General features: G+C 44.2%; 21 protein-coding genes across 42 annotated transcripts; 11 read left to right on the top strand and 10 right to left on the bottom strand.

The window, feature by feature from the left end:
• Positions 1-18188: 18188 nt before the first annotated feature.
• Rdgbbeta (cytoplasmic phosphatidylinositol transfer protein 1) lies at positions 18189-21052 on the bottom strand. The gene is made up of 8 exons (XM_078186173.1): positions 20784-21052; positions 20330-20478; positions 20172-20260; positions 20053-20060; positions 19919-19990; positions 19753-19851; positions 19513-19668; positions 18189-19425 (listed from the first exon to the last, which is right to left on the bottom strand). The coding sequence occupies exons 1-8, from the start codon at positions 20832-20834 to the stop codon at positions 19162-19164; spliced, it is 888 nt and encodes a 295-aa protein (XP_078042299.1). The 5' UTR covers positions 20835-21052; the 3' UTR covers positions 18189-19161.
• A 39-nt stretch (positions 21053-21091) lies between these two features.
• LOC144472798 (nonsense-mediated mRNA decay factor SMG8) lies at positions 21092-25380 on the top strand. Its single transcript, XM_078186172.1, has 13 exons — positions 21092-21303; positions 21470-21614; positions 21688-21962; positions 22027-22257; positions 22492-22685; positions 22767-22870; positions 22942-23135; positions 23195-23434; positions 23514-23812; positions 23866-24021; positions 24096-24618; positions 24688-24867; positions 24936-25380. The coding sequence occupies exons 1-13, from the start codon at positions 21263-21265 to the stop codon at positions 25054-25056; spliced, it is 2703 nt and encodes a 900-aa protein (XP_078042298.1). The 5' UTR covers positions 21092-21262; the 3' UTR covers positions 25057-25380.
• A 396-nt stretch (positions 25381-25776) lies between these two features.
• Positions 25777-29022, top strand: LOC144473246 (protein brambleberry). Of its 2 annotated transcripts, XM_078186947.1 has the most exons (8): positions 25777-25934; positions 26007-26080; positions 26167-26554; positions 26951-27136; positions 27203-27935; positions 27991-28221; positions 28281-28593; positions 28663-29022. In XM_078186947.1, the coding sequence occupies exons 3-8, from the start codon at positions 26183-26185 to the stop codon at positions 28796-28798; spliced, it is 1971 nt and encodes a 656-aa protein (XP_078043073.1). In that variant the 5' UTR covers positions 25777-25934; positions 26007-26080; positions 26167-26182; the 3' UTR covers positions 28799-29022. The 2 variants fall into 2 exon arrangements, with proteins under 2 accessions (XP_078043073.1, XP_078043072.1); XM_078186946.1 differs by having other exon boundaries at positions 25777-26080.
• Positions 29023-29084: 62 nt separating this feature from the next.
• LOC144471975 (uncharacterized) lies at positions 29085-30990 on the bottom strand. Its single transcript, XM_078184602.1, has 5 exons — positions 30888-30990; positions 30526-30718; positions 29493-29601; positions 29310-29432; positions 29085-29246 (listed from the first exon to the last, which is right to left on the bottom strand). The coding sequence occupies exons 1-5, from the start codon at positions 30988-30990 to the stop codon at positions 29085-29087; spliced, it is 690 nt and encodes a 229-aa protein (XP_078040728.1).
• Positions 30991-56828: 25838 nt separating this feature from the next.
• On the top strand, positions 56829-64084 carry Twi (twist). Its single transcript, XM_078187048.1, has 2 exons — positions 56829-57798; positions 60111-64084. The coding sequence occupies exons 1-2, from the start codon at positions 56841-56843 to the stop codon at positions 60245-60247; spliced, it is 1095 nt and encodes a 364-aa protein (XP_078043174.1). The 5' UTR covers positions 56829-56840; the 3' UTR covers positions 60248-64084.
• A 4811-nt stretch (positions 64085-68895) lies between these two features.
• Positions 68896-74175, bottom strand: LOC144472104 (ubiquitin-conjugating enzyme E2 J2). Of its 4 annotated transcripts, XM_078184822.1 has the most exons (5): positions 74060-74127; positions 73184-73384; positions 72870-73104; positions 72657-72785; positions 68896-72591 (listed from the first exon to the last, which is right to left on the bottom strand). In XM_078184822.1, the coding sequence occupies exons 2-5, from the start codon at positions 73297-73299 to the stop codon at positions 72379-72381; spliced, it is 693 nt and encodes a 230-aa protein (XP_078040948.1). In that variant the 5' UTR covers positions 73300-73384; positions 74060-74127; the 3' UTR covers positions 68896-72378. The 4 variants fall into 4 exon arrangements, with proteins under 4 accessions (XP_078040948.1, XP_078040950.1, XP_078040949.1 ...); XM_078184824.1 differs by lacking the exon at positions 73184-73384 and having other exon boundaries at positions 74060-74175; XM_078184823.1 differs by lacking the exons at positions 73184-73384; positions 74060-74127 and adding an exon at positions 73603-74001.
• Tmem98 (transmembrane protein 98) lies at positions 74076-76477 on the top strand. Its single transcript, XM_078184825.1, has 4 exons — positions 74076-74590; positions 74663-74772; positions 74850-74982; positions 75044-76477. The coding sequence occupies exons 1-4, from the start codon at positions 74432-74434 to the stop codon at positions 75317-75319; spliced, it is 678 nt and encodes a 225-aa protein (XP_078040951.1). The 5' UTR covers positions 74076-74431; the 3' UTR covers positions 75320-76477.
• Positions 75342-79261, bottom strand: LOC144472103 (ATP-binding cassette sub-family F member 2). The gene is made up of 6 exons (XM_078184819.1): positions 79156-79261; positions 78418-78611; positions 77169-78352; positions 76905-77096; positions 76628-76831; positions 75342-76550 (listed from the first exon to the last, which is right to left on the bottom strand). The coding sequence occupies exons 2-6, from the start codon at positions 78593-78595 to the stop codon at positions 76410-76412; spliced, it is 1899 nt and encodes a 632-aa protein (XP_078040945.1). The 5' UTR covers positions 78596-78611; positions 79156-79261; the 3' UTR covers positions 75342-76409.
• Positions 79262-88640: 9379 nt separating this feature from the next.
• Rhogap100f (Rho GTPase activating protein at 100F) lies at positions 88641-138526 on the top strand. Of its 3 annotated transcripts, none has more exons than XM_078186308.1 (21): positions 88641-89244; positions 93696-93798; positions 98731-98974; positions 122626-122739; positions 123165-123347; positions 124039-124197; positions 124623-124852; positions 124912-125170; positions 126449-126701; positions 126976-127236; positions 127311-127469; positions 127543-127706; positions 127768-128116; positions 128187-128405; positions 128687-129075; positions 129149-129281; positions 129366-129485; positions 129559-129719; positions 129791-129983; positions 130121-130410; positions 133000-138526. In XM_078186308.1, exons 3-21 carry the CDS (start codon positions 98756-98758, stop codon positions 133267-133269), a joined length of 4125 nt encoding a protein of 1374 aa, XP_078042434.1. In that variant the 5' UTR covers positions 88641-89244; positions 93696-93798; positions 98731-98755; the 3' UTR covers positions 133270-138526. The 3 variants fall into 3 exon arrangements, with proteins under 3 accessions (XP_078042434.1, XP_078042433.1, XP_078042435.1); XM_078186307.1 differs by having other exon boundaries at positions 126961-127236; XM_078186309.1 differs by having other exon boundaries at positions 126961-127236; positions 130117-130410; positions 133000-133120.
• A 9984-nt stretch (positions 138527-148510) lies between these two features.
• On the top strand, positions 148511-155705 carry LOC144472592 (uncharacterized). Of its 5 annotated transcripts, none has more exons than XM_078185815.1 (14): positions 148511-148774; positions 148904-149028; positions 149140-149294; positions 149373-149478; positions 149549-149734; positions 149813-149975; positions 150035-150789; positions 150850-151202; positions 151530-151663; positions 153396-153541; positions 153830-154054; positions 154120-154445; positions 154514-154831; positions 154896-155705. In XM_078185815.1, the coding sequence occupies exons 2-14, from the start codon at positions 148953-148955 to the stop codon at positions 154983-154985; spliced, it is 3033 nt and encodes a 1010-aa protein (XP_078041941.1). In that variant the 5' UTR covers positions 148511-148774; positions 148904-148952; the 3' UTR covers positions 154986-155705. The 5 variants fall into 5 exon arrangements, with proteins under 5 accessions (XP_078041941.1, XP_078041940.1, XP_078041938.1 ...); XM_078185814.1 differs by having other exon boundaries at positions 153827-154054; XM_078185812.1 differs by having other exon boundaries at positions 148511-148642; positions 149549-149975; positions 153827-154054.
• Positions 155706-155740: 35 nt separating this feature from the next.
• On the top strand, positions 155741-156496 carry LOC144472733 (coiled-coil-helix-coiled-coil-helix domain-containing protein 7). 2 transcript variants are annotated; one of them, XM_078186057.1, is made up of 4 exons: positions 155753-155852; positions 155937-156062; positions 156159-156257; positions 156323-156496. In XM_078186057.1, the coding sequence occupies exons 2-4, from the start codon at positions 155967-155969 to the stop codon at positions 156431-156433; spliced, it is 306 nt and encodes a 101-aa protein (XP_078042183.1). In that variant the 5' UTR covers positions 155753-155852; positions 155937-155966; the 3' UTR covers positions 156434-156496. The 2 variants fall into 2 exon arrangements, with proteins under 2 accessions (XP_078042182.1, XP_078042183.1); XM_078186056.1 differs by having other exon boundaries at positions 155741-156062.
• Positions 156497-156541: 45 nt separating this feature from the next.
• Positions 156542-161347, bottom strand: LOC144472732 (ethanolaminephosphotransferase 1). 2 transcript variants are annotated; one of them, XR_013494460.1, is made up of 9 exons: positions 160848-161347; positions 160285-160353; positions 160029-160221; positions 159691-159953; positions 159457-159614; positions 159198-159378; positions 158910-159086; positions 157295-158833; positions 156542-156887 (listed from the first exon to the last, which is right to left on the bottom strand). XR_013494460.1 is itself a non-coding variant. In XM_078186055.1 (8 exons), exons 1-8 carry the CDS (start codon positions 160917-160919, stop codon positions 158771-158773), a joined length of 1176 nt encoding a protein of 391 aa, XP_078042181.1. In that variant the 5' UTR covers positions 160920-161347; the 3' UTR covers positions 156542-158770. The 2 variants fall into 2 exon arrangements, 1 of the variants encoding a protein (XP_078042181.1); XM_078186055.1 differs by having other exon boundaries at positions 156542-158833.
• Positions 161348-161924: 577 nt separating this feature from the next.
• Positions 161925-162653, bottom strand: Cox7c (Cytochrome c oxidase subunit 7C). The gene is made up of 3 exons (XM_078185651.1): positions 162459-162653; positions 162129-162247; positions 161925-162033 (listed from the first exon to the last, which is right to left on the bottom strand). Exons 1-2 carry the CDS (start codon positions 162534-162536, stop codon positions 162134-162136), a joined length of 192 nt encoding a protein of 63 aa, XP_078041777.1. The 5' UTR covers positions 162537-162653; the 3' UTR covers positions 161925-162033; positions 162129-162133.
• A 414-nt stretch (positions 162654-163067) lies between these two features.
• Positions 163068-176614, bottom strand: LOC144472675 (neprilysin-1). 3 transcript variants are annotated; one of them, XM_078185970.1, is made up of 15 exons: positions 176495-176614; positions 174736-174900; positions 173440-174405; positions 172262-172487; positions 169515-169553; positions 166752-166997; positions 166066-166274; positions 165706-165885; positions 165182-165393; positions 164886-165102; positions 164637-164819; positions 164419-164581; positions 164023-164339; positions 163644-163912; positions 163068-163400 (listed from the first exon to the last, which is right to left on the bottom strand). In XM_078185970.1, exons 3-15 carry the CDS (start codon positions 173545-173547, stop codon positions 163397-163399), a joined length of 2373 nt encoding a protein of 790 aa, XP_078042096.1. In that variant the 5' UTR covers positions 173548-174405; positions 174736-174900; positions 176495-176614; the 3' UTR covers positions 163068-163396. The 3 variants fall into 3 exon arrangements, with proteins under 3 accessions (XP_078042096.1, XP_078042098.1, XP_078042097.1); XM_078185972.1 differs by lacking the exons at positions 169515-169553; positions 172262-172487; positions 174736-174900; positions 176495-176614 and having other exon boundaries at positions 173440-173457; XM_078185971.1 differs by lacking the exons at positions 169515-169553; positions 172262-172487; positions 173440-174405; positions 174736-174900; positions 176495-176614 and adding an exon at positions 168854-169375.
• Positions 176615-177694: 1080 nt separating this feature from the next.
• Ack (activated Cdc42 kinase) lies at positions 177695-186483 on the top strand. Its single transcript, XM_078185958.1, has 4 exons — positions 177695-178454; positions 179062-179604; positions 179677-182874; positions 183279-186483. The coding sequence occupies exons 2-4, from the start codon at positions 179075-179077 to the stop codon at positions 183376-183378; spliced, it is 3828 nt and encodes a 1275-aa protein (XP_078042084.1). The 5' UTR covers positions 177695-178454; positions 179062-179074; the 3' UTR covers positions 183379-186483.
• Positions 186484-190079: 3596 nt separating this feature from the next.
• LOC144472455 (uncharacterized) lies at positions 190080-200278 on the top strand. Of its 2 annotated transcripts, XM_078185563.1 has the most exons (5): positions 190080-190405; positions 194891-195060; positions 198564-198648; positions 199813-199862; positions 199967-200278. In XM_078185563.1, exons 1-5 carry the CDS (start codon positions 190146-190148, stop codon positions 200107-200109), a joined length of 708 nt encoding a protein of 235 aa, XP_078041689.1. In that variant the 5' UTR covers positions 190080-190145; the 3' UTR covers positions 200110-200278. The 2 variants fall into 2 exon arrangements, with proteins under 2 accessions (XP_078041689.1, XP_078041688.1); XM_078185562.1 differs by having other exon boundaries at positions 199813-200278.
• Positions 199603-201600, bottom strand: LOC144472456 (uncharacterized). The gene is made up of 5 exons (XM_078185564.1): positions 201532-201600; positions 201184-201439; positions 200693-200850; positions 200558-200622; positions 199603-200468 (listed from the first exon to the last, which is right to left on the bottom strand). The coding sequence occupies exons 1-5, from the start codon at positions 201598-201600 to the stop codon at positions 200330-200332; spliced, it is 687 nt and encodes a 228-aa protein (XP_078041690.1). The 3' UTR covers positions 199603-200329.
• A 540-nt stretch (positions 201601-202140) lies between these two features.
• On the top strand, positions 202141-203635 carry LOC144472921 (uncharacterized). Its single transcript, XM_078186376.1, has 3 exons — positions 202141-202313; positions 202519-202683; positions 203310-203635. The coding sequence occupies exons 1-3, from the start codon at positions 202202-202204 to the stop codon at positions 203621-203623; spliced, it is 591 nt and encodes a 196-aa protein (XP_078042502.1). The 5' UTR covers positions 202141-202201; the 3' UTR covers positions 203624-203635.
• Positions 203636-204373: 738 nt separating this feature from the next.
• Positions 204374-231069, bottom strand: Tp53inp (Tumor protein p53 inducible nuclear protein). Of its 7 annotated transcripts, none has more exons than XM_078185991.1 (4): positions 230960-231069; positions 209224-209414; positions 207809-208275; positions 204374-207182 (listed from the first exon to the last, which is right to left on the bottom strand). In XM_078185991.1, the coding sequence occupies exons 2-4, from the start codon at positions 209384-209386 to the stop codon at positions 207027-207029; spliced, it is 786 nt and encodes a 261-aa protein (XP_078042117.1). In that variant the 5' UTR covers positions 209387-209414; positions 230960-231069; the 3' UTR covers positions 204374-207026. The 7 variants fall into 7 exon arrangements, with proteins under 7 accessions (XP_078042117.1, XP_078042123.1, XP_078042118.1 ...); XM_078185997.1 differs by having other exon boundaries at positions 207809-208227; XM_078185992.1 differs by lacking the exon at positions 230960-231069 and adding an exon at positions 230477-230939.
• A 2161-nt stretch (positions 231070-233230) lies between these two features.
• LOC144473238 (uncharacterized protein F13E9.13, mitochondrial) lies at positions 233231-236001 on the bottom strand. Its single transcript, XM_078186934.1, has 6 exons — positions 235390-236001; positions 234962-235044; positions 234743-234883; positions 234484-234683; positions 234276-234403; positions 233231-234216 (listed from the first exon to the last, which is right to left on the bottom strand). The coding sequence occupies exons 1-6, from the start codon at positions 235463-235465 to the stop codon at positions 234032-234034; spliced, it is 813 nt and encodes a 270-aa protein (XP_078043060.1). The 5' UTR covers positions 235466-236001; the 3' UTR covers positions 233231-234031.
• A 2946-nt stretch (positions 236002-238947) lies between these two features.
• On the top strand, positions 238948-263582 carry LOC144471974 (uncharacterized). The gene is made up of 3 exons (XM_078184601.1): positions 238948-239022; positions 262410-262611; positions 263461-263582. The coding sequence occupies exons 1-3, from the start codon at positions 238948-238950 to the stop codon at positions 263580-263582; spliced, it is 399 nt and encodes a 132-aa protein (XP_078040727.1).
• The last annotated feature ends 18671 nt before the right edge of the window (positions 263583-282253 follow it).

The following is a 282253-nucleotide window of genomic DNA, read 5'->3' as shown; positions in this document are numbered from 1 at the left end:
GAACTGAAACCTTTGCGTCACGGCTTCCATTTTCCAGTCGGTTTTCCGCCGTCCGGTCTTGGATATTGTTTCCGCGGCGCATACCGCGGATACTTTCGCTGGCCTGCATAAAAGCTTCGACCTGCGGGAAGTTATCCTTTCACAATTAGGGACCGATGCTTTGTGTCGTTGCGCACGGGCTGCTGCCAAGAAAAATGCAACGCTGCGTCCCTGTCGCCGACGGCAACTGCCATCGACCCCGAGACGCCCTCGTCATTCCGCTTCAGCGTCTCAAACGTCACTTAAACGGAGCCCTTGCAGATGGAAAAATATAGCAACGACTTACTGTAATTAATATTAATTTTAGGTAGAAAGTTGATCAATTCCTTCTTCACTGCGGTTCAAAGATCGACAGAATTATTGAAATTAAAAAAGGAACTACTTGAACTGAATGCTAGCGAAGAAATAATATTATAAAATGGAATTTTGCTAATCAAGCAGTATAAATTATGTTGCATTTTATCTTTGATGTTGGAATGCTTATTTGAATTTTTGTCGCACCCAGTGTGCAGACTGGCTCGCAACTAATTTGCCGGCAGAATCGGATGCAATGCGGGAAGAAATAAGCGGAGAACGTGGAACAAGAATTTCTCGGATCTTGGTCGACGCGATAATCGCCTTCAGAGTTCGGCCGGGGATTAGCATTCGCAAGAAGTCGAAACTGTAAGTTATGAACGGGTGTGTCGGCCTCGCCGTTCATCAGCATGCGGCGCCGTACCGATCTTCAAATTCGATTATCCCGGGAACGAGGCGTTTCGCGACGAATTTGCATAACATGTTTCCGATTCAGTTTTTCCTGCAGTTTCGGCATCGTTTTAGTTTGAATACGCTCACGCCTCGCCGTGACCCCGAAAAAACGTGGATAAAAAATGGTGATCGAACGGTTTCATTTGGAACCCCTACTTCGGACGTTTACAGTGAAAATTCATCGGATCTAAGAAGACATTCGAGGTACAGCTGTTGCGAAGGATAATTCGAAATATGGCTGCTTCGAGAGGACGTTGAAAATTTAACTGTTGGAAAAAGACATTGAAAATTCAGCTGTTCGAAAAAATATCGTGAAAATTCGGCTACCTGAAAAACCTAACTCGATAAAAATAAATAATTGAGGATATTTTCCGGCTCGAAATTCTGCTCAAATGATTGCGAATGTTCGGGGTGAATACGCAGACACCAGTTTCGCAACAAAATTCATTAAGGTCCCATCGAGAAAGTTCCCGTCGCCTTTGTAACCGGTGACGGATAGCCCAGTTTAACGAATCGCGGAAACTTCCGGGCGAAACTGCGTAATGGCAATCAGCGGTGATTTAAGGCGAACACGCGACGGTACTTTGACGCCGATAATGCGATTGCCGCTGCCACGGGTGAGCGGCGAATTTAATGAACTTTCCACGATATTAGAGAAACAGAGGCGACTGTTGTCGCGTGTTATATACGGGGTTAATCGATAGCAAACACCAGTTAAACATTTCGAGTCAGACCTCGGACCTTTAATGCCGCTGTCGCGATCTGTTAAATATTTCGCACTTAAAACGCTATCAATTAATGGATAAATATTAATAATATAAATAAAAATAAAGCAACGTAAAATTAGATTATCAGTCGAACGATTAACGTTAAGCGTTGCAAACTCTGTTTTATACACGTTTTATTTCATGAAAAATTGCTCAGGTTTTCGGTATTTTAATAAGTATAAAAATTATTTTGAAACATGGTTGAATAATTTTAATGATGCTTAAGAATCGTCACTCGAGTGCAAAGAGTTAAAACATGGCGAAATGCTCGATAACAGACCGCAAGGATCGCACATGATTTCAATGATCGCGCGGATAGGTCGAACCATGAAAGTTTCGCGCACTGGTGTATTGGCCGGCTGACAGTGGGCCGGTGAATGCCACGTGACTCTCCCACGCGGTTGAAAAAAAGTCAAGGGAAGTCGAAGGCGCGAATTAACCGCCGACCAACCGGGGAAATTAAACTTCCGCGGGCCCGGTGTTCTCACGGAATTCTCACCTACGACTGCTCTTTCACTTTCCGCGGTCTCGGAAGCTTCGGAAATCTGACCGATAAAAAAAAATAGAAGAGCCGTCCTTGCCCGCCCGGGCACCGCCGCTTCTTCGAGCAATCGATTGTCCCATTTCGCCGCGAGATTCCGGCACGAGTCGCAAATGAAACCGTCGCGATCCGGCCCTCCATTCGAGAGTCCACCGTATTCAAATCGGAGAAAGTTTTCCCTCCGCCGGGGACCGCGGACAAGAGACTCCTCCGGGTGAGCCGAGCCGGCGCGCTGATTGGACCGCAATCCTGCTGATTGGAATCTCTTAATTCCCCTTATACGTAATCCCGACGATCGCCGACACAATCAACTCTCTCGCCAACGCTACGAATTTTTCCGCGCAGACAAGATTTCCGCCTCCTTAATACGCGCTGCAAAGAAACCCCGAAATATCGTTTAAACAAATTAAAGTTTCTAGTAAACATATACATAGGCGTGTTCAGCGTTCGAAAACGCACAAGTCCTGTCTTTTCTCTAGGTTCGATGGTTTCCGAGATACTCAATTAAATAATTCCCACTCCCTATTCGTGATACCTGTTTTCAGCCTATGATGAGAAAAAGGAAAATATTTTTTAAACAATATCTATGAAGTCATTCTATCAAGTAGCTGTTTACACAAGCGTATTCGCCGTTGAAAGACACAAGTTTCTCCATCGAACATTTTCTCTAGAATCGATCATCTCCGAGATATTCGAATAAACAGTTTCTAACCCCTACCTTCGCAGGCTGTTCCCATCCCTAAAACTCGAGCGGATGAAGCTACGGAAAAAAAGCACGCGTCGGCTGTTTATCCGTGTACAATGTCGGACAATAAAAACAGCAAAAATCGGTGGCGGGAGTGCCGCGCCGAGCGCGCCCCTATGTTTGCCGTTCCGGAATGTATAGTATGTATCCACGCGCCCTCGTACGGAACGCGTCGCGGAACCAGCAGTTTTCTCGCAGCAACGAAAATAAATATGGAAGTTACCGTGACTCTTCGGAGGTGTGTTTGCGTAGAATTTCGCCGGGGGGGCTAAGAGGCGGCTAAGTATCCCGAGGATGCAGCGAACACCGTAGCAATGTTGGTACCTAGTTTAATTGCGAGTAAACTCCGGCGGAATAATGCAGCTGCTTTCGGATTCGCGGAACTTTTAAACGCGTTCTCGGCGAATCTTGCAGCCAGCCGGCGTTGATTCGAGGCTTTTCGTAGACGTGAGATTGCGGTCGGCCGTGACTGCGGCACGGGCGCGGCGGTGTCTTAATAACGGAGCACACCGCGCCGCGACGTCGCGTTCGCGGGAACATTGGACGGAAATATCGGCGTCTTAAACTTAATTGGACGCGGGAACTCTGTGGCCCGGTTTAATCAAATCCTTGTTCGGTAGTTTAATAGATGCGGGGATGGCGGCCGCTGATTTTAATTAGTCTCCTGTGAAATCGATGGTTGCTGTGATCCGATTACGAAACACAGTTGTTGTTAACAGGTTGCGGCTGCGAGCGAACGGTTCCTGGTGTGTACGAATAATTTCTGGACACCCTGTATACACAATTCCTAGATAGAATATCGTGTAAACTGTTGATCCGATTCCCGATGCAGGACAATTGAAGATTTATTTGTTAAAGAACGCACTGTAGAAGACTATTTACTTTTGGTACATTCTGTATATGATTGCTGCAATCGCGACTATAAATAACCTCCGCCAAAAATCGCAAAGGGGAAAAACAGTTGCCTCTATTTTAGTGCGCGTAGATTTAAAATAAAACTGACTAGTCGTTTTTAGAACACCCTGTATATAATTACTACAAAGATTGCGTAAATAATACCGGACAACGGATGCGATAATACTGAACGCATTTTCAGACCTGTCAACTCCAAAATCAAACGCCTCGAAAATCTTGTCAACCGAGCGACGCTCGCATGCATGAACTTTGAGACACCCGTTGTGCACTGACTTGCTTAGTTCGCTCATCGACGCGTACATCTCCAGTTAGCGCGCCTTATCAACCGGTTACCCGACCAATTTCCCGTCGCAAAACCAGCGGGCCAAGGATCAAACGCGAGCACGACACACCTGTCGAATCATCGCGGCCCGAGATACATACTCCGTTAATTAGCAGCGCGATATGTATTCTCCGCAGACTGAACAGGGTCCCGCAAGTTTCACATGCATCGGCCGTGTTCGATTCGGCGTCTGTCTAATTACCACGCCGCTACCGGGTCGTGCCGCACCGCTGGCTCCCCGACATCGTCCTTGAATCAATTATTTAAACAACCCGGCCAATCATTCCCTTTGTAAGGGTCAGCCTTTATTACCTGGTACACTGGTCCCGCGAAGGCTCGGGATTTATCAGATTTCTCAGCCTACTGCTGCATCATCCGACCCCGTCGACGTCGTAGACTCTGGGTATCCCCCGATGACAACAGCGGTTTGCACCTGGAACAAGACGAATTCAATTAGACATGGACGGCTAGACTGTCCGGCGACATTGTTGGTACACTAGGTAACCCTAGAACAGCAGAGGATAGGGTATGCAATCTAATTGTTTCATTATAGAGAATGTAATCAGGGTGATCGTAGGGTGTATGATAGTGAAGGTGTGAAAGGTGTAGTAAGGTGGGGGATGATTGGCCAGACTATTGGATGACGAAGTTGGTGCTAGGTAATCCTAGAATAGTGGAGGACAGGTTAGAACATCTAAATATTTCATTATACAGGATATAATCAAAATGACTGTAAAATGTACAATAGTAGAAGCTATCTTCCCAAGGTATAAAAGATGTGCGAACTTAACGGGAAGCTGGTCGTACTGTCGGATAACGAAGTTAGTATTAGGTAATCCTAAACCCGATGAATAATAGATTAGAACCCCTAATTATCTCACTGTTGAGAACATAATTTGGAGAACCACAATGTGTACGATAATAGGATGTGGCAGGGCCCGCATCACTGTCGGCTTAATGCACGTAAACCGATAAAGGAAGAGGATTCATATTATACAGATTATACATTAGCTACTTCGGCACTGTTCCCTGTCCATTTCACTGTCAATTAATCTCACTAGGCCGGAGTGGGAAGTTTGGAAGTATTCATATACCGGGAAGAATATCGCCGGGACGATTATCCTGTCTATGATTATGCATGAGGCACTTGGAGACTGAGGATCCCGAAGTCGTGCGCGTGTTGATGGATATGTAGATCTCAAGATATTTCTGGTCTGCGGATAGAACAGGGAAGAGTGGCATACCAAACAGTCTATGGGTCGCTGGAATCTCGCGACTGCGACTCTTGCACTCATTGACAACTCCTGCCAACATGGTGCTTCAGCCTATCAATAAAAAGATTGACAGCATACATGGCCTTCCCGATAATATATGTTCAAGGATTTTAGCCGTCGTCGTTCCGATAGTATGCACAAGGGTACGTTGTACTCGAAGAGGAACTTTCCGAGCACCTGGGCAAGAAGCCTGACACTATGCATCGTGGCAGGAGCCGCTGACACTGACAAATGATCCTGAAAGCGTGATTCCGCCTACGGACTAGCTAGATTAGTAGAAAATCACGTTCCATCCCATGAAATTGCCGGGAACTTTCCAATAACGGCTTCTTCCGAACGGAAACCGGCGCTTTGGCTAAAATTGCCCTCGACCCACCCCCGTCAACTTCGTAACTACAGGAACCGAGAGCAAGCCAAGGTACGCGCGTCGCTATATTCACGGGCAGATATATTAAACCGATCCGATTGCAACAAATTGACCTTTGGGTTAAATTTAGAAGTGTCTACGGTCCGCACTTCGCGCGGATTGAAGGCATGAGAACCCCCCGTCGGTGAACATGATTAATCAAACCCCAGAGGCGAAACAACGTTCAATCAAAATAACGACCAAGAATTAAAGGGGATCCCATTAGTCGTTGGAAGACCATTAGGAAGATTACATGCGAAATTGGAATCGAATCTTGCAGGGAATAAAAAGAGTCGAGGAAACAATCGCTATTAAATCCGGGGTATCAGTCACTGAACAGTCCCTCCCACGAATAAGTCTCATTAATGACGGGTTCTCGGATCCAATTCCGACTGCATCTACAATTCCCCTGCGCCGGATCCTCTTTTCCCCATGAACAACAAAAATCGAGATTCATATCTCGCCTACGATCTGTACCAGAGTAATTCCCATATTGCTTCTCCCTGGCATATACCTCGGATTATACATTCTCAGGTGGGCATAAACTAGAAGCTAGAATTCGAGGAATTTCATTCACAGCGAGCGTGCGCTGACAATCATTCTAATCCCAGCGTGGAAGCATTTAAAACGGGGATCGGTACTCGCTGGGTACACTTTTATTTTCTGGAACGTCTCGTTAAAAGTTCCCAGTCGCGTATTAAAGCCAAAAGTCGCTTATTACCCTGATCGCTCTTCTACTTTTTTCCACAAATTATGGAACAAATTGACGTTATCTAAAGAGCTGGTTCTGCACAGTTTGCTTACCGGACCTGATAATAAGAATAACGGACCTGATAATAAGAACCTTCGATAGGCCAACTTCTACCGTGACTGCAAATTGCCTACTCTCGGGCGGCCAAGCATTTAAATACCACCCAAGCTCCAACCTAAATTAATGACTAGCTTAACATTTTACCGACCGGTCATTGAAACATTTATACCATAATAGGCTAAGTAAATCCACTGTTATTCTTATATTTTTGTAACATTAAACAATAACTATTTTATTTCTTTGATTTTTACTTTACTTATCTTATTTACCGCGTATAGGCTACCGGTCGATAAAGGCTGCAGATAAATCAGCTTTGATTCATTCAATCCCTAAGACAGAGTATAACGCGCCAAAGATAACAATTTCAAAATGTGTTTACGCGGCTTGGATTGTCGATCGCATCATGCTTTAATCATTCCCAAAGCGGTATCTCCGTCTCCCAGAGTAGCGTCAGAGTGAGAATTAGATTAAGGGAGGGTATCATTTCCCCTGGCTTCTGCAACCAGCGATACGGTATACCACCGCGCTGACATTGATAGCTCTGTTTCTGAAGTACGCATTCGCGGTAACCATTACAAGGCGGAGGCTGCTGTTCCACCAACTCGCACATCATCCAACCTAAACGGCCGGGACTTTCGAGAGGGCTTTAGGGCAAATCCCGTTGTGTTCTTTCCTCGTGTAGATCCCATGTCTGAGAGGGCTACAGGAACCAGTGACTGAAAGCTCGAGGCACTCTGTGGGTGGCGTTCCACCCGGACAACAATACCAGGGCCTCTCATACAAGCTGGTAATTAGACTGCGGAACATAATGCGGATTTATATTTTTTTGTAAGCTTGTTTAAAACCGGTGCATACTTAATTTATCGTATTTCTTCGAAATCGTAAACTAAAGTATTCCTGCTAAGAGGGGTATGTTCAGCTTAAGGGGGCATAATTTCGTACATGGAAGTAAATATCTGAATAAATGTAAATTAAAAATGAAAGTCTGGTCATTTTGACGGGTCCCGTTAGCCTAGTGTTAAGTCCTGTGGACTTGAAGCGTGCTCGAAAGAACGGCTCCTGGGAATGCTGCTGTGTCTACAAGTTGCTTGCTCCCGGACGTCTACTCGAGATGCTTCGCGAAGAATATCTGTATTGTTCGGATCCGTGTTTTGTTTAATCGTGCGAACAATTTGAACGATTCGAACGGCTTTGTGTCACGAACAATGTTGGCCGACCACTCAAAGATAAACGATAGCCATCGATGCTGACAATGGGGATATACGTGTGGGATCCCGCTGTTCCCTTTTTCTCATCGGACACTTGTCCGCCCGAACCTAAACATTTGCGAACTAGAAAATTACGATTCACCGCGCGGCGCACCGATCGGACAAACAAGCCGCGATTTCAATTATGCACGGAGCTGTGACAACATCCGCGAAACATGAGAACGCAATCGCAGCGTAGCGAGCCATAACACGGCCGGACTGAAGGTGGGCGGAGACTTGGCAACGGTATGACGCGTGAAAAAAAAATGAGCGGCGACTTTGTACCCTGTTGACGGACGCTCTGGATTTTTAGTTAATTCAGTTTTTCTTCCATTTAATCACGGATACATTTATTTCTCAGCGAATTCATCGGCGAAAATTGATCCAACTATGAAACTTCGCTATTCTATGGCGGTGTGTGCTTGCATAGATGTTTACATTGAATTTCTATGGTGTTTAGAGGCAGCTACAGTTTGTATAGCATTCGCCAGAGGGGCGGAGAGCTCAATGGTGAATAAATTAGTCCATGCAAAACGCATTAGTGTCGAATGACTTGGTCTTGGCGATGGAACAATGCCACCCACGCACGATTCGTTAGGTCGCCGGCAACCTTTTCCTGTTGTGCAAACCAGATTATTTATTTTCAGAGGAAACTGCAACTTTCTGATGATTCAATGACTTCGTGGCACACAGCGGAGGATCGCGGACAGCTATTGTTAGGATCGACGGTCAACAGCGGCAAGGGAATTATAAATTGCTGGCTGGCGGCAAGCTTTTACCCGGGATGTTTGTTGTCGGCCCTTTCATCCAGGCAGTAGGAGCCTCCATAGACGTTGCAAGTCGTAGGATCATCCGGCTTGCTGCTCGTTCCAGCATTCCGTGAGAGACACTTTCACGGAAATACATTTTTGCAAAAAAGAGAAGGAAAGGCTGCCGCTCGAAATGGGACTTCGGCTCGATATTATTTTAAAAAGTGTACATCTGTCTGAGTCGGAAAAAGGATCCGCTTCGGATGTCGCATAGTCGCAATATTTTTCATTGTGTCCCGACACAAAAAACCTTTAGTGGACAAAGCAAATGAAATTCTTGTGCAGCCGGACGAACAATTTGTCACGTTCTGTTTCCGTCGCGTTCGACGAGAGCCAGTCGACGACACACAGCTTGCCAAAAACTTCGCGCGACGCGTCCTGCCCACGGTAAGACCACGCCTACGCCCGCCTTTGTCACGCCCACCAAGCGACGCACGCGACGATTTCAATTCTAACATGACCGTAAATTCAGATGATTGATACGGGAGGAGGACATTATTAGGCAGGCGACGATAATGATGGACTAACACGCTGTTCGACCTTTATCGTCACTCTTTGTCACGCCTACTCAACGACGAACCAGGGACGCGTCAATTTCAAATTTAAACTTCAGCTAATAAAGATGTCGACGATCATTGACTGGTAACAGACAATTTACATTTAATATTATTCTACAAACTATAAGCAGTGCTTGTACTAACTAGCCACGCCTCCGTCTGCTCTCACTACGCCTACTGAACAAGAAATTAGTAACACCTGCGCTTCCAATTTCAATTTTGATACCCTGGAGATACCCTATAGACTGACAACCTAATGCTGACGACCTAATCTTTTCAGCATTCTGAAACAACACTATTAACTATCTGCATAGTTTAGCGACGCCCTAATCTCGTCACGCCTTCTAAACAAAAATCGTAAAAATCCGCGGAAGTAAAAATTCCGGCAATTTAACAGACACGCGTTAGAACAAATACTGTCGCCTATCTGAGCGTCATTTATTCATAAATATTTTCACGTAACGCGAGCACGGCGTCGCAGAAACAATGGCGCACCGGTTAGTGGGCGTAGAAGCTGGCCGATTCCTTACGAAATAATTTCCCGGAATGGAACAGGGACCGTGCGTCCCGACCTCGCCCATCTTCTCGAAAATCCGTCGGCTAATTAGCGGACTATCGCGCCTCCATTGTTAACGCGGGCGCCGTGTTACGAGTGCAAGAGTCGCAGCCTTGACCCGGATGAACGCCCAACGATCGAAAAGCCCCGCGGGGATTCGAGATCAGCCTCCGACGATCATCGGCCAGAGCGCCGGCAAACAAGGGAAGTTAAGCGGCGCGACGGAATGCGATTAAATTAATTGCGAATTCGCCGTTGTAATTGGCGGTCCGTATTATCGTCTACGGCCGTCCAAACGACGCGTCGGGCACAGAGGACGTGGGTGGGCCAACGGCTCCCATGGGCGTCATCTATAATTCCCCGTTCAAACCGGCAGCCCACCCCCCGGTGTCTCGCGGCCGAATGGAGACCGGTGACGCTTTGACGATTTTTGACAAGAGTCATTACACCGTAATCGAAATCACTTGTGCCTCGAGCGATTCATACAGTTCGTACAATATAATCCGGTGTATTGTGGGCGACTCCTGCGCGATCGGATTCCATGCGCTGTATTCGTAATTAATTGCCGGACCGTGCGGATTAATTCACTATGCTGAACTTGTAACGAAATCCGTAGGGTATCCGGCCAATAATAGTCCGATGTATTATTCAAATTGCACGGGAAATGATTAATAATTGAAAATAATCGGTGTAACGTAACGCGGACCGAGTATGTTATTTCAGTAAATGAATAAATTTGATTGGAGGAATAATAATAGGAATAAAGATATTGCGATTAAGTAACAAAAAATTGCAACGAATAGTGTGATGGAAGCAGCGGTGTGCGCGAATTTTTTTGTTGATTATCGAGTCGGGCGAGTGCGGAGCTCTGGTAACGTCGCAGCAAGTAGAATAGGTCGGCGCTAATCAGACGTATATCGAATAATCGCTAAAAGCGGTCTCGATACGTGACGCAGGCGGTTGATAAAAAAATTATCCGAGCGAATAATTTTTGTTGGAGGATATCAATTTCTGGCGGAAGAAATGGGGGAGGGGGCATTTACGACAGAGCCGCAAATAATTGCATATCGTGGGACGCATTAGTAACGAAGCTTCATGCACCGATGATTCGATGCCAGCCGAGCGAATGCCTGTACTCCTAATGGTATTAAATGCGGGGAATGTTTCTTTGAATCTCCCGTAATATCCGCCTCGACGCTTCAGTCTCCGCCGTGTAAAATAAGTAGTTTACAGTGTCGTACACGCCGTGTGTAATTCATTCCTCCGTGGAACGTTGTTGGAGTATTCAGTTGTGTAACGGAATTTATATGTTTAAAAACACGACGTTTGAAATAAATGTGTTTTCAGCTGCGTTATTTTCATATGCGATACACTGCGAGTATTCGTCAGAATTTTTTGATATTAATTAACGAAACGAACAAATAGAAGTACCGTGCTTTATCAGTTTTATGCTGTGTCTTCGATTTAATTTAGAGATTTCCAGCGTTTCGTAATTTGCATAGATTTTTGTTCGATCGAGAGTTTTCAAAAGGAATGAATACTCACAAATTCTAGGTTTCATAGATTACTACAGGATTATAAATTTTTGGTAAGGCTATATGGTATATATTTATAGTATAATCAATTTTAGGACTATCATATATTTTTGTTTAGAAATTTCGTGGACACTATGAATGCCTAGAGAAGCAACAAGATTCTAGGGAATGACAAAACATGTCGGCACTATTGTAGTCAAGGCCGTTTATCGCCGCCGGAACAAGTGTTTGTACATTTAATAATATTGAAATATTCGTGGGCGGTCTGTTATCAATTATTGTTACATCGTCGGCCAGTATTTGGCATCACATTGCGGAGAATATGCTTCGAGGAATTTCGTTAAACATGAATACCAGGTCATTATAATTGCAAATCAAAGCGGTTTGAGTGACATCGAAACTCGAATAAATGGTATTCCGCGAAAAATATCATCCATGTTCAAACTTACTAAAACAAATGTAATAAATGGAATCGAAGAAGTGAGCGCACACTTGGAATAAATGAAATTAGAATACAATGATTGAACAAATAAAATGAAATTGGTGAACCCGTTAGAAAGGGTAAAAAAAAACTCAAATATACTCGAACGAAGTCGAATATATTTAGACGAATATATACAAACGAAGTTAAACATATACAAACAAAGAAACAAATGTATGGGAACAAATACTGATATATATACAAAAAACTCAAATATATTCAAGTACTCTTAAATATATTCAAACAAAATCAAATATATTCAAGTATATTTAAATGTATTCAAACAAATGACATGAAAATATTAAATCAAGATGAACGAACAAACTTTAAGAAAACATCTGCAGTCAATAAAATTAGTTAAAATAAAATGAAAAGCAAATTGAACGAACACAAACATACGCAACATGTACAAACATGTACGAACATGTGCACACGTTTCGCAGTTAAATTCTGCAGCGAGTATTTGGGGCTGTGAATTATGAGATAAAAGAAAGGTTAGCGGACGACTGACCAGGTGCGACGAGGTAAAATCCAATGGCAGATAAAAATGAATAGCGGCACTCGTGTCGGAAAGATTACGGCTGCACGTTCGAACACCCTGCGGCCAAGTACAACGACGCGAACGTGGGAGAGTACGCGCGGCAACTGTTCCAAACTGGTTGGAACGCTTCTAGCCGCGCAAGGAATCGCACACCCTGGCCCCCACCCCGCAACAACCCTAAAAGGGCTGCTCGCGCCGCCGGCCGCCCCCACGGCGTTCACGCGACCCGATTATACCGATCAGCTAACCGAGAAACGCAATACCATGAATCTGAAATTCCGATTTTCGCTGACGTTTTTCAAGAAACCGCAATCTCCTCGCTCCCTGCCGCAATCATCTCATCCCCAGTCGCATGCTGCAGCTTTTGTACTCCTGAATTATTTATAAATTGCCTGTGAACTGCGAACGACAGAATCAAATTTGACAAATCTAATAATAAATTTGTATAATTATCATGGGAGATCGTATAATTTTTATCAATATGAAATTATTCTCGCTGTCCGATAAAATTGCTTTCTCGCCAGTTAGTATCAGCATGATCGTTGGATTTGTATGCTTCACTCGAAAGCATACGCAAGTATGTAATAAATCGGCGACATCCACAGTTTAATAATCACCATGCTGGTCGTTTACACGCAACAGGACGGTCAGAGCCACCGCTTTATTCCGGATTAGTATCTTTATCCTTTAAAAGAAATAGGTCAAAGAAAAGTTTCACGGCAGGACGAGTGTTGAATTAAACAAAACTTGCCTCGCTACAAAAGGGTTTCCCAGAGTGGAAATGAGCGCTCTTTTTAATGGAGAATCCCTGGAGACTGCCTGCCAACTGACTACGCAGACGACGCGTTACGGTGATGGCTACTTTAATCGGCATGTATGGAAACGTGTTCTGCTCGTTTAGCAATGCTGCGGAATTAGGGGATGTTTATTTTTAATATCACAGTACTTAACTGCGATTTTGCAGGGTTGTTAAACTACATTTTCAGAGTAATCTCAATTTTTTCCTAACGAAAATATTGCATTGCTCGTAGTATAAAGAGCGAATGATACGAAGGACTGCAGCGATGTGCATAATTACAAACTCAAAGTATCTTTCACATTGTTATTAATATCATAACGAGACTTTAACAAAATATCATATTCGTATATTCTTATCTTATACTATTTCTAATATAGAAATATGCAAATATGATCTTTCATTAAATTTTTTTCTAACGTTAAAACTGTCTTACTTTCAATCTATAACCGTTCACATTCATTTAAACAAGAAATCGGCTAAATTTTTCCAGCGGAGCTGCTGGTCGTACCAATTTGTACTTTTGCAGGATTGTTAAACAACGTGTTCGCAACGTTGTCGAGCAAAAATTGTCCAGTAAAAAACTTGCGTTTATTAAAAATTGCAGCACCTCTTATCATGGTGCAGATAAAATTGTTTCATTTCGGAGAAATCTTTACGACGGCTATTGCTATTATTATGTCGATGACGTGGACAAATAGCGCCCAAGTATAAAGTGAAAAGTGAAAAGACAGTATCGTCGTTCCAAAAGGATCCCTAGCGAGCGCCTCTGACGTCGATCTTCGCGAGAGCCGGTGTCTATTAAGAATTTACGTACAATGCATCGTAAAGGAAGGTTCGAGTTACTTCACCGTGCCAGAATTTTTGAGATCATAGCCAGGGGCAAACATTTCTTCCCCGGACGAGCTGTGCCTGTTCCTCGAGGACGGGTAATGGTGTGTTCCTATCAATATTATCAACTCAGCTACGAGAAAATGCATCGCCGTCGGGAACGTCAGTAGCATCTGTTCCCAGTTCCGAAACTATTAAGTCCCAGCACATGGAATGTTAGTCTGGCAAATGAAGCACAAACTATGCTGTACGGATGTTCGACGGTTTAAGATCATCCTCATGTGCTGCTACATTGTTCCACGACCCTGCTATTGAGCAATTAATGCGTTTAATGAGCTTCGTAAATTCTGCGAGTTTCACAAGTTTCCGCGCTTCGACTTCATTAAACTACATCGAACGCGATTCTTCATTTTCAACGATAATAGAAACTTCCGCGCGTTCTTTGTAGATTGATTAATGAATCTGCGATGTTTCAAATCGGTGGAATAATTAATCTCGATTAAATAAATTTCCAGGTTACACCACGCTATTACTGTAGAGAATTTCCAATTAAGTTATGATAGTCTCGGAGAGAACTGTGATCAATGCTCATAAATATTTCCGTGTATTTTCTGAACATTAATAGATAGATTCGCAAAGTTTCAATTCGGTAGGTCAATTAATTTCGCTTGAAAACTTGAATTATTTCGGACAGAATCATACGATTGATTCTCGCAAAAATTCTGGCACGTTCCTGGAACGTGAACAAATGAATTTAGAAAATTTAAATTCGATGTGTCGCTTGGTTCACGTTAAAAAAAATTCATGAGCGTCCGGCTGAAAAAAAATGAGCATCGGTGGGGATTATTATTCAGATCACATAATCCACTTAGCCGAAGGAAGTTTCTACGAGTAAAAAGCCGTCCTATGATATTATTACGCAAACGTGAGGTCGAAAAAGAGAGGAGGGGAGGGCGATGGCGGAGTGTATTAATTAAACGGATCGCGGATTACGAAACAGTCGGAGTTGTTAATTAATTCAAATAATAGGACGGTCAAGCGTTGATCAAGTGAGATTCCATTGATTCCAAAATACAATCCCCGGCAACGGTGGGACGAGCGTTTACGTAAGTCGATACGTAGATCACGCGGCCCTTCCAGCCACGTGACCGACGCTTTCCCGCCACGTGACCACCGGACAATTCTTTGCTTCCGCTCAGAACCGGATGCACGGCATTCTTACCGCCCCCGCGTGTCCCGAACTGTTACATAACCGCGGTAAATTAAAAAAGAAATTCGTTACGCGCTCTGCCCACTCACTTGCCCCACTTTAACGTTCCGTTTAATTAATAAAAACAATTGCCGAAGTTATTCGTAATACTCCAACTTCTGATCGAATTGTTAGGCGGCGCCCAGCTCGTTATTTGTTGAAATAATAATTCAATTGTCCTTTATTCGCCGTGGGGGTGCAGAAACTCCCTGTATAATACACTTTCCGTAGGTCAGTTCCCGATAAGATTTTTTTCCATGATGTACTAAGTCAAAACCTGTAGATACCTTTTCCCTTAAAAATTATGGAAATTTCGACGATTCCCAAAACAGTGAACAATTTTTTTTTATAACAATGTATAACATGAATTTGAAAATTAGAGTGTCTTCTTTTCAATGACTACTTAAGAATTGATATACGATATTTTTTAACCGTTTTATGCAACAGAAACGAAAAACGAGTCCGGTCGCACAAATTCCTACATAAATTCACGTCTTGTGAAAATAGATGATCTTCACGACGTTGCAATTTCGTGATAAGAAATCGTACGACGATGAACCATAACTCATTTTAAAGCTCGAAGCTTCTATTTTTACTATGCGAAGCTCGATTTTCTTTAGATTTTTTTTCACGATGCATCGCAATGTAATCTAAGAGTATATTTTGCCACAAAAGGGACGAAACTTCACAAATTTTCAAAATCGTCAAAAATAAGTTTCGTCGCTGACCGGACCATAGATTTGAAGATTGAAGTCTGTTCTTTCAAACGACACCTCAGAAATGACTCTACGATTTTTGTTAGCCGTTTCATGGAACTGCAAAGAGGAGTGAGATCAATGACATAAAATCTCACCTGGCCTCGCGACATGCGAAAGGTCGATGATATTCACGCTGTGGTATTTCCGTGAAAAACGATCGTACAACGATGAACTATAGCTCATATTAAAGCTCGAAGCCTCTACTTTTGCTATCCGGAGTTCAATTGCTTCTAGGATTTATTTCCATGATGCACCGGATCTGTAACTGAAGATATATTTCTTCTTAAAAACAGGTGACAACTGCGTGATCAATAACGATCGATAACTTGATTTCCTGTTAACGTTTAAAGTAAAAATATACTATGAGCGAAATATTATATTCATAAATTCAACAGCAACGAAATCAACGTCACCGAAACCGCCGCTGCTGCCGTGGACCAAGTGTACGAGCAACGACGAAATCCCTCTATCCCTTGGAGACCTGAGTTTTCGGGCGGAACAATGCTAGCCGCGGGACTGGGGAATAAATAAAAAGGAAAAAAAGCTAGCAGTACGTTCACGTGGAACGGTATTGTTATCGACAACTCTATCAATTGTTCCGGACGACCTGAAACCGCGCGTTCGTCACCGGAAAACGACGCTCCGCGTCCGGAAATTCCGTCTGTCGGAAAATAAAATCCGGAACCCGCGAGCCGTTCCATAATCTGTCCCTATTAATTTCCAGTAGTGCCCCCCATCCCCACCTGCGCCCCCTCGCCTGGTACCGAATTCAAGCAGCAATGAATTTAATGGCCGAGCAGCAAGGAGTCCGGCAAACTGGGTCGAGCAGCCTCAAACCAGTTACGAATCGCAGATTCGGGTTTATTAATTTCTCGGAGACCCCGAAGACAATTAAAAGTTCGGCCGATCCCTTGTCCCCGTGACTCCTCGTCCGTGACAGTGACTCAATTTGTTGTGTAAACATCACTGCACTTCCCAATTTTCGATACTCTACGTTCTACCACGACTTGTCGTTATTTTTCCGTTAGCTGTTCATTGATGCGGCCTCATTTGCAACCAGAGTTGTGCAGAAGTATTTGAATTGTATGTCACATTGTAATTCGTAATTTAGTTACTCAGTATTTTGTAATTCTTCTCCAATTACAGCTATAAATTTTAATTCCATTGAACGAAGGTTTAAGATTTACAAAGTAATTGACTCATAATGTAATCAAATTACTTTGTAATTACCATTTCTTTCAAGCCACCGTAGTACAAAGACGGGTGCTGATCATGTCAGCCTAGTTCTCCCTTCTTGAATTAGTAGTTAATTCAAGAAGGCTTGGTTTCCCGAAAGACTATGTAAGTACCTGCACGAATGCTAGGCACATCGGCTATCAGAAACAACTGAAACGTGATTCGAAGAACGAGATCAAGGATCGTCCGGCTCCCATTACTGTTTCTCGGTGACTCGGCATTCGAACAAAGTTTAGAAACTTGTCCGGCAAACTCTCCGAGTGCCTCCAAGGCTTGAAACCGAGGTATCGATGTTCCCCCACCTTGGAGTAGCTAAGGCCGCAGGCGTTGGGCAATAATGTAAACACCGAATCGATCACACGTGAATGAAAATTCTTATTCTGACGTTTTTCCGCCGCATTCTCGCTGCAAAGTATGAACGATGCCCAGGACAGGTGCGCGTCATATTTCGCGACGTCTGACTCACCTTTCATCCCCGTGTTCACCCCCTGACTCGCTTTACCCTTTGTTCCTCCAAAAAGTAAATACAGCCGATGTTAAATACATAGTCACAGAAACCGTAATTCCGCGTTTCCTTCAAGGGATGAAATTTCAGCCCCTGTCACCCCCCACCCCCGCCAAAGTACTTTACATCGACACAAATAAGAAATATGTTCGAAACGAATTACTCTACTGGTATACAAATTATCGAATTTTTTAAAACTGATAATAAACTAGCTTATTTATTTTTTAAAAAGTTAAATTCAATTAAGCCAGTGTGAAACAAAAATTCGTATCGTTTCAAAAAGTCTCCACCTTTTTTATCCACGATACATAGACGTAATTCCAACGTTTTATAAAAAAAAAGAATTGACAAAGACGTCGAAATAAATGTTTTACAGCTGTGTAAAGACAGCGTTGGCGTCTCTTTAGTCTAGCGCATTGCATCGCTCAACATTTCTGAGCCACGACTGTAATTTCCTGAAATTTCGGGAATTTCCAGGAATACGGCGAATAACATGTTCGAACAGAGGTACAATAGCGGCTACGAGAACGGCTTGAAACGTTTATTCAAGTACATATAAATACATGATCAGGGCAATTGAACGGGCTGTGAGTGTTTTGAAGAGGAACGGAAACATAAAGCGTGCCTCGTGCCATGGGAATCACTGTAACGCTCCAATAAGAGAGTATTACCATGGCAAGAGAGCGTGTACCAACCACGACTACCTGATACGATACTTAAAGTTACGAGAGTGTGCGAGTTCTTGTGCTTTCCGTCAACGTATTTGGTCCCGCGAGGCATTCCGACGAGAATGAATAGAAAATTGAGACGCGTTAACACAAGAGAGACCTGCGTCGAAACAAACGTTGTCGTTCCCTATCACTGTATATATACAGTCTGCCATTCCGGTTAAAAAACGTATTAACAATTCGTCGTCGAAACTAGGGAGAAATGCGTTTCATTAGTGCCATGAATAGTCGAACGATTACATCGATTTTTTGTGCAACCACAATAATTTCACAGTTCCTCCGCTAAATGCTAAACACTTTTTACAGAGACTCCTCAAGCCGGTGATTATATTAACAAGATGCAATTATATTACATTTACAACTGTTCAATAGATACATACAAGTCAGTACGTGACACGTCCGTGCGTGCAATTACAATGTGCCGGAAAACGTAAAGTAAAAACATCGTCATAGAAAATGAGTGTACCCTGACAAGAGACTATTAAAAACTATAAAAATATTCAACATCCTATAGACAAGTGATCCTCCTTTGCTCGAATAAATAAACATCTCGTAATGAAAACACATTGAAGCTCCCTTCACGTTTGAAAACATGAGGCTGAGACTCTCGGATTTCAGAAGATAGAATTTCAGTAACTGGTAACCGGCTATGATACATACATACATACACGCGTAATCGATACTGCCAATGTTTATTTGCACATCATTAATTTCAATCCCTAGGTAGGCTAACATATTCCTAATTCGTACGATCTAAAATTCCGGCTATGACCAAGAGAACCATGATCGACTAGACTGTGTGGCGGATTTAGGTACTGGCGACGATGGCATTGATGCGTTCGGTGTGGTCGGTGTCGTGGGCATGCTGGACGCTTTCTCATTGTTCAGGTTCCTGAGACGCACTTTCTCATTGGTCTCGGCCTGCATCCTCTGCTCATACTCTCGAACGTCCTCCAACGTCATATCGAACCACTCGTCGATCCAAGCAAATGCTTGCCGATGGCCCAACAACAAAATGTCCCTTATACACTGTAATTGAGATCGTTACAATTGCGAGAATGTCACGCTAGAACCGCGAAGTAATGAAAACCATATTGCGCATTTAACGACAATTACTCTATGAATTAAGTCCTCCACGCGAGTCTGCATGCCCCAGACTTCAAACGAAGCGTGGACTAATTTGTAGGAGCACATTATAGGCTGTGTTGTCTCCCTCCAGCCCTCTACCAACGGACCCCGACCAGTTCGTTTAGATTGAAAAAATTTCGGATCCTACAGGAAGCATAGAATTGTAAGATTCTCGAAACTGTACTCCTAGAGAACAAGAAAAGTGGATGTAAACTGCATGCAAAGTACCTCTTCCTCTTTGTAGTGTTTTGCAGAGATTTCATCATACGCAATGTCTACAAAGTCCACCTCACGGTGTATCAAGTCAATGGGAGAGAGACCTAAGCACTGTATTAAAAAACTGTGACTGAAACTGATTGATTTGTTAAATGAGATACTATAGAAATTCACATACATTCTCTGTGGACCCATTGTTATCCTCGTATCGAGTCCTAATTGATATTTGGAACTTTGGGATGAAGGAACACTGAAATACATAATTATATATAACAGAAAATTTAAGAAAGCACTTTTGATGCAAATACTTACGGTGTATTCTTTGGTGACCATAAAGAACATGCAAAAAAAACATGATGTTAAGTTTATGTAATGCTTTATAGAACTGAGAATATTATGAGACAAATTATTAACAATAAATCTATTTGTACCTGTGATGGTATAAGGATAATAGTTCCATGCCTTCTCTGTTACATAGAACACCTTCGGGATCACTGACTGAATCCAATACGGTAACTTGCTACAATAAAATAAAACCAATGAAAATCTATTTATAGCTGAACTTACAAATTGTGCTTCTGATTATCACCTAGACAAGTGGATCCTCTTTTCTGTATACTGGCCCTTTCCATGCTCAGCATCATCGCATTCTACATTCTCAATCACCTCAACTCCTTCATCATTCACTGATTGTTCATGACTATGCCTTGCAATCATGTAAAGTTGTCCTATGCGATACTATAAAAAGTTCTCAGTGGTAATTACAGCAATGTTATCAAAGCGGACGATTAAAAATCAATTTTCGTAAGTTTCAGTAATGCTCCACCCCCGTAAGTAGACAAAGTGTTAAACGATATTCGACATTACTATAAATGTATTAAAATTTCCGCTAACCACTCCGAAATATTTGAGTTCAGTTGAAATATAGAATAGTATAGAGAAACTGAGATATAGACGCGTACTAACTGAGACCAAACGGCAATAGTCGGTAAGGTTATGAAAAATTAATTATTTTATAAGTAATGATGAAAGAATTTACTTACCTCTGCCGTTGTAAGCGGCATGGATATACGGTATTCCTTCGTTAACACCATGTTCGCAATTAAAACTTGTCAGTCTTCCCCAATAACATCAACTTGGCACTCGCCGGGAAAACTTTACTTTCTCACGAAGAAACGAGCGCGAATTTCGTAAAATTGTCATGTAAATATCAATTTCACAACGACTGAAAACGATGAGGCAATAAACAAAATTGAGCAGAACGAAGTCAGCTCCTATCTTCCCTTGATCGATAATAAAGCCCGGCACCTTAAGGCCATGAGCGTGTTGTAACTAGAATTGCGTGAACGAAAACTCCTAGCAAAACGGGACGCTTTCCCATCGATTGTAACGAGTGTTTAAATAATTTACTTAAATTTTCAGTTCGTCTAACTTTTCCACAACGCTCGCCTCGTCCGTTTTGACGGAATTTTGTGATTTAGCATGACATAACCTAAGAAACGTTGTGGTAAACTGACGCACAATGCGGCCACAGAAATTTCAACTTCCTTGCAAGGCGTACAGGTAATAAACTGTTTACAAAATATAAAAAACATTTTATTACTACTGGAGATTGCATGTACGGTGGAGAAAACGAGAAATTTCGAAACATTGCGACAGTAGTTATAGAATGATCCTTAAGTAACTTACAGTTTTTAATTATTCATAATTAAGTCCGATATTTTTCTAGGTTTCCGAGTACAGACAAAAAGGTAGTGATAGTGTCTGTGTTTGGTAAGTCACGGTATAAGGCTAAAGGATGCAAGACCAGTATGTTAAGTTCTATCCTGCAAGTGGACCTCCTGGATGAGCCAACAGTGGACAAGGACATTTTTGTAAGAACTGTGCTCATGCTGTGTTCAATCGAAATAAAAAATTTATATAATATAACTTTGGTAAATTTTGCAGAGTGAGATTGAGGGCTACTATGATTCCAAGGATAAAACCATATATCTACACCTAAGAGGTCTGTTAGATACGCACAGCCTTTTAACAGAATTCAATAGATTCACTGAGAAACAAGACTGTAAGGACTTCTTGAGCGTCTGGGCTCACATGAGGGACAAATATGCCAGAGCATTGCTTGTCCTGTTTCATATATCTCATGTTCTTGTCCTCACCCATCCTACGCATACTTTTGATTACAGCTATGTGCACCTATTCAGAGCAATGGATATTGTCAGGTAAAACTTTGTATTACTTAAATAATTTCTATAAATATTAGTGAAACTTAATTCTGATTCTCAGACAAAAGGTTTCACCCCAACTCTCGGATGTTCTAAGCTGCATTTATAGTCTACCTAAGGATTGGATAGCCAATGTCAGACCATGTTCACCAAGGGTGTTGTTCTACTTTGAAACTTGTCCTTCTGTGTTCCAAGACTCTGCTAATGGGACTAACATAAAGAAGTTAGAGCACTCCTTGGAGGACCAAATTTACCATGTATTAAGGAAAAATCGCATAGTGACCAACATAAGGCAAGATTATTTGGAAGTAATAACAGATATGTAGTTACTTAATATATCAAAATATTCTATGGAACATCCTGAATAAAATAATATAACTTATTATTACGAGTACGTGATCGTGTTTAAATGACGATTAAATTCAAAGGACGTCCGAAAATCTAATCGCACGACACGATTTAATCGCGGATTAAAATACGCGAAAACTTGATGCGCTATGAACTATAATTATCTTTTAATTTGCAGTTCCAATTCTCTGTTTGCAATTCCTGCGAACCAAGAATTCGTTTACGTCCACACCGGCATTACGGAATCGAGAGATATCTTGGGGCACATGGCGAAAAAACTCATACAAAGTTGTAAAATCAGTTCTGGTGGTAGCACATCGCGGAGTTTAGCCAGTCAGGACTCTAACATTCAATTAGACGATAAAGAGACGGGTAGGTGAGGTAGAAACGATATACATCGAGAATTATAGCGATTGCGGACTCGCAACTGTACTTAGAGTTATTTGATTTTAGAGACCCGGTCGTTCAGGTTATTCCTACAACAGCACATAAACCTGGCCTTTGCTAGAGGATTTGACGACAATGTTGGGCGGCATTCCGTACCTGCCTACTTTGAGGTTAAAATTTAGAACTTAAGTTAACAATTGTGGTGTAACATCCGATGTTGCAACTTCTTTGTATGAACCAGATACCAACTGCTGGTATATTTTGTGAAGTGGCGAACAAGGTCTACGACTACTTTATGCATGCAACAGACAAGGAACTGTTAACTCTGCATAGCTTGTTGGACACAGATGTCAAGTTCAGCAAAAGCAGATGCAGCAAAGTGCTTCCAAGGGCATTGCAAACGTATCAGGAGAGTCTACCTCAGCATTATACCAGGTACAGATCGGATCGCATGGAAACACTGGATAGCAACAGTGAAATTGAATTTATGTTAGGGCATATCACGAGACGAAGTTGGCGCACGCTATGGCTGTTTTCGAGATGCATGCCCGGGGTCCCCTGTTCGAAGAATTCAGCGAGAAGTTGCAAGCCGAATGCGAAAAGCATTGGCGGTCAGGTCGGCAGATGTGCGAGGTGTTGTCTCTGACGGGAAATCCGTGTACCAATCCTATCCATAGAGGCGGTAGCGAGGGTGCCGGAGGTGGCGAACAAGCAGATACCAGAGATAAGGACACGTATGGCTATATTCTGTGCAAATTTATTTCACTAAATTCGATTTATTACAGCAATCAAATTTTATGTTATATATTTCAGTGACTTACCAATCAGAGAACACTGCAGCGGGGTTCGCTACATTTGTGCTTGCAACTGCGGACGTTGCCAAGGTTCGCGGGAAGATCCCTTCAGTTTGAGGCAGGCTAACTACGACTACTTCCAATTGTTGGCAAAACAATGCGGCTGCGCACAACTGGAGAATATTCATTTCCCGATTTTCCAACCGAGCACTCACAATTTCAGACCGGCACAACTGCTGTCCGTTGCCAAACGCAAGGACTCTTTCTGTCACACTGAGTCGCCTACCCCTAGAGGCGCTACTCTTAACACTCTTAATGGTACAGTTACGCGGCTTAGTTTACCATCGCTTTTGTTTTCAATGTTGTCACAGTTTCAGACGATCGAACGCCGTACGGGAGTGGGGGCCAGTCTCAGCAGACTGGTGAACCCAATGAAATTGCCCCCAAACATAACAAGATTAATCTGACGCCTAACGAAGCACACAAAGTCGTCATAGAGGTTTCTGATAATGGTGCAGACAGCAGAGGTAATTACTTGCCTGGATTTTGGGACTTAAATATTTCAGCAAAAACAAGTATTCTATAAAATTTAATTCTACAGAGAAATGCTTAGTCAGACAACCATCAACTACAGAGTATCTGCCAGGAATGTTGCACACTGAATCTCCAGCTGGTTTGCTACCACAATTCTCAAGCTGGTCTCTGGTTTGTCTTGGACCTAGCAGCTTATACTCCCATAACTTGGGCCTACAACATCAAGCTGGTGTGCTACCTACTTCTGCTTTCCTTCTACCTTGGGACGTGACTGTGAGATTGGAACACCAAAAGGAAAGAGGTTCCTTGTGGCCCACAATAAGCGATCATAACATGCATGGCTACTGTCCAAGGGGGAAGAACTTCCAAAACATGAATACCATTCGTGGCAGAAAATCTAAGGGTGGGAAGGAGTTTGTTGTAAAGATATTTGTTGGAGTGGAATACGAGTGTCCAAGGGGGCACAGGTTCATGGCATCCGCCCCTGACAAGGTGCTTAAGGCAACTGGAAATGGAATTGTGAAGGACAGTGGGAACAAAGTCACATCCAGTACAGCCGATATGCCTCTTTATTTCCCTTGTCCCTGCAGGTGTGTACAAATTCCACAAATTACAATGTTCATTGATAATTGTATGCTTGAAGTCGTGTAATTGTCTAGGCAAACTAAGCCACTGATGGCTCAGCTGATGAGAATACACGTGGTGACACCGAAAGCACCTGTTCACGTGACATTGAACCCTAGAGTTCAACCAGGCCCTCCACCCTGTCCAATCTTTGTAACTGGCTGTGATGAACCCATAAAACTGTCTCAAAGTGCCTACTGGGTCTTAAGGCTTCCGTATCCTTTCATTAAAATTCAATACTGATCTTATATAAAATTTGTTAAGTTCCTTAATACATATTTAGGTATGTGTACATGGATGAGAAGGGACCATACTTGGCACCCAAGGAACCAGTGCCAATATCTCATGGAAGACTATTGGCAGGGATGTATGGAATCAGCGAGGTGCTCCCAGACAAAAAGTAGTACTTAACTTTTTATAAAGACCATTTGTATGTAACATGTAAACTATTGTAAATATAATGTTCCAAAGAACACAAATATTTTGTTACTTAAATTATACATTTTACAAGCTAAAAATAAAACACGTTAATCAGTCAATGTTCACTGATTGACGTAATAAGCTAACATAGATACATAATCCGCTAAATAAATTATTATTCTAAGTTAATGAAAATTAATAAAAGTTATATCTTAACCACATTCACGGGACTAGATTACCATCCGTCGGATCACTTTCGAAATCCTTACATGTAATGACATTTCCAGAGAACGATGCCCTATTGCCCCAGCTAATCATAATACATTACAAAGAACATGTTTGAAACTGTTAATATAAAATACTTTTCAACAAACTGATTTGGAACGATGTTGGACGTAACAGGCAGGTGTCATAACATCTTGGCGCCAACCAATAGCAACCAATGTAACGCAGTTAACCGCGCTTCGATTGGCGGGACAATGGTCGCTGTTTGAATTTAGTTAACGACTTTTTGCGACTCCCTAGTGAAATATTTAAAATTACCGAAACCTGGAATGTGCCGGCGAATGCTTATGCAAATGTTGTTGGGAAAATAATTGTTCTTGTTAAAATCATACAACTGATTTAAAGTTACAGAGGCACAGGTGTTATATAACCGGAAGGAAACTTTTTATTCAAAATTCTCCGCCATTGTGCTGGGCGCCTGACCGTTACGGATTTCTTAGGAGGAGAAAATACACACATGTCATCTCACCTGTAGAGCGGTTATTTTCGTCCGCCACACACTAATAGTACAAGATTTTCGATGACATGAATGAAACAGTGGATTTACTTGAAGATAAAAATGTTCTGACGTTCTCAGGTAGCTAAAGTGACTGTTAAATTACAAAGGAGAGTGTTCATTGTATTGAATAATATCTTGTAAAATTACTAGCACCACGAGTTTGTGAATACAAACATTTATTACCCCCATTAATATTAGGGGTTTCTTTGTTCCTTCAGTTTAAGGTAAACAGTCAACCATAAACTTAACAATAAAGATTTAAATTTCCAAGTAGAAGCAACTAATTAACTTTTTTCTATTGCGGTTTCAGAGTGTTTCTAGGAAAAATGAAGCGTTTATGCTTATTGTTGTTCCTTGTAATGGCATTAATTTGTCAGAGTGAAGCGAATTCAATGTTTGGATGGATGTGGGGCAAGCCCAACGATGAAAGCACTGTTTTGGTGGCCGATGGAGTGCCATTAGTTTCAATTCCATACGAATCCATGACAGAAGATGAGAAGTTCCTCCAAGAAGCAGCTAAATTCACTGGAATTCAAGTGTCATCTCCCTTGGAGACCTGCCAACACAAAGTCGTCATGAAGATTAGAACTTCCTGCTCTGAAATGACCGAGGAGCAGCTTGCCAAATTCAGTGTCAATCTGTTGAACTGCCAAGCTGCTGTGGAAGGCAGGAAAATGTTTCCTTGTACTGAGGATATGGTAATATATATTTCCAATATTTCATATACTTATAATCTCCATTTATTGATTTTTCTGCAGTCCTAAAAATACTTCTAAAAGAAGCTTTACTACTCCTGTACAAATGAAAACAGTTGGAGCAATTCCACACACATATCTCACACATATGAGTTGAGCATGTGTGTGTTTGCCATGTGCAGAGGGGTGATTTTAGTCATGTTCAGACCTGCAACTTCCCCCACTGAGTGCACAGACCACCTCTGAGCTCTTCTCAGATTCACTGCCATAACATACAGTACCCTTTATCTGTGCACATCTAGTTTGTGTTGGTTCTCCAAATTGTGAACGCTTATTTTTTAAAATAATAATTATTAATTGCATTAAGTATTGTCTGTTAATGATCGTGTTTTCTCTTAGTCTCTAAAACAATGTACAACAGACATGGATGCAGATATGTGGAATGCATATCATTTAATGAGCAATAGAGCAAGAGCAGTTTGTTACGCGGCTCGCGGTACTCAGTTTCGTGCTCTCACCGAAATAACTGTAAATAAACTGATGCAAACCGCGCACACGCAAATTAAAACGATGAGCTCTCTGAAGGTAATTAATTAATGCTCTTTAACCGATTGCACCAGTGATTCTACAGTTGATTGAACATTAACACAGGAAAGCCAAGATCGTTTGGGAGAACAAACGACGGAAGCTCTATCTTCCTTAACAGAAGGAAATAAAGCACTGTTAGAACAACAAAAGCATTTGAAAGACGCGCAAGTAACAGCTCAGCAACTAGTAACATCGAATCTGAGGGAATTAAGCAACGAGAAAGCATTGATCAGACTAGGTCACACTCAGTTAGCAGCAATGGCCGAGGACATAAAGAAGAAATTAGAACAGGCCAGTCTAAGTATAAGCCAGCACGCTTTGGAGCACAGTGAGAACCATAAAGAAATACTCGTTGATCTGGTGAACATCCAAGAGCAAGCTCAGTTAATCTGGGATAGGATAGAGTCCAGTACCAATCGGATATTCGAGCAACATGAAGAAGCAATTCTTCAGTACGAAAACACTCTAGAAAAGCTGGCACAAATTAACGATACAATCCAGTTCCTCTGGAACATAACAAATACCATGAGAGCAGAAGTGGACGAGAAGCTCAACTGGCTGACCAACTACATCGGCGACACCGGCGAACAGATGCATAAAATGTACCGCACAGGCTTGCATGTAGTTTACTTACTCTGTGCCATGGTGATCGCCGCGTTTCTCCATGCCCCATTACTAACCAGGATCACTATAATGGGTCTGGTACCACTGAACTTGGCATCGTACTTGAAGCATGGCATGGATGCTTGCTTGGATTTCACGTCCATGACCGTGCTGATATTTTTGATCACAGCAAGTATGTAACAGAAAATCGCCATACATTGAACAATACTTATAATCTTGGCTTGCAGTGCACTTCTTGATGACCGGGATCCAACGACTCTGTGGGCCAAAGGCAAGCCTGGTGCAATCAAGTCCGATACAGGTGATCAAGCAAAACGGCACAGCACAGGACTACGTGTCATCTTCTTGCGCGAAGCTGGGACCCACAGGGTCATCAACCTCGTCATGGCTCCGTAGACTTAAGAGAAGCATCAACTATCTTTATAACACCGCTCGCAATCAAATCAATAACTGCATCCGTGAGTATAGAGGACCTTGAACGATTTAACAGTGTTTCACTCAGCGAATTGTTTTACAGGGAAATACAGTTCCTTGATCCATTATGCAGCCTCCTGGAGCCGACATAGCTTAACGCAGCGCGAAGAGCTCTCCTGCTCCTACATACCGTCGAAAAAGTCACGAGAGGATCTTATCTACCAGCATGATCACCCTAGCATGATATCGGACGACGGCACCGATTACGAGAATTCGGTTTTGGTTCACGAGAAAGACGATAGCGTCAGCGAGCTCGAGCACTTGGTGGACGCTAACGAGCTGAGGCGACGGCTGAGGAAAATCGAGGGATCTGTCGCTAGGTCCTTGTATTCGAACCAGACCTCGCCTTCCAGAAGGTAGCTAAAATTCTCTGGCGAATTACCTACTCCAAATTGTTGCGTTAATTTAATGATTAACTTCTTCAGCATTAGCCCAATGCGTGCACCGAGGAACTTGTGCAACGGGTTGACCAGGAGCGGAAGGAAATGTCGCATGATGGCTGGCAGCGGGAACTATTACTGCTCGAAACACTCCACCGGCACCTCCATAATGGGAGACTGAGAAATGAACTGTTTAAACAATCTTGTATTTTTTCATAGCAGACGTAATTTGTGATATGCTCTGAAAAGACAGTACTTTTTGTAAACTGCGGCATCAATTTGTAAATAATTGTTAACATTTTATCGCGTGACGAGTTAAAGGGAAACTAGAGTCGAGTGTAGTCTTAATTTATTTTTGTAAAACCTCACGTGTTAAAGTCGAGTAAAGACATCGGAATGAATGTACACTGTCTCTATAATTCATCTCCAAAAACCATAAAGATCATCAGAAACGTAAAACGATGTAGCTAGCAGATCTCCATGTTGTACTGCGTGCAGATCGCGTTTGTAGTCAGCTCGGAGAAACTCGGGCTCTTCTCAAAGCCAATCCCGACCACCAGATTCCTCAGGTTGCAATAATTGACCCCGTAATCGAATACTCTGAACCATTCGTTCGCCACGGATTCGCCCTTAAATAAAAATAGACGGTTCAATGCACACGGTAAGCGACTAGACAGGTAATTAGTAATTACTGTTGCCAGACAGCTTCTGTTCAGGTTCTCGAATGTGATCTTCATGGTCTCCTTAGTCCTCATGTCTAATCCCATGTGAGTCGCCCTGATTATGTTGCTCTCGTCTGATTTTGGTTCACTGAGCTATAGAATTCAATTAATTTAAATAATAATAATTGCTATTAGCTGAGCATTCTCACTTACTTGATAGAGACACTTGCCACCACGGGGATCACAGTTCACATTTAAAGACCAATTGAGGATCTGACACCTGAACTTCTGCATAACGTAGGTGCAGCGGTCTTTGAACTTCCTAATGAAAAGAAATGACTTTTAGATCTTAGGGGTGAGTCACGGTAGCTTAAAAAGAAGTTGCAGTTGTACGGTCGCGTAAAGTTTTACCAAATGATAAATAAATCTATGCTAGCCTTCGACAAATATTTTTCATATCTCGGTGATGATGTTCCTCGAACGATCGAGTCCGCGGAAAGCGTTCTTTGTTCAGTTTTGTAGGCGAGATTCGTTTTAGTAAGAAGAACGGGTTCTCGGTGGGTTATTAGGCGATTGATATTGATCTAATGGGAGCTGTTTTCTAACAAGCCGATAAATGTAGAATTATTATGTGATTTGGAAGACTCTCCGCGGTGTCTACGTTCGAGGAAATTTATTGTCATCGTTTGCCAGTGGCGGAGTTCAAAGGGGCGCACCCGAAATAACACAGATCAGGCTGCCGAACGTTCTCATGGGGCCTCGAAAAGTGTGGTTCGTATATTTTTCGAGCGGTGTCGTCCAGCCAAAGGAAAATATACGGGCCTCTGGCTGGTAATATTGAGTTTCTCTATGCGCGGGATTGTTTGCAGAAGCGGCTAGCAAGTAGACGTTATCTTCGAACAGATTTTTCTCAGGCTACCATGGGGGGGGGGGGGGGGGGGGAAAAGAAAAAAGAGACTGTCTTGGAGGGGGGAGAGGGGGGGGGGGGGGGGCGGCAAAACAATCATGACAACCCATTAAAGCATCGAAAAAACCCAAGATATATTCCGCGGAAATATCAATACCCTAAACGGCACAAGATATGCTCCAATAATAAGATACGCGTATGGTTGTTAGAATATTCGGACCGAGCTTGTGACGATGATTCGAAGCAGAATCATTTGTACAAACAAAATTACAGCTTTTGAAGAATATGCCGCGACAGGTCCGACTAGAAATAAAGCAGCATTTATAAAGCGAAACGTACCATTTAACGGTGCACGACGCGTGCAGAGGATAAGGGAACAACAAAGTGACCAGCAGATAGCAGACAAAGGCCGTCAACAGTGCACTGATGCAACAGCTAATCAATCTGCATTTTGGGAACTTGTCGCAGCCGCTTCTGAGCTCTATCGTCGGCGACTCTGCTTTTTGTTCTTTTTGTTTTACTTTTTCTAAGCCTTTAACGTGCAGTAAAAAGATTTGACAGAGTTGGTTGAAAGATCATCGACAGCGTTGATGAAACAGCGATGCGAATAACGCATTGTCGCGTCAACAAAATTCATGGAAATATATAAATGGGACAATAGCATAAATCAAAGATTAATAAAATAACGTTAAGAGTGATACCTTTAACGTCGGAAACGCAGTCACCGTGCGAGTTGTTATGCGCACAGCCATTTATTTGCGAGTAAGACGGGGGCGAATGCTTCGACATTGACCTAAGCTGCATGTACTCTCTGTAAGGCGGTGGCTCATCCTTTTTCAAGCTGCCCTTTGACCTGGTCATCGCTCTAATCCATTATCTGTCATCCGAGAATGTAAACTGCCCAAAGTTCCGCGAGAACTGACAGAACAAAAATCGAGAACTCTCGATCGTCATCTCTTCTTGTCATTTTGGTATCCGTGTCGTCACAGTTAGTACCAAGTAAACGATAATTAGAAACTAGTGACTATGCATACTCAGGGAGAACAATTGATTTCGCAACGCAAAATGCGCTTTCATTCGTTTCTTCGCACACATTCGCGAGTTTTTTGAAACGTTATAATGATTCAATTTCGCAGTCTGTTTGGTATACCGTAAAAAAATGTTACGAGAAAATCAATTATGGTGTGTGAAAGTAGAAGCTTCAAGCTTTAAAATGAACTATAATGTGTCGCCGTATCACCAGTTTTAACAAAATTGTAATAATGCGATAATCATCGACTTTTCAGAAATCATATGGTCATATAAGATTTTGCGCGGTCCTACTTATGCCTCGTTTCTACTTCATAAAATGGCCAAAAAGATCGTAGAACAATTTTTAAGGAGTCTTTTGAAAGAGAAAACTCTCCTTATTATTTTGGTGCCCGTATCAGCACAGATAGTACCAAGTAAGCGATAATTAGGAATCACTTTCATTCGTTTTTTCAATTTTGTTATTATTTTTATGCATTTGCGGGCATACGTAAAATGTTAATATTACAGATTGCAATAAACAAAGAAGAATGGAAGAGAAGAGTGGAATTTTTAATTGAAAGTTCCTTTGTTTCGTCGAGTATCAAATGGCAAACGATACGATCTCTCGTGTTGGCGATTTTATAAGAAGCATCCGAGGCATCTCGGCTTCCCACGAGCGTGGACCGAATCATTTTTTTCATGTACTTTTTTTCCGGTGTACGCTGACGCGTTCGCGGTGTCCCTAATGAATACTATCTACGAAGATACGAGCCATAAATGTACCAGTCACGACTGCTACTTCCTTTTCTTCCTCCACGGCAGCCTTGCCGCTAATTTATCGATCGTCCGATTCGTGTCGCAACATTAACATCGTTGTTCGACCGTCCCGAGTACAAGAAGAACAGCGAAAATCACCAGCGCTCGCGAAACGCGACCTTGACATTCTTCATTCGTCCTTAATTATAAACATTTTTCATCCGTTTCAACATTTTTAATTGTTAAGATCTAATAAATCAATCCAATGACAAAGCGTCCTGAAGTTTATCGCAACTCGTTCGATTTTTTTCTTTCCTTTATAAATAATTAATTTAGTTAAACTCTCTTCATTTTGTTAAGGTAAGCAAGAGGTACAAATGTTGAAGGCGTCACCATATAATTAATAATAATTATAGCAATGGATGCTGCAATTTTAATTTAGTCTAATGAAATCCTTTAACTCTATAACTCTCTATTCTCAGCCACTAAAACTATTTATTTATACTTTTCATTTTTACATAAAATTAAATCATATTGTTGTGTTATAAATATATATATATATAAGCATTAAAAAATAATTTATAATTCGTGTTACCACATTATACCAAGCAGCATGATATTTATTCACGAACCTAATAATACCGCAAAGGGTTAAATGCAACCTCTGAGGCTCTCGGCGCGGTCATGGAAGTGTTAATATAGTAGTAGGTATAACGAGACGATCTTCGGGTGACCTCGGGCCCCAGAATTTTCGAAATCGCGTATCGTCCCGCTGTATTTTTCATTTATTACGCGCGGTCCTCGGGCCGTCGAGGAGCAAAGCGACAGATTTATAGCGATCTCCAACGAGCCTTGGTTTGACTTATGGCCGATTGTTCAAAGGCGAGACGGTAGCAGGAGAAAAGATAGCGACTTCCGCGAATGTGGGTCAGCGAAGACGAATGAATGCGTGCAGTGTGTTCCTGTTTACCGATTCATCGACACAGTTCCGCCGCTCGGCACGTTCTCTCGAATAATCGACAATGCATCGCGAAAATCCTACGACACTGTTCCCATTTTCGAAAATCTCTCCGCAGCCCCGGCAACGTCCCGCCCAAGCAACACGAAATTCGTCGCCGACAGGCGGTTCGAATTATAAATTTCTCGGGAATCTTTCTCTCCTGTCTTCGGCGTCTCGCGATTTCGGTTTATCGGCCGCCTCAAAGGAGGCCGACGCGGGGACCCTTTCTGTCGCCGGAAACGCGTTTTTTTTCGAAACCACGCACTTCGACAATTATTACCTTTCTCTGTGGTAAAAAAATTGTGCGTCGTCGACGGGGAATATTTCTTTGGTCACTTTATAATAGAATGGTCATTTAAATGATCCATTAACTTGGCCATTTTTATTCTTGATGAAGAATTTATTGTTCCTTATACATTTATGGCAGTGATAAGTACTTATTTTACAATGATAAGTTACTATCTATATTTTTATGAATATATATTATTTTATATTAACTATATGTATATTTCAAATTAATCACTGAGTCGACCATATTTTTATAGACTTCTACTGTTCCCTGATGAATTCTTTAAAGAATTGTTCAAACATTTTTCTTCTTTTTCTTTTCGAACATACACGTTTCTAGGCTTGTGAAAAAAATGGCGGCGCCCTCGCTGGCCATGTTCGCTACGTGGAATACGATTTCGTTTACAGATCGAAAATCGTTCTCCCGGTGCGGCCTCGGTCCGTTCCGCTCGCGACGAGCATCTATTTCTTTTTATGCGAGATCCCTGTCCACAAGCGGAGAGAAGAAGCCGACGACGTGTCCCCTCGACAGCTGCCAGAACGACGTAAGATCCGGTTCACACGAGTCTCTCGCCTCACCCCTTCCCCACCTTTCCTCGGCGATCTATCACAAAACCATTCCCAAAATCCCTCGAACAACTTCAAAGTCAATTAAACCGATTTTTAACTGTGCCTCCTTTCATTTCGTCATCCTGTTCTCTTTGTCTAAACCGACATTGAACTTTCATCGTTGTTAGACGAATATTACAAAAATCATTTACTTAATAAATCGTGTATTTAAGGAATTATTTAATAAAAATATCAATCAATCGACGACGGAATTTACGACGCGATTTATTGTATAGCCGATGAGAATTTGTTCCAGTCGTTTATTCTTTAATTTCTTCTCCATTTGATTGAATAATCGAGGTGTTACCATGGTGTAACATTGTTTATGTGTCTATAATAATAATAATAGCATTTAATAAAGTGTGCAATAATACAGTACAATTATAATTACAGAGGCTGCTCTGTGAAATAATCTCCTTTTGTTTTAGCAGATTATTCTGCGGTGAAATTAGTATATTAGAATTGACATATTTGTGTTCCAAATTTTACAAAATGTATATGACGTTTTCGTATGGAAATCGTTGGACTATTTTTAATGTGAAATTAATTTAGTAACTACGAAAATCTGTTTAAAAAGTTACTAAAAGGAAGAGCACTATTCAAGTAAAAATGAAGTAATGGCGGAAGGTATAGTTCGGTAACTGGTGGATCCCCGAATTGTGTCGCGTCCCGAAGGATTTGGAGACGTTCGAGATTTCTTCGGGCACTTCGCCGGATCTCTCGACACTCGCTTTTCTTTCCGAAAAACGTCCGTGGGACGCCAGCTGTCTGACAAAAGTAACGCCCCGCACTCTGCCGACACGATAATGTAACGAGTTCGGTTCTCTATTAAAACCGAAGGCTCGATTTTGTCACCTCTCCCGCAGGAACGGGCTCGCAGCCGTCGACATCTGTCGAGTGAGCACCGATTTCAACGAGGATTTTCACGATCCTCCATTTCTGGATCCTAGAAACCAAATAAAAAACAACTCACGAAATTCTTCTCCGGGAAATAAATGTGAATTTTTAGCATTTCCAAGGCAAGACGTGGCTTCAGTTTCGGACTTGGTATACCGTAAAAAAGAATGTTAGGAGAAAATCAATTATGGAGGGTCAAAGTAGATGCTCCGAGCTTTAAAATAATCTATGGCTCATAGTCGTATGTTCATTTTTCACGAAATTGTAGTGGGGTGAACATTGTTGATTTTACAGACGCTAGAATTTCTAATCTTTTTACGAAATATTAAATGTTCAGTTTTTGACCAAGTAGATTACAAGAAAAAATTTTCGAACAAAGATCAGTTTTACATAGGCTAAACGTAGAAGCTTCAAGCTTTAAAACAAGCTATCGTTCATCGCCATATCACTATCTTTCACAAAATTGTATTAACGTGAACATCATCCATTTTCTAGAAATCATACAGTCATATAAGTATACGTGCTATTGAACTCATACCTCGTTTCTGCTTCGTAAAACGACCAAAAATATCGTAGAACAATTTTTAAGCAGCCGTTGCAAAGAGGAGACTTTAATCTTGAAATCTATTGTATCTTCATCCCCGAAAAAAATTGTTCGGTGTTCTTGCAGAGCCGCGAACCTGTTCCATTTTGATTTTAGTTTATTACCGAACGGAAAGAAGTTTCTATGACCTTATGGAATCGAAGGGTTAGGCTCCGTTTAAAAGGGACGAGGAAAGAGTGCTTCGATGCCTCTCGTCGACTTGCGGATGACTCCTATTTCCGCCTCTACTCGACTATTTGCGCATATAAATATTTTACGAGGGCCGAGAAAAAACTCTATTTTCGTACGTGGAACCCTATCGCACCGTTCATAAGGAAAGATTTACGGCGAACGGAAGACGATTATTATTCCCAGTCAGTTCCCTCTCCTCCGGAGTGCAACGGGAACGTCTACACGGATCGACACGAATTCCTCTATTCCGTCCTACACAATGAAAACAGCCGTCATGTATTCTCTAATTATTACGCAGACAATTTTTAGGTACTTGCGATTTTGTTTATCAAGTGGATTTATTGTTGCGGCTATGGAACTATTTTTATGGCTTGGAAACAGACATGTCGGTTGTAAAAAGCGCAATAAAAAATGAATATGGTGCATGTACGAAAATGTTGGATAAAGATTCTATGATAATATTAATGATAATCGGACAACAATGCTACAATAATATATAAATATATATATGATTTCTGTACAAAACTGCTACAAAACTGAATTAGGGTGGTTCGACAATTATATAATAATATTAATGGTGGTAGTACAACGATGCTATAAAAATATAGATGTGATGATTGAACATACACTCTAGAAAGATGAAAATGGCGGTCGTGAAAAAATGAAAAAATAATAGAAGATGGCGGGGGAAAAAATTCGTTAAAAATCTTGCAAGATATTTTTGTTGTGGACTAGCATCCCAAAGATAAGTCACCCTTTTTGAGGGAGAGTGGAGGCTGCGGAAGAGGGTTGTACATTTTCTCTCTTTCTCTCTCTCTCGTTTCTTTTCTCAGGACCGAGGACACAGTAGGGCGGCGCCGTGGAAAAGGGGATTCGATGGCGCAGACGCCCTTCAGCTTTCACGCCGTGCTTCCGGTAAGAGAATGGCAGTCCATGGAGTCTTTCGGGGTGTCGAACGCCCCCGCGACGACCACTCGTAAATTACCCACCGCCTCAAGCTGCGGACGTCTCTCCTCTCTCGATTTATCTACAGAATCCCTTCTTTCCTCCGAGTCGGTGCATACACTCAAAATTGAATTCGTCGAGAGAAAAATTGGATAATTCTTCGATCGAACGAATTTCATAGATATTAAGTTAGGTTAGAGTTCAGACTGGGTCAGAATTCGGCAACAAGTAATCTTATTAGGTGGTTAGCAATTATAATTCGTTACATGTTATATATTGTTGCCAATTATTATATATTGTTACAAGATGGTATATGTAATAATATATAAAATATTATATTTATCTTATATTATTTTTATTAAGATATAATTTATTATGAATTGCACACTACGACATATTAATTACAATATCTAACGACTTGTAATCGTCTTAACAATTAATCAGATTAGTTACCTTACTGCTCTACTTACAATTATTACAAAAATCTCAATTATCCCAAGAACAAATGGAAAGACAATACAATACGCTAATTATCACTAACGCCGCTCCTTTAAACAATTTCAAACATTTTTATCGCATTCCCGACGAGTCATAATTCTCGACAAGCTCACCGATAAAAAGAAACAAAATACTGAGGAGTGATGAGTACAGTCTCGAAAAAAAGTTTTGCGCACGCCCATGACGGCACGGAAGAAAAGTCGTTTGAAAAGCGCCGCAATGGAGAACGGAATAAAATGAGAGAACGTTAAAAGCATTCGACGATAAAGACGCCGGGGAAGACCCGTCTTTTTCGAGGGATGCCCCACCCCGTGCGGAAGGGGTTGGCCCCGGGAAGGGCGGCTCGCCGCGATGACCCCTTTTTATTTGGACACCGAAAATGGCCCCGGCGCGTAAATCACCAGCCTGGAAAAACACACACGAGAGTCGTTCCGCGGCTGATATACGAACGTGTGATTCATTAACGGCCGCTGATGAAGTATGTGTTAATGAAGAGGCTCTACTACCCCTTTTTTCGTGGCCCGAGTAGTTATTTTCGAGGTGTTGCCGCGCCGAATTATTTCCAGTGATGGCTGCCATTCTGTATTTTCGAGGTCCGAAATATTTATTGTTTGTTGCTTTCGTTCCTAAATGTTAATTTAATACGAGGTAATGATGGTTAAGATGACTTCTTTGGTTGCGTTGATACGTTTTTAAGTAGAGAGACGGATATTTAATATATAATATTTAATATTCAATATTCAATGTTCAATGTTCAATGTTCAATGTTCAATGTTCAATGTTCAATGATCAATGTTCAATGTTCAATGTTCAATGTTCAATGTTCAATGTTCAATGTTCAATATTCAATATTCAATATTCAATATTTAGTATTTAATGTTTAGTATTTAATATTTAATATTTTGTATTTAATATTTAATATTCGGTATATAATATTTAACATTTAGTTTTTAATATTTAATATTTAACATTTAATATTTATACCAATAAATAAATTTGTATATATGCTGTCATATTAATTTTAAATTATCTATTTATATCAAAGCACTGTATTTAAACAAAATGTAGAAATCAAACATACAGAATATAATTACAGTAATTCGCACCCCCTTCGAAAAGAGTTCAAAGTAAAACTGCCACCCTCCCGTTTTAATTAATCCTTATCACATTGCTGGTGTGAAACGTTGTCCATTTCTATGCGGAGGATCTCATTGTATTTAGATCGCCGATCCAAGACGGTGGAAAAAGATCCCGGTCCGAAATAAACGGGGATCCACGGACGGCGAGAAAATGTGTTTACACGGCACTATAGACTTCACCGGAATGATTCGACGCTCTCGGTGTCTTTTTGCTCGGAACGAAAACGAACGAGTTTTCCTTGGCGGCCGGATGCCGGCCATTGTGGCCGCGGTTTCGCGGTATCGTAAAGTAAATTCCACCGGGGGTGGCGGCGCGCCTTTACGGGGGGGAAACAGGATTTACTGTTTCCACGTTCCGATCTATTTTCATTATAACCCGCCCCAGGGCCCCGCGTGTCGCCCCAAAAATTTCCATAAATCTCCGGCCCTGGGTAATTAGCGGCCGCGATACGCTCGCGCCCCTCCCGTGAAATAAATCGCGGCAACCCCTCGAGGAACCTCGGAACATTGACCACCCCTTTCGTACCCCTTTCATACCCCGAAATTTACTCGGTGATTTTTCTTCGAGGAGGACGATTTTGGAATCGTTCGATAAAATGAACTATAGCAGACGAAAGTCGAAGCTTCAAGCTTTAAAATGAGCTAATATTCATCGTCGCGCGACTTTTTTTCGCGAAATTATGGCAGTTTGATTGGGGTCGGTTTTGTCGAATCGTTGAGTCGTGTGGGATTTTATGCGGCGATACTTGGTCTTCATTTTTCGTTTATAAAACGCTTAGGAAAAATCGTAGAGCAAGTTTTGAGTAGTTGTTGGAAAGAGCAAACTTGAGACTGTAAAACCGTGGTAGATTTGTAAAGAGAAAAAATTTTGCAGGTATTTTAGAGACAGGTGAATTGGTACCACTTTTGGGCAAATGCGTCTTTAGATTCCGACCCCTAATCTTATAAAAAATTTCTTGGTAGAAACCCAAATACAGATAATGAAAGCAAAAGCTTCATAAATTAAAACGAGACCAGTGTGATTACTATACAATTTTTTTCCATAGAATTACAGTAGCTTGAATATCGTCGATTTTTGCAACAGTGATAAGATCACGACGAACCTCTGCGATCGTAATTGATTATCATTTCTGATTGATAAAACCGCTATAAAAAATCGTAGATCAATTTTTGAGGAGTTATTGATAAGATAAAATTCCAGTCTTCATTTCCATATGTAGTTGCGGCCCGGGAAAAAAATTGTTCCAACGATTTTACAGAATTTCGAGTTTCGACATCGTCTGCTGTTCGAAAATTAGTTACTATGTTGGAGGTAGCGCTTATGGTTGGGGATCGGGATTTTTGGATGATCGATGTCGCAGGAAAGTGAAACGAAGGGGAACGTGGGGCGACACGGGGCTGATTACGGGCGGTTTTTGTCGCGCCGGCGCCAGCCACCGGCTCGAAGACGACGTTACGCCTCCCTCCTGGCCCTCCCACGGCCGAGTCTTCGGCCTCGAATAGCTAAAATCATCCCGCGTGCCAATTTCAAAGCACCGCGGCTCAGCCGAGTTCGAGGAAAAAAAAGAACGAGATGTGGAAAGGACCCTCGACCCTCTTCGTCTTCGTCTCTCGTTACACATCCGTGGCCACGGTGCATTTACCGTGGCTGCAGTCGAACGACCGTTGCGAACGCGTCACGCTGCACCCTCGCTAAACCGGAAGAAGTGTCCGCGTGTAACCTTTCTACCATTTCAGGTAAAAATCCTCCGCTGACATGTTCCAACAAATTTTACTCGGGAATCCTAATTTTCCAGATATTATTCGTTACTAAGCTTAGCCATTTCTGCGCTCGTTCATTCTCAAACTTGTTCTTCTTTTAAATTATTACCTTTTAAGCTTATTAATTCCTTAATTGGTTCGGTTTTAAAGTTATTTCTGTTCCAAGTTATTCGTTTTTATGTTGATTCATTTTCAAGCTAATTTATTTTTGAATTTATTTATTTCTAAGCTGAATCATTTTTTAATTGATTCATCTTTTAATTGATTCATCTTTTAATTGATTCATCTTTTATCTTATTCATTTTGTAATTCATTTTGTATATTCATTTCGTATTTATTCTTAAACTGCAGCAGTTTTAAAACGATCCCTTTGCAAACTGACTAGTCTGTAAACATATCAATTTTTAGAATTATTAATTTTCAACCTCACAGATCCTGGAATCCATTAATTTATAATATTCAGTAGCACTTGCTTTCGCGATCATTTTAACGCCATTTTGTTTTCATCCCTGTTCTCGTGAACGCGACCAATCGATGCTGGCATTACGGAGACTCACCTTTATAGGTGAGCCAGAATCCCATTGGCTGATGCAGCCAGGTGAGGAACAGGTGAACTCCACCTCTTGGGAGGCACCTGGGGATCAAGATGACTCTGCTGCTAGAAAATGGAGTGTACTATTTTCAACCAAATATTGATAAAATAAGAGAATGATTCACCTCGAATACAATACAAAATCAAATATAATATATTATGTACAATACAATAAAATTTTATTTTAATCGTGAATATAATGTTTGCCAATCTTAACTGCACATACGTATGTACACTTAGCATTAGCTTCTTTGAAACGATACTCGTCTTTCGTTTCTTCTCTCGTACGATGATTTCGTGGGAATGGCTTATGCGAGACCTTGAAGAAATACTTGAAATACCTACGCAAACATACCTTCTTCTGTTTCCATTGTCCTCTGTCGGAAGCTGCATATACCGATTTCTCCAGACCCCGGGACTGGAGACCTTTCCAGGATTTTCCGTAGTAATTAAGCGACGCAGACCTGAACGAAAATCAAAACGCGGGCGTCAGTTTACATGCTCGGGGAACAAAGAAACTTTAAAAAAAAAAGGGTGTGTGCCCAATGCTCGAACGACGGTGGCGGAGGAAATGGCGAAGATGTTTGAAAAATGGGACGAATAAAATCGAGGAAAACTTGAAGAAAATAATTAACGAAATCGAAGAAATATTTATAGTAAATGACGAATAAAATCGAAAAGAATTCGAGGAAAATGATGAAGATAATCGAAGAGAACTTGAAAAAGGTATCAAATAAAATGGAAAAAATATTTGTAGTAAATGACGAATAAAATCGAAGAAAATCTAAGGGAAAACTTGAAAAAGATAACAAAGAAAATGTGAAAAATAAAATCAACAAATAAAATCGAAGATAGCTCAAAGAAGAGTATAAATAGAATCGAATTGTTCTCGACGGAACTTTCTAACGAAGTGAAATTGCTCGAAGACTTTTCCACGCGAGAAAAAGAACCCAACTCGTTGCTACCGACTCGTTCGCTGTCATTTCTCTCGCTACCATATCTGGTAGCAGTAAAATTTCAGGAACAAACTGTTATTCCACGCGACAAATCGCGTGTCCCGCTGGAATAACAACGATGAATCTCTCGTCACCATGGTTCCCGCGGTTTTCCCTTTTCGCCACGGGGTTTCCACGGTGCCCCAAAAGGTGGGGCACGCTTCCTTCGGCTCGGGAAGTGTCGCGTGTCCTGATGTCTCTCTTGTTCCGAGAACCAGGATCATTTAGATTCCATTCCGGCAACCTTCGACCACGCTCCCGCGCACTACGATGTTCATTAGTTTCGTTTTACCATGCCCCCCTTTCTTCCGACCGCCTCGCGCCCTCGCCTTTTCTTCTTTTTCTTCCTCCTTTCTCTCGTTTTTATCCGTCCGTGTCTGTCAGGCGGTCATTTTCTTCTTTTCTACACCACGTTCCCTTCGTTTCGTTTTTCGATAGTTCCTAATGGTTTCGGTTGATGTTTTAGGGTGGATTTGCCCTCCAATGACTAATTACAGTGTTTTTCTTGTTATTGTTGTTCATTGTCATTTCCAATTATCGCTAATTTAGCATTTAATTTTCTGTCGAAGTCCAGGGTCGCTAGCGACCCTGATAAACTTCTTGGAAAATGCTATTTGCTACCCTCTTACCACTACTACTTTAAATGATTTTTAAACAATTTTCTGCTGTTGTAAAGTAGCATTAAATTATATCATTTTGTTTAGGAGACTTCAAGGAACATTTTTATATGCAGATTAGAACTGTCTTATAGTCACTGGCTAGTCACATACAATTTTTAAAGTTTTTGCTTTTAAGGAAAATACTTTCTCGAATGTTTCATCCTAAAATCGCATACAGACGAGAATAGAAATTGGACAAAGATCAATTAAAAATTGTAAACTGGTAAATGATAATTAACGTCAAGAAACAATTACGATCGAGACGCTGATGTTTTAAGGGGGCGAGCGTTCCCCATGTAGCGGAAAGGAAAAAAAGCGACAATGGATCCTCGGGGATCGGGAAGAAAAACGAAAGCAAAAGGGGGGGACCCCCACTGAGGAATCTGAGGGGACCCTCGAGGCCACGGCAACCCGTGAGGCCCTTTTTTTCACGGCGTCGGCCTTAGCGTCGGGGACCACGATGCTCGCGGACCATCCCCGTGGGTCTAATACCCCCTCGAAGACGTTGATTCGAGAAATTCAATCCAGACACCACGGTGGCCGACATCGTGTCTCCCTATCATTGCGACACTGTCATCTCTGAACACAGAAACAACGTTCATTATGTCAGATTACGTCGAAAAGAATGTGTACACGTGGATTCTCCTAAATTGATTATTCCAAAACGCCTAATTCCACCTACTCCTAAGGTCCATTTCTCCCTGAGAAAATTTTTCAATAAGAATTATACTCAGCATATTGTCCAATAAAAATTAAAATCAGAATGTTGTTCGATAGAAATTGAAATCAGAACATTGTTCAATAAAAATTAAAATCAGGATATTATCCAGTAAAAATTGAAATCAGAATATTATTCAATACAAATTAAATGCAGAATATTCTCCAATAAAAATTGAATTCAAAACATTGTCCCATACTAATTAAAATCAGAATATTGACCAATAGAAATTATTATAAAGCTGACCGATGAGAATGATTAATATCAGTATTGTTCAGCGAAGATGACAAAGATCGGAATCGATAAATAACTTTACTATAGATCGATGCAAGTTCTATAAATTAAATTGTACGTTGCACGGGACAATTTGAGTGGGTGAAAATGAAGTTCGCCCGTCAACCGGTTAGAAAAAGGCGGGAAAAAATTGGGTTCGAGTAAAAAGCCGTGAACGGAGGAGAGGTAGACGTATTCCACCGGGTGGGACGAAAAATTGTGTAACGTAACGTGGCCGCCGGGAGATTCTTAACACCCTTGTAAGGCGGACCTAATGAAACGTAATTCATTCCCATGCACCTTCAGGAGACATCGTCTGGCGAACACATGTCTCCCGACGGATTTTATCCATTAAGAAAAACCGCGCCCTTCGTCGCACGACATTGGCCGGCGTCGAACATTGAAACCCGAACTCGCTAATTCTCTCTCTAGCTCTACCAGATGCCATTCATGGGGGCCAAAGGCTTATTAAACATCTCCCCCCCCCCCTTTCCCTCCGGCACCCTCTCACCCCTTCTGGACCCACGCTGACAAAAATAAATCAAATCGTACCCTACTTATGGCACTTCGTAGTCCCTGTATCTAATTATTCAACTCGGACAAATATGAATTTTAAGGAGGACATTCGATAATTGAACTATTTCACTTGAAGACAATATCTTATTTATTTTATTGATGTAGGTTGTACCAATTTCTAATTACTTAATTCTGTGTACATTTTATTTTATTTCTTACCGACTGCTTTATCATCTAATTATTTATTTCGAGGAAGCCTTTATTTCAAGAGTGAAAGAAAGTAATATTTAATTATTTAATTTCGTCCTAGTATTTAATTTTATCTTATTTATGGAGATTTATCAGGGGTAGTTAATTAACTCTGAACTAGTTCATGTTGCAGTCAATGGTTGGCCAGCAGATTAAAATAGTTTAAATGCTGTAAAAAGTATTTGGCAATATTGTTATTTAAGAAAGATCAAGGGCTGTCATTTTTAGGGGTGGCAAACAGTCGGGAGCGTTTTAATTTGACCGGTGAAGGGTTGATTCTATTTACCATCGCGGTATACTTGGAATTTTGGTGGCCAGCTAGCAGGGTGGTCCTCTCTCACGGTTCAAGAAACCGCGTTCCGGGATCGTTGTATACACGGTGCACGCGTCGTCGGCGACGTCGACGACGTCGACGTGCCGCCAGAAAGAAAGTCGACTCGAAAATCAAACAAACACGTCGCGACACCGCATTTCTGCACTTCCGTCGTCGCTCGTTTTGTTTATTATCGCTCGGGGAACTCCGCCGCACCGTTTGATAACACGTTTCTTCCATTACGCAACCGTAACTTCGGAAAACTCACAATTTTTAACGAAATTAATTTTACAATCGTCGTAACAATTCTTAGCAGACAGTTATTAACTAAAATTTTGAATGCTGTCTGTTATATGCTCATTGATAAAAATATTGCGAAAATTACAATTTTAGAAGGAGACTTTTCCACCCCTTTGTTAAGAGTATTATTCAATTAATATCTTCATAGTTGTCGCCTGGCTTCTTTTTATAGAAACAGTGCATAATTAAAGTTTTAAAGGAATTAAATTTTAGTAGAATTAAACCTTCCTTTCCTTTTGCAAAAATCATATTTAATTAAAATTTCGAAAGTTGTCATCTCATTCCTTTAGCGAGGACAGCGTTTAATTAACACGTTCGTCGCCGACAATTAGACACTAAAATCCCCGCATAATTGAAGCAATTTAATTAATTAAAATAAAACTAAAAAGTTAACGTTTATCATAGGGGATGACATTAGAACTCTTTCGCATTTGAAAAATCATAGTCGAATTCATTTTGCTCGAACATATTGCAATAAAAATAAATTTTCAAAATTGGTCTGCAATTAGTGTCACCCAGACATGGGTGACGCGGCGATGAACGTGTTAAAATGTTAAAAGCTGTCTTTTCGTAGTGAAAATAATATTAAATAACGAATGTTAAATCTGATCTTTCAAATTTACGTTGAAAAATTTTGACGGAATTCTGGTCCCATCGATTGATATTTTTGGGGAAACAATACGTACCAGTAAAAAGTCATCTGGTGACAGAACTTACCTTTTTCTCGGCCGTAAAAAAAAAAGGGACAAAACAATAATGAGATTAAAGCGCACCTTAGTTGAAAGGAGTTTCCTGGTTTTCCCCGGCATAAACTCCCAGATGTCCTCTCAGGCAGACACTACGGCGCCCTTTTACGACGTACAGCGGAGATGGTTATAATGCAGTCGTAAGTCTACCAGGTGCTAATTGTCTTGCTGGTGGCCGAATTCATCCTACGGGTCACCTTTACTATCCATAAAGACAGTATAAATCGGATCTTCGGCTGTTTCCCGGGTTCCGCACTGTCTGTGTAAAACTGTCGGCAAGAATCGGGTTTATGTCAGGTATATGTACCTGTGTATGCAGGTATATCTAACCTGTATATGTCAAGCATATGTACCTGTGTATGTCAAGTACATGTACCTGTATATATTAGGCACATGTCGCGGCTATATGTCAGGTACGTGTCGCGGTATACACCGCACATGTATACATATGTAACTGGAGATGTGTAAATGTCGCTGAAGAACTCAATCACTTACCCTATTGTCGAAGTTACAATCCTTGCTAGTCATGTTGTAATTATAGAAGAATGATGTAGAAGAATGTAATTATAGAAGAATTCCTGGATTATAAAAATAAAACCGCTCTTTATGCCAAACCCAATAAATTGTTATTCTATTGCTGCGAACAAGTACTAGTTATTGCAAAAAAATTAGTATTTCTCCACCATTTTATTTTCTTCTTTGAAGCAGTTATAATATATTATTAATATATAGTATTATACATGGTATATTTAATAATTTAGATCAATATTTTATTAATCTAAATATAATAAAATATAATCTAAGTATAATAAAAATAACTTAGATAAATATTTTATTACTAGAAAAATGCCTGCGAACATTTGGCAGATCGTTGTGAGGGATTGCGTAAGGATTGACGTTTGGAGAACGTGAGGGTCCACAGGTAGAATGAATTTTCGGCGGTGAGGAACGTGTCCCGGCGTACTTGCGCATTTCGACCATAGCTTATTGCCGTGCCGTGTGTTCGACACATGGCGAAACGGAAGAGAAGAGACAGTGGCACCGGTGCAAACATTCCCGGAGCTGTCTGTCGGTGCCGATCGTAAAAGGCAGCGTTTAGAATGCTCATGGCCTAACCCGGGGACAGTTGGCCGGCTAGCACGTGGGCAATAATGTCAGCCGAGAAGCCATAGGAGACATTGTCTGCTCGTAGACGTTTCACATTTACGATTCAACCCGCCGATCAACGCACTAGATCGCGGATCGTGGATCCACGCTATCCGACGACTGCATTACGCGCGATTATGATCGCCGGCGTTCGCCATTTACACCTTGGTCGGCTCATTCCAACGCTCGCTAATTAATTCGAGGTACAGCGAGTGCGATGAAAGGCATAATTCAAGAGAGACGTGCTTTTGAATCAATTTTGGAAATGTTGCAGACAATAAGAGTTATCTTTTTTGGCCTGCTTGCGTCTAACTTTTAAACTGTAACTTTGAAAAAACATGTAAAAGATCAATAGTGGAGTACGTATCCAGAGTTTGAATTCTTCCGGCGTTGTTCAATTAATTATGGAAAAATCGAAGCTAATTATGCCAGTCGATTTTGCAGCGCTGCAATTTTTTTCCAGCGCCCACTTTGACCTTGAGATTACAACCTTGAAGAACAGCATCCTCGGGCTTATCTCCAGGCTCTCGAAAGTCGGCGTTTTTACCGGGCGACACAGCTTGCACAACATACTTGGCCGGGTGCTCCCGGGTCCGAGCGTTTATGGTAGTCTCCAGGGGGATGAACGGTGGACGTTATGGCAACGATGGCGCGCCATGTGTCGTAGACGGTCTCACTACACCGTCTCTGACCGTTTCGTCAACGAAATTTGCATTTACAGCCAACCCGGAACATGTGTCCGCGCGACCTGCCGAAAACCGGCGGCCGAAACACATGTTCCTCCGAGAAAAAGGTGAAAGTCCCTTCCTTCCCCCCCTTCGGGGTCCGCGACGAGAATTTGCGAGGCCCCTCTTAACAACCTTCCACCACCACTCGGACCCCGGCACACCGTAGCCCAACATTTATTACCGGAACACTAAAACCATGCGCTGTTAAAAAATACATTCGCCGTGATTCGATGTCCTCTGCTCGGTTTTTTGTCGACGAAGTCGTTCGTCGAACGAATCCTCCGAACGGACAATTGTAAAATTTTATATTCTCATTGATGTATGTAATAAAGATGCTGCGAGAAGTATGATGATCTGTTGCAGATGTTTTTTAGATGATGCGAGACGTTTTTGTAATGCACTTTTGCGTATGCAATTTTTATCTTCCATAAAAATTGTATGGTATGGAAGATATTTTATGAGACTAAAGATTTCTGTGATGCAAAAGATCTTTATAATAATCTTGATAGGATGTAGAACATTTTACACCGCTGTACAACAGTTATCTTGCAAGCAATTCGCTCGAGAACAATGAAAGAAAAACGCAGCCGCCGTTTCGCGGAGCCACCGCGCCGCGTGTTGCGTCGCGCGCAGCTTGCTGCACGCATCGTTTCACGATATTAACGCGGATTTAATTGCGCGTGCAAGGGCTCGTTTAATCGGCGTATATGTGCCGTGCAAACGTGTGCAGCTCCTGTCCCATTGGAATCCCGAATGCTTCTTCAATTTGCGAAAAAAAGAGAGCAAACTCTTGCTCAAAAGAGAGCGTCGTTGAATTGTGCATGGATCTAATGGAAAATAATAGCTATAAGATAATAAAGTAAAATGTTATACGATAATAAAGTAATATGTTATACGACAACAAGATAATAAATTATAAGAGAATAAGATAATAAATTATAAGAGAATAAGATAATAAATTATAAGACAATGAAATGAGAAATTTGTTTAAAATAAAATAGAAATTACTGTTTGTACAATTAAGTAATGATGCGCAGTGCAACAAAATTTTCGTGCATTTATTACAAAAATCAAATAAAATACAAAACGGTAATTGAATTTAAATTACTTTACATAAATAAGCAATTTAAAATCTACCGATCTCTATAAATTCATTTTGGAAATCATCGCATGCAGTGAAAAAAGATCATCACGTTTTGGAGAGTTAAGTAACATAAATACACATGTCGTCATATAAAATGATGCACATTGTAGAAAATCAGGTTCGGAGAATGCAATGGATGAAGAAAGAAAAAGCGTGGAGAAAGTACAATGGAAATAACTAACAGTATTGACTGCAAAGGACAATTATGATGCAGAGTAATCCTGAAGGAGCCTCGTGGACGCCGCGCCGGCCGCCATTGTAAGAGGCACTTGTCGCCATTCAAGAATCACAAAGACCATTCTGGTCTCGAGCCTCGTTCCACCCACAGAAGCCGAACGATGTTTTCTTCACTTTCAAGTGGTTTCTATTCAATATCTTTCTCTTCTTCTTCTTCTTCTTCTTCTTAGCGAGAATTTCTCTAGTCAAAAATCCTTGCTATAATATCCCTAATATTACCTAACATCACTTAGCGAAAACTTTCTCAATTGCGCGAGCGACAATTAAACGGTAACCTATTTTCGGTCTCAATAATTTCTATGCGTTGGAAAGAAAGGATTGTTAAATCCTTTCGGCGAGTCTACCATGTTACATTTTATTTATATATTTATATAGTTATGTTTATATGTATACTTATATTTATATATTTATACTTATATGTATACTTATATTTATATATTCATCTATTTACTTTACTTACATTATACTACTTTTACTTGTCTTTTTCACGAATTCACAAATAATGATACCATGTATCATTGACCAAATAAAAAATTCTCCACTTTAATTGCACAAGTAATAAATAAGAATATACTCTCAGAGTTTTAACAGCTTAAAACAATGATTAAAAAAGGAAATAAATAAATATTAAGCTCCGATATCTTACAGTCACTGTACACAATATTTATTGTGCATAAATTTAAATACAATAATTGTAGTATTTCCAGTAGAAGTACACAACGGTAGAGATCGATTGTCAAAGTTCTGAAATAAATTTTTCAATGGTAATTGGACGGAAATCTTGTATTGTTAGCATGAACAAAGGCGTCGCAGGTAGGATCTGCGTTGTGCTGGATCTCCGATAAGACATGTCACTAATGATGAAGAAGATTCGTGCACTAGCAGCGTATGAGGATACTAACGGTATCGTCTTCGCCGCGAGTGGGGTTTGTAGCTGGTAATCTGCCTATTGTTTTCAACGCAAATATTGTTCTGACTCCTTAATCCGAATTATCGGCTGACTCCTACGGCGATCAGATTTTTGGCCAGCAAAGCTACGGGCCCGAACTTTGTCAAACAGGCAGCAGTCTCGGTGCAAAGCACCTTAGTGCAAACGGTAGTCTAATGAAAATACAAGGAGGATGGTTCAAATGGGTTTATCTTTCGACCGTCTTGCTAATACGCGCGGTCATTGTTCCCGGTCTCCCTAAATTCTTCCAAGTTTCTCAGTTGTCGCGCTTGCCAAATATTTCAGCAAATTCTCCAACTCTCAAACATTCAAAATTATTAAATTGCATTTAAAATATCTCAAACGTTTATACTTTGCTTCTCAAGTACTTCAAATATTTAGCCAATATCGTTACGGTGATTCAAATACTTGGATAAATAGAATAACATTTCAGCATAATTACCTTATTTTGTCATTTAGAAAATTACGTCAAATAATTTAATTTAGTATTTAATTTCTCTTTACAATTATTTCTCTATGGTGTAATAATTATTAAAGGGCGATGAAAGGTTCGAGAATTAATTGTCAGCGAGTCGAATGGATCCGAGTCACAAAATGACGACAAATAATTTATTATTTAATTTCTCTTTGCAATTATTCTAGTACCGTTAAAAAAAATAAATAATAATAAAAGGCTCGAGAATTAATTGTCAACGAGTCGAATGAATCGGATAAATCCAATCAATCGAAGCGATCGAGTGAAACACAGTACGGACAATAGCAAGCTTCTGGTTTATGGCGCGCTGGAAAAATGCTTTGCCGAGCACGTGCTACCTGTTTGCCAATCGTGGGCCCGTCGCCCTCTCCCGACGACCCTGGCGAACACATGTCAGGTCTTCCTCCAGCTTGTTCAAATGCGAGAAAAATTTGGCGAGCACGTGGTGATCACCCGGTGCAGTTCACCACGGTGTACCTTTAATGAGATTCCAGTCACGTTGCTTATCTGGAGTCCTGTGCACGCAGTTGCCATTAGGGCAATTATGCCCTAAACGTCTCCTGCCAGTGTGTGTCTACCGACGAGTGTTTAGAAAGGCCCCCGGCTTGGATCGAATTGTGAGAACACGGATTAAGATCGCCTCCAAACAAATGGGGTAGTTTTTCAGTGATTCGCTGCCATATTCTCTCGATTATAATTATAATTTAATTAACACTTTACCGAGCCTATAAATCGGCTTTTTACCCTGGCCAGAAGTCTGTGAAAAAGTTGTCGCAGCAGCTAATTTGCTATCTATTATTCAGATATTATTATATAATTTTTTAAATATTGCATACCATAGGTAGATAAAACAAATATTATTTAATGCTAATAATATGAATATATAAAAATATTTACGACCGAATGATCGGTCGGTAAAATGTTAATACATATAAAATGCTGTCGCTGGGTAATATTGAATATTTGTCACTCAGTTGATTTTAGAAAACATTATTATAATTTTAATATCAATTCCAACAGTCTGTGGGAATTATTACAATGTTGCGAGGTTAATAAATTCAAGATTGAGTGAATGACCTGTGGGATTATTTACCGTTCCGTTCATTGAACGTACCGAGACATTGATCACGTCGTGGGGGAGGAAACCGTTGGGGAAACCCGTCGAGAAACCTCGTGACGTAGACATTCAGTTTCTGCTAAGGGACTGTAGTATTGTACTTTATTAGCCCTGTATAAGCCAGAAGTGTCTGCCATGCGGGCAACGTATTTTCCCATGTTCAGGCCAGAGGCATCGCGTACCTATAATTTTCCTTCTCGACGTCCCTTTTCGGGAACCGTCCGCCATCTCACCGTATTGTTACATTGTTACACGTAACAGTGAAATACGACGATCGAAAGAAATTATTCTTCGGTCGAAGCAAATATATTACGTAGCTGTTTTAATTATATAATATAATAAAATGTATCGCAGACTGCGTTTCGGTTAAAATCGTATAAATGATATTTTTGATATAGTATCGAATTTTATGCTGTTAAATGTAATACAAGATTTTAAGTTCTTAAATATAATATCAAATTTTATATTTTCAAATGTAACACCAGATATTATATATTTAAATATAACACCAGATATTATATGTTTAAATATAACACCAGATATTATATGTTTAAATATAACACCAGATATTATATTCTTAAATATAACACCAGATTTTATATATTCAATATGATACGATATTTTATATTTATAATACGATATTTTACATTTTTATATCTTTGATATAACGCAATATTTTATATATTTCGAATACAAAAGTTATATATTTTTAATTATATTTTATATATTTCGAATACAAAAGTTATATATTTTTAATTATATTTTATATTCTTAAGAATAATATTATATTTCACAATTATAATAGAAACTTTCCTTCTGTGTTCCGAATAGAAAATTAAATCGTATACTTCTACTATGGTATTTGTATAGTTTTGAGTTAGGTGTATCTGTTTATTAAGATTGAAAACCAGCGATTAAATATTTATTGCGAGATTGAAAATTGTTCTCTTAACATCTTTTGTAATCATTTTATTGCAATAGAGATGTTCCGAGCAGACCGTCTGAGTCAGGTACACGTTTGTGTCCCGCACCAGCGCACGCACAATGCACTTGTCTGAAAAAGTAAGGTGCCGACCGCCTAAGACACAGGTCTTTTGAAAATGCAATTGCCCTGGGTTTTTCCAGATTGGTAGTCCTCACTTACACCAGCAGAGAGCGCGACAGGTCCGTGAGCGTTCCTTGTTTTAACTACTCGTAATCTCAATCAGCCCATTAATGGCCACCTTCTGTAGTGGGGATCACCGGCATTGTTCCCTTGCTGGTGGCCTATTCGATGGCGGACATCGAGGGACAAGTGACGACTGGTGGTGCGACGAAGACCAAGACGCTTCCACCCGGTCAACGAGAGACACCGGGCACGGTTGCCGGAGTTTCTATGGTGATCACAGGTAACCTTTGTTGAATGATTTCGTTACTTCTTTATTGCCGACAATGGTACTAGAGCTTTCACGATGTTCCACTGTGTTTAAGAGCTTTCCGGCACATGTATCGGGATCGGTGCTGTTTAAATTATACCCCCTCGTCGCTATTAGGCGACGATTGAATCTATGTGTAAGGGATAAAATATATAGGAGTCATGGTTTGACCAAGTTTGACCTGGCTTAATCTATATAATAGAGGATTTCATATGACACGCGTCATATCATACGAATTAGATCTTTTTAAGTAATAATAGATGCAACTGATAATGTATGAAGTAAATTCTACGTCGATCGAATTTATCTAAAAGAAATATACGATAAATATCTCGTTTGGTTTGAGGTGGTTTATACAGTTCTAAAAAGATTTATACGATGCAGTTGATAAAGTACAAATTAAATTCTGCATCGATAGAATTTATGTAAAATAAATACACAATGAATAGTTCATTTAGTTTAACGAGGTTTGTGCGTACCGATATCATGCGAACGACCCTAGCGATACATCGCTAAATATTGCCAAAATTTTCAGTGTTCCTAACTAATTCCGGTTTTCCATTTGGCAGACTTTCAATTGAATTTTCACAGTGTCGCCTCCTATTCCACGTTCAGCGACGCGCTAATCGCACTTTTCAGTTCAATTAATAGCCGGCTTGCTAACAAGCGCGATTACGTAACCTTAAAAAGCGAAGCCGCCCGTCTGCAATAAACCAACAAATGGACTGCCTTTAACAGAGCGTTCCTCGGCAAAGGGTTTACGATTTCGGCGAGTCCCGTGCTGTCGGCGTTCTCTCATCGGGTTCGAAAATCTTCAAAGTTGCAGTCGAAAGCGTTACGCCGGGGTTTAACGATCTCGGAGCGCAACATCCCCGGGACGTTTATCGAAAGTGAAGACATCAGCGGGCCGTCGTGAGTCCGTTCGCCATCGAATCTCGATTCCGGGAACCTGGATCCTGGCGTCGCTCCAACTGAAAATCAGATCGCCAATAAAGAGGCCGATAAATAACGCGGCCATACACCAAAATAATACTCCGCCGGTGATCAAAGTCGAATAACTCGCGGCATCTTCCTGTTCCCACCATCCTCCTTATGGTCGCGGGTCCGGCAATGGCGGCTGCGATCGCTTTCCGCCGAACCTTTTTCTCCTAGCATTCGATCAATCATCTCGCATTAAACGATAATTATTTTTCCATACACTCTTCAATTATACTAATTATCTTATAATCTGTAATCGAATAAATTGTTCCTCCAGGTTCAAATATTTCTTTTGGCTACTGTGCGTTAAATAATTTGTATTTTTCAATTGTAACGGTTATTTTATTAATATCAATTGAACGAATGGTTCTTGTATTCAGTTTTGATACGTTGTATTGTTTTTAAATTCCGACTATTATTTTGCTAACTGTAATTTAGTTTAAGAGATAGCGAACAGTACTGAAGGGAATATTTTGTGTAAATAATATAGATATTGTGTTTATGCGGTTTATGTTTTGCAATATTTTAATCATTATTCTCGTCCCTGACATTTTATTATATGAGAACCACAATGGTGTCGGCTGCCACAGAATGGTTCCAGTATGTTTCTAAGCATCGACTGTCCAAGTTGCTCAAGGATAACCGGTTAGACGTGGAAAAAAGAAGGCGTAAGATCGACGATCCTTTCGCGATCGAGATCGAGGGGAACGTGGCCAGTAAAGGAGGACCGAATCAACGATGGAATCTCGTGAAAGCGGGATGAGAGGGCGGGAGAGAAAAAGGGAGGAATGAAGGAGGAAGATGGAAGTCTTGAGGGACGAGCGATGTTGAATATTTATATCGCGAGGAGCCAGTGAGAACAAGGCTAGGGATCGCGAGGAACAGGCTCCGACATGCCAGACCAGTTCGCCTTGGAATGGCGCTAAAATTTTGTCTTTGCTCATCTCGTTCGTTCTCTTTTACTTTCACCTAAGCTCGACTGGTTTCGGCTCGTTTCATCGTCTTTGAAATCTTCTTTAATATAGTTTCAATCGAAAGTTAAGCGATGGAATATATCAGACTTTGTTCATAAATTATTGCCTGTTAAGGATATTTTTGCAATTGCAAATTATAGGAGAATATTTAATATTCTAAATGGGCCTTAGTAAGCTTGTACAGACCGTAACAAACTGTAGTAAACTGTAACACACTTCAGCAAACGTGGTCAAATTTTAGTACACTTTAGTAAATTCTAGATAAAGTTTGGTAAATTGTAGAAAACTTTAGGTAACTGTAGCAACTTTTAGCAACGTTTAGAATTATTTAAACAACTTCAGCAATGGTCAGGAAAATCTTAAAAGTCTAGAGAAGCTCAGCGGACTTAAGGAATATTGATGGAACTAAAGGAAACTCGAACAAACCTAATCAAACTTAATATAAATCGAGAAAGCTCGAGTAATCTCATGCAAACTGGAGAAAATTCGGGTAATAAAACAGCCAGGATGAAGCAACCTTAAACAAGTTCCAACAAATTCAAATAATCAAAGAGCAGATTCGAGCAATTTCATTAAAACCATAGCAAACTCTGGCAAACATGGTTAAACGTGAGCAAACTCTATCAGCGAAACAAGTCCACTTAAAAATTAACCAAATTCTAGCAAATTCAGTGAAGCTGGCTCAGATTCAAACAATTTCAATCAAACTGTAGCGAACTAGAACGAGCTTAAGCAAACATGGACAAACTTGGGTAAACTCTAGCAAAGCTTTCGTCGGCTCCAAAAATATTCCGACGATGTCAGTACTCAGAAAATATTTCCAAGCTGCTGCAAGCGAAACAAATGAAGGAACGAAGGTGCAAATTGGCTGTTAACAGAGTATATTGACGCCGTTCGCATCCAAAATAGCTGATGGCGGTGCGTGCTTAGGATTGAAGCGAATATTAGCGGCGCGCCACGCGATTCGAAATCGCGCGCGGCGCTGCTTGATGGATCGTCGGCCCGGATTGCCGGGACGTGTTTGTTGTGACGGACGAAAGCTCTTTTGAAACTGCCTATAAATTCCGCGGCTTCGAGCTTTCACGAGCCTCCTCCTTCCTCCTGATTTACCATTTCATTCGGACGAGACCGCGCCACGCGAATGCCCGAGAAAAGATCTTCCTTCTTACTATCGCGGCCGCCATCTTGCTGCCACGAATTCCTTCTTTTTCCAATTTATTTGCCTTTGTTCCAGCGATCTTCTATAATTCAAATTTTACGTTTCAAATAATTCTAGTTGCATCTATGTGCAGTAAAATGGCAGCTACGCTAGTTTATTAGTTTTAGTAGAAGTAAGTAAAATACAAAGACTGACAATGACTTATTCGATACTGAATTAATGTTAAACTTAAAAAGGAATTTACATATATTAACAGTGAAATCATCTTTGATAAAACTAGGTACCTCCGAAATTTCAAGGACACGGTGAAACAAAACACACGCGGCATAAAACAAAAGAACCACCCAGCATTCGTGCAATTGTATATTACAAAATCGAGAAGATTTAAGTATAAAAAACGTACCCCGACAACAAAAAGCGCCTAAAAAACCTGCTGCCTACCTGCAGCCCCGAAACCAGCTCCTCCTCCAATGCCCCGCGCACCCCACGACTTGACATCTACATTCTACCCGTCATCTTCTTCGTCCGCGCTTCTCCACCACCCCACGGCCCCCACTCTGTTCCACAATTCCCGCCACAGCTGGGAGAACTTTTCAAACCTCCCCCCCACCAGAAGAAGAAGAAGCCAGGAGCGCCGCACGAATGAGTGGAAAGTGGGGAACTCACTGGTGGATTCCGTGCGACGATGTGGGGGTAAGTTGGACGTGGTGGGGCGACGTTTCTCCGAAAGGCGGGATCCTAGACGACGTGTAGGAGCCCCGAAAATCAAGCGGCGTCATTCGAGTCGAAACCATCGCACGGTCTCATGTTCTCATCCGATTTTCGAATATCAAAAGTGTCGTCATAGAAACCACGGTGCTCCTCGACTCCTTACCCGATCAGACTTCTTCAGATTTCTTCGGCGGCTTACATTGCAATCCTTTGGAGCTTTTTAAGGGCATTCAGAGTTTCTCGGAAGATTTTAGAATTCATTAGTGGATATTAGAATTCTTTGGAAGCTTTTAGAATTCTTTAAAATATTCTTTAGAATTTTCTAGGGTTCATTAGAGTCTTCTAGAATTTTTCAAAGTCTACTAGAGTTTTTTGAAATCGTAGTTCACGATTTTCTGGAGTCCTTTGAAGCCGTTTACAGTCTGCAAGAGTCTTCGGTAATCGTCAAGAACGGTCTCTGAGTTGCTTTGCAGACCAAGTCTACAAAAGCCGAGTGTCAGTGTTGCTATGAAAGTGCGAAGGACCTGAAGTCTTGCCGAGTCCGAGTGCAAGTTCACCCAGCGAAGTGACCACCAGATAACATGCAGAGCCAGCCGGTGAACATCCAGTCGCAGCGTCTGCAGGGCATCTACATCCTGGACAACAGTGACAGCTCTGGTATCCCGCACAGTGCCGGCAGTTCGGCGAGCAACTCTCCGAACCATTACGAGAGGTTCTCGCCGCCGACGCACCTGATGGATCTGAGCAGCCCGCCGGAGCACAGGGACCTGCCCGGGTACCAACCACACCATCACCACCACCATCACCATCAGATGTACTCGCCGGCCACGTATCTGATGTACGACGGCATAGACGACATCAAGAGGTACCATGAGCCGAACAACGGCAAGATCCTCAACGAGCTGCAGGCGGAAGTGTCGGAGTACGAGCGACGCATGCACGACAATTCGCCGGCTTTCCTCTCCGACCATAGTCGGGATCACGAGCAGAGTCTCTACCTGACGCCGTCGCCGCAAATGTACTCCTCCGGCGGCGAGGAGGTGCCCACCAGGCACCCGCAAGGCTACCACCACGTGGAGCCTGTCGAGTACAAGCCGGACGTGATGGAGTACAAGCCGGAGGTCGAGCAGCACAGGTACAAGCCTGTCGAGATCACTCAGATGACCGAGGCGTCCTCTTCCACAAAGAGTTTCGGGGCCGAGGGCGTCCGGAACGCCGCCAAGAGGAAGAGGAAGACCAGCATTAACGACGAATCCGAAGGTGAGAGCAGTGCGTCGTCTACCAAAACCAAGGTCAGGAGGAAGAGCGGCGCTACCTTCGAGGAGATACAGAACCAGAGGGTGATGGCGAACGTTAGGGAGAGGCAGAGAACTCAGAGTCTCAACGAGGCCTTCGCCGCCCTCAGGAAGATCATACCTACTCTGCCCAGCGATAAACTCAGCAAGATACAGACCCTCAAGCTGGCCACGAGGTACATCGACTTCCTCTTCCAGGTTCTACACTGCAACATGGAGAATGGAGAGGCTGCTGATGAAAGTGGTAAGTGGAGTTTGATTTGTCTGGTTAAGTGGTGGATGATGGGGTGGGAGTGGGTGTCGGAAGAGATTGATGATGAGGTAGAGGCTAGGTAGATGAAAGGGAGGGTAAACAGGTAAATAAAGAGATAGACGATTTAGATAGACGGTGATTTAGGCTAACATAACTTTCTCTGGAAGAATGCTGTAAAACTCTTAATAAAAATTCTGCAGTGCAACAAGTTGGAAACAGCATTGCTAAACTCAATAAAAATCCTAATGTTAGAAGTTTAACAATATCATGAGACTTTGAATAAAATTCTGAAGTAAACAATGTTATGAACAACGTTGCTTCGAATAAGATTCTACAATAAAATATCAAAGTAACAATGTTTACAAGACTAGGTTACGATTATAAATTACAAACAGCTGATTGCGAACAACGTTGCAGCACATTATATAACAACCCTTTGCCTACCGTCATTAAATATCGAATCTATCAAGTTTATAAAGAATGCGAATAATTGCCTGTCGCATCGTTATCGATAAACAATATCGAACATTCGTAGTCGGAAAAGAAGTTTCGAAATTTCGTTTACGCCGCCCTCCGTCGGCGCGCAGCAGCACGTGTTCGACCGGCCATTTCCAGGTTTGTTTACGGTATCTTGGGATTATACAGACCCCCGTGAGGAAAGGGGTCCGCTGATTCGGGAGTCAGGAGCCCTTGTGCTTGAGTGGCCTAACTATCTACACAGTAGTGGAGTGCTACCCTTGCACTTGAACAGTATTTACAAACTGGTCGCTGTTAGGCAAACAGGAAAATCCCCGTAGATCATCCCCGCGGCTCTCGAGAAAAGTAGCTTGCCGTGAAAGAAATGACCGTTCGTCTACAGACATTTATGCTGATTGATCGTGCTCTCTAGATCCTAGATCCTGTCCTCTACAGTCTCGAAAACGCGGAGTAGTTACACTACTATGAATATTTTGTAATGAAATAAATTATAGTTGCACGCGTTACGGTTGCTGGATTATTTCAATGGAAAATTTGAACAGTGTTGCTTATTTACGATTTAGGTTAGCGATTTTTTTTTCGTACAGCGGTAATGCAGAGTGGCTGTCTAAATCACCCTCGTGCGCAATTTCATTCGCCGGCTGACAGAGTACAAGGCTTTGGCCGGCGCTCGCCAAATGGCGACGATATACCATAACTCCAGGTGACTAAAGATATCGGGACGCTAACAGTTGCGAAGATTGGTCCCTTTTCACCAACTCGGACGCAAATACCATCCGCCAGGCCGATCCTCCTTTTGGCTTTCCGCGACGCTGATGCGCCCTGACAGTTTCTTCTCTTGTTTCACTGCCGCGCATCTCGGATTCTTTTTACCGCGCATTCTTCGGGCTCCTCCCTCTCCTCCTACGTCGTGATATTCTTGACTCTTTGATCAGTCGACTCTCCGGATTGTTTGGAAATAATTAGTCGGGTATCTGTCCTGTTCCCTGGCACAGTTCATTTTTGTCGTGCACAATGGCCGCGGGAAGCACGCCCGAATATCGGTCTCGAAAAGCTCGCGTGTATTCGCAGGAGAAGAGATCGCACGACGGTATTCAGAGCGTCGTTCTGAAGAGAAAACTTTCCTCTATAATGTCCTCTTTACGTCGATTTTTCAGTTTGTAACATTTTAAGCTCTTGCAACGTTCCAGCAACTATTGTCCACCGTTCTCCAGTTTGTAGCCTGATAAACAAATTTTTTCGTAAAAGTTGAATATACCGGTGTTAAAGTAAAGACTTTAAACTTTAAAATGAGCTACGATAGAGTACCATAGGATTTTTTTTCACGAAGTTACGGTAGTTGGGAATATTGCCTGAAATTACAAACTTTTGGAAAATTGCAGCAACAATTATCTATTGTTCTCTACTATATTATTTGATGAAAAAAATTTTCCGGAAAATTCAATATATAGGTGTTAAAGTAGACACTTTTTCCTTTAGAACGAGCTAAGATAGACCACCATGGGATTTTTTCCCACGAGACTGCAATTGGTTATAGAGTCGTTCGAATTCTAAGCTCTTGCAACGTTAGACTAACATATTGTCTAATGTTTTCCATTCCGTAGCTTGATCAAAAAAATTTTCCGACGAAATCGCATTCAGGGATATTAAAGTAGAGGTTTTTCTCTCTAAAATAAGCTAAGTCAAACTGCTCTAGGATTTTTGTTCACAAAGTTACAGCATTCTTTCATTACCGTAATAATTATCGTAGAAATTAGCTTGGTAATTCCAGCGAAGTTCTTAGCGAATAGATACATAATGATTAATTAGTATGATCGTGTTTACAGGCGAAAGAACACCGAGGGGCGCAGTGCTAGCAGCCAGAGAGATCACCTCGTCGTCGTGCAGTTACATGGCACACGAGAAGCTGTCCTACGCTTTCAGCGTCTGGAGGATGGAAGACGACTGGAACGCGAACGTTTGAACACCTCGCATCCGAAGATCATGCTCCGCCATCAGTATTCTCATCTCGTTGAGGTAAACGAGTACAGCCCTTCAAAGATTAGATATTTTCGCTGGCTCGAAAGTATCGGAATTGCGTGTCGGACCCGCCGAATACCGTCGACGATGCTCGACGATCCGTCGACTCTGTTCACAGCGTCCTCGAAAAACGTCTCCGCGACGTTCGACATTTACTGTTAAATATCGCAAGCAGCGACGCGCTCACAGTTTCTGTGATTTCGTAAATCTGTTAACGAAGAAGGATTTTCGAAAATCTAGCGAATAGTTTCGCGGAATGGCTCGCTAGAACGTCGCGCGGTGAAGAATGAGCGGAAGGAAAGCGGTCCAGGATTAGACGCGAGCAGCAGCGTCGCGTTTCGTTCGATCAGCCGGTGACTAATTAACAGCGATCACTCGTCGCCCACTCGGGGTCCTTTGAAATCGAATCGCGGCTGTTGATCTCGCGACACTGTAGATCAGAGGAGCCGTTCGTCTCCGCAATAATGTAAGCCGATCATCTCACCGCGTCCCGTCCCGCCGGTCTATTAACGGTACGACAAGCTTGGCCGTTTGGCCAAATACGCGGCAATCAGCCCTACCACCGTCGGTATCAATCTTAGAATCTCGCGAAATACAAAACTGGAAGCAGGAGTCGTGTTGATTCGCCTCGCGGATCTCTACTTGAAATATATTTTTCAATATATTTTCGAACACTCGTTCGTCGTTCGTAAAGAAAATCTTTATGCTCTTATGTTGACAGATTCTTTTGGAATTTTATCAATTGTTCTTGAGTTTTGGAAATGACGAATATCATTTTGCCATCTTCAATATGTCATCAATTGTACCAGCAAGCAATATCACGCCTCGGTTCTTCGATTTTTCGTTTTCAAATTAATTATGTGACAATAACAGCTGCTATCCAAGCATTCCGCCATACTTGGGACATACGGCGCGAAGATCTCGCGAATTCAAACTGTATCCGAATTTTTCGTTGTTTGACACATTGCCATCGATCTATAATTGTTAACAATTAGCAGGATGTGTACGTACAAACGACGCTTAAATGACATGAAAAAGAAAAGTAGGAAGTAGCACGCGATAGTGTTTTAAATTCTGATCGAGGAAATAAATTCTCGAAGTATCGAATTTAAAAATTTTGTTAAAAACACAAGTTGTGGGCGGTTGAAGTTCGCTCTGATCCGATTAAAGAAAGAGACATTTGGTGCATCAGCCTAATAATTCGGAGGCTCGACCGAAAGGGAAAAACGAGTTGAAACGGATTCCCCAGACGCGCCGGGGTCCCCCTTCCGCCCGAAAAGACGGACAGTAGCGTCGTTGCTACAATTTTACGAGGTTTTTTTCCCTTTCTTACGACGAGTCGGCAGTCCCGGCGTCCCGGCGTTGTGGAAACAAGCCCTAACCGGGGCCGGCGAGTAGATGAAACTTAAACAAAACAACGGGAGAGATGCGTTAACGAGCGGTTCGGCGCCGATAAGTCGGCTTGGGGCATGCTTTCTTCCTTTTCCAGAGGATTCTCGCCGTTATCTTGTGCTCCGACACTGCTAATATCTGTGCTTGCGAGTCTCCGTCTCAATTACACCACTGTCAATTTCATTTTATTGTCGCCAAACCGCAGACTGTGCAACGTTTCTCGAATAAGATTGCGGTAGAGAGACATAAAGTAATTTGATAAGATATGACAAGACTTTTAGATGACGTAGCAACAATATTTCATCTAGTCACATTTTTTAAATATATCTAAGACAACTGTTTAAGATACGACGACATTTTTGGAAGATCTGACAGCGATCTTTCGCCTAGCAATGTTTTTTAAAATACGACAATACGATTGGAATATGTGGCAACGATTTTTCATCTGGAAACATTTTCAAAATATCTTAAAGCACTTTACAAAATCAGTTTTAACAAGCCTATTTTCGGACGATCTTTTGAAAATTGTTTACCACTTCGAAGAACGATTAGGCCGCGCGCTGAAACGTTTAAAAATAAATCGGACGTTGCTCTTTGTTCGATTAAGGAATTTTTCAAGCAGAATGCCATAACGCGGGCGCGTTCGCATTCCCGGCGCGAGGGGGGGAAAGATTTTTCGAAAACATGTCCAGCGTCGTTTTGACTTACAAGCACAGATACATCGAGGTTTATTTTAAAACCGGAGGGAAAAGTTCGTTTGACTCAGCTTAACGAAGACACGCCGCGTTAAATCCGCCAGCGGACTTTATTGCCGCACTGAATCTCCAGGGGAAAAAATTAGGTGCCATCGGTGTCGGTCATCGGCTCCCTCGATCGTCTGCTGAAAAAAAAATTATTCGAATTTTTCTATTTATTCGCGTAGGAGAAAAGGAAGGATAACAAAAAATTGAAACGGTTCGTTTAAACAATCGTAGATCATCTGACACTGTTTTCCGATGGAACAAGTCATTATATCGAACTATTTCTCGATACGTATATGAATTAATTTTTGGTAGAATTGTTTGAGTACATTTGCAACTGTTTAGAGCTGTTCGAACCGTCCGATACCGTCACTTATTTAAAACTAAAGATGGATTAATGCTGTGAATCAACCGCTGTGCAACTAAAATGTGAATCGCTTTTCCTTAGAACTGTTTGAGCACGTTGAACACGTTTAAGCACATTTAAGTACGTCTGAAACAGTTTGGATACGTTCGAAACTGTTCGAGAAGGTTTCGGGGGCGTCGTGAATGGTTTCGAAAGAGCATTAGCACGAGAGTTAGGATCGCATTTGGAACATGATGATTAATGAACCAGGCACGGGCAGCTTGGACTCCATCTTGAAAAAAAATTGTTCTTTGATCTTGGAAATCGTTACAACTCGTCCTCCCTGTTGGCCCAATATCTACGTTACGAAACGGGACGTGCGTTTTCGTGAATCATTCATCGTTCAGAATTCGTCCGTGCTTAGGCAACAATCTCCGTGTAAACGATGGCCGTAATTAACTTCGAGAAGAGGATACTTCCACAGTAATTTTCGCGGATCGCTCGTCGTTAAGTCCTGCGAGAACCTCGCGCGTTTAGCATACACGTAGCCGTTTAGTTTGTAATATCACCTAGATAAAGCGACGAATGCGGTGAAGACGATTATTCGAGATTTGTATTTACGAGATGTTCGATCACTTTATTATCAGAGCGTTGATTCTTCATATTATGTTTCCTGTCGTATACAGACGCTCTTCGGTATAAATTTTAAGAAATAGAGAACATATATTAGCGAAAGTTTATTTAATTGTAAGCTTCCGAGCGACGCAAGGGCGACTCGGTCATACAGAGATACAGACCAAAGATTCTTGTAAAAAGTATAACGTTTAGGTAGCCGATAAGCTCCGTTGTATATTCGTCGAGACTGTAACATAACATCTTGTATATTTCTGGCGTCCGTAGCGTTTAAGTATTTTAGGTTTAAGTCTGAATGACAATGGCCGGAAGACGCAATAATTTATTGATTTTACGCATATAATTTAGGTAATAATTTGTCGTAACGATCCTCCCGCCAATGATCTTCTGAATAAATGATCTGTCGCGTTGCGGCTGCTGGATCAAGACGGCGTGTGTCCAAGCGAAATCGGCGCGAGTCGAACGTTTCCGGAAATCTTCGATCACTCTTTGTTATGTTCGCGCGTTGTTGAATTAGCTTGCAATGATTTGCTATTGTGATACATCTATCGTTAAGTTATCGACTCGCGCCGATTCTTGGATCAACTTAATCGCAAGCGGGACGAAGAACTCCATTCCTCACAAGGTGCCAACGTGCATTTCGAATGTACAGTATTTTTTATATCAATCACGAGCGTTTCAATAAACGATCATTAATCACGAACCACGATTTCGACACTCATTTACTCGATCATTGCAAATCCTTCTTCTAAACTCCTTTCACTGTAAAAATACATAAAGCTGTGAGAAAATTATATACAAATTTGAGAAAATATATAACATTATACGTTGTTATAAACGTATTGATTCATCTCTGATATTCTTAAGCGATTCACATCGCTCCATAGACTCACGAAATAACGTGTGATAATTATGAAACGAAAAACGAGCGCGTCACGTGAGATAGACTTCTAAGCAACGTCATCCGAATTAAGCAACGTACACAATCGGTAATAACGTAAATATCGTGGAAATCGATGTCTCGATTTTCTTGCGTTGTTGTACCGTCGCGAAGCATTTGATTAGCGGCAAAACGCGTCGCGGAAGCTCGAGACAGTGACGTCAGGCGATCGAGTAAGGCCGCAGAGTATTGCGGATATTCCCAGATCTCGGATCCGCGGCGGGGTGGCGGAGAGTAGCCGATAAATAATTTACTGAACGCCGTCCGATGGCAGGCTTAATGGATTAGACGAGCCAGTGCAAATATTATTGCAAGGAAACGGCAGCGCGGCGACGCCCAGTCTGCCGATTGGCCGAAAACGATGTCAACCAGTCGTCCTTCGGCCAATCGGCGTACACCGGATGCGTCTGCATCGACCCCTTCAATCCGTTGTCCCGTCCCGCCTCACCGCCCCTTGCCGAACATCCTGAACTGACGTAATTCCATCTCGTGATCTCCGTTGTCATTCGTTTATCGATGCAACGCGGCACGCCGCGGCTACATCGACACGGAATGCAATCGGGAACAATAGAACGTTCGATCTTCTATTCTTCCTGCAATTTTTCCTCGATTTTTTATCCCAAACTTGACGAAAATCGAAGGGTTGTCAATTCAAATCTCAAATCGATGCGGGGGTCTGTGCCAAGATATTTAATTTGCTCGAAAACAGGACTGGAAAATGTTCCCATGTAGAAGTTCAACAATCGATTTCTCAGACTTTATCGAAGTTTTATAATAATTGTCGATAATTAAGTGCTGGCAAAATCTGACGTACGGCGGGGATTACGAAGGGGATCGTGTTCTTCGGGACAGGTACAACCTAAATCGAGAGACCGCGTCTGATTTACTGTTTCCTTTGGGGTGGGGGTGGTCGACGTACGTCTGGAAATAAAGTTTTAAGGTTCAATTAATCGTGATTGATGGTCGTAACACTTGTTTGGACACGCACTTGGGGAATAAAGTAATTAGAAGGATAGACAAGTATTTCGCCGCGTACTCTTTTAGATCAGAGGTTCTCAGTTTTTCAATTTTTTTTACCAGGAACGGGGCAGACGAAGAAAAGAAATTTGATTTATCGTAAGTCACTGGTAGTCAACGTAGTTTTAAAGAGTCTACCACAATTTAAATTTCTATTAACACATTCGCATCGGAAAACGAGAATTCTCGTTTTAAAAAGAAAAACGTTGTCGTCGGGAATGGGGAATTCGCGTTTACCTATATGTTAAAATATCCTTACATTGCTAAAATGGCCCGATTTATATGAAAATTTAAGGAAAAATAACCCGATGCGAATGTGTTACAAATCTGTTACAAATTAAACTTCGATTAAACGTCTATTACAATACTTTAAGAATCTATTTCCAAAGTAATCTATTCCGAAGTACAGTTAACTAGATCTCCATAAACGACAGCTTCGGTAAAATAAGTGAAATAAAATAAAGCAGCTGGACAGTCATGATCGATAATTTATTACCGCCGGAATTATACTGACAGGGAAGTAACAAAATGCAGCATCCCCCCATCCCATGGCCACCGGATGGTGGCTGCCTGCGATCGTGGTGGATTAGCAGTGGAGCTGCGATCGTAAACCGGGCCACCGGTAGCTGGAAGACCTGTCGCATTCTCCCATGGTGATCCCAGAAATCTGAGAAACCACCTAAACTAAACATAGCGACCCACCACGCTTCACCGGTTTATTTACGAACGCGGGAATCCGATGGAGATCCTGGCTGCGCGGCACTCCGCGTGCACCGTTTTTTCTATCGTTCGTCCCACGACTTCTCATCTTCTTGTAATCCCACGTGTCCATAATCTCTCATCCCCTGCGTCGCGCGGTCCACTAAATCACGGTCGGATCTTCTAGCGACGATCGCTGGATCGCGATCTAGCAGACCGACGAGAGATCCGCCGGTGTCCACTTCGCTTAAGCTCGCCTCGACACGAGCAATTAGCGATCTACGCCAATTAGAGCTCTACGTCTCAATCGTTCCGAGCTCGAACGCGCGGCGATCGACGAAATCCGCGTCGAATTGGCGCGGAACAAAGCTCGGAAACAGAGGCTAGGATAACGCCGTGGCGGAACAGGGATAGATAAAGGCTTGGGGGACGCGGCGGAAAGGCATATAACATCTGTTCCCTGTCTTTTCCTACTAAATCACCGCAATTTCTGTCACTCCTTTCGTTTTCCCTCGGAAGATGAATCGTTCGTCGTTAGTGCCAACGACGGCCTCCGCGGATACCCCCTCCTACGCTTCATACAGGGTGAGGCGCGTAAATCCTGACCACTGGATGCTACCGTTGGTGAGAACCTTAGATACGGCAACTTCTAATCCATTTCCTGATACGGGACCGTCGAGGACGCTCGATGATCTACTTTGCGATTAAACGTAGAATTTGAACGTATAAATGCACGATCTCCTTTGCATTTATTTATTATACACAGGGAATCCCAAAAATGAGCGATTTCTGAGGTTATTCAAAGCAACTTCCTCCTCAGCGAAAATGTAATTCTCGTTTACAAATTATTAAAGAAAAACAGTGACCAGCCAACGAGTGCTTTGCGCTGGACGAACTCGCTTCTCATTGGTCAAGGCTTCTCGTTAATAATTCGTAAACGTAGCCGTGGATTGCATTTACTTGAAATTGCAGTTACTTGAAATGACCTGAAGAATTTCTCATTTAACGATTGCGAGTTACTTTTTAGACATTCTGTATCAAAGTCTTCCTAATGTTCTTCGTACTAAAGAAATATGTACGTACAAGATTTCTAATCTTCCTTGTACTGAGAAATATACCCCACCTGTTCCGCTTTAGTTAATACTGAAAAATATGTATAACAATTTCGTTCGCGATTTGCAAGTGTCTTTACCGAATCGTTTCGAACAAAAGCAAAGCGCGAGTTGGACAGCGTAGTGCAGCACGATGTTTCCTAGATTCGGCAGTGTTTACGGTGAGTTCGCGTGGTTGCACTCACGGCGTATGTGGCAGCCACAGGGGCAATCGAATGGCACAGCACTTATTCCCGGGGACCGGGAGAGAGCGAACCGATTTACTCCGGCAGTAAACCGTTCCGCGACGCGATGCTGTGTGCCACTCCAACGGGACGTAGGTAAATACACGGGAAAACCACCGTGCCCGGTGATGCTCGAACGCCGATGGACGCGGATGAAAATAGAAGCCGGCGAAGATCGGCCGGTTGCGGTGTGATTAGCGGATTGAACTGCTCCGGCGCTGGACCGCCGAACCGGGGGGAAGCTACATTTAACCCGAGATGCAACATATGCAAAATACAAAATTACCCGCGACTGACTTTCGTGAACCTGTACAGCTGGAAATAATAACATAGTCACGGTTTACCTACGCGGTATTCGAAGTACCGTACGGTCACACGGAGACGCGTTGCTCTAAGTATTTTCATTGTTTGCGTCGCAAGATTGAAGTTAAACGTGGACACCACATGTGAGACACGTTGTTCGAAAGTGGCATCGAATGCACTTTTAATCAGCATCGGTTTCGTTAAAATCGAGCGACGTTCGTGCGACCAATTTTTTAAAGCAATAAAATACCCACGCTAGTGTTGCCTCGTTCCAAGTTCCATATTCTTCGCACCGTAATTTTGAAGGTAAAGGTGTACGCTATGTGTGATATACACCATTTGAAAGGACATTGGATGTACTTTTATTCGATGTTAATTTCGTTAGAATTCATTGGATGATATAAGAGATATGACCGGATTTGTGGTACAATGGCATAGGCGCGCAACTAGCTTCTTCATTAATGGACCAGAGTAGCGACCTTTCTCGGGTTTAACGAGCTAGTGTTTCAGGAAACACGCTCCACTGGAAGCCGAAGAGGGGTAGAGAGGTTAGAGGAAGGTTAATGGAAGGCGCGTTCCTTGGGCGGGACATCGACGAAATTCGGTAGCCGATCTCCGGGACACGGCGGCGTCGGCGGCGGCTAATTAAGCGACGTAATGAGGTCCTCCCCACGAGTTAATTATTTTCTCGGGTATCGTCGACGCGGATGAACGGTCCTCTGCGATCGTAGCTTTCGGCCCCGCGACAGGAAACGGCAACGTAAAATGATTCCCCGAAGCTGTTCCTAACCGATTGACGACACCCTAAATCAGCCCGACGCCGACGCCGCGCGGACGCCGTCGCGGCGCGGGACCAGAAATAATATATGTACACCGGCGTACCTACCTGCGTAGTAAACGTAATTACCCGCAATTTACCGCACGATAAATAAATCATCCGGTTAACAAATGACCAGAACAAGACGATTAGGTACGAGGCTCGGTACAAGTCACGTTTTAGTTGGCTGAGAACAATGAAACTTGAAGATGGTGATAATGTAAATTTTATTGCTCAGTTTCGTGATTAATTTGTTGAACTGGTAAAATATATATGGAATATTGAATCTGCGTGTTCTTATCTCCAAAGCAGCTAAATATAAATATATACAGGCATAGGGGCACTAGAATTATCTCCGTATCCTGTACACGTTTGTTCATCGCCGTGGACAGAGTTCGGAGCAATTTAGTGTTCCGATTAGTTCTAGATCCTTCAAGCACTTAATTAGGTAGCACCTGGCAAAGAAAAACGTAGCCGCTGATTCGATAAATCTAAGCCGTGGACATGTGCGTCTTATTTTCGCAGGATTTGAGGCGCGACCGAGGTGTCCTGGCGCCTGTTGCGATGATTTATTCCCGAGGGGGCGTTCTCCGCTCGAAGAAGACTAGAACGGAGGTCGATATATTGGTCGAGGGATTGGAGAATACTCTGGGGCACGACTTCCTTGTTGTTCCACCGCCGAGTAAATTGGTGTTTGCTTCTTTTGCGGCTTGTTTTTCTAGATCGAGGTGCGTGGATCCACGCGGGAAACGTTTCCAGCGGATGCGGTAGCGACTGGAAGGCAGGATGCCGATGGTTAAATATGTCAAAACTGCGCAAGCTTTCTCATTGATTTTATTTTCATTTCGATTGTCGGAATTTTCTCAGCTGGCAAAATTCCGTTACTTAATTGTTGTCGGTGTAGCGATTGTAAGTAGGTAAAAAAAGGTGTACAAAGAAGACTTGATTCGCGAAGAATTCAACCAGAATGTTCGGCCAGAGTCTCCCACGAGGCCTCCGTGACACCACCATCGAATCTCGGCGGTTTTCGGGCGGCCGTTAATTCCACCGGGAATTTGCGCGTCGCTTCTCGACCAGTAACAACAATTGTCTGGAGCTTAAATTAAGAGAATTAATCGACGGAGATCGCTCGGAAGTGTAGTAACGGGTGCACAGATGCTCTTTGTTCGTTTTCAGTGGAGAAAAAGGTCGGAGCAATCGCGACGAGCACGGTGCCACGAACAAGTAAACAGAGAACCTAAAAGCTAAAGGCGGCTCCACAGGATGCGTCCTTCCTCCCGAGCGCACTCGGACAAGGGGCCATTCAAAGAAAATTCTAACTGTTTACCGTTGCGGTAAACCGCCGACTCCCTTTTCCCTTCTTTTTCCGATCGATAAACGGCGAATCGTTCCTCGATCCCTGTCTTCCTCGACGGGATCAGAGCGGCCGCGAATTTACGTTCCATTCGAAGATGATCTTTGAGGTCACTCAAGGTCGCATGGATTCTCAATACTTCGGCGACAGAGTTGCGCCAATTCAATTACATTGTATCCAATCTCGCAATTTAGTTGCATCGTATTTATAATTATCAGGTTAATAGAAAAGTCCGTTTCAAATCTTTTATATTAATTTATCATGTTTCCATCCATAGTGTGATTGAATTATAACGCAATTGAATTACTTTGTAAATATAATTTCTTGAATAGCCTAATTGTGATTCTGCACAACTCTGCTCCGCGGTCGTATGCAGCAATGGGTAAAACATTGTTTTCAAAAGTCCATAGCAATTTTGATCGAAAATATTTTATTCTTTTACTTATGTTTCATTCGACTCCAAAATAGTATAGTTGGGTCACGAGTAATACCGGCCTTATTTTCTAAGAAAATCGGTTTGTACACTAGCTAAGAATAAAATATTAATGGAGAATGATCGAGGTTCACGGTGACCATGGTATACCAATATACCAGTTGTTTATGTGAAAATCATTCTGCCAGCTACGGGTTAAAACTGCTTGAAACTTTATTTGCTAAAACTCTGCTACTTAAAATACTATTCCGTCTAAACTGTACAGGTACTACTATCTCAAATAGTATTTTAAATATCTCTTCCGCCGATTTTACCCATCGCTGACGGTACATACACGGTTAACCAATCGTTAAATACTATGTACAAAATAAAAGATATCGTTACAATAATATTTGGTATTTCGTGTCTCGAGCAACAATTTCAGAAGCGAAGTATTCTCGATAGAAAAAAAGCCGTGGAACGTCGGAGATTCGTTTATTACCGAGTAAGAACGCTATGCTTCTCTCCTATTGACTTTTCCTTGTTTCTCTATAAAAAAGCTTGGAACGAAACGTCACAGTTTGACATTCCCGCGTGGCAAGCGCGAAAATACTTACTGTGCATTACGTTAAAAGTCGTATTTACATTTTTTTACAACAAAACAAACGAATTCCATCGTTCCACACGCGGCGGCATTAACAAAAATACGAAGACGATTAGGCGTGTACAACTACTACGGAGAACATAAACAAACGATCCATCGAAAAGAATGGCGTAGTTGTATGCTTTACGAAAACGACGCTCCTTTTGAATTCGAACGGAGAGCCCGCGAAATAGCGCGCGAACGAGCGCGGGAAACCAACGACAGAAACGAAGCGCCGTTTCAAATCGTCTATCGTAACGTTCAAGGAAAGAAGAGATTGATTAGTAGAAAATATACAATGTATACGTAGCTAGAAGAACTATACAATATAATCACTTAACTATAAAAAGTGAAGTAAACAGTTTTCTTTGTGTACGGAAGTTGTCGATCGTTTAATTCGTAAATAAACGTGAGGCAGTTTTCGTATAACGTACGCACGGTGTATATCGGCTTAGAGATTCTACTTCAGTTCATAACGATAGCAACTGGTTCGAATCAGTGTTTTTGTGTTCAAATTGTTTATGGAATCGCACGATGGAAGAACCGATATTAGTTTTGAAATGACAGTGTCCCGAATCCTGTTTCGGACTCAAAATTGGTTGCCAAGGTTAGCGGCTTCTTGCGATAAGTTTGCGTTCATCAATTATATATTTCACTAGCTTATTATATGTATTTCCAAGAACAGCGTTGTCCTTTGACGCAAAAAGAAACTCCGATTGAATTTCATTGGCACGGAAATGGGTTTTGTGCGGACCTTCGCGTTTAAGGTTACGGTATACGGTCTCGTGAAAAGATCCGTCATAAGTACACGAACAGAATTAAAAATCGATATGGATCGAATGGGAAGCCTCTACGATCTTTTTATTCACTCTTCTTTCTCACTCTCACTCTCTCTCTATCTCTCTTTCACTTTCTCGCTACACAGTTGCACATAATTTACCAAGTATCTGCTAATTACTCTTTAACAAAGAGTAAAGCTTTGGAAGTTTGCGTGGCAGAACTTGACTCGCTGTCAAATGGTGGTCTCTCAATGTTTAGACAGTGTTAAATTCCCAGCCGATGCGTCAGAACTTAATACACTACTACGTCTCTACAAAAATCACCCAATGAATTTTTGAACCTTGACTCGGTGTGTTATCTTTCGACTCTGTGTGTTATCACGTTTAAAATTTGCGAATATAGTACAACTCGTATTTTACAGTTAACCTTCGTATATAAATATCTATCAAACACCCACAGCATGCTGATATACACGGAACCGAGAGGTTGTACGGTACTGTGTAGATAAATATAAATAAGCAGGCATTGTCAGACTCTAGAACCCTACGTCCCCTCAAGTTTAGAACACCAAGTTCCCCAAGAACTGCACACATTGTTATCACAACTTTCTTCGTTCTCCCATAATTCAGAGTACAAGCGAATGTTTCCCAGTTATTTCAAAATCTATTCCATGGTGATGCCCCTTAGTACATATTTTACTACAAAGGCAAACACCACGAAGCCTACAATCACGAAGACATTGGTGAGCACTCTGTGCAAAGTGCTTTGTTCTCTTTGCAGCTGGTCCTGTATTAAATACGAAACTTCCGATGTCATAGACATATGCCTCCCTTGCTTCTCTAGTTCTTTCCTATGCTTTAATTCTGCTTTTATGACCTGTGACATATGAATGTTCAATTACAGAGTCTGTAAAAAAATAATTAATTACAACAGACAATTACCTCCACAGTTTCTGGAAAGAGTTCACAGAACATCTTGTCCATTAGATTATATTCCAAACTCTGTACAGCCAATAGTTTCTTCTCATGATCCGTTGTGATAATGCTACCCCAAGTAGGGCTTTGCTCTATCTATTGTGACAATAATTATTATTATATTATATTAATATATTACAGTTAAACATCTCACTTGAAAATGATGGGTTATATATGTACCATAAAGCTAAGTAATCCAATGAGAATAGTAGACACATTCCATGCTGGGTTCCATGTGTCAGGATGGAAGTCAGATATGGATAGACATAATTTCTTGTTGACCTTAAATCTGCCATTGGGGGTACTCATATATATACTGGGTGGTTGAAATGGATATTCTACAGGGAATATCAACTTCCCATGATAAAATCCCCCTTCGTATGGAGTTTGCTCTGGACCCTTAACCACATAATGCCTACAAAAACATTGTATCATGTTCAACACCATTTTGTACTGCTATAAACAATAAGTTTACTCCAATATTGGACGTGGACCATTCTAGTATATTCGTGGGCACGGGTTCGGCTAGCACATAGGGCACAGGGTCCTTTTTCAAACGCAGATAGTCCTGTTTCAGTATGGCTGTTGCACTATTTGTTTTTCTGTTCATATTGACTTCAGGATTTCTTGTAAATATCTATCAAGGTACTTTTAAGGCAACGTCCTTCCGTCTGAAGGTCCTTCTAGTCTAATAGCTAGTACACGCAGATAAAGGATTATCACGTGGGAACTTGTGGGTTCGAGTTTTCTTCGCAAACAATCGAGGTTATAAAATTGTACGGTCGGTTACACGGAAATGGTAGGGCCACCCTTGCAGGCCACGCCGAAAAAGGTTATCGTTTGGGTCGGATTCGTCGCAGAAATCAAAAAATTACACAAACAAACCAATTCCGCCGTATGCCAGCCCACCTACCGAATAATCGCAAATGACACTAATTTTGACAGCGAATCCTTCCCGACGGAAAACATAAGACTATGGAAATGCTACTGATACGTCCCGAATCCCAGTGCTACCAAGTTCGTCCGACGGGGACAGATTATGTTACAACAACGCGGAAGAATGGCATGAATGATTTATTATATCAATGTCATTTTACTCCATCGTGATTCTGGCGAGAAAATCCGCATATTGCGATCGGTCTTTGAACAAATACCGTCGTGGAATGTCAATATTTAATGGCATCCGAGTACGCATGACTGTTCGTTGAAATCGGGAATAAACACGCGTACGAATAAAATTGTTTCTGTTAATAATAATGCTCTCCATCGATACCGATAGCTAGTATTTCTCGGATGTCCCTAGACAATAATGTTTATAATAAATGAAATCCTCGGGAAACGCGCGCACAATTCTGATAAAGCGTATTTACATGATTTCGAGACTGGCCTCTCGATTTTGGTTCTAAACAACGGTTTTGCCGTTGCAATTCGCGAATTTCTCGGCTGTCCGTGCGCTAGTTATAGTCAACGAGCGACGGAAGACACGCTACATCACGTTAATTACGTAATTTGACGGTGGTTGCGAAGACGCAATGAAAATTTACTCGTTGATGAATGGAGCTTAAGATTCGTGACAGTCTCCGCCTCCCACCGACCATCACCGGGAAACTCGATACTGTTGTTGACATTTTACACAGCAGGGACGCACTTCGAACAACATCCATGAACAATTTCATAAAGTTGTACGGTCTTTACAAACATACGCTGCAATAGAATCGTTTCAATTCGCGAAACTCATCTAAATGATGAGTTCTCCTGTATCCATAAGCAACACTGGGCCTATAGCAGGTGCTTCTGGTATGGAAACAGTGGTGGCTGTGGCCCTTGGTGCACTTGCTGCTGTTTTTCTCGGTGCATTGTTAGTATTGCTTGTGCTTTGCAAAAGACAACGATGTTATTATGTAAGTTAAACAATACACTTCGCTATGACTGCTGTATAAAATAGTGTCAACACTTCTGAATTATGATTTCAGAATCAGAAAGATTCTCCAGACTTGAGTTCTGATTTGTTAGAGGGAGAGAACTTCTCTGGCTTAGGCTTAGATGCTTGGGAGAGCGAGGAATGGTTGGCTGGTGCAGAGAGGTACTTAATGAATTTAAATAAAAGTTTCAGATCATTGTAAATCAGGCTTTGTTCTCAAATTTATGTGAATTCTGTAGGTGGGTTGACGATGCAACTGGGTTGGCTCCTTTGTGTATTGCTGTGTTGAGATCATGCCATGCACTGGCTTCTAGTCTGACTGCCATTGCAGGGACAGTGAACAGTAACACGGTTCCACTAGAGATCGTGGATGTAAGTGACCATTTTTTAGTGGTGTTAGTCTTGGACTATGTTACAAAGTTTCTGTACACAGGTTGCTAGACGAATTCCTCCTCGTGTGGATGATGTGGTGAGAAGCTTATACCCTCCACTGGATGCTAGACTGTTGGAAGCCAGGGTAGCAGCACTAGTGCTGGCTGTTACGCATTTAGCATTGGTTACCAAGCACGGGGTGTCCAAAAGTCATGCCAGGAAATTAGCATTTATTGATCAAGCTCTAAGCGATATGGATTCCCATTTGTCGATTTTACGAAATGCCGCATTGGCGCAGGAGGTGGCATGCTCTGTGCCCGCCTCGACCCCTGTCTAATCAATTTAAACTTTTGACGATATTTTTATATCTCACGCGGTTTTGGGTCCAAGTAACTACGTATTCCACGAAGATCTGAGATTTAGAGGTACACGTACGAGGTACATATTACTAGAAAGAGAGCGTTGCGTTTCTACACTTGTCTTTTATTATGTCAAGTTTTAAAACCTAGCGGTGCAAGTTTCGAGTTATTCTACCGACAATATTCAGTGCTTTACAGTTTGTCTACTTATAGTTATTATAAAAATGCATACATTACTTTCACGATGTATTAAAAAATATTGTGAGATATACACATATATTATATAATATAATGTAATATATTATATATATATATATATTTTAAACATTTTTACGACGAAAGAACACCAGAGGTAATGTCTTGTGATATGGATATATTAATGCGCAGAGAGAATTTTTAGTCTTCCAGTTGTTTGCGACACTATATCAAGAGTATTTATGTATATCCGAGATGAACAAATCCTATCTTGCGGACCGTGTGTCATCGTCGATTCTATTAAGTATTTATAAGTGTTTGTACACGTATATTTTGTACGGCTATATTGAGAATCAAATGGATTTTTATAGTTGAATAGAACTTTATATAATAAAGCTGAATTGTAAGACAGAAAAAAAAATAGAAAAGAAAAACGAGCGGAGAATTCGTAGTGTTTCAATTATATTTAAACGTGTTTTATTCTTGTAATATTCTGTAGTAATCTATATATATAGAAATATTATGTATATATATATATACATATATAGAAGTATATATGTATGTATATATGTATATGTTATCTATATATATATATCAAATTTATATTTCTCGCAATACATTATTGATATCGGATCCCTAGATTATTTGCATGGCAAACGCACCATGGACCAATCTTGCAGGTTGTCACAGAGTAATTCGCTTTACCATTTAAATAAATTAACTAATAATCCACGGCACACCGAAAAACGCTACACAGCAGCGCAGTGTCGGCACCGGGCACAAAGAAATGTCCAAAAGATATAGGAGTCACGGGAAGGTTCCTATAGTAGAGGAAAAATATGCTGGAGAATGAACCCGGTCGTCGTGTGTGCATTATTTGCTTCTGTGCAGCTCCTTCTGCCTTTTGGAGTTATCACTGAGAACCTTAGTTTTGAGGTGCTCCTTGTAGTCCAAAATATTTCCGCTCCATTTTGTGATCGTGCCATTTTCGCAGACCCAGATCTCCTCTGCCACCTAACAGTCGAAATAAATCGTCAGTCTCGTCTTTCGAGTGACCTTAAAGCATCTAGATATCATAGTAGATATAATACCTGATTGATCAGTCTGAAGTCGTGAGATACGAGCACCATTCCGCCATCGAAGTTGTTAATTGCATCAGCCAATGCGTCGATGGTCTCCATATCCAAGTGATTCGTCGGTTCGTCCAGAAGAAGCAGATGAGGTACTTGCCATGCCAACCATGCAAACACGACCCTGCAACGTTGTCCATCCGACAACTGTCGTATAGGACAGACCTGGAATAACAACAAAAAGAAATGGTCAATGATATTTTTACCATTTTGTTACCATCGCATTTTAAATTTTTACCTGTTGGCGACCGGTTAGACCATAACGTCCGATGATCTTTCTCATCTCCTCGCGCTCTTTAACGTCCGGGAAGGCCTTCATCATGTAGTCCAACGGCGATATATCCAGATCCAAAAGTTCGTGCAGGTGCTGATGGTATCTAGCTATCCGGAGATGGCTGTTCTTGCGGATCATGCCGCTGGTTGGAACCAACTGTAATTTAGCATTGACATTTAGATATTGACCAACTGAATTTCAGTTGCTAATTGACCTTAGGATACTTACATCTCCGTACAACAGTTTTAAAAGAGTACTCTTGCCAGCACCATTAGGTCCGACTAACGCTATCCTGGTATCCAGATCGATACCGAACTCCAGGTTTTTGTAGATCCACGGCGAGTCCTCGTTATAACGGAAACTAACGTTCTGGACCATTATAACCGGGGGCGGGATGGTTCCGCAAGAGGGGAAGTAGAAATTTAATACTTTGTCGTTGACCACTTTCTCTGTCAGTCCTTGCGCTACCATCTTCGCTAGAGTCTTTTCTTTAGATTGAGCTTGCCTGGCCAACTTGGCGGAACCGTGACCAAACCGCGCGATGTAATTCCTCATGTGCGCGATCTGATCCTGCTCCCAGTTGTACTGTTTCGCTTGGTTCTCTAACAATTCCATCCGCGTCTTCACGAACGCCTCGTAGTTCCCTGTGTAATACTTTAGTTGCTTTTTGTTTACGTGAATGATATTTGTACAAATGCCGTTGAGGAAGTCCTGCGAGTGAGAGATGATCACGAGAATTCTTTTGTACGTTTTCAACTCCTCCTCCAGCCACACGCAAGCGTCGAGATCCAAATGATTTGTAGGCTCGTCGAGTAGCAATAAATGGGGCTTCACGTAGAGCGCTCTCGCGAGAGCGATTCTCATCCGCCAACCTCCGGAGAAGTCTTTGGTCGGTGTTCGCTGCATCTTCGCCGTGAAACCCAAACCGTGTAGAATGTGCGCGGCGCGCGCTTCCGCTGTATCAGCATTCATGTCCTCTAATCTCTCGTAAACGTCCATCAGTTGTTCCTGAGCGTCCTCCTCGTCGCATTGCATCAGCTCCTCGGCTAGTTTCTCTAACCGAACGCGCTCCTCGTCTACTTCCATCACGCATTCTAAAGCGGTTTTATTGCTAGCAGGCATTTCCCTGGTCAGATGAAAGATATCAATCTGGTCAGGGATAGGAACTTCTCTGTTTCCAAGTACAGCCAGTAAAGTGGATTTCCCAGATCCATTGAGACCAAGCAAACCGTATCGTCTGCCACAATTCAATTCGAGCATAGTATCTTGCAGCAATTCACAGCCATGGAAAGTTATAGAAAAGTTAGATATCTTTATGTCACGGCTACGTGGGTGTGAAGCCAATGATCCTGTACACGAGCGTGCCTCTGCATTCAGTCTGGCATCCGCCTCCAGCTTGAGACACAGGGCCTCTGTGAAATGAAATTAAAAAATTAACGTTCATTTGTCAAACGAACAAGAAATATTCTCATCTTACCTTCAACACTGATGGGGGTTCCATTGGTTCCATTCTCATTGATGGAGTCGGGACTTCCCTCCTTGCCATCTTCAGAGCCCTTTGTTTGACTTGTCTGGGTTGGCTTCTTCTTGGTCTGCCTGGCCTTTGCTGCCTCCTTCTTTTTCTGCTGTTGCTTCTTCTTCGCGTCGGATGGCATTGTGAACCTCGAGAAGCTGCACAGGGGGATACGCGTTACATAAGCCTCAGGTTAGGAACTAGATAGCACGTGCGTGCAGGAGACAGTTCGCGACGTTGCAACGTCCAATTTGAAAATTCGAAAACCCTCTATGTCACCGTAAACGGTTCGTTACACGAGCTGACCGCGGGGAGCGTGTACACGCGTGTACGTGTATGAGAGAGAGAGAGAGGGAGAGAGGGAACCACAAAGTGGAGCGACGGAAAAGGCACGAAGAGGACAAGGAGGAAGGGTACAAGCCAAACCGATTTTCTATAGCTTTCCTCCAACTTGAAAAATCAATTGATTTGGCAATGCACACGAATTTAAACTGCGTCGCCCCGAAGGACCAAAACCAGCCGTGGAATTAGCAGAGGGGCGATCGCGGGGGCAAAAGAGACGAAACACCTTCAGTTTGGACTAAAGAAACTTCGTGTTCACTTTGTAGACGAATCACTTTGAAAATTGGACAACCAACGCATCGCTTAATGTCCCCGTTCTTCTCTGGTTTGCCTAATCACGAAGCAACCCTCAGAAATTACCTAGTTGTGCGCCAAAAATCGAACAGTCCGTGCAACTCGCGACACACGTGTACGGATAAAGGCAAAGCCGTCAAAACGACAACGGTTACCGCCACGTCTCATAGATGCCACCACCAGGCCAGTGGAAAATTTTCGGAATTACTGTGCGGGACTTAATTAATAAAGTACCGCCGGAAATGATCCCGGTCGAGTAACGTATATTTCCGAGTAGTCTCGAATTTTCAAAGAAAGCAACCAAGTTTCTCGAATATTTTCTATCGTTTAAGTCCAATGAACATTTGTGAATAATGCCACGGTCGTTGCAAACGTGCCGTTACGTTCGCGATCGATTTATCATACGTATTTTTCTATTTATTCGAATGATTGAAGCAGAAATATGCACATCATCGTGATTCTTACGATGCTTGCGAATATTTGGTTGGGTGCAGCGTACGCAACTATAGCGGATCATAGTGATATACGTGGAAGCATGTACATGAGCGTAAGATTAAGCCGCCCAAAGCCGTTTTCCCTCCATATTGATTCGTATTTCAAATCTGTCCCCGATGATGTCGAAAAATCAATGTTGCAACTATTCCGTAAAACAAATATCACCGTGACACGGTTGACAAACATAGAAAGTCGACTGAAAAAAATTCTGAAACGACAGAATCCTAAGAGAAATCCTGGAAGATTCGATTCCACGAAATTTCCGTTCACGAAAAACAATGGTGCATAACGGCCATTATCGAAACACCTTACGATTCTTGTGTTCTCAACCGTGTTTCAGAAGTAACATTGTTCGTTCGTTTGTAACGTTAATTAGAGTAGCAGAATGACGAAAAATCATTACATTAATGATTTGGCTGGAGCACAATGGCTGGGTACTACGGTGGAACAATTGCTTTGAACCACAGTCAGCCACATTGTAGCTATTTCCCCATTAACATTTCAAATGTGGATCATTTCAGACGTTGCAACAATAACGCAATTGGCAACTAGCGCGATTAGTAAGCCCACTGGTGATCAAAGACCCAGTACCATGAACAAATGGCCATATTGTGTTGGACTAAAATGTGGAAGCTCTAGGTTAGGTTGCAAACTCCAAGTATCAAAAGATGGACCCTTATTTCTACACCATCAAGTCCAACTTCTCGCATTTATATATTGTTCCCTATGGTATTGAACCATTCTCTGTTGCTACTCAACAATTCCCAACAGCAAACCTCTATTTTCAAATGAAACATTTTCATAGAAATAAGTCATCGATTCTGTCTGTTGCGTTGGCCACCTACCAGAGTTTACAATGTTACACCAAACATTTTTGTAATTTCGTTGAGGTAACGCGGTACATTCGAAAATATGGAAAATTTGTGATAAATAAATTCAATAGGGTTTTTCGTTATAAGAGTGGATGATACAAAGACAAAGGACTTCGTGGTAACTGGGGTCGCTGAAAATCATTGAAGGCTCGCAAGAAAATTAAGGCCAAAGAATCGCATTCCTCGCCGGCGGGGTTACGCGGCGCGGTTCGAACGGCCGAGAGTGCCGGTTAAAGAAGCGTGTTCTGATGAATGAACGAATGGATAAACGACCGCGGTAGGGGGTGGTTAAAAGAAGAGACGGACTTGCGCCCGTGCGGATCCGAAGTCTGCTGGTTCGGCGGTGAGGGTAAGGATGGCGTACAGACCAGAGCGGGCCGGGTGGCAGGGGTTTCAGAGGGGTTCGCGGGGTTGTCGGTGGTGAACAGGGGAGTGGGGCGCTGGCTTAATTGCACCGCATCACAGAACGTAGTATTTCGTAGTACGTGGTGGTGGGGGTGTAATGCGTCCTCGTCCGCGTCGGCGGCGTCGTTATTCGTATGTAAGCTGCACGCTCACCGGCATCGACGTATGCGTACCAGTGACGTATCCACCACGGGTCTATAGTGCGCCACTCTTAACCCCTTAACACTAAACACTCTTGCACTTTGTGTAGGCTGCTACAAATGTTACCTGTAAAATAGTTCAGTAGGAAGGAGTGCAGGAAGGGAGTAAAAGTTCATTGAACTACTAATAAAAATGACATTTCATGGCGACGATAATTATAAAATAAATATAAACGAACTTCGACAATTTTAGTTACTGACGCGAAGATTAGAATGTAATACTGGGGGCAAAGTAGTAATTAAGGTTCTTTGTATTATTTCGTCCTTGAATCCGGGGATAACCGACCGATTTAATGCGAAAGGTCGCAGGATTGCCATGATTGTATATTGAGGTGTTTTAGTATTTTAGAAGGTGTCACAGAGAGTTCCTAATTTTGGCCAGTGTACTCTCGAGGCGACTTTTGTTAGCCGCTAGTAGGGGTCGGAATCAGCGGAGCGACGATAATACGAACCAATCGGCAGGACGTACGACACCGACCAAATAATCGATCGATCGAGACGTTTGACACACTTTTCCAGGCGGACAACGATTAATTTTCGACGGCGCAGAACCTGTGCCCGGATTTTTTCGTCGAAGTAGCCCGGCCAGTGCATGCTCGGCCATATGTGTATCCTAATCCGCGATTGACCCAATATTTATGGCACACAATCTCTCTTTTATCGCGCGATCTTTTACGTACAGCCTTATCTCAAACATCCAAATCTCTAAATTATCGTGCCTTAATTAATAGAATACGATAACTTATTAATGCACGGTAGACATCCGATGTGAAAAATAAAAATTTCTTCAACATCTTTAATCTTTTGCTAAATGGTCAACTTGTCAGCTGTTGTAACTTCTTTGTACGACGTTGTTCTTAATCAGTTGTCTTTAATTAGTATACTGGTTAAATGTGGTTCTCAGTATAAATAATGAAATTGTTTCATTGCAAGTAGGGAGCAATGTGTAAGATTATAAGTTCGCGGAGCAGCTAAAGGTTAGAATGGCCATTCTCCCAGCTGAATTGGGACTATTCGATTGAGAGCCACTGCGCACTGTTTCATTGACAGTCGGCCGAGTAGGTGCAAAGATGGAGCAGTTTAGAGGAGCGAGGGGTAGACGTTAGAAATAATGATCGCGTCTGCCCCTTAATTTCTGCGGAACCCTAGGGGATGCTAATCGAAAGTTGCACGGGGCTATTGCGAAAGTTCGAGCGTAATGGCGGGCATGGTGCGTCGGTAGCCTTACGGATATACGTCCTCCCGGCGTCTTTTCGCCGGAAACGGTGTCTTTCGTCCCGATTTCTGGTTAACTCGCCTCGTTAACGGAACACGACACCATGCCTGCCGCCCGGGTACACATCACCGGCGAGGAATTAATAATTTGCCGGTGTATAGCGGGCCCGGACCTGCCACTCGACCTGGAGTACGACAGCTGCGATTGGACGGCATTTGAATGAACGCCATCCGGCATTCACACCTTTTTTCAGCCCCTTTCCTTTCAGCCACGACCCCCGTCCATCGTGGAACTCCCGATGTAGTCGAGAGTTACGCCGGTGTCACGCGAGTCTGCGCTCGCGTGTTGGTTCAACGTCACGCATACGAGCACCTCCAAGGCCGTACTCACTACCATCGGGACCCTGGAATAACGCAAACGGTAAAAATTCTGCGATCGAACTTAATCGCTGGAAATATACTTGGACTACTTCTAGGACCTAGGCGAAGATCTACGAATACTAGGTGTTTTGTACAAGATCCGAAGAGGGTCACCCGAGGGCTTATAGTCAGTAAAAATTCTGACACCAGCTTCAATCAGCAAACTCTAAACATTCTCTGTGTGGAAAAGGGCGCTTGATGGAGCTTTTAAAAGTGTGCGATCCCGGTAGTACTATGCAAAAAGCAGAGACATCTTTGAAAAGTGTTGAGCAAGTCTCGGAAATTATTGAAGCATTATAATCTGTATAATTGTTTTCGTTTATGTGTACTGAAACGAGAAGGAACGCAAGAGGATCGTTTAAATTTGTGTACTTTTAGAAACCCTTTAACTGGAGTCCCGCAGGGGCTTCCCGTCGCTAAATTAGACCGGCAAAAATGATGATTGAAAGTTATAGGGGCCAAGCCTCCTAAGAACTGAAATAAGTCTCACTCAGCTGGAAAATTGAGTATCGTCCAGAAAAATAGCGTCCGGGTCTCTCATAAGCAGCTCCGAAGACGGATATAATGAACAAGAAAAAGATGATCCAGATTATGGAGTCCATGAATAATCGTTTTTTTGCTCGATTCGAATATGCAAATCGAAATAGAAGAATCGATTGAGAATGCATCGCGACATTCGCGAAAATTCTTTTTATAATTTAAAGCAGAACAGTTTCTACGAATAGTCTTTCGTTGAACGCAGTCTGTGATGGTAGGTGCGTACACCCTAGAAAACGCTTCGGAGGGGCAAAAGGTTCGATTATTAAGTAGACTGTAGAATCCACTCGATGGATCGATCACAGAAATCTCGGCGTAGAATCGGGTACCGGGTAATCCGAGTCGCAGCTACAGTCCGTCCTGAAAATTTATGAGCGGACGGACGATCCCGTTTCCTCAGCGTAGAATCGACGCGACGACGTCTTTCCGCCGAGTGTTTTTGACACGGAGGCCTCTCTCCGATCGATTGAGGCCAGAATAGCCAAACCGGAAGTAGGACGTTTAGGCTCGATGGGGATGACAACGGAGAGCGACTTAACTTTAGACCCGGTGTCCTTCGGTGCCCTCGGCGAATCCCTCGAACCTCGTTGACAACACGCCAACAGGAATTACTCCCAATCAGGACAATCTGTTCAACTCTGTTTTAATTGTTTATTCAAGATTTTCCATCGGCGAACCATCGGCGCACAATTCGCTGCAATAAAACGTTAAGAAATTTCGAAACACGTTCCTGCGCGGTGTCTATTGCGTTCAGAGATTTCAAAGTTGCCGCGCTGCGTGCGCCATTTTGGCTATTCTTGGCGCGAACTCGCGTCGTCTTCGAACGCACTATTCTTCGTTCGAAAATAGGCGCTCGTATTGGATATCGACATACTTAAATCCGGAAACATATTATATATTTTTGTAGAAATCGTTTTACATGTTAACTGAATCGACCCGGATGTATTAGGTTGGTGCATATGAAATGTCGGATTTTTAAGTGAGTATAGAAAACAGCATATCTTTTTTTCAAAAGCCATTGATTTAATCAAAATGTGCTCCATATGTTTCAATACACTTCTCTCAACACGATTTTAATTCATAGATGTCTGTCATCAAAAAAATTCTGTTTTTTCGTATCAATAAACTGTGGTATGGAATTTTTCAGACTGTCTTCATTTACATATTGTTTAGCCCGTAGAAACTACGCATACGTCGTACAAAAAAATTGCGAAATTAAATGAAGTAAAATATAAAATTTTATAAAATATAGATCTTTCGCAAAGCGACTTTCACTATTTTAAACATTTTTAAACACCAACCTAATAAAATGCACTTTATCGCATGAGATAGAAGTACTATAAGCCAGAAGATTTATTTCAGATTTCCAGTGGAAGTGGCTTCGAGCGCAAAGGGTTAATAGTCTCTAACGTCCGAGAGGTAGTGGGGAAGTTACGAAAATGCGGTAAAATGCAAGCGCGTGATTATGGTTGTAACTAGTCTCAATTTGGAATCATACAAGGCAGAGCTGTTCAACATGCTTCGCGGTGGGTAATGGAACAGCCACACGCCGAGGGCGAAGCTACTGGCAACGTCTTATCGGAGAGCTGACGTCAGAGAAGAAAAACTGAAGTGTTTATGTTTTTCATGCTAGCGTTCATTCTATTTCTCTTAATCCCGACATTATTTATGACAGGTCGCTGTCACTTTCTCCAGCCGAACAACGTGTAGTTACTAGTGAAGAGTCCCGCGAATACTTGAGGCACGTTGCTCGCGAAAGAAATTGGCAACGCTGTCCTAAAACTGCTCAAAATCTGCCCGAGTGTTTACGGACTAAATAGTATATAAATGAAGACAGTCTGAAATATTCCATATCACAGTTTATTGATTCAAAAGATCAGAATTTGTTTAAGACAGGCATCTCTGTATTGAAATCTCGTTGAAAAAGGTGTAGTTAAGTAAACGGGGCATATTTTGATTCAAATCAACAGCTTTCGAAAAAAGATGTACAGTTTTATATATTTACATAAACATCCGACATTTCATATGCACCAACCTAATATTTAGAATCTTAGCTATTATTTCATAGTAAAGTCTCTCGCAAGTTGGATGTAGGTGGACAGATTTATATCAGATATCTAATAACAAATGGGAGCACGATTGTGCAGTGGGTTCAAGAATTATAACTAATTGGACAATGGCAGTTGCAATAATGCTTTGCCGCAGGTGTTTCAAGTATAGTTTTATTTATTCCACGAGAACTATCTTTAGCCTTGTTTAATTAACTTTTTCGGTGCCGCGGGTCCAGGCAGGGGTTCACGGGGTTGCTAGAGGTCGCGATGGGCAAGAACTCGAGCCCGGTGTATCCCGTTTCAGGCTCTCCAAGTGACCGGTGTGAAACTGATACACTGCCGCGAAAGACAAGTAACTTTCATCGATCTTGTTCGGCGATCCTTCCTCTCGCACCCTTCCCGCCCCCGACCAGCATCCCGTAGCCAGCCTTCCAGTCCCTTCACCCTCTCGTCGAGTCCGGGCACCGGGAATCCTCTCGTTTTTGCGTTTAATTGCTCGTCACGGGGACGAGGATCGAGACCCGAATAAATTTGAAAGCCATTCACCGGAAATTTTATTGGACGTCCGAGGGACTCGGCCGCCGATTCCCGGCCGTTATTAATGTCTCCGCTTGCGGTGCCGTTTATTTTACACGGCGCGCCGACAAAGTGATCGGCGTTATTGAATCCGAAAGTCGCTAACTGGCCGAGACCGTCTCGCCTGCGTGCGTCAGAACCCCCGGAGAAACCGAGGACGTACTCGAACGTCCTCAGGAACTCTGCCCGACCAAGAGTGTCCTTATCTACTTAACTTTCAGGCCGAGTTAACAGCTCTGGGATTTTTTAGGCTTGATTGTACGGTGTGTGTAGACGTATACTCGCTGGAACAAGTTTTTATTCCGTCGTGGATCAAACGTGTTTATTCTGTCTATTTACTTATTTTTATAAATGTAGCTTATTTAAACTTACTTTAATGTAGTATGTATTTATTATAAGCGAAGATACGAGGTTGTAAAAGTGGACCTGATTGTCAGATCTGCTTAACACTTTAAAGATAAATTAACCAAGGATAGTAATGAAAATAGTTCGAGAATTTTGGGCGGGGATTCATAAAATGGCAGAAATTGATTTTGGAAGTAGTGCAACTGCTCCACCACAAATGGACCACACGGTAGACAGGACTGGTGCGAGCAGAGGCAAAAAAAGTTGGATTAAAATTCGGAGGAAAGCTGGGGTTGAAAGCGAGTGTCCGACGAAAAACCGCCCGCATCTACTTAGCACTCTTTGCGTCAGAGTGTACAGACTGTACTCGGGTACGAGTACACGACAATCACCAGCTGATTGCGATCTTTTACTCGAGGGACGGAGCCGGTATAGACAGAGAAAAAAATTAGCCGAGGAGCTCTCGCAATCAGCGTGTCTCGGAAGCACCACGGCTAGGCCGATTGTATCGATCTAATAGTCTGCAGCTCGCAGCAGCTCGTAAAACACGGTGATTACCGCACGTGATTTCGTGGAAAACCATAATAGTCGACCCTGACCGAAACAGTCAGAATGATCCCGGCCCTCCTACCCCCCGGTTCACGATTTATCGAAGCAATTCGAGGATTGAACGCCCGGCCAACCCCTTTTCCAATCGAAACAAGTTTATTGATATTTTGACATTCGAATGATCCAGAAGCAGAGTCCAGAAGGCTGGAAAATATTTTTAGCAGCGCTTATGGGTGTTAATTCTCTTGGGGAATCGAGTTTACGTCGAGTTTCGAATTTGTCCAGTGCCGCGGGAAAAAGTTGGCTGCCGCTGATCTGAAAAATTAGACTTTGAAAAGCCAGGTTTTGGACGGAGCTTCATCTAATTAGCCAGGGGTTCTCAGCTTGGACCGTTCCTCCCGATAAAGCTCGGCGTTTCGCGATAAAATTGGGTTTCGATGCTCTAATTAATGCCACCTTCCCGGCAGAAAGCGTTCGATCGTGCGAAGCGAGCGTTTGTCACAGTAATTATTCACGGACGTAGAAACGTTCTCATTAATTAACCGAAAGTGAATTTTTCCTAGGTTCGTCAACAAGAAAACGATGTAGATTGCTAGCAAAATATCTCGTACCTGTTTCTTCTGCGTTTTTATTTAAATAAATTACGCAAGGGTCGCGTTACTGACACTCCCAAGTAAATAATTACCACTGTCGCGCGACAAATATTCATCCGAGAAACATCCCTCTCGGGCAAGTTTCATAAGAATCGACTGCTTGTCGTCGAAAACGATGTAGTTGCACATGCTCCGTCACTGTCGTCGTCGTGCGAGACGCGACGGGGGAAAGGGGCGCGGAGAAATTTCAACGTCTGCGTGCGAGGATTCGACAGCCCCGAGAACGAGCAAAGAGAACCCGAAGATGGAAGAATCGGGGATTCGCGGCGGCACAGAATCAATTTCCCAGACGGATCTATATTTTATTTCTCGATCCCCGAGCGGTGGCCAAGTGTTATCGCGTGTTTCGGTCTCGGAGAAACATCCCTTGTTTCTGCTTTCATCCGACCCGATAATTCGATCACTGCGGCCGGGAACAGTTTATACTATCGAGAGAAACTCGTACATATTTTTTCGACGAAGACCGACTGGTCTTAAAATATTATTTGTTGTAATTTTCAAACCATATCATACGATACGCTCAGGTTTTTTACTCGTATGGAACCGAAATATCAAAACTGCAACTGCGAAGTTCTAAAACATAGCTCGTTCATTAAATTGCAATCTCTGCAAATATTCAAAATATAACCTAGACTTTCAAAATGCTACCTTTCTATCTAAAATTGCGCGTGTTCTGCGTAACAATGATTAACTGAAATGAATATATTTATTACTAATACTGTAACATCTAACTTTCAAAATTCCCTAACAAATGTGCAAAATGTTATCTGAAATTTCGAAAACACAGCCAGAAATGTCCCGGAATGCAGCATTTCCATAGAAATGTATAATTTTACAAAAATTCTGCCCCCCTGTCCAAAGTTTCCCCCCCATTAAAACCCACCACTCCTGCCACAAATTGCATCGAAAGAACCTGTTGCATCGGTATTAAAAAAAGGAAAGTATCGAAAAGATCGGATACATCGGCAAACAAATCGTCGACTGGATCGGTTTCCCGAAGAAACATCGGGGAACATCGGCAGCCCGAAAAACCGGCGATCCGGTGTCCCCCGATTCTGATGCGACGTTGGAAGCCGGGCGTCTCGGTCGCGTAAAAATTGATTCCGTTGGCTGTGGGTTGTAGGGCCGTCCGGCGTGGTAGGCAGCGCGAGAAAAAGGGCGCCGGGGGCCGTCGTCAGCGGCGCGTGTGCGCAGTGTCCTCGTCCAACATGTCCGCCCGGGTGCCTCAGGTAGTCGTGGTTTTGCGGCGCGGTGCGTTGCACACCGTGGTCAGGCGAATCGCCGGGGTTCTCGTGTAGTTCGGTCGCCTTAGCGCGCCTAGTGTCTCGTCGCAGGTGTTGGCCTGGGTGCACCCCCAGACGCGTGATCGGGGGTGCGTTGGAAAAAAAAAATCAGCGTAGAAAGCCCAGCCTGGTTCTTCCAGGCGGCAGCGGGTCAGGTCGGTGCTGGTTAGGCAGTGTAAAACGCCGGCTAGAGTAGCGAGTAGCCCGTGGGTTCGAGCCAGGGCGGAGAAGCGTCGACAGACAGGGTGGAGGGGCGCTGTAGAGCGAGAAAGACCGAGGGAGAGAGCGAGAGCGAGAGAGAGAGAAAGAAAGAGGGAGCGAGAGAGAGAGAGAGAGAGAGAGAGAGAGAGAGAGAGAGAGAGAGAGAGAGAGAGAGAGGAAGCTTGAGGCAGGCGCACGTATTGATTCCCGCGTGGCGTTATACGGTGAGGTGAGAAAGCTGCAACCGGAAAATCCGCGCCGCTTCCTTCGCCGTCGCTGGGGAACCTGAAGACCTCCCTGAAGACCACCTCCGGGGAGGACTCCGGGACTGCCGTGGGTCGTCGACTGGCAAGGTAGGTCCTCGCCTTTGTCCAGGTGTTTTGCAATCCGCCGGGTGTCCTGGGTAGATCCGAAGGCCCTAGTTCGCACGCGACGGCTCTTCCTCGGGGAAGAGAGGCTGCCAAGCCGGCAAGGGAGGGTCGGCACTCTCGAAAAAGGGTATATCGATCGGCCGGGCCGGGACCACGGGTTCCCGCACGCCATCGTGCTCGACACCCCGTTCTTTTCGTTTCCTCCGACCCAGCTTTCCCCTATCCTGTCGCGACAAGTCTCGTTCCTCCTCTCTGGGTCGACCGGTCGGGTCTGACACCCTTTTACCCGGCCCCCTGCACCCGATACCGGCCCCCCGTCACTCTTTTCCCGTTCGCTCTACCCCCCATCCAACCTCTGCCACGTTTTTTTCCAAGCACACTGACAGGTGTCGCTCGTTAGCTACCCCTAAACAAGGCCTGCCTGCCAGCTCCTAGCTAGCCGGCATTCCTACGCGCCTCTCAGCCTCTTCCTCTACGTGCTCGCCGCTCTCGGCCTTAAACTATCCCTTATCGATCGCCGCACCCCCGCTTACCGCTTCCCCGCGATCCGAAATTCCGGCCGACGGTCCGCTGTCTACTCGCCGTGGCCCCACGACCGTCGACGCCTTATCGCTCGCTTCCACTGGATGCCCTCGAACGCGGAGATTTGTCTTCCGTATGGCGGCCTGCTTCACGCCTTTTTGCTACTCCGGTTACTACCCTCCTCAACCGATGCCCCCGTTTTCTCAGAATTCTTTCGCCTCGAGAGACGTTCGACACGCTGCTTTGGAGAAATGGGACGCCAGACTTATGATTTTCTGGGTCTAGATAGACGATCGGATCCTGGGGATGCTGTTCCGGGGCTTGGTACAATGCCACTCTCCTGGTATTGGCCCGTTTGCTAGCTATTGCATTAGGCATTTGATAGCTATTGTATAGCTATTCCGTAGCTATTCCGTAGCTATGCGTAGCTAGTCCTCCTTAACTTCTCTTGACACTTGCAGAAGATCCAAGTGGCAGAAGAGAGAAGTTGTACAATTCTGTAACTGTAACTGTAACTTTGTTATCGAACTAGCATCAGTTGCACCTGAAGCGTGTCGATCCCGAAGCCCCTTAAATTTTCAAGCCACTTTTACTTTTCCGCCCATCGAGCGATAGTTGTTCCGTCCCTGTGCTCTTCCCCGTGTGTTGCTTCATACCCAATCAGCAGACCCTCTCCTTACGTCCTATCGATCCCCTGGACACGAAACGGAAAGCAGATTTGGACAATGAAGTTCGGGGAAACCAGTTGAATGTCCAGTCTCCGGCCATTCTTTCCCTGGGTGATCTAACCGTTGAACAGGTGTTTGTTACCTAACAGTCTGTTCATCGACCGATTCCACCGGATTGATCCTGTAACCGCTTTCCTTGCAATGTTATCGAATTCTTGACGTCTCTAAGCTGATGATCCTCCGAGCACCCGCGGACTGCTGTCTCGATGTTTTATGTAAAGCATTCCGAACATTTCGGTCGGGATTTCTACGCTGGAATATACGAGATTTGTAGGTTAACACACCCGATAGCTCTAGATTAGAATACCCACGGTAGGCTATTAATAATTTCAAGGTTGGAGCTTCTAGTCCCCTCTCTAGTTTAGGACACCCCCGAGCTTCCGGGTTAAAACATTCAGTATTTCGAGGTTAGGACGGTTGGATTCTCTCTGGTCGAGGGCAATCTCGATCTGTAGACTAGAGCAACACCATTTGCTAGGATACAGCATCCGTCTGGGTTAGGGCGTCAAGTTGTCTCAAAGTGTACCCTAGATTCCCTACATCAGGACATTAAATTCTCCTAAATTGTACCGTAGGTCCTCCAGGCTAAAACGTCTAGTAAATTTGATTCTAGATCCTCTAGGTTACGACATCCAGTTGTCCTAAAGTGTACTCTAAACCCTCTGTGTTAGAATAACCAGTTGTTCCAAAATGCACACTAGATTCTAGAGGATACAACATCCAGTTGTCCCAAATTGTACTCTCCTCCCTCCAGCTGACGACATGCAGTTGTCTGAAATTGTACTCTAGATTCTCTAACAAATGACATCCAATTGTCATAATCTGCACCCTGGTTCCTCTGACACAGCGCATCAAGTTCTCCCACATTGTACTTTAGTCCCTTCAGGTGGAGACATCCAGTTATCGGAAATTGTACTCTAGATCCTTCAGTATAGGACATCCAATTGTCATAAACTGCACCCTGGATCTTCCAACATAGCGTATCCAGTTGTCCCAAATTGTACTCTAGTCCCCTATGTGAAGACATCCAGTTATCGGATATTGTACTCTGGATCCTCTATGTTCGAAGATCCAGATGTCCTAAAGTCTCGTGATTTGGAGGAATTGAACCGGGCGGGAACTCCCACCGCGGTATCCCCTGGAAAGAAGTTTAAACCATCAAAATGACGGTCGTGGCCTGTTAGGCGTACACATCTTGGCAGCCCGTGGGTATACTTTGGTAGGAAACTGGCTTGACGATCAAAGCGGTTAAAGAGCGATCGGCCAGCTTTGCGACAAAGTACCCGGAATCCCTGGGCGCGCGCGGCCGAAAGGATTAACAAGTTAGGGGATCTTTGTTTCGCCGAGCGAGACTGATCAAACCTCACCCGCCCGGCGCGACCCACCCACGGCCTCCCCCCGTAGGATCGCGGTTGACACCACATGGACCGGATTGCGATCGAAGCACCCCTTAAGATTGTGCGCAGTAGTGCGGGGCCCCCCCTTTTGTTCGCCGGCAGGCCACGCGATTTTGCGGCGCGCAGTTGCGGGCACGGCCGGCGTGCCCCACGGAAATCGTTCTCCTCGGGAATCGACTCCCGATGCTAAGCGTTAAGTGGCGTGCACGCCGACTATTGAGTCACGGTTCGCGTGTGCCGGCATAGTTATTCTCGCGTGCCGACCCCGCGGACACGTTTTTATCCTGTACCACTGACGGACCGAGAAATTCTGCTGGTTCCGCCTCCGGGACGACGCGACGCGACGCGACGCGACGGAGATAGCCGATGTGTCTTGGCTGGCGGATTAGTCGACGATTTTTCGGAATTTCGTGGGTGCGTGGCGACGGTTGAAGTTTCTTCTTAACTGATTGCACTGTGAGTTCTTTCATGGCTACGGTGATTAGCTTTTCTTTATCCGTAATGAACTCGTGCACGAGAAAGGCGTGTTTATGTTTCGCGGCACGCGCCTTTGGGAACAGTGCAGGACTTTTGTTGGGACTGAACGGCACACCGATTTCAAGATTCAACCCTTCTGCTTTAAATGACTCGTCAAAATTTGATCTGTGATTTTTTTGTCGTTTTATAGAACTAGGAAGTGGAGGAAGTTCTAGGGCCCAAAATTCCACAGGAGTTTATATCTAAAAAGATGATGATCTTTGCATGGTTGTATTTTCATGGGAAAAAATCTTACGTCAACAAAACATAGCTCATTTGAAAGCTCGTAGATTTTACTTTCATTATCTGTAGCTGATTCTCCCCAAAGATTTCGTTCTATGATACACTGTGTTGAAAATAAAAGGTACTTTCCACCTTAAAACAGGTTGCAATTCACAAGTTCGCGAAATGTTTAAAAATTCTTTCCCTTACGATCTCTACCATAGATTTAAAGATTAAAGTCCCCTATTTCAAACGACTCGTCAAAAATTGCTGTAGGATTTTTTTTAGCCGCTTCATGGAATTGAAAAGAAGAGTAGGTACGTTGGCGCAAAATCCCACATGATCTCATAATGTCCAAAAAGTCTATGATATTCACAATGTGGTATCTCCGTGAGAAAAAATCGTACAACGATGGTCCATAGCCCATTTTAAAGCTTGAAGTCTATACTTTCACAATCCATAATTCATTTTCCTCCACGATTTTTTTTCGTGTCACGTCAGGTCTGAAACGAGACAATAGTCTAACCGCTGATGCTGACACTGAATTTACCATCCTTTAATTTATATATTTAAATCACGCTTTCACTTAATCGTTGAATTTAATTCTTATGCATTGTAAAATTTTCATTTTATAAATCCATGCGTCATAGTTTTAATAACGACGGTGGAGATGACGCGCATTCTTATGCGCGGAACGAAAGTTTTTTTGAACTTTGAGTGGGATAAAATGCTGCGAACGGCCGGGGGTAGTGAGTTGTAATAAAATGAAGCAGCGGGGCTAAATGAGCCGCGAAACTTTGCCAACCTACGAGAGATGGGATTGAAAGTTCAAGCTCGCGTTTTCAAGCGATTGACTGCTGGTGAAAATCGCAGTTGAACAACTTCCGTGTCTAAAAATGTCATCTCTGACGTTTGAGTTTTCCAAAGACCGTAGAGAGCTCGGCCAACGAATTAAAAATTCTACATCCTTGTTGTGAAAAAATAAGTTTCAATCAATCCAGCAGTATCAACGCAGCGCTAATCGACGGATCTTTCGTTCGATTTTCAGAAGGACGGGTGAGAGTGATCTGTAGACCAGAATGAGAGAAATCAGCCAGGTCTGGTCGAGCAGGGACCCATCGGCCCTCGGCACGAGAAATGATTTTTAGAAGGTAAATCAACTCTTTCTCTTTCTGCTTAATTTTATATCAACTTTTTCAAGTATTTCTCTCTCTCTCTACCTCTCCATCTCTCTATCTCTATCTCTCTGTCTCTATTTCACTCAATTAAACTTTCAAGCGTGCCCAGAGAATTGCTTCACCTTGAAATTACTCTGGAAATACGAATTATCTGCATGCGATGTCTTTTGCTGTCGATACTATAGTGTCTCGTGAATTGTATTTCAGAATAGTTATCACTTCTTGATCGTTCTAGTATCATAGTGATACTAGACCATAGCGAGCATTTCGGTGCAGACCTCAGCCTTAATAACTTCCGCGACACCACAGTACAATATCTGTTTCTCGCGCGTCTTTATTCGCTATCATTGTAATACTTCGATAGCAGAAAACTCAAATTTTCTTTCGTCTAAAAGAAATAACGTATTTAGTAGGTCGTGTGCGGAATCATGCTCATGAGCGTGACTTAGCCCGACAATGCTAAGTACCAATTTACACGCATACCATTCTAGAATTGTTACATGAATTAGAAATACGTAAAACGGAAGCACTTAATTATTGTGTATTAGTACCATATTAAAATTGTAGGCGTTACTTTAAACGAACTTTACACAGCCGAATTGATGCTCGAGGAGTCGGTAGGAACTACGAAGCAGGTAGCAGAGTGTCCTCCAGAGGACAGTTTAGTTTTCTTTGCGCGGGAGCATCATTATCATCGGACGTTTTTCTTGCCACTGGGGGCTGATCGGTGTCGTTGTTTACGGCATTGCATTAACCTGTATTAGCGTAGCGAGACCCAGCGAGTTAGTAGCGAAATGAGACGGGCCTTAAATCCGAAAACTCCGGACACCGAGCCTGACACAGCCCACATGATCGGTGGAAAACAACCTAGAATCGCCGTAACCCAGATGCGGCGCATTCTGACCTAACCCAGCACAATTCGCAGCATACGCGAGCGAGCCGAATTTCTGACCTAACCGCAGCCCCAGGTGACCTAGCCCTAAACACACATATGCGGCGCGTATGCTAATCCCCGTTAGCCATAGCGCATCCCATTCTGTCCGTCGACCGCAATCGCGTCACGAGGACTCCGCGTTTTAGGAAATTACACGGAAATCTTCGGAAACGTCGACGCTGCCGTGATAATATGAAGCACGGGCCGATCTCGCGGGGAACCTTGGGGAATTCTGGGCACCGAGAGGGCTAAAGGGTCCCCCGGAATTAATGGTCCTCGCAGCCGTCATTATCCTGGTGCCGCGAACGGTCGCGAAGTCAAAGGAGCGGTTGCCGGCAACTGGGTCACGCGGAGCATTAATTGCTCGAGGAAGTTCGAGCGAAACGAGATTATCCGACAAATTGTCTCGGTGCACGAGGGGCTGCGGCCCCCCTTTTTAGGGGAGAAGATCCGTCAGGGGAGGTCAAGGTTGGCGGCACGACAGCCCCACGGCGCCGCGGCGCATCGCGCGCGCCCCGCGGTTCAGGATTTCATTGATTCTTAACGAGGAGGAACGCGGGAGCTTGACACAGAATGTCTGTCGTATGAATAGTAACCCGAATTCAATTGAAGAGACCGAGACATTCGGCCGTGACGGACCGCCGCTTATGAGATTCCGAGCATAACTGCCGGCCCTAGGTCAACTGTTGTGGAGCGCGGCCGACCCCCACGTGCGATCGATTGGGACAGCCTTCTGCACGCGTCTTGCACGGACTCGTTTACGGCCTTTGCCACCTGCCGATTTAGCTGGAAGCCCTCCGGATCGGGTTCAGCCACCTCGGAAACATCCGGACGCGAGAGACGACGGGAAACCGAAGCTAGGGCTCTGAAGGAACTACTCTCCGAGGCGGTGCTTCGAATCGGGGAACAACTTTTAGGATCGCAACCCATAGACAGATTCAGTTTGAAGTCTACGAAGCTGTAGACCTTGATATTTTTAATAATTTTCTATTTTTGAGTTAGCACCGAGCCAGAAAGGTAGAGCCTCTTAGCTACCGCGCATGTAGCTGCAAGGTAATTGCACGTTGTTCTTAGGTTTCGCCGTGAATTCGGTTCTAATCCAGCTGTTACACAGTCTGAGGACAAAATTCGGATGTCGCAGACGCCAGTCTTTTATTAGGACAAAGTTTTAGTAACAATGTTGCGCAGGAATGCAATATCCTTGTTCTCTCGCGGGAACTTTCGCCGGGATAGTAAGTTTTCATCTAATTTTCAATTTCATTAGCCAGTACAGGGGATTTGCATGAAGATGATTGTAAAGAAAGTTGGTTAAACACGCCCGGATAATTATATAAAATATCGAGCCGGCACGAGGCAGATTTAAACTGACCTGGTATTTTAATTTCCCAGTCGATACGGCAGCGTATCAATTTATTAATGTGCCACGGAGACCCATCCTCGAATCCCCAATGATTTTATTTTAATCCGACAGCCGATGCCTGGACCCTATGGCCCTGTTCTACATTTGCTGGATTGTGACATCAATCTTTTAGACATTTCGCACGTCTTTCCTTGTTTATCAGTGGCCATTTCATTAATTTGGAGTCGTGATGATCGGAAATTTTAACGAGGAAAGGAGGGAGTCAAATAAAGGTTTACTTTTACCGCAGACTTTCGCAGGGCGGTTGTAATCGGGGCGGAGACGCAAATGGGTTAACAGACAGAGGATCTTCCCGTTATTGGGGCGCGCGTAACAAAAACAGGGTCCGGAAGGTAAGAAGGTAGGTGGAACGCGCACATGCCGCCCCGCGATTATGGTCGCTGAGCTGGAAGATTCCAGCATCTCAGTTCCGGGGGTAATAGGCGTATACACAAACAAAAGTTCGGACACGTGGCGAGGGGAGCAAGAAACGACGGGGTGCTCCCGGGGATGGCAACCTTGAGGGCGAACGATCCAAGGGGCGATAGTAAAAAGACGCCTGATTTCGGCCAGTCAACCCTCGGCCGTCGCAGACTGCGGACGCGATGCGTCCCGACGCTCCAACACTCGTTGCTCCTCGACGTAAAAACCCCTTCGGACTCTAACGGACAAATGTTTAAATATTATCCGCGCGGTGTTATCCGACGAAACAGCCAATATTTACTGTGATTCGTTTTTCGAAACATATAATCGCCGGAGAAAAAAGTGACCGAGGAATGTTCGACGGTGGTGATAGCGTACGGTGCCGGGTACAGTTGATGGGAAAAGTTGTTCGAGACGAACTGTTGGTCGACGGATGTGATTGAAAATTTCTCCGCGGATAAACAAATGCCGGAGTTACCCGAAGAAACGGTGGCAAGCGAAAATGGCTGCTGGGAGGGTGCGAATAAAATCGAAGGAATCGTAAATTCTTTGGAAGTTTGGGGGCAACTTGGTATTGGAAACTGGTCACCGGAAGTGTCATAATCTTACGAATACTGTTTCACCCGGCGCTGTGCTCGAGCGCCAAGAATGGAGTGGGTGGCCGTCGCCGCGATCGACGACGACGTGAGAAATTGTTGCCCGGGAAGTTTGCAAATTGAGGGAGTGTGTCGCCGGTGCTCGATTATTAGTGTTGGTCGAGATTATAGAGACATTTGGCGTGCGCCGCGAACACTCTGAGAACCGAGGGATTCTCCCCCTGGTACGTATCGATCGTCCTCCTTTCCCGAAGAGAAGTAACTTCTGGCATCCTTACTGCCGGCAAAAATTTCTGACTACCGGAGAGCTACTTCGCCAACAAAGTGCATTAGCCTCCGCGGAACGGCAACACCCCGGCAACCCTTTTAGCGGGGCCGTTAGACGCGGCTGATTGCCCCTGCGGATGTCGCCGGCGGCGCCCGGGTCGAACGCGACCCGGCCCAGAAACGACACCCACACCGAGTACACGTTCATTCTCCCCCCAACATATTTTGACGTGAATGCTATCGCAATATCGATTGGGAATCGGTCTCTCTCTCTCTCTCTCTCTCGCTCTCGCTCTTTCCCTTTCCCTCTCCCTCTTTCTTTGGGTGTGTATGTGTCAAGCTGTTCGTCATTCCACAGCGTTCGGTGGCTAAAATTAACTTCACGGGGATGCCCTAAATTGGACGTGACTTAAAAGAGAATGTGGACGATCTTGACAGAATTTCGGTCACGGGGAATTCGCGAAAAAATTTTTTAACAGGCATTTCGTTCAGCCAGGCGTGAAGTGAGGCCTCTTGATTTTTGTGTCTGCCGGTTGATGGAAATTTTATAGTGTTGGTGATTATATTGACCACAGACATTTTACACGGAAAAGGCGACAGAAAATGTTGGGATTTATACATTAGGTTTTTAGTTACTATTACACACGCTATGATTTGTTTTTTTTTTACGTACATCTGTTAAGGTTCTTTATTTACCCACCAGTTTTTCAGATTATGACTTGTATTGACTTTCACAGGACAGTTTGCCTAAGAAAACATTATCACCTATCAATTAAGTCTTTAATCAGGTTTCCTCCGACTGTTTATCAAGATCCACTTAGCCCAATCAATTGTTAGACTACCAAGTCCTAGGAAATAGGTCAGCAATCAGACCGCCATCATTAGGATCAGTATATCGAGTTTTCTGTCTATCAATCCACTCGGCTAACAGCCATTAGACTAGTATAACCTCTCGCATTTGTGTTAGGATTACTCCATTGACGTCTATTTGTCCACAAAGGTCTGACTAGCTCTTAGACTACAAGATACTTGGCAAATAGGTGGGCAATCAGGTATTCATCACTAAGACTAGTCTATTGCGTCCACCTATCAGACTATTTAGTTTAATTGGTTACTAGACTATCAGGACCTGGCAAATAGGTCAACAATCATGTTTCGATCGCTGCGACTAGTCTATCGATGTCTGGCCGTTAGACCACTTGTTTTGACTAGTTGTTAAACACCCAGGACCCATCAATTGGGACCTAGGTCCGGACGAGTCCTAGTAACTGTCGGATTGATTTCAGGAAGAGGGCATGACGCACCGAACTCATGCAGTGGCGAAAACACGTGCGCATCAAGTACGGTGGTCGAGTCGGTGTCGGTCAAGGGCAGCGGGAGCGGGAGCAGGTGCAGCTGCAGGTGCGCGTGGTGCAGCTGCAGCGGGAAGGGGGCGCACGACTCAGCTACGTCTGTCATCAGCCTCAACTCTCGTCGACGGCTCGCCGCAGCTGCAGCGCAGCAGCCATGCTCTGCTGCGGCCGCAGAAAAGTGAGTACCCATCATCCTGAGGGTTGCATGCCCGGTGCAGCTGCAGTGACACCTCCCAGAACAGTCGCCGCTGGTTAGCACTCCGCCGTCCAACCTGGAAAGTAACGCGGGTGTGGGCGACGGAGTGCTCACCGGTAACTGGGAGCTCTTCGCGCGAGTGTGTCAATCAACTCCAGAGTTTGATTGCACTTAATGATACTTAGCTGCAGCCGCCACCCTAGTTCGAAGACAGAGCTAAAACTCTGATCGCCCGGCGCGCAACGATGACGGTCGTTCAGATTCCACCGGCGTCTAGCTTCTTCGATATTAGAGACGCTATAGCGCAGCCATAAGCCGACCGTAGCTGCCAGCTTGCCAAGTTCACGCTAATTCGATGCTTTGTACTAGAACGCCCGCGTAGGTTAAAGTCAGCAGGTCCGCCGTACGACGGAAACGTCCGGCGAGCGACAATCGATAGCGGAACGACACGGAATCGATGGCAAGATACGCGCGTTTATTTCGTCGATCCGGTATCACCGATAGCATAGAAAATAATGGCAAGCTGCCGGATATTTGTGGGCGGGCGGGTGACAAATATATATGATAAAAGCCGACTGTTCCGCTCCGTATCTCGATATTGATTTACAACAAGCCGATACCGTTCACCGTTTTCGATTTCCATGTGACGGGGCCGCCCGAAAATTCTCGTCTCGCCTCCCCGCGGCTATTGGCCAGGATATTGAAACGGCAAAAAAGGAAACAAACTTTCGCCAATGGAAAACAACGTCACCGCCACGTACTTTTTTCCAATCGGACACTGCGGAAGTTAAAATAATTTATTCGGTCGTTAGAAACATCGAATTCGTTTTGGAACAATGCTATCGAGAAGATATAGAAATTTTTGTTCGCGTGGCGATCAATTGGTAGGACCGCGTACGTGATTCGCTGATTCGCGGGGTGCGACCACGAGCGATTTCACGCGGGGATTGCCTGATTTCGTTGGCGCAGGTTAAATAGAAGACGCCGGATAATAAGACGCGACAATAAATGTCGAAGTCTCCGACGGAACCGAGCGTTTCTAGGCCGTGGCTCGGGGTTTGTTTTCGACGAACAATATAAAAATGACGCGGACTCGCCGAGTAGGCCCGACGACGACGACGCTCTTTCTTCTCCGGCCTGTCCCCATTGTCTCGCTTCCGTTGAACTTGCGCACATGGCTCGTTTTCAAAAGGCGAGTTAGCGATTCCGAGCTTGTCGACCGTCCACGGTGAATATAAGGCGAGAAGGCCGTGATATTTCGCAGTGATCTGCTGCCGGGGACTCTTGGGTTAAGTTAATTCCATCGCGCAGCCTGGCCATCCGTCGATATCGCCGCGACACAGATTTTTATTGTCGACGGTAATTCACTGTCGAATAAAAAGCTACGATGAATTTTAATACATTCACATCATCGTTCACCTGAAAAGTAGCTTGATTAAAAGCTTGGTTCGAAATCTAGACTTTTATGCCTGCATTCGACTACTGAAGAAGTAATCAATGCGATTTTAATTCTAACTAATTAACTACGATCATTTCGGTATTCTTTCGAAGGAAAACGGTGGCGAGGTTGCATGTTGTACCCGCGATTAAATATATTTCTGTAGACAAGGTAGATTAATTCCATCCTGCAGGCTGACGAACTTAATATCATCCTCAGATTTAGCTAGTAATTTGAATTTCTTTATCGACTAAGTAACTAAATGACTGGAATACATATTATATAAAGAACTGGAATAGATAGCATACGAAGAACTGGAATAGATAATGAAAGCGTAGCTGAGAAATAGAAGAAGAAACGTTTAGGAATTAGTTATCGTATCTTAAATGGTGGTTTCCGAATCGGCAGGAAACAGGATGAATAAAAGATTTTCGTGCGCGGCGACGAGAGTCCGCCTAAAAGTGGCACTAAATCGCAAGAAACGTTCGCCGCACGAAATCTTAAAAATTCGCTCTTTGTGCTTCGCCGTGGTACCGTGAAGACCTCCATGTCGCGATGCTTTTGATACTTGCTGAAGGGAGTGTCCCTCTTTGTGCCACTGTAGCACTTTTAACACTCTCTGAAGGGAGCCCTCCACTCTCTGCCGGCGTTTCGCGTGTCACAAAGACGCAGAAAGTTCGCGAGTTCGACACGAACGTTGCGCGAAAAATCGTTCGGCGTATCTCGACGTCGTTTAATTGGGAATCCCATAAAATTTATATACACGGCAAGAACATACAGTCAGTATTTAGGTTAAAACAAATTCGAGCGTGGACAGAAACGTTCCGTACGGGCTCGTAAAAAATTTAAAATTGTATGCCCGGCCAAATATAGGCTCGGTTAAAGTTGCAAAGATCGCGGCCGCTGATAAAAATACCCGATTCGATAATTTCAGACGCACTTCGCGAGTACAAGCCGCGTCACAGTTAGCCCGGGGACAGAAGATTTTAAATCCGAGCTGATGAATAATTTTTACAAATACCGATACTACGTCCCCAAATATTTCTGCCGTGTCGCGTGGACCGATTTAAAAGCGTTCGCGGACAAGCGGGAAATATCGGTCGGACGTCCCGGGGAATTAGCGGATGTCATCGCGCGATATTTCACGAAAAATAAGACACTAATAGCAGTGTAAATGTAGCGCGGAGTCGCCGAACGTCGGGACTACGACGAATAAAACTCCCACAGTGGGAGGACGAAGTGGCTTGCAGACAAGTTTATTTAAATTCCACTAATGACGTCATTAAAATAATAAACGATGTCGTTTAGGGAGTAGAATGTAAGCCGAGACCGCGGCGTTCGTAACTTTCCCGGGCAGTCCGGAAATGTGGGAAAACTTCTTTTTTTTCCCTGGAGATTATTTCGTGTGCACGCTCATTCTTCATCTACCCCCGGGCGCCGGAAACGAATCGACTTTGGAATCATCGGGTTTAGACGATACTAATCGGAAAGTCCGGCAACGTATCGGTCCGACTATTACGGTGATTTTCATAATTTAAGAAATTACTGATGCGATAGAGTTCATTTTCATCAACTTAAAGATCTGAATATGGAAGCAAATATTATATCTTAATGAAATCATATTAAACGATGAATAATTCAACTTTAACTAATATCTTCTCACATGCGAGCTAACAATCGAACGAAGACAAAACAGGGTAGAAAAACGGAACAGTGGCGTAGGAGTGTAAGAACCGAGTGCCCGTGCATAACCTATTTTCCAACTGCACAGTTCGATAGACAATTACGTTGGTCCGCGAGAGTCTCGCAGTAAATAAACCGGTGCTCGATAGTTTCCGTGACGGTCCTAAGCGGAGCGGGTTCGAAAGAATAATTTGCAATTTGCTTTGGCGGCCGGAGAGGGTCGAGGCGGGGGCAGGGCAGCGTCGTAAAAGCGACTTCCGGTTCGATATTACCATAAGTACGGCCGGTGTGTAGAGGTTTCCGGAAGCGGGGCTTTACGTTCCTTCCGCGTATCACGCGTGTCGGGGCGCCCTCCTCACTGCCGGATATTTTGCATGCTTCCGCGAAAAGTCGGACGTGCGGCCCCGAGGTGCATTTACCTGCAATCGGGCGCCAGGGCGCACGCGAGCCGGATGTTTCGCAGGGATGGCCGCGGCACGACCGGCCGGCCCCGAAAGAAATCGTCGGGAAGAATGTAAATCAGGCTGATTAGCAGTCGACGGACTTATCAGTTCGCGGAATGAATCCTTTGTAACTAGAATTTTGCGCCGCCACTGAAGAAGATTGATGGCCGCCGGCCGCCGGACGATTCCCGCGGCCCTAATCTACATCTCAAAATTCTAGACCCGCCGCGGCGGGTTTACTCGCGAAAATCTCGGCCCCGTGCCGACGCCGCAGAAACCAGGCTCTGATTGTACCTCCGGAATAATTGAATACGCCGAGAAATCGCTTTGAAGTACTACGCGGGAATTCAATTTGAATCTTCCCGCCGTCCGACCGGCCAGCGGCGTCGACCGCGGGCCACCGCCGCCGAAACGTCGGCCGAATCTCGAGCGATCTTGTTGCGGGAACGTGGCCAGCGTTTCTTTTTTTCGCGCGCGCCACTCGTCAGAAATAATTGGCGGCGTCCTTTCCTCTCCGTCCGGTTCATTATCGGCTCGTTCACCCGGCGTCGATGTCAGTGGCGTCCTATCGATTAAAGATACGGCGTCGAACTAATAAATTCCCGGCGTCCTGTACAATGAACGTGTCGCTCTTTCATCGCGGTTTTTCGCCGGTTGCGCGCGTTAATTGGCCGACAGTTCGGGGACAATTGGCCTGCTAAATATTCGAAAGCCGGTTTCCCGCGGTTTTCTTTATCCGTTCGAAATGCGCGCGCTCGCCTTTGTGCGTTTCAACGGATCTCCGAGCCATCGAACGAGCGCCGAAAACGATCGCGACTCATTCATCGCCGCGCCGGTGGTGTGCGGCGTTTCCTTCGTTATGGAATTTCTACTAAGTAATTTCCCCTAGCGCTATAATCTCCGTTCTACTGGCAGCATTCGATTCGCCTTACTTACCCGGTTCCGCGAAGATTTGAATATTAGATTGCCGTTCCGAGAAAGAAGTACACCGTCCGGCAATGCAACGTTCTCGTTTGCCTTTGTCATGTTCACGGAAATTCCGTACCGTATCCCCTTGTTTATCAGCGTTTTCCGACTTCGCGGTATTTATTCGCTACACGCTATACTTCAATTTTCTCGTGCCTTCAGCTTCGGCAAAACCATCGATACCGGAAATAGACTGTGCCGGATCATTTAGTCCACAAAATTGCATAGTTTATCTTTGCAAAAAACCATTGGCGAATATTCGAGAGGATGGTAAATGTTTGCAAAATGTGTTTGAAATTATAGACTTAAAATCTTTTTCTTAGATGACAGAATAATTAGTCTACTAGACTAATTTTTTAAATTTTCGTTATAAGGTAATTAAAAGACGAGAACTCTTTCTTCTGACACTGCATATAATGACAAAGTAAGAGAGAAGTATATTATATTCATTGCCGAACAGGCTAGTCATACTGTTAACGCGAAACATATTCAAATTATTTAGTCGAGTTTAAGAACATTTATAGCATTTTTCACGCGCATGGCCGCCACTGTATATCGAAAATATTTATCGCTCATTGGGGCCGTGAGGTCGTGGCTGACCGGATCATCGAAAAGAAAGGCTCGAGAGATCTATTCCAGGCGGCTCGAAGATTCTTTCACGGTTGATCGCGAGAGACAAGACTCGCTGGTAAGGCAGTCGCATTCAGACAATGAGGGGGAGAGCTTTTCAAAGGGGTAGGCGAAAGAATGGAGGAAAAAAGGGAGAAAGGTCGGACGAGCGGATATAATATGCAGAAGGTCTCGACTATCCTTTGATTTTAATAGATCGGCCAATGAACGAAGACCCTCCGTTATAACACGTTAATGAATAGCCGTCCATCTTAATGCGCCTCTAATGCGAAATCAATATCTAATTATCTTTCGCTAGCCTCTCCACGGCCCTTACTGCCCCCCTTCGAGCTCCCACGACAACCGGCCACCTTCCACCTACCACCTTCCACCTTAGCACTGCGAAGGAACATTCTTTATTAGCTTCTCGGAGGAGTTTACCTCCGAGTTCGAGTATCCAACCTACGAACATGTCACGATGATCAGAAATTACTATTGTTACGAGTCTGAAAATCTTCGTCCAGGGTAATCCAAATGGATATCGAACTTAGGCATGATCTAATCTAAACTTAGTCAAAGATACATCGAACGTAAGTTAAACAAATCTAATCAAATACGTCACATCCTGATGTATACATCAGTTTCGATAAAATCAAATATTTGGAACAGAATAAAGTATAATACAATGAATTGAGCAGAAGTAAAATAAAATAATTGGAATAGAATATATATAAAACTGTATATTTGATTTTCTATTGTCTTCGCTTCTCTGTTAAATCTATATCGGCTATCTCTGTCGCAAACTTAACGAAACGCATAGCAAATCTAAGTAAATCCTAACGCGAACAATCGCGAACCGTGTGAAATGCATATTAAATCTCGGCAAAACGTATCCGGAATCCAGTGAAACTGTGGAAAAGCCGCGCCCGAGTAGAGCCCCAATGATTAACCCAGACCGAGGTGTCAATCGGTTAGCAACGCGGGGAGTAGTTTCTCCCACACATCCCGCCACCCCATAGGAACTGGATAGGTCCCCCGTCGAGTCGATGCCGACGACCCTTCATCGGTTTAGCACCGACACGAAAAGTACATGCACAGGAGGCTTTCGATCGGGTACACCGAGTTCCCGACAGGTACTGGAGAGGAAGGAATCGCGCCGGTTGGGGTGCTGGCTGCTCGTGTGTGACGCGTTCTCAAGCGGCGTTCCGTCGCCACCCTTCCGTTCCGGATCACCCGTTACCCTACCGAGGGAGGTTTCATAATTGAGGACTAATTGTCGCGTCGCGGGACACACCGAGACAGGAGCCGAACCAGAGGAGCGAAATAAAGAGGTTGCCGAGAGGGAACGGTGAAAATGGGGCCAGGTATAACGCAGTCACAGGTATTAACCAATCGTGGATATTAATCAGCCCCAAACCTTGTCGATCGTTGATCAATGCGATCAATTCCTCGAGGCGCAAAGTGTGGTAAAAAATTATGAAATTTTTCGTCAACTCGCTAAATTGGTTCCGATAAAAATTTGATTAAAAAGACCTGGAAAATCGAAAGAATGACGAGGCTGTGAAGCTGGTGTCACTTTTTCGTCGCCACCTTTTTCCGATGTGGAACGAAGATTGAAAATTATTGGCCACATTTTCAAAGGACGAATTAATATTCCTTTTGGCGACACGCCGCCAGTTTTTCGCAGCGCGCATCAAAGATATCGAGCGCGATGCGCCCAAATGGAACAGAGTCCTCTTCAAAGTCCGATACACGGCTTATTTACTATAAGCGAAAATCCATGCCCTGTCCAGTCGTGACCTAGTATCGGTGCTTATACGGGATTACCTCCGACATTTCAGGCCTACACGGCATTCAGATTGATTCTTCAATGGTAAAATCATTGATTTCCGGCTTGGTCTCTCGTTTAAACAGCATCAAACATCGTCGTTCGCATAGATACTGTGCCTTACAAGTGATGCAGGATTGTCTAGTTTTTTCGTATTCTTTGCACGTGTTCAAACCTGCAAAGAATACGAGCTCCATAACTTGCTCAAACCATCTCATACCACGAGATTTAGTTCTTAAATAGATGCTCCAAACTGTGAACAATTTTCTGCACCCTATTGAACATCTACGAAGTTATCAGGGACTGTTCAAACAGCCCTCGACCACCTAGAATCGCCTCATACGAGTGTCAATGAGTAGAAAACTGTTCTAAACATTTAATAATTTTGTGCATGCCTCTAAAAGCGTACAACGTTATCAAGAATAATTCAAATTCAATCTACGACCTCCCTCAAACCGCCTCATACAAGAATCAACAACTGTTCCAAACTGTTAAGAATTTCCGGCACGCTTCTAAAAACCTGCAGCATTATCGGCGGCTGTTCGAACAGCCTCGAAACCTCTTCGAACCATCGAAAACTAGCTTTCTCAGGAAAGCGTTGACCTCCGGCCGCCGTTCGGCCGACAAATGTCAACGGTCACGATTGGAATCTCGTAGATTCGATCGCTTTGCACAATGCAGAGGCCTCACAAAGCCCTTTTTCGAGGATCTCCGGCGGGAGAGTTAGCCAGGAGGATCGATCCGGCGACAAAGCGGCCTCGGTTCGGAGCGGAATCGAGTGATCAGTCGGCGAGGGAGGCAGAGAGAAAGGGGCTGTCGCAAAGCGGCCGATAAAGAGGGCCCACGAGTGGCCCTCCGGTGATTAACCGTGGCCTTCCGAATCAGTTTTTGAGAAGGCCTGCGTGGATGATTTTTAATGAGGCGACGAATCCGAGGGCGACGGTGTCGGTTCCGCGACAAACGGCAGACTCGAGCCTCTCATTCAGCTCGGTCCCCATTGTCTCCGCGATTGCTAGCACCGATCTCTCTCTCTCTCTCTTTTTCTCTCTATCTGCTCCCTGACCCCCGGCGGATCCCTGAACCCCCCCTCGGTTCTTTCCCCCGTGGCTCCGGGCACGATTCTTCCCTTCGTCTTTTCCGTGAATCTCTTCATGCATTTTCGCGGCGAACCACAGCCGCGCGGGATAACGGAGGGTGAGCAGCCGAAAGAAAGAGGGGAGGAGAAAAGGCATCGTAACGATCCGACTGCTCCAGTTCCGGTATGTGGAACGTGCGAGAGGGATAATTGCGGGCTCGTCTGAAAATCAAAGAGACTTCCTTTTGCGCCCGACATTCCCCCTGTTTCGCCCTATTTTTTTTTTTGCCTCGGCGCCCCTAGCACGGTTTCGCACCCCTCGGACGGCCGGGCTACGTTTAGGACACTTTTTGGAATCCAACGGGTGCTCCCGATGAACTCACCGACGCACTAGCGGCTGGGAGTTCGAGACAGAGGTGAGAGATCCTGCTCCATAAGTACAGTGAAAATGTTTTTAGCACGTGTACGTTAACGAAAGATAACGAAATGTGCGTAATTACAAGATGCATTTTTTTCGGGCGAAAATACCAACGATTGTTGTTTCTGCGCGAAAAATTAGAGCATCGTGTAATTGAGTAGAATATGCCAGCGATGGTCAGACAACGTCCGTTGGAAGGTCTGAGGGAAGCCGGCGCGCACTCTTAATTAACGAACGCTCGTAAAAGCATGATTTTCATTAACCGGCAAGCGAGACGACATTTTTTTTTTCTATATATTTTCCAATTGAATTCACGCAGGTGTACGGTTCGCGTTGGATGTAGTTTTATGAATCGATCGTCTCGCCGCGAGGGACGATTGTTTTCGAATAAAATTTTTCCAGCAAAATCCAGCGGAAAGGGTGACGACGCACTTGCCGCGGCGAGCGGAAAAAATATCGGTGACAGCGATCGCCGAAACAATCCGCGCGAGAAGAATGAGCCTCGAATGTCTCCCGATTCTATATAAACACCCGCCTATAAATCACTCTCCGGTGTGTGCCCGCGAAAGGAGATCGGGGACAGCGTGATTAATATTTTTTTTTTTTGCCGAGGAGGGGATCGGGCTGTTTTACAGCGTTTTATGACGGCCGTGTTCGTCTCCGTTCCCCTGTATGTCAAGCTGTCTGTCTTCCGAACGAAATTTACCGTCCTATTTTCAGTGACGAACGAACTTGACCCTCCTCGATGCCGTTTTGCAAATTTAAATAACCGTCTTCCCCACAACGCGCGGGCTTGCCCTTGCTTCTAAATAAAATTAATGAAAAATTGATAACGCGCCAGCCCGTGAACGAATTATTATTACACGGTTTGACATTTCACGGGAACATCAAAGCTTCACGCCGAACCCATCGACAAGGGGAGAAGACGAGTCGCCGTCAAATTTATTATATGCCGTATTTTTTTACGGACGCTGCATCGGTGCACGGTTTTCACAAATATGTTTTCTATGGGTGCAACAGACGTATGGCGAGTAATTATTATTCTGTTTTTTATTTTATTAATACAGTATCATATGTGACTATACACTACATATGTAATGCATTGATAATTGTAACTGTTATTAATTGTTAATTTTCAGGAAAACAAACCGCTCGCAGGAAAGTTAGGGACATACGTATAGCATGAGCTAAATATCTTTATCGGTATCAGATTAAATATTACGTTAAATATCAGACTAAATATCACATTAAATATCAGACTAAATATCAGATTTATCAGAAGGAATTTGATTAAAATCGATAACCCACGGGCAATGTCCCGTCTTCGCCAGTGATAGCTGCACTCTGTCATGAATAATTCTAAATTCGAGGATCGAAGAGCCTTCGGAGAGTTTTCGAGCCCGTTTGAACAGGTCTCGGGTGGTTTCTTGAGAGCCGCGCCGGTTCGTTGTCCTCGGTTTTTGATCGCAGAAACTTTTCAAAGGGGTCTACACACGCTTGACATTTAGCGGAGGCATGGCTGCGAGCAGTTACTCGTTTATCCACTTCGGGAAGCGACCGATCGATCTCCCGGCGTCATTTTATAACCTTTGACCGAGATGCCTGGCTGGATTGAATTACTTGCGCTCGTCCAATTACTCGTAATCTTATGAGCTCGCCATGTATCTCGGTGTATTATTCCTTCCGATCCCGACGGCATGCGAAACGCGATCTTCCCGCCGGACACGTCGCGGTATTGTTCCTCGTGGTATACAAGGTGTTTGGACCAGATAGATTCTACGGTTGCCAATTAAACAAAAATGAAGAATATCGAAATTGCATGATGACCTTCGTTTTCGAGGAAATCAGGTTTAAATATCTGTCGAGTCTCGACCCAAAATAATAAACTTTTCAACGAGAAATAGACAGCTCATTTTAGCATCTCCTATTTACAATGTATTCTTTAGTCCTGATAGTAAATAAATTAATTAAATACCCGTATACTTGATCGATATTTAAATTTAATCTTCTTGGAAACGAAGCCTTCCACGCAAATTCGTTATTCTTGATTTTCATTTAATTTCCAGCTATAGAATCTAACCGACCCAATTTGTACCGTGTACATTGAAACACCCGGTAAATAATTCGATATTCGATACTATAAATATTTTGTGTTCCAATATCGATTCGGCCGAGCTTCGCCGAGGAAGTTGTTCGAAGTGGTTCGATAAGGTTTGACAAGGTCCGAAAGGGTCTGGCCCGAGAACCGGAACTTCCATTTCGTCAGATTAATTCTTCGGCGGGCTTCGCGACTCACAATTAATTGTTTCAAAGGCGGAAGTTCGTTAACGAGAGAGGGTCCACCGTCGACCAAGAGACTTTCGGCGAACAAATGACCCCGGTGCACTCGAAGTTCCCGCAGCCCTTCAAGGAAATAACGACGGCGAAACGAGCGAGAACTGTCCTTCGACATGAATCACTTTTGTCGCCTAATTTCCGCGGGCGCGAAACAACCTCGCCAGTTTACTCCGCCGATAAATCCACCGGAAATAGGGCCTCCGCAATGTGAGACAATAGAATAGTTGCTGAAACATTTCCTTAATCTTGGAAAAGTATCGTTCATACAATCTCTCGTCTTGCTTTTGTCTTATTTTTGGAAAATATGGGGGAATCTCGTCTTGCGCTCGTTTTGAAATAGGAATTATTGATCTCATCACGCGATTCTCTTGACTTTTTTCGTTAAATATTGGTTCAATATTAATTTCCTTTAAATACGTTTATCGACATCCATTTTCATCGTTTTATTTTACAAAAGATATCTGTGCGCCTGCTTTTCTTTTACACGACCTGATATTTGAATAATATTGAGATGATAATCTTCTATATACTATATTATTATATATTATTCGATGTTATTATATGTGATTGTCCTATTAGTAAAATCTAGGAATAAACGCCGACCAAAACATACAAGAAATAAAAGTCCTATCCTTCTTTTAGGGATGTTATTCAGTACTAATCAACGTATCCGCGAACGAAATCATAGTGCAAGGGTATTAATTGTGCTGAAGAAATTCGAATAATTCAGATTGATTAGCACAAGCACGCGATGTAACAGTATCCCATCGTATTGAAAATTCTAAAGGAAACAAGACTATCGAGATAATATCGAGTTTACTATCTCGCGTTGTTCATATCCTCGCCGGAGAGAGTCTTGTATTGAAAATACGTTGAATTCCTTCTCTTGATAGAGTCCGGCTTCCCGAGACAAGACAATGCGCAATATCGATGTTATTCTCCGGAAGACGGGAGGTTCTATCGCGACAGGAACGGTAATTACAGATAATATCTAGCCCCGCGACTGGCGATCTCGTAAGGGATTTTGTTTCGAGCGGCATTGGATAGGAAATAATCTGTGTAGCCGGTCGAAGGTTTCACGGAGCGAGGCAAATCGGGCCAGGCTCTGGGTGTTCCTGTGTTTTTCTTCGATAGGATTATAGGCGAAGCTTGTGCACGGACGAGCAGGATTACCCAATAAGCGGCTCTTTCTTTTCCCGATAAAACCTCAGGAAGGGTGGCCGATTCCAGGGCGATATCTTCCGAGTGACCGACTCGACGGCTCCCGGAGTCGAAAGTTCTCCCCGGGCCCGTTCAAAAGCCCGGCCGCCGCCGAGAGTGTTCCTTTTATCGGAGTCGCATTCTGAAGACTCTTTTCGTGGCAGCGGAGACTACGCTCGCACGTACGGCACACCGACGAGCCGCACGCCCACCGTGCCGCTCGACAACGTTAATTCTCTGCGAAGGGAGGAACGGTTCTTTCGGGGGTGGCCCGGTGAAACAAGGGGATATTGAATGTTCTCTTGCCACCGGTAGCACAGGAACTACTCTATATTGATTTATTTACCGGTGCTACAGACGAAGAATGGAACGGGAGGAAGATACCACGCCGAATGAATACGAATTTCATCGTTTTACGGCGACGCCTCCGTTCGCCAGCCCGCCCGCCCTTTGCTCCCCTCGGAAACGATTTATACGAACGGCGGGGAGCCTACGCGGCAACGTGCTTCATAGATGGAAGGGTGAAGAATGTATCTCGCGATACTTTTTGGCGTTCGGTCCGTACGCATATGATATGTTGGATTTTTTAGAGGATACCGAAAGCTCCGTTTCTTTTTTTGGAAGACGTTTGTTTCATCGACGTATCGTCCATATGCTTCGATACGATTTTGCCGACGATATATTGGCTCACTTCACTGCGAAAACAACGCGATGCTTGTGTTACAGGGTTATTGCTAGACTGCGGATTTTATGCATTTATGGTAACTATGAGTAGTTTATATTCAATCCTTTGCACTTGAAATAGGAACGCTGAGGTGCCACTAGAAATAGTTACAACACTACAAAATAAAAAAAAAAATATATAATCATTTTTATATGATTAAAGTTTTTTTTATGCGGTATTTAAACGCTTTTTAAAAGCGTTATTATGAGTCCATAATAACGATTTTAACAGTCTTCTAAATAAAAAAAAATTTAATCACATAAAAATGATTATATATTGATAGTGATGTAACTTTTCTGACGAACTGTATCCTGGCTTCATACAACTTAGTGCATTTTGTGGATATGAAATGGATATGGAATTGAATCTTATGACTATAAGATTCAATTTCATATCCACAAAATGCACTAAGTTGTATGAAGCCAGGATACAGTTCGTCAGAAAAGCTATTTTGGATTTAGACTTAAAATGACTTACAGTGTTAAAGGTTAAAGTATGGAGATTAAAAAAATGATAGATTCAATTCTATTATTTTCAGTCTAATAAGATTATTAAGAAAAGAATAGACGTTTTATCCTTTTTCCGTCTCGCGCAATCGGTGCAAACAATTTTTATTCTGCATCAAAATCCGCTGTCCTATGCTTGTACTTGTATACATGCTTCGCGAATAACATGATTATAATAAATTTTGTTAACGACATAATAACGATAGAACGGATCGAATGAACGACAACGAACGCGATTGTTGCCGAGGATCGAGGGTGCGCGGCGTTACGGGAATCTTGAGAAATGCAGCCGTTGAAAAGACGAAACCCAAAAAGTTCCGTCGGCGCTTCGCGAGGATTACGGTCCGCGCGTAGAGCCGGGTCCGCGTTATTAATTTATGGAAACGCCGGTCCTTTGGAAGTTCGCTCGGTTACCAGCAATTTACTTTGCTAATTACGGAAGTTCCACGGCCTCTTCTCGCTTCGGTCATTAATGTCGCCCCGTGTGCACGCACTCGCGCGAATCCTCTCGTCGCATTCCGCGCTGTTCCGATCGCTCGAGACTGATTGAAAAAGTCCTCTCGGTCATGTCGTGGGCAACGTCCACCATGGATTCACCGCCGCGAGACCCTCGAAGAATTCTTGAAAAATCTCGGGAAAACCGCTGCAAAGATTCCGCCGGCTCGCGGGTCCAACTCAACGAAAACTCCGACGAAATCGGGCTGAGAATGATTAGGATTGGGTGTATGCAACAGATTGTTTTGGGGCCACGGATTCACAGGTGCATCCCCGCAGGATCAATACCGTGGTACGCTTTATAGGACCGCCAGGATTGGCTGCATGATCTTCCCGATTCTCTGGTCCTAAATCGGTCATGACTCTATCTATAGCTGGCTTACGTATCCGGCAATCTATTCCCGCGTCGCACGTGGCCAATAGAAGCGCATAACCGCTAATTGAACAAAACCGAGCCACCTGTCCGTGGCAGAAGCACGAAAACCCTGAATAATTCTCGCTTCCCGTTGCCTGGGTCGATCCGAATCCGTTCGAAAACAAAGTGACGATCGCGCGGATTACCCACGAAAGAAAATGATGGCCGGGATCGGCGTTGACCCGGTATTCGCGCGCCCCATGAAATTCGAAAAATCCTGTGGAACGTCTTCCAACGCGGTCCAAGCATCGTGTTACGACGTCGAACACCGTGGCTCGGATTGGTTGGGAGGGCGAGGGAGTTAGGTGCTGTGAAATCCGCGAAAAAATCGGACACGCAGCTTTGTCGCGATCAACGGTTCGTATTAACTCGGTAAAAAGCCGGCACATCGGCGCAATATATGTCACGTATTCCGCGTACTTCGGTACGTACATACGGGCCACATACTTCCCGGCGTACTCCTGCATGCACATAGACCCGGCAGACACATAGAGTCCACACCGGCGAGCATCGACCTCCGGTGGAGTGATCGCGCGGGCGCGCGCGCACACAGAGAAGGACGCAGCGTGGAAATGTGGTCAAACACCCGGACAGAGAGGCAGAGAAACAGGGGTGGTAGGGCGAAGAGGAGCAGCGTGGCCGAGGGTGGGGGCATTCACGTACACGCTCGCTGGTCACACAGACGTCGACGAGTGAATTCAGTTCAGTCGGAGCCACTTCAGGATCGCGGGACGCAGGCGCAGGGCAGGCCGAACATCGTATTACAGGAACCTCTGCCTCCGTACACCCTGGCGATCCTACGCCGTCGCTCCAGAATTTTTCGCGTGACCCTGTCTTCCCACCCTCGTCTTATTCCTCCTCTTTTTCGCGAACGTTTGGTCTTGCTCGTTTGCTTTTTCGATTGCGACCCCGTCTAGCCCGATCTTCTGTTTTCCTTGGACTGCTCTTCCTGCTCTCCGGTCGCCGCACAGTGGCCTCGAGTGACGAACTTCTGTCGAAATCAAAGAAATCGGATAAGGCGATGATCTCTTCTCGTGTTAAAGTCAAAACGTTGCTGAATAAGGGGAAAATCAAATGGAATACAGTACGGGGAATTTTTAGCCTTGTGAATTAATAGAAAACTTGGAATGTTCAAATAAAATCGTGATTTGTCCAGTATCATTCACGGTTGGATTTTTTTTCTATGACATGCTATACGTCATTCCCAGTAGATTTTGACGTAGGATTTTGAAAAGAAATCGATGTCATTGAGGCAACTGACATCCCGCTGATTGTTTGCCAGAATCCTGAAGTGGTAAATCATTTTACGACCGGATTGGAAATCGGCGTGTCAAAATCTACGGGAAATGATGTATAGCTTGTCACAGAAGAAAATCCAACTGTACACGGTACTGGATAAATCACGATTCTGGTGAAATATTTCAAGCTTAACATAAATCTCCATTTCAGTATTAACGTAGAAAGATGTGTCGCCGCTTCATCTCACTTCTATCAAAAGTTCTTTGATTTTGACACAGCTTCGTCACATCGCCGCACCGCGAGTTCGAGTCGGCCCTGAGGTCCCCTAGGACGCCTCGTTAGATTCGGCTCTGCGTTGTCCTGGGGCTCGTCCGAAGGAGTCTCGGAACTTCGGAAAATCGATTTTTTGACGAGCGCGACTCGATTTCGCGAGCGACCCCCGTGCCATCTCCTCGATCGATATGCTGGCCCTGCAATTATTCTGTCCACACCCATCCATTCACCGCTCATCGCTTTCTTGTTTTATATTCATCATTCCGTGCTCCATATTTCTTTTCTCTTATTAACCGCCCGCCCCACCCCTCACCGGCTCCTCCTCCACGGAGTCTGCGGACCCCACCACCGTGGAACAGCCCCTTCCATCGGTCCTCCGCGTCTCCTTCCGGAGAACCGCAAACGGATCCTCCGTCTCGCTCCGTTTCGTCCTCGAATCTCCCACCGTGCCGCATTTTTTCGACCCCGAACGTGCGTACGCCTGCGTATACGCCGTTACTACTTACTACTACGTTTTACTACTGATACTTCCGGGCTACTACGCGCAGTAGCGTAGCTTTATGATACCTCGCCCGGCTCCTTCCACGCCGTCCCGTCTCCTTTTGCCTCATCGAGCAGTCGCGCAGCTTACATCAGCGGTTCCCAACTCTATCGACGCCGGGACCGGTCCTAGAAACGTCCGCGGATTTCCCTCGGTGCACAGGAACTCTACTGGGTTCGACGATCTCATCACAGCCGGTCGTCGTTTCTCGGATTGCATAGAAAGTTGAGAACTCCTGTCCCAGTGGCTTCCGTCGGCGCCTCGATCGGTTCAACGGATTTCCAGCCAGCTTTTTCCCCCGTCGATCCCGCGGATTATCCTTGAATGCCGCCGCGGTGAACTCGAGCGATATTTACGTTAACGCCCTGGGAATGAATTCGCGTTTCTTATCGCGGCTGCTTATTCTGGACGGGGGCCGGTCCATCGGGGCTCTCCCCGGCCGCCCCAAATCGTGTTTTATACTGCACGACGACTTTTTCCAGTTGCCGGTGGGGTAGATAGCATCGGGAAACGTATACGTCGAGCCAATGGAGCGGTGCCAAATTGAAACAGAACCGTGGCGGACCGGCCGCCTTAAATCCAGCGCAGCGGGACACATTAGGGTGACCCTCTGGCTTCCTTTTCCGTTCCTCGACCCTTCGCCAAACATCCCTCCACCCACGCCCCCCCACCCTCGATCCTGAAACTTATAAAATTGCCGGAAGAGTGCGCGGAAACCATTCGATACCGCACACTTCGCTCCTTTTTATCGATCATCCTGATTAATACGCGACGCGCGGGCTTGAGACCGACGTTGTCTTATTCCCCAGGGAAAGCAGCACGGGAAATATGCCGCACTGATTTTCTTCAGGTTCCTCGGTTGCGAAGTAAATCGACGCTGAAACACGCTCGTTGCACGATTTCCGTGTTTACAGCAGTCGCGTGTTCCACTTATTTTGAGTTTCGATGTTTTTGAAAATGAAGGCCCGTACGGGGATACGTGTAGAGACGTTTTCGGACGCAGTTTTCCTCGAGGAATCGGCTCCACGTGCTCGATTCTCGTTAAGGGTGTTGCTGCGCGTGCTGGTAGCCGTTCGCGTCGACGGCCATTGTAAAACGGCGGAATCAATTGCGCGGGGAATTGCCGCGCCGATTTAACGACGTCACGTCGCGATGATAAAACGATCGGACGATCCGCGGCCGGCATTAATCGGGACGCTAAACACACGGGTAACCAGGAGAGAGAGATCCACGAGGGCGAGCCGACGAGTAGCGTGGACCCAGTCAAGACACATAAAATCCGCCCATTTCGCGAAAGGTCGCCACGCATGCGCCAGCAATACGGTTCGAGGCTCAATGAAAGCGCCACGCTCCGATACCGCCTGCTACTACCGAAAGAAAAAGTGGCCCCATTCAAATTAATTCCTCGCGAGATAATTCGTCCGATCCGCTCGCCTACAATAGATCCGCTGGCCCGTATTTCCTCCCGCGGAACCGTGCCGGTCGTGAGTTTTAGGACCGAAAGGTTGCTGCACGAGTTTGCTGCATCTGGGTCGATCGCCCATTAACCGTGCACAAAATTCCCGCACCTTTTTCAGACCTTTTCTCCGTCCCACGGACCGATCCCACAACCCCAATTTTCGCTGTTACATGTAAAAATAAAAGAGACCGGTCCCCGATACGCTTAGGGATTATTTTTCAACTAGCGGAGGACGCGTCGGTGCAAGGGACGTTTGCCTGACGTGCTCTATCTAATCGGATTACGAGCCAATTAGTGTAGCTCGACAAGGAGAAGATTAGCCGGAGCGTGAGACGTAATCCTCGAAGAAAGTCGCAAAACACAGACGTACGAATGCTAATGTCCTAGTAAAAATCGGCTGGCATTCTCGCAGGAACGATCCTCTTGCGCAGAAGTACCTCCACATTGTCCGCGACACTGTTCTCATTATTCTTCGCTTAACGAGCAGTAACACTGAGTTATTATTGTTAATATTCAGGTTAAAAAGATGAAACCGGGATCGTTTTATTCAGCAGGGAATACTGAAGCGAAAATGTCGAGTACGAATTTTCTCTACGATTCTCGGTCTCCAAGTGAATCGATCGTTGGAACGCGGATCGTATGGCTACGCAGATTATACACAGTGTGCACCGTGTACATTTTGATTCTTAATTTTCCGGGAAAAACGAAAGCTCGCAACAGAGGAACGCCACAAAGCGTTTGCACGCAGCTTTCCTGAAAGATTCACGTGCACGCATACGTTTCCCGTTTGTTTTTTTTTTTCGATAACGCTCGCCCGTATCGGCACAAAGAAATTTAATCGGGCGATCGTTCGCGTTGTCTATGACAGCGTTTATTTGTTGCTAACGGCGTCGTTACCGTCGCCGCCGTTTCCGCCGGGCAAATCGCATCGCTGCGAGCCGTTACAACCCCTTACGCGGAGTTTTCAGCGACGGGTTTCATGGATGAGGGGTTGATGAACTTGTGGATGAGGACGAGGGGCGGAGAGACGGCGAGGTTAGAGGGATAAGCAGACATCAAAGAGGAGAGACAAATATGTGACTAGGGTGAAGACAGGCGGCATTGGGGTTGGTTGGGACGAAGAATCGGGGGTGGAAAATTTCGAGACGGAGGACTCGCGATTGTTAACGACCCGGGAAACTGTCGATCGGTCTGCTAGGGGTCGCTCGGACGACGGACGCTCGTTTAGCTGTCAACAATTTTTCATCGAACTTCAACCCCTACTTCGAAACCATTGCGCAAGATATTTCGTGTTATCTAGCATAGGCAACGACACTTCAAAATAAATAAAAAAATAAATAAAAGTTAGCACGAAATATCTTCTCTTAATTAGAACATAATCGTGCAGAATTAACACGTTCGTCGCCGACAATTAGACACTAAAATCCCCACATAATTAAAGCAATTCAATTAATTAAAATAAAACTAAAAAGTTCACATTTATCATAGGGGATGACGTTAGAACTCTTTCGCATTCGAAAAATCATAGTCGAATTCATTTTGCTGGAATATATTGCAATAAAAATAAATTTTCAAAATTGGTCAGAAATTAATGTCAGCCAGATATGGGTGACGCGGCGACGAACGTGTTAAAAGAATTTTACAGTGTCTAAAATAGAAACTGATATTCTAAAATAGAATCAAAAATAAAGAAACAGTTGTACAAGTAAAACGCAATCACAATTAAAATATCTTGCAGTATTTGAAACGCAGAGCAACGATTCGATTTCTGTTTGCCGACTGTTAATTGTTTGAGGGCTTGTTGTTGATCTAGATTGAGGATGGAGGGTGGTGGATGCAAAGGTAGAAAGAACGAGGAGATCACGGTTCAGCTGACGAGTATAAGCCAGCAGAAGAAAAAGCGAAAGATCGCGTACACACGGGGTAGCAAAGGGGCCAGGGTATCCAAACAACAGACAAGAAACATTCAGTCAGAATGGGGTGGGCGGAGGGACCGAGACGAGGAGAAGCTGAGGTACTTGGATTCGCAATGCGAAGCACCCCGCCATCAAGAGAAAGGGGCTGCCGAAAATTTCGTGAATCCGTGGTGGGTGTGTCTGCTTGAAATTGGGCCAGAGCGGACCCATTCGAAATGAAATTACAGGAAGATGTAATTGACGAAACCTCCTACGAGAGGACAACCGCGGGTAGACGTATTGAACTTTCATATACTTTGAAATTATTCCAGTGCCCAGAGCCTGAAATCGGGTCAGTCTGACCCATTGGAAATAAAATCTCTATAAAACTATAAAATATCTGAACAGCTTCCGAAGCTGTCCGCGCGCCGCCCGTTATGGATCGCCCTGTAGAAAGCAGATCTTAGAGCGGTATCGAGCACCGGTCGTCGAGAACCAGAGCCGACAGCCATGGACTGGTGAAGGGAATCGTCGGATACAAGACGGGGAAAGATGTCAAGAGTGGTTGCAATTAGGGGTGAACAACCGCGAAGTGAAATAAAAGGGGGATAAATGAATATCCTCGAACGGGTAAAATAGGTCGAAGTAAAAATAATGAGAGAGGAGGATGAAGAGCAGGCGACGGTGAAGCGGGGGCCGAGAGGGTGGGCAGCGGCAGAAGGAGAAGAAGGGAAAGGGAAAGGGGATCGATGGGTAGGATCCGCGTTGGAAAAAGATACAAAATACGGGGGACCACCTGGTGTCGGGGCGAAAGAGGACCGGTACTCCTCGTAAATCGTGGGAAACGAAGAGAGGGGTCTCTCGGAACGGTCTCTCTACTCAACGATCGTACGGCCGGCGGCGGAGGCCGGGGGGAGGGGGACGAGTATTGATAATCCTCCGAGAATCCTGGTTAAAGAGACTCGGATCAGATTGGCCGGACCAGCGACGATGTTGTAGAGCGCCTTTCGCTTTTCGTTGAGAAAAAAAGTCGTCGCGGCAGAGAATCGGGGTTGTCAAAGAGATGGTAGCCCTGTCTCATTTTCGTAGTGCACGGTGGACCAAAGGATTTTCTGGAGAACCAGTCGATTAACAAATCTTAGCATCGATTATGCAAAAAGTGCTTTTCTGTATACCATATATTTGGTGAGTTGCGGAGACCGCGTTCAAAAGGCAAGACGTCCAGAGACCATTGTGGCAAGTGATCTCGTGCCGCCCAAAACAGTTGACCTTTTGTAAAATGTCACTAAATTCTTCGATACGAACTGTCGTGGTGACGGAGCAGAAAAGAAGACTGGCAGCGGCGAGGAAGGGTGAGGGACAGGAGGGACAGGAGGAACAGCGACGCGGGGAGTAGGAGCCGGCAGCGTAACCGAGAATCCTCGCGAGCGACAGAGTACGCGAGCGGCGGTCTGGGGGCGGCGAGGGGTGTCGGTGACGTCACGTCGGGTCGATACTCACCCACACTCCCTTTCCCGGCATCGTAGCCGGCCAGGGGGGCGCAGGCGCGGCCTCGTACGCTCCTGAGCGCTCCTTCCCGCCATATTAGCCAGCATGGGGTAGGTAGGATGTGCGACAAAGGGGTGGCTCGGGCTGCTTCTTCTCCCGTAAGGTAATCCGCGTACTCTGTCGCGTGGACCAGTCCTCGAGTCGCGTGGTGTCCACGACCGTGGAAAACTAGCCGGGGCCCTTAAGGGTGTCCGTGGGGTGCGAGGGACCGGCCTGCGAGGGAGCAAGGGCGGGCTGAGAGGGTGCAGGCGCAACAAGGGTGGACGGACCGGGTCGTCGTCGTCTACGCACCCTCGGGAGTTCCTCGGACCGTGACGGAACGCATGGATACACGGGCCGCCACGAAACGCGCTACCAAGACCGCAGGGTGGACGGAGGACACCGAGGCCCGGTGGAAGGAGGACCATCGGGACGTCTGGACACCGGAATCGGCCAGGGACAGGGGCGCTGACGGCTTCGTCAAGACCGAGGAGCTCGGCCCTGGGACCACGGACGACGGCTTGAACAAAAGGGGCTGCAAATCGGCCGCACAAGTCTGGATGTCCCTGTTGTCACTCTGCGACCGGATGTGCGGCTCCGCCGCGTGGCTCGTGCTCTTCACATGCCTCCACGGGGTGCGTTCCACACCGTGTGCCGACTTTGGCGACCTGGTGCGCGCACCGGCTACGCTCGCGTCGCGATCCATTGAACCCCGGCGTGGTTAGGCGACATGGTAGAGGTCACGCAGCTTCGCCGTCATTGATAAATTGATTTAGATGCTGGTCGGTTTAACCAACCCTCCGGATAGATTCGAAATATACTGTTTCATAGTACATCCCGTTCGTTAGGCCTCGTTGTGAACACATGGTATTAGGATGTTAAACCATTGGTTGGAGGCCAGGTCTGACTTATCAGTGAATTTGTCTTATTGTGGGAAAATTGTTGCTTTAAATTTACAGTTATTAGACCCCGTTGTGAACATATGTGAAGATATTGATTCGCTATAGATAGTAGATCAGCTTAGGAGAATCGAAATATATCGGGTCCTCGTGCTTCGGAAAGATGTTACATCCTCGAGTTCTAAACACATGGTCTCAGTTATCACATATATCGTGGCGAGAGATTACTTGGAAGTTGAATCCACTAGATATTGTACAGATGTCAAGATATCAAGTTCTGGGACTTTGAAAAAATGTTTCCCCATGGCCTAAACACATGTGACTCCGAAGACAATAATCCCCTAAGGCTAGCCCTAACTTATCAGTAAACATGTTCTACCTAGAAGAAATGTAGTTTCCAAGTTGCATCTACTAGCATGCTGCTGGCCCTAGATTTGACATATCAGTAAACATCCTGCATTGTGGGAAAGTGGATTTCGAGGACAGTGTCCTATTTTATTGGAAAAATATTATTCCCCGAGTGAAATCCGCGAAGCATCGGCGCATAGAGCTAGACCCATTGTTTCGTGGCACGGTGGCTCTGATAGATGACTAAACAAGTTCCTTCGCGCAATCAATTGCTGAACATCAACCGAACTGCGCTCGCGGATTTTAAGGACCACGTCCTAGTTCCATGGGGATCCATTGTCCCAAGTATTGTTGAAGCCTGGTCGCACCTCCGTTAAATCAGTTTTCTTCGACGGTACTTGTATTCGCGGCATTCACGTGTGCCGGACTGTTTGCTACCATCGGCTGAAAGGGGACCGAGTAGCTTAGCGTCCATTGTCTCCGGCGATATCGGGACAACACAGTAATTCCAGGAATGGAGCCATCAGTTATGCCGTACCGTCGCACAAAGCAGCCACTGTTCTTTAATTGTCGTTCAGGGTAGGAAAGAGGGAAAGAGGGAAAGAGAGAGAGAGAGGGAGAGTAGTGGATTCGGGATTCGGCGAATTATTTAGCTCCGCGTGGACGGCCGATTAGAATCTGCCCTCGTGTGATGCCGTTGACCGACAAAAGAGTATCCGGCTAGCCTATTTTCGCGTCGGAGCCCGGGACGCGTGTGCATCCCCTGCTGCTCTCAATTTCATGGGGGCTGAACGCGCTAAAAGCGCTTGCAATTTTGACGAGCCTTTAATCAGCCCGCCGATTGAATATCGCGCGCGACCACCGCAAAGAACCAAACCTCCGAGGCTTTTAAATCCGCTGCCTCATTTAGAGTCCCTAGCGCGGCAGAGTAAACATTCCTGATGCAACGCGTGTAAAATAGTTCTCGCTGAAGAGTCTTCGTTATCGTTATCGTCCGGTCCCCTTCTTTAGGGTACCCTCCCTACTTAACGCTCTCGTTCCACTCGATTGACCATTAGACGGAAAGCTGAATAGCTCTGGGTCAGAACGGACCCCTAGGCTCGAATCAACAAGTCGCGTGGTTGGAACAAGCGCTATAGGATTTCGGTGTTCGGTCACGTGTGCATAGCGACGCATAAACGAAAATTAGAGGTTGCCGGAGGGGTCGACGTAAAGGTCAACATAAAGACCCTCGGGCGGCCGACTAATGGACCAATTACGTGGCAGACCAGTGCAGAGAATGTAGCGCTAATCAGTGCCGTTAATTTCGTTGCAGGAGGGCCGGGGAGAAGTGACAGACATAAGCGCAAGTCCTGGGAGGCAGGCACCTGCCAACCAGTTGCGCCCCAAGGAACCACCCCCCATGGTCATCCAAGGAGACTTCAGGAAGGTACCCCGTAACATTTTATCCTCGACGAGCACGACGCAACAATTCGAGAAACACTCCGAGACCGAAGTGGCGCGTTCAAAGCGATTGATTTTACAGAGTGGAAAAATATTTAGCAATTAGAAAGTTCGCCAGACGTCTTAATCGACGTCGGGGGAACTTCGATTGTCTACCTGCACTGTCCGTGGATAGAGTAGGTACCCAATCGATCGATCCAATTAGCAACAAGCTAGAAAGAAGAGTAGAGTTAGAAACGTCGGAACGTCTCGACTCGTGAAACTGTTCCAGCTACGGATAATTACTCGCCGTCTGCGAGACGAACGCCTTTCAGTCGTTCCACAAAGTAAGCTGGACCAGTTTCACGGTGTCCTCGTCCAGCGAAAACGTCCCCGTTGCACCCGTTGAAGTAGAAGGATCTGTCGTTGCAGGTGAGCGGGATCAGTTCAGAGATCTTCAAGCAAATCGAGACCGTCGAGAACGATCATGACGCCGCGACAGCAGCGGCCCTCGAGGCCGTCGACCGGAGGGGTGAGATGGTCGTCAGGGTCATCGAGCCGCGACAAATGGGCAGGAAGGCATCGGAGGCGGCGAAAAAGTTCATTGCCATGCAGGTGGGTATCCTGTTCAATTCCGCGGAACTTAAGTTTTAATTCAACCTACAGCTTCACCATATGGGCACAAGGTTTATGGCAAAATAACCCTACTGACATAACTCTATCTCTCTTTCCCAAATTATCCAGTTTCGTACCCAAGGCGAGCAACAAAAACACAGAAATTACCTCACTTGCTCCAGACTAAGTTGGATACCCTAATATGTCATTGACCCACAGTTTGGTCCAGATTTCCACCCCCTAATATACGATCTCTCGCTCCATTCCGTAAAGTGAGTCACACAGGGGGTCCAGTAATCCCTATATTACACCTTGCTGCAGCAATATGCCGAGTGCCGACTTATCTCAGCAGCATCTTCCGCCGTAAAAGCTACCATCAACGTCTCCGTTCCTCATTTCGTGCGAATCCTTTGAAACAGCGTACAATGGCCGGTCGGCAACCACGTGACAGTTCCACGTTTTATTTCGGACGACATCGGGAGCATCGAGAGCGATCAAATCGCGGCGGAGAGCAAAAGCAATCCCGGGGCCATTTTCGTGACCTTTGTCGCGCGGAATTATGCGGAGCCGTTATTTCTCCCCCTGGCCGACCGGTCTAATTATCCGGCGGACAATGCGACGGTTTTCTTGTTCGCCGTTTAATTCCGCGGAATATTTGCCGGGGATGTCACCGGGGCGACATTGGTTGCAGGACCCGAAGCAGCCCATCCACTTTGTCGAGATAATCAAAAGGCCAGGGCAGACGCTCGGGCTCTATATACGTGAGGGGAACGGCGTCGACAGGAACGACGGTGTCTTTATCTCGAGGATAGCCCTGGAGACCGCCGTCTATAACAGCGGCTGTTTGAAGGTGAGACTTCTTTATCTTTGCTCCGGCCGCATCGAGTTAGAACGCTTAATTGCCGCTGCGGCCCGGCCTCGCATCCGAGCCAATTCGGCCTCGGAATTTATTAAAACTCCGCTCCCATCGGGGGCTAGGCCATTAGGTCAAGTTAGGCGAACGGTGTCGCTCGCTGGAAGCTTTGTTTAGATCGTCCCGTGGGGGGACGTGCGTGGCCTGGAGTCCTTCGGTATCGAGATGTCTCTGAAGTTTGTTAGAAATCTGTAGCCTTCGTCGAGTCCTCCGGAATGGGGGCAGCGGCGCAAGGCCCTAGCGAAGTCACGCGTTAATGAGGACGCTGTCGAGTTAGGACAATTGATAGGCCGTCTAGCTAGGTCAGGAAGTTGCTTTGAACTTGACTAGACTATATAGTCCCGATACGCTTTCCGCTTCAGGTAGGGGATGAGATCCTGGCGGTGAACCTTGTCGACGTGACGCACATGAGCCTGGACGACGTGGTGATCATAATGTCGATACCCAGGAGGCTAGTACTGGCCACGAGACACGGCCAGCATCAGCCAGTTTCCCACAGTCGCCAAACCGAGCACAAGGCGCCGCCGGTGGTGGTCATCAAGAGGGAACTAAACGAGGACGAGAGCGATCATGCAACGAGTAATCACATCAGGTACGCACGCCCGCGTTGCTGTGACTTCGGACACCTGTTAACTGGTCTTGTCGTTACAGAGACAGCAATCGCAGGCGCGGGGATGGTCGCGAGATGCTGCCGTCGAGGTCCAGATTGGGATTGACGGGTCTAGGGTCCAGTCAGGACTTGGGGTCCAGCAACGGCGACCTGTACTACAACTCCAGACCTGAAGGACACTGGTCCTACCAACCGCCGCCGCCGCCAGTCATCACGCATCAGCCGAAACCGTCGGCAACGCAACACTTCCAGCCCTACGAGCGTGGATATCCGAAAACGTTGGAGAGCCTGGCTGAAAAAGTAAGTTTTGTGGAGCGATTCGATCTTTATCCGATATTCTAAGGCAGGTCGGGATCTCGGCCCGAAAGACGACAGGGACGAACCCTGATTGGAGAACGAATTTTGCATTGTCGTCACATGGTCCGACGGTTTAGTGTACCGAGTCCCCGCCTGCTGTCAGAAGTAGATCACACATAGATGTTCTAGACGATGTGGATCGAGCACCCTTTCACATACCTGTTTGCACCAAGTTGACACTTGTTTGCCTTTCTCTGTCTTCGATTGCAATCGCGATTAATCAGAAAATGGTGAATTCGTGGCAATGTCTCGAGACACTCTTGATAGAGATCGCTACGACGCGTGCTGTCCGAATGTCCAAACCATTTAGAAAGAGCAGACCGTGAACCGAATAGAAATGAGTATTGTACGACACAGTGGCAAGCAATTAGCAATGTTCAAATGGCTTTGGGAGTGGACGGCTCGCGATTTCAATCGTGTTTCGACGACGTGTTTCACATGACTAATTGGTTCTATGAATGAATGCTACATTGATATTAACCAGGATTTCACAAAGGTAAAGAAACCACCAACTCTTTCTTGATATCTAGACTTGTGTATGAGCGCAATATTCTGCACCATGCCCGACGTGGACGGACAAGCATTCGCCCACCGAGACGCATCCGACCTTTAATCCTCATACGTTTCGCTGGCTAAACGTCTGCTCGTTTAAGTGCATCTTTTTCGTTTGGTACTGCTAGTAACATTATACGAGATACTTGTAAAATGTAAACTGGGTGACTATGGTAGAACCTTTGACGCATTATTTCCCAAAGTCGTATGAGGTTTAAGCAGTTTTCAAATCATTGTCTATAAAAAGATCTATTCGACATGAAGTATAGTTGAAACAAAGTGGGGAATGATTGTCGTCGTCCACGTGGAGTTGATCTCGCCTCTGTATGTCCCTACTGGTAATGTGGATCCTCTTTATGTTGCCTCATCAGCTTTGCTATGCGTTCGTTCTTTCGATTTCTTTCTTTCCGAGTATTCTCTGCCCAGGACGATCCGTGATTGTCATAGTCTCACGACGGATGGATCTCTGGATTTCTAGTCGAACCCCGTCAGAATTCACCAGAGCAGTCCCATGAGATCCATTAACCGTGATTCAGTTCCTCGTTTGAAGGCTTTTTCGATCACGGATTACGTTTTAAATCTTGTTCGGGGTTTCTGTGATCGAAGAACCGACGAAACAATGACGTTCGTGAACGAACAAAGCGATACCTAATGACGGTACGCGTTTAGGTACACTCCTTTTACACGGGTCCCGTAATGCCCTCGAACGGCGGTCGTCGAATGTCAACGGGGGCAGGAATGCAGTCGGTGGGCAGCAGATTGTCGGGACAAACGCAGTCGTCGCACTATGGTTACAGCCAGCACACCGCCAGCGGAAGGATCATGCCCAGAAGTGGATCGGATCAGCACTTGCCACGAGTCGACTACACCAGCATAACTACTCCAGCTAGACACACTCTACTAAGATCCAGCTTGAAATCAGGTAAGCAAGAACATTGAAGCGCAACACCGTTAGAAAACCAACGTGTCCTTGGACCAAGTTGAATACTGGTTTAACATATTTAGTTGTACCAGAATCCAATTTAATTACATCTTGGTGTTAAGGTTCGGGTCTCTATCTTGTCCTTATCGTTGCCACCGTTTGAGAATATTTCCAGTGTGCAACTTGGTTCCAAGACGCCTAGGGTCTTCGTAATCCTCTGTCACCTTCTGAACTAGTAGATCCTTAATGCTACTTGAAGCCGGCTACCTTGCAGGAACATCAGGATTGAGATACACGACGAGGTACGGTACCCAAGCGGACACGACCACTACCCAGAGGCAGGGCCAGTTTGGCACTCTGACAAGGAGGCATCGTCCGTCATTGGACTACGCGTCGGACACGGAGGCGACGTGTTCCAGCTCGCCTAAGTCGGCGTACTATTACTACAGGCACAACATGAACAATCCTTCGCAAAGCAGCGCTGTTTCTCACCTCGCGACGCTGTCCAGGTCGCAGATTGGTCAGAGTTCCTCGGGTTAGTAGCTAGACCCTCTTGTGCCGGAACTGTCAGGTTCTAATAGTGACGAGATCGTGTCACTGTGTTTGCAGGTTTGAGATCCAACTCCTTGCCTCGCAGCAGTAGAACGCTGCCTCAGCAGCCCGGTCTTAGGTCCGGCCTTAGCACGGTAGCGTCAGGGTTGATAGACCAGGAGGACAGCGACGGGGCACTGTCGGCACCCGAATTGCCTTCCATTCGACGCGACAGAGGTATTGCATTGATCCATTGACCGATTGTAAACTAGCCCAACGATCGCTATAAAAACACATGGCTGTGCCACAGGGAGGATACCGTCATCACCTAGTGTGTTCACGTCAGACGAGTACAGAGCATGGTTGAGTCGAACACCCAGCACGAGTGCGTTATACGAGCAGATCAGGGCGACCACGACTAGGCCACCGCGCTATACCTACAGTGCAGAGAACATCCACGCAGCTGCAAATCAGGTATGACCGGAGGATGAACTTCAGGATTAAAGATGCTACAGTGCCTTCTTCTACTTCGCAGGGCGAGTATGGCAGCTACGGTGCCTACAGACCACTGTCGAGCACCTTGGACCGCCTGTCGACGAGGTCCGCTTCCGCGCAACAGGTGAACCTGGCAAACCTTAGAGCATCCACAGCCATCAGCTCCACGTGTCATCGAGGGGCGACGAACCAAAGACCGGCCTCGGTTGCATCCAGCGCGCGCACGTCGCTGACGAACCAGAAACCGTCTCTGTCAAGCTCCACAGCCCAGAGGGCAACCTCCATTAGGAGGATCAGAAACCCGCTGGACCTGGAGTCAACGAGAAGTATACCCACCCCCACGCCTACTAGAACTCAGGATCAAAGACTGTTAGATATTAACCCTGCAGGTGGGCAGACTTCGCTGTCCTTGCCACTAACGTCTTTGGTCTTGTGTTAAAGTGTCGATGTTGTCCCCAGAGTTCCTCAAGTATAAGATAGAGAAGCCTCCTACTGTAGGGACACCGAGCTCGACCAGTTCCCTCTTGAGTTCCCTAGGGGAAGCCAGCGGCGGCGACCTGGCAGGTGGGGTCAGCGGATTGCTCTGGGTCCATCTGCTTGCCGGACGGGGCCTCAGGTCGACCACGTCATCGTCGGCGGCCACCACGCCCTCCACACCATCAGGTCAGCCTAACCTAGGTACGTTCGGGAGTCTGCACATCCCTTAGTCGGCATCTCCATTGCACTGACAGCCTTAGCTCGAGAAAAGGATTGCTTCGCTTCTTCGGAAAGCCTACAGTAGATCCTATTTCCCTAACTCTCGAATGTCGGCAGAGTGGCCGGACCACTGATGGGATCTCTGTACCCCACTGTGCGAAGGTCCAGGACACAAGGTCCTTCTTGAGTCTACCTGGAGATTAGCTTCGGTGGCCTAGGGTTTTAAGTGACCGGTCGAACGTTTGTGTTGTTTCGTCGAGTAGCCAGCTGCGGATTGAGAGACCTGTATTGCGTGCTGGAGTGCGACAGGGTGCACAAGGCGAGGACAGTGGTGCGGACCGGCGACCTGATGTTCGACTGGGACGAGACCTTCGAGCTGGATCTCGTTGGTAACCGACAGTTGGACCTGCTAGTCTATTCTTGGGACCCTCAGTACAGGCACAAGCTCTGCTACAAGGGCTCGGTGCACCTGGCTACTCTCCTCAAGGAGTCGCCGGTGCACCAGCTGGCTGTCAAAGTCGAACCACGCGGCACTATCTACCTGAAGCTGAGGTACACCGATGCCCAGCAGACCTTCAGGAGGAGGGGACTGCCAGTTATATCTTTGGCCACCAGAATGGCTCCCCTCTTCGGAGTTGATCTTGACACTGTGGTAAGTCCAACAAGTTGCTTGCTTCGACGTTCTACGGGGGTCTTCGAGATTCTTCAAAGTCCAATGTCTGCAGGTGAGTCGGGAGACCAAAACTGGCGGAGTTCCCGGAGGAGTGTCCACTGCCCTAGCGATGGGTGTGCCAAACGTTCCCATAATCGTCTGGCGCTGCGTGGAGGAGGTCGAGAGAAGGGGCCTTGACATCATTGGTCAGTGTCAGTTGTCTTCTGTCTTAAACAGCCCTTGACAGAGGATCGAACGTAGACAATAACTGTATAATTCGTTGACAACAGGTTTGTACAGACTGTGTGGATCGGCGACGAAGAAGAGGATACTGAGGGAAGCGTTCGAGAGGAATGCCCGGTCGGTGAACCTGTCACCCGACAATGTACCTGACATCAACGTCATCACAGGTACCTTAGTGGTCAACATTTAAGTTTTGAACTCCGAAGGACAGTATTCCAGCATTGGTCCTCGATGTTCCAGGTGTGCTGAAGGACTATCTGCGAGAACTTCCAGAACCACTCTTCACGAAGTGCCTCTACCAGATGATGGTCGACGCACTGGCCGTTTGTCTGCCCGACGATCCACAAGGCAACGCTAAGCTGATGTTTAGTATTCTGGATTGTCTGCCGAAAGTGAACAGGGTAAGCGATCAGCTCTGCGAACATGATCACCGATTAAGCACTCCGGTAACGACCATCCTCCTCGGTTCCAGTGTACACTGATTTACCTGCTGGACCACTTGGCAATGGTAGTGTCGCAGTGCAACAAGATGTCACCGGCCAGCCTAGCAGTGTGCTTCGGGCCAGTCCTGATGCTGCACTCCGAAGAGACCAGACCCCCGCTGGACTTCCAGCAGCCGATCGCCGTGCTGAAGTACCTGCTGGAGATCTGGCCAGTTAAGTCAGGTAATGTCGTCATTCCTAACACCGTTTCTAGACCCCGTCCAACCACCCCGGTAGCAGTCGAGTCACAGACTGGCCCGATGAAACACCCAGACCTGAAGAATAGGAGCCGAATAATCAGTCACTCATTTCACAGACAGTTCGGAAGATTTCTTCAGTCGCTTCAGCGCTTCCTCGAGTTATGCCAGCAGTCGAGCACAGCAACAGTCAGCATCAGCTGCAGCCGCAGCAGCAGCAGCAGCAGCAGCCGCAGCCGCCGCAGCTGCAGCAACAGGTGCAACAACAGGTACACCATCAACTCCAGGGAACATTGGGACGCACAGGGCTGCCCTGGCAGCAGCAACACTCACTTCATCAACAGCCCCCAACTACAATAACCGCAGCCCTCGCGCCCTCCACTCGTCCTCCGCCGCCGGTCAAGCCTCGGCAGGTCAGTGTCTCCTCGGAGTTCCCGCCTTATCTCGACGACATTCGTTTCGATCTCTCGCTTCTCTTCGCCACTCTATTCCGCTCTATGAACACTCAGTCGACGAAGACTCTCGACATATTCTCAAGCCGGCACAGAACGGTCCTTGAAGATAAGGTACCACGAATCTTCGCCAAAAGACTGTTCTTCGAGGGTAGTTCCTCGACGTGGACTATATCCCGCGGGCTATGCGGAAGAGAAACGAGGGAACTCGAAGTCTGAAATTTTTCTGGTCTCGCACAACGCCGACAATCGTGACCGCGGGACCAGGAAAGTTGAAGAAAAGAAAAACGTCTGGAAATACGCGACTATCGTCTCGCTATATCTGCTTCTCTATCCGTGTCCTACATGCACCATTTTGAAGCGTATTGTGAACAGCATGGTAGGCCAAGTAAACGACTCTTCTCCCCTTTGTTTCGCTTCGCAGAACAACCCTGACGCGCTTCCATAACGTCAAGTCACTCGTCAATCAAACGATACCGTCCGTTCATTCATTACTCTCATGTTTCATTCATTCACTGAGATCGTGCCGGTGCCACAGTTCCAATCGCGTCTCATCGCCAATTTCTGAGTTCATTGCAAATCGTTCTTCTCGCGCGACTCGCTTGCTTTTATCAGCCGTAGAGGGCTCGCCTCTATGCGTAACACTATGGGCGTTCACGGATTATTCTCGAACGGGTTGCACGCCGTCGTCCAAGCTAAGAAGCTGACCGTACGCGTCGAAGAATTTTGCGAATGTCGTATCTCAATGAATCCGTGTAAATATATCGCACTCCAGAAACACCTTCGTGCATGTCTCTCGATGTCAGTTCTGTCCGTTTACGTGGGTGGGTGATTGTTTTTCTTTGTTTTGCTGCGCCAGTCTCTCGACGTGTCTTTCCATTATAGTGACGATTTACGTTGTCTTCTTTATCTTTTGTCGTTTTCGGCACGTATTCTTCAGAGCAAGCGCAAATTGCCGGCTCTACCAAACCGCTGACAGCACAGAGACGCCGCTTCTTGCACAGGTATTATCGTTATTATCATTTTCATTCGCGTTACGTCAGCCTTTAGTTGTCGTTATCAATTGCATGGCCCGATGTCAGAAGTCAGAGAACCGATATGCACACCGTCAGTCACTTTTTCATCACATTTCATCACTTTTCAGCACAGTCTTTCAACGAATAGAGAGAGAGAGAGTTAGTCGTAGCGTGTACGTCTGCCTTGGTCGAGCGTGAGGAAATCTGATGATTCATAGTGGTTTTTTTAAAAAGCCTCCGACGAAACCAGTAGACGGTTCGTCACGATGACTTTGCGCTAACGTTACTCAGAGGTATTCCTTACTAATTGGAGGATCATAGAGCATTAATATTCATATAGCAAGCGGAGCTTGGCACTTCTTGCTGATTAAAGAAACGCTCGGTCAAAGGACAGACTTCTTCTAACGTCTCCGATGAATTATTGATCCGATCGTGATACAACGGAGGCAGTGCTCTTTGATTCTGCCTTCGTCGCTCGGCCAGCCAATGAAATGCAATCTAGAGTCAGAAAGCACAAGATATAACATAGCTAGAGAGCGGACCGAGAGGAATGTACGGGTCAAGTGGTCCTCCTTCGTATTGCAATTAAATAGTAATTTGGTTCACTGTAATTCTTTCATCACTGACAGTCCGAGGGATCATAAATGTATCCTAGCATGTTCTACTCTCGCAACACAGAGCTGCTGCGTCTTGAGTTCAGTTCAACGACTCCCACGCCCCAGCAATTTATCATCTGTTGACTTCGAGTCCATCCGGCAACATTGTTGAACTGAACTCGAACTGTACAGCTAACTCTACTTTACCTTAGACCTCTGAAACTTTACATTGAACAATCGCACTCGCGCACAACAGCACATGCACTTTCTTCTCACACGATATACGTGAAACCAGCGTCAGGTCAGAAATAAGAATCCTCTTGGAGACAAATAAATGACGACAAACGACAATGGGTTTCACCAGAAATTACAAAAATACTTCGTTTCATTCCTTACACATCTGTATCGTAAATAACTCAGCACTGTGTCATCTCTCGTTACTATCCTACCTCAGAAAACCAGCCTCTTCCTCCACACAAAAGTCTCGCCACTCCTCGCACTACCAAGGCAAACGCAGTCATCAACCGGGACCTGTCCTCGACCGAATAATAGCGCCAATAGTTGTGCAACATTGTCAACACTCACACTACAAAACACCAGAACTTCTTCCCGCTTCAGAGTTTCGCGGCGCCGACTCTTCGCACGGGTCTAGTCGTCGACAAGTCCGGCGATTACGGTGCAAAGAGTTGGCGAATCGCTGTGCATTACTTTAGAATCAGTGCTGTTCACGCGTAGGGTTGCCCAGCAGTCCTGTCCCCGTATCCGTTTGCATTCCGTGGAGTAACCATGCCTGCGTAGCACAGTCGTACGGTGTCGCAGTAGACAGAGCGACGGTTCTTGCCTCTAGAGCCGACTGAACAGCACTGTGTGTAGAGGAATGAGCCGGCCTAGAATTAACTGGGAACGACGCTGACCCGGCGGCGTCTCTGTTTTCACAGGTGATAGTCTCGTCACCCGGTTCACCTAGCAGTGAGGAGTCCGAAGAATCGCCGGAGCCAATTAACAAGAGCTTGCTGGGCGGTCTGGGACTCGAGAAGGCCGCGAACGGGGTGGCTGGCGATGCGGCTGGTCCTGGGACGGAGCAGATCACACCGACCAGCAGCGTCGACACTGAAGAAGGGAACACACCGCATCCTGAAGAGGGCGAGAGAGACGTCGAGGGCGACGCCGAGGCGAGCGACGACGATCGGCACTGCGACTCCGACTAATCTCGTTCGACGAGTCTCTTGGTTTCCTCACGGAACGAGAACGTCAGGTGAAAGATTAGTCGATGGTAAAATCGTGACAAAGATCAGACGCGGCGTTGGGCATTGAACGGTGAATATATCTGGCAGCCTGATACACGGTTTGTTGATGCATTGATCCTCGCGACTGATTGGGTTGGCAATGCCTGACCGGTGGTCAGACCGAAACCGTCGATCGCTGGTCATTGTTTGTTGATTGTTGAATTGATCGTTCCGCCTTCTAGTCCATTTTAATCTCTATTTTCTGCGAGTAGGCTCGGCGTCGCTCTCACGGCCGCCGAGCCATGACCAATCTTATTGTTAGTTCTCCATTGTATTGAAAATGTTCATTAATTCATGCCCAACTCTATTATTGAGTACCTAAGAGGTGTTGCTCGGGAGGTAATTGCGAAGCAGCCTGTTGGAACAGGCGATTTATTGAAGTGTTGGAAAATTTTTGTTACTAGTAGGCATAATTTACTTTTTAAACCGCTCGTCGGGAGGATCGTGGGAGCTCTGTTCCTCGAGACGTAGTCGGCTGACCGGAATTCCGTCGTTTGGACTAAATTTCAAGGTCCTCGGAATCGGGATCCTCTAATCGGTCGGCCGCCTCGGGAGCTACCCTTCCACGACCGAGATCCTTACGGTGTTTCGATGAAGGGTTGAAAACGAAAGTGGGTACATTCTGTTTTCACGAATGATTTCAGAGCGGGGCGACGAGCTTGCCCCGTCGACGCTGTTCCTAGAACGGCGCAAGACTCGATTATCTAGTCGCTAAAATGTGTTTACCGTTTCCTCCTAGTCAATGATTTCTTTGAGAGTATTATTGCTGTTAGTACGTTTAAGAGAGAAACACGTTTCTCCGTTGTCACGTTGTGTTTATGAGATGTTTAATGCTTGGTAGTCAGCGTGTCGAGTTCCATCGCGTGAAATCATCCATTAAAAAGGCTGAAAATCCTGTCGCCAGACGCACAATAAGAGCGATCACGAATTTCTTAGAACGAAACGACGCGCATAAATGGGACCACCGCGACTGTTCTTCACCGAATCTTCGCGAAGAATCGCGACATCCAACGCTAACAAAGAAGGAAAGAAGAAAACAAACGAAACAATCGACGACCCACGCCGACCGCTTACCCGCGTCGGACTCACAGCTTCGTCCGACGTACCGAAAAACATCACACCTTCGACAACCTCGAAACCGCCAAAGACTGCTATACGATCACGAACGAAAGAAAAAAGAAACAAAGAAAAAAAAGAAGCAAATAAAGATAAAGAAACACTGGTTCCTAGTTCGCAATCCCTTGCACAAAATTCGACGTTTAGACTGACTACGAATCGCCGCCCCCATGCGAGGCCCAGCCCCGATGGGGGTCTCTTGTCGCAGCCGAGGAGCTGTCGCCCGAGTCGAGCTATTTTCTTCGCACAGAACAAACGAGATTCCAAAGATGAACGTCTTTGCTACCCTGCCGTGGGCCCGGCCTCGAGTACCATGGGACACCGTGCCGTCTCTCTAGAGGGGCTCGTCTCTCTAGGGCTGGAGGAAGAGATCCTAGGTGGCCGCGAACAGAAGGCTCTTCAGTCGATACCTTGCCCCAGAGTTCAAGCTGTTTCCGGCCTGTCGAGGCTTCGAAATCTCCGAGAACTACTTCCAGAACGCAGCGAAACCCGAGGCTGAGGACTCGCGGTCCCAGCAACGGAAACGAAGAAACCCAAGATGGCAGACCGAGTCACACACAGTCTCAGAGAGGGAGAGAGGGAGAGAGAGAAAGAGAGACAGACAGAGAGATAGATAGAGGAAAATAGAGGAAGGGAGAGAAAGAAGGAGAAAGAAAGAGGAAGAGGGAGACACAGGAGGTGTACAGACACACGGGGAAGATAAAGAGATGAACGAACAAATCACACAGATACGGCATTCGGTTTATATACAATATACTATATATATTATATATATACATATTATATATACACACATAGGCTAGCCACGATATACATGTGCTTTTGATAAAAGACTATTATTTGTAGCGGGTAGCCACCCCACGTATACAGAAACAAGATCGCTGGAACCGCTGGGGCCGATACACGACGCTGCGTTCACATACACTAGAGGGTCCGGTAACAGGCACAGTGCGTGCGCCCCTGTATGCGCACGTGTGTGTGGACGCAGACGCTACGATTATACATAATATACATAAATTTCACCGCGGCAAGAGCCGAGGAAAGCGTTTCCAAAGACTTGTACATGTGACAATAGCAAAAATCGACGAACAGAGAGAAAGAGTAAGAGAGAATGTGCGTATGTGTGTGTGCGAGAGAGAGAGAGAGAGAGAGAGAGAGAGAGAGGGTTGCTTAAATAATCGAGGGCAGAGAGTTGAGGAGTTGAACTCACCGAGAAACGATAATAATTACGAGTAAAATGAGTTAATTGTAAACGACTAAAAAAACATAGCCAGTATTATTGTGGAGATGGAAGAACACTTCTGGGGTTTGAGTGGGGAGGGGGGACGAGCCGGGAACCGCCGTGGCTGCGATCCGGGGTTCCTATGTTCTATGGTCTCGACGACGTGGCCACGAGTAATGATCATTATCACTTACTATCGTTAGTTTGTAACCTGTGTAAACGAAACAGCTATGTATATGCGGACTAACTCGCCGGTGGCCGTCGCTCGAGCTTCGCCCTCTTCGTAGCAAGTCTGCCAACTTGGGAACGACGAAGTTCCTGCCGACAGTCTATGGCGAATCGCAGGGTGGCGATCTCCGTCGAGAATATCTCTCGCGGCTGCACGGAGGACGTCGACTACCAGGAATAAAAGATCGCGGTGAATCCTACGATCCAGCGCAACCATGCCCCGTGTCGCTGCGAGAGAGGTCGGTGGTCGCCGCCCCTATAAATAATGTATAAAACTGTGTACGAATAACGTCGTTCCGCGAGCCGGGGTCGCCGAGTGTCAACCCTTTGAGGATGCCTCGTCTTTCATGCAACGCCTCGAGCGTTCGCGAGAGTCTGGGTCTCCGAAGGGTTGACCGTTGTTGCCGTTGCTTTCCATTACTCGTGTCCTCGTGATAGAACGCAGTTCAAATGGCATACAATATATATCTTTCGTATACCGGCACCGTCCGACCGAACCGTAAACCGAAATTGTCGATTAGCCTAAACGCACGACAAAGACGATCCGCGTGAACGGCGACACTGTTTCGAGAACGCCGTTTTGGGGGGCCGGGCTACTTGAACGCAATAATCTAGTGTCTGATCGACCGAGGGAGTTCGAGGTTCGTATAGGACGGTGCTGTCAGGATACTCTGGGATATATCGGTATGCTCTATTTATCTCTGTACAATTGCATATGTCAGTACGCTCTCTTCTTTCCGCACAGCGTTCGCCGCGTCGGCGTCTCGGTGTATGGCCGCCGACCGGCCACGGTGTTTATTCGACGTAGAGGAGAATCGCGGATCATTGTATAGCTCAGTGTACCATAAACTTCGTGTAGCCACACTCTAATCGTACGGAACCCCGAGTGTTTGACTATTGTTCGATGTTGAAACGCGACGGAACGCCGGATGCCATTTCTCTTCCCGTTTCGCGGTGCCGCGCCCCGGTATTCCCCGTGGGGCTGCCGTCTCCCGGTTATGGTGGCAGGCCTGGTGGCTCCAGAAGTTCGCTGCGAAATTTGTAATCCTGATGGATACCCCGCAGGGGAGCCCGGGGCGACCCGTCGAACAGTTCGATATTTCTCGTGACAAAGTACTTTAATGTTAATTCTTTCTGAACCACATACACCGCTGCTTTCTATATTTATATTATTTGATATATTTTGTACCGAGACGATGATACCTACCTGGTTCTTGTTGATCGATATTTCCGCCAGTTTACCGTAAGAATTTATACCGTCGTTGCACCGGCCGATATTGCCGAGAACAATATTCGCGGGGTTCACGCTCGCAACGGGAGCGTTACCCATAATATCGCGACGAAAGATTATATCGCAGAGACTAAGGGGAACAGTATTGCGACGTTACAGACTTAAGTGGAACGTTCGCCGAGACGGTCAAGAATTAAATAACGTTCCGTCGCGGTGGACAGAAAGCAAAGTATTAAATAAGGGTGGGTCGTCGCTGTTGTACAAATTCGAAAGCAGATAATTATCGGGCCAGCCCGTCGAGGGCACTATTTCTCGAGAGGAGCCGTTTTTCTCCTGTTCACCGACCGACTGAAAACAAGCACATTCGCCACGTTGAATTGTCCTACCGTTGTACATACATACATACATACTGTATAGGTTTACCGGAACAATAACGATAATATTCCAGCGGAAGCGGTCGTCATGGTATCCAGCATTCCTCGGCGTTCTTAATTTTACTAATTAACAATAAAATCACACAACTAAGGGCGTGTACCATTAATTATATTATACGTGAAAGCACACTGCCGCAATTTTGTATGATTGACTGTTATTGTATAATACCTATACCTACGTATTGTGCTGCGCCGTACGTGAAACGATTAATTACAGAGAGACTCGGAGTCGGAGGACCGATACATGTCTCTCGAAGGATTCCGATATATGCGACGTTCCGGCTGATTTTATTTGGTCCACCCAGACAGCTTTCGTCTGGGATTCGGTGCTAAAACGAACAGATGTCTTCAGAGTCTCCAAAGTAATTGGACAAGAGTTTTAAAAACGGAAATAAAGATTCGCGAGGTGTGGCCCTTTGAACGGCAACCAGCAAAACAGTCTGTACAGAGTCGTAGAAACGATATAAGCACGAAACGATGAACCGGGCTACGACGTATAAACATGTAACGACATCCATTTGCTTTTATTCCTCAGAGAACCGCGGTGCCAGGATACTATACAGTGACAATCAGTTGCGCATGGCGAATTAGGATACGTCGTTGGTTCGAGTGCTCATCGTTTCAGTGCCAATTTATGGTCGATTTCGTCAGATACCTCACGCCGGCGCGTTGTTAGCTCCGGGCAACTGTTTCCGGGGGTGAGTTCTGTGTCTGTACTTCGTTCAACGAGATCTAACACAAAATAGGATATAACAGATTATTTCTATCCCAAGTGATAGGGTTTATTACGTCCTTCCTATACTGTTCTTCTTAAAATTTATGCATCTCATTGTTAACGAGTTACAATACTTTGACAAAAATATGGAATCTCTTTTAGCTCACATCTAAATCTAACAATGAAAATAGACGTATTTTCTTGGCAGAAAATATGGACAAATGCGTGCAAGAAACGCGTAATTAGGCTAGACCCGAATCACAATTTTCGGGTCCTTCTACACAAGCCTATTCTACGCGTAAGAACCCTCGCAAAGGTACTTTAAAATTCATCCCTGAGCGTCTTCGTAGAACAGCCGCTCGGCTGTTCATATTCTGAATCAGTTCTCGTTGAACATAGTATAGATTAATGATGGGCGATTCCGGTAAGAAGAACGGATACTTCAGAATTGATTCTTATAAAACATTGACACATTGGAATCGATTATACCTACACAGAATCGAAGAAGAAGAATCGTAGAGAAACATAACCAAGAATAGATTGATTTGAACGATTAGATTGACTTGAACGTTAATTCTCACCTATACTATCGTCACATGGTCGGTACAAATGATCACGAAGTGCCGTAATTAGCCAGACGTAAGATAACATGGCGTAATAAATGGCAAATGACTCTTAAAATAATGATTGAAACAATCGGTTCAGTAAAAATGAAAGCATCGAGTGGAACCGCCCATCCCCGGTATAGATAGAAGGCCCCAGCTTGGAGGGCGATTGTACCCTGGAAAAAGGTCCCGTATCCTCCGAAAGACATGGCATCGTTCTCGATGAAGACCCCTTGAGTGCCCGACAAAGAAGCCGCGGTCCGTGCTCTCGACTTTCCCCGGATCCTATTTCGCCTTTCGACTTCAATTTCTTCCTTGCCTCGTTCAGAAGCGCACACATACATCATCGAAAAAACGAATCGGACGTCATCGAAGGGTTTTTAGAGGAGCAGCGACTCTCTCTGAGCAGTTTGTCTTTGCTTGTTGTAACACAGAGAGGGGGGGGGGACGGCGGGTCGGGGACGGGGACGCGTTCGCGATTATTTCTCTCGCTTCACAACGAAAGCCAGTTGGGCGGGTCGGAGAGGCCGAGATGCACGTACAAGGCGGGGTGTGGTGGGGTTGACAAACGAAGTAGAGTTAGAGGAGATGGCGGAACGGTGCAAGAGGCATGGTGTAATAATCGATATATAAGAATCTAATTTTTTATTGTCGCTCGCATTACCTGATTCTCTTCGTGCAAATCGCGTTTCATCGAGCAACCACCGTGATTTCATGTATTACTCGACAACAGACAGACACACGGCATGTTATTATACGGACACGGAGAAGCGAATACACACCTACACACGTACACGTACACGACACACACGGACAACACGGTTCGGACGAACTTTTGAAAGAAATGTGAAACCCAGCGGCTTATATTTTCTACTGCGGCACACATTGACTCTTCGAGCGTTTTAGTCTTCTTTACAACGACCTGGCGAGATATTTTCTGGACCGATCGTTTTCATAAGCTGAGTGCATTTCCCCGGAACGGCGCGCGCGTTTGCCGCAGAGGCGGGGCCGTCGGGCTCCCCCGAGAAGAGAAGCCTGGACGACGACCAAGAAGATCACGACCCCGGCCGACGTTCTTGGGAGAGAAGCTCTCCAAAGGGGCGATCGACGGCTTCGTGTCTCTTCGAAGCCGCGCAACAACCGAAGAAGAAGAGGAAGACTTCTTCAGACGTCTCTGATTTCTCTGCGCCAAGCAGACCGTTTCAAAAGTCCTAGCGCTGACCTATGCGAAGAATTATGTACATACGATGGACCACGTTTGTCATATTGAAATGTTTCTAAAAAAAAAGCCAAAAAAAGATACGTGAGAGAAAGAAAGAGAGAGAGAGAGAAAGTTTTTCTATGATTTTTATATGATTTTTCTATGATTTAGAGGCAGACAGTAGGGGAGAGAAGGAAAAAACCTTTTAAGATAATCGAAAACAAGTAAAAGAGAGAGAGAGAGAGAGAGTGAAAGAGAAAGAAAGAATAATGTGCGATTGTCTACCGTGTGTATTGTTTCCCAGAATCGTCGCGAGGTTCGCATTCACCGTGTACTCTTCGGTCGACCGTTTTCTTCGGCGAGTTCCCTGGATCGCTGGCACAGTCCTACTTCGAGTCATCCATGTGCAGGAGAGACATCAGTATTAACGTTACCTCAGACTGAGTATCGAGCCCACATTTCTTCGTTTCATCGCGTCATCCTTTAGACCCGACCGGACAGGAAACCGGGGAAGAAAAGCGCAGCAAAGAACTCGGGGAACCTCGGAACGATTCGCCGTACTGCTGAGATTTTAGTTGGTTGTCCCTTTTCAAGGACAAGACGACGACGACGAAGAAGAAGAAGAAGAAGAGTAAGAAGAATAAGCAGAAGAATAAAAGAGAGAGAAAGAGAAGATGAAGACGAAAGAGAAGAGAAGACGAAAAGAGATCGAATTCCTCGAGCCGCTGACTAATTCAGAGACATAGAGCAACGCCGTTAACAGGACCTCGTAACAGAAAACACTGAAGCAGAGAATTTTAGCTGAAACGTATAGCCGATCGATTTCAGAACCAAGATAATAATGTACAAAGAAAGAGGATCGAGACACCGCCGCGCCGGATCGAGGACGGCTGTGCACGTCTCACCGTCGTTTTCCGAGCTCCACGTTCTCGGGGGATTCGAGTTGCGAAGCGCTTTCTCTAGCAGAGGAGAACCTAGATGAGAGACTAACGGTAGACCGTCACCGTGGAGGTGTCCGAGAGATCGGCGGAACCTGTAAATATGTAGATCGCATCGTGTTTGGTCGGTAGTCTGACGTAACATTCCTAAAAATTAGGGGGGTGTGGGTAGAGACTTAAGCGAGCACGGTCGAGGAACACGGTTCGGCAAACTTAAACGCTCGTTGTGGGACTAGTTTCGAATCAGACTAGTTCAAACTTGTTAAAAACATGTCGAAACCGCTTCCTAAATGTTAAGATTTTACATCCTGGTTCATTATTGGGCTCCTGTTGACCAAAAGGTAGCAGTGCAAGCTGGTTAAAGTCAGTTAAAGCTAGTTGAAACTATTCCAAACTACTTCAAACTATTTCAAACAATGGGGATCTCTTTTTCCACGTTTTGATCTACTTGTAGGCTCTAGACGCCTGTAGTTTATGCGCCTATGGGTCCTACTAACGAAAAATGAAAGATATAGGAGGTCTTGATAAGACTGTACCACCCCATGAGGTTAATATTGGTCTCAAATGGTTAAAGACTCCATCAAACTATTTGATTCAAGCGCCCCAATTTTCTAAAGGCTGCAACTTATCAGAAGACTGTCCCACGATGGGTAAACTGAGTTTTAGATCTTGTTCCACGACTATGTGCAACCATGACGCTGGCAAGACGGTCGATTAGAATGGCGCAGCGTTGCCGAATCTAGGCGCAGCCTGCGCTGGTATTTTCCAAGAAGTCGTAGCTCCAATGTGTAATTATAAGTAGAGGGGGGCGAGTATGAAAGAAAGGGAGAAAGAGAGAGAGAGAGAGAGAGACACTGTCTCCTAGAATCATCGCGAACACATATCTCAATGAAACATCATCGGATCCGGCTTGGAGAGGTTCAGAGTGGTATTGGGGGTGCGGACGACCCTCCGTGGGTATCGGCAGGGGACGGTTTGTTTCAAATGGTCTACACTTCAAGATAGTTGAGTCTTATTTTTCTACCTCTTCTTTTGTTCATTGTTGGGAAGTTGAGTGTGGAGAATTCCGGGTGGGTCGGGCCCCCATGAGCCCAGTCTGTGTAAAGGAGCGCCCGTTTCGGGCCACCTCTGTCGAGTCTATGGCTTCCATGCGCTCGGAGCTGATAAGTCTCCGATCACGAGATCGTAGATGTCGCGGCAGGGGGGCCCCGCAGGGTTGCCAAAACGAACGGATCTGTCGACCGAGGCTCGCGCCCGGTCGTTTCCATCCTTCATCGAGCAAGGGCATAATTAGGTCGTAGGTTTTAACCCTGAAGCTTTCATTGTCCTACATATCATAGAGATATCGGGGGTGTCCCTTTTTGTTTTTCGCGGTTGGCCTACGAACGGCGTCCATCGGACCCGGGTTGTCGTAGACGAAAGCGGAGAACGAGGAGACGACGACGACGATGACACAGGAGGGCCTCTAGTATTTCATAGAGAATAGAAGCCGCGTTTCGGATTGCTGGCGAGAAACACGCTTTCATAGGATATAGTCGCAGCTTCGACCTAGCCCCCGAAAGTGAAACTAGAAATACTGTGCCCGCGTGCACTGTGTTTGAGCGTTCTGTCCTTTTCCGGCGTTCTCACCAAAATTGCTCATTTCGCAGTCCATTCTAAAACTTTACATTTAGTCGCTCTAACCTCTTTTCCGTGATTTATAGTCAGAGGTTCTCAACCCGATCGGCGACCTCGCGTTCAACCTCCACAAAAGGTTGAAAGATCGTTATCCACCCCCCACGGAGTCTCCGTAAGTTTTAGCCCGCCGGTGACCCAACTTCAGCCCCCGTCGCCGACGTGTTGAGAACCTTTGTTCCCTCCGACGACGCCGGGAAAGGAGTCAACCTTATCGAATCATTCAGTTTCTCAACATATCCATCTTCTGACCTCGTATTTTCATAAATCAAGATATACGTGCACACGCGTACACACGAGCGGCATGCGCGTTTCACATCCGATAAGGTTCGCCGAGAAATTATTTTGCTAGTCGGACTGATCTTCTACAGGGATCTAGGGCTGCTCCATTGTTCGGATCCCCGTAACCTTTCTACTTCTGTGAAACCAACGGTATGTTTCGGTTCTCCTCGATTTTTCTACGTGGCTGTACACTTTTGTACGATTTTTTACTGCGCGAACAGGCGACGGATGGGGCGGTCGACCTCTTTTTGCACAAGAATTAGTTCCCCTAAGCGCCCGGCCGCGGGACATTCAAAATGTATATTCGGCCGCGTCCGGCCGCCGCGAGTTTTTGCTTCACGACCGGTGTTCGCGGTCCGTTCTTGAATTGATCAACGATTCCGTGACGTTCGCGTCGTCATCATCATATTTCTATACAGGTTAATCGATTCGTAGGACTTTCTATAATAGACGGTGTACATAATAAACAGTGCTTAGATCATCGGATTCCTATACATAGTATCGTCGTCGTTCCGACGAGTCGCGAGAGTGTAAGACGAAGCTTACGATTTAACGTAGAGAGGAGCCTGTGAAACTCTCTGTTTGCGGGAACGGTGCGCGAGTGTGGGTAGTCGCAAATCACTTGTTGTATCATACACTAGAGTCCGGGGACGGTGGTCGCGCGTCGCCAGCAATTCCCTAGACGGATCGATCTTAATTCCTATTACATTTCCTCGTCTAACTCGATTCTCCTATTTCTCTCGTTTTCCGCCCCTAATTCCTTCACTTCGTAATTCGTTGCGAACAACGTCGACGCGCGTTTAGAAGAGTCGTTAGAAGATTTACAGGATCACATTTCCTCGATCCGATCCAAGCGTCGCCGGTGTTGCCAAACGGCGCGCGATCCACGTCCCCAGGGAGATAGTCGCGAGGCGCGCGAAGTTTGAATGAGTGTGTAGCGAGCCGTACGATGAGGGGGCGGGTAAACGCGTGCGTGGGCGTGAACGTTGAGCCGAGTCGGCGGAGAGGGGGAGGGGAGACGATACGAAGAAGCCAGGCGATCAAATCGCCCAGAGAATTGAAAATTCTAAGTCTATAAAATATATTTATAGAGCCGAGTGTGTGCGTATGGTGTGTGCGAAACTGCGCGAACGTCGGATCGGGGGTGCGTTGCGAGAGAAAGTTACTAAGAGAAGGCGGTGGTGAGGGAGATGGTGGCGAACGGGAACGGTAGAATATAAATACGATAGCGTTAAACGGGATGATATAATATATAGATTTGGAAACGCGGGGGATTGATGGGATAGAGACGGGGAAGCTGGAGGGAAGGGTGGTAAGAAGAAGGAGTGGTTTGTGGACAGCGACGAGGCGACGGACGACCGTATGTTCTATCAGTATTCTATCGAAGGAAAATGGACGTTTGAGTGGATGCGTTTAATTCGGGGCGAGGGGGTGAGATGAGACACGGAATGGGAAAATCGTGATGGTGTTCGAACGATTCCGGAACCGATCGGACCCCCATCGATCGAAGCTGCTGGACTGTCCCATGGACGAATGTAAACCGCGCGTAACACGGCTAAAAAAAAAGAGAAAGCTATGCGAGAAAGAGAAAGAGATACTATAAATATTATATATATATACATATGACACAAAAAAAGCATATATATATATATAAAAATTATACATATAAAAATGAGGAAGAAAGAAGCAACTATCGTTGATCGCTATATCATGCAAGTAGATATGTATATTATATTGAAGAAAAAAAGGTATATATATATATAATATATATATAGTAGCGTGTCGGTATAATTACTAATGATTTGTGAACGCGTGTCGCGGCGCGTCGACACTAGGGGGATATCCATTGACCGCTTATTGCGAACCAGGAGAAATTATCTAGGAGAAAATCATCGAGCGAGAGAAAAGGGGGGGGGGGGGGGGGCGATGGAGGGGAAAACGAGGGGGGGGGGGGGCAGAAACGAGTGGTGCGTGTCCAAAGAACCGGAATTCCATGGACGTGTTTCCGGCGAGTGTCAATTGTAAATGCGTTCGAATTTGCCGTCGTCGCCTAAGGGCTTTCCCATAGGCGTGGCAACCTGTCGCGACCCCGTTCAGTACGACTACACTTTGCTTTTAAGAAGGAACCATCCCCCGACAATCGACAGAACTCGAACGACTCTTCCATTCGTCTTTCGCGTGACGGCGCTAGTTACTTTGTAATGATAATAATGATAACGATTCACCGATTGGTTGGCGAGCTTATGGGAATGGTCGATAGCGATCGGTAAAATTGGACGCAGCCCTAAGAAAGTGTAAGAGAACAGAATTACAAGTAGTCCTTAACACCAAAGCAGCGGAGAAGGGTGAGAGAAAAAAAGAGAGAAAGAGAGAGAGAGAGGGAGGAAGAGTGGGAGGGAGGGGCAGAGTGGCGGATGTAACGAGGCTGGAATTTCCTGCAATAGAACAGAGTTAGATCAATTAAATGGAGACTCCCAGTAGGTAGACTTAAATATTCATAAATTATTCGCCATCCCGCGTGTCCGTCGCGTTCTTCATTCCCGTTCAGGGTTGGTTGTTTTGAATTTTTTGCGCCGTCCGGCGCCAAGGGGAATTCGGTTCCGTTCGGCTGAGCACGTACGGGGCGACGTTGCATCTTCGCTTTCAAGGACTGACTTTTTTAATGTCGTTCTAAAGAATAATTATAATAAATAACGGTAACGATAATAATATTATAAATACTACGTAACGGTAATATAAAACGATAGGAATGATAAACGATGCGCGTTCGAATTGCTAAGAATAATAATATTAATAATAACATTAATAATAATACTAATAATAATAATTACCTACAATTTAAGGCACGCGTCCACCCGTCGTGCTCGCCGCCGTCTTTTCTTTCGTTCCCCGAAAGGGTTCGAACCGTGCGCCGACCGATGATCGTCGATCGTGTCCCGCTGACGACGATCGCCATCCGGTTACAACGACATATCCGATTTACCGTCGCGGTGAAACGGAAAACGCCGCGAACCGGTCGATCTAGTCCCATTCGCCGAGGACAGGGTCGCCAACCTTCAGTTTTCCATGGTCGACCAACGTGGTCGACCGACTATCAACGGCACGGGGGGGAGGGAGGGGGGGGGGGGCAGGCAGGGAATTTCCCGTGCTATCGAGCGTCGCTAACGAATAATCGACGAAACGGCGAACGACGAGGGTCGATTAACCGGGGATTCGTTCTGTTGGAGATCCAGGGTTTCCTTTTCTATGTTTGCCGGTTGACGGGTTGCCAATACTCGGGTCTAAATCAACGAAGTACTTCGAACGCGTCGCATTGCGCAGACTGGAATCTAGGGGGATTCTGTTTCCAGGGGTTTTTTCTCTAGGGACACGCGGTTCTTTCGTTGTTTTCGGTTGTGGTAGGGGTTCCAAGTTGTCGCGCGCGTCGATGCGCGACACGTCGCGAGGATGATGCTTGGCGAACGGTTGAATTTCGCTCGAGACCGCGAGTGTAGGGTTTTAAAACGACGATCCAGTCGACGTTAAAGTCCCCGCTAATCCAATCGAGGCCGGCGACGGTCGCCGGTCGATTATAAATCAATAGTAGGATATAGTAGAAGCGTAACGATTTCAGAGAGGTAGTACTACCGTTGTTCCGTTGATTGTTTTCATAGATTTTATTGTGCCGTGACCGCATCGCGTGCTCTCTTGCTAAACGTTCGGTTCACCAGCTGCGAAAGCCAACTGCAAACAACTAGAACTTGCCGATTAATCTTTCTTGGCGAAAAATCTTTCCCTCAGCGAGCTCGTCGAAGAAGCGTTCGTATCACCCAGTTTTTAACTTAGACGTCCACCATCCGAACGCGGGTAACAAATTCCCCCAAATTCGACGAGTCCGACGATCGTTCCTCCCACAAATCGGGGAGGGGCCTCCTCCTCGCGGTGTGGAGGTCCGGGAGACCCAGTCAATTAAAAAAGAAAAAGAACGATCGCGACGACTTTCTAGAAGCGTAACAAGATCCTTTCGTCCGTTTCATTTTTGAAATTGATCAGTATTAGACCACTCCTGATTGAACGCGCACACGTGTTTCGTTTTCACAGCGTATCGCCGTCGATCGGGGCGGCGCAACGGCAATCAAACAATGCGTAATTCCGTCGATGAATCAGGCCCGGCATCCCGAGATAATGAGATCACCTGTCCAAGGAGGTGGAGGCCGGTCGGTCGCGGGCCGTTCCGACGTATCCTCGTCGTCCGACCGGCCGACACACACACAAGGGGGGTGGAATCGGCGCAGCGTGCAAAATTCCGCGACAAATTTGCGAGGTTCTATCGCGAGCTCCCACGGGACGCGGCCACGCCTAGCCAGGACTATTTTTCTAAGTTGCAAAGTATAATAAATTAACTAAGATGTTGCATTATCGTTACATAGAGTATATTATAATGTATATTGATATTTTAACTAGCTGAAGTAAGTATGAGACAATGTTACAAGCGTAGTAGAGACAAGGGGCGGGGAGGATGAGTAAAATTGTAGATAACAAAGTTTTGCGATCGTCTACGGTCAACTGTGCCCGTGCCGATTCACATTTCGCGGTCGACGCACGTGACGCGCCGCGACGCGCTACGCCACGCCGTTAGCCGGATGCTGATTAACAAAAAGTAAAAAAAATGAAAGAGAGAGAGAGAGAGAGAGAGTGAAAAAGAGAAAGAGAGAAGGAGAACGCTTGGTGAAAGAATTACTGTCGGGTGGATGGGATGCGAAACAATTCTTCGCGAGTCGAGAGGCACCGAAAACCAGTTCCAGTCTCGATCGATCCGCGATCGAGGACATTGATCCGCGATGGAAAAGACACGATCCTGGTCGCGGTCGCGCCGAGCCTGGAACCGCACGAACGGGCGTAAACGATTTGCGTGGATGAGTGCGTGCGAACGAAAGAATACCAATCGCCGGTGTGATTCCATGCCGGGGAAACAGAGAGAATTAAAATATGAATCGTTCTGTCAGTCACCTCACCTATATTATACAATGTAATAGTACTATGCTGCCATATGATATAAATACATGTCTACGGTAAGGAGTATATTACTAAAACATTATGAATAAATATGTTATAAGTAGCCGTCTTGTCCTCATTATCCCCAGCGTCACTCCCTTCTTTCAACCCCCCTTTCTTTTCAAACTAAATTCACTAGCGATAGGATGTAGGGCAAGATTTACCCTCAACTGGGTCCTTCTTAACCTAGATCATATAATAATTCTCAACTTAGAAATGTACAAATGAATTTAAAAATAATAAATATATATTTAAATATATATAAATTAGCTTCGAATGGACCTAGTCGTGGCTGCCATAATGCTAGTTCAAAAGCAGGCTAGAACGCATCGCACATCGGCGACTCTGTTGGTACGCCAATGTATTCGAATTGCGCGTGGTCGATCCTAGTTCAAGAATTTTCCGTCGTGGCGTTGTCGAAGGATTTTCTTAGTTCCGAATTTTCCCGTCGGCGAATTCTCGCAAATGGCGGCGCGTGGCCCAACGACTCAGTGTAAAAGCATTCGGAGTTAGAGAAACACGAACAGCAGTATGATTCGGTGGTGAAGTGGTCCATAACCTCTAATTTTTCCTGGAAATTGTGAATTATAGTTTTTAGAGGAACTGAACACGGGGGTAGTATTTTTATCGTATTTTTCTACGCTTTGTAATCGACGAGGAACGAATTTCATAGTACACGATCCATATCTTTGTACATAACGTTGAAGCTCGTCCTGCAAATAAATCCGTGATATTGAAAGGTTATGAGTGAGTTTCGTCAATTATTTAAGCGAAAGTGTATTTTTCATTTAGATCTATTTCGGTGTGCCGCCTCGGCCCCGTCGAATCGCTTGTCCAGAGAAGGACGTCGAAAATATCTTATCGTTTTCGTTTCAGACGTACCCACTGTGTGCAGCAGCGTACACAACTTATCTTATGTTCTATTATGAAGCGGCGTCAAAGGAGACCTGTTTTAGAATTGAATCAATCGCAAGCCGGCCCGCACGGGGATCATGTACAAAGTAATTCCATCGCAACGATTATTTTCACTCGACCATATAAAATAATCGCGTATAGATAATTCTCCAATCGTATATAGAAATCATTAAAAAATCGACTATCTGTACATTTAGATAAACGCAAGCAACCTCCGCACGATTATCATGGGCCGAACGTACCAGGAAATCCATTGGCGAATTTACTTTGCCACTACAACTCGGATAGCGACACAGAGGATACTAAGAAGGATGTTTGTAAGTTAGATGATCAAGTCAATAACTTTCTTAAGGTAAGTACATCACTGCATGGATTTATTTAATATTTATTTCATGCATATAAAATAATATTCCAAATATTTAATTCTCAGGAGATACAGCTGATTGCCCCTAAACAGCCAATGGCAAATGAGTTTGCTAACACTGTTATAAACTCTAATGCACAGCTGCCGCATCATATCAGCCAGCAAGCATCGAGTAAGTTTCTACTAGCAAATATGATTTTCTAATTTGGAAGTTCAGAACTCTGAGTTTTCTCTTGTTTTAGTGTGGAGAGAGTGCATAGACGAATCCTCTGGTTACCCATACTACTGGCACATAGAGACCAACGAGGTAACATGGGAAATGCCAGAGGAATTACGGTACATGAAGAACAACGTTAATAAAGCCAGCCCTGCCATGAAGCCTCATTCCGTGCAAGACTCGCATTGGGTCGATTTCTCCGCCGTCGCGTGTAACTATCCGACGAACCTCGCGGACTCCCGGGTCCGAATGAACTTACCAAGCAACTCGAAACCAATGTCTCTTTTAGACCAATCGCACGAGAACATACCGGAAGGTATGATACCGAGAGAAGTGGTGGCTCGTAATCGTAATAGGTACATCCACAACGAGACCGCCAAGAAACAGGAGCCGCCGGCCGATCAGGATGTAGCCAATACATCTGACACAATGGACAATGAGTCCGACGATGGGTACGTAACCAGTATACTTTCAATGCTTCTTTCGCGTAACCAAGAAATTATTGTTACAGAAAAATCGAGATGATAACGTCTTACGGATCCGAAGAAAGCGATTCGGACACCGCGGACGAAGGCAAATCGAAAGATGAAGCAGCGACAGGGTCTGAGGTTGAGTCGCTGAATGCAATTTCGACGGTAGCATCAAAAGTGGAAGTATTCCCTTCGACGACGACCGTGAAACATCCTCAACTACTGAAGGTGTCTCAGACGTTGGACCATGACTCTCGAGACTCCTCGGACAATCCAAAGGCGGATGGTTTAGACACAAAGACCGTCGAAGAAAAAGACGCGAAGTATTTGAAAAACCAAGTGAAAGAGTCTGACGAATGCGTCGAGAGGCTTAGCGACAGTCGACCTGTTAGGGATGTTAAAGCTGGAGTGGCGGATGCTGTTAACAAAAGCAATCCTGGCACCGATTTCGACTTTCGGGTATCTTTGGTACCCGGCTACGACGAGGATTCCGATCCTGAAGAGGAGCCTGAGGTCAGACAGGAGAGGAAGGCCCTGTTTCCAATCCCTCAAACAGAGGAATCGACGGACAGCACCACGTCGAAGTCGCATAGAATACCGGAGAGCAACGACAGCGACGGCAATGGCGACAGAAGAAACGTTCAGGATCTAGACAATGAAGTCTCCGAGAAGGGGGACAGCGGCGAAGAGTCGATCTCGAAGCCGGAGGATGATGGACAAAGAGCGAACAAGTTCTTGGACAACCTGCATGGCAGGAGCAAGTTCTTCCAAAGGAAGAAGCGGATCGCGTTCGATGGTAAGTATACTCGTTGTTAATACATTGTCAAGTTTATTTTAAGTGGGGCGGATCTTTCAGTTCCATCTACGAAGAAGAAGCCAGTGGACGAGGTGAAACCGGAACCCGAGATACAGCAGGAGGAGACAAGTACGTCCGACAGTATAGAAAGAACCGACGAAGCTCGGAGCGAACATCAAGAGGACACGGCTACTGTAACATCCGAAGATAAGACAGAGAATGCTGTGGATCCCGTGTCCGAGTCTGGCAAAGTCGAAGAAGAAACAGCCGTGCCAACTGAGACACCTGTCGACACGAAGGAAAACGAGGGGGAGGTGGCATTACTCTCACAAATCATTCTTGAGAAACTGAAGTTTCTGTCCGAGGGGAAACCCACTGTGTCCCCGGTACAGATGATGTCTATCCAGCTTCAGGTGAATGATTGTACCATTAAAAATTGTTGAATTATGTACTAAAAGAAATGTTTACGTTGTTCAAATCTATATCTAATGAATTGTTGGAATCGTAAGGGTTGTATGTGCAAATGGGATTCACGTCATACATACATCGTGCGTTAAAAAATATTATTTTATAGGAGATATTGTTATAGTTTTATAAAAATATTATTTTACATATACTATGTAGGTAGATAGATATTTATGTGTATTATAGAACCCTACTTCGGTTCCAAGAGGACCTGTAACTCTTAGTTTAATTCCAAAGGGGCCACTAATCACAATAACTGTTGTGTTCTGTTGTAGACATTGTTTGTGGCGTGGGAAGGAGGTTACTTAGAAAAGAGTTACTTGCGTAGGTGGTTGACTGACACCAGTCACGAACTGGAACGCTTGGAACAAGATGCGGCGCCGCCGGGATGGCTTTGTCAGTGGGATAGGTATAGTATACGATCTAAAATTTGTGTATTATCTCGTACAAATAAACATGACTCGTTCCATACAAAACATCGTGGTATGTTATACACATCACTGCTCTATGAGTCTTCAGTCACCGCTGCAGAGACATGTTCATGCATTCTATACGTGTACTGTTAAGCCTTCTTGTTCTTGACTCATTTGCCGAGTTCACGTAAAGAATTGACATCGGATCGCACCGTTCGTTTCGTGCTTTGTTATACAGTCTCGAACGCGTATCATTCTCTTTTTAATTGTTTTTCTTTCTCTTTTTTTTATATATGCTAAGTCGAATTGCCATTTTCTCAGCTCTTTAAACTATCCAACGAAATCGGTCGAATCGTGTACCGCCATCGAGGGTTTAATCAACATGATTTTATCAATTTCAGAGTAATTATTGTAAAGTTCGATCTAAAACAAAATTTTCGTAGACTCACGGTAATGCAAATTTGATTCATATAGAGAGAACAAAAAATTCTATACGAACAGAGACCGCGGGTAATTCGTTTGAAACGATTCGATTACTGGAGCAACGTAGATAGAAAATGTGTTCAGGACGGGTGCCCGTCAAGAGGCATACGCGCACCGCGTGGGTTAGAGCTGTGCGCCAAACAAATTTGTAGAAGATTCAAGACAGATCGATCGACGGGAACACGGCGCAAAGTGTAGAGACGTTTCATTTGGCATTGAATCAACGAGAAAAGTCTTATCGGTGGAGCTAGAAAGTCGGTTCTGCGAGCCATGCAAAAAGAAACAGGTACTGTAAACACGTACAGTAGAAGCGAAGACCACATCAGGATACAAAACGGACGAATGTATGTAGCAAGACACCGCAGAATGATCGCAAAACTCGGAGCCAGAGACTGACTGAAACGTTACGAGAATCCCAATGATATTGACACAGTGCTTGTGTAATGGAGTGACCGAAGGTAACTCGAGATCTCGAGAGAAGCTGGTTGCCAAGAAGGGACAGAAGGGATGGTCGGTCGCTGGCAGGACGGTGGATGTAAGCTGAAAGTAACAATCACACGGAGGTCCACGACACACGTCACACATACTCGTTTTTCTTTCTGTAACTGTCTCACGAACCCACCAGGCTCGGCTATGTCTTATTCTGTAAACGTGTTGTTCTGTACCTTTACTTTTTACTGTCACCCAGAGCGTTTCGATTAGTTCAAGCATTCCGGCAAGAATTCCTTCTGCGTCTCGACGAAAGAAGTGCCGTGATTGTTCTCCCAGTGCTCCCGGTCTACAGAGACAGAGAGATAAAGAGAAAGAGTCGAAAGAGAGCAAAGAACATATTGGAAAGCAGAAAAGCCAAATGCGAAACAGAGAAAATGATCATCCCGACTCGCACGATCCCCTCAGATACTCATATAATTCGCTTAATTTCGCCTAGCGTAACGCTGACGTTCGCCAACGTATACTATCGGTGATCGTGTTGCGGAAGAGAGCGCCTCGCTATGTAACCGCTAAGTAACACTTAACCCTTTATGTAATATAAAGGGGGTCTCGCTGAGTAAATGCCACGCCGAGTCCGCAGGTAGGAGTATTAACTGATATTTGTTTCCTAGCAAGTAAGTCGCTTTAGAACTCGCTGGGACGTCCCTCTCACGGACCAACGTCCCTCGAAAGTTTGTCTGTCAATGTAACACATGCAAGTAAATTCGTCTTGCGCCTCGGCTGTTCTACATTCCCCGGTGGGCTTTTTTCCAGGTCGCATAAACGATATTATTACCAGAACACTGCCACCGGAGTGACCCAATGGATCTATCCGGACACCGGTATCGCCGGTGGCGCGGAGGAAATGGAGATTTGCTCGACGCCTCCACCGATGGAACAGGACGAGATGATTGCAACAGGTGCAGATCGGTGATCCAAACAAATATCTGGTTCTTAACCGTTTTCGTTCGGCGCCGTTTTAACTCTAAATCCAAAACACTAGGTTAAAAACTTCTGCAGATAGAATATGTTGCTCGTATCTACCTGCTAAAGTAAATAAAACAGAGAATTATATGTCCTATGAAAGACGAGAATTATTTATGACCCGACTTAATTGTCTTGGATGACTAAATAAATATAATCTATAATATAATAAATAGATAAATATAATACAATTAAAATAGTATAATTAATTCTACGTGCAGCAGCAGAAGAGGAAGGATTGAAGTCGAAACCAAAGAAGCAACAGGAAGACAACGGCGCGAGCGACGACGCAGGATCAAGGAACTCTGAAGTGGAAGCACCGCCGCCACCACAGATCTCCAACCCAAGCCCACCTCCGCCGCCAAGAATATATGGGAATGACTTGAAAAAGGACAAAAGGAAACGAGATAAGGGCAACGATATCTTGGACAGTAAAAAGCAACGTAAAGGTAGGAGTCTTCTTGTCTGCGTTGCAGCACTGCGGTTGAGACTAAAGGGATCTGGTCTTCTACAGAGGGTGCAGCGATCGCAGAGGTGAACCACCTGGAGACCACAGTCATACCTTCGCATTCAGCAACCGCACTCTCACCTCAGACCACCGCCCTTACGAATATAGCGAACGTGACCAACGTGGAGCCCCTGCCACCTGGCGTGGACCTAACGGAAGCGCCGTACGAATTGCCAGCGTTGAAGAGGATCATATACGGTGCTGTGCAGACTCAGGGTAGTGCGTTGTACGATGCTGCTGCCAGGGACCCAACGGTTCCCATCTTGGGTCACCCGGCAGCCATAGTTCAAGAGCACTACCTTCAGTATCCAGCTTATCAGCATCTGCATTCCGTAAGTTATCGCATGACAGGGTGGTTCGTCATTATGGATTTTTGCAATGTCGTATTTTGTTCGGGCAGCCTGCAGCCTTAGTACTTCCACACAAGCACGGTGTGCAGCCGACGATCCAGATTATACCGGACTACACGCCGATCTACACGAACCACAAAGTGATCGAGAAACCGCCGATCAAGACGGCCAAAGAATCCCTGGTATCCGCGCTGGACTCGTTCTACAGCGACATCGCCCGTATAGAGAACAGCCGGCCGGAGAAAGCACCTCAAAGACAAGACACCATGACGACAGAGTCGTCGCTGCCAGTGGAGGAAGCCAAGGTGGACATGGACCTGGAGGCATTGCACTCTGAAGCTAGCATGAAGGAGAAGAAGAAAAAGAAGGTAATATTGCGAATCGAGTAAGAAGTCGGGTCAGATCGGTAACTTCGAATTACGATTTTTACAGGCGAGAATTGGAATCAGCAAGAAACATAAGGAGGTCTCCAGCATGGTGGCAAAGTGGCAGAAGGTGCAACAGAATTTTGAGAACACTTAGGGCACTGGCAACAATGTACGAATGGGTTTCAAGGATTGCTCAAGGTCTCTTCGAGCGCCGCATCCATAGACTCTTGGATACGAGAACCACGTGATTCTTAAAGTCGTTTAAGAATTGTATTTTCTAGGTGTAACGTTGTTAAGTTGATAGCGCACTGTACCAACGCCTGTATAGTGTTCCCGTACCTGCAGTTAACGTTGTTACAACTTCTCGCGAATTGGTTTACTGTTTGAGATCGAATGAATAGGAACAATGGACGAGGACTTTAGCATTGTTCGCGCGCACGAGACGCTGATCACTGGCATTTACTTACTGTCGCGTACGCTTACCGTGACGTTCAAAAGTTTGTTGAGAACGACATGCAACTGTTCCTGATACAATCGGGATCACGTTCACCGTTGTAAATAACGCGCCTTTGGTTTTTTTCCGATTGAGGGACCGCTACGTAAACGTTAGATGAGTCGATCGATTAGGATCGTCATGGTTATTATAAACTAAGATTCATTTAATAACCCATTATTAACGTTATCCCGGACTGCGAGAATGAGAGATGGACATGCTTAAATGCTTCCAGAGCTAGAATATTTTTTAAACTAACCATAGGAAGGTCAGTATCATCGAGGGAATTTGTTTGTAAGATTGTACGCTTTACAGAATTGTTTCTTTTTTTGTAATTATATGTAAATACATGATCAACGAAATACATATATATTATATATATATACGGTATTGTGTCTTTCCAATCGCCTTGCGAACCAACTGGGCACGTGAGCCAACCCAACCGGCACTTCCATCGTGCTCTGCGTGAACCCAAGTCTGGTCCTTTATGATGTATCCATTATAGTAACACGTGTATTGTACATTATTGTAATAATATTAATGTAAAAGAAGTCGCGAAGACCGTGTTCAATGTTATTGAACGATACTACATGTAACGTTATCGTGTTACAGTTGACCAGTGATATTTCTTTAGGTTCTGCGATGACTAAAATAAATTCTGAAGGAACCCAACAAAAGGCGAATTCGTCGAAGACGATCACCAAAAGGGACCAAGAAATAAACAATCCTTGCCTGGAGGTAACGTAATTTTTAAGATAGTTTTAGTCACCCCGGTCACCTAACCTCAAAAACATTGATTCATGTTTATTTTCCTTTCTTCCGTTTCTGTTACAGGAACATTTAATGTCTATGAAGTGCCTCAGCAACAACGACTACGTCCAACTAAGGTGCGAGCCTTACTTCGACAACTACAGATTATGCAAGAAGTTTTGGGTAACTATATCTAACCGTATTTGATTGTCGATGGAAAAAAGTTGAATAAAATATCGACATTACAGAGCGTTGTTGTACGCGATCGGAAATCGAAAGGAATCGAACCGCATCTCCCTTTGCCCGAGGATAGAAAAGCAGTGAAAGCAGAGTATATAAAGACTTTTGTATTTGAATAGTACTCTAGCATTTTAATAATTGTACAGTTAAAATAATTAATTAGAGAAGATTGTTCGATGAACGGCGTATATTCGAATAATAGGAAGACCGGTGAGAATAAAAGGCAATTTACATAAAATCTTTTTAATATCTTTGGCAGAAACAAACATTTGGAGAACAGTGTGATTACATTTACCATCTATAAAAATTACAAACTATAATGTCGATGCGTAAGTTGCGCTGGAAACTAAATTCAACGTCTAAACGAATATAGTTGCGTTTTCGCGTCGGATTACATATAGATCTCGATCGATGCTAATCGCAGGGATGACTCGATCGTGAACGCTATTACGTACACTGTTACCTTCATTGTTGCTCGATATTATACTTATATACAAGGTACAGTTTGCAAGTATGCAAAAATTTGTCCCGTTCTATCCGGAGGTTCGCCAACGTTTCGAACAAACGGGCATCCTGTTAGAACGAACAACGCATCTTAGTTTCGTAATTACAGCTATTCCATACACTTAACGTAAAGCGGACTAGCAACGTGTATCGAATGCGTGAACAAAAAACGAAGGCTCGTCGATTTATCGCTCGAACTTTGATGTTTCGTAATGCAAAGAAAATAAGACCGAATAAGAAAAAAATCGATGCATGATCAGAATCGTTTCATTTATTCTACATTGACTCTTTTTTTGCGTTACTGCAGACGACGAACTTGCATTTCGGATTCTACACTTTTCGATCGTGAGCTTTCACCGCCTTAAAGTCTTCGTTCACGTTAGACAAGTTAATGTACGAAATGTTCTTTAGCCCAGAAATAGTCCACGGGTGTTTAAAAAAGAAAAAGGAAAAAAATTAACTTAAAAAATAATTACCATCTAACGCATTGTACATTATCTACTATTGTCATGAAGGACATGCTTTCCAACGCAAAGAATAATTTCAAGAGCGTGTGATCACTTTGAAGAACTGACGGAGCCGCCGACCGAATGGCCGAGCAACGTTCTCCGTTTACTGAGAAACAAATGTGGAACAACGTTGCGCCGCATTCGCTCCATTGGAAACATTTTTCCCTCCCACGTTGAGAAGCTGTAGCAAATGCGCGGTGTAATTCTGAGTATACAGTATCACGCGTTCCATTCGCTTCCAAGAAAATATATATGTATATATGTATATTATATACAGAATAGTCTTTTCGCTGCAGTGGGAACGACAGGAGAACGGGTATCCCCCCTCGTTCCCGCTCGAATTGACGATTCCAGGTTACTTTAGCCTAACTGTTATGGAATTCAGCGTTGACTGCGCCATGTCCTCGTTAAATGCAACATAACATACACATGCATCCTTACACGAAAATAAATAATGTCTCTTTACACGTGCCTCGTTGCGGCTGCTAGTGAAACACGATACTCTCCCAACAATCTGCAGTTAAAGTCCATTATCCTAGGTTAGCCTGCCGGTTATGCGATCAACTGTCACATGCACGTTGCATCTCTGGATCTACAGCTTCGCTGACGTTCGACGGACTCGGGTCAACATCAAGAAACGAGTACTCCAAGATGGACCATGTCTATATTGTATCCCGTCATCCATAAGTCCCAACCTGGGACTCTCAACATGGCGCGATAGCAGGGACGAACATCTCGAGTCGAAAATTATTTCATGGCTTAGAATAGAAAGTTGAGCTCGCCCTAAAGTTGACCTCATCCACCTAGTTCTTTCTTCTCGTTTCGGATATTATCGACCAAAGGGTCTACCTCACCATGTGACCAGATAAACAAAGCGCAGTTGACAGTGTGCACGACCGGACTAAGCTAGCCTAGCTGATTAGCTACACAGACAATACACGTTAAAAACGAAAAAACCTCCTCCCAAAACACATAGTCAGAGTTTACGAACTGAACACAAAAAGACAATACAGAAGTCAAATAGAGTGGTGCACCTCTCGCCTCGCCTCTCTCGGCTATCGATTGTTCTAAACTGCGCTAACCGTAAATGCCGTGGCATTGACCGGTTACGAAAGAAGCGTGATTTCTGCGGCTATGTTTATCACAGCGATGCGAGGATTCAAACAATTTGTTGCCTCTGCGAAGGAATAAATTAAGATCACGTAACAGGTACTTCTTTCATGGATATGTGATCAGCAATGATTGGATGCATGAATGATTTTTTTATCTAACACTGCCCGCGGACCCTCGTTCCTTGTCCGAAGGTGCTCCTAAGCTGCGAACGGATGATCTTCTTCGTTTCCAGCTCGCTTTCTGCCCTTGTCTGCTCTGTACTCACTGATTCGTAGGTGGCTCCGACTTCTTTTGGTTTCTTCGTTTTTAACATGTATCGTCGGCAAGTAGTCAATCGACGCGATCCTTGATGCGGAACGTGTGGATACGGAAGTGACGACACATCTGACGCACCTGGAAACATCGAAACAACTTTAGAGTTACGTCTCGAGGAAGGGTTTTATTTGTTCTAACGAAAGCGGACACTCACCACGCATGTACCGTAATGAATGTGTGCCAAAAGCGCGACCACGGCGACGACATAAACGAATATCAAGTCAGTACTCGGCAAGACGTAGGTGACGGCTACCGCCACTCCCATGGGCACTAGTATCCACGAGAATATTTCGCATCGAGCGTTGCTCATTTGCGACACGATCAATCGACACTGTAAACGCAACATTAATCATTATTAGATCTTCATTTGTTATCCGTAAGTGGATTAATTTGCAAGTTACTCATTGCGAAAAAGAAGATAAAAAGACCGAAGGAATCTTACACATATATTGGAGAAAATGGTTCCTACGGTCAGGAAAACCATCCTGGGGTCTTTCTCTACTATGTTGCTCGGAGAATGTACTACCCAGACCGTCGAGATCGCGAAGAGAGCACTTAGAGGTATCAGAGGTCTTATGGCGTCTAGGAATGTTCTCATTTTGCCAGTCTTGTCCTTGTAAGATCTGGAAATGAATCGACGGTTTTCGTAAAAGTTAATTAGACGATGTTACGTAATGAATATGGTCGTTACAACGACTCACTTGTATATGTTCCAAAGCACCACGGGTAAGCTGGTTACGATCGCGGTGACGTACAGTAAAATTTCGAACATCACGCCCACGGATATATTGCCGGGTAGCATGAATTTCCAGGTTTCGTGTCCCCCTATGCTTGATATAATAAACACTGTGGTAGTGCCCTGGAAATTGGGAGAGTTTGTTAGTTATAGCAGCTGTTGACGGTACTAAAACAACAGCAGTGCTATTAATACTTGCCACCATGGATAAGTCGTATCCCCATGGGAGATACAGCACACCGGTGTTGTACTTCTCCCAATGAGTCAAGTAGAAGTTAACAAATACGCTCCACAGTATGAAATACATTCTCATAGGGGATACACTGTGATCCGTACGACCGAACACGGAGAACATACAAACGGTAATCCACATTGTTGTCCAACTGTCTAGCCCATGGTCGAATAATTCTCCCAGAGGACCGGACGTTTGCGTTCTCCTCGCTTGTTTTCCATCTATACCGTCTGTAATAAAACCATTTATGTAATTTCAAATACCAAGGAGGACAATTACTATGAACTATTGACTCTATTACTCACCTAGGGTATAAGCCATGAAGACGTTAAATGCGCCCAGTGCAAATACCCATCTTGGTATAGGCAGGTACTGTGGTTTGTCGTCGCTGGACGCGTATAAATAATAATCGTAACTCGCGAACATGGTGAAGTTGAAGACAGTGAAGAGGAATCCAGAGAAAGTCAACACATTCGGGGCAACCCATTTTGGACAATACTGAAACAACATTTCAGCATGTTAGTAATTCCACCAGCTATGAGACTTTTAGAAAGAACATACCTGCACTACTTTATTCCAGAATGGGTGCATAATATGGACACTGAGAGGGCTCGTGTCCACGGAGCAGTACTGTAAATAAGACAAGGAACATTAGTCTCATTTCCCTAAAATCTATCGTTCGCTTAGCATACTAAATCACCAAGCCAGAATAGCAGAGAGATGAATGCTAATCGTTCAAAACAATGTATGATATAATGCTGTACCCCTTCCCTTCTGCCATATGTTTTCCCAGAATAACAAGTATCAATTTAGCATGCACATGTAAGCATTCATTGTAATGCATTGCCTTGACCAATGTATTCCCAGTTCATTGAGTCACTCTGAAGGTTCAAACTCGAGTGCCAAGCGAAAAAGTTAACTGAAAATAAGTCTTGGTCACTGCAAAGGTTGAAACCTGAGAACTGAGTGAAAAAGCTGACTGGAACTAAGTCAGCAGCGTGAAGATACGAGAGGTAGTCAAGGTAACGAAACAATCGCTGACTAAATGCCATGGAATGCGCGCATCAGCCGACGGGTATCTGAGCGAGGATCCCATGGGGAGTAGCCGAAGCCGGGCGCCTTACCTTGTAGCTCTCGAAGCCGGCGAGATGTTGATCGGTGAGGTATTGGACCTCGAGGCCCAGTTTCCGGTACATGTTGTGGCCGGCGTGGGTGTTTCGGAGCGTTGCAGGAGACGTTTATGTTCGGTTGGTTCTCGGAGCTAAGGCGTGTTCGTTCGGCTCATCGGGGACCCTCCCGGGAAAAGATGCCGCAATTTTCGGCTCTCCGCATGAAAGTCACTGGGGTTGCGGTCTGAGCACGTGCTCCTTGGTCGAGTGGCCTGATGTTCAGCGTCGATTCATGGTGACATCGAGCTGCGTGGATGACGATTATCGCGACACGACTGTACCGTACACGGAGTCTTTAGCCTGAAGGCCGATTCTCACGTGCCGACGAGAGAACGAATGAGAGTAAAACGGCGCGGCGCGGCGAGCGTCGCCCGATCGATTCTACGCCCGGCCTCCGTGAATCAAAGGGGAGAGAGAGGACTCTGCATGGAACTACGCATTGAGAGCGCATCGCTCTTGGCAATTGGCTCGATAACGCGTGCCAGATTACTGTATCCAGGACTGCTTCCAAACCGTGGCAGTTAATTATCGTTGGCAGGTTAGATCCTCGCAGTACTTCGAAACAGATCGTTACAATATGGAGGTCATTTTCGGCCGCTTCTTCGCAGAAGGACACCCTAAACTGTTTCACCGTCGCTACGGCTGTCTGTCGTTGCTTAAACAGCGATTACGACTATAATGTTCCATGAAAATTCGACAATCGATGCCGGTTAGACCGGCCATCCAACGGCCGAGATAGTATCGTTTATGTAACAGATACGCAGCAAAGATCGTCAGCAAAAAGGTCATCATCATTTATAATTACCGACAATGGCACGATCCGAGACGGGGCACACGGAATGCGTTCGCGGGAAGGGGGAATTTATTTACATGAATCGCGACTTCGGATCTTGTCGATATAGATTGAGTTGCGAACGAGATCGGGGAATAAGGACATTGTTATCACACAGAGAAAACTGTGCACATGTTAGAGACATGATAGAGGAAAGAATTTGGAAGTATCGTGTCCGTCGCAGAAATTGTACGCAGGCGTGAACTTTTATTGAATCACGTTAATTTATTTATCCCCTTATTACAAATAAATGGTACCGCGTGCCACACGATACAGGTTGACAGGAACTTACTATAGCGAATACTGCAGCTGAAACAAGATGATTAGGGTAAATATGCAACTGTTCGGGTACGACGTTTGAAACAAACGACGATGACGAAAAAATAATGTCCATGGGAGCTTACATAATTTATTTCAACATCTGGTAACGCAGGATTATGTATGGCAACGAGAATCCACTGCCGAAGAACAGCATGAAGGTCGCAGAGAGCTTGAATCTGTTCATGATATCGAAGGGCAGATTCTGTAAATAATGATTTCATATTGATTCCTAACCTCATCGACTTAGGTGCATAATTCACCGTATACGATAACAGGATATTCAGTCATGATCGTCGAGATATTCGTTCGTATTACAGTGTTCCGCTTCTACGCGGAAGCTCGCACTGCACACGTAGAGATAACATAATTGTTGTATAACAATTACGCAATTGTCGATAGTATTTTTTACTTACAGCGCCAGGGTAGCCTTCGGTATCATGGTACATTCGCCTCGCGCTGGTCGCGAATTTCCTCACCTGCCTCGAAAACATTGTCGTACTGTAATTATCGTCAACCTCGCGTTGTCGACTAGATGGTTTTTATTAGGCACTTTAGAAAATGGAGATGGTCGTCTGCTATGCGCACGCCCTGTGTTTCTATGAATTCCGTCGCGACGGTCGGTAACTTTGGTTTCAGAGAACGTAAACGTGTGGAACGCTTTAAAGTACATGGTAGCGTCATCTGGCGTTGGTATTCTAGTACGAAAGCAGATATTCCGCTAGTTTCTGGTTTATTTTGCTGCCTAGTTCGTTTTACGGACGCGAGACGAGTTACTTTTTTCGTTCTTTTGTTGGTATGCCGACCGTCTGATTGTGGCGGCTGTTTTCCCATCGAGATTCTATTGCTGCAGAAACCGTAATCAGCTGTTTTTATTCGAATGCGTGGCATGGATCGACGCAGAAAATCTTTGCGAGTATTTTGAGATCTATAACACTCGTTTTTTTGTCACCGTCGCGAGTAGGATTATTTGGGATCACAGGATGTTCCTTTGTCCTCGTTGAATAATTAAGAGGGTATTTTTATATTAAAGTTTTTATTCGTTAAATAAACGTTTAAATGATGAAGCAAATTTTTTCGACTTTTGTACCGAACCGTGAAACAACTCCTATATACATACATTTATACATATATATATATATATATACCTTTCGCGTCCGAAATCACTGATCGAAAACGGGACATCCACCACGGTGTACCACGACGATGTAAACTTTTGATTACTGTGGTCCCAACGTGGCTGACGATTCGCCTGCTGATGATGATGATTATTCCATCTGGAGCCTCCTGGTTCAACGATTCACAGTAAGAAAATTGTTAAGGCTCCCGTGTCTCCCTCCGGAGGCTCCAGCGTTTACCTGTCGTAACAATTCAGAGTACGTTCGTTTATTTAACAGCTAATCAACTGTACAAGTGAATGAAACATACAGAAAAGCATTCAAGTGATTACATTGGTTTATTTAGTAACTGTTAAGGTTTATAAGTGATAGTAAAATAGATAAAATTATTCAATCGATTGGATCAGTTCATTTAATAGTCGATGAATTCAACGAATGAGATCGAAATGAATGAAATGATTCGATTAATTAAAAGACACCTACCAAACGCTGCACTTGTGCGTTGGGTTCATAGGAGAGCCTGGAGGACAGTTGTAGGCCCTGGCAAAGTCTTCGCTGTTGGAGAGGGGCCCCAGAACCCTTATAGGGCCTGGCGAGTGAACGCTGCTCCGAATTTTAGTGAGAGCATCCTCCGGCCTCATCGAACCGCACCAAATTTGGGCATAATTTAAGAAGAATAGCTGATCGTGCGTGAGATTGATACCGGGCAGCAGAGGTTCCTCTCCATTTATCGACACCCACTTCTTGTACGCCTTCGAAGAACAATCTTAGCTCAGTACTTTAGTGTTTTAAGATTAAAAGCTTACTATTTTAACAATCTTTTAGTAGTCAAGCCAATATTTTGCAAGTATTTCGCTATTACCCGGTACGCTTGCTTGAGGCCTCCGTTGTCCGCGATGTTCTCGCCTTGCGTCATCCTGCCGTTGACGTTCAAACCTATGTCCTGCAGCTTGTAGTTCGAGTACTGTTCGACAATGCACTCGGCTCTCTTCCGGAAGGCCTTGATCGTCGCGTTGTTCCACCATTGCATTATATTCCCGTTTTTGTCGAACTGGCGGCCCTTGTCGTCGAAACCGTGGGTGATCTCGTGACCGATCACCACACCGATGCCGCCGTAGTTCAGCGACTTGGGGAAGTGTTGGGAGTACAAGAGGGGTTGGAGTATCCCTGCTGGGAAAACTGTGAAAACATCGCTCGATAAATGACCAAGTACATGGCAGGGACGCGAGATGATTGTAGTCCATGGTAAAGCGCATACCGATGTCATTTTTGTTAGGGTTGTAGAAGGCGTTGACGATAGTGGGGCTGGTGTACCACTTGTCCTTGTCGACGGGCTTCCTCAGCTCCCGCAGGTTATGATAAGCCTCGTACTTCAGCGCCGCCATGACGTTCTCCAGGAAATGGTTCTCGGATACGTTCAGCTGATGGATCAAAAACTACGTTAGACGGTGTCACTGCTGCGTCTTAGATACTAACCATTAAATACTCTTCGGAAAGTTCGACAGGGTTTTTTAGGAATTCGGGGTACCCGATCCTCTCGATCATGGAGTCGGCTTTGCTCTTGGCCACGGTCCTGCTGTCCTCGTCCATCCAGTGATTCTCTGCCAGCAATTCGTTGAACGCCTCGCGTATAGTATGGATCATCTTCAGTGCGGTTTCCTAAAGAATAGTCATGGTAAAATGATACCTGCGAAGCCTGAAGACCAAAGGGAGCAGCATTCAGACCTTGCTTTCGTGGTCGAAGTTGTCGCGTATGAACAGCGCGCCCACGGCCATCCCCAGCTTCTTGTTGGTCAACTCGACGCACTGGGACCACCTGTTCCTTTCGCTCAGAATCCCTAACAGGATCCTCTTGAACTCGACGCTTTTCTGCTGGTAGTCGTCTATCATGTCCGGGATTATCGACATCACCAGTCGCCAAAGTATATAATTGTGCAGCGTCCTGCAAGTATCGTCAATTCGTCAGACACCCACCCTCCATTTTTGCGATTCGCCTTTTCCTGCCGTTTTCCCCCCGTTACCTGCGGTTCGTCTTCGCCACGATGCGGCCCATGTGCCTAAAATAGTTCATTCCGTACGCCACGATCGGCTCCTGCTCGGTCACAGAAGCGTTGATCAACTCCTGCAGATAGACCTGCCATTTCAGCTGAGGTATTTCGAGCTGCAACTCCCGCAACGTCACTTTGCGATAGATCGAGGATGTATCGTGCCTGTCTGCTTCCGGCAGAGACACCTGGAATTTGGGGACGATGTGTCTGAATTGATGGCTATTGCATTGTCTAAATTATGGCTTGGCGGAGGAGTGGGCCTGGTTATGGGTCACGCGAGATCAACGTAGCGAGATCAAAAAGATCTTATTATATCACCATCTATAATTGTATATCATATATTATTATACCATCTATATAATATAAATTTAAAAATTAATACCAGGATTCCACACACGGCTCTTAGTATAAACGTCTCAAGTTGGACATCCTCTCAATTTCTGTCGTAGCCCCTATTAAACCCCAGCATACCCGAATTCCGGTGTCGAGGTGCTTACATTGGCCAGCTGTTGCTCCAAGTAGATAACTTTGTCGAAGTCTACGTGCGCATCTGCGGGATCCGCCCCTAACAGCACGGCTACGTTGATCATGTACTTGTGATACGCGTCCAGCGCAGCCTTGCTGCTCTTGTTCAGGTAGTAGTCCCTGCTGGGTAACGCGAGCTGCATCTGGTCCAGCTGCGAACACACCAGATGGACAGTTAGGAGACCTCCTCGGCGACCAGACCCGTCAAGAAACTGATTCGATGTCTATCGAAGAAGCCAGTTTAGCCTTGTTTACTACCCATCGTCCCCTCTCACATCGCGACTCTCATACTGTGCAGACGTCGACCAAGGGGCCTTACTTTGCCGGCGCACCTGGATGATGTTGGCGGAGGAGTTCTTGTCGTCCGGGCCGACCCATTGCTCCATCAGCACGCCCTTGTTGTACTCGGCCCGCAATCGACCCAACAGCACTTCGATCGGGTACGGTGGAGGTTTCCAGGATCGGCCATCCACCGCTGGCCATCCGCCGAGCAGTTTCAGGGTCCTCTTCAATGGGGCGTCGCCGATCTCCCTGATGCGAGCTGTTGAGGACATCCGAACGCTCAGTTCACGCTAAGATCTTCCAGGCGACGTTGAGAGGTTCGAATCGATTGCTCTCCCCCGGGTGAATTTAAGACGAAAGCTAGTACAGCAATATCCCTCGCATTGTCGCTCGGCCCGACAACGAAACAGGACGATTTGGGAAGGGAAGACATGATTATTTTTACAGTAATGTCTCACCATAGTACCGCTACATAGGGCTGACAAAAATTCTCGTCCATATAGGTAGCTTGGCTGACAATTCACGATTTATTAAAATGATGGGAATAAAAATTACAAGGCAGTCCTGCAGTGTACTATGGCGAGGGTATTACTGTACAGTTGGTGACAGTAGTATCTTCTCTTCTCAATTTGTTCAATTTTGTTTTCAGGCCGACGGACATTTTGGAGAGTTTACTGTAGCGGGGGTGGAAGTCCAATCGGTGCACACGTCCGAGAAAAATTTTCGTTGTACCCACGGATGTCCATGCACGATTTGTAGAACCTCTTCGCCTTTAGAGTGGCATTGTTGTCGTAGTTGTTCGGCGGCTCTTCGAGCACCCGCTTTAGACGCACTTGCAGCTGGTTCGACAGAACTTCGAACGTACTGGTCGAGCTCATGTCTTCCGGTATCACGTGCAGCTGGTTCCACGCGCCGCACGCGTACTGGAAGAAGTTCACGCAAGGTGCCGCGGTCAGGTCCATCGCCGACAACAGACTCGCCGCTGAAATTCGTAGGTTAGCTCGGGTGATTTCGAGCAACTTTTTCCTTTGCTAAAATGTTCTCCGTCGTTTCCTTAACGAGTTATTAATGAAAAACGCGGGCCAATTAGCGAACGAGGACGCTCGACGTCCCGCCCTAGCGACACCACACTCGTAGGCCATGCTGGTTTGATAGGTTAGAGTGTTCCGTTAATAAATCGGCAACGGAGTTGCGGAGAAGATTTTCGCCGAGGAGAAAGTTGTTCGAAATAATGCGAGGAATCATTCTGTGATGTGAACATAATTTTCATTTTCTTGTAGATTTGTTAGTGTATTTGTTGTACTCAGTGTGATAGCAATTCTTTTGACTCGATTGCTGAAAAGTGTGCGAGCAGATGAAGATTTTAATTCTCTGCAGCAGGAGTTATGGAACACTCTGTATGCTTTCCAAAATTTGGTAAGTCTCTTGGATACAATCTCACGGGTTTCTTTGTAAAATATTGTTAAAGATTCAACGTTTTCGTGTAAAATTGCTCGACCACTTTCGTCAGCAATTTCGAATTGGAAACTATAATTCGAACCGCGGTTTTCGCGTTTCCATTTACCACTTTCGCCGCATCTAATTGCGCCCGGTAATCTCGTGGAGGCTTAATATCTCGATAGCATAATCGAGCGCGAGGACGGGGCTCGCTCTGATCACCGGATTAATTACGTGTAACTGGATTCCCGCGCGACATCGAGGCTTTCACATTTTAACACCTTCCATCAATGTTAACCCATTTTTGTCACCGTAATCGGTCGCGAAAACGAAAAAAAAAAGTGAAAAACTTTCACGACGAAAACACGCGCTCTCGCGAATGATTTCTCCGCGAATAGGAACAATGATCCCGGTTTATATGGAAGATGCTATCGAGAGCGTTCTCAATCGAGAAACTTCGACGTAACGCCGCTACTTCGAGTTTCTCGATCGGAGGAATTTTAATCGAACTTTTTGCGCGACGAGAATCGCTAAATAGTAAATTGTGAAATTCCTGGCTGACGGCGATTTTCGAATTTCCGCATACTTTCGCGGCATTGTTTCCTCGAGTCGGTGTTCTCACGGCTGGAAAATTCGACGGGGTCCCCTCGGGAAAACATTTTTTTTCGGAGCTCCGTCGGCGAACGTGTTTTCATTTTCATGCTCCGACGTGCATACCCGTGAAAGCTGCCTTTTTGTATGCGCGACCCGCGATTTTCTCTACAATTTTCAAATTCAGGTCGAGCTCACCGTTCTCTTCCGCCTTTTTTCACGTAGAATCCGAGCTTAATTAAAAATGCTCTTTAGACCCGACTGCTTTCGCGCTTTATACCCTCAATAATTAATTGTTCGGATTCACTTGTTAACATCGTTGTCGCATAAATTTATCAAACACGCAAATGGAAAACGCTGGTTTCATATAATTACTTCCAATGCCATTTTATATTTTCTTCCACACTAGCCAAATATTGTTATTTAATACTCCCGATTTTTCGATGGAATTTCAACTGATGTATCCAAGAGCATCTTACAAAATATATTGGAAATAATTGATAAATAAAATTGTAGATCTCGAGTACATTTAGACAACCAATATAAATATCTTGGCTGTCTAATATCTAAAAATTGATTGGAATTTTGACTAACGTGTTCAGAATCTTGTACAATCTGTTAAAAATATTAACGAATTGAATGACGTAAGTGAGGATTATATTCTTGTAGAAAATAACGTTAATACCTCCCGAATAAATAAGTTTAACTTTTTGATAGGTGATCCAGGAATAGTTTCCTTGTCTAAAATTTCCTTATGTTGCTAAAAATCTCTTTAAACAGTTAAAAATTTCTTTAAATCTCTAAACATACTCTCAGGTCGGTAAAAGTTTCCTCGAATCGCTAAAAATTTCTTCGAGCCGCGAAGTCAAAATTCGGTCGTCGAAGGATTCCGCTGCAGAAAGGGAAAATCTGTGTCATCGACTTTCTATGGTGGCAGATGCATGGTGTATCGGTGGAGCGATCGTCCGAGTCGGTCGAGGACGAGAACGTAATCAGATCGTCGAAAACTGATTGGTGGTCATCGGGAATTGCGTTCGCAGCCTCCGCGCCGTTGCAAATCTCATTATACGATCCCCGTGAAATTGCTTGCTGACCGACCACCGCAGATTCGATTCTCGATCGTGCCATTTCGGCGTTTCACTGACCGTTGATGACCGTTTACGTCGAATGCGGAGAGAAGTCATCGAACACGGAACGGCGTTAAATATTTCGTTGGCCTTTCTCACGGATCGATTACAAACGAACAGAAGATTTTGCTCGTCGCATCGGTTCGAAACTATCCGAAATTCCCGATATAATTATCATAAAATAACATAGAGTAAATTTTACAATGCGGGTCAAATTTTTCTAAAGTGCGAGTTACGCCATTGCAATTTTAACCCGCGCACATGCGACCGAAACGCTTGACTCTCGGCTCTCGGCGCGTCAAACAAAGGAACGCGTGGTTCGAACAACGTTCTGACGGCTTTACCTGCTTTGACGCACTCCTCCGTCATGCAGACGTCCGGACCTGAAAGAAGAACGAAGCCTCTATCCAGTAGCAGCATTAAAGTCACCGGGGAGAAGAAAAAAGGCAAACGAAGACGCGCCAAAACGCGTGTCTCCGTCGAACGCTATAGAATTTGCGCGAGACAGCCACCGCGAGAACGTAATTTTCTGCGATACGTAATCACGGCCGTGTCTGCTGCTTAACAGAAAAGGCTATTGTTGCGAGTCTCGTCTTCACGCTTCTACCAGACCGTCGTGCAACACTTGCGGCGACGTGCCATCAACGGTACAATGCCGGTTTTTGTCCCTGTAATTAACTCGCTAACGAACTCATCGATTCTTTGTTAGAACGAACGACAATTTCTTTTAAAAAAAACACGCAAGAACGACAAACATCCGCGATAAAAATGTACCCAGGTGTGCTTGGTATCATCTGCGGTCTTATTTTGTAATTTTTCCGAGCGTCATTGTTCATCCACTGCGAGAATTCAAGTGAATTTTCAGAAAACTCTAAATGGATCTCGCTGCGCCTTTCGAGTATTAATTATTCGAGACTAAGTTTCTTGAAAATGGTTCACTGACTTCTTAATAATGGTTGATTAATGTATTAAACGGTGAATTAATGTTTTAAGGATATATGTATAATAATAATAATATACGTAATCGATTTGGCAAGTGGAGAATATTGCCGAAGCATTTTAGACTTCGCTTGCCTAATCGATCGCTGGTAGGACAATATAAACATATTACGATCTCATTTCGCCGAACGCTTATGGACGGCGGTGATTCGATTAATTCTGCCGGTGGCTATGAGGTAACACGGCGAAGCGGCCTTTTCGAGTGGAACTTGATAGCCTCGACTCAATTCGATTCGATTCGGCTGATCGATGTTCGTTTCTGACACGAACACGCCGCTGAACGTTCGACAATTTTCGTGTTTCACTTCGCACGGGTTTCGACGGCCGACAGAACATTTACGCCGCGAATTTTCGCATGAAAACTAGCCGGAACGATTAGTATCTATACTTTACTAACTATCTACACGATTAATATCTATAATTCTATTTTTAATTGTCTAATTCTCTTTTTAAAATTTGAATTTTCTTTTTTATAATTTTGCAAATCAGATAAGTCCTTTCGCAAATTTCATTTACCTTTATTTGCAAACAAAATTCACAAATTGACCATCTTTTACATCATTCTTAAATGTTGTACAAGTTTGATTACAGACAATTAGAAATTAGGGAATTTCATTTGACAAAAAGGGTACGAGAGCTGCAAAGGTGTCATTTTACTTTGTAGAAAGAGTTTTAATTGTCAGAAAATTGCAGCCTCCTTTAAAAAGCCTTAGTCCCCTGAAAAAAGCTAAGCCACCGATCAACAGCTTCACCGGAAAGAGGGATGTCATTGAGTCATCATCGCCGTGTCCAGTAAGAAGATCTAGATCGAACCAAACCCTACTAGTAGACTCCTACACAGCCGCGCCATTAAGGCCCGCGATCTAGTGATCTAGTGATCAAATAGAAATTGTCAGATCATTATGCTAGACTGGAATAAATTTTTATTTAATTTAATTTCGTCAGCTCGATGACACGTGGACGAATAACCAGCGGTCCCAACCACTTACGTACCACTCGCTATGCGTCTAATTGTGTTCCGTATTTACCTACTGTTCTGATTTCACTCGCTTATTAGCACCGCGACAAATATACCCGGTGGCCGATCAGTAAATAACGTCCACGAGCATTTTCTTTAAATACAGCCTATAGCTCTTTCTCCAAAGAGTTAGCCTGCCTCCAGGCTTCTATTTTCAGACGCGTCCCACGCTTATTTATTTCGAGCTGTCATCGTTATTCATATCCAGGCTATTCCCTCAGCGAAAACAAAAAAAATGATTCCCTGTCGGGGCTCGTGATTTTTCCACGGTGATCCATTGGCTGTTCGCGTCTATTCCAGTCTAGTAATAAATCTTATAGAGCGGGACAGAAGCGAGGTCGCAAGAACTTCACTTTACTTCGCGTCTTCGCTTTCTTATTTTAGCTACCTGGACCACTTACTCATTTTACAGTATTTCGTTTAGAAGGCAAGTGACATCAAATATCTTTCAATTACCAGTAGGCCTCTTACATTATTTTTGCACTACTTCGCCAGTTTTTTCCCATTTAATTACCTTGTAGTATTGCCATCCACTGTTTATTCACATACCATCATAAGCAAAATCAAAGATCCTTTATCTAGCAGATACTGACTTCATTTTCGTATTTTAGCTACTTTGCGCGCTAACTTATTTCCTATTGTTTCGTTTGTCAAACTATCGTTATTGAAATAAAAAATTCTGCGCCTAAGGAAAGCTACATTCTGTTTCGCGTGATCCACTATGTTCAGACCCGCGTCCTGATTTCTGTCCCACCCGGTAGATCGGTCCTCGTCAACTTCAATAGACAGACTTCGCAGCGGCGATCTCCGCCATCTAATTCCGTCCCATTCTACTTGGTCGCGGACACCTAAACCCACCCACGCGTCGTCGTCTAATCCAACGGCTGTTATCCACCGACACCTCTCCCTCCTTCTCTCTCCCCCCTCCCTCCCTCTCTCTCTCTCTCTCTTACTCTACTTCTCTCTCTCGCTCGTTCTATAACCGCCGCCCGAAGACGCGCGAGGCAATAGTCCGCCGCTCAATTAAACCGGAACGCCGGTAACCGGCCACCGTTTAGGGTTAATTCAACTTACGGGCCTCCTGAGCGCACTCGCGGCTCGTGTTCAGCGCCAGCAGCAGCAGCAGAATGAAGACGCAAGTGGTTAAGAGCGTGATGGCCAGCACGAGCAGCAATTGCTGCCTGTTCACCGGCTCTCTCCACCGTCGCGTGATCGACGCGGCCCTCGCTATCGGCCTTCGGTCGTTACCAGAATGATGGAGGTCCGTCACCGTGGTGTTGCCACGAGGCACGTAGGTCATCTGCAATCAGGCGGCCGTCGTTTTTCGACCCGCGCGGTTCGCCGACCTCGGGGAACAGGGATGGATTCGGCGCGGATCTTTTAGAAGGATCGGGTATTCGACGGAAGATAAATTAGGGGTGTCCCGATGGCGTGAACTGGATGGATTGTATGTTGGGACTCGAATCGATACCGGTGAATTTTCATCTAACATTTTAATCCTGTGCCTTGTGTTCTGCTTAATCTTTTACTTAATGTTGTATTTAATGTTGTACGTAATCTGAACTGAATCTTGTACTTAAAGTTGTACTTAAAGTTATACTTAATCTTTCCTATTTAATACTTGTAATTAGTCCTGTATCGTATGTTGCGTTTAATCTTGAACTTAACCGCGTAGTTAATCTTGTTCCTATTTCTCTACTTAATCTTGTTCGTAATCTTATAGTAATCTCCAATCTAGAACGTAATCTCGTACTTAATCCAGCGGTTACCCTTTACTTAATCTTTAATCTATTCTTTTGCTTAGTATTCTACCTGCTGTACTTAAAATCCTATTGAATGTACCAAAAGTACCAGGTCCAGGTAGATGCCATTCTTTTGAGACTTTTATTTGAGAATAAAATAAAAAATAAAAACTTGATAATTTTATTACAAATAGATATCAATGTTTGGTCATGAATGTCTACTCTTACATTTAATCTATCGAAATTACCACACCAATTTTGTCCAAAAAGACATCAGAGTTCTGTCACAGATGTCTCATCTCGCATTTAACCAGAATTACCAACCAAAGATTGTTCCACATAGAGTTACCAGAGGTCTTAGACGGTCGACCTCGCGTCGAATCTAACAAAAGCAGCAACAGCCACAGAATCTATCAAAGCCATCAGTATCCACCTGGACCAAAAACCCCGGGTCACGACATCGTGGCCCAGCCGATCGTTGGCTACCTACAAGAAAAAGGGTTTTCCTACCTGAATGACATTAGCGGCAGGCATCTCGAAGCTTGATCCAGGCAGGGCACCGGTCTGCTCGTTGATGACGGTGGCCCTGATGTACCCGTTGTTGCCCCCCTGCTTCATCCTCTCAACTTACGGTCTTCTACCTGAACTGAGGCGACGGCGAAACGTCCGATTCTCAACCCGGGAGCTGTGTCAACGACCGGTGTAACGTTGACATCGCGTCAGCTCGCGATCAAGGCGGACTGATGCACTCGGATCAATGGGGAACGGTCTCTCACACGCGAACGAGTCGGTCGGCGGTCATCGGTCACTCTATCATCGATGACACCCCGCGCTGATTTTGCCGGGAATCGGTCCGAGATGGATCCGTTGGTTGTTCCGGAGGGATTCGATCGGGTTTTTGGTACGGGTTCGTCACGTTGCTGGGTGTATGGGGGCCAAGGCGGAGCGTCGCGGAAGATCTGGTTCTCAGCTCCGAAAGGATCTGTGACCGCGGTGCTACTGACGAGTGCCACGGACACCTCGCAGTCTCGCGCCACCTCCGGTGTTCCTTCCCCCTCCACTTCCGCCTTCCTCACCCTCGGGCAACCCTCGATTTTGTTTACTACTCACGAGGAACGGGAGGAGGCTGACAGGTGGTGCATTGTCTCTACGTTGCACCGCACCGTTGTTGTACCGATCACACGCGATTCGACGCGCACGCCGCACCATCAACCACTTTGCCTCTCGTTACCCGGGGACGAACAATTTATTGATTTTTATTTGACCAATTTTTAACGACAACTAGTCTGTCCATCTTAATCTCCGGGTAAACAAACGGTGGACTGCTCAAGAACCGTTAATAGATTCTTATTGCTAACGGATTGCTATAGCTGCTGCATCGTGTATACTGTTAGCGAATTATTATTGCCAATAGATTGCTGATGGATTGTTGTAGATTACCGATTGCCATTCGTAAGAAATTGTTAACCGATGAAACTGTGAACAAAACTCGCGTCTCAGATCACAAACTGTTAATTTATTGCTATTCTAAATATATTGTGATTCCTAAGACAGTAGTAGTCTTAATGCATTTATATTGTTAATAAACTGTTGTTCTGAATAGTTTGTTATTCTTAGAAGATTGTTATTCTTAATGCAATGTTATATTAAAACATTGTTACTACTGATAGATTTTCATTGGCGATAAATTGTCTTTCTTGATAGATCCTCGTGCTTAACGCGACGTCGAAGCTATTAACTTATTGCTACTGCTAAACTTATTAGTAAAATCGGCTATAGCCTGAAGGGATAGCAGGGTTATCTTACCTAGGGTAGCACGGTTTGTTTACAAAGAGGGTACCTGCCCCACCGGCGTCGTCTATTTGCTTCAGGAATTCACCCTCCTCGACGTACCAACCCCCTTCCCTCGCCCTGGTCATTTTTCTCGATTCTCTATATGGGATTGCGTTACTCTTCCGATTAAACAGTCCACTGTGAACAACGTTTCGAATTATTTAATTGCATTCGCGACGTACATTTTTCGCTATCGATCACGTAAAGTCCTCGTAGAAATGCTTTCGTTTCGACTTTGAATTTACCGCGATCACGAGAGTCCCTATTTGCTAAGAAGGTTTCAAAGTCGATGGGAAGTTGAAAATATTTTCTATCAGTCCCCGGTATCGATCGGTGTATCTCGGATTTTCTATTAATACCTCTATTTTATGTCAATTCTTGTGATACAACGTGGTTATTTTAGCGTTCCGTTGCGCTTCTGATTGTGAACAACAATGAAATTGTTGTAATTCGTTCTGTACAGAAGCTGCAAATATCTCCGATGAACGCTGTCGCTATGAAGAATGATTAAAATGATTGAAATGATTAATTAATTACAAATGTTTTAAATTAAAATGATTAAAATTATTATGAAGCATTGCTTATGTAATGAAGAATCGAGTATGGATAATCCATGCATTAACTGATCGAAAGTATCCACGAACCGCGGCCGAAAATTTGCAATTTCGATTCGAGTAATTGTTTCGAGCAGATTTCGGAAATTGAAAATTAACGTAAACGTGACTGTCCGCGCAGAACGAATCGTTTGCAACGGGATCGGATTTTATTAGTCACGATGCATCCGACTAATTATATTCGCGTTTCTTTAGCAGCGTTCTACCTGGCTGAGAGGGTCATTCGACTGTTAAATCCTTTCAACCCTCCGCCGACCATCCCCCGCCCCCTCCAGTCGCCACATTTTCTGCCACGACAGTGGATCTCAGGGGATCGTAATCGCTTCTTCTGTAAAATTTTCCGCCAAACAATCATCGGAACAGACACCGTCCCCCGTGCGAAAATTGCCGTTCCGAGAAGCTACCCCCGTACAAACTCCACTCTACTGAATCGTTTATAATATCGTGTCCGCTTTAATACGTTGAACTTACACTAGAACAATATTCCAGGACGATCGTAACGGATGCAACAAATGGTGTACCGCATGCAGCGTTACGATTGGATATTTACAATGCACTTGGCAGAAGCAAGTGCAACGAGGACGCAGCAAACAATGGAAAAGGAAAGTGGCACGTAATACTCGAGCGACGGTCAATGCTGGACCGAGGGTATTTCAGCGCGGCTGCGCCCTTAGCGTGACCACGGAACGACAGGACGCACTTTTCTTTTTCTTTCGCATATTTTTGACGGGCAGCTAACACGATTTTGAACCTTTCCCGTGTCGCAGCCGCTGGACAATGTCTGTCACCTCCTTTATGCCGACGGTGTTTGCCAATTTGAAGCTGTGGCTGCGCGTTTAAAAGGGTTCTCGGTAAAGGGGTGCGGGAACAAAAATAAAAATTCCAGCGAAATTTTATTTTACAATTAACCGAAGCACTTGCGACGCACAAAGAAAAACTGGAACAGCGTCGAATTTCTACCACGAAAATAACGATAGCGTACATAGAAGATCATCGTCGAACGCACGAATTTATGATAATTGACCAGGGTAAATTCAACATTGTATTCTCCAAGAATATATACGAGCTTGCATTCTCAATCCGCAACGGCGCTTTAAATATTTTCTGTTATGTCTTACCATCAGGATCGACTGTTTCTGTTCCCCATACCATCTATCCCCATTCTCTGTTGCTGTTGCTGCTGCGGCTGTGACTGCGTTTCACGAGGCTGTTGCTGCTACAAAGTCGATATCAAGCATGCGCCGTCATTGTGGTTTCGCGTCATTATCGTAATATTGAGAAGTCGCGAATAGGGCTCGGTAACGTAATAATAATCAGAACAGAACAATAGAAATAGACGGAATCTTGATACAAATATATTTTCGTTTCAATGTCTACAATATAATACACGTGTACAGATATGTATTATATATCTAATCAAGAATCCATGAGTTAAAAGAAAGAAGGAAGGCATCGAACGGTACGTGATAAAGTTGGAACGATCCCGATGCAATTGCAACAATCGAATTTGCAACACTTTTCTGCATTATTGAACAGAGTGACGCAACGATGTCTCGATGGAACGTGCGCTGAATACATTACAGGCCACAAAAGACGGTTGTACGGCGAGCATTAAAATGCGAGAGAGGAAGGTTACGTCGCTGAATATGGGTGACACAATAATCGTCATTATCACGTTCATAATTATGTCCGTCGCCGTTCTGATACCATGCAACCGAGTTCGTGGTCAAACGTAGAATTATACTTCCCCTATCTGGTCGACGTGCCATAACCGAACTGACGGGAAACCTGCGGTCAAAAAGTAGTAGAATCGCCGATAAATCTCGCGTTAAGATCATTATTTGTTTCTTCACAAATTAGCATAACGACAGAGCAACATAATCACATACTTAAAACGCCTCAAGGAAATCTAATTACTTAAATATAAATCAAATAAAAATTTCCTTATTTCATACATCTCAAATGCAATCATATTATTATAAAAATTAAGCAAACTGAATAAAGGACTCATTATTTTAGACAGTAGATTTTTTTGTTTAATCATTTGTTATAAAGTTAATAAAATGAGAAAATTGCTCGTATCATTTGTCCTATTATAAACTAATTGTTGAACAAACAAAATAGCAATTTTCTGTCGTTCTATGAGAACGCAGCATCGACGATTCAAATATTCCCGCGCTCAGCAACGGTCGGCCAGATCTATAGAGCCGCAGCATCTGGTAAGTCTGGGCCGACTGCAGAGATCGTCGCTAAACAGCTGGGCGGCCAGTTCTCTTTGCACCCGAGGGTAGCCGAAAAGGCCAACGTGAAACAGCGATTCGAAATCAATAGGAATCGCGGAAAGAAACGTTGCGGCAAAAGAGAAATTCGGGCTCGTTGGTTTCGCATCGATTTCTGCAACGATGCAAGATGGCGCCATCTCGGCCAGGGCCGTTCAGTTCAGCTGCATCCGTGCATGGTCCGTGGCAGTAGCAAAATAGTGTTCCACCGTGCGGCTGGGCTTTTTTGTTTGCACTCGAGGCGCAGTGTGCTGGCGTACGGACAGATTTCGTAAATAGGCGAAAAAAAGGGGGGCGGGCCACGATTTTAGGGGGGCCGTCGCACGATGCGAGAACAAACGCCGTCGCGGACGCTGTCGTTGGGCTGACGGTGAGATTTCTCGGTGAGCGGCTCTATATACGCGCGTAGATTCGGTGGCAGCGGACGGGACGTTTTAGGTTAAAGCTGCACAACAATGCGCTGCGTGAGAAACTCATACGGTGAAAGTCTCTCCGACGGCGCGGGGCTGCCGCTTCGACAACAAGGTTCCCGTGATTTCGACGGCTTTCGGCTCCCGGCCCTTCTCTGAGGCCCTCCAAGCAGCCCCGGTCGCCTTTTTACCCGCAGCGTTCCCTGTGTTGGTGCGCGTCCCTGAACGTTCCCGTGCTCGAGAGAAACGACGAGAAAAATGTGCGGCGACGGACGGCGACGATTTCGTTGAGATTTCGCCGTGGTTGGGTTCCACCGACGCATCCTGAGGACCGACGAAGACTCTTCGCGGCGACAGAATGGAGGCTTAATTGCTTCTTCCGCTGAAAGGTGACCAAGAGCCACGGCATTCAGCCTCCCTATCCGACCACAGTCACCCCTTCGGCCGGTTTTTTCCCCTGATCTCTCGCTAACGGTGCGTCGACGCACCGCGATTGGTCCCCTAATTAATCTGTTACGTTTGTTTCGACACCAGCCGATTTCACGCCGCGATATGTCTCTCGTCTGCTCTCCCGTCGATTCGACGTTCTCTCCTGGTTTTCGTAGTCATCGTACACCGTTACAGACACATTGGTGGTGTACTTGATGCATAGTGTTTTTGCAAAACAATGCATGCTGTGTGGTTTCCCTTCGCAAAGTTCCATTTCCTGATCAGGGGGTGCCTTGCTCCATGGTAAACACTGTACACACAGTGTTCTTTGTGCTTGCAATGTGATCTTGCAATGGCAAACTATTGTACTGATTGTATCTTAATTGTATCTTTGTCTGCATGTATCTGCCTGAAATACAATATCATTTGCCAACCGACTCTTTCTTGCCTTAATAAAACTGTTTCGTTGAAATGAACAAGCATTACTTTCTTGGACCTTCTTTAGTTTATTTAGTTTTAGTTTGGTTCGTTGTAGATTGTTTTTGTAATTTATTTTGTTAATTGTAGACTATTCGAATAAATGAACATGGCAGAGGATGAGGGTACAGAATGGCTGCAGGAACTGTTGCACGATGTCCAGCTGTCACAGTTTTTCACAAGGATACGGGATGAGATGCAAGTCACCAGATTGCACCATTTTGATTACGTGCAACCTGAGGACCTCGAGAAGATAGGGCTTGGGAAGCCAGGTATCAGAAGGCTGCTGGATGCTGTTAAGAAAAAGAGGAACACGCAATGGAAGAAGAACCTGATCACCAAGATCAGGCCTGGCAGCAGCGCAAAGACTACTAAAAGGTCTTCCCAGCCGGTTGAAGGACCTACAGGGCTGACCTGCCTCATACAAGACAAAGATGTGACACTGTCTACCAAGCTGGGAGATGGCAGCTTTGGTGTGGTTAGAAGAGGGGAATGGACCTCTCCTACAGGTAGAGTGCTGCCAGTGGCTGTGAAGGTCCTTAAGGCCGATGCTCTAACCCAGCCTAGCGTAATAGAAGACTTCGTATCTGAAGTTCAATCCATGCACACCTTGGATCATCACAATTTGATCAGGTATGTAACACAATGAAAGTAATGTAGTATTTCTTTGGACATTTTATTAATTATTGTGATGTTTATTTGCAGATTGTACGGCGTAGTATTGTCACAGCCAATGATGATGGTAACAGAGCTGGCACCGCTAGGGGCACTGTTAGACTATCTGCGAAAACAGTGTGGCAGAATCTCGGTGTTAACGTTATGCAATTACGCTCTGCAGGTTGCCACAGGAATGGCATACCTAGAGGCAAAGCGGTTCCTGCACCGCGACCTGGCGTGCAGGAACGTGCTATTGAGTTCTGCGGACAAAGTAAAAATCGGTGACTTTGGCCTAATGCGGGCTCTGCCCCAACAAGAGGACTGCTACGTGATGACCGAGCACAAGAAAGTCCCGTTCCCTTGGTGCGCGCCAGAATCATTGAAAGCCCGTCAATTCAGTCACGCGTCGGACGTTTGGATGTTCGGTGTGACGTTGTGGGAGATGTTGACGTTCGGCGAGGAGCCGTGGGTTGGTTTGAACGGTTCAGAAATTTTGAGAAAAATTGACAAAGATGGGGAACGTCTGCACGAACCGGAAGCAACTCCGCCAGTCATGTATCAGTTAATGTTGCGCTGCTGGGCCCGAGACCCGGCGGAAAGGCCCATGTTCGCGACGCTGAAAACGTCGCTGACAGGTATGGTGCCTTCCGTGATGAAGGCGGTGAATAGTTTCGACGAGGCCAACAGAATGACGATCGAGCAGGGGGATCAAATAGTGATTCTAGATGGTCGGCCTGAGAACTACTGGTGGAAAGGCCAGAACCAGCGCACCTATCAAATTGGGCTCTTCCCTCGCTGTCTGGTGGACCCCATGAGACGTAGGCAGCCAGAGGACATAAGCAAACCCTTAGAGAACTCTTTTATTCATACCGGTCACGGCGCTCCCTTCGGGAAAAGCTGGGGAAGTCCAATCTACATAGACGACGTCTATCTACGCAACCCTATGGAACCCCCTGACGTGGTGGGCGTCGCCACTGCAGCGGACAGTCACTTGAAGAAGAAATTCTTCAGCGGCACGCCCAGATCGCGCAAACAGTTCAATTACACAAAGTTCCAAAACGACATTCGAGCCAGTCCAGTGAAATCGTCGAACTCCTTAGGCACAGCCGGTAGTCAGGAAGGTAGTCTGATCGACCTCTCCCCAGAAGAGATGATAAACACCAGCATCGCGCAATCCGACACTGCCTGTCGGCGGGTAGTCAACATCCTGGACGAACCTATCGACGACATGGAGCGACAGCAGGCCAACTGGCAGGAGGACGACCCTAGGACCTATGCCAACTTCCCTGGGAACGTGGATCCCGCTTATTCGGACCCCTTCGACACGTCCTCCGTGTTCATGAAGCTGCCCCATTCGAGGTACTACAGTCAAGTACCACCGGACATGAGCAGCCGTTATTTCAAGACCCAGACCTACGGCAACGTGCAGAACCAGGACGCCGCTGGCAGTCAGGAAAGTGCGAACTACTTCACGCCGGAGGCAGGCTCGGACGTCAACCACTATTCCATAAACTTGAACAAAGAAAACAGAAACGACAATATCAATTTGAACGTTAACGTCGATGCGGAGGAGGGCAGCGTGTATTCTCAGAATCATTATAGCGAGATCGACAAACCTAGCCCGCCTATGGCAAGCTGGTCAACCTGGCCCGAAGATCTACAGAGCGAGGCGCAACAGACCTACGTGAACGTCGCCTCCCGCACCCAACAGAGTACCGACGCGCCTCCTCCGCCGCCCGTTGGACCAAACGAAAGCTCCCCGAAGCCGAAATCCAACCACGACCTCGCGCAGAGCATGAACGAGCTGTCCATTAATACTCGCACCGTTTCCCCGAAGAAATTGGACCCAGCCTTTCTCGCGGAGCTGGAGAAGCACCTGGGCGAGAAAGAGGCGAGTAAAAACATGAACGCCAGCCAGGAGGCAGCGGGCCCGTCCGAGCCCTATTCCTCGGTGAACAAGCTACAAGAGAACGCGATTCCGGCTCTAAGGCCGCCGCCTCAGTCGACGAAGCCGAAGTCCCCGCAGATCGATCACAGGACTAGCAATCTACCGACGAAGGTGCAGAACTCTTGGCAGTCGAAGACGACGAACATCCAGCAGCCACGAGCACAACCCGAGCAGCGGATGCTGGAGACTACAACTGACCAGATGGTCGGCCAGATCTGGCAGCAGGTGCAGGTGTCCCAGCAGAACGCATACCCCGTTGAAACGAACGTGAACCGGGTGCTCGGCAACCCGCCAGCTAACCTGAATCTGCTGCAGATAGCGCCCAGCAACCTGGGCAGCCAGTGCAACGTTCCTAAACCGAACATTAACCACGCACAAGCCTCGCCAGCAGCGAACCAGGCCAGCCACTTGCCCAGTCTTCCTGCGTCGACCTCGAGCCACGGGATCACGCAGATTCAGAACGATCTTCAACCGGTGCAGCCGACCGGCGTGGTCCCGAAGCCGGCCAGCGCGGTATTGTCGGAGCAGGTGTACGCGGAACTGAAGCAGACAGTGCCGAATCTGGACCAGCTGTCCCAGAACGAGTTCAACACGCTGTACAACAAGACCGTCCAACAGAATATCCTCAGGAACTACTTCGCAGCGAGCACGTCGTCCGCCACCGACGCCAGCAATCTAAGTCATAGTCATTATTCGGAGGCAGCTGTTGCCAGTCCGCAACAGCAACCCCCTAGAGCCACCTTGGCGAGGAGCTTCTCGGCGCAGCAGCAGCAACAGCAGCAGCAGCACCCCTGCGACTTCAGTCCACATCTGAAGCAACCACCGGTTTACAATCCGCCCCCACCGGCCTGGAGCCCCATGAAATCTGTTCAGAACGGGCTGCAGAGTCAGTGTCCCGTAATCAAGTCTAATCTGCCAGGCAATCTGGCGAATAGTCCCAATCTGCTGCAACTAGCGCACACCAGCGTGCCTCAGGAGATTCCCATGGTGCCGCAACAAGCCCCCACGGTGCGTGCCGCGATGCCGCAGATGAAAGAGACCGTTGTTAATACTCAATTAGCCCCATCCACCTCCGCATACCCCTCCGGCATCAGCCCCCCACTCACCGGCCCGTCCCAGCAGTTGGTGATGTCTCTGAACGATGAATTCCGCGCCAGCAAAGTGATGAAGGTACAGAGGGAGTGCGACGCCTCCCAGCAGGAGATACTCACGGCGTTACAGGCCACTGGCTGGGACACCAACCAGGCCGCCAAACAGATCCTCAAGGACAGGCAGGCCAAGGTGGAGTCCCTGGTTAGGTCAGTTCGCAATGTTTCTTATCGCTAACTGGAAATCTTCGGGCTAAATTTTCTTATCAGAACAAGGGACGCGAGGCTTACGAATTAACCAACAAATTGTTTCGCGTTGTTAAGATAACTGTGCGTTGTGTGGCAACACTGTAAAGCTTGAACTAATCAACGAAGCTCTATAGAATTATGCACGGGGGTCGATGTGGCAACGCTGTCAATTTTAACTTGCCAACAGATTCACTTCTCTAGAAGTTCGTGAGACGGTAGTATGGTAAATTTGTGATAAATCTTGTTGCCCGCGTGGCGACACTATAAGATATAATTGCCAAAAAGTTTCAGTTCTGAGGTATTATATCGACTAGTTAAGGTTTCGATTGTTGACGTTGTAACGAAGCTTGATGGTATTATTACAGATTGGGATTGGCAGGCAGACAGGAATGCGAGGGTGCTCTGAAGAGGACCGAATACGACGTGGACCTGGCAGCGTCCCTGTTGCTGGACCAGGTTAGATGAGACCGATTGTGAAGCACGGACGTCGCTGTTACTGGACACACTGTACAATAACTGTAGCGTCGACACGTATAGAACTATATTTATAAGCGGCAGCTATACACGCGCAAACGAGGCTACGGTTACGAAGCAAGGACATTGTATTTTTCTTTCCTTCCAACGATGTATATAACGTTAAAGACGAAGGTCCGGCCGTCGCGATTCCCGTGAGACTGCGAAAACAGGGAACACATAGTTTCCTTTTCGGCTCTCTACAAATCGGCGGAACATCTCCGAGAATCGGGGCGGCACGGTCGGCCGAGAATGATCGCGAGTCGAGATAGTCGACCGTCGAAGCGAACATACGATTTTAGGAGCACCTGTAAAATAAGAAACGGAAAGAAAGTTTGCATTCCAGAGAACGACGCGAGCTTCCCGTAGCGAATCGTCGCGTGTACGAGCGTGCGCGACGCGTAGCTTTCGAGCCGGCGTGCGATGGTATTGTTCGAGCGCGTAGAGGAGCGTATGGGGGTGAGAAAATTTTCCAGAGAGTGTTCGTATTATTTTTTTAACTCGTCGTATATTATACTCTGTCGTTACGTGTGTTGACGTCCGAGCGAAAAACGAATTGACAGTTTCTTCTGCCGTTTTAACATGTTTCAGGCCCGCGGTGAATACCTTTTCATTCATTTCCGGTTTACGGAGACGACCGACACGTCGTTCGCGCGAGAGTACCGCAACAGTATTCCATTTAAATTGTAAGCGACGCTCGGCGGCGGATCGGGGCAGCTGCGGCTCCTCTGACTGTTTTACGTTTTAAAACGCACCTTGGCAAATTTTACAAATGTCGATGGTCCGCCGCCGACGGTGGCAAAATGATCGATGATATTCGGTGAGCGTCTTCCTGAGATCGCAACGAAAAGGAAACGTTGAGAAATTGGTTCGCGCAAACGTAGGAATGTGCTATCGCCCAACGACCGGAACCTGTCGATAATTACGCGGCCGTAATCGGGCCTGCGTGACCGGAAACGAAACGGGTCAACGAGGATTCACTCCTCCGGAATCCCACTTTGCTCTCCGGCCACGCGGCTCGATACTCGTGAAAGTAAAAGTCTGATCGACGACCGACGTCCGAACTGTCGGTCTAAAGAATTTATTCACACACATACATTCATATTCACGACCCTTATTTTCTATAATTAGAAATAATATGTTTTTAATTGTTTTTTTTTTGGTTCGTACGTTCCTCAGGCTGGAAATTTATCTAATTTCTGTTCTTCTGTGAGAATGTTCACGTGTAAAATTATTTGGTTATTTTTTTTTGTTAGCGTTGTACGACGTGCTCCGTTCGAACGGAGGCGTGGAAACGTAAAGCGGTTCGTCGATTCGACACTGGGATTACCAAAAGGGGTGTGAAATACTTCCGTGGGAATTTATTTTCTATATTATTTATACGCATCGTACAATACAAGTCAATTGAATACCGCAGCGAATACGTTCTCGTAACGAACACATGGCAGATTCGAATCCGGGTAGCTCGAACTGCTCGGCATTTCCGGTGTCGAACGACGGAACGATGGTGGTTTGAAGTATTAATAAAACGGCACAAACTCGGCTCCGTTTGCACGTGGCAAGGGTAACGTGCGCCGCGCAGAAAGTGAACGTGTAAAATGACGGATTATTCAATTTGTAACTGTGATATGCGTTACTAAAGGCTCTAGGCGGTACTGTCGGAGGTAGAAGGGAGTTGTCCTTTTTTAGGAGTAGGCCGACGTGTAGAATGTATTCGCGTGATGGGAGTGTACATAGCCGATTTAGCGAGTGAGTTTAAGATGTAACTAGACTGTGTGCGAGTGCTGATTGTCTTTCGCCTAATTCCGGGGCTGTACAGGATTCGCGACGTCCTCGGGGTGAGAAAACTAACGTTAGCTTCTTTGTTCGAAACTGTACCCCGCAGCAGACGCGTCCTTGCGAACCGATCACGGAAAAGCTAAACGACACGGTATTAAAAAAAAATAAGAGTGTTCTTGGTAGTGTCGAATCCTGCCTGAATATACTGTAAAAGTTTCTCCCTGTTGTGCCTCGTTTCGTCTTCCTGTAATCGGCTCTCGAGGACCACCCCGCGTTACGCTGTCGCAAAATGGTAACAAGAAACGTCGCGGTTAATCAGAATTGCTATTTTTTATCGGATCGTTCGAGAGACTATTTTTTTAAACGATCGTTTTCGAGACGGATAGGAACGGAGGAGGTGGAAAGCCGAGGTCGCGGCGTTCCTTGTTGCAGTCACGAGCGGCAAGATCGATTCCGGCGGGGAACAATGGACCCGTTTCAGCGCGCACAAAACGGGCGCATCGACTGTCGTCGCAAGACCTAGACGAACGGACGAGTTTTGTTCCGGTGGGATTATAGTCTGTGTCACAAAACAAGAACGCAACGGATCGAACAAAACGTGTTCAACCCTCATTAAACCCTGTAAACTTTAGTCCTAATTTATTTGCCGGAAGTCAGACTATTTCCTAAACCCTCTTACTCTTAGTTTCCGTGACTGCATTAATCGGGACAAAGCGGAGAATGCGTATATCTTGGTCTCCGTAACGGACCGAGGAAATGTTCGATGTTCACAAATAAAACGTACGTAAGGAGATTACGGGATTCTTTCATTCATCCTGCGATTCAATACTTCGACATCGAGCTCGAGGGTTTACGATCAGTTGTTTTAGCTCTTACAGTCAAGTAAGTAAAAATGTTTATTTTTTAACAAACTTTAGGATTGTTCGAGAGCCGATTTGTCGTCAAATGACAACGAGTCGACAACTGATTAAACAACGGCACCCTTTAAATTACCGGATACCGTTAAATTTGTATTACGGATGGAAATGAAAATATCGAGTGATGCGTAAGTCGACAAAAATGAATACTACCGGAATGAAATTTTGCACAATTCGAAAACCAGTGGGGACGAGATGTATTTTGTAAATCTTGCCCACCGATAGAAAAATAAAATAATCAGCTAACAATTCTAAAACATGCCTGGTGCACTTGTATCCAACAACAATTAGTTAAACGAACGCACTAGCTAAACATCATTTCGAAAAATCTACGATTAAAAATATTATTACATTGCAATTAATAATGTTCAATTTCAGTCATTTAAAATTAATAAAGTTGAGAAAAGGATTATAACACGTTGTTCAACAGATTTGAGATCACTTAATTTCAATGTCTGTCAATTAAAGTTAATAAAATCGTTGCAAATTATTCCACCTTACCCAATACATTTGAGAATACCTAATTTCAGTCATTTGATACGAATAAAATTAAAAAAGAAATTATACCATGTTGTTCAATAAAATTGAGAACACTTTTACGAGGCGGGACTTCTTGTCACACTTGAGCGTAACTTAGCCCACAGCGGCGAAGCGATGAAAAAGTTCCACTTTTTCCCAGGCTTATAGTAGCCCATAAATCGTCGCAGAATTGTTCGTAACAGTCCGGCCGCGGTTCTGAAAATGCCCGGCCAAAAAAACACGTTCACAGCATTCCAATAGCTCGTTAGTTCTTTGAACGATTCAAATGTCTATGGCCGCGGGGTGATTGCGCAATAGAAACTTTCATTGGCCTTTTGAAGAAACGCTCGTCAACTTGATTCCGCTTAATTATATCGGCCAGACGTGATACGGTGTCGCTCTGCGGTTTACCTCGGCCGAATAATACCTCGGGCGAGACCGATTAGAATTCGATTGCCACCGCGAAAGAAATGAAACGGCGATTGCCGACGCACAAGTGGATCAATTATTTCATAAAAAGCAATGACCCGGTGTCGCAAGTCTTGCGCGGAACAACGGAAAAGCAAACAAACAGCCGCGCGAAATAACGCGATCTCGATTGCGCTGTTCGAATTACACGCGATAGTACAATTAATTGGTTATGTAATTGATATTTTAGGTTACATATACATGTATATTAAGTTATATACTCTCTCGTATGTTGGCCCTACCCTTTGCTAATACACCTGCCCCCTTAGGGGTTGGCCTCGCCCCCTGACCAATATGCGAGCGTGAGTTAATGAAGTTACAATAATTTTGATGCACCTTCTGTATTAAGTTATATATTATTGTATATTTTTTATATTAAGTTACATATTATGGTATATTATATATATTAAGTTACATATTATGCTATATTAACAGGTATACATATATACAATATATTAAAAATTTATATATTATCCCAGAGTCGTAGAATAAATTTGCTAACAATTTTTACTGGATGCTGATGAGTCGGATGCAAACGCGTCCGAGAATCCAAAGAATTTACAGAGGGTTCTTTGAGCTTTTTCCTCCGTCTTCGAGTGTCTTTATCACCGTCCCGTTGAGATAAACGGAATCGTCGACACAGCTGCGAAAATACCAGTCGCACGATTTTGCGTTCCGTTTGCGATTACGATGAATATTCATGACACGGAGCTATCTGGCCTGTCGAAAATCGAACCGGCTAGAAAGTCGGAATCCTTCTGCACTTTCTTCCGAGTCGGTACACAATGCATTCAACCGAGCATAGTTCTTTGTCCCTCCTGCTTTCTAGCCGAATGCGTGCAATCCTCTGGCTGCCGTCGTGCTCCTGTTCTACCGCGGAAGTTAAACAGTCGCGTAAGCTCTTTCATGTCTACCTACTCTAGATACACTTACATACGCTTTCCAACGTATCAGTCGACGTTTATAACATTTAAATAACAATCCTAGATCTCGGGCGCTACAGGGAAACTTAGGGTACCATTGCAGTAGTTCTCTCATTATTGCTATTATTCAAGTATTATTGTCCTGGGCGAAATTTAGTAAATTTTAATGAACGTTGATTACAAGTTCAATTGAAATTTTATTTGAGCTATTTTGAACGAAGTTGCTATTTTGATGAAATGCTTATTACATAGTTGAATTACAGTAAAAGCTTCGTTGTATGAATATAATTGAAGATATTAAGTAATAAAATTAAGTAGTACAGGACATAATAAACTGCTTTATTATAGGTGGATATATGTGAGATACATCATAATATCCAAGGATATAAGAAGACAGAAGAGGATATGACTGAATTTAAGTGGATGTAAGTGAGATACAACATGATATCCTAGGATATAAGTTCCTATAGATATAAGTTACGATTAATTTGAACACAAAGTTTCAATTGATTTTAGATGGAGGCAGTGGTATCGATTGAATACATTTTTATTATAAAACTGAATTGTTAGGAAGATCTGATATATACCTAGATAAAAAGTAATCGCATTGTATAATTCAAAGGTTTTTTAATTTCTATATCTGTTAGGTATTCCTCTAAGTGTACAATCGACCGATGCTACTCGCTGTTGACGAGGTGTATGATCGCGATGTACGGCAGATACCATGATTGGCAACACGAAGTTCCCGGTACCAATGCTCGTTATCCAACAATGGTCACCGATACGTGCGGATGACGTCGAAACGATTGCAAGTGCAACGGTGCAACGGCATGATGCACCAGCCCCCAAGGAGAAGGTGGGGCCGACGGTGGCGCAGGCGTGAAAGTCTTCGGTTTCACTTGTCTTCGAGGAGATCGGCGTGCACACCTGCGACCGGTAGTAGGAGAGAAGAACAGTGAACCGCGGATACCTTGCCTAGACCGATCCAGAAGCGAAATCGTGCTCGCGCCGCGCGCTATGCGCTTCTTCGAGCCACCGGAAACTCACCTGGCCGCTGCGCGCACGAACGGACCGTCGTCGGGCTCTTTTTGAATCTCGGATTTTCGCGCCTTTCGCGAACAGTGGTTTCGTACGCAGTGTTGTAGCTGTCACCGACGAGGAATGTCGTGGAATGTTGGTAGACGCTAATTACAGGTACTGGAGCACTCGATTTTTCGCGACATAATTATTTACAACAATCATTTACCTTTCGATCTCGTGGCTTTTTTACTTCGAAAGTATTTTGGTCAAGGAGAATCTTTGTTGTAAATTTTATAAATTATTAAGCTATATTATTTTGTTTAAAGTAGGCCAAATACTTAGCTAAATACTAGGCTAAATACTACTTGATATAGTCTTTTCTCTAGTACATAGTCGTTACAGAACTACAATATAGATCTTGATCTCAAAATACTAATTTACTGAGTCTATTAAGTTACTTATACGATTTTGTGGATTTTTATGGAAAATAAAAATTGTCTTCATTCCGTCATTCTCCACTGTCAAAATGTCAATATAGTTAAAGCGAGATTTACAGAGCAACGAAAGCTGTTCCCTACTAATCTATAAAAACTAATTTACCCTATAAATAACTCGAAATCATTGCGAACCGAGCGATCGTAAATCGAGTAATTAGTAAGCCGTCAATTTGACGGGTCCCATAAATCCAGTTCTAGAAAGTTGCCAAACGAGTTCTAAGTGAATAAATGATCCGCACAGTTTTGAGTTTGCGGTGGCCGGATGTTGTCCCACAGCTACTTTATTTATTTATTTATTACGATAATGCTTCAAACCAGCTGGCAAATTTATCAAATACAGAATCGTTCTTGTATTTTAAACGACATCGTTCCGAAAGAGCAATAAATTGATCAAAGCGCCGTGGAACGCTTATCCAGCAAATCCTTGAAAAAAATCGCAAAGTTATGCCAACAGATTCGAGAAACGTTTCATCGCAAGAGGAGTTTCCTGTGCCGTTGAAGAGGCGGATCGAAGCTCGTGAAACAGTCCCGATCGAACCGATTGATACGGTCGAACAAAAGGGTGAACCGGAAGTCGTCTCGGTCCCGGTCCCGCCATGAGAATGCCGGCAGAGTCCTCGATATATTGGGACTCGGTTGGTTCCCAGCGGTCGACATCCGGCGGCAGCTCCGGGGACGCTTGCAGCTCCGGAAGCGCCAGCAGGCACTACGTGGACCCGTGGGACCTGGAGAACTACGCGTACCTGCGCCGTCACAGCGTGGCCGGCCCGACGCAACAGGCGCCGTCGCCGCGACGCAACCACCGACGGCCTGCCCATCATCTTTCGCACGAGGCTCGTGCTCAGTCTGAATATTGGTGAGTGACTCTCCAATTACCGGCCAATTTGTTCACGATCAAAACCGCTATTATACTGCCGCGAGTCACGCCAGTCTCGGAACACTTTTTACGAAGCGACGGCCGAGCGTGGAACGTGTCACGTCATGCCTCGTTTAGGCTCGCGACCTGTTGGATACGCGTGCATGTGGCTGGGTTCGATGCTGTTACGTTTGCCGCTGGTAGCTTTTATATTGTTAGATTTTGTTAGGTAGGTTTTGTAGTTGTAGCAGTAGGTGTCCGTTTATTTTGGTACTGTTTCGGTAAATGGATTGTTTAGGTATTGTTGGGTACCTAGGCTTGACACTGTTACAAATTGTTACGTAACTTAGGGTTTGTTCCATTAGAAATGGTTAGGTACTTTGGGTTTGATACTGTGGGAAATGAGTAGGTAGTTGATAGGATTCATAATGATAGAAATGAGTAGGTAGCATAGGACTTGTGCTGTTATAAATGACTAGGTAGCTGTTAGGATTCATACTGTTAAATATGATTTAGTTGTTATGTTTCTTATTGTTAGAAATGATTAGGTAGCTTAGGGCTTGTACTGTTAAAAATTACTAACTAGCTATTAGAATTCATACTGTTAGAAATGATTAGATGGCTTAAGGTTCGTACTGTTAGAAATGATTAAGTATTTTAAGTTTGATACTATTTGAAATGATTAGGTAGCTGTTAGGATTCCTACTGTTAGAAATGATTAGGTAGTTGTGGGTGTGTACTGCTAGAAATGACTAGGTACATTAGCCTTAATACTCTTAGAAATTATTAAATATCTCTTAAGTTTGATATTGTTAGAAATTACTATGTACCTCTTAGATTTTATATAAGGTATTACTAGGTACATTAGGATTAATACTGTACAAATGACTAGGTACCTCTCAGGCTTCATAATATTAAAAATTATGAGGTAGTTTAGGGTTTACACTGTTAAATCTGTTAGGTACATTAGACTTAATACTGTTAGAAATGACTAAGCACATTAGCTTGATACTATTAGAAACGATTAGGTATCCCCTAAGCTTGATACTATTAAAACTAAGTAGCTATATTAAATTTCATACTGTTAGGACTGAGTAGGTATCTTCGATTTAATAGCTTAGAATTAATACTATTACTGATCAGGTTTCTTATACTTTAGAACTGATTTGGTAAATTACACTTGACACTATTGAAACTGATAAAGCACATACGTCGAAGTTGATAGTGTTAAAACTGTTCTCCAATGTCGACAACACTAGTCCTTTCTACAATGACTAAAACACTGTAGCAAAGATCGCATTTATTTTCAACGATAAAAAGAAATTAAAAGACATTTACCCAAAGAAGTATTCAAATTTTGATTACAAGTTCATGCGAACAGCTCGAGGAATTATGATATTTGCAATTTGATAATTGCAATTTCTACAAACACTCCGTTCCTCGACACCCATTACCCTAATCAGTCTAACAATCCGACAAATCAAAGCCATTTCATACAAATCGAATCTCGCGGAGTTAGTACCCGTCCCATTATGTCGAACACCATAGCCGGCATCCTCGCGTCTCTCGATGATCGCTCGCGGACGATTTCTTCGGCCTCTCTCGGCCGTGTTTCCACATTAACACGATTATGTTTTCCGTCCCACATTCGCGTATTCATGTAGCCTAGTATTCCGGAGCATTTCACCGTTCCCAAGCGAGACCTCTGTCGCCGACGGCGGGTCGGCCAGCTTATTTTCCAGCTCGGCGTTTCTGCAATCGGCTCTGGCCATCTCTCCATTTATCAACGTTCGCGTTCGATTTCCGTGGAGCGTGACGGAAGGCCGCGCGTGGCATTCGAAGCGTTTTCTTCCCTCGATTGGGATCGAAAATCGCTAAGTGACTCGCGCGTGCCACACGGCTCCGAGGGGCCTCGCCTTTCACCGGCCCGATCCGAGCCATCGATTTAAGTCGTCGTCGTCGTCGTTAAGGGGTTCACTGCACCGTGCCTGGATCGCTGATGGATGCCCATTACGATCGAAGGGAAGTGTCTCTTTCCGGCAATTAAATCCCCGTCCAATTGCCCGTACCGTTTAGCCAGCTTCGTTACGAAACAACATCGGAACGTCCTCTATAAACATCTCGGGAATTCTCGATCGAGCGTCCAGTTTACCTTAGACTCGAAGAATTAACCCTTTGGTCTATGATATCGCGTCAGACTCGTTACGAAGATTTGGAACGATTTACCTTCTTCGCATCTTTCAAATCGATGCTGAACTCTACTTCATTTGCCATTCATATTTAGAGATTGAAGTAAGGGTTGATATATAATAAATATAAATTTCTTGTCTGACATAGAAATTTATTAGTAATAAAATCTAGTTAAAGAGCTGTGAAATAAATCGTAGTGCGAGGGATTATTAATTAACCCTTAGCGATTATATGTCCACCCTCAGCCAGGAAGATTGCTTATTTACTTTCTCTATTTCTTTTATTTTTATATAAAATTAAAACATATCATCGTGTCACATATATCTAAACTTTAAAAAAGAAAACTTGTTCTTCCTTCTTAGTCTTGCATACTACGTTTTATTATTCCTCCAACGAAAATTAATTTTGACCAGCATAAACTTAACCCCTCGCCGCACTATTTTATAGTCATAATAATTAGAACTTCCTCAATCGCAACAATCTCTTATAGCCCTTATTGGTCACTGTTTTTCATTAATAACTCGTAAACAAATCCGTAGAATACATCTTCGCTAAAGAAAATGTCGCTCGAAACGATCTCAGGCACCCTTCGATTGTTATACATTTTTCGGGCACCCCATAGTGCATGGGGTTAACTGGGTTTTACTGAAATCTTAAAGAAGAATTCGAAAGACGTTTCTCTCGGCGGATGTTCGTTTCGAGCGGCTTTGAGAAACGGTCACAAGGAACGACGATGCAGATTAGCGATCGCTATGCCACGCTTGTCAGCGCATCGCTCAAGAACAGCTTGCCCTACTTCGCGCCCACCGATACGATCTTCCGCGGGCGGATTGCGAGCCGTGAAAAATATATTGGGTTAAACAGAGTGTGAACGGCTGGCCAGGAAAAACTCTGCCGCGGCCGTAAACAATGGCCGAGTTTCTTTGTGCAACCGCGACGAGATCGATTATCAGCTGTTTCGCGGTTTAGGCGAGCAGAAATTTCGAAACTCGCGGGATCTACGGATCATTCCGTCGGGCTTCGTCAATCCCTTCCAATACGACCCTTTCCTACCCTTTCCCGTCGATCTCTGCTCCCAGTCTCGATTTTTTTCTGGAGCGTCCGCCAAGTTCGCCGGTTCGTCCGCGTGTCCCCTTTTCCGGCCGTTCCCTTCGAGTTTCCTTCCGTTTCTTGCGCCATTTCACCGTCCCGGTTCGCGAGCGATTTAGTTATTCATGGAGATTCGCCTTAACGTTGTGCCCGGAACGACGATTTGCAACGGCGGTGGAAACGCCCGGTTAACAAATTATGAGCCGCGCGTCTCGGCGAAACTCGCGTGATCTGCTGCTACACGTTTCAATTAATCTCTTAGGTAATTGTTAAGTAATTGTTACCGAAGAGCGTGTTAATATTCGTTTGAGTTTATCGCTCTCGAGTAATTATCATCGAGATAACTCAATTAAGCCTGTTTCAAAATTCGTGCAACTCGCTGCGGGAAGTTCTGCAACCCTGCGTTTCGCAAAATTTGTTCCTGTTTGCGTTACTCTGGTGCACACCGGGTGCACGTGGAAATTGAAAATTTGTAGGATATTCGTTCGTGTAGAATGTCACTGTTGATACACTTATATATTTTATTAAGATATTTATATCGTTTATATAATCTGTTATTACTTATTAATATATTTATATTATACACGCAGTATATTATTGTTCAATAACATATTTATATATTATTCTTATAATATGTTACCATTTATTAATACATTAATATAATTTATCTAATATATATTAATATAATTCGTACAATGTATCAGTATTTACTAATATATTAACCCTTTGCACTCCGTGCTGTTATGGATGTTGCCTACCAGCCCTTACGAACTTTTATATTATATTGTATATTCTATATTATATGGTATATTTTATATTATATAGTATACTTTGTATTATATAGTGTACTTTATACTATAAGTTTATAATATGTAGTGATATACTAGAATTACGATGTCCCCTGAGAAGAAACAACGGAGCGCAAAGGGTTAATATAATTTACATAATACGTCTCTATTTATTAACATAATGATATTAACCACGTAATATATCGCTAGTATTGTTAACGAACCTATTCACATAGATTGCGCAACGCGAACAATAAAGGCGTCTCGATATAAATATGACATGTTTTGAAAACTCTCAAGTAATTAATATCGGGCGAAACGGAGAGTCCAAGGGCAGCCGCAGCGTTTTCCACGTTAAATAATAATTTCACGTTCTACAAGCGATGGGAAAGAACTGGAATAAGGGGGAACATTGTAGGTATTCATCCTCGGTGAGAGAACCGGGCTACGACGCACCAGCTTTCGTGGAAGAATTGTATTGTGGACCACCTAGGCCAGCGAACAATAGTTGCTACTATCAACAGCCGATCTACGAGGACGAGGTGCCGGATTACGTCGCACCGTTTCCGGTCTACGCGCCTCTCTCTGGTAAGATTAACTGCTTTCCTCTTCGTTAGACGTCCTATCGAGGCTTCTACATGGTGTCCCGAATATATTAACAAATACAACAAATCCAGGAAAAGGACGATTCTTTGTTTCATTCTAAGCAACTTTTTCCTTCGCAAAGATGGTCCAAGTAGCTTTCTTGACGAGATATGAACAAAAAAAAATGTGGATCGATTGGAGAGCAACGAGTAGAGAGAAGGGGCGGACGAATGGGCGGAGCCAGAGCGAGCTTGATACCGCATTGGTCGCGAGGGCGGAGCGCCGGTTATACACATTGCTCGATTTGTCCGTGTTTATATTATTATAATTCCTTAACGAAGCCGCGCAGAAGAATTTCGCAAAGGAAAAAGTTGCTTAGAATTGTTTAAGGAATCGTTCTGTTTAATGGTTTATGTTTTTGGACGGGCAATTATACCGATAGTTGCTTTATACGCGATGATCTAATCACCTCCAGGAATTTTCGAAGATCGATAATTACGAAAACAGTTGGAAAAGCACGAATAACAATGCTGCAATCATTTTTGCATAAGTTTCGAGGGAACAATGTAAATTTGAATTTCTAATAGACGAATGTTCGCGCACGGGTATAATTATTTCGATCGTGATCAGAAGACCGTGATATGGATTCTCTACTATTACGCTTTCACCTGGTCAATATTCAGTTCACTGGATTTTCCTCGCGAGCGATAACTTCTGCGAGAACTTCCTTTATCGGAGATCTTCGCGTAATTTTGGTGCACTCGGTGGAAAAAGTTTCTGCGTGTCCTATTAAATTGGACAACACTTTCAAGAGTCGACCATGGGATTTATTTTTGGATGTTTAAGGGACAAGTTCGTTAGAAAATGAACAGAAAAATGTCAGTTTAATGGACAATATTTTTATATACTGGATATAATAGATATATTTTTAGCAGAGATTGCAACTGTTTGCAATAACGAAAAAATTTTTTAAAAATCATCTATTGACAATGAGCATATGTCGACTACTCTTAGATGATTTCTCGAAACGATGAGAACTATAAAGAGAAATTTGTCGCGCCTCGGGGCTAGAAATTTTGGAGAAGATCAGGCGACCGACGCTTCGCCAGGTTGGACAGGTGATAAAACAAATAATCGGACAAGATGACCTGTCGTAACGCCGGTCTCTCCTCAAACCAAAACGTCGACGACCCGAACGGAAACCGGTTTGCTAGGCCGTTCGTGACCAAAAGCCACAATGTGCCAGCCGAGCGCGTTTTCTCTTCATTTGCCCGACCGTGTTAATTGATATTCTTGCACGCGGCGACACAATTACGCGTGCACGCCTCCCCCGCGTGTCTAGCATGGGAAAGCCCTGCGAGAAGGTTATGCAATCCCGATGCGGTTGCACCGTCGATACCTGCACGCGGCGGTCGGATTTAATTGGACTGGTCACTTCCGTCCGAACCGGGACGGAGGCGACGCTCCAAGGAGTCTCGGAGTTTGCAAGCTTCTGGTAGCAGTACCAAGTCAGTCGTTTCTGTTTTGGGTACCTTTTTTAATTTTTTGGTACCAGTACCAAGACACTTCTTTCACTTTTAGTTATCTTTTTAATTTTAAGTATTTGTCTGTTTCGATTACTCTCTAAGCTTTAGTTATATTTTTCTGTTTCAGGTACTCTCTCAGCTTTTGGTATATTTTTTCATTTCAGGTACCATTTCCAAGTGTTTGGTACCAATACCCTGGTATCTCGTTTCACCTTCAGATACTTATTAAATTTTTTTTCTTCTCAGTTTCAAGTACTTTTCTCTATTTCAAGTATAGTATTTAAAGTTAAGGTACCATTACGAACTTTTGGGTAAACTTCTTTACCCTCCAGGTACCACCATCAACCTTCTCATACATTTCCGAAGTTTTAGATACCATCTTAAACATTCTGGTACAATTTCAAACTATTGAACACCGTCACAAACTTTCTGCTACATTTTCGCAGTTTCAGCTACCGCTGCAAGCTTTCCCGTAACAATACTACGTATCAGGTACCACCACGACATCTCAGATACTCTTTTCACCTTGTAGGTAGCACAACAATATTTCGGTTATGCTTTTTAAGTCCCAGGTGTCAATTCACACTTCGAAGCACCTTTTCCAGATGTTAAGTACGATGGTAACTTTGAAGTACCGTGTCTCTCATGCGATTTTTAATTTTCGGCTACCTCTCGCACCTTTCAATTGCTCTCTACAGATGACGCGTCAGTTTTTAAACGCTCTTGATTAGCCAATCGTTGCATTGTCTCGCAGGTGTTGCTCGAAATGGGCAAGCGGCTCAAAAAGGCAGGCCAGCTAATGGCTCTTGGGCAACGGCGGCGGCCGCAAAAACGCTGAAAATAATCGCGCGGTGACAGGCAGGAACGAATCGATTTCGCGGGAAATCGTCGTCGCAATGTTTCGCCGTTTGTCACGCGACAACCCCAGGGCCGCGCGCGATAGAAATCGCGGCCTAGAAAGCCGAACGTCCCGCGCGTTTTCACGTCGATGTCGCGCACCTGTTCCGCGGTGTTCCGCGCGCGATTTGATGTTCGAGCCGCGTGCTCATCACTTCGGCCGGCGCTTTCGAGTCGTCTCCGCTTTCTCCTGGACGCGTCAAATCACGCATAGACGGCCGAATAGTCGCAGAACACTTTCCTCTTTTAATTTCATCGACAGGCAACCGATCGTAATTTACATCGCAAATGCTGGACCGTAATTTGTACACCTGACGTTACCCTCGGACATTTTTATTACCTAGCCAGTCGTTCTAGCATCTGGCTTGTTTTCATTCTCTCATTAATGCGAGAATCGCTGACAATCATTTTTCTAATGACTTTCTTAAAGAGACAGTTTAGCTTACATGGAGATGTGTCCTATAATTTTGGTAAAAATTGTGGTGAAAACGCGTCGCTTGGCTTGGCAATTTTTTTTTAACGATCCAGTCTATTTCTGCGCTGTGCAACAACAATTTTATCGTCCTCGTCCCGAATTGTAAACGGGGACTGTTCAAGGTTCACGGCGCGAAAGACCGAAGGCGTCTGTGGGCGTACAATCCATCGGACGATTAGAGCCGAGCTTGTTAGACGTGGCGCAGTCCGATGTGCTTCTATAATATTAATCAGTCGATTACTCAAGCGTGAACAACACGACCAGATCTCGATTAACGCAGGATAAACAACGGAGAAAGTAAATTGGATGTATAGCCATTGGCTGTCCGATGCTACTTTCTCGATAATTAGCTTTTGGTCAATCATGGATTCATGAAGACATTAATATCTTTCTAATCCCCTCAAGCCTCGGCTTCTATATTCTCTCGCATTTTTAACAATTGACAGAATCAATTTTAAATGCCGAATGACATGAAAATGTATTTTTTTAAATTGCAAGAAACTTGGAATTAGTTTCGGTATAAAAGTTAATTATACTTACGGTACGGAATGTAATAACATTTATGGTATGAAATTTAGTAATATTTCTAACACACTCTGGCTTTTTAGAAATAAGGCACGGCGGTGAATTCATGGAGGACCATAGACGCTTTAGGCACAGGTGTAAATCCACCTCGATGAGGGATCTCCACAGGTAAGGATAAGGATTCTTAAAATTAAAATAGGATTCTGATTGTTAAATTTTAATTTTAGTTATTGAAACTATAGAGGAGATCTCTAGCTACACGTTGATAGTCATTTTAGTTATTTTTTACGAATTCGAGTTCGAATTAATTAGTTATAAACGATTTTTTGTTTTATGTCCCGATATCTAATATTTCGAGCAGATGATTCGTGCCGCTTTTCCTATGAGGGTCAATGCAGATTCCGGCACGAATTTTCTGCTGCTCGTAAACTGCTGTATAGCGCCACTATCGTCCAGCGGCGAAACGCCTAAACTGTTCGCCAATTTTACCGATGACAGGGTTCACGATTGTGACACAAATGACGCTACAATGCTGTTTTTAGCGCAAAACCTGATAATATCGTTTATAACTAATTAAATGGAATGCGAATTGATAAAATATCTCTTCTATAGTTTAAATAAAAAATATTCCAATTTAATAATAAAAATTCTATTCTAATTTCAATAATACTTATTCATTGTTATTAGATGTAATTATTGTTGAAACAATAAAAGAGATCCTTAGCTACACGTTGATAATCATTTTTCACCAATTCGCACTCCAGTTAATTAGTTATAAACGATGATATCAGGTTTTGCACTGAAAACTCCATTGTGATGCCACCTGTGTCATAATTCTGAAATGGCGAACAGTTTGGTCGTTTTTCCGCCGCATAAAAGTTTAGGAGCAGCAGAAAATTCGTGCCGGAATCTACATTGATCCTCATAGGAAAAGCGGCACGAATCATCTGCTCGAAATATTAGATATCGGAACATAAAACAGAATGACTAATTAATTCGAACTCGAATTCGTAAAAAATGACTATCAACGTGTAGCTAGAGATCTCCTCTATAGATTTAATAACAAATATTCCAATTTAATAATAAAAATTCTATTCCAATTTCAATAATGCTTATTGTTAAGTACAAAAGGTTATTATTAATTATAATTATGGCAATCTGTATTACGGATCTAATACATAAAATCATTAGGCTCATCTTAATGCTAAAATATCTATACTTTACATTCTGTATCCTGTATTCTATTCGTACATACTATTTCTATTTTATATTTTGCCTAGAATTAAATAAAATAAATGAACAATTAATAATAATCGAACGTTATGTGACCAGATCCGATCTCGTCGACCTCCAGGTACCCGCTGCGACTCCCATTCAGATAGGTAAGTTCAGCAAACACTTTAAGTTCAAATATAATCTTTTAAGAGAGACAATTGTCGTTGATAAAAGAGCCATTAATTATCCTATTATTATTAATTATTTCCAGATGCTGCACGTCGTTTGGAGCCGGACTACCATTCGATGGTGCAAATAGTACCGCCCCCGCACCTCGACCTGAACACATACGGACACCTGAAGATAGATTATACAAACAGTTGGAACTCACTGAACCGCAAAATCAGTAAATGATTCTGTCACACGGCGACGGATAAAATGCTCGATGATCCAATGTAATATACTCTGCTTAAGAAAGTCGAAATCGAACCAAAAAATGTTGCTAGTTTCGTATGAACAAGAATGAATTAATACTTATATTTGTACAAAACTGAATTACTTATTAATTATACGTTTTATATGGACCAAACACGTTTGTTAATAATAGTTTGTCCTTATTTCATTTAGTTTCTAGTTAGAGCAAGCTAATTGCATCCTCGTCGCTTTCACGATACAGCTTTCTTTTCTTGCTCGCAACTTCTTCTAAGGGTTCTTTTTCCACTTCAGCGATTTTAGGGGCCGCGCTGATCTTCTCTATAGTCAGTTCTGGCCATCTTGGGACAAACGCGTTGATTAGTATTGTTAACCGACTGCAAATTTGCTGGAAAAGAGATACTTTTTCAAGATCGGAAAAGAATGGTACCTGAACCCGCCTGTACTCTGAATCTTCAACGATTTCTTCTGGCGTTTCTGTTGCTTGTTTACATCCTATAATTAAATAAAAATCATCAGTTAATGGCATAGTTATTATTAGGAAAAATTGTGATTATTTTAATACCGATGCAGCCGCCAGTTTTGCATTTTGCAGCAGCATATGGTATCTGAGTAACTCGTCAGAATGAGCTTGTTTTAGAACGGCAATTTCTTCTGTGTGCTTTGTTGTCTGAAGTACCAACTCTGCTTTCAGTGCTGCAATATCGTTTTCCAAATTGTTCACTAAAAATTGAATAAAATCACTATTTAGTCCTCGGATTTATTTAATTATTTTGTCACCATTTTTTAATTAATTTAAATTATTTAATTGCTACATTATCATTTTACAATTTGTTTGATCTATTTAATTATTACGTTATTATCTGATAATTAAATTAAGTTATTTGATTGTTACATTACCATCTTGTAATTAATTTAGTATATCAATCTGTCGTATTATCATTTCATAATTAGCTTAGTCTATTTAACAATAGTTTATTGTATTACAAAAGCGTCGACGTGAAATGATAAGCTGACAGAGCCGATTGTTTGGTAAATTATTAGGTTAACGGTTACCTTGACCATCGTCGCCATTATGGTTCATGGCGACGAGTCGCAAATGATCGCATTGTTCTTTAAGTTCCTCGATCGTTTTCAGCAGACCCTGTTTTTCCGTATTAAACTTGACCGTCATCAATGCGCATCGCTTGTCGAGAAGCGTGTAGCTTTCTGACAATTTCTCGAACTTCTCCGTCAGTTTGCTCGAAGATCGCTTCTCCATCATTAAAACCTCCCCTTGAACGTCGCAGAAAGCCTTAAGACCTAGGTACGCCTGTAAATTGTCATCGAAATGTAACGATTTTTCGATCGGTACGTTTCCGAACGTGCAAATAACGTTTATGTATTGTTAATTTATTGACAGACGTCTCGTATCCTTGAAAATTCGTCGATAATCGTTTCCAATTCCGAACTCAGGCAACCCTTGTCGTCCATCTTGGAATCCTGAGATATTGGACACGAACCCTATGTGTCCATGGTTCTGTTCTAAACTTATGGAAAGTATCGATGGTTCGAAATATTAAAAAATTAATATTGGTAATGTTTAAAATATTTCCGAGAGCTCGAAAATGCTTTCTGTAATTTTAAAATAGCGATAAAGCACATTTTATTAATAAATAAATAAACTGTGATTCCATGGGATCTGTTTAAAATATTAAATAATTGATACTTGGACTGTTCAAAATACTTTTAAAACCTCCGAAATGGTTTGTGCAATTCTAAAATAGCAACAAAGTACCAATTTGTTAAGAAATAAATAAATCATGGCTCCATAGTTCTGTTCTAAGCTTATTGAAGATATATATGTAAGGATAGAAAATATGGTTGCTGCAAAAAGATAATATTTTACCAACCACGCAAGTCTAAATATTAGTCAGAAAAATATAGTAAAATTCCAGAAATCGCGTTCGTAGGAGCGCCGAGAAGTTAACCGTCGATGAAAACGCAGCGATTGCTAGGCCATTTTGTTTCGCACCTCTGCGCGCAGTGTTCGCGCCGAGAATGACAGCCAGCTCGGTCAAACTGAAAATACACGATGCAATCTAAATCCACGAGCACCGGTACCAACGGGGACAGTGTCGACGAGTTGATGGAAGAGTCTGTCTTCGAGCAGATATGCGACACAATATTCGTCCTGATCCCCGAAGGTGCGTACGTCGATTCTAAAAATAGTGATTTTCTGTTTCGAACGAAGCGCGACGATTCTTTTCGAAAAATCGTATTTATATCCGCCGAATATAATAAATATCTCCGGTCTAAAAACGCAAAGACCGTCCCACGTGTTCTATGAAATTTTACACCGACAGAAAACTGCCCAAAAGATCGTTTATAAATGTTGGAATGTTGCCTCAGTGCCCCGACTGAAGCAGCTGTTCCTAAGCTGGAGCCAGCTACCTGCTGAGGACAGGGCGCTGTTGAATGCTAAAGTTGCGAACTGGTGTTGTCCGAACAGAAGACAACTTTACAAACCCCTGCAGGAAGCCCTGATTCGATGGGAGACCGTCCAAGATACCCAAGGTTACCATTATCCTATGGTGTAATGCTTCTGTAGGTCCCAAACGTTCTTACGAGCTAGAGAAATGTCTCTCGTGATCGCGAAACTGTGACACGAGCCTTTAAATATTTCCACTTGTGTTGTAATATTTTTACGGGACCCGCAATATTTTGTAATCTTCAGTAGGCCTCTAGAAACTTTTCCCTTGGACCCCAAAAATGGTAACACAGAGTTCAAAATATATTCCACTAATCTGTCATTCTTTTTATGTCCAGAAATTATCACCGGCTTTCTTAAATTATTATACGGTCCTCGAATAAATTTAATGCAACGTATAATTTTTTTACCAAGCCGTATAACGTTTCTAGAAGCCATTGAAAAGTTTACGCAGGTCCCAAATATTATTATTGTATCCAAATGTTATTTTTATGCTTCTGAAAGTCTCATAAAATTTTGTCCAATCTGTAAATAGTTTGGTAGGTCCAAAAAATTTAGCTTTGAGTCCCAAGATTAAGTTATAAGTCCCTAAAATTAAGTCTAAATTAAGTCTCAGGTCTCAGAATTTAATAATAAAAGCCTTAAAAGGTAATAGCAAGCCCTAAGAAATAATAAGTTCCAAAATTGAGCGATAAGTCCCACGATGTAACAGGCGCCCCTGGTTGCGAGCCAGGCATGGTCTCATTCTCGTGCGACCCGCAACTAGAGGAGGAGCTAGCCAGCGTGATCTACAACCTGGAGCTGTTGTTCTCGAAGGGCCGCAGGCCCTGGGAAATCGACGCCGACTACGAGGTCACCCGATCCACCAGCGTGATGAGAGAGGTGTCCTTGAACCTGAACTGCGAGAACAACCTGCGATCGGTCCTCACACCGAAGGATAAACTGCCCCACTCCGTCCACAGCTGCGGCTACATCGCAGACTTTAAGAAATCCGACGACGACTTGAGCGGATACCTGACCAATTAGGCCATTCGAAAAATGGCAGAATGGCTCGCCACTGTGACTACTCTATGAACAGGTAGACCGCTGACGCGTCTATGTACGCGTCGACTTTGAAAAATGCAGAGCCAAGCGAACAGTTACAATGATTAACTTCCAATTCTGGCGCAATAATTAACGAGGATAATAGTTGTATGTATGGTTCGTTACTTGGTCGGAAAGATTAGGTTGTTTTTTTTTTGACTTGATACTGTTCGACCAAGTATCGAATCGTTCGTTTATTTCTCTTAGTTTGAAAGTACTGTGCGCGACGGTTATGTAAATCACGAGAACGATGTTCAGCACCGATAGTTTGTAAAATAAATTTCGAGGCACGGTTAAAGATATTTTGAAAATTGATTGTCGTTAATCGTAGAAGAAATATCAAAGAAGAGAGATTATTGTAGTCATCTAAACTGCGTTTAGAAGAGAGCTGGAGGGCCTCGTCCTGTTTAACCCTTTGCCATCGTATATCTCACTCTTAGCGACTATATCTATTTAGTTATTTCTGTATAAAAGTAAAACATGTTATCGTATTACATATATCTAAACTTCAAAGAATTTAATAAATGTTGCTCCCAATTTTTTATCTTGAATATTATTTCGTTTAATGGAAATTAATTCCGATCAGCATCTTATCTATGTCTAAACTTAATGGAAAGGGTTAAATAGGGAGAAATAGAGTATGAGAGAGAAAGAGAGAGATCCCGAGCTTGGTCATCAAATGACATCACACGGTTAGTGACATAAAATATTTTACTAATCATCAGTTATAATGGGCCAAGGTGTACGAGCATACATTCAACTTATACAATCGATCGTTTACAACAAACTGATAGGAGGAGTCTGGGGAGAGTCGTGGGGGGAGGAGGTGGGACAAAAAGAAAAACGAGAAGACATAACCAAAGAGGGGTTAATAGGTCGCGACGCAGATTTAACGGTCAGGACGCAGATTGACCGTCCTGGCGTGTCTTAGGAGGACCTGGACCGCAGCGAGTCACCGCTTCGGGCAAAAAAATTCCCCTCGAGACGAGGATCGTCCAAGTAATCGACGAATTCAGTTTGAATCACAGGAGTTTCGCTGGACCCGGCCTGGGCCCGACTATTGCTACTAGCCTTGGACGATGTACGGTTTGCGCGGCGGGTGCAGGGGTCCTCGGAGAGGGAAGAGAGACAACCCGGGAGCTCGCCCGGTTGCCCTGAGTTCGTTGGATCGGTTGAAGTTGGGGGCCTGGCTCCGGGGTCCGGCTAGTTAGAGTGGTCCCGGGGATGTGTTAATTGCTTTTGCAGTTTTTCTGCGCTTTCTAGGTTCTTGAAGAGACCCAAGACCCCGCCCAGGAACACCTCGGTGCCAGCAGGGTCTAGGCCTAGAGAAAGAGAGAGAGAGAAAAAGAGAGCTATCGAAGCTAGAGTTTCCTATCCCCAAAGTTCTCGGGGCAACTTAGTCCATTGAGAACCTCGTTCTAGATTATCCTATACTACGTAGGAGAACTTGGTTCCGACGACACCTAGTATTGGACTGCCGCATCCCCTAACCGGCTCACTCTGATAACAGCCGACACGCTCCGGAGCATCTTAGGACTGTTTCCAAACCTCCTAAGCCTCTTTTATTTTCATGGTTTCTTCACAGAAGAAATTTCAGTCAGCCAGATTAAAACCGTGATTTTTCCAGCAAAAAGGTACAGCTTAATTTAAAATTACCGGTCGAGGATCTTCCGGTCCGCGGGGATCCCCAACACCCAGCCGAGAATGGGACATAGTAATCGCGGATCGAGCTCGCCTTAGTCCTTGTCGAGTGTGTGTCCGTGTGCGTGTGGCCGGCTTGCACAGTTTGTCGCCTCGGAAACGCTTTGAAACAGCGACGCGCTAGAACGCGCGTCTCAACTATAATAGAAATCGATTCTCTCGTTGGAATCTTTGTTTACGATCTCCCCCCGTCGATCCTATGGGAGGCGCTGGCCACGTGGGAATGATTCGTCCGGCGTCGGATCGAAGAAAGACATATTATCACCGTCCTTCTCTCCTCCGTCTGTTGAATTTTTCGCGTCGTCGCTCTGTCTCTTGTGTTTTTGTGTGGACACTAATTCGTGCTCATCGGTCGCTTAGCGTAATAAAAACCTCCGCGCGGCATCTCGGCACCGCCCGGAGCCGCCCGAAGCAGCCGGCGCGCGCTTAGAACCGCCTACGCTAGCCGGCTCCCCCCCGGCGGCGAGCTCCGTCGAACGGGACTGGTCGAGTGACGCGCGGGAACTGACAACAGTTGCATTTGAATGGCCGCCGAGCGGTGATTGGCAGATCGCGGGCGTGCCGTGGTCTCGCAACGAGACTCCCCGTTCGCCGTGGTGGGGAGAGGTTGATCCTCGAACCGTGTAACCGCGCACTGTGGTTGGAGGATCAACGCCGGTTCGGAGAAGCACGCGCGCGAGACGTCCGGAGCGAAGCGAGAGCCTGCAAAAGCCGTGGTCCCGAAGTGAATTGCTTTCAAGCCTGCGATTGTTCCGGAAGGTGTGCGAAAAATCATGTTCTCCGCGAGCGCACACGCTCTCGGCGGCCGGGCAGCCAGTCGGAGTGCGGGGGCGTGGCCGGCTCGCTGGCGGGCATCGGCCACGTCGGCCACGCCTGGATTCCTGTCCGCTACGGTGAGAGGGTGGGGCGTGGGGACAGGACTAAGAAGTCTTAAATAGAACTAAATGTTAACGAGTATGAGTAAGAAACACAGTTGCCCATACTAAATAGAGACTAAAAATATATACACGCGATCGAAGAGTACCATAGACGAGTCCCAGGAGCCTGACTACCGCGCGCCATAACGTTCGAGCCTCCTCGCTCATGGAAGGTCTTAAGTCTATGGTCGGTGGGCGTGGTCTAGCGAGCCGGAGGAAGTTCCACAGGATTCGGCGACACTAAGGCGGCCCGACCGAGCCCTGAACTTGGGCCTGAATAGTTCCCCGCGTCGGGGCCGAGGAGTTTATTGCAACTAAAGGACACAAAGGAACCTTTTAATAGACCTACGTCGACTCTAGGACCTTTGTTTTACATCTTCCTTGTTTCATAGCGAGAAAAATCGCTGAGGATTCGGGGCGCGTCGCCGGAGCTCGCTAGGCCACGCCTATTCGGCGGCCAGACCACGCCTCCACGCGTCTATGAACATGATACATCGTCGCACGGCGAGCAAGAACGCGAGAGGGGTTAAACAGATTATTTCCGCGTTCTTCGCTCTTTCATATTTTTTTTGTCCTTTTTCCTTTACTTGCGTACGTATCTTGTCTCATGTATGTGTCTGTGTTATCTTCTTGTTTTTTTTCCTTTTTGTTTTGTGTTGTTTTGCTTGGTTTTCTCTCTGCTTTTAGGAAGAAGGTACTTGAGTACACCTTGGCCTGAGATCGAATGACTAGCATTTCCGGTTGTTGTTTGCGCCGCTGTTCTGGATGCGCATGCGGTCCTGGCGGCGTAGCCGCTTGCCCTTCACGCTGAACACTTCGTGAAGCTTGTTGCTCCTGTCGAGCTGCCCTCTCTTCAGCGCCTGCATAGTCCTCTTCTCGAGAACCTGCAAAAGTACCAGCAATTGTTACTCGCCCCGTCGAAAATTTGAAAATTAAGAACTACAAAATGAATAATATAGGACGACTGGACAAAGTAGACTTGCAACGAGCATTCAATTCCAGCAATCTCCATCTTTCTTTTGTAATTGCATCCCTTAGCAACAGCTGAGATTTTCCCGATTGAAATAAACCCAAACACGACTTATAAAATTGTTCCACTTAAACGCAAATATTACAACAAATATTTTCCAAAATTGTAGTATATATTTCCTATGGCTATAACATAATAAATGAGATCCAGATCCAACTAGCCACCAAAGATCACTTTCCAAATAATCAAGAGCAACCGAAATACTCAAAACGATCAAGTTCTTTGGGTCGCCCGGTATATACTACCGAACAGTACGACAAAAGTAGTCCGATTTACGTCGTGTTCGGGCTCATTTTAATCGTTAGAATCTCAGCTATCCATTGCTGTTGCGATTAGCAAAGCTAGGATGAAAATCGCTGACTGTGAATCCTCTCTTCCCCGCTTTCCCGCAGTCATCAACGTGTTCGTCTGTCTATACTCATCCGGCGCGAGGCCACGCGAATGCGACCACGCAGCACCGTATAGAGAAGAGGCGAGTACCTTCTGCGACGATCGAAGCAGCATCACGCTCTTCTCAACTTTAACACGTTGGCGTCTGTTCATGTGGATGGCGGATCTATGCATTGCTTGGTTGTCCTGGGTTCTTGTCGGGCTACGTTGCGGCGAGGTTGCCGCCGGCACTTCGGAGGTGAGGAGAGGTGAGTCGCAAATGTGGGGAGGACATTCGCCGATGATGTCGACGTCGTTCCTGTCGACGTCCTCGTCTTCCGCCGAGTCCGGGGTGGGCGGCGGAGTGTCGGGGGCGACCGGAGAAGCCGTGGCTCGGTAAACGGACATGCTGGGGTGCTCGATCAGCAGGTTCTCCAGCGGCGATGTTTCTACGATCACGGGTCCCGCCCGTGTGAAACATGCGGGTGGCATTACGTACCACGACTCATCCAGTGCCGTCGCGCCCTCAACTGCGGGTTCAAACAGACCTGACTCAACACTCGATTCGGAACATCCTTCTGTCATTGGAAGTACACAAAAAGGTTAATATTACGGCCACGGGACCGGCCTCGCGGCAGGCCGCGGCGATACCGTCGAATAAAATAACGCAACGAATGCAGAGAATGTAGCGCGGACGGCCCGGAAGCCAATCGGTGCAAGTCCGTTCACCTTAAAGTTAAGATAAATTAAGGTTTGGAAAATTGGCTGTGTCACTTGGAAAGGCAAGTCAACGCAGCATTTCTATTACAATTAAATAGAGGATAGATGTCTAATTATTTTATTGAATCCTTTTTATTTTGTTCAGCCGTTTTATACCTTTCTGAATGGACAATTTATACGGCAAAGATGCGTAACTCACTTCTTATACAATAAAACAGTGGATTTTCACGGATTGACTTCAAACGCGCTAGCTGACCAAATTAATTTTTGAATAGATCGAATCTGTCGAGGTCTTTAAAAAATCATTCCGCGATGAAAAATTCTACAAAAATTCCGTGTGTTATGATCCGTTTTTCATAATTTTTCGTCAGCAAACAGAGGTAACAGTTCGAGAAAAATCAATTTGGTGTTTTTCACCGTCTCATTTCCGTCGGGAGAGAAATGACGAGATAATTAGGATCAGCGGGTTATGTCTCATTTCCGTCGGGAGAGAAATGACGAGATAATTAGGATCAGCGGGTTTCTCGAATGAAAATACTGAAAAAAATTCTGAAATGTCTGCAGTGGTGAATACTCGCGCCCAAGAATTTTTTATGAATTTTAGAACGAGCATATCGGCACGAAAAGAAAATGTAAAGCGACGTAAGAGGGGGTGATGGTTGTCGCGATCGAATCTATATGGACTCTGTCGGAACACGTGTCCGGTTTCGCATGGTTCACCGGGCTCGGGCATGGTGGATGGGACGAGAGGGAAATATTTTCGACGTTCTTGAAAGCCCCCCACCGTTCGCATAGGTCAGACGTACCTGTACGGTCAATGAGGATCCAGTCGTCACCCTCGACCTCCACCTGATTGAACCTCGTCATAACTGGAAGGGACTCCGGGGTTTCGTTATTGGACCCTTCCTGTGCACCTTGCGCCCCGGAGATATTGCCTCCGAGTAAGTAGTTTGCAAAGCTGCTCAGCATCCTGATCTTCCTTCTTGCCCTTCAGTGCCTGCAACGACACAATCCAACCCCATCGGTCAAATAAAATGTTCCGACGTGAGACGCGACATTCGACGGCTCTACATTATCATTATACAGTCTTTGTGCTATCAGCGGTGATTAAGGGCTGTATCACAGGGATGGTTCTTCCTGGCAGGTGTTAAACGGAGGTGGAGAAAAACTCGTTTTCCGCGGCGCTGTCTCGGAGGATCGTCGCGCGAGTTGGCAGCGCGAGCGTCGAGGTTCGCGCGGCATATGCATTCGAGCAGGCGTCGCAGTAAGAATGCGCAATCGGGTCCATGGTCACCATGTTATAATTATTTCAAGTCTGTTACACATCGGGAAACACGGGCCGCGGGGAATCCGCGTCGAATCCTGCGAGAAACGGCAACGATCGTCTCGCGGGCGATTCGCGATCGTTGCGCAACGGAGGAGACAGCGAGTCGGTCTACGCTAGCGGCGCACCTGCTCGCGCGTGACTCTGCGACTCTATTGTTGCAAATTTTGCCGTTTCTCGTTAACTCGTTCCGCTGTGCATCGTTTTCTTTAACAGTTCCGCAATGCATCGTTTTTTTTATAGAGTTCCGCGGTGCGTCGTTTTTTAAAGAGCTCCGTCTCCCGTACTCTTTTAAAGAGACCGACGAATTTCCAGTTCGGTTACGTCTCAGATTTCATTTCGAAAATTATCCACGCTTATCGCACGCTTCCCCGTATCATAGAACCGTCGATCGATTGCTCTCATTACTCGCAACCGCAATCGGACTGCAGACAACGATCCTCCGATTCGCCGAAATACACTGTGCGCTACTGCGCAACCGTCTAATCGGATAATCGTGTGCGTTATTCAGGATCGATTTTAATGTTCGGAGATTAAATTAATTTGATGAGGGACGATCGAAGTAACGTGTTAAGTAATAATGTTGGGTCTGTTCAGGTCCGATATTAGATTTGACTAGGTTTGATTGAGTTCGATCAAGTGTGTATAGATTTGAGACATGTTTCAGTCAGTTTTTACTGGTTCGACTAGGTTTATGTAAGTCTGAGTCATGGAAAATTTAGTCTACGTTGATTTCGCTATGTTTGGATGAGGTTTGCGATGTTTATGCTGCTTTAACACGTTGACGACGGCTTGACACCCGGCGGTGTCATACGTGTCAGACCCGTGGGCTGCGTACATTTGTTTATTTTACTTACATTTCACAAAATAGATACTACGAAATAGGTTTATGTTATTTTATCTGAACATTATAAACAAATATTCAATAGTAAAAACATAGAAATTCAATATTATAAACATAACATAATTATTTAATTTTTGTAAATTTCGGGCGCCGACTCACAGAGAAAATCGTGAATATCGGTACCGGCGTCAACGTGTTAAAGAAGTCTTGCTATGTATAGTGAGGTTTGACATGATTTTAAAGGATACAAAGTCTTATCTCAGTAGCTTTAGACAAGTCTAAATTTAATCTAAACTAATTTATAAAAGCTTGGACGAGGTTCCACAAAGTTTGATAAGGTTTGATCATATATAAATTCTGCAAACTATGACAAGGTTTTTGTTAATGTCGAAACGTATCTAAACTTATTCTGCATAGATTTAAGTACGTTAAATTTAATCTGAACTTCTCTAGACAGGTTTCAATAAAGTTGGACAACGTTTGTCGTGATTGAATCAAGTCTAGCCAAATGTGACGAAGTATGACAAGATCAGATAAGCTCTAAAACTGTCTAGATTTAGTCTACGCAGCTTCTGATAACACTGAGATGCCTTCGTCGTTCGAGCAAGGTTGAACAACGTTCGTCCTGGTTAAATCGAGTCTATCCAAGTTCAAAACGAAGTAAAACAATCTTCGGGAAGGGTCAAGAGCAGTCCGCTCTTCGTTCTCCCAAGTCTGTGCACCCACCAAATCTGGTTCGACGACGTTTGAAGGAAGCAGGACCGCAGACTATGAGAATCGCGTAACACGGAAAAAAAATAACGATAACACGTCCACTTTGTCGCGAGCCGTGAAACGAAGAACCGTCGAGCCGTATCGCGGCCGAACATCTGCTCCGTTGATTTCGCTCGGATTGATAACGGGCCACGTTATCGCGACGAAAAATGCGTGACGCAATCGACCCGATTGGATCTCCGACCTTTTCGCTGAGCGGCGGAATTGGGAAAGAAGAAAGGGACACGAGCGAGGAGAAAACAAACGGCGGGCCAGCCCCGAGCCCCGTTGATTAGCGCGGCGCACACGGATAGAAAATTTAATTGAATTCCCCGAATGCCCGGTCACGGACGCTCGCGAATACAATTTCGATTACGCGAACGATTTATTCCGACGCGCGCACGCGAGCGCTGCGGGGACCGCGCGATGTGGCCTGGCCAGCAGTCGGAAGTCAGCGAAACCCGTTTATCAATGTTATTCTTCTCCATTAGAATTCCATTCCGGGCACCGTGTTAGGTTATAATTACGCGGCTGATAAAAGGAGTCACTCGACGCGACTATTTTAATCAAATTTCGCGCGACCCGCTCATCGAACCACCGACCGTCGGAAAATCATTCCGCCATCGACGTTCACGGATCGCCGCGTTTTTCATTCGTACATTATTTCGCTACGTTCTATTATTCTGCAAAATTTCAGGCGGTTGCCGTTTACGGACGAAATGAAAGCGTAATTGGAGCTGCAAACTAGCTTTATTCATAGCGATTTTTTCAGAATTTTAAATTTATTATTAAAGGTCGAAAAGAATGGTTCATTCTGCAGGGGTGGTTTTTACGAAAAGTCTTCTTAGCGAACATTATAAATCGCATTGTTGTGTCATCCTTTTTTAGTAGACGTCTGCGATCTTTGTTTTCGAATACGTTACAAATATCGACAGTTTTAAGTAAGCGCGCAAATCGTGTGAAAAATGCTTGCGTATATTGTCAGAGCATACAGTATAGTCCGATGAATTTTTACGGATTCCTCGTGAGCAGCGAAACACGTCATTAGTCGATTATCTTCCAGAAAGGGTAAACTTCGCGGAGGCTCATCGCAGTTAAGACAGAATGACGCAATGGTGCTGCTTCCAACGATCTTGGAATCCATGAAATTGCATCGAATATCTCTGCGTTCGTGCGCGTGCACTTTTTTCATTGTATAATCGTTCGTATTTAACGCTCGACCAAGGAAATTGCATCATCGCTCGAACATTATCGTCGACGAAGTAAAAGTTCTGCGTCGAAGACACCGGAGTTCGGCAAAATTTATTCTTTCATATCTTTTCTTATTTTTCGTCACCTTGTATTATTAAATATCACATTATTTAATATAGTAATATTGTAGTAGAGACAATATGTTTCGCTATAACATATACATTTAATTTATTAGAATTATATTTAATAAAATACTAATTGGGTTCTATATACATATTTAAATTAAATATTTATAATATAGATACTTAAATTAAATATTTATATTACAGATATTTATTTTATTATTTGTATTACATATATTTATTTAATTATTTGTATTACATGTATTTATTTACTTGTTTATATCACATATACTTATTTATGTTAGTGAAATCATATTTAATGAAATGACAAATTTTACTCTAATTAACGATGTGTAAGGTCCTCTAAATTTTATTGAATATTAAATTTGGTTATTCTCATTGTCATCCGATCGATTTTGCAATCTCTATTCGAGTGAATAGATGGAAAAGGAGTAATAGGAGAGAAATATTTTCTCGAAAGACTTCATCCCATGCCCAACTACGGCGGATACTAATGAATCGGAAGAAACGGAGGAACGAACAAAGTTGCACGGTGCAAGGGTGCACGCAGTCCCGCCGACGGGCGGAATTGGGTCAATTTCGATCGCGATCTTCGTGGCAGGGTACGGTAACGATGCGAGCTGCGCGGCGGCGGCGGCTCGCGTTTTTAACGCGGTTATAAATATCCGGTGCCCGTGCAGCTCCTACACTTTTCTTTTCGACCGTTTCGCACCGCGATCAATCGCGCTGTCGCGAGCGTGTTGCCTCTCCGTTTAATTATGCCAAGTATCCCAGAACGTAATCACGCAAATGGACAACCGTTCGGTTTTTACAGTTCGCCGCGGCACACGCGGATCCTTGAAAAGGCGACCGCGAACGATGTTTTATGGAGCTTCGTCACCGCCGCGACGCCTACCGCCGCGCATTGTTATTTTTCATTGATCTACCGGACGATGGATCTCCACGCTACTCGGCAGACCCCTTTGTAAATGTTTGAACTGTGTTCGACAATTTCCCTGGACCGGTGCGAATGAAATTGTGAAAGTTGCGCATTATTTCTTCCTGCGATTCAATTACTGGCACGACTTGTGGGATTCGTACAACGTGAACGTTGATATATACTTAATTGCTAATCAGCTGGCGGATTTTTATAAAATTTTTGTAGGCTTGTTTAGACATGTTTAAGATACGTTCAGAAATTTTCTAGAGTCGTTGTTGCAAAAATTGTGAATGTTATAGGAGTCTATATTTGCGCTATATTTTCAACATCGCCAACTGTGAACATTGTTATTTTTTATTACTAAACCAGCCCATGGATTTTTATTAAATTTCGTGGTCTTATTTGCACATATTTAAACCACGTTGACAAATATTTTTGGATCGTTAGAAATCCACGCGAACCGAGATATTTTCATGAAACTTCGTACGCTTTTCTGCACGTTTATAACCAATGTGCTCGAATGTTATCGAATCGCGATTATAAAAATTTCAGGAGCTGCGAACTTTCGCAAAGAAGAAGTTGCCCGCGGAACTTGCACGGCGCTGCAGAGCTTATAGACGGCAGCTTTCACCTGTACACCGCCGGAAATATTTATTGCACTACGCAAATCCGTTTATTCTTAGTAGCCGCAATTTCACCAGCTGTTCGATTGTTGACACTATCGATAGCCCACCGCGTTAGCACGAAACTACGCGTCATTACTATAAATAACAATTCCGAACCGCGCTGCCCCGGTGCAATTACCAGGTTCCAGTGGTTCTCCCGACCGTCGTCGTACCAGACGCAATTTTTCTATCGACCATCCTCCGACGAAATTAATTAACACAAAACGCACCGCGTAGAAACGTCAACGAAAAAGTTGTCCACCCATCGCACAGTGTTTCGTCTATACAAGCGTCCCGGGCAAATATTATGACTTTTAACGTAATGGATTTTTCAGAAAAATGCTTCAATAAGTTGTCAAAGGGAAGACGAAGATGCATTGATTTGCGTAAAAAGTTTATATGATTTTATTGAAGAACTTTCTTGTCACTCTTATTTTTTATCGAACGAAAGCTTTGACGCAGATTTATTGGAGTTTTTTAATTTTTGACGTGTTATGGAAATCTTTTGCGAATATTGATGAAACTATCATAAAGTGCGATCTTGCAGCTTCAATTTGAGTCGTCAGATGTTTAAAAATTTCCATGCGAAAGCAAAGTAAAATCGATTCGATTCTACCTGCTTCAGCCTATTATCTCGTATAAAATTGTCTTCACCTACTATGAACAGAGTTTTTGCAATGTTGAATGTGATATCAAAATCTTTTGCTAATCTTGATGAATCTGTCATAAAAAGCGATCTTTCAGCTTCAATTTAACGTATCAGAAATTTAAAAATCTTCAAGGTAAAGCATCGAAAAATAATTTTCAAGAAATCCTATACCAAGAAATTACTGAATTTTCAATAATCGAACTATAGTTAACGTTCACAAATACATAACTCCATTACAAAAAATCGTAGGACACTCAAACTAGACTCATTTTGACGGTTGAAATCTCTACTTGCATCTACTATAACTTATTTTTTCTTAAAATATTTTTTGCAACGTGCTAAATGCAAAACGTCGAACTAGAAAACTACCCACAAAATCGACAATATCTGAAGAACAACCAATTACCCATACTTTCACAATTTCGTGAAAAAAAATCGTACGACGATCCAACTCCGCTCATTTTAAACGTTGAAGTCTTTATTTCAATTATCCATAATTTATGTTTTGTTAAGATATTTTTCCTGGAAATTCACAGCAATCGTTTCACCGTCTTTTCAAACCTTATCCAAACCGTAGGAAGCTGAATCGAACTTAACTATTTCATTCGACGTCTATTATTATACTGTACACAATTATAGAATTTCTCTAGATTAATTGCAATCGTCTAACGCCTGTCCATCACTTTCTTCAATGATTACTTCGTGAAGTGGCCTTTTGTTCCGAAGACAACGCGAACAATCTTCGTAGTAAATCAACGCGCTTATTCGATCTTTCTAATACACGGCCGGAGAACTCGCTCGAAATAAATCTCCTGCTTAATTCATTAAGCACTCTGTTGCTAAATATGATTGTTCAGACATTTTAACAGATTACGCAGAGTTTCGAGTAGACAAATAGCGGCGACGTTTTTTTCTAATTTCTCGATCGACAATCGCGCTATGCATCGGCTAGAACGGAACATCGCAATCGCGACAGTGGAACGCGTATCTCTCTCCATTGTTGGCTAGATAGCGTATTGTTAATTATTGTGTTCGAGCGTATTGTTCCGTACCACGTTACCCCGCGGTCGTTCAAATACAAATGATTCGGCGTTATCGCCGTTTCTTTTCACGCGGATATCAAGCTTAGCGGCCGCGACGCGACACGCGAGAACCGCAGCGCGCGCGTTGCTTCCTCGGGAATCGTAATCGAATTAATCACACCAGCTCTGTGCCCGTACGCCTTATCGTTGCGTCAGAAAACTCGCTGATTTCATCGCTAAAACCGCGGCCAGCCTTCCCCGATATTACGATCACCGTTCCGGCGAACAATCCTGTACCAACTCGGTCCCCGCGGCCTCACCCTTTTTACGAGAATTTCGAAACATCGCGGAATAATCGCCGCAACCCGTGCCCGCGGCACGTTTCCCGCATTTCGACGATATTACGGTCAAGAACGGCCGTTAAAAATTTCCTAAAAACTTGCCGGAGAAGGTGATCTCGTCTATAACGCGACAAATGGGTCGCGCGAAGCCAGAACGACGCGAGTCAATTTATTATCAAGTCGATTTTATATTTTATTCAAGCGCATTTAATTCAGTATCTTCCTTTGATCGATTGTCTCGTTATTTTAAGTCTTAGCTCGACAATTCTTTGCGTTTTACTGAAACCTCGATTCTTCCTTTCATTGTCCCGCTATTATTTGGATTAATAAATAGTTATCTTTGTTTAACGTTGCTTTTTATTTTAGCAATATTTAAATTATTCGGGGGGAACAGAAATTCGGAGATATTCGACTCCTCGACGCCTATGTTTCATTTTACTTTATTTCATTCTAGTATAGTCTAATTTATTAAATTTCACTTTATTATAGTTTATTTTAGTCTAGTTTATTATCAAAAATTGTGAAAGCTTCGTTAAAAGTTATAATTGATATGGACAAATTAAGAAACGTCGTTGCACTTGGAAGAATTGAGAAATTCCGTCGTTCTTAAGAAATCGAAAATATTATTTATACTTCACATAAAGAAATTTTACTGTACTTACAAAAAATCAAAGACTTCATTGTTCTTAAATATATAAGAAATTTCGTGGTGCTTGAGAGATGAAGAAATGTGATGGCACTTAAAAGATTGAGAAACCTGTGTCCTCGGTGGGACAGAGGCTCGCGACGACGATTCTACGTCCTGGTGCAAAAGGGGAAACGGTGGTGGTATTGGTGGAGCTCGCAGCAATCGGAATCGCATACGAATCTAAATTTGCGTCTACGTCTGGTCTGCGTCAGACGGCGGACAGCGGCATAGGAAATTGTTTTACAATCATGCAGGAACCGCAAATTGATGCGGGCCTGACACGACGTAAGGTTGGCCAGACGCGTCAGGAGTTAAGTAGGCGGACGTGAACGGCCGCGAATATGAACCAGAGAGAGAGAGAGAGAGAGAGAGAGAGAGAGAGAGACCGAGAGAAAAAGAGAGACCGAGGCAGAGAGAGAGAGAGAGAGAGAGAGAAAGAGAGAGAGACCGTGTGCACCACGTGCATCTATCAGCCTCGCGATATCTGGTATACCCGCGCGCAACATATTAACTTCGTTACATGTTTCCGCGACGCAGTAGCAGTCGCGTTAATAACTTAACCGCCGTTCTGTTAGCGCGCAGACCCGATGCCAGAGTGTCGCAGTCCCCGGGGACCAGAGAAAAATTGCGAAGTGGATAATGGCACCTGGCAAAAATACACGGGATCTCTAAAAAGCCGCAGTAACGCTCGAAAATTTAAAACCACGAATTTCAACTCGAATGGTGCATTCTTCGAAACCTTTCGTGGAATAATACATTTCTCTGCGAGTTTCGATGAGAATCGATTGTAAAATGCATTGTTTTAGCTTCGATTCGAGGTGTCGGAAGTTTAAAAATTCCTATGGGAAGGGAAAGAGAAATTGATTCCAAGCTCTTATCTTGTATGAAATTATGTCTTCATCTACTATGGACAGGACTTTTTCAATTAACGACGCGATGGCGAAATTTATTGCGAATTTTAAGGAATTTGTTGTAAAGTACGGCTCTTCTAGCTTCAATTTCAGGTATCAGAAGTTTAAAAATCTCTGTGTGAAAGCGCCGGAAAATAATTTGCAAGAAACCTTGTAGCAAGAAATTACTGTATTTTCAATATTCCAACTGTAGTGAATATTCGAAGTTACAGAATTCCATTATAAAAAATAGTAGGGCTCTGAAACTAGACTTATTTTCAACCCTGTAGTCTCTACTTTCATTTACCATAACTTGTTTTTCGTTAAAAGTTTTTTCCAGCACATGGAAAATGCGAAACGTTACCCAAGAAGTACACCCATTAGTTAATGTTTGCATTTTCGCGATTGCGAGAAGAAAATTCATACAGCGCTCAAACTCCGCTCATTTTAAAGCCTGAAGCTTCTACTTTCACGTGCCGTTAAGTAATTTTCCATGAAAAAATTTCTCTACGGTACGCGAGGCGAAATTTCCGCCGGATCCCGTAAATGCCAAATAAATGAAAAATTGGTGCGCGAGCGAAGGGAATCAATAGCGTTGTTTTTCGGTCGGCATGATTACGAACAAAGTGGCGAAGTCTGACAAGAAGGAGCCTTCGAAGTGTAACAATAGCTCCGAATCGTTTCCCTTTACAAATCGAAGCACGCCACGCAATCGCTCCTTGAATCAACGACTCGCTGACTCATGACTCATTGCATTTTGCGCGGCAGCCGAGTCTGCGACTCACGACGCGACCGTTACCGTAATTGCGACGAAGGAAACTCCGCGGAGAGAGAAAAGAGAAAACAGAGAGACGGAGGGAGAGCGAGAGGGAGAGAGAGAGAGGGGACGAAGGGAAGCATGAAACTGTGGGCAAAGCATTAGCGTCGGTCGATTCTACGATCGATTTCCCAGAAGATCGTCCGAGCCGCGTTCTATTGTTATTACTTCGCGGTTAGCATTAATCGATACACAGTTCTTCACGTGGCCGTCTCACGGTGATCCGTAATTTATTCGCGCGATCTATCGCGCCAATTAACGCCCCTGTCCCCGGTCGCCGCGATAATTTGTGCGCCGCGTCCGATTGCGGCCCCGCGCCGAAACGAAATAAAAAGAAAATCTCTCGCAGAACCAACGAACAGGCTGATTAGTTCATTGTCCCGATATCTGACCGGTAATTTATTATGGAACGGTGATTGGCTACAGAAGAGTACTACTCGTGCATGAATTTTGCAATTTTTCAAAACCTTTATGGGCCTCTTTAACACGTTCGTCGTCGCGTCACCCATATCTGGGTGACAGGTATGCTTCTGTGGGGGCCCCGTGACCCAAAAATGGGTGACGCTCTTCTTATTCAAGATTTTATTTATTTAATTTATGAAAATCCCATTTGTAGCACAGAAATTTAATGGAATAAGCACCGGCAAATGTAAAACATAGAAAATAAAAATACTAAAAATTTATACATTATTATATTTGTTATACATTAATTTATATTTAACGTATAAAATATAACGTTATCCAATGCGTCCTGACTACCGAATTTGGGCCCGGTAAGAAATTGGAGCGATTCGCGCTGGGCGACGAACGTGTTAATTCGCGCCTCTCGAAAACTCAAAATCGTCGCCTCTCATGATTTTTCAGCTTTATAAGCTTTTGTCGAGTTCGAAGAATTTTTTAAAGGAATGAGAGCTATGCAGGACTCAAGATTGAAGTCTCGGCTTTGCAACGAGTACAAAAAACTTGGTCTACGATTTTTTTTTGTCGGCTTGTTGAGGTTTAAAGGAGAAGTCTGTCGGCGAGTTAGAGAGTTATGTTAAATGCACTATAGGATTTTAAACGACCGAACTTGCTCCTCGGTTTTGTTTTGTAAAATTGACAGGAAAAATTGTAGAGTACATTTTGAGGTGTCGTTTGAAAGAGGGGGCATTATTCTACAAATCTACATTAAGTAAAGTCGTGAAAAAAATTTTTTAATGACTTAGAAGACTTTCGAAGTTTCAGTACTTATAAGGAGAAATGTTTCTTCGATTATGAAGCTGATAAGTCATGAAAACAAATTTTAAAGTAAAATATGCTATGTATAGCAAAAATACAAGCTTTCAGCTTTAAAATTAGTTAAATCTCATCGTCGCACGAATTTTCCTCACGAAATTACAAAGGTTCGAACATCGTCAATTTTTTGGAGATATCAAAGTTTCATGGAATATTGTACAATCGAACGTGCTCATCGATGTTTATTCACAAAACAGTTACAAAAAATCGTAGAACAACTTTTGAGGTCTCGTTCGAAAGAGGAAGCTTTAATCTACAAATCCATAGTCGATTTATTCGCGATCAAAATGTTATGTCACAGATTAGCTACGTTGACTGACGGCATTAAACGACGCTGAATGAAATAACGTTGAATCGGATGTTAAATTAAACAGTGAATAAAATACTGAATTACATACCGAATTAAATACCGAGTCGAGTACCGAACTGAACGCTGAATTAAATACCAGATTGAATGATGAATTAACTGATGAATGAGCCTCGCGCGAATTGCAATGGAGTTTTCATAGACGAATCGATTGGTACCTGTGCGGTGCGCAATGGATGGGTGATCGATAATTACTGTGCAATGGAATGTCGAGAAAGAATAACGGCGATCGATTATTCTACGATGTAGATAGTTAACGTGCTGTTGCTGGGGGAGTTAAGTACATATGATAGTAGTGTTACGAAACAATGGATGCTACGTAGCAATACATTTATCTTAATTTTTATACGGAATTTTCTTTAATTGCACTATATTCCCTGATATATTTTTAAACAATATACTGCACAGACCTTTCCGAAATTTTATAGTTATTTTAGCAGAATATTAATGTAGCTAAGGGAAATGTTTTATTCAAATAACTACGTTCATTCGTTGGCAATTAGAAGCAATTAAATAAAAAGGTTCTGCATCGATCGTAAGAAGCAGAAATTAAATAGAAATGTATTTCTTCTCTTTGCAATTTTAATATGTCGAAAACCACATGAAGATATTCTGAAATTCTTCTGCCTCCACTGTTTTATCCCTTTCATCTGCTAATTTTTATCACACGAAATCCGCGTTGGTAATTATCCCTTTGCACTCGAATTGTGACTTTAAGGCTTCACTCAAGATTGTTATACGATGCTTTGATCAAATTTTAACGGCATCAAATTTTCATATTTTTAAAAAACTATTTAAAGTACAATCTATTATACACACTCAATTTCATATGCACAAATTTTATTAATAAGTCATATACAAAGGAAATACTATATGTTATCAGTATGTATTTTGAATTTAGAGCCCAAATGCCTTCGAGAGCGAATGGTCAAAAAGTGACTCTGAGACACCATAGAAGATTGTGACATGATATTCTGACCAAAGTTTAACATTATCAAATTTTCGTATCTTTAAAAAGGCCGTCCATAGTACAACTATTATATAGAGTCAATTTCAAATGCACAAATTGCACTAATAAATCATATAAAATGACTTCGACTGTAAAGTGTTAATATTTAAGCACTCCAATAAATACAAGCACACCGTGAACATCCATTTCTGTTCTCTCCGAGAAATGTTTACAATCAGAAATCATTTAATCATTGTTACCGCGAAGATAAAGACAGTGCAAGAGGTTAATCTTCGTGTATTCAGATGGCAAGCGTGACTCGCGAGCCTCCGTTATCGCGAAAATGGCATTCTGCTGCGTCGAGAGATACGCGTTCGGTTCTCACCGATAAGAAAATATGTATTTTTCATCGCGCAGACGGAGTCCGACTCGGGGATTCGCAGCTCTATAGAAGACGAGATCGCACGAGCCGGTCTGCGAACGGGAATGGAGATCCCTCGCATACTAAAGAGAACAGCCACGCCGTCATTTTCTACGACTTAAATTTTTTTACAAGGCGTGGGCTTTCCTAGGCGCCTCTTCGAACCTGACAGGGACCGCGCGCGGCAAATGTCACGCGTTAAAGAAACTCGATAATCGAATCACAAGGACGGGTTCGAGCGAAATCATTCTGTCGATAATAACTGCTTCAGATAAGCGCGGACGATCCATTTATTTGGTTATGAAGAAATATTTTGAGGAACGAACATTTTGGGAAAGGGCCACTCGGTTATAACGCTGTTATGTCACGGAAACAATTTTTAAAGTAAAATAAGACAGGCGTAGCAAAAATACAGGCTTTCAGCTTCAAAATCAGATAAATCTCGTGTTTGTACGATTTTTTCTCACGAAATTACAGAATGTCAAGCATAGTGAATTTTTTGGTCATGTCGAAATTTTATGAAATATTTTACAGTCCAACTTGCTTGTCGAATTTGATTTACAAAACTGTTATAAAAAATCGTAGAGCAACTTTTGAGGTGTCCTTTGAAAGAGGAAGCTTTAATCTTCAAGTCTACGGTAGATATGTACATTGAAGAGAAAAATGTTTTCGAAAAGGTTTAATCAAATAATGCACGCGTTACAGCAGCGAACAAAAAAGTTAGTGACAATTGGACTCGGCCCGCTTTTAAAATAAACGACTAGTTTAACAAAACGCCTGGTGTCATATAGTGGAAAATAAAAATAAGATCGATCGAAGAAGCGACGCAAAACAGCGACTATCGGGCAATTAGAAAAGCATGCGTGCGCGAAACGAAAATAAAACGGCGCGCATGTAATACCGGTGTGCACACTTGAAGATCTGAAATTAAATTTCCGATCGAGTCCGACGCAGATTTCCCGCTGCAAGGAGAATAAAGAAGCCCGGTGAACTTCGGTATGGGAGACTGCGAGTTCCACGGCGCTCCTAATCATCGATTCACATCTAACGGTAACCGTACAAACGAATGATAGCTCGGCAGTCAGGCCGGCGAGCTAACTCGACAAGGAGGATCGCTGGCGGCGGACATTCTCTTTCCGCCGCATAGAGAGCCTCTTTATACGGAATACAAAGAAGAAGGGACTCCCATAACCTTTTCCATCGGGCATCGACGAGCCGAGAGAGAGAGACCGACGCGTACACCGAGGAGTCATCGCGGCGAGCCGTTTCGCGTAGTACGTTCTATCTGGACGTAATGCAACCTTCGAGTTGCGAACAATTTCTCGCATGCGAAACGCTCTTTAACCGCGAACCACCCGAAATCATTTTCACTGCGGTTGGAAACTTTCTGTTTGTGGAACACCGTATTAGGCTTCCCCCTCCTTTACCGCAGGACGATATTTTTTATCTGCAAACTAGACGGTGGATCTTCGCAACACTTTACGGAATTGTTTATAGATGTTTTAGGTATGTTGTTGAATTTTTGTAGACAGATACTGTCAAGATTGTAGAAGTTAAAAATATTTTTTTTTGCACTACGTTTTTGGAGGGAACTCAACTACTGCGTAGACATGAGTGGAGGTCGGTATTTTTTTATTGTTGAACTGAACAGTGGGTTTTTATGAGACTTTGGAGATTTGGTTATATGTGTTTGAGCTACATTTGTGAATTTTTGTGGCTCGGTATTGTCAGAACTGTGGGAAATGCAGGCACTTGTTTTATAGTTGATCTTAGTATTTGCTGTTGCACTGAGAAGGGTATACATTGTTATTTGTTAAAAGTAAATTAGACGATCTATTTCTATGAAACTTTGTGGACTTATTTACAAAATATTCAATCAGCATCCATGAATTTTTTCGAATTGTAACGAAAATTGTGGAAGTTAAATAAATATCAACATCCACATTTTGTTGACGCGTCTTGCAACGCCTCCAAATTGTATTTCTTATTCGCAACGCGAATAATCTACACGACGGATTCTTCCAAAACTTTCCAAGCTTTTAAGCGATAACCTAAGCCAGATTCACAAATTTTCTCGCCTCGTTACCGCAAGAATTGCGAAACCGGCGCACGCTTTTAACGGCGTCCGATCCTGCTCCGATCTAACATCACTCGGTCCGCTACGCCGTCGCATCGCAAAAAGTCGTATCAGTTTCGATGCATAAAAGCGAGCTACGTACACCGTCGTCCAGCTAGAGAGCACACTACGCGAGTCACTCAGTTTTCCGCGAATTCGCCGGCACACGCAGCCGCGCTGAATCAATGAACACAATTGTCTGCGTTGCTCGTGCACGCGTGCCAAAAGAAACATTCCCGTTTTTATCTCGGCTGAATTATGTAACGTCGCCGACGATAGTTTACATAACAGCCGACGAGCTCGTTGGCATCCGACTCCGTCAGTCAGCGGTGTCGGTCGGTCGGTCGGTCGGCCAGTGTACGTCAAAGCGACGTACGCCTCGTCGACGAGCGCTGCGAAATCGGCGGCCGACCGATTGACAACGGGGTCAATGTGTCCGTGGGACGGCCAGCGAGCAAGAAAACGACGCGCACGCCGCGGACGGGCTCCGGAACGGTGGAATCACGCTGGAAAACCAGTTTGCCCGACGGAGGACGGCACCCTGATGAAATTTCTGTACAGGTTCGCGCGGCTTTCTAATAATACGACCGCTGATCGATGAAGGCCAAAATAGAAGACCCACGGGCCGATAAGCGCGGCAACTTTCGTACGCGCCGATTGATTACTTCTGGATTAGGCTAATTCGTTGCGTGCACGCGAAACGCTTCTGCCATCGACGACGAACACACGTATTCCTTCTGCGTACAACTTCTTTGATATTCATTTCGCTATAAACAGCGTCCTCTGTCCGCGTCCACGTCGCTGTCGAAAGATCCGCTGTCATAACTGCATCACTTTTAATCAGTTTCTGCCAAGTACTATTACTCTTGATCTGTTGAGACGACGCATGCAAGGTCTAGCTTGTCTAACTCGAGGATACCTATAAACGACGGTGAACCGACGTTGTGTAAATCATGGCGACGAGACAGTTCCGTAGCGCGGATCGCGTTTTGTGTACCTGAGTCTCGTCAATGCGAGATAAATGTTTAAGGAAGAGGCGGCGGATGGTTGCGGTGCCATAGCTTCGGGGATTGCATCAGCCGAGCGGAGACCCTAACCTTGCATCGCCCGCCATGGCAACACGGCCATTTCTCTCGCATTGTCCCTCGGCTTGTTAACAAAAATAAACCAACTTGTTCGTTGAGCTACTGGTTCTTATAGTTGTCCATACTCGGCGACTGTAGAACGCAAGCCGCCAGGCTCGAATAAACTTTGATACCTGTGTAATGCTAATTTATAGCTCGTGTTCATACGATAACACAAACTTTTCCTGGATTGTCCGTTTTCGTAGCCGAGGGACAATGCGAGAGAAATTACCGCGTCCCGGCTAGCCTAACTCGCGCGAGCACGAACTGTCCTGAAATTGCAGTCTAGAACCGTCCTGCGTCGGGCTCGGCGAGTTAATATTTCACGAAGACGGTGCAGAAGTATTGCATCAGCGAAATAATAGCTTCCGAGACACGCATCAATCAGCCTCGCAGCCCTAACATCGTGTCCCCAAACACGACAAAACCCGATCCTCCCAGCCTAACCCGGGCGTCTAGCCTAACCCGAAGTAGTCCGACCGCCGCTGTCTAACCCACCGGCATCAGACAATTCGTCGGGGAACTTCCTCGTGCTGTATATCATACTTCGCGCGCTGCAATCCTCATCTGTCATGACCCTACACCCGGTGACACATTAATACTTACTGAAAACGCGATGCTACCGTAGATCGAGGATACGCGACTCCTAAGGGGGCGTCGTCGGTGTTTGCCACCGTGGCCCGCAAAAACAAACCCTCGACGAGGTTCTCGAGTATTGGAAAAGCTCGATGACTCATCGGATCTGTAATAGTCCGAGGACTGTACTTGATCGAAGTCCGCCATGACTCGACGAGCATTTGGAAATGCAATGGGCCGCTGACCCCAGCGACTCGAAACTAACTAGTTTCTAGAGGTAACTTGTGTCGATCTTGATTTAACTGGTCTTTGGAAATTGATTTTGTGATGAGCATAAGATGAGATCTGACTGTTAAATATCGAACTATTGGACATCCAAGATTGCACTTTCAGCCACATACTATAGCTAGTACAAATCCATCAAGACTTAAGAAGCGTCTGGAATTCAATTATTTACTGACACCAAAACGACACCAAATAATTGGACATCCATCTACTGAATATCCAATCATTAGACATCCAAGATTGCACTTTCAACCACGTACTATAACTAATCCAAATCCACTATGACTTAACAATCTTTGGAACTGAACTGTTTACTGACTCCAAAACGACATCCAACTATCAGACATTTTACTATTGATCATCTAACTACAAAATTCCATTTTTAGCCACGTACTCCACCTAATCCAAACCCATAATGACGTCAAGAACCTTCAGAAATCAGCTGTTCAGTGACCCCAACGTCTCCCAACTATCGTATATCTAGCCACGCACTATACCTAGCCCATAACCAACGATCCGTCGCAGAAACCGTGGATGACTCATCGAACCTCTCGCGATCCATCCGCGATTCACTTGATCTAGATCTAGTGATCCAGCTCCACTGATACAGAACCATCGCGTGTACGCGATGTCAGAATAAACAGTGTTCCCGAAGCGGAACAAAGAAGATACCTAAGCAAGGGGTATGCTAAGTTAAAGAGAAAGGGAGAGGGAGAGAGAGAGGCGTCTCCACTCTCTTCTGTTCCCTAGTCTGGCCTTCCCTCGTCAGCTACCGCTCAAGTAAACATACAGAGAGAGCCGACGGATCGCAAGAAATCGCTGGAGAGCTCACGGAGAAAGAAACGGCTGTATCAGACTAAATTATCACACTTAGTGAATAAATAATTATATTAATATCACGGCGTGTACGCCAATAAAAAAATATTATGTCATAGAAAAATGCTGTATACAAATTGGCCAAATTTGATCGAACTCCGTGAAGAATCATCGCAGAATGATGACTCATTTTTTAAGTTTAAGCTTGAAACTTCTACTTTAAGATGGCGTTTCTCGATTTTAATCTCGATGCACCCATACTACTTTAATCATTTAAATTCGAGGCTACGTTTGTCATATTGAGTATACATCTTCACGGAATTTAATTTAGATTCGTATAAAATTTCTTTTTACAAATCGATATATAACTCTTAAGCTCGTTATAAATTTATAAATAGAATTATACCGTAAATTTATAAATAAAGTTTTATTATGAACTTATAAATAAACTCGTACAATAAATTTATACTATACATTCATAGATAAACTTGTGCTATAAATTTATACTATACATTCATAGATAAACTTGTGCTATAAATTTATAGATACACTTGTGCTATAAATTTACAGATAAACTTATAGTATAAATTGATGAATAAACTTATACTACAAATTTATAAATAAACTTGTATCATAAATTTATAGATAAATTAGTATTTGTCCAAGACGATGCGATTGCGTGTGAGACAGCCATCGTCGCAAAGCGCCACCGAATTCAAGACCGGAAAACGTCCAAGAAAATGTCTGATCCCTCGGACTGAAAGACCACCCCAGCGTGTACACGTTGGCCGTCAGAAAAGCGACGGGTAAGACCGGGTGTACGGACTTATATCGGGCCGAGAATAGCAGCGTTGGCTCGCGCACCGTTCGCGAATCGGCGACATTGCACAATTGACGTTTTCGGCGAAGAAACGTCCGAGTGGCCGTGTTGCGTTTGTATATAAGTCTGCACCAGCAAGAAGAAGAAGAAGAAGAAGACGACTACGAAGCAGCGTCCACAGGTTTCCTTGAACAAGTCTCTAGAAACATGCGCGACATAACCGTTCGCGTGTGCCTACACGTGTGTGTATCCGGATCGGTGACAACCACACTGCCATTGCCCTTGCACTTCTAACAATCCGCGCGTCGATCAAGCGGTTACCAAGCGCTCACTGCATTGTTTCGATCGAATTCCCCACTACTATACATCATCTCCCCTTTCTCGCTCTCTCGCTCTCTCCTTGGCATCCTTTGCGCGCACACAAACCCTCTCCCCACATTTTCTTCGCACTTCGATCCTGACCGCGATGCAAGGCCGCCACAACACTATCTTCCCAAATATCACTTTCACGAACGACCGCGCTCCCGCTCCGTCGATAAACCGCATACACGAATCACTATGTCGCCGTTGTCAGAGCTCTGGAAATTTTGAGAGAGCTCAAAGGGTGGACCGTAAATTGAGGATGGCTAGCTGGCCGAAGATTACAGATACCTGGTCTCGCAGTCGGACCGAGCGTGACCAAGGTCCGGACCCAAGTATTTCAGGTATCTGACACCGACGTGGGACCAGGTAACGCGTAGAACAAATCGGAAACCCTATAATATATTGCTATCCCTTTTGGGTTGCCCTAACGTCATCAATTTTCGGGAACCATTTCGACATAGGGTAACATACCCCCGCCCCAGCCTAAATATAAAACGGGGAGTAGTTTGATGTTGACGAAAATGCTGTGCGTCGAAGCCATGGACGTAGACAAAGTAACATAATTTAACTATATCTGCTGATTTTTTGATTCCTGATTATTTAAATTACGGAGTATTTATAAGATTTATACGGAGAATTTAGAGAGACAATCTCGTTGTTGCTTTTATAGGCTAATATCTGGTGTTGAATTTCTGATCTAAATGTGTATTACTTTGTATAGTTTTCTCATAAGACTTGTTTACATCTTTTTATTTGTTTTACTCTTTCTTGGTATCTAAATTTTCATTACGTCTTAAAATCGACTAATAGATTTTTGAGTCTCAAGCTATTTGTGACGAGTATACTCGTCGAAAACAGTTGACTGGTTAATAGAGACGATAGCAACACTAGCATCTTCGCTGTGGCAGTAGCGGCAGTCGGCTGTCAACTGAAATCCAGCTGCCGATGACGTAGCAACGGCACCAGCCACAGAATCTACACGGTGCTGCTTTTTACCGAACAGCAATTGTTCTTAGAAAATTTCATTGGACTTAACCAGATGTAGATTACAATTTTCGTTCATATTACTACTCCACTGAATACCATTCTTCTACATTCTTTAAGAATTTCTTAACGTCTTTTGCGATCTCTAATTATTTGGTTACTTCTATTCTAGACAAATATACATATTGACATAGCTGTGTCGATTAATTTTATGATCAATATTTATAATCAATTTTTATTGTCAAGGTTATAGTCTTCATTTTGTCGATCACACCGAGTGTAGTTTCTTTCGAGAAGTTCTTCTAGAATTATTCTAAAATGTGTGAGAAATCTGAATATGTTTTACAAGATTTTTCACTTGAATCGTAAAAGTACTATGTTTGTTTCGAAACAAGATATTTGCATTGAATTTATGTGGCAATTAATTTGGACAATCTTTATTTCAATGCTAAGTTTATGGCTAAGAACTCTTAAATATTTCAGAAATCCTAATTCTTTATAGAGAATAAAATCACGAATAAATTCATTCAATCAAATTTTGGACAAAGCTATAGTATTTCGAATAAATTCTCCGAATAAAGTTCTATCCGTATAATATTTCAGATAAATTCTCCGAATAAAATTCTATCCGTATAATATTTCGAACAAATCCTCCGAATAAAATTCGATTCGACAAATACACCGAATAAATCCTTCTATTCCGATTTTATTTGTATGATATTTCGGATCAATTCTACCACGATAACTTAATTCGACCGATATCTCGAATAAATTCCCCATACAAAATATCGAATAAATTTCCCGTATAAAATATCGAATGAATACTCCGAACAAAAGATATCGAATAAATTCCCCGAACGAAATGTATATCGAACCTTGTTTCACGCAATACCCACCCGTTACATTCTCACCGCGTTAAGGGCTAGATGAAGTGGGGGGCCCACGCTGACACACACGGCGTCACGGCGCGTAGGTGTACGCAGTAATCCCGGAGTAGTATACAAACTCCTCGTTAATATCTTGGAAATGAAAAAAAAAATCCTGTAGAGAACATTCTCCGTGTCATCCTCCTCCTCCTCTTCCCTTCCTCTCTCTCCCATTCGTTCTAAATTTCGCGTCATTTCTGCTTCCGGATAATACATCTTTCCTCCTTTGTTTCTTCGCCGAGCGATCGTCACAAACAAAACACACGCAAACACACAATCGATACTCCGAAGAAGAACGGGTGTCGGGGTGACCCACCGAAAAAAAACTGGTTCTTATTTCTGTGCATCACAAAAGTTGTGATAGACTTTCCCTTTGTGTCCGGCCAGCCATCCTAGCAGCGAAGCGTCGCTTCACCGGATGACCGGACCGGGCCGTGACCACCGCCTGCCGCTGGTTACACCGGCCGAATAGAATAGTCGAAACTTGATGTAATGCTACAACCCGAGCGGTCCGCGACAGCGACCTTGATCTCGAATTCGCGCACACCCCCTCTATCTCTCTCAAGGAACGACAAGCGCGAGGGAGAGGGAGAGAGAAATAAAGAGAGAGAGAGAGAGAGAGAGAGAGAGAGACAGACAGAAATAGAGAGATAGAGAGGAATATAGAAAAATAGAGGGAGAGATATATAAAGAGATAGAGAGAGGAATAGAGAAATAGAGAGAGAGAGAGAGAGGGGGAGTAGTTTTCCTTCGGTTAGAGAAAGATAGTCCATCCGCTCTTGTACACTCACACATCGGGACAGACGCATTCGGGCCGCAGTCTCCGCTGCTCCTCGAAGATATCCCGTCGGTCGTTTTCTTCACACTTCTCCTTTTGTTATTTCTCTATCTTTCTCTCTCACTCGCTCTCGCTCACACAGACCATCCTCTCTGCTGGCTGACTAACAGGTAGACGAGACGCCAGTCGAAGGGAACACAACCCGACATACAGGGGGGAGAGAAAACAGATAGATGCTGTGGGATGACAGCGTCGCGTTATCGGCATCGACGACGACGACGAGGACGTTGACGACGACGCGAACCCCCTGTACGGGGACAGCGAGCGCGTAAGGAGGTCGATCCGCGGAACACGACACCACATCACACACCACAGGGCACACACACCGCACGACAACGACAACGACGACGACGTCGACGAAGAACAGTGTTTCGCGTTCGCAGTAGGAGAATCATGTGTATGTGTGTGTATATGAGAATGGAAGAGAGCCACTCGCCTGAACCGTGTTGCGTTTGAGGAGCCGTGGTAGCAACTGCCCGCAGTAATAGTCGTCAGCTGACTGGCTGGCTGGGCAGTCAAGCCGTTGCTGAGGGACGAAGAGCGAGCGGGTTACAGCGCGATAGTGGGGGAGGCTTTTAAAGCGATACCAGGGCCGTACCGGCCGGTGGCGCGGCTCTCATCGATCACACCTGGGCCTATCTCGGGGATCCATCGCGTGTCCGGGAAAACCGATCGCCGATAAACAATCGTTGCCCGACGATTGTTTTCGGGCGCGACGTCGCTCGTCCGTCGCGCTCGTCTACCGCCCCCGTCCCCCGCTCGTCGCGGAACGGCGCGGGTCGTTTGACGGTCGGCTATTTTCGGAGATGAGAAACGATTTTACGTGAAAACGATTCCGCGGCGAGGGGCCGCCGAGGGGAGCGAGGGACCGACGAAATCGCTGGAAACGCGGCCGTCGGAAAATCGATGCGCGACTGACTTCGGCTGTCTCGCCGGCTGCTGCTCTGAAATATGTAGTCGATAATCCGGCGGTGTTGTTTGCGCCGTTAAACGATGTGGACACAGTTGCCGGTCGCCGGCTGTCAACGGAGATTGTCCGGCGGGGTTCCCGCGGGGCCGGCGTGCTGTCAGGATTCGCGCGCGGCGACAACTTTTCTCGATTCGTATTTTTACCTGCGGGCTTGACCTTCGGGAGCCTGCGCCGCGAGGATCGGAATAGTTCCGCCAACGTCATCCGGCGTAACTCCAACATTTCGCAAGTTTCCGAGCGGTCGTATTTTTATCGGGCCGGTTAGGCGCGTGGCCCCGGGGTTGGTTGTTGCGCCGTTGACCCGGGAACGCGGCGGGGGAACGCTCAGCTGCACTCAGCTGGCCGGACAGCTGCTGGCCCGCTGTTAACGCCGGGACACTTGGAAAACTACATTTTCACGAACGACTGCGAAATTTCCGTTAGTCCGAGGAAATGCTGCGACGTACGATCCGGCAACCGACACCGGACAATGGGCCCCGCTTCCCGGATCGACCCCACCGTCTAATTACCACCGCCATTACGCTGCCTCTGCTCGAGGCAGTTTCTCGTTTAGCCAGCAGCGACACCGCCACCAAGATGGCATCGTATCTAGCAGCGCCTCTCCAAATAAGAAACGGGGATAGAGTCACTGAACCTGGGGGTTGGTTAGGTCCGGAGGATCTCGGATGGTCGAGGCAGTCCTGGACAGAGGGCACATGATCATAGACCGTCTAGAATCGGTCTACTGTATTTTACGTCGGCTGGTAGGAGATCATGCAGCAACTACATTGTAGTTCGATCGACGGTGTTGATGTTGTTCTTTATGAATGGGAGGGGTTCTGCGGGTAGAACGGTTAGCAGTCGATAAAATTGGGCCACCACTGTTCTACCGTGGCATAGTGACAGCCGGGACGGAAGAACGCCTGCGCGAGTCAGCCCTGTCAATACTGTTTGGGGGATCCCTCCGTGCCTCCGTCGGATTGATACGAGTCAATGCACGACGGTAGCCAAGCGTGTACGGGAACTTTTTGTTTTCAGCGACCCAGTATCGTCATACTCCACTTTCCAAATTGATTTCCTGCGCTCGGTCCGACCCTTTGGAAAATAAGTCAACGGACCGACTAGACCCGTCTTTCCCTCGCCGTTTCGACGGCGACCGTGGCTTTCTCTGGAAATCGTTAACGGCCGCGGGATTGCGAAACGATCGTTGAGATAGACGGAAAACGCCGAGGATAATGGGGTTTTAATGGGCCGACACCGCCATGTTTGCGGAGACGATTGTCGGCGACGGAATTGTTAGAACGGGCGCGCATGCGGGCACCGAAATAAATACCTCTCTGATCGTAAACGCGCGCGGACGAATTTCCGTCGTATAAATTACCCTTGTTTCCTCATTGTGCGCGCGTGCCGATCCCGTTCAGGCTAATAATTATTTGTTTGCGTACACCGCTGCGTCGCGGAAGTACTGCGCCGGTATTTATCATTAATAAATACGAGGACGAATTTTGCCGTTGGCATTCGGCTCGACAGCATCACGAGGATAGCGACCGCATTTGGCACATACCGCCGAAAACGCGGGAACCGCAGTGCCAAGTCGCGATTTTTGCAATCGGGGCTCGCGTTACGACGACTCGAAATTCCTCGAAACGCACCGAAAACTCGATCCAAGCGGCGACAGTCTTTTTTGAGAGGCTTTCTGCGACGGTGTACCGATCGTTGATTGTAACGTAATTTTGAAACAACTCCGATATCTGAGGAAAGAATTGTTTCAACTGCTTTATTATTCCTCTGTGTACAATTATTCGATCTTTAAATTTCAACGCGTTAACGTTTTTTAACAGTATGGATCAGTATCTTTTTGGATTTACGAGTGTTCAGATTTTAAAATTACATTTATGAATCGTTTATTTCATGTATGGATTGGAGTCATAGTGACGTAAGTCATATTTTCCTCATCGTGAGAAGTAAGTGTTTTGTTTACTGATCAAATTTATTGTTAAGATAATATACAATTGACGTGTAGTATCTTCATAATTGATTTCACTTGTCTTTTGAACAATTTAGCACGTACAGATTACATTTTAATATAGAATTTTAGAAAATGCGATTTACGTCGTTATGATTCTAATCCATTCATATATTACTCGTGATAAATATTGCAATGTTACTATTTAAAAATCGGAATAAGTGTCGTATAATTACTTTTACAAACTGATTTGAAACACCTGCTTCTACTACTCCGTAAATCCAGCGTTAACGAGTATTTATTTTTAAGAATGTTTTAAGTCAATTTTGACAGTATCTTCCTCAACGAGTTCTGCGGACACCACGGAATCGGTTGCATGCGTTTCCGCTTTGCTGTATAATTAATATTTTCCGTCGATAATACGCCGGAATCGTCCATTATCGTAAATCGTCGTAATGACAAAGATGTCCGATTAAGAACGGGAGAAGCGAATGACTCGTGTATTAAAAATAACGCAGCGAGAGATAATGTAGAAAACGTTGCATAGTATTTTTATGGTAGAACTTTATCAGTTGCGATCCTCCGTTTACTTTTCACAATGCTTTCATTTTCTTCATAAAGTCGCGGACCCTTTGTTCGTCCACGGGATTGCTCCACAGCCCGTTTCTCTTGAAATGAGAGCCGACGATCACCGCGTCTGAAGTCAGATACTCGTCCACGTTGTCTATCGTCACCCCAGAACCGACCAACACAGGTCCTTTGGCAGCCTTCTTGATCTCTGAATGCAAAATAGGATACAGGTATATCTGGCAAATCCACGAAACGGCAGAAAATTACCGGCGAGCTCCGCGGTGCTGGCTGGATCGCCAGTGGCAGTTCCTGTCAGTACAATTCCATCGGTCAAGAAAAACTCAGCCGCCTTCGCCGTCTCCGATAAGCTCACGTCCGAGGTGACCGCATGTGAACTACTCGTGAAGATAGCAGAACGAAGTTAATGCACTTAACGTTGAATTAGTCTTTCCGTTCTTGAGATACGGCCAGTCACCTATGCTTTTTTTTCACGTCGGCGAAGACGAGGACGTCGTCGGCGTCGATCTGTCTCCTGTATCGCAGTAACGTGCCCGCACAGGCGTCCGTGAAACCCTCGTCGGCAACGTGCGAGAAAACGAACCCCTCTGCCCTGATAAACTGGAGGTCCGCAGCCTTCGCCACTGCGATCGCCTCTTTGTTGCACCCTGCCAAAATCTGTCTATTAATTAACAATCCCCGAACAGCAACAATGCACGAGTGGACCGCTGCTTTACCTGCACACCGCAAGGCAAATTCTCGGGCAATATTCTCCTTATCTCCATGCAAATTCTGGTCATCATGGCCGTGGTCTCAGGGAGCAGGTTCCCGGCTTTCACGTACGGAATGTCGTTCATGTTCTCGACCAGGACGCCGTCCTCGAAGCAAAGCGAAACGGTTAGGCGTACAGGTTAGGTTCGCTGTGCTATGTAGGTTAGAATCGTCGTTGGACTTACAATTTGACAATCCCTGTAAATCGTGGCATCTCTGACCACATCCTTCAGGATCTTCTCCGTGTCGCGTTTGTACAGGGGTGTTCCTGAAATTCATCGATCAAGAAGGGTAGCTGAACGGGATCGCGTTCGCAGGTGGAAAAATTTGGCGTTGGCTTAATCGACTTGCTCGGAATAATAAGAGACGTCTCTGTCTTAGATAACGTCGGCCAGATTAAAAACGTGCAAAATAAGCTGTTTTCGATGAACGCTATTTACAACTGATATTTCCTCCTGCATCAGGAATAAAGATAAGTCGGGCATTTCACGCACGGTATCGAACGCAGCGGTTAACAAGCTTCCCCGCAATCTAATCTAGCGCAATAAATTGTGCTCGTGAATTCGCATGGTCTAGTTTCTCTTTAAGTTACGAACTATCGAAATTCCTGTACCAGGTAAAGCACCGACGTGCAACATCCCAATCACGGAACACCTTTTCCTAGCGAAACACCTGTGGAATCGCAACATCGTCGCGATGAAAAAAATCGCACGAGAGTCTGCTGTTTATTTTACGGCCACGTTTAACTGCTTGCGAGGCACTCGCGTTCTCAGATAACTGCCACAACTGCGGCCGGAAATCTCAGCTGTGACCATGTCCGTTTCCCGGAATTTCGATTCAATAATCAGCTGTTCGACTCGCAGTCCATTGTTTTATTTTCCTCAGATAAAGACAGCTGAAAAATAGCCACTGTTAAACAATCGTCGAACATCGGACGACTCTCTGTTAACAAATGAACGAAGACCGCACAGCAATGCTCGGATAAATTGTTTAAAGAACGTTTAAACGCGTTTGTTAGCAGAAATAAATTAGGTTAGGTTCGTTCCAGGACCAGCAGACGGACTTAGACCGTATAGCTCAGTTAGCGTAACTTTCTTTAGGCTGAGGTGAGCGTTGGGATCCATAGTACTCGAGGTCTGGGTTCAGTTATGGCAGCAGATCGCGGAAACGGAATGTTTAACGAACAAATATCGTCGTAATAAGTCGCGTTCGATGCAAACAACAATTTCCGACGATGGTATTCTCAGAAACGAAGGTACCATCAGCTGGTAAACCTCCGATAAAATGGCGCCGTTCAGGAAGCCACTAAGCCCTCCATCTGTGGCGTACCAAACGATTTATAATTCAAATGATTCTACCTCTCAATTTGAATTTTAAAATGCTTCGATTGAACGACGTAGAATGAATTGAATTAAATGGTAGTATGGTGATAATATCAGTGAACATTTGTGCGATGCGAATCGTAATGATTTTATGGCAGGACTTACGGCTAGAGGCGACACTTGCCGGGCAAGCAGACTGGCGCTAATATTTGAAAGCTGATACAGGCTGCAAATTTCCTCTCATTTTGTCGATTAACAAAAGTTTATATTCCGAGAGATAACAGTTAAATTAAGTAATTCAATTAGTAGTTTATGATAAAAATTTTTCCTTTTAAATGGTGGTTATTAAAAATATAAAATCCTTGTACGGTTATTACTGGGTTTAAGAAATTAGCTGGCTTTTAAATAGTTTTTGTTGATTGAAATGATTTAATTTACTTAGAGTAAAGGAATTCAATTTTGAACGTGGAGTATCAGTATTAAAATGGTATCATTGATATAGTCATCTTATCGAAATGAAATTGGCTGGTTTTTGAATAAGCCTTTATTTATTCAATTAATCGCAGTAGATGAATTTGTTTTTGGTGCTTTAATAATTTTTATAACACTTCGATCATTTCTCCAATTAAGTATCACCGTTGAAGTATTAAATAAAAGTATGAAGTAACAGCCTTGTAGTTTTCTTTAATCCTATTGAAAACATCATCTGGTATTTAGATAACCTTGCATTTATCGTTTCAACGATACCAATTTTTGCAGTCAGCTGAATTCCGGCCGCGCGACGTTTTCCGCGGCACTCCGATTCGAAAATTCCGATCCATCCTCTTCATTTCCAGCAATTAAGTTCCGGCGGCATAAACCATTTCGGAAGTGACCCCCCCCTCCAGCCCGCCGGCATTGTCCCAATATTTCATTTCAATTTCGTCTCACGGTTAAGCGGGTCCACTCGAAAAGGATTGTGTACCTTCCCCGTAGACACTCATTTTGACATGCGTTCCGCGTCCCCTATGTGTTCCCAAGCGGCACGCGCGCGTTTCTTCCGTCAGTGTCGCTCAGTCCCTCAGAGGAGGATGTACCGTGGTCTGTTTCGGAAGAGATTCCCTCTTGACACCTCGTTCGCCACTCGGTCCAATAAACCAATCCGGTCCAACGCAGTTCCATAAATCACCAGACAATCCACCGCCTCGATCACGAAACCCTTGCCGCAATCGTACGTCATCGAAGCGAAATCCTTTATCGATCCGCGCGTTCCTCGATCGTCGAGGATCTCCCCTTCCGAACCAGCGAAACGAACGTGACGTGTTCGAGTCCGCGAACGGTTGTGTGGTGCTCGTGGACCAGTGTCGATCAACAAGTAGCTCGTCGTCGGGTATATAGGCCGGTGGCACCGGTTGCTAAATACTGCACGGCTCAGCACCATCGAGGCGGGCCTACGATAGTGCAACGGGTGCTAATTACCTGGTGCAGTGACTGATGGGGATTGACTAAGTGACAGTCGCAGAGGGCTATTGTGTAATATACCTCCTACTGGACCGTGTTGGCTCTGTGAAGTGACTGAAAATAGGGGATTCCGGTTTTTGATTGGATTCCAAGTGAATGGAAAAGTGGATAAGTGTTTAGGGGACTTATTAGGCCTAGTTGATCAAGGTGTCACCTCAAAAATACTGGATTATAAATTTTGGTTGAGTTATGAGAAAGTTTGAAGGTCTTGCTAAGTCTGGCTGATCCATGTATCAGCTTTAAAAATAGGGGATTCTGGATTTTGACTGGGTTCCAAGTGATTATTAAAGTGAACTACGTGCTTAAAGAAGTTGTTAGGTCTAATTTATCAACTTATCACTTCAAACAGTAAAGGATTCTAAATGTTGACTGCGTCCCAAATGAGTTACAAATTGGACTAGTTTTCCGAAGATTTATTGGATTCAACTGATCAGCATACGACTGCTAAAAAATAGAGGATTTCAGTTATCGATCGAATTTTGAGTGAGTGACAAAGTGAATTAATGTTTGGGGAATTTGCTTGATCTCGAAAAAATTGAAAATTCCCATTATTCACTGAACACTGTATGGCTGGGCTAGTGCTTAAAAGTCTATGTAAGATTAATCAACGTTCCACCTTCGAAAACAGCTGATCCTAATTGCTGTCTATCAAGTGAACGTTGCGGCACACCAGTGTCCGGAGATCTTGTTAGGTCCAACTAACCAATCTGCAACCTCGGAAAATAGAGAATCCTAATTACTGACCAGTCTGCAAGCGATTCCAAAGTGAACTAGTGCTGAATTGACTTGTTAGATTGAGCTAATAAACGTCCTATCTAAAAGAAATAGGGGATACTAATTGTTAACTGGACACTAAGTGGGTCTCAGCTGATCAGTGATCCCACTGCAAAAACTGGAGGATTCTAATGACCCCTTGCTCCACTAGCCAACGAAGGCAGTCAGCGTTTAGAGTATCGTCCCCCATCGATTGATCAGCCGCACCCCATCGCAGGAGCATCCCCTAAGTAAGCTGGAGGTTTGATGAATCGGTTGTCGGGATTTTCTATGGTCTTAAGCGGGGGACTAAGTATAGCGTCCTTCGAATGAGACGATCGTCTTCGAGGGGGAGTCGACGCTGCGGGTTTCCCGGAGTCTGACTAGCGAAGCTAGGCCCTGATGAAGACAAAGGATCCTCTCAGGAACATGTAGCCTTAATGGCGGGAAAAGCTGAACGAACGGGAGCAATGCAACCTGGGGAATCTCGCGACAGTCACTACGGCGGGGCGGTCGGCACGTGGACGCCATAGCTCCCGGACACAAGGGTGGTCTGGTGCTGGGGACCCAGCGTCTATATCCTGGCTCTGACGTCGATGCACATTTGTACGCGAATCTTCGCCTGGGCATGGGACTTCTTCGTTGGTAGCGCCGTGTTCCCGATGCAGCACGTGAGTCTCGCCGTTCCTTTGATGCCCGCGCAACCCTTTGTTTAATTTCCAACCGGAGACAGTCATTTTCTAGCACCGGGATCCCCTTTGAGCGGATCTACTACGAGATCCTCTTTAATGTATCAGCTGCAGCTGACGAATATAATTCATGGAAGTCCTACTTGTCCCCGTTGCAAATGCAGAAAAATCTCCGGGATTAGGTTTCTATTATGGTTTCCAGGTACGGTAATTTTTACTTGGAAAGGCAACTCTAAGCGGCTTGTTAGCCGACTTCCCCTCTGGTACGCACAGACTCCGGTTCCAGTGTTCTTATTTCACTGACGAACAGCTTCCGCTGTTTCCGTTCGTCTCCAAGCATCTCCACCCCTGTTTCCGGAACTGTTCCGGTAGGGGTGGAGGTTATACGTTTTTTGTAAATCTTTCTACTGTGCTTTGCTGATGTTTCTTGGTCAAATTACTCGTTGAACAATTTTTCAGCATCCTGTCTCGTAAAATGTTTTGTTAAACCTCTGCCGTTCAGTGTTACATTGTAGCCGCGTACTAATCCTCCATGGTTTCCGATCTTGATACATTTTTATCAACAATCGGATAAGAGTATCCTGTTTTATTATATATCAGAATATTCTATTTGTACTTTAAACATCCGAGTAAATGCTATTTATAAGAGGATTGCTCGCTTATAGAATTCGTTGTTAGAATAAAATTTTCTACAGTTCTATAAATATTTATAAATTGATTCTAGGGTTGACTATTAACACTAAATCTTGTGATGTTTCATTGGAAATATATATACCACAAGTTCTGCGGTGTTTAATTCAAGCTATATTTACGATAAATTCTGTTAAAGTGAATTCATTCCAAATAAAATTTCAATCAGCGTACGAAATTTATTGTAAATAAAATCGCGATGCAACCGTACAAAATTTGTTGTAAATAAATTTCAATTAGTGCTGTTCAAGTGAGATTTCATTTACAATCAAATTCGTTGAAATTCTATTTCGGACAATTTTTGTGCTGTTCAGTTGAGATTTGATTTGGAACAAGCGTTTTCGGCGTCCAGTTCAAATTGTGTCCACAATAAATTCTAATTAAGATCGAACTTTCGCGCGGAGATTATTTCGCGTTGCATTGTGGATTTGAATGACAGGCTTTCTTGCGAGATGCAATGGCTCGAACGAAGCTGCCCCGGACCGCACACCCCCGCCGCAGATTGTTTCGCGCGTCAGAATGGAAGTCTCGCGATAGAAGCATCGCGAGATGCATAAGCGGAAAGGCCGGCTGGCCGACTGGCGTTCGAATAAAAGAAAAAATATACCAAATCGATCGATCGCAGAGAGTGTGCGGGGGTGGGCCGCGAGTCTCGAGGAAAAAGGGGAGCGCACGTTCCGGCTCCGGTTTCCTTCGACTGTCTCCGCTTTTTTACGATCCTCTAGACCGTCGATAGCTTCGTCTACAATTTTTCAAAACATTTTTTTCTTCGACCACTTCTCGGGACACCGTCATCTTTTTATACTTTTCAGAGGGCCGTAGCTTGATTGTATAACAATAATTCTATGGATTTGTTACGAAAAGATGAACAGTTTTGTTCTTAAATTAGATGTTAGTGTCTGAAATTCATTGATATCTTTATTACTCAGCCACTGCAACAATTCATTAATGTATCAATGAAAGACCGTATATAAATCAGTGAATAACTTCGACGTTTTTAAACATTTTGTTGCAATAAAAATTGAGATTAAAGTTCAAACTTGCTTTAACATGATCCTAAGAAAGTAAACTTAATTATCGCCAGAAAAAAATTCTTAAAACCATTTTTATATAGTCAGTCCAGCTTGTTAATGTAAGTTGTTTAATTTAAAAGATTATTGTTATTATTATTTCGTTGTAAAAAGATTAGGATTACAATTAGAGCTTATAGCAATACTATCGTAAAAAAGCCAAAATTTGTCACTAGTTAGTTAATCCAGAAAAAATTGTTCAAGAGGGTACACATTTAGATAGATTATCCTCTAATGTAAATGTTAATCATCCAATTAAAAAAGTCGAATAAACGAGTAACTACATTGACGCGGCGGGTCAAGGTAGACCCGGCCACCCGAGGATTAAGGACAAAGACGGTCGGGAAGTTTCGGCGACCTGTATAACGACATTACCCCGTCCGGCGATGAAGCGTTCGCAATTGATGCGCCTCGCCGCGGAGAACTTTTAATGAGCTGCATAAATTTTCCACGGCGCCGAATATTGCGCTTTTCGAGGCGCAATTATCCTCGTCGAAATACGCAGCGCGGACACATTTAGCCTAATCGGCGTCGTTATCGGCCGGACGACCGATTTCGCTGTGGAAAATGCGGGGAGCTTGCTAGCATCGGCGCGAAATTGCTTTCAACAACGACGCGATAATATGGGCTATTAAATAATGCAGCTATAATTTCCAGCGAATTATCTTTTTTCTTTACGTTTAAATTCGGAAATCATTTTTAATGCGAACCGTCGGAACGGTAACCGGGAAAAAAGTAGCTTCAAAGCCAATGAATGTGTCGGGAAATGTCTCTGAAGCGTGTTTCGGCATGCAGCTGCATTTTCTGTCTAAGCGGTCGTTATCCGTTTTCCCTTGAACCCTTTGAAAATTCCTGACCACTTTCCGGCGCTATCTTCGAATGCGCATCGAGCTCGTCGTTTGTCCCGTATCCTTTCGACCTTAATAATGGATCACTCAAGCTCGGTTTGTTCTTGCAACTGCAGCGCAATGCTAATCAGTTACGTGCTAGAGTGATGCGGGAGTTATCGGAATTTATTATTACACGACGCGGATTTTATTGAAAATGTAGCCAATGCCGTTCGATTGTAATTCGTCCAATTTTAACAGTAATTTTATTCTCTTTTTTAAATTTTCATTTGATACGGTAACTTTGACAATTTTACCATTGAATGGCACCTTCTTAGAATTGTACTTTTAAACAGTACATTTTTATAGAATTCTCCTTTTTAGAATTTCAAAATGGATCTTTAGAAAATGGTACCTTAACGTAGCACTATTTTAAGACGATGCCTTTCTATGGCATCTTTTTAAAACATTGTTATATTTAAAGAGCACCTTTTAAAAATTGTGCCTTCAAATAACACCTTCTTTATTAATTTTACTTTTAAATAATATCTATTTAAAATTTCAAAATGAAGTCTTTTAAAAATGGTACCTTAAAAGAGCATCATCCTAGGACGATACCTCTAAATGTACCTTCTTAAACAATTTTACCATTAAATAGCACCTCTTTAAATTTTAAAATGGAGTCTTTCTAAAATGATACTGTAACATAAGCGTCATTTAAGGTGTTACCTTTAAATGGTACCTTGTCAAACATTCACCAAAAATAATTTTCCCTTTAATTTTGTAAAGGTAGCTATATAAAAAATATCCACAAAAATGGTATTAAATATCGATTTTTGTAGTGTCTTCTGTTTGATGAAAATGGTCAGGAAACGTCCACTCATGATTTAAATATTACTGGGATACGGAGATCGTTTCTAGACGCGACAGTGGATTAAAATTACGGATGCCGGGGTAAACAAGGTTATACACGGCCCGTGGTCGACAGCGTCAGTTTAAGGTAGTGCTGTTTGAGACAGTTTCAGCCGGAAGTTCCTGCGGCAACGGCACCATAATGTCCTGCACGTGTAATAGAGCTGATACGTTCCACGGCCGGGCGACAGGTATCGATGCTTTATTACTTATTACGGCAAAATTATTATCATTTGATGTTAGCCATTAGCCGGCAATCGAGTTAGACCACCGCAGTGTCTCGCGCAAACTTGTCGCAAGCTAATGGTTCGCCTCTGGCCGTCATTTCTACGCGGAATTTTTGCAAGTAACTCGTTCGAACGTTCAGAATCGATCGCTTCGCCACGCATTTTATTTCGTTACTATTAAGTTCTTCTTCGATGTTCCGTAACGTTGTTAAAAAAGATCGTGGACCTGCGAGTCTGGGCTCGTTTTAAAGGGCGAGAAATGTAGCTTTTAGATACCTTAACGATGTAACGATCGCATCGTTGGGTCGTTAGCAGTTGCAAGTTTGTTACAGTGGACATTTTTGGGCTATTATCTGAATTCATTGTTCTCTGGGGAAGTGAAAAATTTTTTTCGTTATCTAAGCTGTAGTGGTTTTAAAGCGTGAAGTTTTCTCTTTAAAACGAGGTCATAATGACGATCGTATGGTATTTTTTAACGAAATGACAGTGGTTCGAAGAAATATTGAGCCGTCGACACTGCTAATCGGAAGCCGACGGATTGGGTTGTCAAGATCTCGCGTGATTAGCTGATCTTCAAGGCTCTGTAACTTTGTCAAGAAAAATCGTAGGAAAATGAGACTAGGCTCATTTTAAAGACAAGAAAATGTACTTTTCATCTATATTACTTTCTCTGTAATAACGCTACCGTATTATTAATTATCACATTAATTATCACGAGTTTAGCGACAATGTCCATTCTCCGTTTATTTTTCAAGTTCGCGGACCCGTGGGGAATTCAAAAAACTGTTTCAATGACTGAAATCACCTAGATATTGTAAAATAGAGTCTTGTCTTTCCAACGAGCTATGAAACAACGTTCTACGATTTTTTATCGCGATTCTACAGCTGTTCGTTCGAGGAATTTGCAGCCACCGAAATTCTGGAAGCTGATTTCTTTTATTTGTCTCCATTTTGTTCTCGTTGCGCTTCGTTATTTCGTCGAACGTAAAATTGCCGTAAAATCCGACACGCAGCAAAACAAAAACAATCGTCTTTTCGAAAGCCCCGCGGAGCAGACCGTGATTATATTTTTGTTATTGATCACCGGCACGCCGATAATTAAAACAACGTGTCGAGCCCCGAGGCGTGCCGGAGCAAAATGGCGGCTACAGGAGAAACAAAAACTGCTCGAGCCCTAATTGGAACGCGACCAAATGAACGATTAAGAGCGACGACTGGTATTCTGTTCAAGTTTATTCGGCGTTTAACAGGAACGCGATCAAAGTCGATGCGTGAAAGGGGATTTCCACGATCGAAATCAGAGTCCGCGCGACCCCGGCTTGATCGCGAAGTTCGATCGATCCCGCGGAAATTAGGTCCCATAGAATGCCGCCGGTTTGTTATTACACAATTTCTCTGGGGGTTTTCTCAACTATTTCGTTGCGTTGCGGAAGTTTCATTCGCGGATGATGTACGATCTATGGCCGGGACCTATTAATTGCCCTGGGCGCCGTCGATTTTACAAGTTCCACCGATTAATCCTGATCGATCGTTCCGCGCTCGATTTTCCGGCATAATTAACTTTTTATTTACGGGATAAGTGATATTTTCCTGTGCGACAATAAACGAAGAATCGAATAATTGTTTTTTATTAAAAAATAAACAAAGCAAAAGTATCAAGAAGTTCAGAAAATGAATAATGGAAAGAGAGAAAAATATTTTTGGTGCTCGGAAATAATGCAAGTGAAAGAATAATATTTTTTTAATTAAACATAAACAAAGTGGAAATTTAAAGAGATATTTCTATTCAACAAGAAACAAAATGAAGGAATAAAGAGATATTTCTAATTAAGAGCAGACAAAATAGAAGAATAAAAAAATATTTCTGATTAAGAATAGACAAAATGGAAGCATAGAAAGATGTTTCTACCTGAAAATAAACAGAATGGAACAATAAAAAGATATTTATATTAAAAAATAAACAAAATGGAGGAAAAGGCATTTCCATCCAGAAATAAAATAAAAATGCTGCTGTATTACGGTCAACTCATAAAAATGATTGGAAAGGTACAATTAAAAATATAATACAGAGTTTGTCTCCTGGAATTAGTTGAGGTAATTTTTATTTTATATAAAAATCCACAGACCATCGAACGATGGTTCTCCGCGATGTCACGAAAACGCTTGTCAGTTTCATTGCTCGGTTGGCACCCGGCTAAACGAAGCCAGACATTCGATTGTTGGTCTCGATGAGCAATGGTGGTTGTAATTAAGAGTGCCTTCTCGGGTTCGTGTACAGCGGAGACCATAAAACGACGCCCTTCCATGCTTTATACGCGACATAAAGTTAATGTTGCACTCAACTTACGCCGTAAAGTGGCACGTTTCTATCGATAACTTCGTTAAATTTAGACGGGTTCGTTTTTCACCAAAAATATATTCATGAAAGCAACGGGAGACGTCTTAATCTTCCGCCATTTAATTGACGCTCGACGTGCCGCTGCTTTAACAAACACGTAAACGAGTTTCTCCTCGGTTCGTTTGTCATTTCATTTATCAATTTTGTGGAAACAATTTCCAACGTGCTAGATCATTTTAACAAATATATGGATCACAAATTAAAAGTACACATCAGAGTGACACAGGTAATACATTGTTTATATTATACGGTGTTGTTTTATTCAGTGTAAAGGTGTAAAAATATAGCGTAAAGATATGATGTAAAAATATAGTGCAGAAATATTTCCTTACTTCTAATCTGAAAACAGAAATATAGATTTTAATATATCCGGCATACTAATTGCAAAAATGTGAAAGAAACACATAAAAAATCTGCAATACTGCAGTATCGATTATCTACCGTAAAGAAATTAATAAAGCTATATAAACTAACAAAAGAATCTCAAAAAAGGGAAAGAAAACAGACAAGAAATTAGAGAAGAGATGGTCCTTGTAAAGATGTATTTAGCGTAGGAATCAAAGGTTTCGTCGGTTCATCAGCGATCGTAAAATAAGCGAGTCGGAATATGAAAGTAAATTTTCGCCACTTTTAAATTCCGTGCCGGGGCGAGAGAATTTTCAATTGTCGTAAGTTCGGGCTCGCTCAATTTGTTCGCGGAATAAATCAGATAAGAAAAAGGGGAGACGGAAGACTCTCCAGGCCAGGCTCGCGTTCCATTTCCCTGATATATATTTGACGACACGTACAAATGCCCGCCTTCTTCATTTCGCGCGCGGGCGAGAGTTCCGCGGTCCTCCATCTCCAGGCCGCATTTTCCACGGCAATCAAACCGAGGCTGAACCAGTTTCCCCCCGCGATTTTTGCGCTCCTGTCGGCCGGCTAATAGACAGTCAATGGAACAGGTTCGTTTCCCTTCGGTTACTCCGGCGTCGGCGCCATTTTCCGCGCGAGTGCCAATAACACGCGACGTTATCGCTATTACAATTCGCCGTTTCGATGACATATTTATGCGAGGATCGATGGAAATTAATGACCCACCCTCCTCGGATCGTACGCAAATTTTTCACCGCGATTGAAACCGTCCCTCCGTCAGTCGACCGTTTACAACCTCGAATTCCATGAAATTACTCGCGGGATATCATTGAGCGCGTTAATCGTCGAAAAGCAGGAATTAATTGAATTAATCGTTGATTGAAACGGACTGTCAATAATCAGTGATTTTTTAATGAAATCAGGAGGTTATCTCGATGCACTCCTATTGAAAACGGTTTGTTGTTCTGGTTGTTAATCGAGAGGTATAATCGAAAGAAATTTAATCGTTTACGGCGCTTCCCGATTAACAACGGTAATTCGAGATTTGCTGGCTGGTTTATTTTTTGCCCGGCTTGGACAGAGTCTGGATTTGAAGAGCGAAGCTTTCAGTTTCCAACGAAGCGAAAAAATTTGGCTCGCGATTTTTTCTCCGTGTTTTATGGACCAGAAAGGACGGGCAAATATGGTTCCACGAAATTTCACGTGAGCTCATGATATGGAAAAATTGATGGTATTCAAAGTAGGACAGTACTTTCGAAAAAGATCGCACGATGATGAACTTCGTCTCGTTTTGATGCTCGAAGCATCTAGTTTTGATGAGTGTAGCAGCTTTTACTCTAGGATATTTTTTCGCGATGTGCCGACTTGAAAGCTGGAGGTACATTTCCCCTGAAAAGACATCAGCTTCCGAAAATGTCCATAAAATAGATGATGTTGAAAGTATTATAATTTCGTGAAAAAAAATCATGCCGGAATGATCTCCACCTCGTTTTAAAGAATCAAGCTTCTATTTTAGCACCCTATAATTCATTTTGATCTAAGACTTTTTTCACATCGTGGCGATTTGGAAACTGGAGGTATGTTTCTCTTGAGAAACGATAGAAATTCTTAGCTTCCGAAAATTCCAAAAAATAGGCGAGATTCAAAATACTGTCATTTTGTGAAAAAAAATCATGCCAGGATGATCTCTATCTTGTTTTAAAGAATGAAGCCTCTACTTTAACTTCCTGTAATGGATTGTCATATAAGATTTTCCATCCATACCGTAGCAGTCTGAAAACTGGAGGTACACTCTTCCCGAAAAATGACAAGAACACACAGGTACCCTAAATCTTTAAACAATTTTTTCCATGAATACGTTTCATACAAATTTAACCACTTCGGTACGGCGCGCATCGGCCACGAAATTGTGCCCACAGCCGGCACTCACCATTCGCATGCTACTTCGTGCATCGACAGTGAATCCGTTTTGCTCTTTTACAGATCTTTGACGAGAAAAGCTTATTTATGTGTATTTCTGGACGTAAACACTGCAATTGTAGAGATAAGGCAAAAGTTCTTGGCAGTCGACTATAGTCGACTATAGTCGATGCTCGGCCGTGTGCTTTCATATCACGGCCGTCGACTATAGTCGACACTCGGCTGTGCGTGTTCATCTGTGGCCGTCGACTATAGTCGACGCTCGTACCGAAGTGGTTAAAGACCGACCCTCCCTCTTTCCAACGACCCCTCAAAAGTAGTTCTACGAGTTTTTTCACCTGTTTTACAGACCAGAAACGCCGGACAAGTTCGTTCGCGCGAAACTTCCTCCGACCTCATGATGTCTAAATAATCGACGATGTTCAAACTATCATAACTCCTCGAAAAAAAATCGTGCAACGATAAACCTAGACTTATTTTAAAGCTGGAAGCTTCTACTTTCGCGCGACATAACTCATTTATCTCCAAGATTTTCGCTTGCGCTGTGCCGAGTCCGAAACTGCGGACTGATTATTCCCTCAAAAAATGTTAAAAATTCTCTAGTCTCGAAAATCGTAAGAATAAATGATTTTCTCTTAATGATAAATGCTGAAGAAAGTTGCGAAAGCGAGAACCATCGATCTCGGAGCACCGTAGAAATTGGAGCAAACTGTCCAAGCGAAGTTATTAAAATGTGCTCGATCCTTAGGGTCGGAGCGCGCATCGCGACGAGGGCGATTGATCCGGTAAAAAGTCAGCTGTTTCGAGCGAGTCGAAGCCGGCGTTGACGAGAGCAGCCCGATGATAGCGCAACAGTCTGCTGTCACGGGGCTGTACCGAAAGGACGTGCTAGGATCCTAATATCCGGGCAGGCGCGATCACGTTCCCCCGGGTACGTCGACGAAGACAAATTGAACCGTACGGCTGACAGAATTCCGTATCAGCGGCGCTGACATCGGCGCGGCTCCGCCATGGAAATAGAATTGGCTCCTGTTCAAAACCCGATAAATATCATTCGCGTGCTATGGTCGCCGCGATCCCGCGGTCACCGGAAACCAAATTGACACTCAAGCTCAGCCGTAAATCAAGTTTTTCAATCGATAACAAACGATCCGTTTACAACCCTTTTCAATCTTCCGGTCACTGGCCTGTCACCGTTGCAATCTCCTAAAGTAAACTCCGTCGGAACCACGATTTTTCGTGCGAATTTACCCGAGCACTTTAATTTTCAAAAATCGGATAAAATAAGTCGTCGAGAATTGACAAACAAAGTTGAAACTGATCGTAACGGTTATTAATTAATCAGGGCGGTTTCTCAGACGATTTTAAGCAACTCTTTCCTTTGCGGAAATCTTCTTCGAGCCTCCGTTCACGAGTAATTAACGAAAAACTGTCGCTCCACCTACTAGACGCAGCGGTCATCGCAAGGGCGTGGCGAAAGCAGTCCGCGATCTCTAATTGGTCTGTGTTTCTTGTTAATAACTCGTTAACGGAACCACGTAGAAAATTTCCGCTAAGGAAAAAGTTTCTCGGGATCACCTGAGGAATTGCATGAAACAGCTTTCCAATTTGTAACAGGGTTTTCGGTTATTATTATATAGATCTGTTTAACTATGAATAGTTAATAGTTTTACTGTTTAGTTAGATCCAGCCTCGACGTTCTTTACGGAAATATTTCGACTCGATTCTCGAAGCGTGCTCGAATCGAAGAAGGTTTTGATACAAAGGTTTCGCATGATCCGGGTACCAAGGTATAGCAAACGATCCAAGGCTTTCGTTACATTGCCTATTCACCACCGAGCAGCATACGGTGTTATAGAACTCGATCGACTCTGCCCTTTATGTCGGAATCAGATCTAGCGTATCATTGTGCCGGCGAAGTCGGGTTAATTGCGATCCAGCCGCGCCTAAAGAGAGATTTAATTAGGTGTCACTGTTGATGAAACGCGAGGTGTATCACCGGGGAACAATCGGGGATCAGGACTCGGCAGCTTTATAATCGCGGCGCTGCCTTTGCCGGGTCCGTTTCCAGGGAGTTCGCGTTAAACGATCCCGTCGAAACACCGAATCGAATTTCCCGGTAATCGTCGCCGATAATTTATGATTCTAATAATTCGCTCGATTCGTCCGGCGCTCGATTAACGCGACAGTTACCGTCGAGTTATTTAATAATCGAATTGGGAAAGAGTGCGCGAACGAGTGAGAAATAGACTATAGGAAGTTATTTTTAAATAAAAAGACAAACGTCTATGCATCTTATAACTTTTTTTATTTAATTATTAGGTATTATATACGATAATTATGTGTGAAAGAGCGGAGGACAACTCACACTTATGTGTGAGGATAAAAAATTGCTCTACGATTTTTCCAGCTAACTTATGGTCCAAAAACGACACACAAGCACTATCTCCCAAAATATAAATTCCTAAAAAATGTTTTAACTTCACAAAGCCTTAAAGTTTTATTTTATTAAAAAATTTTTTTCTGGACTCTATCTAATATGAATTCGTGGACTGAAGTCTCCTCTTTCGATCACCACCCAAAAAATTGTTCTGCGATTCTTTTCAGTTGACCTATGAACCAAAAACGACACATAAGTACAGCCTCCTAAAATTAGACATGAATTGATGCCAATAAAATGAATGATATTCAAACTGTCATAATTCCATGAAATAAATCATGCCATAATAAACTTTAGCTTATTTTACAGCCTGAAGTCTGCACTTTCACCGACTATAATCCATTTTTCTTGAAAATTATTATTCATAATATATCAGTCCAGAGACTGAAGGAATGTACAACACGGGATGGTGTCGCGACGAGAAGGCGTGTCCTAGCAGCGATGGGCTATGTATACATAATCTGACATACATCATTAAAATTGTCTACTATCATAGTTTAGAAGAAAAATAAAGTGACGAGGATCAAACACAGCGTTCGACATACATATATCCGCATTCAAGGTTCTAAAGGCAATTTTGGATAGCCCTATACAAAAACGTCCAAAAGTTTCGTGTTGTTCGGTCTGCGGTTCCGCGGGTCGGAAGTTCACACGCGTTGTGTTGCCATTGTGCTGGGAAAATGTATATACCCGTTGGTGGGAAAAAGAGAAACGAAACCGGGCGGCCGCTGGAATAAAACAAAAACGACAGAAAAAATAGGCGGGAGCGATATCGTCGACACGTGTTTCACGTGAAAAGCCCTTCTAAATTGTCTTCGTGCCGTTCGCCCGGAATTTGTTGTATTTTTTTTTTGCGTTTCTTTTTTCATGAAAACCCACCGCCGACGATTTTAATATCCGGCGATTTCAATAACCCGACGATTTTTCGGAACTCGATTAATAAGTGATTGTTCATGGATGAAATCGCGCGATATTCGACCGCATAGATTCCATCGGGATTGTGCAAGCAACGACGGCCCCGCGAATTCGTCGGCGACTCGTCGGGATTCAATTAATAGAAAATCCATTGAACGCGGCCGAAGTTCGGCAACTTTTCGCGCGGGCTTGTCGCGCGGGCCGGCTGCTCGCCGCGGCCGCCGAAGTTCGCCCGGCCAGCTTTCAACGTCATGTCGCGCGACGGAATTTTCGGGACCGCCGGCGCAAACTTCCGGCAAAACGAATTAGCGCAATTATCGTCGATTCGATCGCGGCACGGCCACGTTTCCGCGGCTCGTCCAACGTTTACCCGAGGTTCTCGCGTATCCGGCCTCCGATGTTTATTATGTATTTTAGCTGCACAGCTCATCTCATTTCGTAATTAAATTACTGCCGAAATCAGCGGACCGAAACTCGCCCCGGCATCCAGCCCGTACGGATGTCGCGCGACATCCTGGGACGTTTACGCGTGACTACGCCAGTCGGAAAGTTAACAAACAGCGACGCTGCAGCGTCGACCAAGAACGCGGCGGATTCTCGAGCGCATTTCGAGCACTACGGAATGCTGGCCCATCGTTCGATCGCCCGGGAAACGTGCGCGCAAACACTCGATCGATTAACGTTAATAAATATATCGGGAAACGTTGTTTAACGCGTACCGCCGATATAGAGTTAAACGATCTCCAACGAAAATATTTGCCTGTTTACGGATCGTTGGAAAAAAATATTTGGCTTTCTGGCAGCCCGGTGGGAAACGTTCGAGTCGACGCGTCTCCGCGGATGTTTTTTAAATGAAAAACATCACTTTGATGTCCGGGTTAAAATAAAAACATTCCGATGGGATGTCAAAAGGAAATTCACGGTCAGCGGCTGGCAAATGAAAGTTGGCCAAATAACTCGGTTTCCCCACAGATCGTGTTCTATGAAATATTTATTGATCCCGCGCCATTGAGTCCTGTCCGCAATATCTTTGAATCGGTGCCGATATTATCTCCATTTTGGACGAGATTTTGTTGCAGAATACAGCGATCGCTGTTTCTTTAAAAAGTCGATGTGAAACACCGGTATTGAAATCGCTATAACTTTGCAAAAGAGAGTTCAACCGCGACGAATTTGCACTCATTATGAATTCAAAGGAATTCGACAAAATTTAGATTCACCTGTTTATCAAAAACATGTCTTTAAGTTTAAAATTTAAGGTCGTCCCTGCCCTATGAAATGTTTAAATGGCTGCAGTATTATAACTGTACTAAGGTAGCATAATCAATTGTCTTTTAATTGAAGGCTTGTATGAAGGGGTTGCTGAAATATAAACTGTCTTTATTTTAAAAAAATAATTTAAATTTTAAGTAAAAATGCACCAATCTAATATATATGTCGTTTCTTGAGAAAAAAATTGCTTATACTGAAAAATTAACGACAAAGTGAAAATTGTCATTTTCTACAATTGTGCGAGTTCAAACGGGTGCACGGAGCTTGAGAAATTTTTGTTCGCTATGAAACCAACGTAGAATTCAAAATTGAAATCTCTACTTTGCAACGAGTCCAAAAAGTTGATCTACGATCCTTTCTTGACGTTTTGTTGTGCTTTAAAGGAAAAGTCTGTCGTCGACTTTGGAAGTTATGAAAAATACACTGTAGGATTTTAAGCTACCAAACTAGCTCCTCGTTTATGTTCTATAAAATCGACAAGAAAAATTGTAGAGTAAATTTGGAGGTGTTATTTGAAAGAGGAGGCTTTATTCTACAAATCTACATTAAGCAAAGTAATGAAAAAAAATTTTTTAATCACTTGGGAGGTTTGCGAACTTTCAACATTTCTGGAGAGAAATGTGTCTTTAGTTCTCGAATCAGTGCATCGCAAAAAAATCCTAGATAAAAATGATCTAGAAGGATCGAAAGTACAGACCACAAACTGTAAAATAAGTCAAAGCTGATTGCTGTACGATTTTTTTTTCATGGCGTTAGACTAGCTCGAATATCACCGATTTTTCGAACACCACGAAGTTATATGGAATTTTAAACCAATAAACTTGCTCGTCGTTTTTTGGATCACAAAGCGCATGTAAAAAAATCGTAGATCGTGAAATAAAACACATAGAACTCCGTAAAGATTTATTTATCCTCCCTTAATCATTCCATCAAATTATCATTACCTCAATAACATTCTCCCGTTCAACAAATGTTTTCTCTATCTCGCATTTCGCCTATTCATTTTCACCATAAACGCAGGAGAACCATAAATGCAGACCATCCCCTTATCCGAACACTCGCGTCGCTTTAGCTGCTCTGACTAACCGAAGTTCCCTTTCCGAGCGACTGGTTAATCTGAAAAGAAGCACTTGACGTGCTGGAATCAATTAACGCTCTTATCAGCCGTCGCGTTCATTATCGTCCGACGGGGTCGGACGTTTGATCATTGCCTGCTCCGCCATTCTTTCCCTGTTCGGTTAATTCAGTCGCGGCCCGGGGGGGCATCCCCTAAATCCCGAGATAACGAAACTGCTGAGTTCCCGGGGGAAAATTTCTCGCTATCCGGTTCCCGTTCCGGCGATAACGTATTCCCAGATTACAGAATTGCTTTATTGATCCCCTTCCCGAGCAGGTGTTTGCCCCCTCGACCTGCAGAATTCCGGCGAACAGGATCGATCTTCGAGAATCGAGACGTCCCGGCGCTATCCGCTGGTCCACCGTCGAGTGCCTGCATTCGTCCCGCCGGCTGACTTCCAACAAAAGCCGAGAAATTAGATTCAATTGTCTCCGAGGCGACGTTCACCGTGACCGTAGTCACGTGAACTCGCAATTAAAATATCTCTCGGCCGGCAGGCGAAGCCGCCCTTTCCGATCGGTCACCGATTAAGTTCGTTTTCCGGCAATTACGCGCTTCGACGCGAGATAACCCCGGCCATTCGGCACCGATAACGTCCTCGTGAAACCGACCCTTGGAACGCCGTGAAATAACTGCCACCCGGTGTATGCCCGGTTATCTGCTCTCAGAATCGTTCTTGGCCTTCTTTATCGAGCTATTCATTTCTTTATTGGCTCGCCGATACATGTGGCCTTTTTTTCGTGTACACTGCGCGCGGCCGCCGACACGCTCCTCGGTCGCGGCGTTCCACTGATAACGCAAAGTGCGCGCGCCCGTCGACCGTAATCGCGAGATTAAGGCTGCGTTATTCATTTCAGCAGAAAGTATGGACAGGGGGGGGGGGGGGGGGGGGGGGGGGGGGAGGTGTCTTTACCGTGGCCGGTGTAAACATCTTTGCCTTCCAGCTCGATGGAAATCGTTTGAACTATGGATCGCTATTTTCTACCGAGACGCTCCAGGCTGACGAGCACGATGGAACGCGTGAAAAAACGTCTTAGGGCAGAGGATGCGTAATTGCGCGCCGCGAGAACCACCCTACCTTTCTCGCGGCGTTTGCCCGCGCGAACTCAATTTTCGTGCCCCTTCGTTGAGTGAACCGCGGTGTATTAGGGGTGGCGAAAAATTATGGTATGATTTTTAAGGTAGTAATCGTCGATTTTTGTGGGCGTGATTTGGAGAAGTAGGCGAACCTGGTGGAGGGGGGGGGGGGGCATAGAGACGTGGTATAGTGGAGTAGACGGAGATGAGGGTAAAAAATTGGGGTCTAGAGGAGACGGCGTGGGCAAGTACAACGATAGGAGGAGGCTATTAGGCAGGCTGGAGCTAGATTAAAGTTTTTTTTCTCGAATGTCACCATAAAATTTGATGTATGATTTTTTTCAACTGTTTTATGCGTCTGAAACGAGGAGCAAGTTGACGTGCTAAAGTCTCGCATGAACTCCCAATGTGCAAAAAATCGATAATGTTCGAGCTAACGTCATTTTGAGAAAAAAGTTCATACAGCAGTCAGTCATAAATCATATTACAGCTTGAAGTCTCTACTTTTTTTTATACTTAGTTTATTTTATCCAGAATTTTGTTTTAATAATGTATTGGTCCGGGCTATTTAATATGAATTCGTAGGCTGAAGTCTTCTCTTTCGATCGACACCCAAAAAATCGTTCAGCGATTTTTTCCAGCCAACTTATGAACCAAAAACGACGCACAAGTACAATCTCCAAAGATTCGTCATGACTTGATACCAATAAAATGAATGATATACAATATCTCATAATTCGATGAAAAAATCGTTTAATAATAAACTTTAGCTTATTTTAAAGCATGAAGTTTGCACTTTCACCCACTGTAATTCGTTTTTCTTGAAAATTATTATTCACGATGTATCGAGCCAAAAACTGACGTAATTGTTCAATGGAAGAAAGGAGTCGTAAAAAAGGCGTGTCTAATAAGGCGGGGCTTCTAGTAGAAGGGGCGTGGTTTTCAGATGGGCCTGAGCGAACTGAGGCGGGTAATTTAATTTCTGGTGTCGAAACTGTGAAGTTAGAGGTCCTTTTGATGTCTCTATTCTCTGGGACGGTGTTTATTTGATCGAAATAACTTTCGCACACCCTGTGTGCTCTTAGAATGGGACTTCTAAGAGCTCCGAACGGCGACAGACAGCTCCGAGCGTGGAATAAATTATCCGGAAACATAGGGGAAGGCTGCAGCCTGTGATCCCCCTGTTAATTTCGTCCCCGCGATACGGCCTCGGGTGTTCTTGCGGGGTCGCGGTGGCACGGGTCGCGAGACGATTTCCTCCGTCTGATTAAACCGGTCCATCTAATCTCCACCTAATAAAGTAGACTATGACGGCCGAATTTCCACTTTCGGCTGTATACAAGAACCGACAGTCAATTTCGTTATGGTCGTCACTGGCGGACATCGCACGCTCCCTTACACCGAGCTTCTGCGGACTCAGCGCTTCGCCTCCGTCCCCAGGGACCCCGTCACATTTGCTATCTCTCGGTAACAGTCTCTGTAGCTCTATCAAGAACCGGACCAATCATCGTATGAGGTTTCGTGTCTGAAATAGCGATGCCACGATCAGTGGTCTCATCGGCGACAGAATCACTGCCGCCTCGTTTTTCGTTCTCCGGAAGCAGGTCAAAATAATCGTTGAGCTCTCGGTTCTATCTGCGGATCACCCTCCGTCATAGCACCTCCCCTTTTCAGTCCAACCCTTTTTTGGGGCCTCCTTTTTAATACTCTATTTATTAGAAGCGAATTATTAGGCTTTCCTAGCATTGTACTGTTTGTAAGAAACGTTTGGTAGTAGTGACGATGATTATAACAGTTCTGGGATTTATTCGTTTTTTTGGACACTCCTTTTACATAGACCACGCCCACTATTCTTTGTGAATGTCTGTTTTTTAGGCGTTCTTGCATTCTTTTGGTATTCGTCTTGATGAGCTCCTATTCTCCTTTGGACCGTCCTCTTCTTTGGTTTCTCGTTCTTTGGTCCGTTTTCTACTTTTCATCGCTTTGTTATTTACCCCCTCCTTCTTCTTTGGACCGCCTATTGTTAGGCTTCTTCTTCTTCTTCTTTAGATTTCTACTTGGGCCAACCTCTTACTTCGTCTCACCTTCTTCTTTGGTCTATTTTCTACTTCTTACTCGACTCCTCTTTCTTCTTTGGACCACCCATTTTTTCAAAACACCTCCTCCTTCCTCTGTAGCCCCTTCTTCTTCTACGACCCCTCCTTCTTCTTCGAACCGCCCTCTTTCTCCGCTCCGTATTTTTCTTAGCCCCGTCCCTTGTCCAATTGCTCTCAAAAATCGCTTAAGATACATCCAACCCTTTTTCTACAGGAAAAGGAATCGGGCCAAAGCAATCAGCAGAACAACAATGCACTAAATATCTGTAGGACGCGTGTAATGGCCATGTTCAGGGTGTACCGGTTTGTTGATGAACAGTCACATGGTGAGACGAGAATTCGAATGTGTTCTATGTTCGTCGAGGCTGGCTAGTGGCCACGACGGGGCACAGGGACAATTCTCGGCTGCGATTGGTTGAATAAATATGAAGTGTGGACGTCGGACAACGCCGTAATTAGGATTCTCGGCGGGAAGACATCGGAAGCCCCGTAGCGGAGAAGAATATACGAACGGTCGGGGCAGGCTCGATCGATATGCAATTAACGTTCGAGGCGTGTAGGACAATAGAGCCAACCTCCCCGGCCCGGGATAAATATTTGTCGGTACAAACAAACGAGTGCAACACCGCTGATACTTTTATTCGGCCATCCGGGGGCCGAGCCTTGGATTATCAACCGACACGCTTCCGTTTCTTCCCTGTGTACGATTTCCTCCAATTTTATCTTTACGTTTCGAAAAACACTGGAGAATTTTCGATATAAATTGGTCAATTTTCATCGATGATAAATTAAAGTTTGAATCCTCTATTTTAAGACACTGTTCCTTGGTTTTATATTTATACATCCGATTTCATGATTGATGCACCCTGAGCATTGTAACCCTTTAAATGTAACACCACGTTTTTCGTATTAAAAGTTGCCATGTTCAACAAACTACACGCACCTTGCAAAATTTTGTTCTGGGATCTCACTTACGGCAAAATAAAGTTCGATCCTTCCCTTTTAATTTAAAAAAAGAGAAACGTTGCTGCGATTTTTTTTACGCAAAGTTATCGAACTTTGATGATAGAACACTTGTCGGACTTGGCAATTTTCGTTAAGACAAGCATGGCTTCGCATTTTAATATTTACAGCGATGATAGGGCGTCGAATTGAAAATCGGGAAACGTTGTCTTAACGCAGAGGTTACGAGCTTTAATTTAAAGGAAAAGTCGTTCTTCTGCATTGACCTTTCGCGGTATTATCGTCGGTGAAAGTTGGCCAAAAATTCCTGCACGCTGTAATCCTTTTCGGGCTTCATATTTACGATTTTTCATTTATGCTCTGCTGTCGTCGGGCCACGTGCCGGCGAAATTTGCCGATGCCGACGGTACCGTCGCGGAATGCAAAGTAATTCCCCGGGGAATCGATTCGCCATTCGAAACTGCAGCGAAAACGTGGAACACATTTTTCCCTGCACGAGACTTCCATACGGTGGAAATCGGCTTTAAATATGAGATTCAGCTCAAACATGCATTCCAGCGTGGCACCGTCAATCAATGCAACCACGACATTCAAAGGCGTTTTTCTCGGTGACGAAGCTACTTACCGGAAAAATCCGCTCCGCATTCCCGAGTCTGTTTCCAACGATCAACGGTAACTCATGGTTTTTAATTTGGAAAACTGCAGATTTCAAGGAGGATAAATATTACATACAGTTCGCAAGACTGGAGCTTGCTAAATCATTTCGAACATATCGAAGTATGCAACGAGTTTTAAATCGGGATACTAGGTCGCTGATATTAGTATTAATATAATATAGAATACGTGATATTAATATTATATTAATGTAATATAAAATATGTGATATTAATATTATTATAATATAAAATATGTGATGTTAATATTAATATGAAACATTGACGGCAGCATGCACAGAACGCGACCACGAGTACAAAGTGGCCATCGACACGAAAACTATGCGACTAAACGTTGCTAGTTCCCCTACCAATATCTCTAATCGTCGTCGCATCAGTTAATTAAAAGAGGTTCCGCGGAATCAATGCAGCGGGGCCGGGCGGCAGAACGAAATTAAAAAGCTCTCCGCGATATTGGACCACTATTTCAAGGTGGAACCACGTGTGGAAGTTCCAGCACGTCGGCCACTATTTCTAGGTTCTTTACGAGACTGCCGTGACCCGTTTTTTCGAAAAACAGGGAATCGGTCGCGCGTGGGACACCGTCCGACAGGATTCTCGAGGTAGCCGTGCGTGCGCCGTATAATGCGCGGCCCGGCAGAGAGACGAAATGGACACTTTCGAGTCCCCGCAAAAGCTGGGAGCACGGCGTAAGCGCACCTGTTGACTGAACACCCGCAATCAATACGTCTCCGCGTGAGCAGAAAAAGCAGGGAACTTTCGAATCGGATACGGGACCCTGTTCCTTGGACAGAGGATCGATCGGCCGGGTTCCTTGATTTTTGACGGTATTGTCACCGTCGCGATTCTATTCTCGCCGACGCGACAGATTTGATCACGAATGGAACAGATAATCGCTCGGCCTCCGGATTGGAACGTTCGGAAACAATTTGATCGACGCCATGCAACTCTTTTTCGATGACCGTCTACCGTCGGAATATTTTTGCGACAACCCGACAGATATTTCGAATCTCGCCCTTTTATTGTATTCGCTTCTGTATTTTTATGTATCACATATTCTACATTCTACATTCTACATTCTACATTCTACATTCTACATTCTACATTCTATATTCTGCGATTCTATTTATATTCTATAATTCTATATTTTATGATTCTACATTCTATATTCTGCGATTCTATTTATATTCTATAATTCTATGATTCTATAATTCTATATTTTATGGTTCTATTATATATTCTATAATTCTATATTTTATGATTCTATATTCTATGATTCTATAATTCTATAATTTCTGATTCTATATTCTATGATTCTGTATTCTATATTGTGCATTCTCTATTCTGCATTCCATATTCTGCATTCCATATTACACGTGTATTATACATTATTTTATATTACTCCTTCACTTCATATTTCCGCTGTAATCATTGTTCACCGTTGCCAGGAATTTATAATTGCAAAAATTTTTGTTAAAGAAAATTGGCTGCGCGCGGGAGTTAATGGAAGGTGAAATCAGGATGCAGTATAAACGGTCATTCATAATCAGATATTTTATTTTAATTGTCTCCCTGGAGACAACAGCGTGGGAGGCTGTATTCGAGTGCTGTCAACTAATTAGTACAGTATGGTATACCTCGCAGATACTTCTATTTGCATTTGTCAATGCATTGCGATGACGAATATTTTTAGACCGCGTGGTCGAAATGCTGTTATAATAAAATATATCTGAAATGCGCTTCTTGTCCTTCCAGCTTCAAACAGTGATACAAACGAAACTAAATAACTAATCGATACCATTTTCTTACTAAATTGAAGATGACAGTCCAGACAGTAAGAAAACAATGTAACTTAATTGCTTTGAACACGTTGATAAAACGAAAGAATGTGCTAAGACTATCTATTAACAAAATCCGCAATCATTTAATTGCCAACCCAAGACATATATATATCCTGCTAGATAATTTTTCTTTTCCACGTATGATTCACGGTCCTATTATTATTATTCATCGTTGCTGGATATTTCTAAGTATAGAAATCTGACATTATGCAGCGAATGGATTTGATTAAAAAAGAAATTGACTGCAACAGGGAATCAGCGTGACGTAATATCCGCGTACAGTGAAAATGGCCAGCCATGAGCAGACATTCCGATTCTCTCTTTAGTTCAACGGAGTACGAAGGACACTCATTTAAATACTGTCAACTAATTAAGACGAAATTGCATAACCCAGAAACAATATTATTTCTATTTTTGAAGGTACTGCAATGTTTACCGTTATTTATCGCTGTGACAAAATTTCCGGATATAAAAATCTGCCGCTTGACAGCAAGTGGATTTTTCGTTAAAGAAAATTCGCTGCAGCTGGTCAGTACACGCCAATCGATCTCTCCTTTCGACTGCACCGTACGAAAACTCTATCCTAAACTGCCGTGAAGCAATTAAGACGATACGAAGTATCTGAAAAAAATTCAATTCACATTTTCTAACGCATTTCAACTATTATTATTATTATTATTATTATTATTATTATTATTATTATTATTAATATTAATAATCTGTTCTTATATCTACTACTTATCGCTATGCAATATCATTTATCGTCGCACTTATCATTAATACTTACTACTAGATACATTATTCATTGTCGCAGTTGTCATTAATATTTACCACTGGGCACATTATTTATTGCTCAACTTATCTTTAATATTTGTTCCCTGGCACTCGTAATTGGAAAAGTCTGACGCTGAGCGGCGAGAGAATTTCGTTGGAAGAAAATTGATCGCGGAGCACTGATTCAATGAAAGGTGAAATCGGCGAACAGTAGAAACGACCAGCCACGGTCTGACGTCCCGATCCAATCGAGAGTCGTGTAGAATGCTCGCTTGAAACTGATCCTGTCAAATTAGCGCGATTAAAAAAATGGAAAGATCAAGGGTCGTTGATAGAATAGGTCGACGACGATAAGCCGCGTGCATGGGCCCGCCCGCCTTCGAGTGACGTTCCCGGACAATGAATCACCCCGAAAAAAACATTCGCACCATCGGTTTAAACGGCCCGCCAGGGGCAATTGGCTTTGACGAATGAAAAAGCAAAGAGGGAACACGTGGGACGAAGAGGGGACACGTGGGACAAAGAGAAACACGAACAGCTATCTGACGCCCGTAGCGTTTAATTTTTCAAAGAGAGAGCTAGCGAGCAAAAGAGAGAGGGGGGAAGAGAGAAGGAGAGAGAGAGAGAGAGAGAGAGAGAAAGAGAGAGAGAGAGAGATAGAGAGAGAGAGGGAGAGAGGGAGAGAGAGAGAGAGAGAGAGAGAGAGAGAGAGAGACGGCGGCAGGGTGAGGTTATTAATGTCGCGGTGAATCTAGTTATCGAACGAAGGAGGAAAATTGCCAGGGAAATTCCCGTGAAGCAGCGCGTTTGCTGTCCTTAAAGCGGTACTTTGCTTGACTTCTTTTTCTTTTAGCAGCTCGCCGGCCGCGAGGCCTTGGCCGTAGCCGAGCTTCTGACCTTTTTTTTCGCGCGCGAATGATTTTCTCAAACCAGCGAAGAATCGCGTCCACGATGGTATGGAATGAAGAGGCTCCCAAGGGCTTCTATTGACGATAGAGGCCTCGCGCCGCGCCGCACCGAACGACCTTTTCTGTCACGTGTTACGCAAATCGAACCTTGCTTTTCGTCATTGTTTTCCAACCCATTTCCCGTCGCGTCGCACCACCCCCTTTGCTCGATTGGTACGTTACTGGACGCATCTCCCGAGTGCAACCGCCTTTTCCATCGGTCAAGTAATTTCTTAAGTTGGCTGCTTGGATCTGTCACCAATCTTTTTGTAATTCTATACATTATTGTTAACGTTGTTCACTAATTATTTTAATATTATTAATATTGGTAACATAATTAGCTAATTATGTTAATATTTGGGTAATTATCGAGTAATTATTTACGTAATACTAGTCAATATCGTTAATAGTATTATCTTATTATTTTGCGAGACTGTTACAAGCGCACGATCACTGTTTATTTGACAAGAAATACTATCATTGTTACTAGAATTATTTTTGCACGAGATAATAAAGAAATGTTTGGTTTATGTGTCTGTGAATTTTGGTACAAATCGATCACCGTTCAGACATGGCAGCCATGTTCGTTTCAGTGAAGCACTTGCAATTAGTCACCCCGAGTTCTACACGGGTCCTCCACGTACCAGATGTTGTTAATTTCTCCAGAAATCCTAATCCAGGAATAAACACAGATACGCGGGACGCAAAAATCGTCTGCCATTCTATTAGAGAAGTTATTAATGCCGTGGAAACGCCTCGCAACCCGCAAGGGGTTGAGAAAACATACTAACAGAAGGTGGACTTTGTGTCATCCTTTTGATAAGCCTTTAACGATGATTAACGTTCTGTTTGCAGTCTGTGGAAATTGAGGTGAGGGTGACCAACGAGGTGCCGGCCCCGGCCGCAGAAGACACCGTCCCGAAAGATGCAGTCACGACTTGGGCGACGATGTCGGTCCCCAGCAGTCGAACTCCGCCCACGTTCCCGGCGAGCCCGTATCCCCAGTATTTGTCGCCGCACGTTTTTCAAGGGCGGCACTCCCTCTGCTCTGCGAACGGTAAACTTCAATTTTCCTATGGCAAGCGCGCACCCCCGCCCATTCGTCGTCGATTCATCGTCGTGCACCGGGATGATTGCATACAGCCTGACTACAATGCAGTTATATCGTCGCATCGAAAACGATTCGGTATTTCGTCGGGAATTATCCGGCAGGATTTCGCGGCGTTCCCGCGGAACGTGGTTCACGCCGATCGCGTAATTCGGCTGATTAAACGTCGAACGAGACCCGGTCGCCGGCTCGCGAACCGCAACGAATTCTTTAAGCACCGTCGGATCGTTCCGGGGCGAAATAACTCGTGGGATAATTTATACCCGAAGCGCGGTTCGCATTGTTTCGTTGTCCCAGGTATTCCGGGGAACTCGATCCATCGAGAGAGGAAGACGCAATCTCGTTATCCCTAATTGCGACCAGCAAGCTTCGTTAATTCTTTTCCCGGGGGGTGGTCCGCGAGACGGGAAGTTTCGTTCGAAAAACTGCAAGCACGGCGACTCGATTGAATTACGGTACAGTGCCGGCCGGCAGCGATGCTCCCGGGCGGATTTCGAATTTGTCGGGGGTCCCCGTTGGAAACGCGAAATATTTGACTGGAAATCGTGCATGGAGAGCGGAGGTGCGTCGATACGGATGAATAAAACAGGCAGCGAAACTGGGATGCCACGTGTAACTATCCTATGGGATTCCCCTGCTCGAAATTCGCCGTCATTATGGTCCCCGGTCGACAATCTGTTCAAATTGATTCCTGTTCCCCTGCAACCTTGCTGGCGGGCTTAGCATTACCCAATCTATGGAGATAGCGTGGGGTCTCGCTGACGACTGGAGAACTCTTCACGCGAATCGTTGTTACAGACAACACGTTGCGGAGGAGGCGGCCAATGACACTCTCCATCGGGCCGCGTCTGAGCCTTCCTAACAAGAGCACGTCCGCCCCGACTACTTGCGTTGATAAGGAATGGTCAGCCCACGGGTGAGTGGCGGTACTTTCTTTTTTAGTACGGCGAAATCGATTTTCTGTCTGAAACAGAGCCATTATCGTTCACCGGGATCGTAAAGCACTGTAATAAACGTACTAGACGTACTTACCAGCCAGCAATTTTTCTCTAATTGACACCGTATTGAGAAACGTCACGAAAATGCCGCACAAATTTATATAGATCCAAGAATATTTCTTCGTTATTTAAAAACAGTTCAAACATTTCTATTTGAACGCTAGTAATAGCTACTTTACCTTTAATAGTCAATATAGTGGCCTGCAGCGCAGATTGCGTTCTGTCGACAATGTAGACACCTATATTTACCTCTGGTGAAGGTAATATATAAGCCTGCATTCGGTCTGCTGTCGATAAGCTAGACAGCTGCATTTTTTAACAGACTACCGTCGATAAAGTGAAATGCTGTCTGTGCAGATTATGCCTTTGCAGACGTCTAAGTCTGTGGGTCAGTAGATTTCGTGGTCGGTACGACAGGCACCTGCATTTTCTGTTTTCTACCGTCGATAGTGCAGGATACTATAGTCCACGGTCGTTACAGTAGTTTTCTATAGCAGATAATGAAGAAAACTGTAAGTAACGCGGAGGATTTTGACATATCTCGACGAGTGGGCGCAGGAGGTCGTCAGCACGGCGGCGTCGCGGCGCCGCCACCCCTCGTGGTTCGCCCGTTTCGCAGGTTTTGTTGTGACCGCGACGGCTTTGTCGACAGTCGCGCGTGATTGCGGCCGAGCAGTGCGGATTTAAGATTGCTGCCGTTTCCCTTCCTCGGGAACTATCGCGTGTGCCGCACCTTCGATCGTCCCTCGGTTCCCAAGCATTAGGGGAGCAATTGCTCGCCAGCCCCGGCACGTTTCAGCCCACGAACTTCGTGGAACAAGAAACTGCCCCTATATATATATTTTTTTTACTCCAAGTTCGCAACTAATCCAGTGTTTTTCTCACGCGGAAACATCGGGGTGTTTGGCGTCACGGGGCAGAGTCCCGCGCGTCCAAATTTTCGGCCGACACGTGTCCGCTGCGCGACCAATACAGTTTATCAAACAAGTTATCCAGAAGAATCCGCCGGCGTCCGCGAAGGATGTGCCCTGATTCAGGATGGACTGAAGAGAAACTCGACGGCGTTGATCCCGGGTTGCTCGCTCGTTTATTGCGGCGTTGTGCGAGCGTTTAGGGCCGAACCCTTCCCCGGCCGGCTATGAGGATATTATTCGCAGCGGGACATATCGGTGAACGGTTTTTCTGAGAACTCGACGACTGAGAAGCCCGTGTACACAGTGCGAGCGAACGTCACCGGGAGGTATCGCGCCGGGCTGTTTGCCATCATCGAGCGCCGCTGGAAATGCAAGCGGAAAGGGAGTGTGTGCCAGGTGTGAGAACGGTGGGACCGCTAAGTGTGGGATGAGCGTCGGTTCAACGGGCATGACGGATGCAGACAGTGGCGAAGAGCACTTAGGTAAACCACTTTCGGCCTCTCTTCGTCCGGGGTAGTTTCGGTGTTCCCGCTCCGACAGCAACTCGATACGAACCTCTCCATCGGCAAAATGGTTTCTTAAATTTCGAGCGGATTAAGACGCGGCCTCTAGCTTTTGACGAGCGCCGCGAGTTTCAAACGTCGTCAAACTGCCATCGCCGGGCTACCTGTTGAGAAAGTTTGACGCTGGCAGTGCCGGACTAGCAAGCGCCGACCGCTTTTAAATATTACACGCCAAGAAGTTTAACGCTCGCTGATCCATCGTCGGACCACGGACTCCGCGTCGCGGTCACGATTGATCAGATCAGCTGATCGCGGGAGTGGGGGAAACTTGTTGCGAGGGGACGCCGAAATTTCCCTTTCTCCGGCCGCGGTTGAGTAATAGCGAGGCCCTCGACGGATTTGTCGATGCCTCGAAGACCTGCAGTAGACGTGGAGAGAAATAGACGGGCACGCTACCAAAGCGCGTCATGTTATGAAATCTGCATTTGTCGGGCTTTCGACGGCCTGGCTAACAGCCCGTAGCTCGAGGCCTTAGGCAAAACGGATTCGAACGTTTTAAAACTCTCCCTTTCCTTAACGAGCTTCGCGCAGTGCCATTTTTCATCGACCAGATAGCCGAAACGCAGTTTTCGAAATACACCCATTTCGCACGGTTGTAGATTCATTTTAAAGGAAAAAGTCTTTGTTTTCATAAGCCCTAACTGATTTATCGCTAAAAAATTCTTCCATGATATGCCGGATGTGAAACTCTGTCCTAGATTTTTGTTTGCAAAATTGTGTCTGATATAATCAGTTTTCGAACCTCCACAATTTGGTTAAAAAAAATCGCACAGCTATCGCTGTCTACTATTTTTAAACGTTGAAATCTCTACTTTCAAGCTCTGTAGCTGATTCTTTGTTAGAAAATTTTGTTACGATAGGGTGAAGGAAACATCGTCCTCGAAAACTACCTGCGAAATTGACGACATTGTAGGATGCTCTATATTCAGGCTTCCATCATTTGATTAAAAGCTTTCGTACGACGTTCAGGCTAGACTGATTTTGTTAGTAGAAGTCTCTATTTTTATATCCCGTAACTGATATGTCGTTAAAACTTTTTTCTGTCATCTGGCAGGCGGATAACGTAGTCCCGAAAAGCTCCCTAGGAAATTAACGACGTTCGATGAATAATCGTTACTCCGATTCTCGCAATTTGGTTAAAATTAAATCGCACCATTTTCTTTATCACGTTCAATTTCGCATTTTTTAAAACCGTATTTAAATTCAGCGAACTTAAAACACCGAGATTTCCATAAAAATCGTATGAAGTTATGGCGCTTCGTTTCTCGTACACAGACACGGTTTTAAAGTTGCTTGAAAAGATTAAAAGTTGTCTTCGATCATACCAGGTGACATTGTTCGCAGCGGCCTTTTCGTTACCACCGCTTGATTTTCCGCTGGTATTCCTGTAAATTGAATTTACCCGCTTTCATGGCTCACGATTCAAAAACCGATTGGTCAGAGTCTTTTGAGGACGCCCGCGCCGTGAATATTCAACGCGTTACATATTCATTTAAAACTGATCCGCTCGGATTTCGGGCTTTGAAAATTCGCCCGCCCCTGGAAAATGCTTGGACGTGGTCCCGAAGTGAGACCGATTTCCCTAGGATTTTGTACAAAGCGAGCCGAGCTTACCCGCCGCCAGATTTCGAATGTACAATCGCTCGAAAAGAGACCGTCTCCACTGAACCTACGATCCGCGAGAAATTATCGATATTCAAACTGTTGTAAATTCGTGAGACAAAATCGGTACGACGACCAACCTTAACTCATTGGAAAGATTAAAGCGTATCCTTTCAAACGACACTTCAAAAATTGTTTTACGATTTTATTCAATTATTATACTTTATGGATTAAGGACAAGGAACATTTTCGATGACATAAAATAGCTCCTGATATCATGGTATCCAAAATCCCGATATTTAAACTATTGTCATGTCGTGAAAATTGGTCGTATAATTATAAACGTTGACTTATTTTAAAGCTTGAAGCTTCTACTTTTGTTATTTATAGCTGATTCTCTTTTAAGATTTTTTCTTGTGATGTACCGATTTAAATACTGGAGGTATATTTTCGTGAGAAATGACAAAAATCCTCGTATTCCGTAAATGTCCAATAAATTTATCACATTCAAAATATTGTCATTACGTTAGAAAAAATTATAGAGAGGTGACGTTTATCTCATTTCAAAGAGGGTATTCTCTTCTTTCGAAAGATATGTCAATCGAAACTCTACGATTTTTAAAAACTGTTTTATAAACACAAGTTCGACAATACTGAATCCCTCATGGCATCACGATGCCCAAGAAATAGAGGCTATTTAAATGTCTAGAATTTCCTGAAAAAAATCGCACAACCATAAACTGCAACTCATTTCAAAGCCGGAAGCCTGTACTTTCATCACGTGTAACTAATTTCTCTCTGCGATTTTTCCTTATGTCATACCGTGTCAAAAACTGCAGACACTTTCTCGCCTAGAAAACGCTAAAAATATACATCTCGAAAAAATCATTAAAAGCATCTTCCACTTGTCTCGCAATATATCATTATAACGCGCATTGTTATTGGTAATGTACTTTGTTCGTCACAAAAGGCATCCAATATTTAACAAACTATATAATGATACCGCAATAACAGTTATCGAATTATTGCTTGCCATGATAACCGATTCGCAGGCTACCCAGGTCGGGATAAAAAGCCGATTTATAGGCCATCGGTCGGCGAAGTGTTAATTAAAAAATTCCGCCGGCATTAGCCGGTAGTTTGTTCGTGTGCCCGACGAAGGTATCCGTGATTACCGTTCTCCGAATCGGTGACGCAAACAGAATCGTGTTAGGGGGCGCTCGTGTGGTTCAACAAAGAAAAAGTCGACGATCGAGGTCGACGGTCGGGCAATTAACTGATCAAAGCGCGGAAATTAATGCTGTTGGCAGTGTGCGGATGTTGCATTCGAGGGCCCCGATATTAGGTTGCGTTACGCTCTTAAAATTTATCGTTGGCATCCAGCGACGGTGCACAAAGCCTGTCGTGCACCACCAACACACGAGTGTCTCGTTCGAGCAGCTTTCGGCCGACGAGTGCGTTCTCCGGCACACCTGCCCGCGCTCGAAAAATACAATTTCTTTCCCGTCGTGCCGCCCCCGCCCCCCGCGTCCCGGTGACTAATACTTCGACGTGCCTGTCCAAAGAAAATTATTGCGTGCCATTTCTCTTCAATATTCGATGCCTTTTTATCAAAAGCGAAAATAATTGCTTTCACGTTCGCAAGAACAAACATTCGATTTGAAAATATTCAGACCGCCGCTAGTAGCGGCTCGCCACAATAACCAATAGCGGCGAACAATTACGTTCGAATAAAAGTTCTAACTTCAATAGCAACATTCCTTTCTATCATCGCCCCCGGGCTAACGGATTGTCATTTACGTAGCTAGCAATTTGTTGCGCTGTCGAATTGCTTCGTTCACTGAAATGTACGTGAACGTATAGCGAACTCATTTCTGCTGTCAGTGGTAATATTATTAATATTATTTTGTATTTATTAATGTTATTTTGTATTTATCGTTAGTAATAATTTTCTGATGTAGAAATATATTCGAATTAAAATTCTAGCTTACGCGGGTCGTTGAAAATTTTGTCTTCGGTTCATTTGATCCTCGACGAACGAAAACAATCTCATTCCTGTTTAACCATTTTCTCTCGTTATTAGGATACATCTTGCTGCTAATTTTCCGTACTGAAATGTTAAACGGCTGGTCGAACAGTTTCGACAATTTCAATATGCAACAATTTTCAACAGCTTTAATGAGCCAGCAGAGAATTGTTTCGAACATTAATAATTCCCTTGTATTTATTTCTTCGCGTATTTATGTATAGAATACTGTACAGTAAATACTATACACACCATATAAACCGAGTAATTTCGTTTTATTTTCTAGAAGTTAGCTTTTATTATTTTCTCCTATTGTGCGAAAAGAAATTGAAAAAACAAAGCTGAGTTATTTATCTTCTATATTCATATTTTATATATTTCTATTATATATTCATATTTTATATATTACTGTTATATATTCATTTTTTATATATTACTATTTTATATTCATATTTTATATGTTCCTATTATATATTCATATTCCATGTTTTTATATAAAACCCACAGCATTTCATTTAAGAGAGAAAAGTTGACCATGAAATCGACCCTACCTGTAAAGAAATAAATGCACTACATAATGCACCCTCTGAGACCATGCAATTTTCGTATAAAAAATTTATTCGTTCAACGAGTATTTCAGAGTTTATAAGAGATACATATTAGAATGTCCCACAAGTTCTTTTCGCACCACGCTATGTATGATCCCGAGAGTATGCTCGATGAAAATTCGCGATATAGTGTGCGCCGAGACAATGGATGGATTGAAAAATAGAAAGAGCAAAATATATGAGGCTTTCTTAGAGATGCAAGTAGGTAATAGAGCAGAACAATAAATAAATAGGCTCGTCGCCGCGTCAACTATATCTGGGTGACAGGTATGCTTCTGTGGGGGGCCCGTCACCCAAATATGGGTGACGCTCTTCTTATTCAAGATTTTATTTATTTAATTTATGAAAATCCTATTTGTAGCACAGGAATTTAATAAAATACAAAAAAAAATACAAAAAATTCATACATTATTATATTTGTTATACATTAATTTATATTTAATGTATAAAATATAACGTTATCCTATGCATCCTAATTACCGAATTTGGGCCTGGTATGAAATTCAAGCTATTTGCGCTGGGCGACGAACGTGTTAAACAACAAATATCGCCCATTAATTTGGTAGAAAGAGAAAGGAAGAAACTTATGGGACATTCTGGTAGAAGTTGTATAGGGCCACCCTGTATATTTTAAAATAATTCCAATGACGAGAACGGGATTAGCGGGCAGCATGCGATCGGCGGTTGACAGAATAATTGGACGGCGAAATATACAAGGCACCCGTATCAAACGGAGTTCCTCGACGAAGCCTATTACGATTTCGAGGAGCGAGTTGGCCTCTGCATGAAAAAGGAAAGTTGCCGAGTCGTGGTAGTTTAATAGAGTTCAACGGGCGGCCGGCATTGTTTAACGCCGGTCGCATTCTGTTCCCGGGTATTGGATCACGTAGACGGCCCGCCTCCGTAATAAAAACTCGGCGAACAGTTCGGCAAAGGCCGCGCGACGCATCTCGGTTGGCCGCGCGGCGCGGCGCGTCTCGATTGGCCGCGGCGCATCTCGGTTGGTCGCGGAGTCGAGGCGATTAGCCGGCCGATGGCGAAAACCTCCGCGACCCCCGGCGAGTCGACGGGAAGAATGGTTTCTGCGGCGTGTGTTCGAACACCGTCGTCCGATGACTCACTTCGCAACTAATTTTATGCAATTAATGATCGCGCATAACCCACATACACCTAACCCAGATCTGTCACAGGGCATTGCAGCGAGGCCCCGGGGCAGGCTAGGTCGAGTTTTCAGGGGCTGCACGTGAAACTCTCAGGCGCGGTTGGTGCACGGGAAATGCCGTTTACACCGGGCGCAGACGCGGAGATCGTTGCAACGTGCAAATCAGGCCTAAAGATAGCTCGGTTGATTCTTGTTCACGCGACCGGCGCACGTTTCGCTCTAAAAAAGGCTCTGCGTTATCTCGCTCTTGTTATCGCGTGTCGGCGTGTTTAACGAACACTCCCTTTTACGGCGATGATAAACTCGCGCCCGGCAAATGTATATTCGGAACGGCTCGATCGGCGGAGATTCCTCGAATAACAACGGCGAATTATATACCATTATTCCGCGAATTATCTAAAATATCGATCGCCGTGTCTCCGCGGGGTATAGAAATTAAATTTTCCTGTGTGGATGGTTTTCGAGGATGTTTGAAAGTGTTTGAAAATGTTCGAATTGCTTGTCATTCATTTTTAAATTAAATAAAGATTTAACTCTTTGCACTCGAAACCATATTAACTGTAATTCTAAAGTAACATTTCCGACATGTAGCATATCCATTTTATAAGATAAAGAGGTTATGTTCAATTGAAATTGAATCTTGTAACTCACACAAAAACAGTTACACTTTTAATAATTTTTTTAAATGTAAGTTTTTATAATAAAAATATTATTTTGGTACGTGAAAACAATTGCAGTGGTTCCTCAGAGTCACCACTCCAGTGCAAAGGGTTAATATTTTAATCAGTAATAAAACGTGTAGTAAATTTGCCAAGACTTGATGGCTTAACGATTAATATTAATTAAATTTCTCCATGGGGGTCGTTTGGAATGGTTTGAAAATGTTTGAACAGTTTGCTTCTCAATAGTCTATCACTCATCCATGTTCCTGAGCAATCATTTAACACCTTGAGTAATGATACAAATTATATCCCGCCGCAACAGTCGTTTCGTAAATTTCGCGAACAGCGTTCCTCATAGAGGAAAGTTGAAAAAGTGTCTCTCCCCGGTATCAGCGGTGCCCGTTACCACGACTCCCGGGTCTCGTTTGTTATTCCACTTTCGAAACTAGACTGCGGACATCTATGCAAATTCGCGCTATAACAGGTTTATTTTTAACAAACAAGAATCGCGGAGCAGCCCGGCCGCGTCTGTAACGACCGCGAAATTATAAGGCAACGTTTCACTCGCGACGCAACCGGCATCCGGAAGCGCTCTGACATATTTTCCGATCGCAATCGAGGCAAGCTTGCAATTATTAAATACAAATATTACGCGGGCGAAATAATCGACGCGCCATAGAAATTGCACCCTTTTAGAAGCTTCGTTCGTGCACTGCGAGACGTTAATTATTAACTGCTCCGCGTTGCTCGTGCGAGTACTTTTTCCGCGCTGTCGGCATAATTTATGGTTGTCGCGTCCCTTTTGAAATATGGATGTTGATTACAAAATATCCTCGATTAAATATTGGACAGTTGGATGAAATTAGAGAAGGTGCGTTGCTTTAGTCGAAATTAATTTTATTTAGTTTAAATTGCGTAGAGAATTTTCAGAGTGACTTATTTCAGAATTAATCTTCTGCAGAGATTTTTCAAAAATTAATCTTTCGCAGAGATTTTAAAAAAAATTAATTTTTCATACAGAGTATTTTTAATTGCATGTGACAAGTATTGGGGGTAAAGTGACTATCTTTAGTCATCTGGCATTTCACGAGTAGTCAAGGCAATGACTATTTTCAGTCATCCGGCGTTTTCCACCAGTATTCAAAACAATTTATTTTTAGTTATCCAAACGATAGTGTGCCGATTGCAGTGATTGCAGAAATTAAAAATATAGTATAAACGAGTCCGCAGCGTAAAAGCGACGTTGATCGTTCGCACGCTAGGTCGAAACACCATGGTCCGAATATCGAGCAACCGTAAAGTAAGTAGTCAACGAGAAATCGCGTGTCGGACGATCATTCGTCGCGGGTATCGCGGTTCTGGATACGCGAGAACTCGAAAACGCGTGGAATTGCCCTGCGGTGGTATACGACCAAGGACGTTTCCGGTCCGCGGATGTCGATTTTACGCGATCCGACTTGGCCGAGTGACGGGCCATCGGCAGCAACGCGTTCAGAAATCACCGCGAATCGAAACAATCGCGTCGGCGGACCTCGAGAATTAATTTCACCATTCGCAGAACTTTCCCAATAAACAGTACACAATATTCATAAAATATTTAACAATTCCTGGAACAACGTATTTCTCACTCGTGTCGTAAAATATCAGCGACAATTTCGAAGAAGAAATACTACCTCTAAGACAGCCAGTAAATACAGCACAGTGTTATCAAAATAATCATCAATTCCTGAAATAATATATTAATAAAGTAACAGAATAGTTTGCGAGCATACTTCATAGAATATCAGCGACAATTTTGAAGAAGATTAACTACCCCTAAGATAGTCAATAAACACAGCACATTATTAACAAAATAATCATCGTTTCCTGAGATAATAAATTCATAAACTAACCGAATAATTTGCGTAAATATTTCATAAAATATCTGCGACAATTTCTAAAACGATAAACGACCCCCCAAGTCTGCCAATAAATAACACACGACATTTACAAAACACTCGATAATTCTCGAAATAACATATTCATAAACTAACCGAACAATACCGTCGTAGAAATATCGAAAAGCTATTATTTTGTTTTTCGTTACTTATTCTTTCCGACCATATACCGTCCGTTTCTCCTCCGCGGCGTTCTCGATAATTCCGGAATCGATTTATTAAACACAGAGACAAACGAGTTGCGAGCACCCGCGTATTTAATATCGATATTATTGTTCCGCTGTCTGACCGCGCGACGTACGTTTCTACTTTGCGTAACCGGATATTTTGTGTTTTCGTAACAAGAGAGTAGATATAATAAAAACCGCGCTGCTGTAATTTTATATTGAACGGATATATATAATATTATTCCAGCCGGGAACCGGTAAGAATATCGTATGACTTTGTCGAACGTAACAATGAAATTGACTGACCGGCCTGACCACGTGCCGCCACGTTCTACTTCGCCTCTTCCGCGTTTTCTTATTCATCAGTTTATTATGCCATGAATTTTCCATACGTCCTATAGAGGTAACGCGCTGGTCGTATGCTCGATATTAATAACAGAACTCCCCCGTGTCGGATCACGCACCGTCCGTTTCCACTGCGCCCGAAATTCCAGTTTCGCGGGAACGAAAAAAAGCGGCATTTCACATGGTATAACATCGATCGATATTCGACAAACTACAACGCGAGATAATTGAATGACCGACCGTCTGACCACGCGCCGACCTTTTCTACTGATTTTTTTCGCGAACGAGGAAACAGCTCGTTACCAGCTAATCAAATAATCGATTAAAAATCAAAATCATATCTACTTTTCTCTGATCACTGATCGTCAGTTTACACTAAACCCTTTGCGCTCTGTTGTTTCTTCTCAGGGTACATTGTGATTCGGAAGAATCAGTGCGGAAGAAACTTATGGAACAACCTAATATAATGGTCAGTTGAGAAATGATTTTCGGGAACAGAGAACACGTCCATCAATATGTTTGGTGAATAATGAATTGAACAATGAATTGTTTTTCCTGATAGAAGAATGCACGATGAAAGACGTTAATTCACTTATTATTGTAAAACATGCAGTAATCAACCTGCAATGGGTATCGGGGAATGCTCTAAAATTTGTCATAGTGCACGAAATTATAAGAAACAGAACGTTGATTTGCAAATATCTCTCGATGTCTACAAATTCATATAAATCGAATATTAATACCTTAATTAGTTCTACTGGTATACTGTATAAAATAAAGGTTCGTAAGTGTTGGTAGGTAATGACGGCGCGGATTGCAAAGGTTTAATTCCATTGAGATATTAACAGCACCTAAAAACATTTTTACAAATTATCAGAATTAAATTATACCTCGTCTGATGACTGATCACCCGAATCTACTGAACAGTCTTCAATGTTTCGATCTATTAAAATGAGTAAAAATATAACTTCTATCACGTTTGACCACACATCGTCCATTGAATCACGGTTTCAATCGACGGCAAATTAGGATAATAACGAGCTATTATATTAACCCTTCACACTCGAAGCCATTACAACTGTAAATCTGAAATAATTTTTCTGGCTTCTAGTATTTCCATCTTATATAATAAAATTTATTCTGTTCATATGAAATTCAGTCTCGTGACTCATATAACAAATTACACTCAATAATTTTTTGAATCTAAGCTTTGGTGATATCTCTAAAAATAATTTTGGAACGTGTTGCAACAATTTTAATGACGCCGCAGAGCCGCCGCTCGAGCGCAAAGGGGTTAATGGACAAACATTGAACGGTGAACTGAAAAATTTCCAAACGCAGTACGCAGCGCGTCTGACCACTCGCAATTCTTTTCCACTGATCCAGCAGCATTTCTTTGAACTGACATAATCTTGACCACGCACCGACCTTTTCTACCGATAGTTTTCGCGAACAAGAAAACAGCTCGCTCGACGCGAGTCGAAACGCCCGGCGTCGCACAATAGACGATAATGGGCGCCGTGTAATGGGTTCTCTGAATGGTCAGATTATTAGCGAGTTCAATTAAAATCTGACAGCACGGTTGGCACCGGATTATCGAGCGGCAAATAAAAGATCAATGCCGTACGGTACGTGAACACCGCCGCGGCCGGCGGTCATCTCAATTATCGATTTCTTCGGCTGTAAAAGTGATCCGAATACCGATTTTATTGCGCCACGGTTTTACTGACCCACGATTAATCGGGAATGAGCACCGGCGTGGATACGGCCGGATTAAGACATTGCTCCAGGATTCCGTTACACGCGAATGAGATTAGGTTCGACCCCGATATCGGGTCGCTGCCGTTTACAGTCGGCGAGCTCCGCCGGGGACACTTTTGTCAGTTCCGGGAATTTCGTGGCAGCTGGGCTGATCGCCGGACCACACATTTCATTTAATTCTATGCGATTCTACGAGGCAGTAGAATCGTTTGTAAGCGAACGGAATTAAACTTTAGTTCGATCAATGGTCGTCCGGATTCACTTGAATCTGGTCGATTGTTATTTCGTTTGATTACTGGTTGTCGTATTTTATTCAATTCTGTTGAAATGTTAGAGGTTAGTAAAATTATTTGTAAAGGGTTGGAATTGAGTTTGGGTTTGTCTGAATAGTGGTTGTCTGGATTTATCTAGGTCTGTTAGAATGTCATGAGCTAATAAAGTAATTGGCTAATGATCGGAATTAATACTGATTTCGTCTGATCACTGATCTTTATCTTTCACTTGATATTGCTCGATATTATAAGGCAATAAAATTATTTGTAAACTGTCAGAATTAAATTTCAATTTATCAAATAGCCGTCTGCATTTACTTATGTTTCTTCGAATATCACCAGTTAATAAATTAATCGATTAATATTCAAAATCAAATCTAATTTAGTCTGACACCTTTCACTAAATTTCATCCAAATTTTAACAGCACCTAAAATCATCTACAAATTATCTGAATTAAATTATGCTTCGTCTGATCACTGTTCGTCCGAATCCACTGAACTTTCTTCAATTGTTTTAATCTACTAAAATAATCCGCAAATATAATTTCGAACACGTCTGACCGCACACTATCCTTTACCACCTGCATCACGACAATTTAAGATAATAACATGCCATTAAATTAATTGACAAACACTCGACGGTGAACTGAAAAATTTCCAAACGCGGTACGCAGCTCGTCTAACCGCACGCTGTTCTTTTCCTCTGATCCGGCAGCGTTTCACCGAGCTGACAGGCAGAAACAGCGGGTGTTTATCTTGTACGCGAGATTGAAGGAAATTGCGAGGTCGCCGTTTTCTCCTCGTTCGTCGACCAGATTGAATTCTGTCCGATTAGACGCCGTCTGTTTCTACTCGATCCGACTCGTTCCCGCGATTCCTCGTGTTACCCTTATTAGGATCTAATTACAGCCGGCGAGAGTCGATGGCACGCGCGTCGAAACTTTCTCCATATTTCCACAGCGGAAAATTGCACGCCGCTGCGGACCAGCGCGCCGTCCGTTACCGCTTCCGCCCGATGAAATTTCGCGTTTCGCTTTTGCAATCACAATACCCTGGGAATTTAATGAGCGAGCTCGTTTCGCCCGGCGAAGACTGCCCGGAGAGAGGCCGGACCCATCGAAATTCCATGAATTTTCTATTTTCGAAAATCTCGACCTCGGAGCCCTCGGGCGGCCGAGGGGTCGGCGGACGTCCGAGGGCTATCGGAGCATCCGCGCGCGCGATCATATCGACGCCGGGCGACTGGAATAATTTCCAGGGACTATTTCGAGCAATCAAGGGACTCCCCGATCGATCGCATTAATTGGTTTCCATCGCGTGTTTCCAACAACCTACTTTTTCTCACGTTTTAATCCCCTTGCAGTGTCGCACCGGAAATGAGATTCGGATCGAGTTCGACCCCCCCCTCCCCTCTCTCCCTCCCTCTCCTCTACCCCGTGACAAGAGAACGTTCCACTGTTTGATCCGCGATTATGCGTCTCGCAGCACGGAACGTGTCTTTCTCTCGTACAGGACTTTCCCGCGACGCCACCACCACCCTGCGAACTCGCGTTGCGCAGCCTTTGCTGAACCTATACATCATTCCCGAAGGACACTAGATACTCGCTCGTCGAGCGTGGAATAGGTCATCATTCCGGCGAATCGTCCGCGTTCGAAACGCTCTCGTGCCGTGCGAAAGGATCGTATAATCGTGAAACTCGACTCATTTTGAAGCTCGGAGCTTCTATTTTCGCGTTTCCTAACGATCTTCTATTTGTCTTCTGTTTTCGTTGTCTAATCGCTTGGAAACCGAACGTAAATTTATACGTGAACGTAATGTAAATTGAGAAATATCTTGAATCGTTGAAAAATTTTTTATTTGAATAAATTGAAAATAGGTTTAAAGCTTGAAGCTTCCTCTTTCCCTTAGCGTCATGATACGCAAATCTCGATGATATTTGAATTTTTGCCAATTTGTTAAAAAACATCGTAGATCGATATTATTTAACTCGTTTTAAAGCACGGAGCTTCTATTTTCGCGTTTCTTAACACGCTTCTATTTGTCTTTTGTTTTCGTTGTCTAATCGCTTGGAGACCGAAGGTAAATTTATACATGAATGTAATGTAAATTGAAAAATATCTTGAATCGTTGAAACTTTTTTTATTTGAATAAGTCGAAGATAGATTTGAAGCGTACAGCTTCCTCTTTCCAAAGATTACTCATTTGATCTGCGATTTTTTCTCGCTACTTTATGAAATAAAAACAAAGAACATGCACATTTACCAAAAAATTCCCCCTTCGCGTCATAATACGTGAATCTCGATGATATTTGTACTGTCGTCAGTTCGTTAAAAATGATCGTAAAATTTATGATATTTAACTCGTTTTAAAGCTTTAAGCTTTTAATTTGGCGCAGTATAGTTTATTTTTATATCAGAGTTTTTATCGCGTTATTCTGAATCGAAATGTCAAGGTACTTTATACCTTAACAATGACACTACTTCAAAAATCTCTCAAATCGTTGAGAAATTTTTTATTTTATCGAATCTACCATAGATTTGAAGCACGGAGTCTCCTCTTTCCAACGACGTTACAAAAGTCACTCCACGATTTTTTCTAACCGTTTCACGAACCAGAAACAACAAATAACTTGATCACGTCAAAATCCCTCATAACCTCTCTCATAATCCTCCTCATCCCTCATAATCCCTCATCCAAAATCTCTTCGATATTGTCACCCCCGTAAGTTCATGAAAAGAATTGCGCAACGATGAAGCTTACCTCATCTCAAAGCCTTAAGCCTCTACTTTCCTCGTCCGTATCTTATTTTCCCGTAAAAAATTTTTTTACGTTGCACCGAGGACACCTTTTTCCCCTCGAAGATACCAGAGAATCCGTTTAGTCCACGGAAACCGTCTGCATCCCCTGTACATTTTCTATCCATTCCATTTCCAGACCGAACTCCCGTTTATCAATCTCCCGAAGTCTGCCCCGCTTCCATCCACTAATTTCGCCCCTAGGAAAAATCATCGGCGTCGCAGAGCCCCGCGTTTATCGGACCCCGTGTTTATCGATCCTCCCCTAATTCGCGCCCACGCTAATTCTACACGTCCGTGTGCCGGGCGTTGCGTAAGCGATAAATTGACGGTCATGAGTCTAACAAGGTGACTTTCACAAAGACAGTGTGTTAGGTACGACCGTGTCTCGATGATAAAGGGTAATCGACGACGAAATTAATAAAACTGGTGTTATTGAATTTCTAATACCTTTTTACGAGTATTTGAAGATCTGTCAAGGTTATGAGTCTAAAAAGGTAACTTTAACCCTTTTCACTACGAACCATTCTGGACGTCAGCTACCAGCTGCTCAATAATAATTTGATGCAGAAACAAGCTCTTATGAACTCTTATATTATATAATGATATTGGACTTATACAAATTTGTTGACATCGAGAAGTATATGTTTGTCAAAAAATCAATATTTTATTTTGTAGAATTCTTTATACATATATATCTCAGTAATTTTACCATATCTTTATTTGATTTCTTATGTCATTTTAAGAGAAAACTTCAGAGGAACAAGCACTTCTTAAAAAGTTGTGCTGGAATAAGTTAATTTTTCGTAATAACTAATAAAAGTTAATGTCCCCTAGGAGGAAACATCCGAGGGATATACTAGAATTACGATGTCCCTTGAGAAGGGACAGCGGAGTGCAAAGGGTTAAAGATGACTTCATTAAGTATTGACATTTATAATAATTATAATTTAACGATAATAATAATCAGAATTTACTAATAATAATAGTAGTAATATAATTGTGATAATAATTTAATTAATTATTAATATGATTTCTTAAAGTCTCTCTGGAGTTGATAAACGATTACTGCGTCAGGATTACGAGAATATGTCGTCGTTCGCAGAAGAGAAAAAGTTCGCGATGCGATGCTTTCACGCGCTTCGGATTCTCGACTCCTGTCCTACGGATCGAACAGAGAGTGCGGCGCCCATAAAAAGGCCGGGTCTCGAGCGATGGTCGAGGCGCGTGGGCGGCTGTGCGTGTGGAGCCGCGTATTGTGCTGTCTTTGCGTGCGAGGGACGTTAAGCGGGCGGCGCATTCTGCGAGGGGAGGCTCTTATATAGGGCCGCGTCGCTCGGGGAGCCTTTTAAGCTTCGTACACACGTGCTGTTTGCTCGACGGGTCGGCGGAGGGTGACAGGGGCCGGGACCCTGAAGAACGATTGATGATGGCCACAGGGAAGACCGTTCCGTGGCTCGCAGCTACGGACGCCAGATATTTGCGCGCCCGTGTAGTTTCCGGCCGGTTTAACGACTTTCGCCCAGTTTTCCTTCTCGATGCCGGAACCATCCCGGCCAACGCCTATCGTTCGGTTCCATCTCTTGGAAGATCCACCCGCGCCGGCCAAATTAAGTGGAAACTGGCAAACGTTTTATACGCTCGTTCCCTTTTCGAACTGTCCGCCGGTTATCGTTCCCGGCACTTTGATTTCTCTCCGGAATGGGCTCTGCTTCTCGCTCGAGTGTCCTCGAGGCTGGGGACAGCGGATTGGGTCTGTTCGTCGTCAGACCGGCCGAGGAGTTCAAGCAGAGTGCGTACTTTGACGTGCGGGGGAATCGGGTGGAGTAGAATGGGATTGCTGGAGTAGATTCGGCCAGATTTTGGACAGCCAAGATGTGAGAGTTTAAGCATATTTGGCGCGATTATGATCGGACTCGACAGGAAAGCGTGTTGTAAAAATAGATCAAAGCGGTGTTAAGTCAGACGATTTTTTAGTGGAATTATCTAGCTAGTGTAGGGCAGACTGCGAGGAGTAATGACAACTGTGATATCAAACTATTTTAAGTACTACTAGCCAGTCAGTGTCAGACAGTCTACAAGGAGAAATAATCAACGTTATAGAGCTGAGAGTCTCAGCCAAGTTGCAAGGAGAATAACTCGTGTAAGATCAGACATTTTTCAAAAAGAATTATTCAATGTTAGACAAACTGCAAGGAAAAATGACTAGTATGATATCAGAAAATTTTAAGTAAAATTGGTTAGCCAACGGCAGAAAAGTTATAAAGGAGAAATGACCAGTAGACGCCAGACAATTTTTGAAGAAGCTTATCCAACCAATGTTAGACAAGAAGAAATGACCAGGGTGACATCAGACAATGTTAAGTACAATTATCCAACCAGTACCAAACAATATACGAGTAGAATTTACCAATGTGAGGTCAGACAATCCTCTAGTAAAATTAGGCAGCTATTATCAGACAATCTGCAAAGAAAAATAACCAATGTGAAGTCAGACAATCTTATAGTAAAATCATCCAGCCATTGTCAAACAATCGATAAGGAGAAATAATCAACGTGATGTCAGACAAACCTATAGTGAAATTAGCTAGCCATTACTAATCAATGTACAGCGAAAAATAATCAGTGTGGGGTGAGACAAGTTGCCAGGTGAATACCTAAGCCAATCACACATTAAAAATGTGATAAAAATCCAGCGTGACTTAAACGTTTAGAATTAATTACGTTTGGAAAAATGCCTCGTGACAAACGTTTAAGCGATTCATCACGGATCACTGCTAAGCCACTGATTCGAACGCCTCGATCATTAACCAGTACCGATTGATATTAATGATTGCACGGGCCCTAAATAACTCATAAGGTGCGTGACGGCGCGAATCGACGGAGGGTAGTCGAGGTAAGATTAATTCGAGGATTCATTGGGAACGCGAAGAGGGATTTGCGATACCACGGTAAAGCTGTCGGCCGCGTTTATTGTTAATTTCTTGTTAACCGTATCGAGCGCGAACAAAGGAGACGCAATTCAGCGTGTAATTAGAGAAGAACAATAAAGCCGCGCAATGATCGCGAAGTGTTCAGCGAACGATAATTACGCTACCGACGTGGCATTGCGCAACATCGAATTACTATTAATAATGAAGACTCCGTAACAGGAAGGAAGGAGAAAGAACCGGTTAATAATCGCATCACTGACCAAGAGTAATTCGTCGGCGTAATTCGTTTACGCGAACGTTTCTGTTTAGCTCGTACACCTCTGCCGGGTATCTTTAATTAACAGCTATCCGGCGGCGTTGCTAATTGCGCCGGGCCCACGGCTGTCGTTTTTACCGGGCCCGCGCGGTATACAGAATTTCAACGTTCCGACTGCGAAATGTGAAAATAATATCGCGAACTTTTTGTATCGAATTGCCAAGATTAAATATTCGACGCGCGAACGTTAAAACGGTTCGTTTGCATTCGGAAAAAATTCATCGGGGACGATTCCCGGACGGTTCGTTGAGCGACATCGCGCGTTCCCCGCTGTTCCACGTTGACCGAAAATAATCGTGGCAGAGAAACCTGGCGCGATCCTCTTCCAGCAAAGTAACGACGCCGACGGGGCATGCTATATTTGACATTTTCACCGCTATCGCTCGATGACAATCTATTGGAAGGAAATGGCCTGCTAGGGAGGCTATTTCGCTAACTACGCCAGATAATATTATCAGCCTACCATCTGAGACGTCCCGGTTGCCGTCCCAGTTCCCCGTCAGCGTGTCACGAAATTAATGAATTTCGA

Source organism: Augochlora pura, chromosome 7 (genome assembly GCF_028453695.1).
Source record: "Augochlora pura isolate Apur16 chromosome 7, APUR_v2.2.1, whole genome shotgun sequence".
NCBI lineage: Eukaryota > Metazoa > Arthropoda > Insecta > Hymenoptera > Halictidae > Augochlora > Augochlora pura.
The sequence above is the reverse complement of the archived record's forward strand: the minus strand, read 5'-3'. Positions and strand labels throughout refer to the sequence as shown.

What these genes read in the sequence shown, in the direction of transcription:
- Rdgbbeta (XM_078186173.1), bottom strand. Translation starts at nt 20,834, where the DNA reads ATGGTGTTAACGAAGGAATACCGTATATCCATGCCGCTTACAACGGCA. An exon ending in ACAATGGGTCCACAGAGAAT is followed by an intron (nt 19,852 to 19,918) that starts GTATGTGAATTT and finishes TTTTTAATACAG; the next exon opens with TGCTTAGGTCTCTCTCCCAT. An exon ending in AACACTACAAAGAGGAAGAG is followed by an intron (nt 19,669 to 19,752) that starts GTACTTTGCATG and finishes TGCTTCCTGTAG; the next exon opens with GATCCGAAATTTTTTCAATC.
- LOC144472798 (XM_078186172.1), top strand. Translation starts at nt 21,263, where the DNA reads ATGCGGCCACAGAAATTTCAACTTCCTTGCAAGGCGTACAG. An exon ending in CAGTGGACAAGGACATTTTT is followed by an intron (nt 21,615 to 21,687) that starts GTAAGAACTGTG and finishes TAAATTTTGCAG; the next exon opens with AGTGAGATTGAGGGCTACTA. An exon ending in TACTGGGTCTTAAGGCTTCC is followed by an intron (nt 24,868 to 24,935) that starts GTATCCTTTCAT and finishes ATACATATTTAG; the next exon opens with GTATGTGTACATGGATGAGA.
- LOC144473246 (XM_078186947.1), top strand. Translation starts at nt 26,183, where the DNA reads ATGAAGCGTTTATGCTTATTGTTGTTCCTTGTAATGGCATTAATTTGT. An exon ending in AAACGATGAGCTCTCTGAAG is followed by an intron (nt 27,137 to 27,202) that starts GTAATTAATTAA and finishes ACATTAACACAG; the next exon opens with GAAAGCCAAGATCGTTTGGG. An exon ending in GATATTTTTGATCACAGCAA is followed by an intron (nt 27,936 to 27,990) that starts GTATGTAACAGA and finishes CTTGGCTTGCAG; the next exon opens with TGCACTTCTTGATGACCGGG.
- LOC144471975 (XM_078184602.1), bottom strand. Translation starts at nt 30,990, where the DNA reads ATGCAGCTTAGGTCAATGTCGAAGCATTCGCCCCCGTCTTACTCGCAA. An exon ending in CTGCGTTTCCGACGTTAAAG is followed by an intron (nt 30,719 to 30,887) that starts GTATCACTCTTA and finishes TGCACGTTAAAG; the next exon opens with GCTTAGAAAAAGTAAAACAA. An exon ending in GTGGCAAGTGTCTCTATCAA is followed by an intron (nt 29,433 to 29,492) that starts GTAAGTGAGAAT and finishes TGAATTCTATAG; the next exon opens with CTCAGTGAACCAAAATCAGA.
- Twi (XM_078187048.1), top strand. Translation starts at nt 56,841, where the DNA reads ATGCAGAGCCAGCCGGTGAACATCCAGTCGCAGCGTCTGCAGGGCATC. An exon ending in AGAGGCTGCTGATGAAAGTG is followed by an intron (nt 57,799 to 60,110) that starts GTAAGTGGAGTT and finishes TCGTGTTTACAG; the next exon opens with GCGAAAGAACACCGAGGGGC.
- LOC144472104 (XM_078184822.1), bottom strand. Translation starts at nt 73,299, where the DNA reads ATGAACAGAAAAACAAATAGTGCAACAGCCATACTGAAACAGGACTAT. An exon ending in CCCACGAATATACTAGAATG is followed by an intron (nt 73,105 to 73,183) that starts GTCCACGTCCAA and finishes ATGTTTTTGTAG; the next exon opens with GCATTATGTGGTTAAGGGTC. An exon ending in TTGGATTACTTAGCTTTATG is followed by an intron (nt 72,786 to 72,869) that starts GTACATATATAA and finishes TTGTCACAATAG; the next exon opens with ATAGAGCAAAGCCCTACTTG.
- Tmem98 (XM_078184825.1), top strand. Translation starts at nt 74,432, where the DNA reads ATGATGAGTTCTCCTGTATCCATAAGCAACACTGGGCCTATAGCAGGT. An exon ending in AAAGACAACGATGTTATTAT is followed by an intron (nt 74,591 to 74,662) that starts GTAAGTTAAACA and finishes TTATGATTTCAG; the next exon opens with AATCAGAAAGATTCTCCAGA. An exon ending in TTCCACTAGAGATCGTGGAT is followed by an intron (nt 74,983 to 75,043) that starts GTAAGTGACCAT and finishes TTCTGTACACAG; the next exon opens with GTTGCTAGACGAATTCCTCC.
- LOC144472103 (XM_078184819.1), bottom strand. Translation starts at nt 78,595, where the DNA reads ATGCCATCCGACGCGAAGAAGAAGCAACAGCAGAAAAAGAAGGAGGCA. An exon ending in TAAAACTGTTGTACGGAGAT is followed by an intron (nt 77,097 to 77,168) that starts GTAAGTATCCTA and finishes GCTAAATTACAG; the next exon opens with TTGGTTCCAACCAGCGGCAT. An exon ending in ACTTCAGACTGATCAATCAG is followed by an intron (nt 76,551 to 76,627) that starts GTATTATATCTA and finishes TTCGACTGTTAG; the next exon opens with GTGGCAGAGGAGATCTGGGT.
- Rhogap100f (XM_078186307.1), top strand. Translation starts at nt 98,756, where the DNA reads ATGCAGTGGCGAAAACACGTGCGCATCAAGTACGGTGGTCGAGTCGGT. An exon ending in AAAAGTTCATTGCCATGCAG is followed by an intron (nt 123,348 to 124,038) that starts GTGGGTATCCTG and finishes CATTGGTTGCAG; the next exon opens with GACCCGAAGCAGCCCATCCA. An exon ending in GCAACGAGTAATCACATCAG is followed by an intron (nt 124,853 to 124,911) that starts GTACGCACGCCC and finishes TTGTCGTTACAG; the next exon opens with AGACAGCAATCGCAGGCGCG.
- LOC144472592 (XM_078185812.1), top strand. Translation starts at nt 148,953, where the DNA reads ATGAAGCGGCGTCAAAGGAGACCTGTTTTAGAATTGAATCAATCGCAA. An exon ending in GACAATGAGTCCGACGATGG is followed by an intron (nt 149,976 to 150,034) that starts GTACGTAACCAG and finishes TTATTGTTACAG; the next exon opens with AAAAATCGAGATGATAACGT. An exon ending in GGACGAGATGATTGCAACAG is followed by an intron (nt 153,542 to 153,826) that starts GTGCAGATCGGT and finishes TTCTACGTGCAG; the next exon opens with CAGCAGAAGAGGAAGGATTG.
- LOC144472733 (XM_078186056.1), top strand. Translation starts at nt 155,895, where the DNA reads ATGTTATTGAACGATACTACATGTAACGTTATCGTGTTACAGTTGACC. An exon ending in TAAACAATCCTTGCCTGGAG is followed by an intron (nt 156,063 to 156,158) that starts GTAACGTAATTT and finishes TTTCTGTTACAG; the next exon opens with GAACATTTAATGTCTATGAA. An exon ending in GATTATGCAAGAAGTTTTGG is followed by an intron (nt 156,258 to 156,322) that starts GTAACTATATCT and finishes TCGACATTACAG; the next exon opens with AGCGTTGTTGTACGCGATCG.
- LOC144472732 (XM_078186055.1), bottom strand. Translation starts at nt 160,919, where the DNA reads ATGTACCGGAAACTGGGCCTCGAGGTCCAATACCTCACCGATCAACAT. An exon ending in TCTGGAATAAAGTAGTGCAG is followed by an intron (nt 160,222 to 160,284) that starts GTATGTTCTTTC and finishes ATGTTGTTTCAG; the next exon opens with TATTGTCCAAAATGGGTTGC. An exon ending in CCATTTTCTCCAATATATGT is followed by an intron (nt 159,087 to 159,197) that starts GTAAGATTCCTT and finishes TTGCGTTTACAG; the next exon opens with TGTCGATTGATCGTGTCGCA.
- Cox7c (XM_078185651.1), bottom strand. Translation starts at nt 162,536, where the DNA reads ATGTTTTCGAGGCAGGTGAGGAAATTCGCGACCAGCGCGAGGCGAATG. An exon ending in CCGAAGGCTACCCTGGCGCT is followed by an intron (nt 162,248 to 162,458) that starts GTAAGTAAAAAA and finishes CATTATTTACAG; the next exon opens with AATCTGCCCTTCGATATCAT.
- LOC144472675 (XM_078185970.1), bottom strand. Translation starts at nt 173,547, where the DNA reads ATGAAGCAGGGGGGCAACAACGGGTACATCAGGGCCACCGTCATCAAC. An exon ending in CAAATCGTGCATGGACATCC is followed by an intron (nt 166,275 to 166,751) that starts GTGGGTACAACG and finishes TGTCCTCAACAG; the next exon opens with CTCGCATCAGGGAGATCGGC. An exon ending in GCCTCAAGCAAGCGTACCGG is followed by an intron (nt 163,913 to 164,022) that starts GTAATAGCGAAA and finishes TGTTCTTCGAAG; the next exon opens with GCGTACAAGAAGTGGGTGTC.
- Ack (XM_078185958.1), top strand. Translation starts at nt 179,075, where the DNA reads ATGAACATGGCAGAGGATGAGGGTACAGAATGGCTGCAGGAACTGTTG. An exon ending in GATCATCACAATTTGATCAG is followed by an intron (nt 179,605 to 179,676) that starts GTATGTAACACA and finishes GTTTATTTGCAG; the next exon opens with ATTGTACGGCGTAGTATTGT. An exon ending in AAGGTGGAGTCCCTGGTTAG is followed by an intron (nt 182,875 to 183,278) that starts GTCAGTTCGCAA and finishes GTATTATTACAG; the next exon opens with ATTGGGATTGGCAGGCAGAC.
- LOC144472455 (XM_078185562.1), top strand. Translation starts at nt 190,146, where the DNA reads ATGAGAATGCCGGCAGAGTCCTCGATATATTGGGACTCGGTTGGTTCC. An exon ending in GGTCTACGCGCCTCTCTCTG is followed by an intron (nt 195,061 to 198,563) that starts GTAAGATTAACT and finishes CTGGCTTTTTAG; the next exon opens with AAATAAGGCACGGCGGTGAA. An exon ending in TCGATGAGGGATCTCCACAG is followed by an intron (nt 198,649 to 199,812) that starts GTAAGGATAAGG and finishes TTATGTGACCAG; the next exon opens with ATCCGATCTCGTCGACCTCC.
- LOC144472456 (XM_078185564.1), bottom strand. Translation starts at nt 201,600, where the DNA reads ATGGACGACAAGGGTTGCCTGAGTTCGGAATTGGAAACGATTATCGAC. An exon ending in CAAAACTGGCGGCTGCATCG is followed by an intron (nt 200,623 to 200,692) that starts GTATTAAAATAA and finishes ATTTAATTATAG; the next exon opens with GATGTAAACAAGCAACAGAA. An exon ending in CAGAGTACAGGCGGGTTCAG is followed by an intron (nt 200,469 to 200,557) that starts GTACCATTCTTT and finishes GTTTGTCCCAAG; the next exon opens with ATGGCCAGAACTGACTATAG.
- LOC144472921 (XM_078186376.1), top strand. Translation starts at nt 202,202, where the DNA reads ATGCAATCTAAATCCACGAGCACCGGTACCAACGGGGACAGTGTCGAC. An exon ending in ATTCGTCCTGATCCCCGAAG is followed by an intron (nt 202,314 to 202,518) that starts GTGCGTACGTCG and finishes ATGTTGCCTCAG; the next exon opens with TGCCCCGACTGAAGCAGCTG. An exon ending in GACCGTCCAAGATACCCAAG is followed by an intron (nt 202,684 to 203,309) that starts GTTACCATTATC and finishes ACGATGTAACAG; the next exon opens with GCGCCCCTGGTTGCGAGCCA.
- Tp53inp (XM_078185991.1), bottom strand. Translation starts at nt 209,386, where the DNA reads ATGCTGAGCAGCTTTGCAAACTACTTACTCGGAGGCAATATCTCCGGG. An exon ending in GATCCTCATTGACCGTACAG is followed by an intron (nt 208,276 to 209,223) that starts GTACGTCTGACC and finishes TTCCAATGACAG; the next exon opens with AAGGATGTTCCGAATCGAGT. An exon ending in TGCTTCGATCGTCGCAGAAG is followed by an intron (nt 207,183 to 207,808) that starts GTACTCGCCTCT and finishes GTACTTTTGCAG; the next exon opens with GTTCTCGAGAAGAGGACTAT.
- LOC144473238 (XM_078186934.1), bottom strand. Translation starts at nt 235,465, where the DNA reads ATGTTGCGATTCCACAGGTGTTTCGCTAGGAAAAGGTGTTCCGTGATT. An exon ending in GCACGTCGGTGCTTTACCTG is followed by an intron (nt 235,045 to 235,389) that starts GTACAGGAATTT and finishes GATGAATTTCAG; the next exon opens with GAACACCCCTGTACAAACGC. An exon ending in CAGCACCGCGGAGCTCGCCG is followed by an intron (nt 234,217 to 234,275) that starts GTAATTTTCTGC and finishes TTTTGCATTCAG; the next exon opens with AGATCAAGAAGGCTGCCAAA.
- LOC144471974 (XM_078184601.1), top strand. Translation starts at nt 238,948, where the DNA reads ATGCACATTTGTACGCGAATCTTCGCCTGGGCATGGGACTTCTTCGTT. An exon ending in CCGTGTTCCCGATGCAGCAC is followed by an intron (nt 239,023 to 262,409) that starts GTGAGTCTCGCC and finishes TTCTGTTTGCAG; the next exon opens with TCTGTGGAAATTGAGGTGAG. An exon ending in CTCCCTCTGCTCTGCGAACG is followed by an intron (nt 262,612 to 263,460) that starts GTAAACTTCAAT and finishes TCGTTGTTACAG; the next exon opens with ACAACACGTTGCGGAGGAGG.